General features: G+C 42.2%; 15 protein-coding genes across 24 annotated transcripts; 7 read left to right on the top strand and 8 right to left on the bottom strand.

Annotated features, from left to right (window-relative positions):
- Positions 1–290: 290 nt before the first annotated feature.
- On the top strand, positions 291–19,413 carry dhx34 (DEAH (Asp-Glu-Ala-His) box polypeptide 34). 2 transcript variants are annotated; one of them, XM_030067721.1, is made up of 17 exons: positions 291–576; positions 619–1,305; positions 3,901–4,212; positions 4,313–4,567; positions 4,691–4,793; positions 6,268–6,485; positions 6,594–6,768; positions 7,423–7,616; positions 8,434–8,535; positions 8,639–8,902; positions 10,053–10,226; positions 11,436–11,541; positions 13,278–13,384; positions 14,894–15,160; positions 15,740–15,931; positions 18,843–18,984; positions 19,161–19,413. In XM_030067721.1, exons 1-17 carry the CDS (start codon positions 568–570, stop codon positions 19,301–19,303), a joined length of 3,450 nt encoding a protein of 1,149 aa, XP_029923581.1. In that variant the 5' UTR covers positions 291–567; the 3' UTR covers positions 19,304–19,413. The 2 variants fall into 2 exon arrangements, with proteins under 2 accessions (XP_029923581.1, XP_029923580.1); XM_030067720.1 differs by having other exon boundaries at positions 291–1,305.
- A 5,224-nt stretch (positions 19,414–24,637) lies between these two features.
- spred3 (sprouty related EVH1 domain containing 3) lies at positions 24,638–29,846 on the bottom strand. The gene is made up of 6 exons (XM_030067483.1): positions 29,755–29,846; positions 27,783–27,948; positions 27,441–27,609; positions 27,248–27,309; positions 26,977–27,135; positions 24,638–25,627 (listed from the first exon to the last, which is right to left on the bottom strand). The coding sequence occupies exons 1-6, from the start codon at positions 29,763–29,765 to the stop codon at positions 24,638–24,640; spliced, it is 1,557 nt and encodes a 518-aa protein (XP_029923343.1). The 5' UTR covers positions 29,766–29,846.
- Positions 29,847–37,280: 7,434 nt separating this feature from the next.
- Positions 37,281–43,348, bottom strand: psmd8 (proteasome 26S subunit, non-ATPase 8). Its single transcript, XM_030067711.1, has 7 exons — positions 43,190–43,348; positions 41,375–41,447; positions 40,849–40,951; positions 40,576–40,741; positions 39,631–39,731; positions 39,191–39,302; positions 37,281–37,919 (listed from the first exon to the last, which is right to left on the bottom strand). The coding sequence occupies exons 1-7, from the start codon at positions 43,292–43,294 to the stop codon at positions 37,782–37,784; spliced, it is 798 nt and encodes a 265-aa protein (XP_029923571.1). The 5' UTR covers positions 43,295–43,348; the 3' UTR covers positions 37,281–37,781.
- A 4,616-nt stretch (positions 43,349–47,964) lies between these two features.
- nup88 (nucleoporin 88) lies at positions 47,965–50,444 on the top strand. The gene has a single exon (XM_030067675.1). The coding sequence runs from the start codon at positions 48,017–48,019 to the stop codon at positions 50,159–50,161; it is 2,145 nt and encodes a 714-aa protein (XP_029923535.1). The 5' UTR covers positions 47,965–48,016; the 3' UTR covers positions 50,162–50,444.
- A 2,055-nt stretch (positions 50,445–52,499) lies between these two features.
- On the bottom strand, positions 52,500–60,624 carry ehd2b (EH-domain containing 2b). The gene is given in 8 exon segments (XM_030066518.1): positions 52,500–53,870; positions 54,035–54,199; positions 55,374–55,786; positions 56,388–56,485; positions 57,591–57,669; positions 57,672–57,766; positions 58,585–59,055; positions 60,225–60,624. Coding segments are annotated over 7 exon segments (1,620 nt in total). The 5' UTR covers positions 58,806–59,055; positions 60,225–60,624; the 3' UTR covers positions 52,500–53,321.
- A 533-nt stretch (positions 60,625–61,157) lies between these two features.
- bicra (BRD4 interacting chromatin remodeling complex associated protein) lies at positions 61,158–77,182 on the bottom strand. Of its 4 annotated transcripts, none has more exons than XM_030066515.1 (15): positions 77,091–77,182; positions 74,893–74,938; positions 74,734–74,779; positions 74,125–74,190; positions 71,770–73,863; positions 71,370–71,558; positions 69,537–70,163; positions 67,042–67,252; positions 66,848–66,945; positions 66,542–66,676; positions 66,391–66,440; positions 64,907–65,055; positions 64,719–64,813; positions 64,520–64,622; positions 61,158–64,431 (listed from the first exon to the last, which is right to left on the bottom strand). In XM_030066515.1, the coding sequence occupies exons 2-15, from the start codon at positions 74,931–74,933 to the stop codon at positions 62,624–62,626; spliced, it is 5,712 nt and encodes a 1,903-aa protein (XP_029922375.1). In that variant the 5' UTR covers positions 74,934–74,938; positions 77,091–77,182; the 3' UTR covers positions 61,158–62,623. The 4 variants fall into 4 exon arrangements, with proteins under 4 accessions (XP_029922375.1, XP_029922374.1, XP_029922376.1 ...); XM_030066514.1 differs by having other exon boundaries at positions 64,520–64,625; XM_030066516.1 differs by lacking the exon at positions 74,125–74,190 and having other exon boundaries at positions 64,520–64,625.
- A 4,610-nt stretch (positions 77,183–81,792) lies between these two features.
- On the top strand, positions 81,793–91,652 carry napab (N-ethylmaleimide-sensitive factor attachment protein, alpha b). Its single transcript, XM_030067676.1, has 11 exons — positions 81,793–82,029; positions 83,452–83,531; positions 83,636–83,752; positions 85,083–85,129; positions 85,272–85,349; positions 86,389–86,444; positions 86,889–86,973; positions 87,056–87,160; positions 87,247–87,315; positions 88,890–88,940; positions 90,243–91,652. Exons 1-11 carry the CDS (start codon positions 81,932–81,934, stop codon positions 90,342–90,344), a joined length of 888 nt encoding a protein of 295 aa, XP_029923536.1. The 5' UTR covers positions 81,793–81,931; the 3' UTR covers positions 90,345–91,652.
- Positions 91,653–91,776: 124 nt separating this feature from the next.
- On the top strand, positions 91,777–95,383 carry b3gnt2l (UDP-GlcNAc:betaGal beta-1,3-N-acetylglucosaminyltransferase 2, like). The gene is made up of 2 exons (XM_030067002.1): positions 91,777–91,994; positions 93,426–95,383. The coding sequence occupies exon 2, from the start codon at positions 93,597–93,599 to the stop codon at positions 94,899–94,901; it is 1,305 nt and encodes a 434-aa protein (XP_029922862.1). The 5' UTR covers positions 91,777–91,994; positions 93,426–93,596; the 3' UTR covers positions 94,902–95,383.
- On the bottom strand, positions 95,377–104,674 carry bckdha (branched chain keto acid dehydrogenase E1 subunit alpha). 3 transcript variants are annotated; one of them, XM_030066999.1, is made up of 9 exons: positions 104,552–104,674; positions 104,311–104,452; positions 102,397–102,573; positions 101,454–101,540; positions 101,258–101,366; positions 100,756–100,917; positions 100,226–100,432; positions 99,995–100,136; positions 96,055–96,397 (listed from the first exon to the last, which is right to left on the bottom strand). In XM_030066999.1, the coding sequence occupies exons 2-9, from the start codon at positions 104,401–104,403 to the stop codon at positions 96,055–96,057; spliced, it is 1,320 nt and encodes a 439-aa protein (XP_029922859.1). In that variant the 5' UTR covers positions 104,404–104,452; positions 104,552–104,674. The 3 variants fall into 3 exon arrangements, with proteins under 3 accessions (XP_029922861.1, XP_029922859.1, XP_029922860.1); XM_030067000.1 differs by having other exon boundaries at positions 104,311–104,449; positions 104,552–104,608; XM_030067001.1 differs by having other exon boundaries at positions 95,377–96,397; positions 104,311–104,601.
- Positions 104,675–107,845: 3,171 nt separating this feature from the next.
- Positions 107,846–113,230, top strand: exosc5 (exosome component 5). Its single transcript, XM_030067342.1, has 6 exons — positions 107,846–108,003; positions 109,793–109,906; positions 110,665–110,786; positions 110,939–111,079; positions 112,432–112,521; positions 112,814–113,230. The coding sequence occupies exons 1-6, from the start codon at positions 107,907–107,909 to the stop codon at positions 112,907–112,909; spliced, it is 660 nt and encodes a 219-aa protein (XP_029923202.1). The 5' UTR covers positions 107,846–107,906; the 3' UTR covers positions 112,910–113,230.
- Positions 113,231–113,930: 700 nt separating this feature from the next.
- tmem91 (transmembrane protein 91) lies at positions 113,931–136,927 on the bottom strand. Of its 2 annotated transcripts, XR_003929237.1 has the most exons (5): positions 136,385–136,927; positions 122,589–124,296; positions 119,159–119,305; positions 115,183–115,677; positions 113,931–114,997 (listed from the first exon to the last, which is right to left on the bottom strand). XR_003929237.1 is itself a non-coding variant. In XM_030067341.1 (4 exons), exons 2-4 carry the CDS (start codon positions 123,021–123,023, stop codon positions 115,522–115,524), a joined length of 738 nt encoding a protein of 245 aa, XP_029923201.1. In that variant the 5' UTR covers positions 123,024–124,296; positions 136,385–136,927; the 3' UTR covers positions 113,931–115,521. The 2 variants fall into 2 exon arrangements, 1 of the variants encoding a protein (XP_029923201.1); XM_030067341.1 differs by having other exon boundaries at positions 113,931–115,677.
- A 34,660-nt stretch (positions 136,928–171,587) lies between these two features.
- ppp1r13l (protein phosphatase 1, regulatory subunit 13 like) lies at positions 171,588–194,968 on the bottom strand. The gene is made up of 13 exons (XM_030067789.1): positions 194,824–194,968; positions 183,137–183,193; positions 182,926–183,044; positions 181,348–181,936; positions 179,850–179,936; positions 179,582–179,670; positions 178,413–178,782; positions 177,228–177,700; positions 176,834–176,971; positions 174,497–174,630; positions 174,144–174,310; positions 172,876–173,069; positions 171,588–172,736 (listed from the first exon to the last, which is right to left on the bottom strand). The coding sequence occupies exons 2-13, from the start codon at positions 183,171–183,173 to the stop codon at positions 172,701–172,703; spliced, it is 2,433 nt and encodes an 810-aa protein (XP_029923649.1). The 5' UTR covers positions 183,174–183,193; positions 194,824–194,968; the 3' UTR covers positions 171,588–172,700.
- Positions 194,969–195,907: 939 nt separating this feature from the next.
- Positions 195,908–197,981, top strand: opa3 (outer mitochondrial membrane lipid metabolism regulator OPA3). Its single transcript, XM_030066215.1, has 2 exons — positions 195,908–196,083; positions 196,940–197,981. Exons 1-2 carry the CDS (start codon positions 195,942–195,944, stop codon positions 197,266–197,268), a joined length of 471 nt encoding a protein of 156 aa, XP_029922075.1. The 5' UTR covers positions 195,908–195,941; the 3' UTR covers positions 197,269–197,981.
- A 1,462-nt stretch (positions 197,982–199,443) lies between these two features.
- On the top strand, positions 199,444–214,214 carry hnrnpul1 (heterogeneous nuclear ribonucleoprotein U-like 1). Of its 2 annotated transcripts, XM_030067179.1 has the most exons (17): positions 199,516–199,530; positions 199,601–199,604; positions 200,701–200,974; positions 202,076–202,336; positions 203,093–203,288; positions 203,900–203,973; positions 204,069–204,208; positions 206,223–206,322; positions 206,437–206,549; positions 206,999–207,265; positions 208,154–208,276; positions 208,384–208,512; positions 209,873–210,041; positions 210,854–211,114; positions 211,246–211,391; positions 212,067–212,288; positions 213,214–214,214. In XM_030067179.1, the coding sequence occupies exons 3-17, from the start codon at positions 200,737–200,739 to the stop codon at positions 213,328–213,330; spliced, it is 2,556 nt and encodes an 851-aa protein (XP_029923039.1). In that variant the 5' UTR covers positions 199,516–199,530; positions 199,601–199,604; positions 200,701–200,736; the 3' UTR covers positions 213,331–214,214. The 2 variants fall into 2 exon arrangements, with proteins under 2 accessions (XP_029923038.1, XP_029923039.1); XM_030067178.1 differs by lacking the exon at positions 199,601–199,604 and having other exon boundaries at positions 199,444–199,530.
- Positions 214,057–231,280, bottom strand: rasgrp4 (RAS guanyl releasing protein 4). Of its 2 annotated transcripts, XM_030067180.1 has the most exons (17): positions 230,805–231,280; positions 224,681–224,856; positions 222,672–222,783; positions 222,369–222,431; positions 222,129–222,260; positions 221,851–221,992; positions 220,870–221,043; positions 220,583–220,699; positions 219,232–219,507; positions 218,932–219,012; positions 218,535–218,639; positions 218,282–218,391; positions 217,762–217,912; positions 217,629–217,665; positions 216,302–216,433; positions 215,990–216,192; positions 214,057–215,214 (listed from the first exon to the last, which is right to left on the bottom strand). In XM_030067180.1, the coding sequence occupies exons 1-17, from the start codon at positions 230,819–230,821 to the stop codon at positions 215,107–215,109; spliced, it is 2,136 nt and encodes a 711-aa protein (XP_029923040.1). In that variant the 5' UTR covers positions 230,822–231,280; the 3' UTR covers positions 214,057–215,106. The 2 variants fall into 2 exon arrangements, with proteins under 2 accessions (XP_029923040.1, XP_029923041.1); XM_030067181.1 differs by lacking the exons at positions 224,681–224,856; positions 230,805–231,280 and adding an exon at positions 223,578–223,632.
- Between the last annotated feature and the right edge of the window lie 3,832 nt (positions 231,281–235,112).

Genomic DNA, 235,112 nt, shown 5'->3' on the forward strand with positions numbered 1-235,112 from the left:
TAATTTCTCACAGTGTCCCTCAAACGAAAACGAGCTTTACGTTGACTCCTTTGCTTCTGCGTACGGATTATAACCAGGACGGACAGTTTCTTTCTTTCTCTTTCTTTCTTTTTTTTCTGAATAAAGTTCATTCACAAGAGAGAGAGAGAGAGAGAGAGAGAGAGAGAGAGAGAGAGAGAGAGAGAGAGAGAGAGAGAGAGAATAACAAACTGCAGACCAAATAAAGGTCTTGTGGTGACTTAGGGGGGTATTTTAAGGGAACGGACCGGAAAAGGTCCTGCCGTGTTATTGTTCCGCTGGTCCGTCCTGTGTATGGATGTTGCATGAAGCTCGGCTGACCTGCAGCGGCATGTGTGTTATTTTTTTTATGAATCATTTTTGTTTTCCAGCCGGTTTTGCACCATAGCATAACACAGCCGCATGTAGCCATTTTCTGGACTTTGTAGCATAACTTAAAACCGAACACAGGGTTCAGGTGTGTGAGGGAAACAAGCAGAGTTCACCTGTCGGGCTACGGCTTAATAAATAAATCTGACGCCAAGTGAGTCCAGCTCGGTGGCAGTCAGCATGGACCCGGACAGCCGGAGCCGGGACCCGGACAGCCGGAGCCGGGACCCTGACAGCCGGAGCTGGGACTGGGACCGGCCGCAGTGCCGGGCTCAGATGGATGAGATCTTCTTCCGCCAGCATGACTACATCCCAGCCGGCAGCCCTGAACACGCAGACTTCTGGGCCTTCTTTGAGCGCTTCCAGAGGTTTAAAATGAAGAAGGACGTGTCCGGGTGTGGGGGCAGCAGAAAGGAGGAGCGGGATGAAGGAAAAGAGAGCAGGAAGAGCTCCGCCGCAAAGGTGGATATCGGCCTTCCTCAGGAGTATGACGCCCGCTACCGGATCAATGTGTCCGTGTGCACCCGGGACGTGGAGGAGCGCCTGGGGAGGTCGGAGCAGGGAGGCAGACGGAGCTCCGCGGGTCCGGGCAGCCAGGAGGTGACAGACTGCCGGCTTGCCCTCCTGCACTTCCTGGACTTCAGTCAGAGGCAGAGCTTCGGGAAACTGGCCAAGCTCCGCCGGGAACAGAAGAATCTGCCCATCTTCCAGTACCGGGACCGGATCGTGGATCTGGTGCGCCGGCACCCGGTGGTGGTGGTGGCAGGGGACACGGGCTGTGGCAAATCCACCCAGGTGCCCCAGTACCTCCTGGACGCCGGCTTCAGCCACATCGCCTGCACTCAGCCGCGGCGGATCGCCTGCATCTCCCTCGCCAAGAGGGTCACCTTCGAGAGCCTCAACCAGTACGGCTCCAAGGTGCGCTCAGATGAGCCCGTGTCAGGGTGACATGTTCAGAATCAGTTATAATGATGTTTTTGATAGAATACCTTGATGTTGATGTAGTGATGGTATTGTAGGTGATGACTATTTACTCCTATTTACTCATAGGTTTTTGATGTAGTAATGTAGATATGATGACCAAGCAGGTAGAGGCAAGTCATAGAACAGCCAGAACAGTCTAATATGTTCAGAAAATTGCGTCCCTTTACTGTAATCCTGCCTTTAAAACCAGGAAAACACAACACTGCCATATGAAGTTATTATTTTTCCAAAATCCTAAGCAATATCGATGTAATATTGATACAACACCCAGCTCTAACATACACTATATTGCCAAAAGTATTCGCTCGGCTGCCTTCACACACATATGAACATGAGTGACATCCCATTCTTAAACCATAGGATTTAATATGATGTGGGCCCATCCTTTGCAGCTAGAACAGCTTCAACTCTTCTAGGAAGGCTTTCCACAAGGTTTAGGAGTGTGTTTATGGGAATTTTTGACCATTCTTCCAGAAGTGCATTGGTGAGGTCACACACTGATGTTGGACAAGAAGGCCTGGCTCGCAGTCTCCGCTCTAATTCATCCCAAAGGTGTTCTCTCGGGTTGAGGTCAGGACTCTGTGCAGGCCAGTCAAGTTCTTCCACACCAAACTCGCTTATCCATGTCTTTATGGACCTTGCTTTGTGCACTGGTGCACAGTCATGTTGGAACAGGAAGGGCCATCTCCAAACTGTTCCCACAAAGTTGGGAGCATGAAATTGTCCAAAATGTCTTTGTATGCTGAAGCATTAAGAGTTCCTTTCACTGGAACTAAGGGGCCGAGCCCAACTCCCGAAAAACAACCCCACACCATAATCCCCCCTCCACCAAACTTTACACTTGGCACAATGCAGTCAGACAAGTACCGTTCTCTTGGCAACCACCAAACCCAGACTCGTCCATCAGATTGCCAGACGGAGAAGCGTGACTCGTCACTGCAGAGAACATGTGTCCACTGCTCTAGAGTCCAGTGGCGGTGTGCTTTACACCGCTGCATCCGACGCTTTGCATTGTGCTTGGTGATGTAAGGCTTGGATGCAGCTGCTCGGCCATGGAAACCCATTCCATGAAGCTCTCTACGCACTGCTCTTGAGCTAATCTGAAGATCACATGAAGTTTAAAGGTCTCAAGCTATTGACTCTGCAGAAAGTTGCCGTCCTCTGCGCACTATGCGTCTCAGCATCCGCTGACCCCGCTCTGTGATTTTATGTGGCCTACCACTCCGTGGCTGAGTTGCTGTCGTTCCCAATCGCTTCTACTTTGTTATAGTACCACTAACAGTTGATTGTGGAATATTTAGTAGCGAGGAAGTTTCACAACTGGACTTACTGCACAGGTGGCATCCTATTACATTACTATTACAGCACCATGCTGGAATTCACTGAGCTCCTGAGAGTGACCCATTCTTTCACAAATGTTTGTAGAAGTAGTCTGCATGCCTAGGTGCTTGATTTTATACACCTGTGGTCATGGAAGTGATTGGAACACCTGAATTCAATGATTTGGATAGATGAGCGAATACTTTTGGCAATATAGTGTATATGTTAAATTTTTTTTGATTGTGTGGGTAACAGACAGTTTTTCCAAATTTCCAAATTGAGCCTTTTCACTTTGTTTAAAGGAACACTTCACCAAAATTTAGAAAAAATAAAAAAAAATTCCCACTTACAAAAAGTGCAGTCTACCCATCCAGACAGCTTCTGTGTGATTTGGTGAGGTTTCCAGTCTGTTGCATTCCAATTTGCCACGGCAAACTTTATCTATTTGCCTGTAATTTGTGCTCATTTGGGCTGAACTCTTCAGACCGGGGGGGGCTGTGTATTGTGACCAGTATTCATAGCTGGTATTTTTGGAAAGAGCTGCTTCTGTTGAGTATTTCATGAGCTCCATTAATGAAAACACAGCCAGCGTCATTGGGATGGAAACAGAAGATATATTAGAAAATATCATGTGATCTATTAGATAATACATTTCCATATATGGAAACTAGTCTTTATATTTTCCAATATATTGAAATATATGCATAGACCATACATGTCTATATATTGATACATATAAAAAATATATTGCAATCAAGACCAAAAACAGCACTATATTTTTACATGTAATGTTTGCAATATATGCATATACCATATGTGTGTGTGTGTGTGTGTGTGTGTGTGTGTGTCCCATATATATATATATATATATATATATATATATAGGGATGTTTTTTTTTTTTTAACATTGCGTATATGGATATATGCCATGACATATGCATGGACTGTGCATGGCATATATCTGTACATATATTTCCAATACATGTTCCCATATAACTGGAAAGTCATAGATCATGTATGTTTAAATATATGTACCCAGTATTCATCACATATAAATCTAAATACATTATGGATCATGACACACTTGAAAACCTCTCCAAATTGCACAGAAATAATATGGCTAGACGGGAAATGCCTTTTTATTCATTTGGGTGAATTGTGCTTTGAAAAAATCTGCACTTTAACTCAAACTGCAGTCATGATTTGCAGGTGGGGTACCAGATCCGCTTTGAGACCACGCGCACCGCCGCCACCAAGCTGCTGTTCGTGACCGAGGGGCTGCTGCTGCGGCAGATCCAGCAGGACGGGGCGCTGGCTCAGTACCAGGTGGTGATTGTGGACGAGGTGCACGAGAGACACCTCCACTGCGACTTCCTCCTCGGCGTCCTGCGCTCTCTGCTGCTGAGCCGCCCCGCCCTGCGCCTCATCCTCATGTCGGCCACCATCAACATCAAACTCTTCTCCAGCTATTTCAACAATGCGCCTGTGCTGCAGGTGCCGGGCAGGCTGTTTCCCATACAGGTGAGCAGAAACAGGCAGAGCCACATTTTGCGGTGATTCAGACCTCGCTAACATGCTAAGACGTTTCTTGGACTCTTGTTTACCTGTTTCTCCTGCTAAGGTGATATACCAGCCCATTCCCCCGGAGGAGCAGGTGTCGCGCTCTGAGAAGATGGATCCCAGGCCGTACCTGCGTGTCCTGCAGGGCATCGACCAGCGCTACCCCCCAGAGGAGCGAGGCGATCTGCTCATCTTCCTCAGCGGTGTGGCGGAGATCTCCACCATCCAGGAGGCCTGTCAGGTCTACGCCACACACACCCGCCGCTGGATCGTGCTGCCGCTGCACAGCACCCTCTCTCTGGCCCAGCAGGATAAGGCACAGTCACGTTTTAATTTACATTTGATTTGTCTCCTTTCAAAAACATGTCCACAACCTGTCCCTCTGATATGCAAGGTAGAGCTTCTCACTTTTGTTGTGCATTGTCTTGTTGTCCCTCAGGTGTTTGATATTGCTCCTCCTAGTGTGAGAAAGTGCATCATCTCCACAAATATTGCAGAAACCTCAGTTACCATTGATGGAGTGCGCTTTGTCGTCGACTCGGGTATGAATAAAAATAATAATGAACATTTATTTAACCATTAAATCCCTTTAGATTTAACATTTCTTTTCCAAGGGTCACCTGAGGCCTGTACCATAAAGCTGGATTAACATAGTCGGGCTTTCTCTTACTTATCTGGCTTCACTTAACGAGACATCAGCACTCAGGATTTTCGGTACCATAAAGCCGGCTATCAACTCACTAATTCAACCCAGGCTTTCCAATCTAGATCTGTGCGCGCTCACATAAAAAGGGCGGAGTTTGCTGCATGCGACCAATCGCAGACATGGAAAAATCTACCCGAGCCGCATACGTCACAACCGAGGAGCAGACAATAATCATTAATAAATACGAGGAATATAAATCAATAATCCAGGCAAAAAGCAACACAGTTGCAGCTGCCAAAAGCCGCAAGGAATGGTGGCAAAAAATCGCCGACTGTGTCAATGCGTAAATTAGTGGGATTATAATCTGACTTCCCCACCATGAAGGCACGAGTAGAACTGACTACACTAACATTTGTGTGTTCAGTAAATGAATGTGTCTCCCACTCAGCCATACACTCTTGCAGAGGAACTGGCCCTCTCTCACAGTGAGGGGCGACCCTCGCTGGACCGCTGCCCTCAGTTTGAGTTTCGTCAGAATCGTCACTTTGATTCAACTGGTTTTGATATTTCATTTTATAAAGCATCTGACGCCTCGTGTTTATTCTGCTGGTTAAAATATTATTTCACTGTCATTTAAAGACAGTAAAACCTTTGGCATCAACACTCATGTGGACTTTTCAGGTCAGACACCCTAAATACTAAATATGAGCAAACTAATGGAAACCTAAAGGAGCCCAGAGGCTGGCGTGTATTTTATCAAGCTTTTATTTAACCCTCTGAATTAAATTCCCCTAATTTATTTTCATAAACATTAAAAAAAAAAAATCATTAGGCTACATCAGTCTACAAGACCAATTTTTGGTTGGACAGTGCAGTCATGAGTAAAAAAAAAAAAAAAAAAAAAAAATACAAGAAGAATTGTAAAATGTATTAATTTTAATTTTATAAAAGCAGAAGAAAGGGAAAATGGGCAGGCCATTTTCCAAGAGAGCTGATTGGTCAGTAGGTGGGGCTTTTCTACCTGCTGAGCTCTTATCCTGAACTTAACCGGCTCCGGAGCAGGTTAGGTGTTCAGCATACGTTACCACGGCAACGTAGCCCGATAAAAAGTAAACCACCTTTATGGTACAGAAAAGCCAGGGTTAAGCCTGAAGTTAGCTCGCTAAGCCGAAATCCAGCTTTATGGTACAGGCCTCTGGTCAAGATAGCACACCATTACAATGTTAACTTATTTGAATTTACTTAATTATAGAGTAACAAGCCAGAAGGATGCATGTACTCAGGCCAGCTAACTTTGGGATACCCCACATTGTTAATGTGCCATAAACCAGTAGTTGTATTATGTTCTTGTTTGTGTTCTTGTCTTTCAGGAAAGGTAAAGGAAATGAGTTTTGATCCTAAGGCTAAGATGCAGCGTCTGCAGGAGTTCTGGATCAGCCGAGCCAGCTCTGAGCAGAGGAAAGGCCGCGCTGGTCGAACGGGTCCAGGTGTGTGTTACCGCCTGTACGCCGAGTCAGACTACGACGCCTTCGCCCCTTATCCTGTCCCTGAAATCCACAGAGTGGCTCTGGACTCCCTCATTCTGCAGGTACCACGAGATGCTGCAGATCCACAGCCCTCACTTCTGATTTGTGCTTCATCAGCGAGTATAGCTGCTGAACACGACGCCTTACTGTGCCTTTTTTTGTTCATTCAGATGAAGAGCATGTCCCTCGGAGATCCGCTTTCGTTTGCCTTCATTGATCCGCCTCCAGCTGACAGAATCCAGACTGCAGTGACTTATCTGAAAGAGCAGGGGGCGCTAGACCGTCACAGTGAGCTGACCTCGATCGGCAGTTTGCTGGCACAGCTGCCTGTGGATGTCGTCATAGGTGAGGACCCCTCAGCTAAACTTAGGGCGAGGACTGGTCTTCTCCTGTTTGCTTATCAATTCCCCTTTATGCAAAACAGTGCTGGTCAGATTTTGATAAAACTTGGAGAAATGATAGTGAGCGATGATCGCTGCATTGTGGGAAATGACTCTGATCAGGCCCCATTGTTCATACACCTGTCCATCATGCGATCTCTCAGACACCAGTGATTGGATTTGTACAAACTGCTGTGTCTGATCGCTGCTCTGACATTTTCAGAATTACACTGAAGAGGTTATTATAAATCAAAACATGGTGACATAATAGGATTTCTTATTGATTGGCCTAGGGTGACTCAGCACATCTGAGGATCTCATATTTACTGTTACCTTGTTGTTGTTGTTTTTGTTGTTTGATAAATGAAAAAAAAGAACACTGATAAAATAATATTTAAAGAAAAGCAGGAATGTGAACAAATGTGAAATGTTTTATTAAACTGTGGAGAAGAAATGAAGAAAAAGCAAAAGTAATCACATCAGGGTATTTGCTTCATTTGGCAAGTGATTGGTTTATGTTGAAAAACTGCTAGACGCGGCACCTTGAACCAGTTTGGGTTTGTGTTTGGTTAAATGTGTGTGTGTGTGTGTGTGTGTGTGTGTGTGTGTGTCCGCTCAGGGAAGATGCTGGTGCTGGGCTCTCTGTTTAACCTGGTGGAGCCGGTGCTGACGGTGGCAGCGGCCCTCAGCGTGCAGTCGCCCTTCCTGCGCAGCGCACAGCACAACCCGGACTGCACCACCGCACGCCAGCCCCTGCACAGCAGCCAGGGAGACCCCTTCACCCTCCTCAACACCTTCAACGCCTGGGTGGAGGTCAGTGGGAAAACAGTGCAGCAGTATTCAGTCATTCTGGTGGTTTATTTATTCCATGGAGTGTTTTTGGGAACAAGTATAAATACGAAGCGGCACAAGGCAGAGCGCACTGGTATCCAGAAAATGACACTTGATTCAAGAACATTTTGGAAACAATTTTTTTTTATTATTATTATTCTGTGTGGTTTTTTTTATTTTTATTTTATTTTTATTTTTAATTTTTTTTTTGTATGGACCTTGAGTCTGGAATAAAGCATATCTATCTATCTATCTATCTAAACAATATATTTATTAAGTTTTTCATAAAGACAATAAAACAAAACAGCAACAACGTCAACATCAACAGGAGCAAAAAAGAAGGGAAGAAAAGAAAAGGGGGGAACATCTCAACTCACAGATTCACGTATTCAAACAGGAAAATGACTCAGGAATAGAATAAATTTGAAAAGAAAAAAAAAAAAGACTTACAAGTGACTTAATATCAGGTGTTACAGGTGTATCACACAAGCCCTCTTACAAGAATAGAACACATATCTAGACCAATGTGTGCCATAAAAGGTTGGAAACAAGTCGAGTAGCATCAGAAATAATCGGAAAAAAGTGGGATATTATCTCATCCCATTGGCATTTTTTTTTTAAATTGTTGATTTAGATGACAGAATTAGGTATTACTCCAGTTTGCTATCACTATTTCATCACAAAAATTAAATTATTGGCCAGTCCTGTTTGAACCTGTTTACATCCGGATAAATCTCTAACAGGATTCATTCAGTTATTGCATCTGTTTGCTCATGCTGTTCTGTGTTTCTGTCATCAGGTGAAGGGTGAGAGAGGTGGGGGCTCGAGGAAGTGGTGCAGGAGGAGAGGCCTGGAGGAGCAGCGCTTATACGAGATGGTGAATCTACGCAAACAGTTCAAGGTAGGCTGGGGAGACCTGGCTCATGTGACTCACTGTGTAATGTCGCTCCTGAAGGCTGTTTTTTTTTTTTAAACAATGTGCCTTTCCCTTTTCGGTTTTGCAGGACTTGTTGAAGAGCCACAGCCTGCTGGAGTCAGAGTTCAGCGCGCCCTCTGGTGGCCACCGCTCGCAGCGCAGGGAGAGGCTGACGGAGAGGAGGAAGCTGCATCAGCTGAAGAGAGACCACGAGCAGCAAGAGGGCAGCAGACGGAAAGTGCTGAGGCTGGAGGAGGGCCAGGAGGGCGAGTCCTCCTCAGGGTCCGATGGAGAGGAAACAGGCCGAGGCAAGAAGGACAAGGACGGCTCAGGACAGAACATGGACATACAGGTAGATAGAAAGATAGATAGATAGATAGATAGATAGATAGATATAAACTTGATTAATCCCTGCAGGGAAATGGCAGTGCCATAGCAGCAGGAAAAACAGCCACACACAACACAATAAAGACAGTAAAACCACATTAAAAACAGACTAAGAAGTGCAGTAAAATAAATAAGTAGATAAATAGTAAAATAAATAAAATACAATGAAGTAAAATACAATGAAGACCACAGAGGCTGAGGCACTATAGGCAATCGATGGGGCAGTAACTAAATAAATAAAATAAAATAAATAAAACTAAATAAAACTATCTAACTATCTATCAGGTGAGCTCAGACTGAGGAGGGAATGTGCCTCTGGTTTCCAAATCCTCACTACTTGAACCCAAAATTCCATTCCAGGCTGCCTGAGCAAATTTTTACACGATAAATCAAACGTACATTCAGTATTTACTTTATTATATGTGGAAATATGCATGTCCTGTGCTGCCCAGTGGATACAGCATCACATGAACACACGATTAATCCATATTACAGATGTATGCAGCTTCGTAATGTGCTTTTGATAAAGGTTTTGACTTATTGGCATGATATGTTTGAAGTGATATGCCATGATATGTTTAGGTTCCCCCTGTCTTTCAGCAAACATTTAATTCACTAAGCAGAACTTCCTGAAATAAGGTTTATAACTTTTTTTTTTTTTTTAATTTATATCGCACATACACAAAACATACCCTCTCATGCGTACATATACTGATTTATACTGCAAGCTCACAATAATAATAGTAGTAGTGATGATAATGTTAATAATGATGACAATAATAACAGCAATGACATGATACAAATATCACCAGAGTATTAGAAAGAAAAAATAAAATAAAAAAAGGGAAACAAAAACACTCATACACACACTCACAAAAAAAAAATAGTATAGTATGGTAGTAAGTAGTAGAAGATCTATACTGCATATTGTCCTATGAGCAAGGCAGCTTTATCCTGCCGGAATTGACCATGGAAAGTTTGACCAAGGAAATAAGGTGGAAACAGCTTTTTGAGTAAGCCATGTTTATGCTCTTGATCCAGGAGGAGTGTGTGTGTGTGTGTGTGTGTGTGTGTGTGTCGTGTGAGGCTGAGCGCTTTCTCCTTGTTTGCAACAGGAGGTGAAGTTCAAGTTGCGGCACAACGTCTCAGAGCTGCAGGAGGCGGCCAGCTCCAGCCAGGATCTGTCCTCCCGTCAGCACTCTCTGCTGAAGCTGCTGCTGTGCCGCGGCCTCTACCCGCAGCTGGCACTGCCCGACGAGCACAACAGCACACGCAAGGACACGGAGCAGGTCAGGACACGCCTCACACCTGCAGTCACTCTTTCCCTCTCGCCCCTCGAGGCCTTGGATCTTTGGAGATACACCTTTATAGATCCTTGGCTTCTCATTATTCCAGATTAACCTCCTGAACCCCAAACCCGCCGGCGGGATAGAAAGACATGTATTTTTTTTTAAAAATCGCCAAAATCCAACCGTTTATCATAGCTGGAAGCTTTAAAAACGTATTTTTTCGTCAGAAATGTCCGACCTCCGTTTAGCGGTAGAAAAAAAGACGAAACTAGGCCTAAAAAAGTGAGTTTTCATTCGAATCATTTTATTATACATGCTTCATTCAACAATTCGCCCAAAAATTGCCGTTTACTCAATCCAGATCATTCAAAAAACAGAAAAATCTGCAGTCTTCAGCGGATCTGAGACATCTTGATTGATTCAGGTGAGCCTAACAGTCGCATGACAAAAATTCACTGAATTTCAGTGTGTAGGCAGCAGTAGTAACATGGAAGGGCACAAGGCAGTAAAAACGCCTAAGCTTATACAGGTTGGAAAAATGTTAATATTTCAGGAAATACATCATGTGAAGCCCTACTTTTTTTTTTTCCTGGATCAGTGACACTTGTGGGCACCTGAAAAAATGTTCTGTACATTTATTCCAGTGTTTCTCGATTTTTGTAAAATAAATTATCAAAAAAAATCAGTTTGCCTTTTTTATTTTTTTATTATTTATGGCACAATAACTCTTTCATACTGTGTGAAAGACATTTTTGAATGGCTTCAGGTGATAGCCACAGCTGTGCTGTTTCCATAGAGGTGCAGCACTTGTAATTGCAGTGAAAAACAAGCCCACAGTGAGCCAAAATGTGAGGGGAGCAGAAAACACCCCAAAACTGCTTGGGGTTCAGAGGGTTAACAGGATAATATGAGCCTTAGCCTTGTCTTGTGGCTCAGGATGGGGGGAAATATTCTGAATAAATATTATTTGTTCTAACAGCTGCAAGTGGGGGAGTGTTCAGTAAACTGATCTGAGCATGGGTGTGTTTTTGATTTCAAACATTCACATTTGAAGTTTAGGTGAAAATGTGCTTGACAGTTTGATGCTGTGTGTCTGTCAGTGTGTGTGTCAGTGTGTGTGTCAGTGTGTGAGTCAGTGCACGCCTGTGTGATGCTGGTGAAGATGCAGTGTATGGTCCCTGTTCAGTGCTGTCTGCTCTTGTTCTGTAGGTTTTCCACACCAAGAATAAGCACGGCGTGGTGATCCACCCGACCAGCGTGTTTGCCAGTGACCCGGAGGTGTTACATGTTCCTGAGGACGAGACCGGACACACGGGTAACGCCCTGTCACATCTTCTTTAAAGCTGCAACATAGTCCAGTCATTTTAGGCCAAAATTGGGGTCAACCTAGGACAAACTGCAAGAGAAGCAAACTCAACTGATTTTGTATCCTCAGTTTGTCCTGAGTGAGGGGAAAAAAGTCCCAAGGAATCCCACTGGTGGAAAGTTTTGAAAATCACCTTTTTATGACCACATATTACCAAAAAACACTGTTTTTAACACACAGGGGAAAGGGGTTCCAAATTTTACTTTCAGATATCACTATAAAAATTCACAAGTTGATTACACACACAAAGACAAGAAAAAAAGTCAATTACAAGTTCTTTGAATTATTCTGTTTACACATGCATATCACACATGATCTGATTCGATATGCGCTAATAAGGAATATAAGGAATAAATGCCAGAAGAGACATTTAAACAGTGAATTAAAAGGTTACTATATATATAGTAACCTTGAATTAAAAGGTTACTATATATTTAGTAACCTTTTAATTCACTGTTATATAGTAACCTTTTAATTCAAGGTTATATGTAGTATTCCAACACCAACTCTTCTTTGTCAAAAAATGTTCATGATGTTTGTATAATTAACATAATGCTGCTGTCTAACCAAACCTTGTATCTCCATAGTATTAGCTTTTCAGAAACTAAGGAAAACAATCTTGTCCCTAGTTTGATGACTGTACATTTTTCAGTTTCTATAATTAGTTTCGTAAAGGTTTCATAACCCTGAGGATCTTTCTAGATCCTTCTAAACCCATAGAGAACCTATAGAGGAGCATGGAAACCTACAAATTAAGCTAAAAATGACCAAAATTGGAGATCCAAGTGACAGTGACAATAAGCAAATCATATCTCACATCGGGGATATTGTCCATATTGTTCTTTCCCTGTTTGCGCTGTAAAAACAGCACATTCTTGGTTTGGGCCATAAAAACCACTTTTCCACTAGTACCTACTCAGCTCGACTCGGCTCAATGCGGTTTCGGTGGTTTTCCATTACAACTGAGTCCCACCTCGCCATGGGTGGAGTCGTCACAGCGAGGCGGCGCACCGTCCAGCTCCCTCTGGATTCTTTGGGCCACCAAGCACAGAAAAGTCTCCACGTCTTCATTTGACCACGGTGTCGGTTTGCTCACCATTTTCCAACTTTGCCAACTTCAGTGATGATCAATGCACACGGTTGCTGTTGACGTTTTTTTTTTTTTTTGTTTTTTTTTTTCAATGCCGGGTTTGGTTTTCATGCAGGAGTCGCTCTCATGTGTCGTCGCTCCCTGTCCAATCAGTGGCCTGCACGGCGTTTACGTCACATTTTCGGCTCGACTCAGCTCGCTTGGAACCCCGGCTGAGTAGGTCCCAAAATAGTACCTGCTACCAGGTACTACCACCTGATGGAAAAGCTTACAAACCGAGTAGAGTCGAGCCAAGTAGGTACTAGTGGAAAAGGGCCAAAAGTGTCCCACTGTGCTGTAAAGTAAACAAACAGGTTTCCCTCCTGTTGGCCTCCTTTGTGTACAGTCTTTACCTCAGAATCACCGTAGTGATGATTTTTTTTTTTTTTTTTAATTAAAATGCTGCGCATAGCACCTTTAAGCTCTATATAACAGTGAGATCCCCAGTTTAACCCCCTCTGTCTCTGTGTGTCTCTCTCTCATATCTCTGTCTGTCTCTCTCCTTGTTGTTGTCTTCCCCTCCCTCTCCGCCTGTCTGTCTCCTTCCTGCCTGCAGCTCCAGACCGGAGGGACAGCAGCAGACACCAGCTGCTCGCCTTCGTCACTCTGCTAGAGACCAACAAGCCCTATTTGTCCAACTGCGTCCGGGTCCCAGCGCTGCAGGTTGGTGCTAACCCTAACCCTAACCCTAACCCTAACCTAACCCTAACCCTAACCTAACCCTAACCCCAACCCATCTCACCTAACCTAACCCTAACCCTAACCCTAACCCTAACCTAACCCTAACCCTAACCCTAACCCTAACCCTAACCTAACCCTAACCCTAACCCTAACCCTAACCCTAACCTAACCCTAACCCTAACCCTAACCCTAACCCTAACCCTAACCCTAACCCTAACCTAACCCTAACCCTAACCCTAACCTAACCCTAACCTAACCCTAACCCTAACCCTAACCCGCGTCTGGGACGTCCCGGTTCCCGTCCACCAGCTGGACAATGTGTTTCTGAAATGTTCTCCTTGATGAAGCCAAAACCAGCGCTTTACTGATCCAGTAATTCACAGGGTGTCTGCAAGTCCGGAAAAAGCCTTAACATGTCTTAAAGGGATAGTTCACACATTTTGAAATATTTGATGTTTTGATGATTTTACCTATCCCCTAAGTGGTATGTAGGGCGGCTTTCCCCCTCTAATCGCTTTTGCCATGCTGCATACTAACTCCTTGGTTAACTTTCTTTAAAAATAACTGCCCGAATCCCTCTAAGAAAAGTTTTACAAATGTTATCAAAAAAGAAAATGCAGTCATCATTACCAAGTGCAGTGGACAATATTTTAGCTGTAATTACTGTTTATGAGACTCCACTGTGACTATGAACCAATGTAGGGGTTGTCAACCGGTGGTCCACGTCCCCCTGGTGGTATGTGACGGTATTGCAGGTGTTCCCAACCATGCATTCAGTAACAGAATTTGAAAGTTGGATGTTTTGCAATAAAAACACCTTTTTTGCAAGTTTCAGTGAAAAAGTAAAATTCACCCTATAAAGCCTGAACTATGAAAGAATTGGCAGAAAATTCCAATTTTTTGAAATTGAACCCTTTATTTAGTCCAATAACAAAATATATTAAAAAAAAAAAACAAAAAAAATCAAAAAATATGTTATTACACGACCTTTCTGGTGTATGATATATGATATGTACTTGAAGTGCCAATGGTGTGGTCCAGGGTGAACAGGGGAAGTGTCCAAAGGTATACAACAGTATTTTGGTCAAGTATTGATTAAACTGAAACAGAATGTGTTATTTGATAACGTGCATCATATATGATACAAACGACTTTATAGAGTTAAGTAAAAGTGAGTTATTAATTTGAGGAACAGTGGACCGCAGGTTGCCTCTGAATCAGGGAGGAGGTCCTTAAATAAGTTGACAACACGTGTTCCAGTGTGCGATGCTACAACCCTACTAATATAATATCAGCTATTTCAAAATGGGTGTCTTAAATAGAGTTTTACAAGTCTTAAAAATGCTGTGATATCTTGATCCATTGTTCTTATGCTGAGAAATGAACTCAGCAACAGTTCTTTTTATTGTGTTGTTTTTTTTGTTCTCTTTTTTTGAGTGTTGGAAATAATTGTTTTATTATATTGTTATTAAGTGAGTCCATTTTGTCCAGGCTCTGCTGCTGGTAGCGAACTCCGTGGACAGTAATTCGGACTGTACCCGTCTGGTTGTGGATGGCTGGCTGGAGCTGGAGCTGCGGGATGCAGAGGGAGCCCTCAAAGTGCTGTCCACGGCTCTGACCCTCAGGACGGACTGGGAGCGCCTGCTGCTGGCCCAGCTGGGGAAGGGCACCACCGGGGGGCTGGGGGGACCCGGGGTGTCCCGCAGAGACATGGAGAAGCTGAGCGAGGGCCTGGTCCGCTTCCTGCTGTACACTGAGGTACTGAGGGATGAGGTGTTCAGGTGTAAGCAAAAAAAATAAATAAATAAAAACTCTAAAAACGCTACAGATCAGTGATAATTGCCATATTGAAACACTTAAAATATTAGCCCTTCAGTAAGTTTGAATTTTAAGTTTATTTGTCCAGTGATGACACGTAGAAGCACCAGGAAAAACTGACAAAATGAGAAAATGGAAAAACACAAAGATGCAATCAATAACCTGTGGAGAGATTTAAAATGAATCTATAGTGGCTAAAAACATTTTTCCTGAAAACACAACAAATGCACTAAGAAGCAGCTTTACTGGAATCGAAGGAATCTGATTGACAACAGAGACAAGATGGTGGCAAACAGTAGAGCGACAACAAACATCCAAAAATGACCATAAAACAGAGAATGAAATCAAATATAAATTATTATTATATGTTTCATGCCTCAAGTGTACAAGTGTGTATAGTTTTGTTCGCTTCTACGTTGCCAAACCCTCTCAGCGACTCTGATGTCTTTAAAGTGTCTATGTGAAAGGTGTGCTTTAAAACAGAGAATGTCTTATGGAGCTGCTTACCTTCCCGTCCAGGTGAGCTACAGCCTGCGGAGGCTCACTGCCTTCCAGACCCAGAACCTGTACATCGGCCCTCAGCCTGAGCAGGACCCGTCCCAGACCCAAACCGCCAACCTGAACCCGCTGTTTCCAGGAGTCGAGGCCAAACCGGACCCCGTTAAAGGAGGCCTGCGCGTCACCGGCTTCTTCACCTACAACTGCCTGGCGGTGAGTCCGTCTGCTCGCGTGAGAGAACGCCGATCTCCTGAAACCTTAAAGTCACAGCGCTGTGTTACGCTGTCTGCTGCATTTCCAACCTACAGTGGTGGAAAAAGGTTTTGGGACACCCCGTGCATTTGTGAAATATTGCATTAAGAATCACTCTTAGTACAGTCACAGCCAAAATATTCAACAAATCCTAAAAAAGCCATTCAAAACTTCAAATTGATTGGTTCCATAAAAATACAGAAGACATTTTGAGTATTTGCTCATTTTGGTACCAGTGATGAAGGTTGTTCTTTTTTTGTTGCCAAGCTTGGTGTCTATATAAAGCCAACACATCTGAAAGTTCTTCAGACACAAAAACACTAAAACCAGGAACCTAACGCAGGAAACACGTCTAAAGATAAAGATTACACTGTCAACTATTCAGTTTGGTTAGTTTTTCTTGTAAACAATAAACAAAAAAATATAATTTGTATTTGTTTGTATCTGTCTAATGCAGCCACACCTTTTGAAACACAAAAAAGATTTTTCCACAAATATTTCATGAGAATTTACACGGTTAGAAGGGAACTGACTGTCATGCTGTAAAGTATGCTGCAGTCATGGAGGGAGATCCCGAGGCACTCTGGCGTGTGAAAATATAAAATCCTTTATTCAAATGGGAGACCCAACGCGTTTCGATAAGTTACATCTTCATCAGGGGTGTAAGAGCATAAAGTGCACAGGTGTGTATTTAAAAGGTAGTCACATGGTCACATGGGTGGACATGGAGTGGCCACATGACCACGTCTAGGGACTGCAACCAGTAGTTGTTCCCAATATTTCACAGACTGAGCCTCTGCAGCATTCACCCCCACCCCCTCTATTTCATGATAATATTTGAGATTGTGTAAAATTTTAAGGGTGTCCGAAAACTTTTTTCCACCGCTGTATAATGTCCCAAGTTAGTGCACACCTTTCAGAGTGGCACAAGTGAAAAGCTTGTCCCCTTTTCCTAAGACACCGCGATTGTGACCCTGCAGTTGGAATTCATTATTTTTGATCCAACACAGATCATTTCTGAGCTTTTAACTATTTAACTATTTAACTATTTAACTATTAACAGTTTGTCATGATGCTGCGTCCCACCCTGACGCTCTGTTTTACCCGGGAATATGTTCAACCGTGGGAGTAGGACAAGACCGTTGAAATAGTGTTTCCCTGTGCCTGTAATAAATCCAGCACAGCGTTTAAAGGGCACGGCAGCGGTCTGTAGGTAGCGTTGCCTTATATAGCCCTGATCTCTCCACTGGTCACACCACGACCAGGTGAGGCGTCTTCTCCTTGCTGCTCTGATGTGCTTCACTCATGCAGATGGACTTCAGCGGCTCATTGAATACAAGGATTTTGCAATTACTGATTATCTGGAGAAAGCAGGGATTTGCGAACAAACAACACATTTACTTGATATATTTATCATGGCTTAAGTGAAACACATGTTGCTTAACCCTCCTATTATGTTTGGGGTCAATTTGACCCCAGCCAATGTTTACCGTCTCTAAATAAATGATTAACATAATTTTTTTTTTGCTTCATATTCAATGAGTGTTCCTAATGTAATGGGCACTACCAGGTAAAGATGAAATTCACATGATGATATGTTTTCAACGTCCTGTACACACTTTGTAACGCATTGGTTATAAATAACAAAAATCTGTACTTAGAAATCATATAAAGCCATTAAAACACCAAAAATTAATATTTCTTTCCAATTTTAGATCAATCAGTGAGATTTTATGGTGATTTGCATATTTTTCCATCATCGCGTAATAGGAATACTGGATGTATAAGTGGGGGTGGGGGTGGGGGGAGTTATGTTTTATTTAAAGGGCTATTTAGGTCATCAACAAAGAAACATAAAGTACTTGACACATAAACTTTGATAACAATTTTAGTTATAATAATTTTGTGAAAGTTTAAACTGCAGGAGTCAAATTGACCACAAACATAAAGGATGTTCAAAAATGTGAACATAACAGGAGGGTTAAAGACCCCATGGAATAGACTCTTTACTTTCTTGATTTTATTTAGTTCCCATTGAAAGAGGATGTTTGGGCGGGGCAGGAGCAAACTGATACCAGGATGTCAGTTTGGTAGAGAAACACAATTCTGTTTGAAGGGATATGTGGATGAGAGATTTGTGAAGGTTTTATTGGCTGAAATTGTAATTGACCCTCACAAGTGCAGGATGATGTCACTGTTTAGGATGCTCTGTTTGACAGGATGTAGAGGTCATGTGAGGTCATTTCATGGAGACTCTAAATCAGGGGTGTCAAACTCGTGCCATGGAGGGCCAAGAGGCTGCAGGTTTTCATTCCAACCAACAACTCCACCAGGTGATTTCACTGATCACCCTACCTCGAAACAGAGAGGCGGGACTAATCAGTGAAATCACCTGGTGGAGTTGTTGGTTGGAATGAAAACCTGCAGCCTCTTGGCCCTCCATGGCACGAGTTTGACACCCCTGCTCTAAATGCTTCTTCTGTTTTATGTGTTCACTGTGTTTACCTGGCAGCTATCAGTCGTTGGAAGTGACTGATTTGTAGATTAATTGTGTTTTTGGTGTCTTATAATCCCATAACGGATGGGTCACAAGACAAAAGAATAATTAAAATGTATTCATTCATTCATTCATTCCAAAATATGTGCACTTTGAGAAACTGGATACTTACAAAATGGTTGCAGGTTGCAAAATAAAAAATAAATCTGACAGTGGAATGTTTTACTTGCTATCTGATGGGTCTTACCTTTCAACCAGGTGATGTTTTTACCCAGATGAATGCATATAATCTGGTGATGAAACTCTTCAGCTGAAACATGATGGAAATATTATTAAGACTGATAAGTTCCTGTTTTTCCTCTGTTTGTTCTGCAGGACTCCAGGGATCTTTACAGCGAGTGTTTACGCACTTTCTGGACGTGTCCAAACTGCGACCTCTACATGCCTCTGACTCCCCTGGAGCGCATGCAGCACGAGGCCTCCTGCAGGCCGGCCGCTGAACTGCAACAGGAAGGAGGTCAGAAAGTACATCTTTGCCCCTTACTTCTGTCTGTACACATTTTCAGATATTTGTTTTTCTCTCTTTGTGGTTGCTCACACACGCATTTAGCAGTGGATACTTGACATTATGCCGTTAGTCTGAAAATAAACGTTCCAATTTGAGACAACAAATGTGTTTGTTTTGCTCTCCAGAGCCGGAGAATGGCAAGGCGAGCTCCTCGTCAGCGTCCAGCCTCACCAGAGTGTATCACTGCGACGTGTGCGACGAGGACCTGAGCCTCACCTCCACTGAGATCCTCAAGCATAAACGGCAGCACATGTACTCCGCCAAGTGACTGACCGAGCCGACAAACGGAATGAGGACCGCAGTTTGTTCCTGTCTGGTCACGTTTATCACGTGGAACCGACTTAAGACGTTTTTCTAGAATAAACCATTTTTATGTTCTTTTGTGTCACCGTTTTACTTCCTGTTTATACTTCTGCAGGGTTCGGAAAAAATTATTAACCCTATAAAGCCATTTGTATCATGGACATGGACATTTTCAATTCCGTTTTACGTTTTCAGTTTAATCAATACTTGACCAAAATACTGTTATACCTTTGAACACTTCCCCTGTTCACCCTGGACCATACCATTGGCACTTCAAGTACATATCATATATCATACACCAGAAAGGTTGTGTAATAACATATTTTTTGATTTTTCTTTTTTATATATATATTTTGTTATAGGACTAAATAAAGCTCAATTTCAAAAAATTTGAATTTTCAGCCAATTCTTTCATAGTTCAGGCTTTATAGGGTTAATTGGCCTGATGGTGGTTGAATGTGTTTCTGTATGACCCTCTATACGTTTGTTCCTGTGTAATCCAACATATAAAAACTGAGATATTATAAACCAGTTTGGTAAAAAAGGGACGCCCACTAACTGAAAACACACAGTGCTAACAAATTGTGGTATTTTTCAAAGGCTTGACAAAAGAAAAAAAAAAAAAAAACCTTTATAGGCTGGATCCTTCGCAGGTGATTATTTTCTTTTTTTCTGAAATTCTTCGATATCATTTTGGAGTAAATGCACAGAATATAATTTGTATGCAGTTCTTGGTAAAAGGCACCGTTAATGAATGAGTGACATACACAGTCATAGAAGAACACGCGTTAATTTAAAATATAGAGTGAGGGTTTAATAATGATACAAACCCACGATATGTAACACCTCAAAGCAGCACATTGGCACAAAGTCAGAAGTAAGACAGCACGGAAGATAAGAACCTGTCTCAAAAAAATAAATAAAGAATCAATAAATATCTCAATAAATAAATAAACAGGTAATATCTCATTAATTACTTTGAAACTAATAATAAATACGTACATTTTGAAAATTTGCACACCGGCAGAAATCAATAACCCAAAAAGTAAATAGTACTTAATACAGAGTTACTTAGAAATCATAAGTTATTGATTACTCAAATCAAAAGGCACATTTATTAAGATGTAAGAATGGGGCCTTCAGTTGTGATCGCATGACTCTCAGTACTCGAACACCGTTTTCTGAGCCAGAAGTAGCAAACTGTGTGCGGTGGCTTGACTAAATCTGTATATCTGCACCATCAAGTGAACTTGTGTGTGTGTGTGTGTGTGTGTGTGTGCAGATCTATCCACTCCAGACTTGTGGTGTGTGTGCGTGTGGAAGTGGAGGGGTGGGGGTGGGTGGTAGGTTTTAGTGAATGGCAGCCTAGTGACTGACTGAGTTGGTGGTTTGTCTCCTGATACAGTGACAGGATCTTTTTTTTTTTTTTTTTTTTTTTTTTTAATTTCTTCTTTGAGTGGAACAACATAGCTGGCAGGGTGGCCTAGTAGTGAGGAAGACCATCCCAAAACCAGGAGGTCACAGGTTGATCCCAGCAACAGCCAATGTGTGTTTTTTTCGTCAGCGGGTCACGGCGAGTCCTGTCAAAGTGTCCTTGAGCAGGGCACTGAACCCCCCTACCTGTAAGTCACTTTGGATGAGAGTTCTTGGCTAAATCTAAACTGCAAATAATCCAAGTGAAGTCTCTGAGAGGTTCGTTCTGGCATAATCCAACATTTAATGGGTGATTCCTGAACCGCGACAGGACCCCGCAGTAGAACTGGGCCACTCCGTGTCACGTTCCCTCAAAATATGTTTGTATTAAAGGAGAGTGCCTCTGGATTCCCAAAAGAAAAATCCACCCTAAGGCACGCTTAACACTGGCATCGATATGGGATTTCCAATGCATTCCAGGAGTTGTTTTGTTATGTAATTTACTTTTTTTTTTTTTTTTTTGGTATAGACACTTTCCCTCAACCTGCCTTGTCTAGAGCTGTGTCCCAATTCAGGGTCTGCATCCTTCCAAGTCCGCATTTGAAGGCCAGTTACGTCACAACACTGCGCGAAGGCCTGTCCCAATTCATCCAAAGTCGAAGGATCCTTCAAATTCCCTTTCCAGCCGTCGGTAGCCGATTCGGAGGATGCTTCTCGGGCTCCCGTATCCCAAGATGCTTTGCGTGCTGCTGCTCGGTCTAAAAAAAAGTGAACTGAAATGGCGACGGCGGCATCTAAATTCAGATTTCACTATTATAAAATATTCGGTTTTTACTCATTTGAACATCCAACGCCATGTATGCTAAACCAAAACCCCCAAAATTCAGTTACTGTTAAGTCTTGTCTGACGGAAAGAAACGTTATCTTTCCGTCTCCGGAGTTTGTTGTCACGGGAACGGCGGTGACCCGACCGGGAAATACTCCGAAGGCTTAGACCGTCCCGTTGGGTTGACGGGGAGGACGTGTCGTGCGAAGTCCGGGGCTGTGTCCGAAATCACTCACTCTCTCACTCCTCCCTACTCACTATCTAGGGAATTCAATGTAGTGGACTATATAGTGACTCAATAGTGGACCGTTTTCGGACACGACTTCGCCCGTTGTTCGGCGCCGTTCTGCAATGCATGACGGGATATATTGCCTGGTTAGTGACCATCGGATGTCCACTACATTTTGCGGTGGATTGTGGGATACATCCAGTGGACTATATAGTGAACATTAATAATCACTAGACATTCGGACACCCCTACAAAATGGCGTAATCACTATATAGTGCACTATATAGTGATTAGGGAGGGATTTCGGACACAGCCCGGGTCCTCCGAAGGCCGCGGACTTAGGAGGACCTGGACTTCGAAGGATGCAGACCCTGAATTGGGACACTTAGCTTACGTCTACATCAGACTCTGACTGCTTCCATTTCCCAGAATTCCCTCTGATGTTCTCCAGGGAACGAGTTGCCAACCTGTCATTCTCAGCTGTTTGTTGTGGATTCAGGTGAGGAGAACTACAGCATTACCAACGGGGGGAGAAAACATCCGGATGAGAAGTTTAAAATGTTTAAACTGCGATATGTTTTACGTTCTGATCTACTGAGGCTGCTGTTGGCGGACAAACTGGACTCTCTGCCTCTGATATGACGGTGATGATTTTTCCCTGTCTCAGATTCGGTGCCTAGATTCGGTGTAAAATGGTGAGCGTAAAAAGATGTATTCCTCTTCAGTTTTGAGGGGCTGAAACCAAAAAAAAAAAACAAAAAAAAAACTAAATCTTAAATTTTCCGTTTCTGCTATCCAACTATCAAACCAGCACACGTCTCAAACATGACGCTGACCCTTGGAAGACGCCAAAGGGGACACTACGGTTTAGATTTTATTGACGGGCGCGAGGACTAATCATTCTGATCAGATTCTGAAGCAAAGTGGGTTACGCTTTTTTTTTCTGCGCTCCCAAGTCTTTCTTTGACCAGTTAAAATGAAAAATACACCACAAAACAACAAAACGGACCCAGGAATGCAAAGTAAATCACCAACAGCTGTTTTTTTTTTTTGTTTTTTTTTTTTTACGCATTTTAAGGTGATGTAGGGTGACTGTAGGGGGAGTCCAGCAGCACACTGATATAGAAACCCGCCTCACATACGGCTGAAGTGTTTCTAAAGCATAGTACATCCTCAGCAATTTGGATCGACTAAGCACAAGGTCAGAGCTAGAAGGACCATTTCTAATTGTCCTGCACCACCTCACAGATGGATGAAGAGGTAAAGGGGGGGGAAGAGGGGCTGGAGGGTGGGAGTTAAAATAGCAGCTTTTTTTTTCGACTTCGTACTTAAAGCAACATTCAGCAAACGCATCCGCCGCCGTGCCCAAACAAAGCCCGGCCTCTTCCGCCTTTTCAGGTGAAGTCTTTTCTGATCACAGGGTTTGAACGCCACGCCTGTGAACGACATGCTGCTGCTCAGAGACTCCGTTTTCGTGTTCGCTCATCTGTTCTGTGTCAAACATACAGCTTTTTCAGTTTCGGCTTGCTTTTTTTTTTTTTTTTTTTTTTTTTTTTTCCCCTCGCATGATCGGCTGGTACAAAAATAGTCTTTCCATACATTGTTCATTGCACTACGTTTTTGGCGGCGTCTCGTTTGAAGGCCTGGATGCGTCTACGGATTGGTTCGGCGTGGGGCTCGGTCTCGCTCTCTTTGGGGTTGGGGCTGTGTACGGTCGCTGTGTACATTAGGTAGGATAGACTGTCTCACTCAGAGGCCTCGGTTGTAAGCACCTTGACTGATTCAACAAGTAGAGAGGTGGGATATGATGCTTTCTATGATTAATAGTCTGGGAAAAAAAACATGGAAAGATGAAAAAAAAAAATTTAAACTGTGGGTATTTTATGTTTGACGCATATGTTCTTGAATTATCCTTTTTTCCCTAAACAGAACAGAACCTGGTTATGGTTACAAAGGTTGGTTGTCATTGCAGCTTCCCAAACAATAATTGTCCCTTTGTATTTGATAACCTTCCCTCCACAAAGGCTCCTACTTTAACGCGGCTCTACTTCTTCAACCGAAAGACAACACGAGCGCTCTCAGGCGCGTTCACTGCCTCGACGGCTGCACTCAGTCATGTGCGCTCTCGCTGAACCTTCCCCCGTCTCCCTCGTCTCGACCGGGTCTGGAGCAACATCTGAGGTAAAATTAGAGGTAAAGGGTGACACGTCCGTTCATCCGACTGACAAACAGGCCAATACAAAACAAAGAGCTTCCCCAATATCTCGTGTTTGTGGATGCGTGAGCGTGTGTGCCATTGGGGGTTTTCTGTCAATATGTTTTACGTTTAATAAAATATACCAATTAAAATTATAACAATTTTATATATATATATATAAACATCTTTTGTTTTTTGTGTTTTTCTCTCTAAATAAATAATAATAATAATAAAAAAAAAACAAACGGACATTTGAAACAGTGTACACATCATCGTTGCCTCTGCCTTTCTCTTCCTTCGGTAAAGTCTCTGACCCCTAATTCTAGATCAGCCGACCCTCAGTAAATCCACTATGAAGGCTCCAGGTGAATCCCACAGAGCCTGGTCTGAGTGCAGTGCACCTTCAGCAGGCATGGACCAGTGAGGAAGGCCCCAGGTTGAAAAGAGAAAGAGCGGAATGCAGTGGAAGGCCGCGGGGCTTGGGAGGGCCTCGTCAGAGATCCGGGTCTACCAGGAGCACCGTTTCCCGCAGCTGAGCTCGCCTCCGTCCGTCCGTCCGTCCCGACAGATGCTCTCTGATCTCGACAGCCAAACCCCGTCGGTCCGAGGAACCCTCCCTCCCCCTTGCCTGGCCTCATCGGACCGCCTTGTGCTTTCCCCCGCAGCAGCCACACCTCTCCCCACACCGCAGGCAGGCGCGCAAAGGCAGGTAGCAGCACATGCAGGGCACGAAGAGCGACAGGGCCAGGAGGGCCAACCAGCGGGCACAGCACAGGGGGTGCGGGTGACCCCCCATCGAGTCCTCACAGGAGCAAGGCTCCCAGAACTCCCCCTCAGAGTCCGACATGCAGTGGTAGAGCAGACTCTCCGCACACCACACACAGGTCCACTGGCGGAGGCAGTGCAGGGCCGGGTCCGGGGCGTCTCTGCAGCGGCCCCGCCCGTTCTCCGAAGCGCTGAAAACGGAGCGGCAGTACACACAGCGAGACGAGCACGAGGACGAGCCCTGAGGACACGGGCTGTCGTCGTCGGGGGAGATCGCCCCGGGGTCTCCGCCGCCGCCGGCCCCTCCCCCTCTCTTATGAGTCCGCGATCGAGGTGTGGCCAGCGAGGTGTGGATGCAGCAGGGAGAGGGTGAGCCTTTACCCGTCTCCTGTGGAGAGCCGGCACCTGAGGACACGCCCGACACGGCGTTGGGCATGGACATGCAGGTGGGCGAGGACGAGGACAGACGCTGGGAGGCTTTACTGTCCAGGCTCACCGTCACTTCGCAGCCTGCCGTCCCCACCCCCGCCAGCTCCTTCTCGAAGCGGACCACGCACAGCTCTGACTTGTCCTGCAGGCTCCCTCCACCACTCACAACCACACCCCCAGTCAGCCCCCCGACCCCCGCCCGCCGGTAGTCCCCGTAACCTAGGGAGCCCCACAGGTCTTTGCAAGGGTCCAGACTGTGCAGGTCTCCCTCCGCCAGCAGAGAAATGGTGGGCGAGAGAGGGGACAGAGGAGATGAGGCGGGAGGGGCGACGGGAGGAGTCGGCAGAGCAGGAGGAGGGGGCGGGGGCGCCGGGGGGTTCAACACAGCCGTTACTTGCGAGAGCTGGTGCTGTCCCGGCCTAGCGTGGATCTGTGGCAAGGGAACAGGGTTACAGAAAGTCAGTGTTTTTCATCTCAAAGACACCCTGTAGGTGTGCAAATGACCACAGACGTCCACTTGATTAGATTTGTCCCGATGATAAACTGAAAGGTCTGCACTCTTGTTGTGTGAAAAATCAAAAAAAAAAAAAGATTTATTTAAAGGTGGAGTCAGGGATTCTGGAGAAAGACTTGTTGCTATTTGAAATCAACAGCGAGATTCACCATCCCTCCCGCACACACTGCCTCCTTTCCCCGCTAATATGATAATATGAACGAGAGCTCCTGCAGCCCTCGCATTTCAGACGCTGTCTATTGCATCCAGATGTTGTATTGAGTTGCTTCTCACCTTGTTTATGCATGTTTGAGCTTTCTACATTGCTGTTTTTTTTTCCTGATTCAACTTGTAATTGATACCTTTCACATCATGTTGTGTTTTTGAAACAAATCATTTTTTTTTATTTTTCACAAAGCAGAGAGCAGGCCTTCCACATCCTCATTGCTGATTGCCTCACATCTATGCACCATTAACTGATTAGACATATTTTTTTGCCTCCTGTGTTTTTTCTCCGTATTCATTGAGATTTTGTCCTAAGGAATGCCATCTGTGAATATGATCGCTACTCGACATGACTTTATGCAGAATTACATAAAATGTCTGCATTCTAGGTAGAGTTAAAAGTGCGGATAGTGGAGCAATCAGCTAAGCAGTCATCCTAATAAACAATCCCTCACTAACATCTAAACAGTGAAACAAAAGTGATCAAATTAGACTTCATTTTGTTGGGAACACCATTTTAAACCGTTTCTAAACCAATCTTTGGGAACTATTCTATTATAGGAATCACCACCACCGTGAATGTGTTTAATGCATTTTATAAAATAAATTTTGACAAGACTTCCATGAATTATGAAGCACCACATCACACATGAGACATGAGAAATATTTGTTCAATGTTTTCTTGTCATCCACAGGTTGTCCAAAGGGACATCTAAAGGCGTCCTGAGGAAGGATGCAAAATTACAACTTTGTGACTGAAGATATGAAAGTGTCAAGCCAGTGACGCCTCAGGTGACCTATCTTAGCACATCTTAAGATGTGTTGGAGGTCTCAAAACACACAGATTTGATGTGTTGGGATGTCCTCAGACATCTTGAGACAAATATGGCTGGGTGTGAGGGGCAAAGCCAGATGTGCCCACATCTACAACAACAACTGAGCACTGAGCACCATGTAATGTACTAATGAGCAGATAAGCATGTTGAGCAGAGCCTTCTCCCTCTGTCTTTATCAGTATGGCATATCAAGGATGATTTAGGAGCATGAAGGTTTTCTTCTACCTGAACGGGTGTCTGAGTGGTGACAGCTTGGCTGGATCCAAAGCTAAACTCCTCTGACCGCACAAAGCAGGTTGAGGACGACTCACTTGTCACTATGGTGATGGGTTTGGGAAGCATCTCCTTCCTACTGCTGGATGACGACTCACTTCCTGTATGGGACTGGCAGAGGGCCCATGTCATCACACAAGTGACAGCACGGGCCCAAAAGCAGGGCACACATGCCTTTCTAGAGAATTGAAACACTGAAATGGCAAAATGTTACTGTACTCACAGCTTGGCCATCATCCTCCGTGTCTCCCTCTTCTGGTGTGGAGGAGGAGGGCGAATCAGAGCCTTGGTAACAAGAAAAAAGAGGGTTTACGCTTTCCTGGATATTTTCTGAGGCCATTTTGAAGCCGATCCAAACACAACCAATGAAAGTGATTTTTTATATTGATCATCCAACAGGGCCCATGTGACTCTACCTCTGTCCAGCTTGTCTATGACAGTCTGCAGCCCCTTCTCGAAGGAGATGGCATCAGCAGGACTCTGGAACGTAAGGCCAAACTTGCGATCCTCCACTCGCCAGTGGTGGAAGATGGGGTTCACTTTGTTATACACCAGCCCCCTCTGCACTGCACACTCCAGCACCGGCTACAGGCACAGAAAAGGAACCCGGGGAATGGAGGGAGTCACTTTACAGACCAAGAGAAGTCCCTCGTCAAATCGTGCTCCCACACAACATAAATCTATAGTGAGGTTCTTCAGGTGGTGTAGAGGAGCAACATGGCACCAGAGGCAGCCATAACACACACGCACACACTCACTGCTCGATCTCGCAGCCGCTCTCCACGTATGATGTACTCTCTCCGCCCCCTGCCTTCATGACTCCGCCCCTTACATATGACCACGTGACTGAGGCCGCCACCTCCAAGGGGCACCCAACCGCCACTGGAGTCATCACGTGTCAACACCACTGCACGAACACGCACACTGTCAGGGAAACCAAGAGAGTGAGCAGAGGCCCAGGCTGATTAAACAATACAATGATAAACACTGGCTGGTGCACACACACACACACACACACACACACACACACACACACACACACATGCATATGCTGAAATACACACTTACTTACATATATAGGCTTGTTTATGTACATACACAGGTTCACACCCACAAAACAAGCAAACACACTGATACACACAGACACATCACATCACGAAAAAATATCCTCCATGATACAAATATACAATATTGACTGCATATGATTTTAAGGAAACTATATGAAGCTCTCAAAAAGCTCTAACATGACTAAATTCACACAAAGAGGCTAGAACTGATGGATATAGGATTAGTGATGTTGCAACACTGTGACAGGCGTGTAAAGTCAGACATAATAGTCAAGGCAGAGTTTTATGATCCATAGGCGCATGAGAGAGGCAAATTTAATTTTAATTAGCATGTGATGGTTGTAAAAAAAAATGGAAAAATAACCAAACGTTTGAATATAGTACTGATAATTCCCCAGTTACACAATATTTCAAATATTCCTGTGCAAGAGCATGGCTGGAAATTAAATTTGTGATGTTTAGCCTGCGACTATCTATGAGAAATGTGCTCAGAATAAAGAAACTATTGTGCAAATGGACAGAGAGAAAGCTAGTGGTGGTAAGGAGAGAAATGACCGAATGGGAGGAGGAAGGAAGAATGAGTGTTTCCTAGATAGATGTATCAATGAACGCACCCATTCGCCATCCAAGGCCCCGGCATTCTTGCAAAAATAAGCTCTTCCTATGCCAATCGGCTGAATAATTCAACGCCGCAGCTCGACATGTGCATTTAATGCATGCACAACGGCGTCATTTTTCAAATCACACTGAATTTTAATTGTTGCAATTATTTTCCAGACGCTCCTTTTCTCCATTCCGCCCCTGCTGCACGCACTCATTAACACACCCCAATGGCTATGTTATGTTTTTATGAATGGGATAGAGGCAAACCGGATTCGAAAGGGCACTTTATGTTACATTTCGCAGGAAATTTTCTAAATACAATATAATCGCGTGTGAAAAGATGAAGAAAAAAAAAAAAAAAACGAGTGGGTGAGAGGATGGAGAGGAAACGAGAGATGGGGGAGGGGGCCGAGGAGAGAAGGGAAGGAGGAGAGGAGGGGTGAGGATGAGGGAGAGCGAGAGGAAAAAAAAATCACATTTCATTCATAAAGTTTGGCTTTAAAAATCATAATGAAACCCCGAGACACGTTGATAAAAATCACAACGCCTCCATCCCTCCCTCGTTTTATTGTAGCCGTGTCTTGAATGACGCGATGCTGGCCCCAAACTCGCCATATTTCGTCTTTTTTCCCATACATTTTACACACTGACTGATTTATTTAATGGTTAGGAACTCCACACCACTTCGTGACTATTTTTACCAATCGCAAACCACGCATTTAGTCCCGAATTACCTCACAGCTTTTTGTGGCTAGTTTAAAACGTTTTCTTTTGGATGGTGTGTGCCCGTTCGTTTTCTAGCACAGTTCCCCATGTAGGTGACTTAACATATTTATCACACATTGGCATGGATATATCGGAAACGGGGTGTATACTGTTGATTCAAGACTACGTAATGATGTTTTTATTCTCAGCAACCTGCTAAATTGTAGTGCACCAATTGAGATAATAGTGCATGATGCTGAATTGGTGTAACACTGATGGTGGTGGTGTTCTCTCTATCCATTTTGGCCGATGGCTCAATATATACAATGTTAAAAATGAAAATGTAAGGACTTACTCGCCCTCCATGGCTCGGTGTTGCCCGCCGCTTGCAGCAGCCCACCCCGGGGTCTCCTCTCTCTCTCTCTTTTTATCCTCCTCTCAGGAAACACTCACAGGCTCACTCTCATTCTCTCCCTATCTACTCTCATTTTCCTAATCTCTCTCTCTCTCTCTCTCTCTCTCTCTCTCTCTCTCTCTCTCTCCCTCTCTCTCTCTCTCCCCCTCTCTCTCTCCACCTTGATGTCGTTTCGGTGAATCAGGATAGGCTTGAGGTTGCAGCAGCCATTTTCCGCTGGCAGCATCCTCCCTCTCTCTTCCTCCCTCCCTCCCTCCCTCTCTCTCTCTCTCTCTCTCTCTCTCTCGAAATCACTCCCTCCCTTATTCCCTTTCTCACTCTACCTGCCCTGCCAACACATCCGCACTAATCATTGACAGCATCATGGCTTTAGGTAGGCTCTTATTGTCAGTAATCATGTGTTATTTTAAATAATTAAATGAGGCAGCTGGCCTTAGCCTACTGCCTCAGTGATATGCAGTGATCCAGTGGGATAGGCCTAAATGAAAAAGTGGGTAAACTATGACCCCCGGTTGAAATCAGCTATATTGCCAGAAAACCCTTAATTCGCGGTGTTTTCCCTTTAAGAAACACTACAACATACGTTTTGGCAACTGATTGCTAAATCAAACTATGGAGGCAGGTTAACTATGATTAGGTTTTAAACTGATGTAGTATCATAGGCAGAGAGAGGGGGGAAACAAACAAACAAACAAACAAAAACAAAACGCGGCTGCTCCACAGTGTCCTGTCTGGGACCCCCGAGTGGGACCACACCTTGGGAATGGGCAGCGATTCAGCACCACGGACAGCGTCCATCCACAGCCCACAGATTCTGGGTCAAAACAAACAAACAAACAAACAAACAAACAAACAAACAAACAAACAATTTCTTTGTGGGCTCACCTGAACGTGTGCCATTTTCCTTTAAGGACTTAACAAAGTTTGTGGCTATTCTTACTTTAACCCATATGCTTTCACGATTAAGTGCGTGCATGCGTGCGTGTACGTATAGTTTTCGGCATGTACGTGCTTGAATGAAGGAATAAACTGATGATAATGAATTAGTGAGATTTCTGAAAAGGTTAAAAAAAAAAAAAAAAAAAACATCCCTACCTCATACTTAAGTCGCAGAAAAGTAGCTTATTTCCACTGCTGGTAGTAAGTTAATGGCAGCATACATCCTCCAACCGCCTGAGGGATAAGTATCATCCAGGAAGTAAAATATATAATACCCATATAATACCCCCCATTCCATGTGGGCCAAGTAAGTATTGCTATGAGTACCGAAAAGAATATTTAGCCTACTGAATTTGTATGTATATAGGCTATATGTAGAAATTGGAGTGTATGTGGTTAAACTATGGGCACTGAAAGTACGGACATTACTTTCATTAGTTTAAAAGAGATACAGGTCAGCTGGGGACAAAATACTAAAAAAAAAAAAAAAAAAAAAAACATAGCAAATACATTGAAATACTTTGACATATTGTTTTTTTTGTTTTTTTTTTTTTTAATTTCTGCATAGCTCGTTGGTCTAGGGGTATGAGCCGCCCTTAGGGTGCGACAAGGTTCAACAAGAAGCCCTTTGGCTATTAGCCTCCCATTTTGTCATTAAGAATTTGCTCTTAATTGATTTGCCTCGTGAAATAATGGCTAAATAACAATAGGAAATAAAACAAGGAGGAAAATTTACATTACAGGAATCAGAAAAGTGCCACATTAATGTAGTCGATTTAGACTTGCTTACCAAATTAAAGATAGCTGTTTTAACTGCCCAAGTTCAAACGTAGACAAATTTAAGCAAAAAGATTAACTGAAGTATGATTAGCTGTCACGCTTTATCGAGTCCCCTAAAAACAACCTGTGGATGTTTTCTTTAATCAACCAAAAGAAAATCAAACAGAAAAATAAGTTAGCCTATCGGAGTGTCACTCTCCTTAAAAGCCTGTGAACCATAGAAACTGAATGAATAAAATTCAGTTTCTACTGTGTGAACTTACAATTAAAAGTACTTACTGAGCTACAAAGTCCCTGATACCAGTGAGTTTCGGTTTAGCACCACCTCTGGACAACATTCTAGAAACTTTTATCTGTTATGGTTCAAACACCTGGAGAAGGTTCTGGACACGGCTGGCAGGGTTTCTGTTTCTCCAGCAGACAAACACTCACCTGTTCAGACAAACACTCACCTGTTCAGACAAACACTCACCTGTTCAGCGGCATCCAAGATGAAAAAGCTGTCAGGCGAATGAGCTAAAATTTTAAAGGTAAAGTAAATTTTAGTTAACCATCTACTAATGGCCTAAGTTCATCAGTAGCTTGTGAGCTAGCTGGATATTATTCGGTTGGACGGCTGCTCCTGACAAACGCCGCTTGCTAACGCTGGAGTGTGTAGTGTGTAGTGTGTGTAGTGTGTGTAGTGTAGTGTAGTGTATAGTGTGTGTAGTGTAGTGTAGTGTAGTGTAGTGTAGTGTGTGTAGTGTAGTGTATAGTGTGTGTAGTGTAGTGTGTGTAGTGTAGTGTAGTGTAGTGTAGTGTAGTGTGTAGTGTGTGTAGTGTAGTGTAGTGTATAGTGTGTGTAGTGTGGTGTGTAGTGTGTGTAGTGTAGTGTGTGTGTAGTGTAGTGTGTAGTGTAGTGTGTGTGTAGTGTGTGTAGTGTAGTGTAGTGTGTAGTGTGTGTAGTGTGTAGTGTGTAGCGTAGTGTGTAGGTTAGGCTTGCTTCTCAGAGATGAACTTGCCTGACGTGATTTGAGGTTAATGTTATTGAAACTTCACCAACAAAAGCGAGCAAGAGCTTATGTAGAAGCAAAGAAGCAAGAAGCAAAGAAAAGAGGGGGAAATTTACACTAGCATAGTTTAATTAAGAGGTGGGTTAAAGGACGAGTGATGTTATGCAAATTTAAACCATAACCTGCTTGTTAAACAACAAAGTAGCTAGCTGTTTTGGAAATCAAATATAAAGAAAAAGAAAGGATGTTGGTGGTGTAGTTGGATTCAGCTGACCCACCTACATATCTATCTATCTATCTATCTAGTTACTTATTTGTTTAGTGATGACAAGTTAATTTTCACGAACCATGTCCTTTATGCTTAATGGAAATCCATCTTTGCCAGTTTTAGGGATTAAGAACCTAAATGACAAAATCAAAGGGTGCAGTAAATCCAAAAATCAAATTTGTGTCAATATTGTACTAGAAATGGTCATTTAGCATGCAACAACTTGTATTAATGTCGTTAATCATATATGTTTTTTTATTATTATTTAGCTATTTATTTTTATGTGTGAAATTACATTAAAATGACAATTTCAACTGTTTATGTAAAATTGTGACCATTGTATTAGATATCCTAACATAATTTTGCACCCACTGTAGTTGTACACTGTTTAAAATGAAAAATATTTGTATTATAACATGGGCATCTATTCCACACTCTACATCAAAGTACCAAACTACAGCATTCATAGAAAGTCTTCTACTTTTAATACATGCAGAAGCCTAGACTATATTGAACGTCTTAGCAGGGAGAGTGGTGTGTCTCCCCCTTTACTGAACCACAGGATGTTAAAGGTGCCTCCTTACCACTTTTTGAGCTTTATGTTGCTACCATTATGGCAGCTGAAAGAGAAACATTGTGTGTATTTTGCAGGGAGGGATGGGTAATCACCGCTCAAAAGGCAAGAAACAACGGGGAAAGAATTCAACTAGTAATGACATTGAGACGAGGGACACAAAAGAGGCAACAACTTTAGAGAAGACTAATTGGACCGGCTCAACAAAGTTTCCCTGGCCCTCCCCACTCAAAAGCCTTAACCTGTGATCAAGCAAATGATTTAATGCAGCCACCACGATGCACTGCCACAGGGTTGTCCAACAGTTGTCCTGCTCAACTTGTGTCTCAGGTGGAACCCAGTGGACAAGAAGAGATTCATATGACGCTGCAAGCTTCTGCTTTCGCTGTTCCTCCGAACCAAGAACAAAATACTCACAAGCCTGCCAACGTTTCCCAGGACGCAGACCCCACAGAAAGATCAGACCCATATCCATCCACAGCGGCAAGACCAACTCGTCAAAAAAACACGTCGTCTGCAAGACTCGTGGAGCAACAGGCAGCACCTCAACAACCAGTGCAAGGTATACCTACAAAACCAACCTCTGGGACATTTCATGCCCCAAACAAAAAAACACAATTTCAAGCTTGTTGCTCAGGCATCTCAGCACAACCACTGGTTGAATCTGCAAGACTTAGACCAACAACACCTATACAACAACAGAGAGGACCTGCAACACCAGCACAGCAACAGGCTCCATCTACAGCACCAGTACAGCAAGTGGCTACACCTCTAAAACTCCATCAAAAAGAGGTGAAAGGCATATCGCAAACACAGCCTGAAGAACAGGCCACACCTACAAGACCACACCTCCATTCAACCCCAAATGTAAGAGAATTGCAAGCTGAATGGTCAGACTTACTTTCACATTTTACAGCTGTGCCCTTACAGACTCCATGCACAGGTCAGACTCCATTGAAACAAAATGAGGAGCATGGTCTTAGTCCACAAGGCGCACCTAGAAATTGCACACCATCACAGCCGACACCTGCAGCAGAAGAATCCGCTGAAGTAGTGTCACAGATTTTGGAAAATACCTCTAATGTAGTTGAAGCTAAGGCACAAGAGCCTGTCTGCTCACCAAGTACAGCATCCTCGCCGACCGCAGGAGCTGTGGCACCGTGTGACACCGTCACCACTGCAGGGCCCGTGGACAACTCGGATACATCTTCCTCAGTCCATGTGCCAGCAAACATGCTTTGCAAAAATGATCAGCCACACCTAACATACAGGTAAGTTTATGGCTGCAACCCATACTTGCTTTTATCATCATCAAACTATTGATTTTTTTTTTTATTCTATCAAATGTCAAAAATAATGAAATAATGAATGCCTATCATTACCAGAGTGATGTCTACAAATTGCTTATTTTGTCAGACCACCTGCCAAATAAAATCCTGTTGCACATTTTCTATTAATTTTAAATGGGGAAAAAACAAGCAAATGTTAACATTTAAGAATGTGTAACCAGCAAATGCTTGGCCTTCATACTTGATAAATGACTAAAATGATCAAATATAAAAACAGAACTGATTACTTTTCTGCTAATTGAATAATCATTTCATTATTGAGTTTCTTTACTTACATTAAAATTCTGTTTTGGTGTGGCTACCCTGCAAGCTTTGCAGCTACCACCTCAGTGTCTTGTTCAACCGCTTTAAGAGCCAAGCCTTTCTTAACCTGCATGCCTTTGTTCCCCCATTACTATACCACTCCTTATACATGACCAGCTAGTTACCCACAAAGTATTTATTAGATTTCCTATTCTTTGGTTGTGACCAATAATTGAATAAATTACTATGTCCTTAGCTTTATTAAAAATGCATTCTACATTACTTACAGGTTAGGGGCCTTTACAACTCATCTTTTACCAACTATGACTAAGAAAATGTGTCAGTGGAATCTTCATTACAAAGATGTCATACACAGCAAGAGCCTCTACATGTAATGGTTAACCGTTTCCGATGAACTGTTTGATCTGTCACCCTCACCAGGTTTAACTTTTTAGAGCCACATAATATGATCCTTCCACTTTCTGCCCCTCCAAGCCAAGGAGCTGTGCAGAAGGCCCACAACAGACGAACCTACAGTGAGGGAGTTAGAGGCATAAATAAAGTACATCCTGCATGGAAAGAAGAAAAGAAACAGAGGAAAGAGGTGATCAGCAAATCAAATCAACAATCCACCGATTATCAGTGCACTGCTAATGATGCCAGTGCTGCCCAAACCTGCCAGTCACTGCACAAGACCACCAATATCCATGAGCCCAGCTCATCCACAGAACCATCTACTGCTGAAGTGTTTGCCACCAAACCTCACACCGGTGCCAAGCTGCATGCTGCTTCTACACAACTGTCAAAAAAAATGCAACCAGGAGGTCATAGGAAGGCTCTGGCAAAGGCACCAGACCAACACTGCCCAGACGCCCAAAACACAGTCAGTAAGGTGCCAGCAGTGAACAGCTGTCAACTCCTCTCCTCACCCACCTCGAAGAGCAGCCGGCCCTATGTTAGAGCAAAAAGAGGGAGGCTGACGCAAGTGTGTGCTGACAGATTAGAGGACCAGCCAGGAGATGGCAGTAAGCGCTGCCCACCAACAATTGAACAACCTGATGCCTCTGTGCAAGAGAGTTCAAAGCAGCAAGATCACACTGCTACTAATGTAAAGAAACACAATGAGCCACCACAACATAACAAAGCTGACTGTGACACCAGTGGGAATGGGAACCCCTCCTCCTGCATGCAAAAGGTCAGTCTGAAAACACATGCAACATGCGTTCAAGAGGTGGAGACTGAGGTGCCTACTATAACTAAAGTTGCTGAATTATCCACTGATAATCCATCGACGACAGCTGAATGTGCAAATGTCGAGTTAAGAGCCGTGTGTGAACCAAAGGACTTTATACAAGATACTGCGGTGAAAGCAAAGAAAAAAGGCAAACCCAAAGCATTTCATCAAGAGCAATCTAAGAACGTAGAAAAGGAGGTGAATAAAAAAGAAGAGACAGATGGGAAGGCTGAGGAGCCAAGCACTGTCCACGCTGCTGAACCCTCGGTCCAACCCGGGGGGCGGTGGCACCCTTTCACTGTCAATCAGTCCTGTGCCCATAAATCACGCTGCCGACATAACCATGGACCAGGTTTACCACCAAATGTCAGAAAGTGGTAAGCCGCACATTACGAAAAAAAATTTAAACTGTTGCACAGTAATATGCATTAATGTGACCCATAATTTAATTAGCGGTACACTGAGCATGTCTAGTGCCAGTTCAAACCATTTCCCTTATTCCTTGTTCTGTTTAATCCGCCTGTAAAATCAGTGAATTACTATCGTTCCCATTCACTCCATAGGTTCAGTGTAAGCCGGAACTACCTGTGTGAGCCTCCTTGGGTCACCACGGCAACACTTGCAGCTTGTTTAGCTCAAAGAGAGGGAGGAGCGATGGGATTCCCACCAATGAGAGAAGACATCCTTATCTGTGATATTTTTCAAAAATATCAATGATTTGTGTTTTGAAAACCGTTTCAGTTAACTCCCTGTATAAATGACATTCCAAAGGTAAAATGTAAGTGGTTGATCCAGTAAAATTAAAATGCACAGTTGTTCAAAAAAAGTTTATTATTCTGGATCATTTATTTCAGACAAGTATTTGCAGCTCCAGATCAATTGGATTACAAACCATCTAGGAAGGACAAGGCATTACCATTTAGAAAACACTCGCAAACTTCAATGGCAATTCTCTGTCAGTTGCTAGGATACAACACAAGGGCAATACATTTCTGTGAGTGCTACTAAGGAGAAAATGAACTTTGTGTACAAAGAGTTTGCTTATATTAGGAAGAAAAAAATGTTTGTTGATAGTTTTGTGTGACAGTGAAAGACAAAGTCACAGTATGGTGATTGTAATGAACAAAATCTTGTTAATGAGTGGAGACCTGTGGGTGTCAGATGCAGAAAGATTTTGTTTTCATCATCAGGACAGCACCCATAAAAAACCTTAATCTTAATGAATACTGGACAGAGGTCAACTTGGATAAGATAATTAAGTCCAACACTTAAATCTTCCAATTTACTTTTCTATGTGGAGGTCACTCAGCAGGCTAGTAACATAAGTGACACTTCAAGTTGACTTGACAAACTCCATCTTTTAAAATGAAGCACACTGACAGACAGGCTACAGATAATGAGGAAAATTTAAGAATTAATGGGGGAAAAAAAGTTGACTTTGAGGTTCAGGCAACAAATGAGCCAATGTGGCAATGACTGAATCTATATTCTCAAGGGAAACCACACTGGAGCCGACTGGATATATACTGTATCAGCTGTGTGTTTCTGAGTGTGTCTGTACACGATGGAGTGTGTCCCTGGGGGTGGATTACACAATCATTTCCAGCTGTCGTGCATATTCGATGACCTGTTGTGCCAGTTCTGTGGAGGGGATGGTCACCTCTTCTGTCCGCTGCTGCTGACTGGTGAAAGAGTAATAACCATCTGGGCTCTGACTCCATCCCCGCTGAATTGAAAAAAAAACAAAACAAAACAAACAAACAAACAAAACACAATCAGCGCTGGCTGTTTGTCAGTTTTATTGTTGAAAGGCAGGATAAAAATGACTGTGGAAATTTTTGTGTCGGTGACCGATATTAAAACACTAAAATGGTCGAAGCGTAAAAATAGGCCAACAGTTGATCCTCAGAAACAACACTTATGTGCCTCATCATCATCACAGCTGGTACAATTGAACAGCTTCAAGTTGTTTTAATCGTTCCACAAAAGAAAGCAGAGTGGCACTGTGTCAACCAAAATCTTACAGCAACATGATTTTTTTTTTTTTTTTTGGCTACACTAGATTCTCCTACACTGTTAGTGTGTTGCTGACCATGTTTAGCCTAAATTCAAGCTGGACCTCCTGCCCCGCTGTAGCTGGAGAGTGATTTGAGGAGAAGAATGATGTCCTCTGACCAGAATTAACCTCTGGGCATCAAGTTTTATTGGTACACTGATATGCCACTCTAGTGAAAGTAGACGCATAATTCAGCTGCTGTGCACATGGAATTTAGCTAACTTAAAACAACATGGCCAAAGTAAATGCTGATGCTCATTGTTTGACCGAGGCAGTAGAAGTAGCTGTAAACAAGCCTGTTCTTGTTGTGAAAGCCAAACCGATCATCTATGTTACTTTAAAAAAATTTTTTTTTAAATTAAGTTGTAGAGTGCAGTTTATCTTCAGCTTTGACCAGTCTACATAAACTTTTATAAACTGAATGAGCCGTGGCATTTACACCTGTTGTCATTTTCTCTCTTCACAATGACGAGATAAATAAGAAAAAAAATTCTTAAAACACAACACCCACCTCCTTAACAGTGATGTGATTGTTTTGATGGCATCAGTGCAATGTAAAACCAGTTTTTTTTTGTTGTTGTTTTTTATTAGACTCTACAACCAAAATCACCATCTCCTCGCAAACTGATTTTGCTTTTTACAGTTAAAAGTTCCTGGTGACAGCTTGTAGGTACCACGCCTTATGGCAATCTTTCTTTACCTCAAATGCATAGAACCCACCCCCACCGAGGTGCTTGTACTCAGTCAAAACCCGGGCTATGGATGATGATTTCAATTCCCCTCCCCTTAGGTTTGAATAATGCAAATATAAAATATGTAAACTGAAACTTAACCTTTGATGTGAACTGTTAAGGTCATCTAACGGTTTGCACCTGAAACTTCTCTACTGTAAATTTGACCAGTGATTTAAAAGTTAACTTACCAGAAGAAAATATACATACCTTCTTGGCATACTCTGTCATCTTCTTTGGTGAACTAAAGAAAAGCACACGGGTGGCTTCACTGAACTGGATCTGCTCATATGCCTTCTCTATGCAGCCTGCGATCTCATCACTGCAAAAGAAATGTTCTCATGTGAATGGCAATTTAAAGATGATGGAAAGACTTGCTCTAGTCTTACTGTTTATCCCTTTAAATTGTCGTCTAATTGAATTTATACATCATGAACTCTGATTCGTGCACAGAGTTTGAAATTCAAGTGGTAGTGGACCTGGAACAACATGTACAGGAAATAAGGCAAAGAGCAAACCAGGGGGGCAGTGGGTGTTTACTGTATTATGTTTCGGGGGAAACACTTGAACCAAAAGAAAAGCACAGAATATGAAACACACAGGGAGGACTCTGAAGTGCAGTGGGTGTAGTTTACCAAACCAGTTCTTACCGAATAGTGTCAAGTAGAATGTCTATGAAAAAGGTGTAGCTCTCAGCAGGGATGTTCCCTTTGGCAAGAAATACCTTGTTGTAGCTTCCCTCCATCAAGTACTGTAAAGAACAACAGAGAGGAAAACTGAGCCATGATACTCAGACAGCAATTATTTAAAACTAATACTGTTCTAATATTATGTACAGTGCGGACAAACAAAAAATCTCAAAAACGGGTATTCAAAAGAGGCAAGTATTGCAATTCTTTTTTCTTTTTTATTCTATTTTTTTTTTTAATTACCGAATTGATTTAAAGTAAAGGTATTATCAGGTATTAGTATCATATGAAACTAGATGACCTAAGGAATCCACTGGTACGAAGCATGTCATGATAGGTTTTTAGCAAGGGGACTACTGCTCCAAAGCTGGGCTAAATTTTGGCAAGGGAAAAACGGGCATGGGTATTTTCAAAAGCTCCCCTGACTTCTGCCCTCAAGATCTCTAAATGAAAATGAGTTCTAAAGGGAGCCCACGGGGCTCCCTTTTACAGACATGCACAACTTGTGCTAAGTAAGATGATGTATTTCTACATATTAGGGCCTAAACAGTCTTGGAGTTGTGTAAATTTGACTGGAAATCTAAGACTCTTATGGCTTCAATGAGCCTGATTTCATTTATGTGTGATGATGTTAGCTCCCATAGCAGCCGTTTCATTGTAGTGAGACCATTTTTTGGAACTTGACATCACTGTATAAAATGATATAATGTCACCTTTAGGATAATCACAACTTTATGAAACTTTACCTAAACAAACTGGAGGATAATTCAAAACACACAAATCACAATAAATTATGATGTCAAATTGCAATACTTGATCACGAAACATACTGATAGTGTTGAACTAGGAGGTGAACATATCGTCCCAGCCCTAGATGACAAACATTAAATTCTGAATTTTCACAACCTGCTCTAGGGAAACCGGGTGCCTGATGTACACGTTGGTCTGAATGTCTCGTGCACTGAGCCTCTCAAGTTCTGTGTGAAACTCAGACACACGGTTCTGTGAGAGCAAGAAAAGCAGGTTCAGCCCAAGTAACTGGTGCATGTAGGCGGCTTCCGGCAGCTCATCCCTTGGTGAAGAGGGGGGAGGAAGAAAGAGGGATGTCAGAAAACACAAGTCACTACTGTTTGACAAAATCTAAAAGCACAAAACAACAACAAAAAAAGTCAACATTACTTGTAATCAAAGTAGTAACATTTGAGTTGGGCCATATATCTCTCAAAGGAGGGGATGTCTTTCTTCAGGATGCTCCACAAGGCTCCAATTTCCAGAACATCACCTGTAAGACAATTAGAAATCTGTCTAAATACAAAATACACGGGGTTTAGTCCTGATACAAGCTCTGCATGTTAGTCAAATTCTTTTTCAGGATTAAACCTCTTATTATCTTTGACCCAATTCATTGTTTAACATCTCTAAATACATGATTAACATTGTTTTAACGCTTCACTTTGAATGACTTTTCCTAACTTATAGGGGACAAGTGGGTAAACATAAGCTGACAGATATGTTTTATTTAAAGGGCTATTTAGGTAGACACATACCTGACGAATAAACTGAGGTGACATTTTTTTTTATTATAATCATTTTCTTAAAGTTTAACTTGCTGGGGTCAAATTAACACCTACAGATAAGAACATGTCAGATCATTTTTAAGTTTAAAAACACAAGCTTGGCCGGACAGCTTGCCATCGATACTCACGAGCTAAAATCAGCTGCTGTTTGGTGAGTGTGGTCCCGGTGGTTGGCAAAAAGTTCAGCTCCAACAGGGAGATCTGTAACGAGAAGTTTGCCATTATATTCCCTGAGGTTTGCCCCTGAGCATGCAGAGTCACTGTGGTGTTTGTGTCGACCTGCTCCTGAGCCACGACAACAACATGACGGCTCCATGATCATTCAAACACTACATGTGACTGCCAGCTGCCCCAACAACAGGGGTACGGAGCTGGAGACACAAATAATCACCACTGCATACAACTTCTGTTTAAATTTTTTTTTTATAATCCTTGTTTATAGTGTTTATATTGCTTACTGCTATTTATCACGTGTATACTGTATATTTCTTCTAAATTTGCACATTGACCTACCTCTATGCACATTTTATACACCCATGCACACGGTTTTTCCTTTTTTTTTTGTTGCACATTGCTTTTTGCACACTGGGTTGTACTTAGATCTTTTTTTTTTTTTATCTTTTTTTTTTATTGATTTATTTAATCTGTAATCTGTGGATACTGCTGAAAAACTGCGAATTTCCTGCGGGATGAATAAAGTATCTATCTATCTATCTATATACACTACTCACAAAAAGTTAGGGATATTTGGCTTTCGGGTGAAATTTCAGGATGAACCTAAAATGCATTATAACCTTTGCAGGTGAACTTAATGTGACCTTCTGTAAACTTTTGAATGCACATGTCCAACTGTTCAATGTTTCATTACTTTTGCACAAGTTGCTGTTCTCTAACAAGGAGCTTAACGGCAAAATTCACATCAGGTGTTTGATGCTCCAGCTCATCGAGGTCGTATCATCAGGGAACGGCTGCTGGAGACTGGGGTACCTCAAATGGAGTGGCCTGCACTTTCTCAGACCTGAATCCCATAGAAAACCTATGGGATCAGCTGAGTGGCCGTGTAGAGGCTCGGAGCTCTGTACCCCAGAACCTCAATGTCCTGAGGGCCGCCCTTCAAGAAGAGTGGGATGCCATGCCTCAGCAGACAATAAGTCGACTTGTGAACAGCATGAGACGTCGCTGTCAAGCTGTAATTGATGCTCAAGGGCACATGACAAGTTATTGACACTGACATTTTTTGTTGTGGTATATCCACCACTGTTGTTGGCTTTTGTTTCAAGAAATGGTTTGAGATGAGGAAATCACCAGTGCATGCTTCTACTTAAATGCCCTACTTTCATGATATAATATCACTGTAGCGTCAACTTTTTATATTTTCCATAAATTTCACCCAAAAGCCAAATATCCCTAACTTTTTGTGAGGAGTGTATCTATCTAGAGAGGAGATAAGCAACACGATGAGGAAGCTAATATGTTTGTGTCATTAATTTCTGAGTCAAAGTTTACATCCAGACGGTCAAACTCCGTTCATATCAGTGAAGTATTTAAGGAAACGTGGCAAAAAAAGCGTTGAAGTAACCATGTTTTAATTAACTTGATGTTTTATATGAACTTTTCTCCACAGATCCTGAGGAGAGACTCAGCTCCACTGTGATGCTGTACGCGTTAGCAAAGTGAGGAAAACAACACTCTCTAAACCGATATGACCTGATTAATCCACATGGTATACTCGTATGGAACATGTATTTCTAAACACTGGCAGTGAGTGAGGGATGGAGGTTTATAATCCTCACATTTTCAGCGTCTTTCAGTCGCTCTGCCATCCTGCGCTAGCTAAGCTAAGCTAAGCTAACAGCTAATAGAGAGCCGAGGCTCCGCTTCAAAACACACCCCGCATCACCCCGCATCACCCCGCAGAACGAGGCAGGCAGCCGCAACGGTACCTTCAGTTTGCTGAGAAGCTCCCCACATTTGTTCAGGTTTGGGTTTTTCTTGTTCCACTCCGCCTTCAGTGTCTCATACAGACCCGCTGTCTCCTTCAACGCCATGGTGATTCTGCAAATTATACGACACCGGCCGCCGGAATACGTTAAACTACTGTCGTAAAAACACACGCGTTTCCGGCTTTTACCTTACAAATATTGTATTACAAATAAAGCCAAGGTTGTGCATTTTAATATTCTACATAATATCTATCCGGTAAATTGTCTGATAGCCAAATTTGCTGATATTAGTTCTTCATGCTCCTTCTGTGGAAATGATACTGAGACTTGCTCTCATTTATTCTTTGACTGCATGCATGCTAAACAATTTTGGTTTGATCTAGAGACTTACTTCCTTAAAGCTTCCAAAGCACCCTTTTCTCTAAAACTAAAAGATATAATTTGTTACTATAGTAACCCAGTCAACAGATCCTTTGAATATTTAATTAACTTTGTTACCCTATATGCTTTTTTTTTTTTTCATTCACATACAGAAGTTTTCCAAATCTATCCCCAAATTCTTGCCTTTTCAATTAGAACTTAACTCTATGCTCAGAACTATGAGAATAATTAATAACAAGAAAAGCAATAAATTAGTGAAAGTGTACGATGGTTTTTTCTCTCTAGCCTCAGTCTAAAGATTATGGATATCCCATGATTCGTCTTATCCCATGATTCGGTCTCTGTTTTATTGTGATAGTTCTTTTTCTTTCCCATTTCTTTCTTTCTTTTTTTTTTCTATTATATGCTAACAGGAACTGATGCTGTTTACCTTGTGAACATTGTTTATGTTGTTATTGTAATGTATACAAATGTCTGTTTGTATTCAAATTTAATAATAATAATAATAATAAAAAAAAAAAAAAAAAAAAAAAAAAAAAAAGGATCCTAGCTCAGGAAGGACAGGTTTTGCACTTAGTATTCTTGCCCTGCGTTCCAATACCCATACTACCATACTATTTAGTAGGGAAAAAAAGAATTAGTATGTCCCAATACCTACTAAACTACATACTTTGTAAGGGCAGCTGCAGTACATACTAAAAGTAAAAAGTATAAGTATGCGATTTGGAACGCAGGGCTAGTCTAAAAGTCTCTGTTAAAAGACGAACTTCAGATCATCTGTCAGTATTCACTGTTGAGATGATGGCCATAGCAACAGCACTGAAGTGGACAGAAGAGATGCAAATTAAAAATGTTGTTCTTTGCACAGACTCATATTCTTCTGTAATGTCATTACAGTCATTTAAATCTGAGAGTAGGCAGGACTTAGTTAATGAAGTATATGAAAACCTCCATAGGCTAAATAACATGAATCATTTGATCACATGTATGTGGATACCAGCACACAGGGGAATAAAAGGAAATGAGACAGTGGACACATTAGCTAAGGATGCTCTAAAACAAGAAGAAGTTATGAACATTCCTTTAAGTAAATCTGAGGCAAAGGCAATAATTAAAAGAAACATCTTCAAAGAATGGCAAAACATATGGGACACAGGAAAAACAGGAAGACATCTCTATTCAGTTCAGCAGCAGGTGGGAACAGGGAGAATAACCAAAAGGAGCACCAAAGAAGAAAACATCTTAACAAGACTGAGGGTAGGACATACCAGACTGAACAAAACAATGAAGCTGATAAAGAAGCATCCTACAGGATTATGTGACTACTGCCAAGAAGAAGAGTCAGTGAAACATGTTATTATCCACTGTCAAAAATACAATCATGAACGAGAGATATTAAAAAGGAAGATGAGGAGACTTGGTATGGAGCAGCTTAATCTTAAAAATGCAGTGGAGGGATCAAGATGTTTTTTCCAGTTTTTAGCAGACACAGGGCTGATCAATAGAATTTAGGATATGGAATAAGCTGTATTTATTTATTTATTTATCTATTTCCATCTATTTATTTTTTGGTAAATGGGTTGTTGTTTTTTTTTTTTTTTTGCACATTGCTTTTTGCACACTGGGTTGTACTCAGATCTTATTCTGTTGTACTTAGGTCTTATTCTTTATTTTTTTTTATTGATTTATTTAATCTGTACTCTGTGGATACTGCACTAGACTACTACAGCACTAGACAAGCCGTGAGAGGCAATTTCACCTTGCCTAAACCCAAAACTGATGCCTTCAAGAAAACAGTGATGTACAGGGCAATCACATACTGGAACAGACTTCCACAATATTTAATTTTAATGTCTAACAGATTTAGTTTCAAGAAAATACTTAAAAGAGCTATAATACAGAAAGAAGTTGTTCTAGATTGACACTATTTGTGAGTAATGTGAGTAATGGATGTTTATTGTATTATGCTCATTCGATTTCAACTTAGTGTACTAAGTAAAATTATCTTTACTATATGGACATATGTTCTATTTTTGTTTACTTCTGTAGGTATTTTATGTGGGTAGATGACTCTGGTCCACACTCCATTATAGTAGGGGGCGATAATGCACCTTAGCGCTAGGTGCCACCCGCCGGTAAAACAAAAGAAGAAGAAGAAGAAGAAGCGTTTACCCTTTGGCCCTGTGGTATTTAGGCCACCTGTCCCACCGTGGCTCCTACCAGAGCCAGACGTAGACCTCTTGATTTTAGATAAAATAAAGAGTAAGAATGCAGGCAACCCAGTGGCTCTAACAAGCAGACATCTGAAGGAAAAATGGGCAGGGTATATGCAGATCTACACTGATGGCTCCAGAAATCAGATCCACGGAAGGGCAGCAATAGGAGTGAGCATTCCACATTTACAATTACAATATGGAAAGCGGGTATCAGATTGGGTTTCAGTTTTCACTACAGAGCTTGTGGCAATATTATGGGCACTTGGGTGGGTGGAGGAAATCAGACCAGAGCATGCAGTTATATGTTCAGACTCAGCAGCAGCACTAATGGCAATGAAGGGGGAAAGTGGGGCCAGGCCTGACTTAATAACTGAAATAAAGATTATTCTTAACAAAATAGAAAAATTGGGTTGCACAGTTGGGTTTGTCTGGGTACCAGCCCATGTTGGAGTTCAGGGTAATGAGGAGGCCGACGAGGCAGCAAGAAGAGCACTCAGCAGAAAGAAAGTAGCAATACAAGTACAATATGGAAGAACTGAGTATAAGAGCTTAATCCAACAAGAAATAGCAAGAACTTGGCAGAAAGAGTGGGAACAGGAGAGCAAAGGCAGATTTTATTTTGCAATACACTGCAAAAACTCAAAATCTTACCAAGATTATTTGTCTTATTTCAAGTCAAAAATGTCTTATTTCTAGTCAAAATATCTCATTACACTTAAAATAAGACATGATCACCTCAGAAGTAACTTGTTTTTAGACAATTGTCTCTTGTTTCAAGTGAAAATTTGCTTGAAACAAGTGAAAATTTGCTTGTTTCATTGGCAAAATTTGTTTCGTGTTTCTAGCTAATTTTCACTTATTTCAAGTGAATTTTCACTTTTTCCACTGGCAAATTTTGGCAATGAAACAAGCAAATTTTCACTTGTTTCAAGTGAATTTTCACTTGAAACAAGTGAAAATTGTCTAAAAACAATTTACTTCTGAGGTGATCATGTCTTATTTTAAGTGTAATGAGATATTTTGACTAGAAATAAGACATTTTGACTTGAAATAAGACAAATAATCTTGGTAAGATTTTGCGTTTTTGCAGTGTACAACCAAATATCAAAATTACACAGAGTTTAAAAATGGGGAGGAGGGACACTGTGGTGATCACAAGATTGAGGCTGGGGCATTGTGCACTAAATCATGGGCTGGCAATGGTCGGTAAACATCCCGATGGAAAATGCTCCTGTGGAGAGGAAGAGAGTGTAAATCATGTTCTTACAGTATGCACCAAATATAACAAGGAGAGAATTATCATGCAAGCAGACCTGACCGCATCTGGAATCACGGACACTTCAACTGCGTCACCTCTCAGCTGGGATCATCACGAAACGGCTAAAGCTGTTTTAACATTTCTTCACACAAAAGTACCTCTTCAAAATAATCTTGGCTGCAAGCAAGAAAGCAATAACAAAAAAATGGTCACAAGCAGATTCACCCACACTACAAGAATTTTTTGAAATTGTTAAGGACATTTTTGTTATGGAAAAGCTGTCATTTCTTTAAAGCTGCAAAAAAAGCAGATTCCAGGCATATTGGGCTAAATGGGTAGACTTCTCAAATACTATAGAACCAGGGTATTTTATTTTGTAATCTCCTCCTCTGTTTCAGCCATTGTTTACACCAACTTTACTGGCCATGAAAGTAAACTAATGAATGATCCTAAGATATTTAGTCCAGCCCACCCTCCGCCACCACCACCTGTGCTGTGTCTTGTATAATTTTTTATTTATTTATTTATTTATTTATTTTTGTTGTGTTGTTTTGTTTGAGTTGTCTGTTTTTTTTTTCTCTTTTCTTTTTTTTTTAATTTCTGCTATATTGTTTGTTTGATTGTGAAAGTTATTCTTCTGTTTTGAACATATTGTCACATACAGATTGCTGTGATATATATGTGTATATATACAAGAAAAACGAGAGTCATGCCATGGAAAATTGACATGGTAAGTCAGAATGGCAAATGAAATGTAAAAAGCTCTCAATAAAATTATTAATTTCAAAAAAAATAAAATTTCTTCACATGACTGGAATGTATAAAAGAATTTGAGACGCTGTTTAACCAGCATTAACGGCCAGTAGAGGGCAGCAATACGCCTTTGACGCGTCTAGTCTGCCGGAAACCAAAAGAAGAAAAAGGAGAAGAAGACGCGTTTCCGTGTGCTGCCGTCTGAAACGGCGGGTGAAAATGGCGGCGTCTGCTGATGAACGTTGGCCCAAGGAATTACCAAACCACCACATTTTCACCAAACTACGGGAGCAGCTGGAGTCCGAGGCCGGCGCGGCGGATGGCAAGACAGCGAAAAATCTGATTTTTTGTTTGAACGCGGACTTTTTCGTGTGGGACGACGCCGACCGCGTGTTTTACACCACCAACCTGCGGCAGGTGAGCCCGGAGCGGAGCCACCAGACCCTGCTGTGCACCAACCCGCCGCGCGCACAGGTGAGCCAGGTGCTGCTCAGCCCCGCGGAGAACCACGTGGCTCTGCTGGGCACGCGGGGCGCCACGGTGCTGGAGCTGCCGCAGCGCTGGGGCAAGAGGTCCGAGTTCGAGGGGGGGCGCAGCCGGATCAACTGTAAGACCATCCCGGTGGCCGAGCGCTTCTTCAGCAGCTCGCCCTCCGTCAGCCTGCGGCAGGCGGCCTGGTACCCCAGCGAGACCGAGGAGCCGCACCTGGTCCTGCTCACCTCCGACAACACCATCCGGTTCTATGACCTGAAGTCTCCGCAGACCCCGGTCAGAGTGCTGTCGGTGTCCCAGGCCGAGGAGGACAGCAGCGTCCGGCCCCCGGTGCGCTCCTACGCCGCCTCGCTCGGGGAGATCGCCGTGGCGTTCGACTTCGGGCCGGTGTCATCCATCCCCCGGCCGCTGGCAGCCCGCTCCTCCAAGGAGCAGCTGCTCTACCCTCTGTACATCCTCTACGAGAACGGGGAGACCTACCTGAGCTACACCAGCCTGGCAGGCACTTTGACTCTCAGCAGACTGGTCGGACCCCTCCCCATGTACCCCGCAGCGGAGGACAACTATGGCTATGATGCTTGTGCTATCCTCTGCCTGCCCTGTGTGCCCAACATCCTGGTCATCGCCACAGAAACGGGCATGCTGTATCACTGTGTGGTTCTGGAGTCAGACGAAGAGGAGGAGGCCGGGCCGGAGGAGAAGTGGATCCAGGGCTCGGAGCCGGTGCCGTCACTCTATGTGTTTGAGTGTGTGGAGCTGGAGCTCACCCTCAAAGTGGCCACGGGAGAGGACGAGGAGCCCCAGGAGCTGGATTTCACCTGCCCAATCAGACTGCACAGAGACCCCCTGTGCCAGCACAGGTACCATTGCATCCATGAAGCAGGGATACACAGCGTGGGGCTAACCTGGTTCAACAAGCTGCACAACTTCCTCCAGTCTGACGAGGAGGATAAAGACTGTCTGCAGGAGCTGGCGGCTGAGAACCGCTGCATTGTGGAGCACATTCTGTGTACTAGACCGCTCCTCAACAGTCAGCCGGCTCCGGTACGTGGCTTCCTGATTGTTTCGGACCTTTCTCTGGGCACCACCATGATCTGCATCACGAGCACCTTCGAGTGCATCCTCTTGCCGCTGCTGAGCTCCATCCGGCCCCCCTCCCCTCCCCTGCTCTGTTCCCGTCCCGGTGCGAGCTCCGTCAGCTCGCCGCTGCGTGCGCTGGCCGACGACTCCTTTGAGCAGCACATCCGAAACATCCTGGCACGCAGCTCCACCAATCCCCTCGTGCTCAGAGCGGGCAACAAAGACGCATCAATACCGCTTCCAGAGTGCCTGCAGCTCCTCAGCAGAGCCACGCAGGTCTTCAGAGAGGAATATATCCTCAAACAGGACATGGCCCATGAGGAGATGCAGAGACGGGTGAAACTGCTGGTGGGCCAGAAGAACAAGCAGCTGGAGGAGTTGGCTCTGTGCAGGGAGGAGAGGAAGAGTCTGAGGGAGGCAGCGGAGAGGCTGGCGGATAAGTATGAAGACGCCAAGTACCGCCAGGAAGCCATCATGAACAGGGTGAAAAAAGTGCTGGGCAGCCTGCGGAGCCAGCTGCCTGTGCTCACAGACAGCGAGAAGGACATGAAGAAGGAGCTGCAGACCATCAATGACCAGCTGAGACACCTGGACAACGGTATCAGACAGGTGAATATGAAGATGGAGTACCAGAAGAAACAGGTGGACAAGAGCGGGCCCCCGGCCAGGGCAACAGTCTCACTCAACGCCCACCAGAAGAAGTGTGTTCAGGGTGTCCTGAAAGAGCACGGAGATGAAATCGCTGACATGATGAAACAGATCAAGGACATAAAGAACCACATCAGCTTCTAATGCACTGCACGGACATTACCGAAGGCCTCGGCCTCTCAAAAACTGGGGACAGAACTCTGAGCAGCTCTTTTGGATGTGATCAGTGATTAAATATGCCCTCATCTGACAGTGAACTCAGATTAATTTTTTGGGAAGTCAGTTCTGTAGTCAGAAAAAAAAGAATGTGGAATGTGTGGTTCACATGATTTATTTTTCATACACATGGATACATCTCTTGTTGATACTAAATATGTCGTGTTTATGTCTGAGGGATAAAATAAACTTCCACACAGTTTGTGCATGATATTGGTCGAATGCTTTTTACATGCTTTTCTCTGAATGTATAAAGTTTTGCATTTCATTTCTTAATGATGAAAGGACAGAATATTCTGTGTGTAATACACTGCAAAAAGTCAAAATCTTACCAAGATTATTTGTCTTATTTCAAGTAAAAATGTCTTATTTCTAGTCAAAATATCTCATTACACTTAAAATAAGACATGATCACCTCAGAAGTAACTTGTTTTTAGACAATTTTCACTTGTTTCAAGTGAAAATTAGCTTGAAACAAGAAACAAATTTTGCCAATGGAACAAGCAAATTTTTACTTGTTCACTTGTGTCACAAGTAAAAATTTGCTTGTTCCATTGGCAGAATTTGTTTCTTGTTTCAAGCAAATTTTCACTTGAAACAAGAGACAATTGTCTAAAAACAAGTTATTTCTGAGGTGATCATGTCTTATTTTAAGTGTAATGAGATATTTTGAGAAGTAATAAGACATTTTTGACTTGAAATAAGACAAATAATCTTGGTAAGATTTTGACTTTTTGCAGTGTAGGCAGTTAACATGGGAACTATTTCACACTCCCAGCTACACTTACTAGGCTATTACACTGTGGTTGCATATTTCTTTGAAAATAAAATGAGCTTTACATTTCTGTTGAACTAGTGATGTCTTATTTTTTGTTGACATAATAGCAAACTGCTGCTAAGGTCTTTACTTCTTACAGTCTGTGCCTCCAGCCTGCTCTTGTTTTATTGCTGAAGTGCCAGAACTCTTATATCCACCAGGGGTCGCCACTCTCCACACTTGTCCTCAGTTTTCCTTCCACTCCAGGGGCTGTGGCGAGGAATTCCCCATGTAAACACCGTGTGACGTATATGGAGACCCCGGTTTTGTTGAGTAAGATTCATTGTATGGGGATGTCTGGTTGCATGTCGCTGTCCTGTGTGAGCTTTGCCCCGTTTCCGTGGCGATGCCGTGTGTGACTTCAGCCGAGCGCTCGCTTTGCTTTTCAGCATCTCATGGAACTGACTCAGAATGGAACTGGTTTAGTGGGGCCTAATTGTGTAATAAGGTTTCAAATTGCTGTGGGTTATCTTTGCTGTACATTTGGTTTATCCCACTTTCTAAAATGGGATAGCCAGCACTGATTTGCAAATGTAAAAAAAAAAAAAAAAAAAATGTCAGCCCTGCTCGTCTCAGTGAAATCTTGTCAGCTTACCTGGCAGTTTTCAGTCACTGCCTGTCCCTCTTTCTAAGACTCACATACTTGGGAGGGAGGGTGTGGTTTACTGTGGGTCTAGTTCAGGATCACTCCAAATAGGGGGGTGTTTTTAATGTCTTTCATAAAGGTACAGTGTCTGGATGCCGCGCATGAGCCTAAGGAAACTTAGCAGACCCTGGCAAAGGAGATATTAATAACTCCCGGGCCAGCCCACCACATTCTTCACATGTGAGTCACACTGTAAACCAGAGAGCAAGCGAGGAAAGGGCTGTTTCTCATTTGTGTTTCTTTCCATGGAGGAGTGGAGCAGGGAGGCAGGGATACCACCCCGTCTTTCGTAAACCCTGAAAGCCTCCCTTCAAAACACACACACACACACACACACACACACACTCCCAGCACATAGTTTACACAGGATAAAGTGTAAAAGCAAAAGATATACTGGCCGGGGAAGCTGGTGAGAGTGTTCACATAGCTGTAAAAGGGGGTAAGGAAGTGTGTAACTATGTACGACTGTGATGTGAGAAAAAAAAAAAAAAAAAAAAAGGCGGTGGATGGAGCAAGTGAGACGGGAGAGCCATGGAAAATGGTGGTATGGGGTTTTGGCAGGGTAGCGTGTGAGTCACTGTTTATCTGATCTGTCACCGAGAGACCAAGTGAGCATTACAAAAAACAAAAAGTCTGCTCCAGGAAAACCAAAATAAATCCACTCGACAAATCCTCACTATTGAAAGCATTGAGAAGCCCACGCTTGAATATAAACACTTTTACTAACCCGATCCTAAAGAATCTCTCACAGTTTTTTCACACTAAATCACTAAGTAAACATAAGAGTATGAAGCGGAGCAACACACAGTGAGTACATTTTATTTTGTTATAATAGTTAACATGAGGACAGTTGGTGGAGCTGTGTACAGTAGTCAGTAAGATATCAATAAATCAGTCTTGTTGAAAATTTCATCATCGCATGTGACATTCATTTATACAACAGAGAGGTCTTGTTCTTCCACATACAAAACAAACAGCAATAATTACAAAATATAAAGTGGATGCACAAAACGGACAATTGTGTAGCATCTGAAGCATTAAACGTGAAAAATGCACGAAGGTTATTGGATTTGCATCGGCAGCCGAAAATGCATCATTTGAGCCAAATATAAGTTTCACGATCGCGCTCACTACAGTACGTTTAAACACACTGAAGACGATCAAATGGCAAAATCCTCATCCTGTTTCACCCAAATGCAACACGGTGCCACTCTCGTCTAGTCGCTGCAGGAATGTTAATTTGAAAAGTTTTAATAGAGAAAGGTTTCGTTTTGTATTCTCTTAATACAAGTGGTGAATACTGCTCAGCAAACAATAAAGTAGATATTTTTTTTTGAAAAAGCGTGTCATAAGCAAACATAACGGAGCCAAAAAGGAAGAGCGAACCAGACCTGGGTGACGTTTTAGTACAAATCTTTTAATATTGAACACTTAATTTTGCCTCATCAGCTTGCTTAGGCTGCCTCACACTTCACTTCACTTCACACTTCCTAGAAAGGGCGCTGAATACATCTTGCACAGAAAACAAACAAACAAACAAACAAACAAACAAACAAAAAAAAACAAACAGAAACAGTAGCATTAGTGTGATAGCCTTTAGAGGAGAGTCACTCTGAGCCGCGGGTCTACGCGTCTGAACCTTTCTGCCTGCGTTTGGAGGGCGGGATCAGGCGGCTCGGCAGCTCCGGCGGCAGGCCGTGACCCTCCAGTTTGACCTCGATCAGGTGGCTGGCCAGGGCGAACTCTTCGTCATCCAGCATGCCGTCGCGGTCCACATCGGACAGCTTCCAGATGCGGCCCAGCACCGAGTTGGGCAGGCGGGTGCTCACCATCCAGTCCTTCGCCTTGGTGCCGCTCAGCTTGCCCTCGTTGGGAGCGAGGTTATAGAAGATCTCGTCGTACTTGGGCTTGTCTTTGGTCACGACCCAGTCCTCCTCCTCCTCACATTCCTCTCCGTTCTCCTCGGAGAAGGGATCCCCCTCGGTGAACGGGCCAGCGCGGGTCCCCAGGAAGGCTCCACCCTGCACGCCCGGCTGCTCTCCGGCCTCCAGCTCCTCCTGCCGCAGGAGGGGCATCAGCTTGGCGATGTCGGTGGAGAGCAGCTCGTCCAGAGCGGCCATCAGATTGGGCTTCAGGGTCTTGAACTTGGTGAAGTCGTGAACCATCAGTTGCTCCTTAAGAAAAAAAAGAACAAAGGACCAAAATATGTGTTAGCCAGTAGGATTAAAACATGGTGGTGTTTGAAAAAAAAAAAAAAAAGAGAGAGAGAGAGAAAAAAGCTTTGCGTAATTGCACACCAGATGTTCCCAGCAGTAAAGAACAAAAGGCTCAGACTAACCTGCATCTTAGCACAATCTGGGAAGTCTCCAGGGGATATGTGGTGCTGCAGCTGGATTTTGGAGAAAATAACGGGCAGCTGGTAGATCAGATTCTTCTTCTTATTGTCTTTCCTGAAGACAGAGGGCATCTCCTGCTTTAGGTAGCTGATGATGTGGGCATGGACCTGGGATACAGAAAAGTATGGCGGCATAGTTTTTAAAACACGTTTCACCCATGAGCCAAGCGTAATTTAACCCTCCTGTTATGTTCACATTTTTGAACATCCTTTATGTTTGTGGTCAATTTGACCTCTGCAGTTTAAACTTCCACAAAATTATTATAACTAAAATTGTTATCAAAGTTTATGTGTCAAGTACTTTATGTTTCTTTGTTGACGACCTAAATAGCCCTTTAAATAAAACATAACTCCACCCCACCCCCACTTATACATCCAGTATTCCTATTATGCGACAATGGAAAAATATTCAAATCACCATAAAATCTCACTGATTGATCTAAAATTGGAAAGAAATATTAATTTTTGGTGTTTTAATGGCTTTATATTATTTCTAAGTACAGATTTTTGTTATTTATAACCGATGCGTTACAAAGTGTGTACAGGACATTGAAAACATATCATCACGTCAATTTCATCTTTACCTGGTAGTGCCCATTACATTAGGAACACTCATTAAATATGAAGCAAAAAAAAGATGTTAATCATTTATTTGGAGACATTAAACATTGGCCTGGGTCAAATTGACCCTGCACTGCAAAAAGTCAAATCTTACCAAGATTATTTGTCTTATTTCAAGTCAAAATGTCTTATTTCTAGTCAAAATATCTCATTACACTTAAAATAAGACATGATCAGCTCAGAAATTACTTGTCTTTTGACAATTTTCACCTGTTTCAAGTGAAAATTCACTTGAAACGAGTTAAAATTAGCTTGAAACAAGAAACAAATTCTGCCAATGGAACAAGCAAAATTTTACTTGTTCACTTGTGTCACAAGTAAAAATTTGCTTGTTCACTTTTGTCACAAGTAAAAATTCGCTTGTTCCATTGGCAGAATATGTTTCTTGTTTCTAGCAAATTTTAACTTGTTTCAAGTAAATTTTCACTTGAAACAGGTGAAAATTGTCTAAAGACAAGTAATTTCTGAGCTGATCATGTCTTATTTTAAGTGTAATGAGATATTTTGACTAGAAATAAGACATTTTGACTTGAAATAAGACAAATACTCTTGGTAAGATTTTGAGTTTTTGCAGTGTGAACATAATAGGAGGGTTAAGACAATTACCTGTCTGTCTAGTAGGAACACATTATACATTTTGACAGCATGACCAGTCACCCACCCTGACCAGACGAGCCCTCTTGACCAGGTCGTTGAGTTTGCGCAGGGCTGCGTGGCGGGGAAGGTTCTGGATGTCCGCGAACAGGTCCTCCTCCTCCAGCTCGAACAGCCGGCGGTTGTCGGGCACCAGCAGCGGCTCGGACCAGAAGGAGCCGATGTAGACGCGCAGCACCTCCGGGGTGCCGAACACCTTCCCCAGGGACCACATGAGCGCGCCGTACACGCGCATCAGCTGCTGGGTGTCCACCATGTCGGCCTTGTTGAGCACCACGCGCAGCTTGTCCTCGTTGCCTTTGAGGGCGCCGATGGCCTCGGAGAACTCATCCGAGATCTCCAGCTTGTGGGCGTCGAACAGCAGGATGATCCGGTCCACGCGCTCGGCAAACCAGCGCAGCACAGCCGGGAAGTCGTAGCCTGGCCACAGGGACAGAGGGCGGGTCACGAAAAATATTCAGGACTGTAAATATTCATGGAAATGGAAACAGACACACACACACGCAGACAGCAGGAGAGGGGAGAAGGTCAACACAGACACAAACCCTTCACACCTCTTCCTCCGTCACACTCACAACCTTTACACTCCTGCCTTCATCCGCCTCATCACGTCTAAAATAATATTGATTATTTCATTTATCAAAACATAATCTGACCCTTTTTTCTCCCTTATAAATGATCATAGGGGTTAGTTTCTCATGCACTTAAGTGAGAGTTGAATTAAGGCTGGATGAACAGAAAAATTAATAACTCTAGACAGATAATGATGCATGGAGATTATGAAGTCTCAACAGTACATCCTTCCAGGTGCGCTCATGGCACTTAGTTTCCTCTCTCTCTCTGTACTGTTGAGAGCCGTGCTTGCCTTGTCGCCGTGTGGTATTGTGATAGAGAATGTTGCTCCCATGGGTTAGCCGGATGTGACAGAGGAGATGAGTTTGTGAGCTTGAGGTTTGGGGGGGTGGGTGTGTGTCTCTGCAGGCCCGACATGCCCTCTCCTTACCTTTGCCATGTCCCTCACCTCTGCTCACTCTCTGCTTGGCGCCGGACAGGATGCCCGGCGTGTCGATGATGCTGATGCTCTCCAGGACCTGGTTGGGCAGCTGGGCGCACTGGAACCTGGCATTCATCGGCACAGAGGTGAACACTCACACACACACACACACACACGAGGCGGCGAACATCTACCCGGTGTCAGATTTGGTAAAACGCTTTGTCGAAAACATGGATGGAAAGAATATGAATGATGTGAATCACGGTTATGTTCTGTTTTTGTAGCAGCAAAAGTGATCTAAGGAGCAGACTGGAAAAAGCCCCCCCTCCTCACACACACACACACACACACACACACACACACACACACACACACACACAGACCTCTCCACATGCACAGCAGGCCATTGTGTGGAAGCAGGCCTCTCGGTGCTCGGGGCTTCCTGAAGGAAAATGAGCACCACTGCCAGAATCAAACAATAAGGCCCGCTAACGATGTGTGGCTTAGAACAACATCGGCACTTCCTGTCGCTTATGAGCTTGATGAGCCCTCCAGTTCCCAGAACAGGAAGTCAACGCAAAAGGAGAGACGCAAACATGTTCACAAACACACCCGTCCGAGGTGGAGAGGGGCTCCCCGAGAAAACTGGCATCAGGGCGCCTTCTCCTCAGAGCCCCATGAGCAGGAGCTGTGAGCGCTCCTGTCACTGCGACTCTACCGCACATAGCATGGAAACAGACGGGACCGTATTATGAAACATGTGACCGCCACAGTTTACATCAGTGGAAAAAAATACCCACATAAATCTGGCAGCGCAGACAAGTAAACAGTGCAGAGGAAAGAACTGCGGCGTTATGTTCCCCTCACAGATTCCCTGCGCCTTCCCGGGCCCGTGACTTCATTTGTTTGTCTTTGCCCCGAGGGGCCGTGGCGGCCCCTGACCTCGTCTTTGAACTTGCACACACTGCAGTTGCCTCTTGAGTACATTAGCTTTCATCACCCTCTTGGGCGATATCGCTCCCTTTCTCCATTTTTCCACAAATAAGGCAACTGCCTCCCCGCTCTGAAATTTGGCACAAGGACTTGAAATTCCATGCAGCAAAAAAAAACTGGTGCACATCCTCCTCTCACACAGTCTCTGCATTTCCACGCTGTGCTATGCCCTCCTCCCCTCCCCTCCTCCTCCTCCCCTCCCCTCCCCTCAGTGGAATCATTACACAAGACGCTCACCTGTTGAGGAAGGTGTTCCCAAAGGGGTTCAGCTTGCGGAAAGGCTTGTTGGGGTCGACGATGAGGGCGTTCCCGGGATGACGCTCTCCACATCTCCGTGCATGACGGCGGTGAAGCAGTCGGTGGTGGGCTCAGGCCCCACCCTGCTCCCGGGGATGTCCTGCTCCAGCAGATACCTGTCAGTCACAGACACAGCGCTCCAAATGAGCCCCCTTGCACTGAAGAGCATCAGGATAAAGAGGGATAATCTCATGTTTTTGACTTGTGATTAGGACTGGGCGATATGTATCAAAATCCTGATATGAGACTAGCTATAGTCTGCAATGTGGTGATTCCTTAAGAGGCCGAATCAAGTCGGTCAGTTCCTGAATCCCAGTACCGGGCGTCGGGTTCTGCCACTTGGTTCTTGGTTCTCAGGGTTTCATGCTAACTCTCCTTATCTATACAATTCAATTCCATCTGTATGTTTCATATTCATTACCATCTGTATATTTCACATCTAATATCTCTTTTTCTTAGCCCTTATTGTACATTTTTAGTTTTAGCCTTTATAGTCTTTATTGTATATATTTAGCTTTTATTCTATTTTATTTAACTTTATTATACATTTCTACTGTTGCTGCTGGAACACCAGAATTTCCCTGGTTGGGATCAATAAAGTATATCTATCTATCTATCTATCTATCTATCTATCTATCTATCATCTATATATATCTGGATATTGTAACATGATACGGTTTCAAGCTGCATTACATTAAAGGGATGCAGTTTTAAGAACCTATTAGACTGTTGTAGCTCTCCTATTAGTTGCGTCTGAGCTGCTTGGTTATCATATCCACATTAATTATGATTACCAAAAATCTCTGATGAAAGCAGCATTGGTGATGTGAGCCAGCCCTACTTGTGACACCTGCATTAACATAGCAATCACACTTTGGTGTCTGTTCTGAGTAGGCAGATTTCAAGGCCTTGATGCTGAGCTGTAATGTCTTACTTGATGAATGTGGTCTTTCCTGTGGAGTACTGTCCCACAACCAGCACCATAGGCTTGTTATCAAAGTCGGCATCCTCAAGGCTGGGGGAATGGAAGTCGTGGAAACCGTAGTACTGCTCCAGAGGCAGCAGCTTCTTACGGTACAGGGATTTGAGCCCCTCGGTCACAGTACGGATCACCTCAGGTGCCTTTTTCACATTTTTCCGCCCCCAACGTGACATGTTGATTGAATAATGGACTGACAGGGAGCTTCTTCTTCAAAAAAAAAAAAAAAAAACAAATCAGTGGCTGAGCAGTGTCTCTGTAAGCTATATTTCCTGTGGTTGAACCTTGGAAATCTTCAGGTGTTTCCTGTATTTATGTGCACGTCGCTCCGTTGTCCTTGGAACCACCTCTGCACACGTTCAAAGGAATGAGAGAACTAATGTCTTCCCCTCTGACAATAACCACCACGCTGACTTCCAAATCTCTCTGAAATGTGGACAGAAAAGAAAAAAAACAAAACAGAAATGAATCCAAGATAGTAACAATGTAATGAAGGAGTCTACCACAAGTTTTCTCCAGACTATGGACGTGGAATCTGCAGAGCACATTGCTCAGGGCATGCCTGGAAAAAGTTGGTGTTCACTTTGGAAAACACCTAAACCCAGCCCTGCGTCCAGCTTTGCACAGAGACAGCTCATTTCTTTACATCGAAATGAGTAAGACAGTCCTTTTTCCCCAGTGTTTTTTTTTTCTTTTTCCCCTCAGTGGAATGTTAAATGTGTGAATGATTATGAATCGTCTCTGCAGTGAAACAGAGAATCCACAGACCTACAGGCACACAGAGGAGCGGTCTATACATGCTGAGACATTTTAGCTCTTTTGTCATGTTCTGACAGCTTCAGGCCACGGCCACAGCAGCTCTGCTTGGTGATCCAGTCCAAGAGTGCACAGCTTTTCCCCTGCTTATTAGAAGAAGATAAGACACACATCACCAGACATGAACTCATCTGTGAAGAAATCCCAGTTGAATTGCACAAAAAAAAAAAAAAAAAAAAAAAGCTGCCCAGAGGAGACCAACTTTCTGACATGTCACAAGACCAGCGAGCGAGGAGTTTTTTTTTGTCAAAATGGCGAACTCTGAAGATCTAGAGGAGACGTTATTATACCTCATTTGACCACCATTACATAATAGAGAGTGGAAATGTCCAGCTCTCACACAGGAGTGAGAGCTGATTTACAGGCTTCCTATGAATATGAATGCTTTGGATTGAGCTCCGGGAGCAATTCTGTAGCTTGGAAGGATGGTGGAAAATGCCTTGTGGGTTTAGTGCAGCACAGTTGCACCACAGACTTGGACTTGGAACAAGAAAGCGAACATCTCTAGCCAGCAGGAGAGGCTGTTATCTGGGGAAATCGTGCAACAGTATCTAAATGAAGCCGTGACAAAACGTTTAAAGAGACTGTATATTTGAGAGGTTACACAAACTTATTTAAGGCATTAATTCTACCTTCAAACTGCACTCTGTTGCACAGACCAAGGCCATTAAAGCTTCAGATTTTTTACTGGAAATCTGGAATCTAACATACAGAACCCCGAACATAAAGTACAAGAGAGCAATGACAAGTACATGAAAATCTTAAAAAGGTATATTTACCAAGTTATAATAGAGGAAGAAAGGGTTTCTTCAAGCACCTTCTCTCCTTCCTTCTTGCCTTGTGTGGAGTTTGGAAAATATTTTGACTTGAGAACAGAGAAAAAAAAAAAAACCTCAGTGTGTTGGAGGAGCTGCTGCTACATGCATGGGTGTACCTCTGTCAGCAAATAGGAAGCCTCGGCCGAGCGTCAACGTCGCTGGATGGCTGAGGATCTCTCTTCTCCAGGGTTTAATGTATTTCAGATGAGCTCCGGGTCTGGCCAGGTTCCTCACTCTGATTGCAAGAGCAACACACACACACACACACACAATACACACACACACACAACTTTCCCTGCTCTTAGCCTCTCCTCGTTCAGTGCACCTCCTCTTCCAGGGATGTCTGGCAGGGCTGTGGGCAGCTCCTGTCCAAGGCAGGGATGAACTGAACTACGGGGCAGAGGGTGTGGACCTGCAGAGGGGTGGGGGGTGGGGGGGTTGTGAATAAATAATTTGGGTGGAGTCACTTTTTTTTTTTTTTTTTTACACGACATAATCCCCACACATTGTATTCTTGTGCATTCAGATATTCAAAATGATAAACCTGCTGTGACTTCACATTTCTTCTTGATGTTTTTTTTTTTTTGGATCAAAGTGTTTTCGGGGATAACGCAGCTTTACAGTTAGATCTTGGGATTTACAGATGTGATAGTTTTTCCTCTCGTCAGTCTAAACTCTCACCCCTCCCAAACTCTGTGAACCCTCTGGGCTCCACTTTTCCACTGACATGCACCACCTTCTGGCCGCCTGATCGAGAACAACCCCCACCATGACCACCACCACCCTCCTCCTCCTCCTCCTCCCTCCCGGCCTTAATCATGCTTCTCCGTCAATATTAGTCATGCAGTGGAATGCAGTGTGATGATGAGGACAGAAGACGAAAAAGGACGTGCACGAGTTCATAAAAGAAGCAAGGTTTAATTTACAGTTTTACTAAATGTACATTTCTTTTTAAAAAGTGTCATTATACACAATAAATACAATACAAAATTAATCTGTAATACTATACTTCAAATTCTCTTACGGTCTTTTTTGTACATTATTATTGTTCCTTTTTTTCCATTTCGATGCTCTTGCTGTGTTTGTGTTTGAATTGTCCACCAGGGCAAAAAAAGAAAAAAAAAAAAAAAAGAAAGAAAGAAAAAGATAGAGAGAACATTGAGTGAGGGAGAGGAGAGAGCCAGGATGATGAAACAGTTAGAACAAAGAAGCTCAACAATTTAAGACTGGCCTGCCCCCTGCTGACTGAAATGCATAAAGTTCATATGTGGCATTGTGAGCGAGCGTCGGGGAGGTGTGGAGCGGGCCTCGGCGACACGGACCTGGGAAATCATCCAACATTTGAAACGGAAAGGGAACTGAATTTCGTTCCTACATGTTAATTTACACCTCACCGGTACAGTACTACAGTTCCCCAAAAGCAGCCACAAGGTAAACCACTTCACGATTTAAAGACGAGAGGAGACTCCCCCAGCCTGCTCAGCTGATACATGTATGATTAATGTAATGTGCATGAGACGCTGGTGCAAAAACTGTAACGCGAGTGGAGGTTAACCCAATCTGCCTTACAAAACCAAAGAGCTGTTACACTGTTTGAGAAACTTCCTGTGTTTATCTCCTGTCTCACACAGAAGTAGACTGTATATCATTTTTTTTTGGGAATTGAAATTTAAACTTAATGCTCTTTGACTTTTCAAATACAAACCAATAGCCGCCGGCGCCTGCATCCGGGGGGGCAGCACGGCGTTCATGTTTGCGGTAACAGGGTCGCACTTTGTCGACGGTGAAAAGACGTGGATGATTTCCTGGCCTGAAAAACTATTTTTTTCCCGCCTCTCCGCTGCAGCTGGCCGAGGGAGAGAGACGTGTCGGGACTTCTGCGCTGTTCTGAGGAGCTGCCAGGCGCTCACCGGGACACCATTCAGACCAGGAGATGATCCGCTGTGAAGGGACTGACTCTCGGGGCCGCCGCATGATAGGAATGTATGAATACTGAACGTGAAAAGAAGAGATCAAAAGAGAGCGGGGGGGTTGGACAGAAACCTTATGATAATTTCATCTTATTACTTGAGTGTGACTGAGAGAACTCATACAAAACACCAAGCCTGTCTTCAAGTCCACTGAGACAACACAGTGGGACAGTATGAACTCCAACCCCATGTTTTTTACTTGATGTATCCAGGTTGGGAGTCAGCCTGTAAACGACAAAGAAATGTCTGGACAATTCAAATGGACAAACAAAGCCAACACAGCTTGGCAGAGTAGTACAGTGATACTGTTTTCACAGTGCCCCCCTCCCCCGCCCCCACATGTCTCTCAGTCAGTCCCCTGTGTCAGTCCGGCCTGGGGCTGAGGGGCTGTTATCTGCTCTGAGTCTGGGGCACTAGGCTGCCGTTGTGGCCACGGCCACCGACCTGAGGGTGCTGGGCCAGGGAGGAGGATGAGGAGGTGGAGGAGGAGGAGGAGGGGACTGATGGTCTGTGGGATGAGGCTGCCGGACCCCCTGGGCGCTGGCTTTGGTGTTGGTGGGGCCTGCCGCCGCCCCCTTTAAGGTGGTGCCCGCGGGCAGAGGGCCCCTGCTGCAGGTTGAGGATGCTGTCGATGGCACACTGCAGGTGCTCGTTCAGAGAGTCGTCCGGAGGGCTGCCGCTCGAGAAGCTGGCGTTATCCATGTCGGGGGAGTCGGACTTGCAGCGTTTGGCAGGAAGCATAGAGTCTCTTGTGCAGGAGGACTCTGGGGAGGGAGGCCCCGGGGCATGCTGGTCCATTCTAAACGTTGCACCTGCCCGCTGTCTGTTTTTCCCAGTCGCCCTTTTGTACTGACTGATATCAGTCTCTTGGTCTGTGTGCTCCTCCTCTTTCATCTTTGCCTCCACTTTGTCTGGGAAGTGTTGGAGATGGTGCTGTTGTGTCGTTTTGATGCCGCGGTTAAACACCTCCTCCACCTGGTCCAGCCCCTGCACCGCACTCCCCAGTCTGCCCCCCTCATGGCTCGACTCTGTGTGGGGCAGAGAAAGCTCCCTGCCTCTTTTCTCCACCTTCACACTGGCTATCACTGTCCGCTCTGAGGAAGGAGACGTGGCCTCGGGCCGGGGGGGCGACGGCGTGGGTCTGGGGTAGGACAGGCTCTCGTCTCCTCCTCCCGGGACGCCAGGTCGGACCCGGGGACTGACGTTTTCCCTGTAGGTCTTCCGGAGGGGCAGGCGACAAGTGGTCTGAGGGGGTGTGGCAGTGGAGGCGGGGTTGCGTTTGACCCCGCCCACATCGTGGTGCTCTAACGTCCCGTTCATCTGAGTGGAGGAGGAGGAGGAGGAAGAGGATACCGAGAAGGTGGATGAGGACCAGGTGTGAGAGGAAGAGGAGGAGGAGGATGGGACCGTGGCGGGGGGAGCAGTGCCTCTCAGCGGAGGATTGGACTGAGTGGTTGCTATGGTGGCCACTGAAGAGGAGGAAGCAGTGCATGCTGGGGACTGAGTTCTGATGACAGTGGTGGGGGGAGTTGCTGCTTGGCGGGCCTTTGGGTGCGGGGCAGCAGCTTGAGGTTGGGGCTGGGGCTGAGTCTGAGGCGGGGGTGCAGACTGGCTGCTCTGCTGAGGTTGCGGTGTGTGGACCGGGTCTAAGGCAGTGTTGTGAACCACCTTACTGAATCCTGTCTGATCCTGTTTTATCTTCAGCTTTAAGCCGATTCGTCGGCGGGCCTCGTAGGTCTTGATCGGCGGCTTGCTGGTTCGCTGCGGGAGAGCGTCGTCGTCGTCGCCGGCTCCGGAGGCGAAGGAGGACGAGGAGGAGGAGAACGTGGAGGATGCGGCTGAAGCACGGCTGAAGGAGGAGCTCTGGCCGGGGGGTTCGGCCACCTGCCTGCCGCCTGGAGCCGAGGCTGGAGGACAGCTGGTGGACCAGGACACCGACGCTCCACCTCCGCCCTGCTTTATCACCAGCTTGGTGGGGGGGAAAGGGGCCGCGGAGGGCGTTGGGCTTGGAGTGGCGGCAGCGGTGGGTGCTGGAGTGATGTTTGGAGCCACAGCAGGGAGGGGGGCCGGGGCAGGAGCTCCAGGTGCTGGAGGCGTCGTCGCCCCGCTGCTCGCTGAGCTGGGCTCTGCAGAAGCTGGTTGCTGATGTGAGGAAACAGCAACACTCTCCAACATGCGTGCATTCGCCACATACTCCTCTGCAAACACAGAGAGAGACGGGTCATTGTCAAACAGCCACTGGAAAAACACAAACTAGCAAAAAAAAAACAAAAAAACAAAACGTACCTGGCCTCTCCTTGGCCAGCAGCCTGTCCTGACTCAGAGCGATCTTCTCCTCCTGAATGAACATCCGGTCGATCATCACCATCTCTGCCGAGGGGCCCAGTCTCTGCTCCGGTTCAAATCCCACAGTCAGTTCGAAATCAGATCAGGGGAAGGAGAAAACTACAAGGTCTAATATGAGAAAGCTAATTTATAAACTTACTTTTGATTCTGCAAAGAGCAGGTAGCGATATTTGTCCAGCATGGCCTGAGTCCTCTTCAGCAGCTGGCAGGAGACGCTCTCAAATTCATCGTCCACTGGGCATTGAGTAAAGAAACATATGAATGCAAACAATTCATTTGGGATGAGGGGATTGTGCATCAGCTCCACTGGAGGACGGAGTGTGTTACCTCTCTGATAGTCTTGAGGAGAGTTGGCAGTGCCCTGGTACAGATGGTAAGGCAGTAGTCTTTGCAGTGTGTCCTCAAAGGAATGGAAAGGAGCACTATAGTTTGGGTGAAGCACTGAGCCCTGCTGTTTCCTCAGCTGCTCCAGCATCCTACAGAGAAGGGGGTGAAAATCATACAGTTTAGAAGTAGAAGAGTGCACTGACAGGGTGCAGATCTCCACCAGGCGCATCTCCCCTTCTCTGGACCACAGGCGACCCTCTGTGCTGAGCAAAGCTGGGCTAGAGACTCAGCAGCCCACTGCACCGTCAAAAGCTTTTCAGATTACAAGTTAAATTACTGTGTGATTCAAATAGAATACAGTACAGTATAGAAAATATACCAGGGTCACTCCACACCATTTCACCAAATGGCCCACGCACTTGGGTCTCAAAAAATTCTAAAAAAAATCACCAGTTGATCCTTATTTATCCAACAGGCAAACTGTAAAATTTTAGTTTGCTCGGATGGATATTTTTTGAGATATGGCCAATTTAGTGAGAGGGGTATGTGTTGATTTTAGTGCGTCCTTATTTTTCCTCCATTTTCAGGTGTCAATATCTCAAGAACTACACCACACAGGAAACTGGCATTTGGTACGATAATACACCTCCACCTACTCTCTCAGAATATACAAAAACATCTGTCAAACATCATAACTGGTAGGCATGCCAGCCCCTCAAAAATGGAAAAAAAAATTACACGGGTTTCGTGGTCGACCATGTTTGGGCCTTCAGAAAACAACTTTGTTTTTGCCCCAGCTTCTTGATTTTTTCAGAGCTTTGAGATATAAAATTCTCTGTCTTCCTGTCTCTCTCTCTCTCACACACACACACACACACACACACACACACACACACTAAAGACTCATGAAGATTAGGCAAATGACTGACATGAAAAAGCGACGGCCGTTTTCCACATAATTTTTTTAAAACTGTGAAGCTTCAGGCTGTGTAACCTATGTTGACCCCCACTGTGACACTTGCTCTGTGTTTTGCTGACTTCCTTCTCACCCGTGTGTAAACTTGCCCAAAATACACTGTCCATGTCCGAGATTTTTTTCACCCACGACTGGAGCGAACGCAGCCACAACAGGATAAAAAAAAAAAAAGCATACTGGGACAGTGAATGAAGTGAGCGAGCGACATAGCAAACCAGCAGGAGAAGAGAAAGAGAGGAGGAGCAACAGTGGTTGAGCAAGCTAGAAAGTGAATGAAGAGAGAGAGCAGAAAAAAAAGAAAAATTTGAATTACTGGAATCATGAGAGGTTCTTCATCATGACGCTCATAAATACACATAAAAATTTATGGCTGATAGAGCCAGATGTTTCTGAGATTAGACACAAACACACACAAGACCAAACATGTGATCCCTGCTACACCTGGCAGAGTATGCCATGGTATTATATAGATATACATATATATATAGAGAGAGACTTTAACACATACCTAGCTTCTTTACTGGGCTCTGCACTGAAAGGCATCTTCATTGTTGCAGTCTGTGGTGTGAGAAAAAGACAAATTTCAGAGGAGGTCATTTTTAAAAGGCCTCACAAAATGTGCACTGACACCACAGTGAGGTGTCCAGGCATCCCGTTACCTGTGTAGGTACTGGAGCAGGGGGCTGAGGAGCAGGCATTTGGGTCAGACCAGCCCCGAGCACCTGTATCTGCATCCCACCTTTCCCCAAAGCCACCCCTCCAACTGAGCTGATCACTCCTGGTTTTGGCTGAACCTGTGGGGACGGCAGAGAGGAGGTTTCGAGTCGCGCTACACCCAAAAAACACAAACAGTTTCTTTGCACTTGAGTGTGGAGCAGAGGGAAGGATCAGCAAACAGTCGGCACGTTACAAATAATAACCGTCATCTACATCCAGTGAGGCTTCGGCTTTATAACGCTGCCCACCTGTGTAGGTTGTGTAAGGCTCGCCGGAGTGACGGTCTGATTCACCATTGCTCCTCCTGGCCCTTGGGCTCCTGAGAATACCTGTAAGTCACTTGATGCTAAAACAAGAAGAAATGACCGTTATGAAGAGGCAACACCTCCAACAATGTCGAGAGGATGTCTGCTCTGTTCATTTGAGGTGCCCTTTGCCTGACCTGTGACGGGAGTCTTGACCAGCACGGACGTCTGCTGCAGCACCGGGGGAAGCTGAGCAGGGGCACCGGCGGGGGCTGACGACGACGAAGATGATGATGATGATATCACCACTTTGTCAACAGGCACGTCTTGCTGAGAGCTGAAGTGAGCGGTGGCCAGAGGCTGAGGCTGTGCAGGCTGCTTGCTCTGCAACAGGATGTTCTGCTGGACCTGAGAGGAGACGGGACGGGTTTCATATTAAGAAATAAATACGGTGAATAAAGAAAAACAGGAGGGACACAATGATAAGGTTTTTGGAAATGGCTACTAGTGCAGATTTTTTTTTTTATAAATGATCACTACTCAGTCACTAATCTGACTCCTGACTGCAGCGCTCCTACACATCCTCCATTCCAAAGGTCCATACTTTTACAGACCGACATTTACACTCATCTCTGTGGATTTTTTTTTTTATGTTTCTATGTTTAACAATTCTGATAACATGTTTATCAGATATGTAAATACTCCAACCGTCTTTTTCACACGAGACACAAAAACGATGAGACGCTAGGTGATCAATATGCTTTCACAACATCCCTGTGGCTCTGTGCATATCGATGTTAGCCATGTCAAATGATTTCATACACAGTTTACACCGTGCTCTTTCCTTTTTTTTGTTTTAGGGTTCTTTGCTCCTTTTTTTTTTTTTTTTTTTTTTTTTTAGATGGGTTAGCCATTTCTCAGAAAACTTGCATTTCCCATCTTGTGGCCTTCAACAGGATGTGCCACCTGTGATTTGAGCGCTGTAATATGGACAGGTGTTTAAAATCGCTCTGCCCTGTTTAACTGAAAAAGATGTAAGCTGCCTGCTTCAAATGTGAACAAAATCAAAAAACAAAAAGTAAGTAACCTCACATCCTGTATACGTTTAATACAAGCATCACTAATATTCCAATATAGCACTTTAACAGATTCTTTGTACGGCTGCATAACAGGGTACAGGTTTTCACTGCAGCAGCTTAGGATTCACTTTCTTTGCAATATGTTACACTATGATACACTATACACTATATGTTACATCTATGATCACAGGCTGTGACATTCAGTGGCACTGTACAAACTGAATACTGCAACGGCATGATCTGTATCAAATATTTTTGAAAAACTACCAGATGGATGACATGCCTACTCTACTACTGTCCTCCTGACAGCTGGAAATGCAAATTGGCTCCTACTCTTTATCGTGTACATTCTCCACCTACTTTCATGATCCGGATATCTATCTATCTATCTATCTATATCTATATCTATATCTATATATCTAGATATATATCTCTATCTATCTATCTATCATATACAGGGTGACCCAAAAAAACGGGAATTTTTGAAGTGCGTATTGGCAGACATGAGCAAGTGGCAGCACAATTTTAAAAAAATGAAAATTCCATCATTGTTTCTTAAATGGCATGTTTTCAGGTTTCAATTAATATGAATAAAATATTTTTCTTCCATCACTCTTGGTTTTATTGGATTGTTAAAAAGTTCCCGTTTTTTGGGGTCACCCTGTATATCTATCATATATATCTATATCTAGATATAGATATATATGATAGATATACATCTATATAGATAGATATATCTATATCTATCTATCTATATCTATATCTAGATATATCTAGATATAGATAGATAGATGGATATATCTATATATCTATATCTATATCTAGATCTAGATCTAGATATAGATAGATAGATAGATATGTGTGTGTGTGTGTGTATATATATATACATATATACACTACTCATAAAAAGTTAGGGATATTCAGCTTCCGGGTGAAATTTCAGGATGAACCTAAAATGCATTCTAACCTTTACAGGTGAACTTAATGTGACCTTCTGTAAACTTTTGAATGCACATGTCCAACTGTTCAATGTTTCAGTACTTTTTGCACAAGTTGCTGTTCTCTAACAAGGAGTTTAACGGCAAAATTCACATCAGGTGTTTGATGCTCCAGCTCATCGAGGTCGTATCATTAGGGAACGGCTGCTGGAGACTGGGGTACCTCAGATGGAGTGGCCTGCACTTTCTCCAGACCTGAATCCCATAGAAAACCTATGGGATCAGCTGACTCGCCGTGTAGAGGATTGTTTGAGATGAGGAAATCACCAGTGTATGCTTCTACTTAAATGCCCTACTTTCATGATATAATATCACTGTAACGTGAACTTTTTATATTTTCCATAAATTTCACCCAAAAGCCAAATATCCCTAACTTTTTGTGAGTAGTGTATATATATATATATATAGCACTGATTTGCACTGAGTAAGCTTTTAGTACACTATACTGAGAAATTGATTCGCTGTCTGGTCTCGCTCGTTTCTACAGTGTATTTAAGCCTTTTATTGGAATTTCATATTTTTACCGTGTGTGTGTGTGTTTTTTTCTGTCAATCCTGGCAGGAAACCAAATTTTCCTTAAGGGTGGATGAAATTTGAACGGAGCTGGGACAATACCTGGTGCAGCTTCTCTAGCAGCTGTTTCTGTTGAGGCGAGGGTTGAGTGATGGTGGACAGCGTCTGAATCTGCGCTCCTACTAATTGTAGATGGTGCTGCTGCTCCGCTGTCAGGCCCTGGAGGGGAACCTGGGTCTTCACGACAGCAGAGGCAGGGGCGCTGGCGGCGGGCGTGGTGAACTGGTGCTGTGCGGGCAGAGCTGGAAGAGGACTGGGGGAATGTGATATGGGAGGCATTTCTTGCTGGAAGGGAGCAGGCTGAGAGGCGGGCCGTGTCTGAGGCTGAAGCTGAACTTGAACATGAGCCTGCTGGGATTGCGTCTGCTGGGGCTGGCTTTGAGGAGCCGGCTGGGGGGAGCCAGGGATTTGGTTATGGACAATGAAGAGCGAGGGGTGAGACGAGGGTGTGCACGAACGAGAGGGAGTTTGAGACTGTGGCTGAGGCTGAGAGGGAGGGCGAGACTGCTGCTGATGGTGTGGCGACTGAATCTGCTGGCTCAGAGTAAGAGGAGACTGAGAGGGCTGCGGGCTGTCTGCCAGCGAGGGCGCTGTGGCGTGGGTGGTCAATGCCGGTGACGGGGACATGCTCTGGATCTTCAAAGGCTGCTGATGTCCACTGGAGGGCACCTGAAGAAGTGGAATTACAACATACTGATACACTATCTAAGGGCATGTTGTTACATCATTTACATTTACATACATTTTTGCAAATAGTTATTTGAGCATTGGAGGAAAACAGGGCATCAAGCACAAAATTACAAACAGCTAACCGATTTGCATGCATATATATAGTAGATATCACTAAAGTACCAATTTCAAGTGCTGATATTAGCTACAGAACTACACAACTGTGGGTGAAGCAACACCAAACGATACAAAAGCCAAGTATTAGAATTTAAAATCTAGTAGCTGATTATGTGAAAGTGGAAGAAGCCCACTGATTTTTGTCCAGCGTCTGAGGAAGATTACATATAAAAAGGGAGCAATGATCATTTGGCGAGCCGAAAGAAAACAGTTGACACAAGCAAGAAGTCAACATCTACGGGCCTGTGATGGTAGAGTAGAAGGTGATCTTAAGACTTCAGGGAAGGGAGGGGGTGTGGCTGGGGGTGTAGGGGCTGGGGCAGTGGGGGGAACTGGTTTGGGATTGTTACATCGGTAAGACTACAGAGGGGAAGTGGTACTGTGAGCACAGACTGTCGGTGAAAAGTCTTTATGAGAACTGCAGAAATGAAAAGTGTGGATTAAGTGATTATGGGAATGCCAGGCACCGGTCAGTAATGCAGGTGATGGAGGTGATCAAGCAGAGTGTTAGTCAAGAGGTAAACATGTTTCACTCTGGGATGGCTCTTATATGAAGTATGAGTATGGCTCAATCTGTAATAAAACATAGTTTGGGATGAAAACCGTTTAAAAATCCAAGCTATTAAAACATTTATAAACTTTAGTCGGAAAAATAAAGAGCAGGCACTTACTGAGAATTTGTCAACACAGAATTCTACGGAGATAGATACAGCTTAACATTAAAATGTTACAACAGCGTAGTAGACACACACACACACACACACACACTCATGGACAGCTGGAGTGATCATGCTTTTCGATGTGATGAAGTGATGTTAGAGACAGACGGTGCAAACAAATGAAAAGGATTTTTTATGCACAGGAAACGCATAGCGCTTGTGACAGCGATGGAAGACATGGCTGGTGCAGAGGCAGAGTACAGAGCAGAAATGGAGAAAGGTAAGGTGGCTGGAACCAGCGATGCCCTAACGCAGTGGCGGCAGCAGCAGCAACAAGTGGGTGGGGCTTAACATAAAGGGGCAATTCTACCTGCTTTACCCCTGCTGTCATGTGTGAGGGGCCAGGGGAGGGGCTGTGGCTCTGACCCACCCGAGAGTCAGCTAATTGGCTGTCATGGACTGAGGGGGCCGGAGCAGTGATGCTGTTGCTGCTGACGATAACAGATGCTGGTACGCCCACAGAGGGGGTCGAGTCATTCTCTGTTTGGTGGTGCTGCTCCTGATACAAGTACATTTACCAATTCAGGGTGAAGGAGGGAGGAAGGGATTTTGGGATGGGGGGGTAGGGTGGGGTGGGATGGGATGGGGGGGGAGTAAAATAGTAAACCAAAAGAGGTCAGACCAAGGTATCACTCCGTGCACGTTATCTCTTTTTTAGCCAATGTTAACTGTACACATCAAAGTAAACCTGCCACGAGGGGCACACTGACCTGCTGCAGGAACATCTGCAGAGACTCCTGACTCAGGATCATGCTGGACCCTTGGTTGGTAAACAGCACCCTTCCTGGGCTGTGCTGGGCCTGAGGTGGGGGCAGTCCCACTGCTGTGACAGAGGAAGAAGTGGACACAGACATGGACGGAGAGGAGGAAGGGACTGAGCTTGCTGTGGACACAGAGGGAGCCGGCTGCATGGCAAGGATGGAGGACTGTGGTACATGTTGCTGAGTCGGGTGAGCAGCTTGGTCTGCGGAGCTACCCAACACGGTGACACACTCTCCAGGCTGGCCCTGGGCCATGCCTGCTGCTCCAGTGGTGCTGCTGCTGGGGACTCCACCAGCCTGGGGCTGGAGGGCCGGCTGAAGGCTGACTGCAGGACTCAGCCCCTCCACTTGACCCAGCATGGTCACAGAATTCTGGATGGGCATGCCCTGAATGACAGTCTGAGCATGACCAGAGACAGGGTGGCTCTGGGTCTGGCTCTGACTCTGAGCCAGTGAGACAGGCATCTGAAAGAGGGTGGGTGGGCCCATTTGGCCAGGCTGGAGCTGGATGGATCCAGAGAGAATGTGGGCAGCGCCAGGGTGACCCTGAGAGGTCAGAACCTGGCCCAAGTTAATATTCTGGTTCGCAGCTAGGATCTGGTTGGCAATGAGCTGTCCACCAGGACCCTGACTGGTTATGATGTGGCCCCCAGGGTGCTGGGTCAGGATCTGCCCGCCTGCCTGTAACTGCGGCAGGAGAAACTGGTGGTTCTGACCTTGCAAAACAGTTTGGGAGGGAATGACGATGCTGCCTGGTTGGTTTAACAAGTGCACGCTGAGGGGCTTACCAGATGGTTGTGCTGCTTGCTGCTTGAATAGGGCTGGTTGGAACTGAGGGCCTTGTGATGTGGCTTGTGTACTCAGGACAACATTAGAGCCTGGCTTTCCTGTCAGGAAAGCTACATTCTGGGCAGCAGAAACTGGGAGTTGCTGCAGCCCTAGAGCCTTGTTGGCATCATTTTGTAGAGAGTGGGGTGCTGGCTGTGGCTGCTGCTGCTGCTGCTTGAAGAGTTTGGGCTGGATGGCTCCTCCTTGAGGGGGTTTGGGCTGAATGGGTGTTGGTGTGCGCTGAATGATCACGTTTTGCATGATTTGGCCTTGAGTTTGTGTTTGGGGTCCAATTCCTGCACTTAAAGGTGTGCTGCCAAAGCCCAAAAGCCCAGCAGGAGCAGTCATTGTGCCACCACTGCTGCTGTTTGTGCTGCTGACACAAACGGCCGGTCCATTTAAAGCTGGAGATCCCAAAGTGGCTTTGCCACCTTGTATCAAAAGTCCACCTCCAGAGCTAAGAACTGAGCCTCCAATCCCAGCCTGAGTCGCTGCACCTGATACCTCTGGACCAGACTGGTGCAGCTGGTAACCACCCATAGCTTTAGCCAGGATTGGCTGCCCAGACTGATTGATAGTCATGACTGTGGGCTGGCCCACAACCTGAATCTGTCCAATTCCCAAATGTCCAGACTGACTCCCATTAGGAAGAGCTTGGAGACTTGAAATAGGTTGAAGAGTCACATTTCCCAGGCCTACAGACTGCATAAACGGCTGAACACTAATGGTCTTGTTCATGACCTGGGGTTGAAGCTGTAGGCCCTGGTGAGCCAGGACTGACCCCAGCATGTCAGCCGTGGCATTGGGAGGAGTAGCAGTGGTGCTCGGGCCTGACCCAGGGAAGATTGCTGCTGCTCCCCCAACACCAATTCCTATGCCTACGCCGACAGCGGTGCCTCCAGCCCCAGAGAGGCTGGCATCAGGCAGTGTCTGAACCACCTGTGGAAGTCCTGGAATCCCAAAGGAGCCCAGGTCCAGCTCAGCCTCGGCCTCCTGCAAGCTCTGCTCTGTGATGTTGGCTTCAGCCAAGCTCTGCTGCAGGATGTCACATGGCTCGTGATTTGTCCCAATGCCATTGCTCCCGCCTTCGCCACCTGGGGATCCTCCAAGGATGTCATCATCCTCCAGGAAATCCAGGTCCACACTGACTCTGGGCAGGCCTGCCGGCTCGCTGGCCGACAGCTGGACTGTGGGTTGGACCTCTGGAACATGGCCCTACGAGGAAAGGAAAAGGAAAGTGAAACCAGGTGATGGTTAAATTTTGACGATGAGATGGGATGAAGAGGAGAGGAACGGCCTGAACACATAGATGCTGACAGAACAAGCCCCATGACAACTTAGTCACATAGTAGTCACATCATGGCCAATCAAAGCCATGAGGACTGTGGATTTGTGTTAGTGGAGGAGGGTGTTAGGAGATGCATGCTACATACATAGATAAAAACAGAAGGAAAGGGATTGGGGGATTTTACTCACCCCAGTGGCAGAGAAGAAGGAGCTGGAGGGGTCACTCGAACCATCCAAAAGGTCGTCAGTGTCCAACTACAGACACACCCACCCAGGATAGGACAGACAGAAACCAAAGGCACCCAAAACAGCAGGCAAAAGCAACCAGGACAGAGAAACAGACGAACCATCAAACAGAGGAGGGCAAAGAAAGAACAGTACACAAACCAGAGAACCCAGATTGCAAAGACCCAGCAGAAAGATAGAGGGGCAAAAGAACAGGAATCACAGAGTTGGGAGGCGTTAGTATTGGCATTTCTCATTTTGTGAATTAGCCTAATAAAGGGGGAAAGCAGGCTGATACCATAAAAAGTGCACTCCAAAAACAAAGATGACCATGAGCAGAGAGACCCCATTGACATGAAAAAAAGAAAAAAAAAAAATTCAGCAGAGGGACGAGGATTGAAGGGTGCATCCAAGCGTAATCTGTGAGCGACTGGACTACGTCATGTGAGCCCCGAGAAAAATATGTAGAATGAAGACTCCTCATCATGTTAAATAAGTACCTAAGTGTCAAAACTGTGCATTGCACGCCTAAATAGATATTACGTCTTCCACTATTATATTTCTTATACTCACATGGGTCTCAGATCCATGAAGAAAGTCATTGAGAGCTTCTGGGTCACTGCAGGGAGAAAGTAGTGTGATTAAGAGGGACCCCAAGACACAACGGAAGATATGACTGAGTGACATATCAAAATATCAAACGTCTCTTATGCTGCCTCAGCAGTGACTTACCAAATTACATCTAGCAGGCACCTGCCGTCTTCATCATCCATGACAACTGCGAAAGATGAAGGAAAAAAGACTATTTGTTTCACTATGTCAACAAGATCCTGGTGGGCATATGCAAATAAAAAAATTACAAAAGTTACCCCTCCCAAAAAAATACATAAACACACAAACTAGAAAATGCATAATGTCTGTAACTTTGTGTACTTTGTGTTATATTGTTATCTTTTACCAAACACTTTGGTCGTTTGGTGTTTTGGTTATACCCAAACTCTTTTCCGTTGAATGGCACTATGAGATATGAGTTTTGACTGATAGCCATAACCAGATTTTTGAGCCATGTGTGATGAACAGTTTAAGAATCTTTGCATCTTTTTTCACATTCTCATACGTCATCACAGGGTGCAAGAGAGGAGCAGCACAGAGGTTTAAAATGCAGCGATCATATTTATATACAGTCGTAAACTCAAAAAGGTGCACAACAATGTGATGTATGCAACGGGGTGAACTCTTTCATCCAAACACAATATGACGGTCTCAAACATTTTTTAGCACAGGTGGTCCTAGCAGGAAATGAATCCCTTCCTGCGTTGGCACCATATTCCTCTCACTGAGCTGTTCAAGATCATCAAGACCGTTTAGAAGACTGAAGGTCATTAATGTGACCAGAATCTTGATATCTTGCTGTCAGATTGTTGTTCCAGCCTTTTCAACATATCAGTGCAGCAATATGGACTATGTGGTGGACTAAATGGATCCAATTAAACAGCAGAGTGATCTCAAACCACTCTCAGATCAAGATGCTTCTCCAACAAAGATGAGCGTAATAAGCTACTTCATGTATTCTTTCTCATCACTGATTCCTTCATAGTTCATCCGGAGAGGGCTGCAGTTTTTGTCTGTTCTTCATATATGGCTTGGAGGGGTGGGACTGTAAAAGTTTAACGGAGAGAATGTTAAATTTAATTTCATAATCCTTGCACTTTCCACATCCAAATTATGAGCACTGAAGCAAAACATCACACGATGTGCGGCTGGCCAAACTTTGATGAAACTGTGGGTGTTTTGGTGTATAATGCGAGGAGACAGTAAAGACAGGTAACCCCAATTTCTATTTGGGAATAGTTATTATAATAAAGATTTTCTCAGATTATATATATAAAAAAACAACTCACATTTTAACACATAAACGTCTCAATCAGTGGTTAAAGCCGGAATCCTTTTTTTATATTGTGGATAACAAGCAAACTGAGAGCTTTTCCAGAGTCTTGTCATGAGATCAAGCAGCAGAGAGCACATCAAGGAGCAGCGGATCTCAGACACACAACAAACTGAAAACGCGCGGTTTTCAGGCAATCTGAGCAGATTTCAGGGTGCGGGCGCTCCGCTGTACTTACTACAATGTTCAGGAACACCGTGGAGTACTTTCACTTCACACAAAACACAATGAGTCACCGACATTTCCACCGGCACATATGATAGATGCTATAAAAGGGACCGTATCCCCGGTTGCCGCTCTAAAAAGGCAGCGGTCGGAGCCATTACTCGGTCAGTGCGCAGGATATGAATGGAGACACTGCAAGCGGCTTGCTACAAAGCTAGCCACTGTTTTCAAAAAGCTTTGCATGCATATTTTGCCATTTCATCCAAATCAGCGGCACCTCCCGGCCACATTAGAGACAAAATGCCCCGCGTTACTAAAACACGCCATTCCCACAACCCGTTTCCCCCTTTTATTCCCAGCATTTTGATGCATCTGGATTGAATTTCGTTAGCCTGGCTGGCTAGCCTGCTAAGCTAGCCAGGCTATCAACAATATTCAGACGTACAGCTAGCTTAATGCATTTGACATTCAAAACAAAACACCGAGGGACACAATCAAATCGCTTGTGCTGCGTATCGGAGCCCCGGTTCCACCAAGACGAGAGCATATCGTCGGGCTGTGAGTGTGAGCGCAGTGGCGTAGCAGGCTATCTGTCTCTCCTTGCAAGCAAAATATGAGTTAATGTTGGAATAGTCTTGGATCAGGGGGGTATGCTTGGGAATTCGGAGGAAAATGACCATGTTTTGCTGGCCGTGCAGGAGCGTGGCGTGCTGATTGCGCTAGATGTGGAGTTTGCGACCCATTGGCGGTATGCAAATATTGCAGCTTTGTTACAGTTATTTGGATTAATAGAGAAATTGCTACATTGTAACAAACTCACCCGAGACGATAGAGGTGCAGGCAGCGCGGGGTCTCCAGGACAGCGTCGCACGGGCTGCTGTACAGGACCCAACTACAGGCAGGAAACGGGAGACCTCATTTTTTGCCTGATTAGAATGTGGGCTTCTTCGGCGTATTTACTGTATTTTTGTAGATGGATGGATAGATAGACGGACAGACAGACAGGCAGACAGACAGACCGAGAGACAGGTCGATTGACAGATGTACTTTTTTGATCACAAATAGGGAAATTCTCGTGTTCCAGCAGCTGGTTGTTCAGACATTGCACAGGAAACAACAGCAGACCACAAAATTTACCTCTCAGCACTTAGACAAACATATGTCTTTAGAAAAACTCTTAAACTTAAGTAACAAGATGAAGTGGAACCAAAACATATAAGAAAAAAAACCTATGCATTCCCTATTAGAGTAATAAAAATAAAATATACTAAAATACATATAGAACATCAATAGACCTATAACCTTTCAACCTTTGCATAGGCTGTATGCAAAATAGCTATAGAATAGAAAATGTATCTATACAATAGATGTATACCCATTATGTATAATTTCATGTGGCAGTCAACCTGCACTTCCCTGCACTTGGGGTTTGTTACTGTGTTTTAAAGGATGTTTGTATTTTAGTTTTAGATGTAAATGTTAATAAAGGGGGAAAAAACAGCCACTTTGATGCTTGTCTCATTTATTTGGTGTACAAGATCATCAAACATTAATGATGGTGTGTGTGAAAAATTAACTAAGGTATAAATCTGTCAAACATCAGCCTTCACTATCAGAGTGTTTGGTAGGCTGGTGGATTTTCCCAGGAGTGGCAGTCCAGCTGAACTTAAGTTGCACCAGAGAAGTCACTTTTTTCCTAGAGCAGCTCTGAAATATACTCAGGTCAGTGTTCTTGACCTCTTGTGCCTCCAGGGAGGTTGAAGCAAGATCGGCCGCTGCACCCCTGAGGCTTTGGCAGGATCCAGAATCCTGCTTTGAGCCACTTCAACAGGCCCAGTGCTTCTTCACAGAGCCCAGGAACCCAGATCCATCATCTGAGGGATGTTGCCATTGGCCATTAGGCAATGTTCCCACCAAAAACATCATGTCTCCCCTATACCAGAAATTGTGCAGGAGAATGCAAGGCCAACTGTTCACAATCTGAAGTAACACAGGATCATGCGGCGTGACAAAAGGCTGAAGAATCAGAATCAGAATTAGAAATACTTTATTGATCCCCGAGGGGAAATTGGGTCTGTTGCAGTTGCTCAGATTCTCAAGAGAAGAATTAAATTATAAGAAATAGAAAAAGAAATAAGAAATAGAAAAATATGTGCCTCAGGAATTTGTTAAAAAAAAAAAAAATAAGTATGTGCATTATGTCTAAATATGTGCATTAAACCTACAAAATACTGCAACAATAAATACAGAAATAAGAAACTGAGCATATAAAAAAGTAAAACTATATATACACAGGGATATTGCACTGCTGACACATGTAACATGTTAAACTGTTATTTTTCTTGGTTGTATTTGTCGTTGCTGGACTGGTTTTATTTTTGGCAGCTCAGCTCATATACCCTGAAGGAAAAAAGGAAGGAGCAGTGTCTAGTAACATGCTAAAATGTTATTGGATTTTCATTTCTACATTAGAATTTCAGATTTTTTTTAAATGTCAGTTTTGTTTTGGGGTCATGGAGAGAAGAGACTTTCTTTTACTTATGCTTTAGGTTTGTTTAAAGATATTAAAAATGTATTTATTTGTAAGTACTGTATACGCTGTAGGGCTGGGTATCAGTACTCAATACTTCTTAAGCTATCGAACGAAATAACCCAGAACCAGGTAGCATCAGAACTTCTCCAGTCAAATGCTACATGCATCTGATCCTTCTGTACCCAGATTGAGGAAAAATGACTATTTGTTTTGTACAGTTTTGTACAGTTACTTAATAAATATTTCAGTAATTCGAACACTCAAATGTGGTTGTGTAAAAGTCATTTGGATGGACAGGAGTGGCGGCATTTTAACAACACAATGATAGAAAAGAAAGTTAATACAAATAAACCCATTTGTACTTTTTTTTCTTCCCCCTGCCCGGTGAGATTCGATAAGAGAATCGTTAAAGAACTGAATCGATAAGCACATTCGATCATGGAATCGGAATCACTAAAATCTTGTCAAATCCCATCCCTACTCACACTGAGACTGCCATGTGATCCCTTTGGCCCAAATTTTTGTGATTGTGCCAGCCCATGAGATAAAGCATAGTCCAACCACTATGTGGTGTGTGTGTGTGTGTGTGTATAAATATGTTTATGTTTATGTAACACCACCTAATTTGTTAATGTAACTATAGCTCTTATCTTTGCAGATATTCAAATTCTGCTCAGCTGCTGTGGGCTAATGGGGAACTCAGGCTACGACCTGAGGCACAGCAGGCCAGTGAGCATCGGCCCGCACGGCACACTTCCACAATAGCTTCTTCCCAGCCACCTTCCCAGCCATAATACGTACTCATGGTTTTTGTCCTTTATTTATTGCTGTGCTTATTATTTATTTATGTTATTATTTGCACTGATAATGTGCCTTACTGTGTCTTTTATCTATTTCAGGGTCCTTGTTTTTAACTGCTGCTAAGTTTTTCTTTCTTGACTCGGGGTCACACACAAGAATTCCTATGTACCTGTACTGCGATGTACCTGTGCAAATGGCAGTAAACTTTATTCTGTTCTATTCTACTGTATGGGCCCTACATTTTGCCTGCAAGGATAGAGAGGCTGAGTAATAAGAGAGAACATCCTGACCATTTGGATGCAGCACTGCTCAAGTGCCCTTTAGCACTTGAGCAGGAGTTGCTCAGTGGAGTTGCTCAGTAGCCAATAGTTGAAGACTGTGGTGCATATCCTGGGAAGCTTCCATGTGGGAAAGGAGGGTGTAGCTGAAAGAGGCTAGGAAACAGAATTCCCTGGATAAATTAAAAATCAAAGTTACATGCATCATGTAAAATAAAAGCCAGTGATACAACAGGCAATGAAATGCAAGTCACAGCTAGGACCTTTCTACATGCAGTTCAAAGGGGGAACCTTTCAGGGTAAAACCCAGCACAGGATACCCCACAGCCTACCCAGTGGAGGGGCTCCATGCTGAGCTGTGAGCTGAATAGTGCTGGAGGATTAAAATATCATCATTCCAGTAATTTCATTCTCTGTCGATGAATGACCATTTTTGGCGTCATTGGTTTGAAATGGTCATAATATAGCATCATTTTTGCTGAATGGCTCCACAGGCTGCACAGGAACAACTACCAGAACTCCAAAGTGTCATCAAGAAGTTCACTATAGCAAAGCAAGAAAAGAAAAAAGAAAAAGAGAGAAAAAAGATCTCTATACAACCACCAATTATCATTATTACTATTATTCTTTTACTGGTTATTAATAATCAGCAATGCCAAATGCAACATAAAGAATATAATATTGAATTACTTTGGCTATACCTTAATTCATGTTCAACACAGTTATGTGTCATATATATTTAAAGGCAAGACTTAACATGCCGTCTAATTTTTGTGCAGGTTAAGGTGGATTTGACTATAGAGACTGAATTTCTAATCATTAATTATTAATCTAATTTCTATGGTGACAGCTGTTTTTTTAGCCTTTCATCCTCTGAATCAGCATTTTAGTGTGGGTTATTGGTTGACATAATACCTGCATGGTTACTCTTTGTATGTTTGTGTTTTCACCCTTTGCATAAGCAATATTTTTGTTGCAGAACCAAGCTTATATATGTTATTTACGATTGTTGCAACCAGGTAAAGTTTTTTTTTTTTTTTTTTTTGATGGAGATAACTCCAAAATATGAACTTTTATTTCAGGACAACATGATTTCTACTGCTAGAACATTTGAGTTGCATGTAGTTAGTAAGATTGACTGGGGGAAAAAAAATTGGTCACTGCCCCCAAAAAGCACAAATAAGCTAAAAAGTCGATCCACAGAGTCTATCAAGTGAAACATTCCTCACAAAAGTTAAAGAGTGCCATAGATGAGTTGCTTTCTGTGAACTGCTTCCTGAAACTTGATCCCCACTTATTTTGGTCTTGTAAATGTTTATATGGGCTGTGGAGAGATATTAATAATTTTGTAGCTGAAAACATTTCCTCAGATTTTACTCGTTTCTGCAGAAACATTATATTGTATTGTTAGTGTGTTTATAGTAACAATGATGACAATGCGTTTTTCCGTATTAATCTGGAATTTTACTTCTTGCCAAATTCCACATGAACAAATGAAAGGAAAAAAAAAAAACAACCAGTTCTTGTTGTTTATGAGAGAAATGGAAAAAATACCTGTTGGAAATTTCCTCCTCATAAAAAGTTATCAAAACAATGTATGCGAGTTTACTGTTATACACTCGCTTTGTTTCTTTCCTCTCTTTTTCGCTAGGTTTGTGTTGTTTTTTTCTGTATTTTCCTCTTTTGCCATACTTTGTGTCTATTGTCTTAATACTTCATCTGTTTGAAAGCGATGGTGTTGTCCTCTTTGTTTGTTCGTGACTTGAAATAAAGATTTACTTTAAAAAAAAAAAATAAAATAAAACTTTTGTTGCGGACTCGATCTTATTATTTTACTGAGAGTGACACGTACCGACGTTTGGCAACACCGTTGTGTCGGAGTTTACCAGGAGCATTTGAACGCATCCGCATCTCCCACAACACGTGACAGGGGAGACGGCTCCACTGCGGCTGCTGATGTGACAAGGCAAACTCGCTGCTAGCCACTTAGCATTCACAGCTGTTTCTACACTCTATTCTTCAAATTAAAAAAAAAAGAGGAACACCAAAATGGACAATTCTGGGAAAGAGAAGGAAGCGACGGCTTTGATGGCCGAGGCCAACAAGAAAGTGCAGTCGTCACAGTCGTTTTTCGGGGCGCTGTTTGGGTGAGCATTTCCTCCAGCTAATGCTAAGCTACAAGCCAAGTAAGCGGAAGATGAGGCTAGCAGGCAGGCTAGCTGGTAAACATCATGTTTGGAGCCTGTAAACAAAACAAACACCAATAAATCACCGCCGCTGGACGTGGTGTCCACATGCTGCACGTTTGTACTCAAGCCCCCACATGTCATGTAAAGTTAATATATGCCCAAATTGCGGTAGCAGCATCGGCTAGTGCGGCAGATAGCTGTCATCTGTGCAGGTTACTTAACGTTAGTCAAAGTTACACACACACACACATATATATATATATATATATGTGTGTGTGTGTGTGTGTGTGTGTGTATGTATATGTATGTATATGTGTATATATATATGTATGAATGTGTAAATATGTGTATTAATAACTGATTATGTATGACTCCATGATAAGGATGAAAAATATTAGGATTATTATAAGATAAGATAAGATAAGATATTCCTTTATTAGTCCCACGGTGGGGAAATTTCACGCATCACAGCAGCAAAGTGGATAGCAAGATACGAAGCACAATTTACACAATAAACAGTATATACAGATAACAGTACCAAAGAGCAATATAAACACTGTAAACAAGGAATGAGCAATATAAACACTGTAAACAAGGAATGGGAAAAATACTCTGTGAACAATTTAAACCACAGAAGAAAAAAAAACAAAACAAAAAAAAAACAAAACAAAACCTGGGGGACAACACACTCCGGAGGTTCAGGGTTAGTGTGAACCCATGAGACCAAGTGGCAGAACCTGACTCCCGGACCTGGGTCTCAGGAACTGTCACACTTGATCCTGCCTTATGGGATCTCCCCTTCCCTCCCGTCTTTATGTGTGTGCAGTAGTGCAGTGTGTGTGTACGTGGGGGGGTGGGGTGGGGGGTTTAAGGTGCTGAGAATGTTATGATTAGATTATTGTGACAGTAAATAATTGATCTAATTTCTGGCCATGGTTTATCACAAGTTATTTGCATATAAAGACAAATATGATTGGTAATTAGGATATAATAGCAGAACTAGTCCAAATAATGAATTAAGGTATGCTTCAGGTGGATAAGGAAGCCTAATATATATTTATATGTAATTGACTTATGGACGAGGGGTGGGACGAGATAAGTTTTACTTCCTCCCACTCCCTTCCGGATAGGTAAAATTAAATCATTATGTGTTGTTTCATTTTTATGCTTATTTATGTTATGTTTGTCCATTACTGTGTGAATACTTTTCTTTTCTTTTTGTTTGTTTATTTGTTTTGCTTACTCGGAATAAAGAACTACTACTACTACTACTACTACTAGAAGAGGAAGACTAATTGAGATTTAATTCAACATTCTTGCCAAACGAAACCAAATTGATTATGATCAAAGAAATGATTGAGTTTATGTGCTGTCATGCAGTGGTTCGTCAAAGATGGAGGAGGCCTGTGACATGTATGTAAGGGCTGCCAATATGTACAAGATGGCCAAAAACTGGTGTGGTAAGATATTATTGTTTGCTTTCGCATGTGGCAATGATTGCAATTTTCCCCCACATTTATTGTTCAAGGTAACTTAATTCCTTTGTCATTACTTTGCTTTTCAGCTGCTGGAAACGCCTTCTCCCAAGCTGCTTGCCTTCACCTACAGATGCAGAGCAAACATGATGCAGCAACCAATTTCATAGATGCTGGAAATGCCTTCAAAAAAGCCGACCCACAAGGTAATCATTACCTGTCATCTTTAGGTTATGTGACACTTAGAGCTCACTTGTAATAGCCAAGTCATAAACTTTTGTGCCAGACACTGTGGACCATGCACTATAAGGTTCATGTCATCAAGTCACCATATGTAAGTAAGTAAGTAAGTAAGTAAATTTTATTTATAGAGCGCTTTTCACAGCCAGAGGCACAAAGTGCTGTACAATACACAATACAATGGGTAAAAATACCAATTAAATAATAGATATAATACATATGAAATACAAAAGACCAAGTACCATTACGACAATAAAGCAAGAAAGAAGTACAGTCAGTACAGTCAGTGCAAATGCAATCAGGACATAAAGTGCAGTCAGTGTCTAAATATGAAATACAAAGTGCCAAGTACCATAACAGCAATAATAATAATAAAAAAAAAGCAATCAGTACATAATGTGCGGTCAGTGCTTATGTCTTGTAATGCCCAGTGCCTTGTGTTTTTATGTCTTTTTTATGTTTTATGTTGGAAATGCATCACTTTAGTGCCGCTACTACTTTCATTGTGTTTACATATGATTACAGTAAAGGCTTTCACAAGTTCTGAAATCCTCCCAGCCGAAGGACTTTATTCACAGCTCTTCGCACAGTGAAGCCTCTTTTGTCTGTCTGAAATGGCAAATGTGGATGGGTGCTTTGTGCTGTGGAAAAGGTCTAAAAAGGAATAACATGGAGCCCAGCATTCACGGTCTTTTCTGCACTTTGACCAGAAGCACATTGCAACACCTTTTCCCCACAGAGGGGTATCCACTCTACTGATGCTGACAGCATTCAGGAGAAAAAAGAGCTGCCCTGAGCTTTTATTATAGGTCTTTTCCTGTTTTGTTTTTTTTTTTTTTTACATAATCATTCTGTAACCAGTACGGCGTGATCCTTGTTTTTCTCATTATTGGTTGCTTGTCATTTTGGTGATCTAGGAATGTAAATTTAGTCAGCTGTTGCACTTGCCAGAGGTTGTCTGGTAAGAGCTTTAGTTCTGTAAATGCCTGTTGCTGTAAATATAAAATGTGCATTGATTGAATGCACAGTTTTTCTGTGAAAGTTACATTTCACAGATACTTTAGCCTTTACGCTGCAAACCTAATATGAACACCCTGATTGAAGACATTTCTATCTGGATGGATCTTCATCCAGATCCATGCAGCATTGAAGCGTTGTATTCTTCAATAAAGGTGTTTATATGGAGTTTGCGGTGTGCTGGATTTATTCTCTTATGGTGTTCCTTGTGCAGCCCAGCACCTCTGTTTAATGTGCGTATGACATCTCACTTCAATTCTTCCTCTTCTTTCCCAACAGAGGCCATAAACTGTCTAAACCGAGCTATCGAGATATACACTGATATGGTGAGATTCTGTGTACAACGACTGCTGCTCAATTTAGCTAAATAGTTGAATGTCCTAAATCCTTATGTTCAGTATCTTGATGTGTTTAACAAGTATTTCCTCCAAATGATTCTTTGTCTCCTTCATGTTTTTGTTTGATTAGGGCCGGTTCACCATTGCCGCCAAGCATCACATCACCATTGCTGAGATATTTGAGACTGAGCTGGTGGACATTGATAAGGTCAGATGAATAGTCATCTTTTAGATAAATTAAAAAAAAAATCTGAGGGATTAGTTGATTATTGTCAACATGTAGAGTGTTCCTTCAAACCTGTTTTAAAGGAAGAAAATCCACTTGTTCAGACACTACAGAAAAACATCTCCATTAGGCTCAAGCATTCAAAACCCCATGAGAAAGCTGTAGTTCTTTAAAATAATTAAATCAGTGGGTCTGAACTGGTGTTACCTCACAATCCACACATAATTAAAGGGCTATTCAGTGAGATTTCCAAAGTGAAAAGTGCAGTAGTGTAATCCACAGTGCTTTGACGGACTGTTACAGCATAACATAAAAAGCCAGCAACAGCGAAAGATTAATTCAGGATTCAAAAACCCTGTTTTTTTTTTTGTTTTTTTTTTGGACAGCAGGCAGTGCCTCATTCACTTCGGTAATCTGAGTATTTCCCAAATATTACCGGATTTGTGCTGGAGAAACCCAATCACTGGTTTTAAACTGGGAGTTTTGAGTGATCAGTCGTTAATATGTTTGATTTTCTGCCATACCCTCATTACTCACTGTAATCTGGTTTCTTATGTGCATTTAAACATATTCAGTTGGCTGTGTGAAAAGGCCTAATAATAAACACAGAACAATCAAGTATGTAGTTGCTCCTCTGAAAAAGACAAAGAGAAGAAGAGGTTTCTTGATGTAGCCCACTGTAAGTAAAACCAGGTTCGACAGATTCATTGTTGTTCTTGCATTTGGCCATGTTGTGGAGCCAGGAGCTGTGGTTTCTCTCCATCTGTGAAGCTCCTATCTCTTACATGCTGCAGCTGGAAACACTCCTTCAAAATAAAAGTGTTGTATCAGCTATCCATTAGACATCAAAATAAAGATGTGTTTTTCCCCTTGGTCAAAGCAGACCCAGACACCTGTCATCCAATCTGAACTGACTTCAGTTGAGAGCCACCGCCATAAATAAACATCCAAAAGTCCAATCAGTGCACATTGCAAGGGCATATGGTGTTAATGTATTCCAATTTTTCCTGTGTCTCTGTAGGCCATTGCTCATTATGAACAAGCTGCAGATTATTACAAAGGTGAAGAATCCACCAGGTGAGTAATTTAATATAATTCAATGTGTATTGCTGATGTGTTTTATTTGTTTTTAAAATGAAATATTTTGTATTTTGAGTTTCTCTCCCTCTTCTTTCTGTATTTGACCATTTAATAATTTCGGCACAGTATGAGCATTAAAAGTGATAATTATATCTGGGGCTGTCTCGAATGCTCTGAAAGTTCAGTTGTTTGACCGTAAAATTAGCAATTTGAATACTGCGTGTTTCCTGTTAATGTGAACAGATCCACGGTGGCTCAGCTGTAGTGCACCCACACTCGCCTCACAAAAGCAGCGTGCCCCTGGACAGCAGATCCACCCCCCTGTGATAATATATTAGTCTGCATGCCGGCATGTGTGACTGGCAGGAACCTAGTGTCCTTTCACCTCCCTATATGTGTAAGTGCGCACATAGAAATTGATTTTTCTTTTTCTTTTCTTAGTTCAGCAAACAAGTGCCTTCTGAAAGTTGCAACATATGCAGCCCAGCTGGAGCAGTACCCAAAAGCTATCGAGATCTATGAGCAGGTGAGATAACACTCACTGTCCCTATCACCACAGTGGCAGCTGTTTAATGAAGCCTCTGGTAACAGGATGATGTCTGACTTAGGTTGGAACCCATGCCATGGACAGCACACTCCTGAAATACAGTGCCAAGGACCACTTCTTCAAGGCAGCACTCTGTCACTTCTGCGTGGACATGCTGAACGCAAAAGTAAGCATGAAGTCTCAATAAAGAGCTTCTGTCCGTGTCGTGAGGCCACAACTGTGCTAATCTTCACCCTCTCACTTCTCACCCAGCTCGCTGTGCAGAAGTACGAGGAAATGTTCCCAGCCTTTTCAGATTCTCGAGAATGCAAACTGATGAAGGTTGGTTTTCAGACTTCCTGTTAGTTTATCAGCACACTATCAGTCTCTGCTGATATCAGCTGTAAAACATCTATCTGTTATATATGTATGTGTGTGTGTGTGTGTGTGTGTATGTATGTATGTATGTATGTGTATATATCTATATATATATCTATATATAGATATATACACACACACTACTCACAAAAAGTTAGGGATATTTGGCTTTTGGGTGAAATTTATGGAAAATGTAAAAAGTTCACGCTACAGTGATATCATATCATGAAAGTAGGGCATTTAAGTAGAAGCATGCACTGGTGATTTCCTCATCTCAAACAATTTCTTGAAACAAAAGCCAACAACAGTGGTGGATATACCACAACAAAAAATGTCAGTGTCAATAACTTGTCATGTGCCCTTGAGCATCAATTACAGCTTGACAGCGACGTCTCATGCTGTTCACAAGTCGACTTATTGTCTGCTGAGGCATGGCATCCCACTCTTCTTGAAGGGCGGCCCTCAGGACATTGAGGTTCTGGGGTACAGAGCTCCGAGCCTCTACACGGCGACTCAGCTGATCCCATAGGTTTTCTATGGGATTCAGGTCTGAGAAAGTGCAGGCCACTCCATCTGAGGTACCCCAGTCTCCAGCAGCCGTTCCCTAATGATACGACCTCGATGAGCTGGAGCATCAAACACCTGTTGTGAATTTTGTTGTTAAACTCCTTGTTGGAGAACAGCAACTTGTGCAAAAAGTACTGAAACATTGAACAGTTGGACATGTGCATTCAAAAGTTTACAGAAGGTCACATTAAGTTCACCTGTAAAGGTTAGAATGCATTTTAGGTTCATCCTGAAATTTCACCCGAAAGCCGAATATCCCTAACTTTTTGTGAGTAGTGTATATTTAATTATTTAATTGTAATTCTAACAGGCTTGCAAACACTTTTAACAAGATATCCATACCCCTCAAATTTCAAAATAGTCAATGAGTAACATACTGGTTTGGTTTGTTATCTTAATCTGGTTATAAAATACAGCTCTTCCAAATGGATTCCACTGTGCCCTTCCTTTTTGGTAAATCATTGAATACCTTTAACACGTTTTTGATCTTTGGGCTGCTTTTAGATTAGATTCGGTTAGACTGACTTCATTGTCCACCTTAGTGGAAATTTGTCTTTGGCCTCTCGAAGGCATCAAATTACACACAAGCAAATTGACACACAAGCAAATCATTGCAACACTCCACAACATACAGTACAGTGACAAGAAGATAAGTTGTGCAAATGAACATGAAACAGCAGCAGCAGATGAGAGCGTCCCAACCCACAGAGAAGAAGTGACGGTCACGTTGTGTTCACTGCTTGTCTGGCATGTGGAACAAAAGATTTCTTATAAATGTTCCGGCCTGCCTTTTGAACCCTGAATCTGCAGCCTGATGGGGAGCAGATCAGACTCTGAATTCAAAGGGTGTGAAGCATCTTCACACACTTTGAATTTTTGTAGAAGCATTACTTTTTCATGTGTGCTTAATTGTAACAGCTGGCTATAAATGATTATTTTTTATTTATTTATTTATTTTTTATTCTATCCAGAAACTTCTAGATGCTTACGAAGAACGGAATGTGGATGCCTATACCGATTCGGTGAGTGAGCGGCAGATGGGGATAAACATAAAGATAGGATTTTGTTTGTGATTAGAATCTTGACAGTGAGAAAAAGCCACCGCTCATCCGTAAGCAATATGCTTAGAAAAGGTGCTGGAGCTGAACTTAAGAATAAAGATTACAAAAACAGCAACCGCACACTCAAACACTGTGCATAACAAAATTTACTGCAAGCTTTCGGTCATAGACCTTCTTCAGGCATACAGAGCAAGTGAATACAACATGAGGGTTTAAATAGTCATGTCACTTGATTGTAAAATGCCAAACACCTGTGTCAGGCATGGTAATGGCAAGAGAGGCATCATGGGAATTGTAGTCCCAGAAATAGTTGACAACAGAGGCCATATTTAGACCTAATTGCTCCAAATATCTATCAAGACAAAAGACAAAAAAACACCATTACATTGGGATAATTAATAAATCAAATACAAAAAGACAGAACATGATAGAGCAAAGCTATACAGTCTATGCATACATCAGGTAGTGGCCATCATACAGCATAGTGGAGCCTAGCATCTATATGTTTACAGTACAACACTCATGTCAAACTCCTCATTTAGACCTAGTGGTTGTAGACTTTCTAGGCTGTGGATCCAGTAAAGCTCTCTCTGGCATAGTCGCCTGTTAACATCACCTCCTCTCTGGAGAGTAACCTGTTCTATTCCCTGGAACCTGAGGGAGGGAATGGGATGTGAATGATTATTAAAATGACAGGCTACAGGGTAGTTAACATCATTTCGTCTTATTGAACTCTTGTGTTCACTGATCCTTTGTTTGAGAGGGCGAATGGTTTTACCAATATAGATTTTATCACATGGACATTTTAGAATATATACAACATTTTTTGTGCTACATGTGATAACTCCTCTCACTGGAAATGATTTACCTGTTCTAGGATGTGTAAAAGTATTGGTTTTCCATGTGTTGTGGCACTGGGCACAGTTACCACAAGGGTAATTTCCTTGTTTAAGGGGAGCCACTTGTTGTATTCACTTGTTCTGTATGCCTGAAGAAGGTCTATGACCGAAAGCTTGCGGTAAATTCTGATATGCACAGTGTTTGAGTGTGCGGTTACTGTTTTTGTAATCTTTGTGATTAGAATCTTAAAAACACAGTAACATGGTGGCTGCTATTTTGAAAGACCGCTAACCAGCATCGTTGGTCGTAATACTAATTTGCTGTTTTGAGACACTTTGTCACTTGAATGGGAACACAATGATAAAATGGTACACCGCCTCATTTTTTTTAAAACCCTGCACCGATTTCCCGTGCATGTCGCAGGTGAAGGAATACGACACTATCTCACGGTTGGATCAGTGGCTCACCACCATGCTCCTCCGCATCAAGAAAACCATACAGGACGACGAGAGTGACCTGCGCTGACTTCCCCGCCCGCTCATCCTCAGACCCTCAAAACCCTATTTACACCTCTCTCTTTCTGCCTTGATCCTCTCACTTGCATTCTTGCAGGAAACAATCTTGCTTTTCTGACCATGATGACCCTTAATATTCCTTTACAAATACTGTGTGTGTGTCATTCCTACCATGTGCAGTATTCTTTCGCCCCTTCGTAGCGAGTTCAACTTTTTTTTTGGACAACTTGTGGCTCAAAATTATGGTCTTGTAGACATATAAACACTATTTTTTTTTCATCAGTACATATTGCACACAATATATTAAGTGTATATTGTTATGATGAGGGTATTCGCTTGATACAAGTAACTCAAAACTGAGCCACAATACCAAATACTCTACCAGCACACACAACTCTAGTAAAGATTTATTTTTCACAATACAGAAATGGATAAGAGGATGCCAACTCACTTAACACATATACAAAATATATTTTCGGAAAGTGTTTTAGAATGAACTTAATGACCAAAATGCCAATACCAACAAAAGCACTCACATTGGGTCTTAGTACTTTTGAGTACTCGAGATATTCTGTAGGGATCTGTCACTTTGTCATATCAGGGCACTGCTGATTTAAAAACAACAACTAAAAAAAAAAAAACAACAACAACAGTGGGCTTCCAGAAAGTCACCAGCCCTCCATGTTTGGCTGCAGAGCTCCTCTCCAACCAGAGAAGCAAAGAAATTCATGGCAAAAACTCCCCCTCTCTGCCTTATCCTATGAAATTCTCAGGACCTGTCAACAGCTAGATTTGATGAAAAACAAAACATGCTCTCTGAAGCATTATCTATCAGTGCTCTCTTCTCTCATTGTTAGTTTTTCACTTTCATATAAAATGCTTTTAATACCAACAACTAGAGGGCAAAAGAAAGCCTACATTTGAGCGTTTGCTTGGTTTGGTATGGATGGACTGGGGAGTGGTGGTAGTGCAGTCGTTTCTCATTGTGTTTCTGTTTGAAGTCTTGTGTGTTTTTGTGACCGTCTTTTTTTTTTTTTTTTTTTTTTTTTTAAATCTGTCACAACTAATTTTTCTGAGGAAACTGTACTTTTTTTTTTGGCCTGCACAAGATGCAATACATTTGAGGAGGGGGTGGAAAAAAACTCAACAAAAGAAGCTTTACTGATCTGAACACTGTGTTCATGTACAGGCAGGTATGTCTCATTTACCCTCCCGTTGTTTGTCAATTTGCTTATAAAGGAATGGTCTTAAAATATTTGACTATGTAAATCATTGTTTCCTGTAAAACAATTTGAATAAACTTACGTTTTAAACCTGCGTTGCATTGTAGGTGTGGCCTTCAACCACCTGGATAGGTGTCAAACCCTCCATGTATTAATTATTTATCCTTGATAAATACACCATTCCTGTTTGCGGGTCACACCCTGCGCCTGCTGCGTCACCAGGTGACCTAAACGCCATTGTTGTGCACACCTGAATGTGCCCGCCTGCCCTTGCCATTTGACTTTTGGACCTAGGAGGTAGCGGTTGCTCAGTCTCCGCCTTTACTAACACACAAGTCAGCCCCCCTCTTTGGTTTTCCTTCATTTGCGCCCCGGTGATTGGAGTTGACTTTTGTTTTCTAATTTTTGTCCTCTCTTCACCCAGAATCATCTCACCAGTAAGTGTTTTACTCAATACTTGTTCCATGTATAGCTCATTGCCAGTCGTTTTGATAGGTTTCTATTTTAAATTAATATTTGGTTGCGTTTTCAACTACCTTAAAACCTGCCACACGATAATTACTCCATCTGTGCTCAGGTTTGGTGATGCCACGTTAAAGCTGTCTTAATGAATTTAACTTATTCTGGCAGTTGTGCCTTCTTCGCCAAAGCCTGCCTCGACTAATTGCCCACACAATAATCACGCTTAATTAAAATAACAATATTAATAACTCGAGGAAAATATTGTGGAATGTGTTTATTCCGGTTTTTCCTCATACTGTTTACACACGGAGCCCGTGTTTGTCGTTGTCCCTGTGTTTATTTTAAATTTCTGTGACTCAGGGATGATAACCCTTTTGTTGTTCAGGTTTGCACAGCAAGGATTTTGCTGTAATTAAACACTTGAGAGAGCGAGGCGTGTTTAAGTGCATCCCAAGAGGGTCCAGGCGAGCTGTTTTTAATGCCAGCTCTCCTGTTAGAGATTCACATGTCTCACAAAGCTGGAAGGCTTTTACTATGTAGGATCACACTGGCCTTTTGATATTGAAGCAGTGGATGTAATTTACTTTAAGATGCACCGGTCAATCAGTCGGCAAAAGAGGATTTAGCCTAATTTGGATCTCTCTCTCTCTCTTTTTTTTTTTTTTCTTTTTATGCACATGCTCTGTGAGCCCACCTGATGTTGCAAGACTTCACAGGCAGAATCAGGCCCGTAAAAGTCATGCGTTTGAGGAAAGGAGGAACTGGCTTGAAAGCAGTCATCTGCTGCATTAAGACAAGGAAGTGGCTCACCGCCGCCTGCCATCACAAACCATTCAGTTTCGAGCTGTGACCCTCATGGAAGACTTTGAGTGTGCTGACAGACAAAAATGTCAGACGCATGTAAAAAAAAAAAAAAAAAAAAACCCCGAAGAGTTAGATGATTAAATTCATTTTCCTATTTGAAACACAAAATATAGAATTGAGATTTCTGGAGATCTCAGGCAGGCAAACTCAGTGTCCTCTTTTTAAATCTCCTCATACGACTTAATTTTATCAATTAACTTTTCTTAACCGATGATGGCTGCTCCTTAAATAATTCTGTTGTGTTTTATTTATTTTACTGTGCTTTTCATGTTGGATTTTAGTCTTATGTTATCATGTTTTATTGTTAAGCCCTTTGCAACCTCTGTTTTAAAAAGTGCTATATAAAGTTATTATTATTTCACTCCTGAATTAACCAGTCATCAATGAAAAGTAGTCTCATTGTCAGTTGATCATATCATGTGGCTTTAGATTTGTTCAGCAATGTGGCAGAACCTGATTTAGGACAACCGCTCACCTCAAACAACATTTTTAAATGATCTTTCATTCAGTCATTTATCATTCAGTGTTTTTCCTGTTGGCAGACAAACCTGAAGGCTTACTGGTTTTGACGGTCAGCGTTACCCGAAGACTGATGGACGTCATTCTCGAGGAAGTTGGAATATGAAAGGATGCCTTCAGTCAAGGAAAAGTGAGGCTGCTGCACAAGCGTGAACTTTGGTAGTTCTGGTTTCTAGTTTACCGCCCCGAAACCAATGGCACGTGTTCGGGCCTTCATTGCTATGGTTCTTCTTAGCAGTTTCGTCCTCGTTTTATTCTACTCCACGCTGAACCTGCAGCCATCGCCTAACCATAAGGTCTCGGCGGAGGACATCCGTGTCGTGGTAGTTAAGGATATTATTGCTGAACTCCAATCTCAGCAGGACAGCACCGTCCCTCCTCACTTTGATGAGTCGAACGTGTCCGTTTCTGCCGACGTCACGGAGGCTGTCCCCTGGGATGTGTCTGTTTCCGCCAGCTTCAGAAAAGACATCCCACAGACCGAAGCTTACTGGAACCGCCTGCTGCATAACGCCCTCAGGCAGCTGGACAAGGGGGAACGCTTGGATGATGCGGGCTGGTCTCATTGCATGGAGACGAATCAGGAGGTTCTCCAAACCAATGTGCACGACTTCAGTTCCTACCCCGCCTTGCACCAGGAGTTTTTGCGAGGCATGAAATGCAGATATCCCCCAATCCTGATCGACCAGCCCAACAAGTGCAGCTCCGGTGAAGGAGAGGAGCAAGGCCAGACATTCCTCTTATTTGCCATCAAGTCAAGTCCAAGGAACTTTGAGCAGAGACAGGCAGTGCGGGAGACCTGGGGGAAAGACTGGGTGAATGAGAGTGGACTACGAGTGCGTACGCTGTTTCTACTGGGACGGTTGTCCCCAGAAGACCCCGACCTCAGCCAGCTGCTGTCAGTCGAGGCCAAGCTGTTTGGAGACCTCCTTCAGTGGGACTTTCACGAATCCTTTTTTAATCTGACGCTCAAAATGAATGCTCTTCTGAAGTGGTCACTGAAAAACTGCCCCCACGTCTCCTTCGTCTTCAGCGGGGACGACGATGTATTTGTCAACACACCAGCGATGCTCAGCTACCTGCAGTCTCTGGAGCCGTCTAAGGCCTCTCGCTCTTACATCGGACAAATTATAAGCACAGCCTCTCCTCTCAGGGACTCTAAAAACAAATACTACGTTCCTCTGAGTTTTTATGATGGTCCATACCCTGCTTATGCCGGTGGTGGTGGTTTTCTCATCTCAGGGGCTTTGATGAAACCTTTGTATTACGTCTCGCAGGTCATCCCCCTCTTCCCCATCGATGACGTATACACAGGGATGTGCATCAAGGCCCTGGAAGTCACTCCTGAGGGTCACAGCGGCTTTCACACGTTTGATGTCCAGGAGCAGAATCGTGGGAACATGTGCGTGCATAAAAATCTGATCCTGATTCACCAGCGCTCCCCGTGGCAGATTAAGAGGATATGGAAGGGCATTCACAGCCCCCTGCTGAGATGTTAAACTGACCGGGAACAGGACTGGTCAGCAAAGTGTGCACTACTACAGGAGCAGTGTGTGTCTCTGCCTCCGTCCCCTTATTTCTTTCCTACAGTTTCCCCTTCAGTGACGGAGCAGGGAAAATGATCTGTCCACTGTTTATATCCTGAAAGACGTCAGGAACTTTAAGTAGGCAAGCCTGATAACCGGATGCAAATCTGATTGCATTAGGTAAAGACTATAAAAGTTATTTTCAGCCTTGCAATACAGAGGCACCATTGATAGGAGATCAGATCTTTTCAAGTTTAGAGCCTGAAATGACGCTAAGCTTGTGGCTGCCATGAGGACAGGACTCTGTTTTTTTTTTTGTCTTCGAAGAATGGAGGCTGTAAGGTGTTTTTCAGGTTGTCTTGGGTACGCTGTGTAGAAGTTTAAAAAAAAAATTGTTGTGATGGGCATAAATTCCTGCCAACACCAAATATGAATAAAAATAACAATAAAAATGCGAAGTGTTTTTGTCTTTATTTGTCTTTCAGACACCAGCATAAGTTTCATTTTGTTTTTCCACACAACACCAATGTAGAAATGTAGTTCACAGGATGGTTGTACAGTGACTTTTAAACATTTAATGTAACAGTTTCACTATTGTACCAGCATATGAATCCATCTAAAATGTAGGTGGGTACACATCAAACCTTTAAAAGGGGTGAATTCTTCATACACAAAGGAAAATGTTAAATACCATAACCACTGAACAGAACAGTTAATGTAGTGAATCACCTAATTGGATCTTAGTCCAAGGAGAGGAACATAACACAAAAATGGTACATGTTTGAATCCGGTATTTATTGCTTACGTTGAACATTTGTTGTGCATATGCATTAAAACTGTACCTGCTGCATTTCCCATTATTACAGGAAAATATAAATGTAATCACCAACTGCCAAGCACAAACAGTTTCACTGTTACTCCCTTAAGGCACAAAACCCAGTGGCCTGTGGTACAATGTTTAGTAGACCATCACCCAGCCCTCTCCTACAATGCAGAAAGGAAGAGTGTCGTCATGTCAAAACTATGATTCTATGCATACAGTAAAAGTCCTGCAACAGTCTATCCGAATCCCAACACTCTCACCCACTCCCACGCCTGTGCAGCCTGTTCCACCCTGACCGTGAAGTTATTTATCGTACAGGTCGAGGGGGTAGTGCTCCTTGTACTGTTGCACATGCTTCCACATGGATTCTCTCTGCTTGCTGAGGTTGGGTGTCATCTCCAGGTACACGTCGGTGAAGAGCAGATCGGGCTTGGGTTTCTGGCGCCGCTCGGCCCTCTCGAACGCCTCCATGACCGTTTTGCGGGACTGCTTCCTCCAGCTCCTCTCGTCGTCCTCGCTCCACCAGCCGCGGGCCGTCATGTAGTGCCTCAGCCTGGAGATGGGATGGTCCTGCTTGTCCCAGTAGTTCACCTCGTCCACCGAGCGGTAAGCCGAGCTGTCGTCACTGGTGCTGTGGTGGCCAATTCTGAGGAACGGACACAAATCGAGGTTTATTCACTGAAGTTAATACAAAGCAGGACTGAAAAATTAATAGCGGGAGCAAAGGCTGTACTGACAGATCCAGGATTATATGATTAAACATCCTTTGATAACTTGTGATTCGGTCACTTTGTTCCTCGCTTGAAGATGGTTTTGAATGTCAAGCTCTGTCTTGGTAAAGAGCACACTGTGGGTGCTATAATCAAATCAGGAGCAAGAGCCTGCAGCAGAAACCAAAATGTTTGTATTGTGGTCTCTGACTGCTGGGGGTGCATCTGTATGAGAGTTGTTGCTTTTACTTCATGCAGAAGTAACAGTGCATGCACAAGTAAGTTGCTCTGATGTGCTGTGCAGCACTCGGGTTGCAAATTGTTTTTTCCGGTCAAATTAACTTTTGACGTTACTGGTGCGATTCCACCCTGAGAAAGTCATTGAGACCACCTTAATTATGTTTTGGACTTTTTTTTTTTTTTTTTACCGGTTTTAACTTAAAAGCCTTCTTTCAATTAAATATTTTTTTTATTTTAACAATTCAGTTTTTTTTAAACAAGGATAAAGGCTCAGTATGTTCAAGTAAAAAAAAAAAAAGTGAGTTTTCACATCAGATGAGTGCAGTGTTGTGTTGACTGCATACCTTGGAGTCTGTTGTGTTGTTTATGCCATGGCTGATTATTGAAAGAACATATTGAGGTATTTATCTCTGCCAAATTAACATAACAACATATTCTTTGCCTATTCTTGTAATCAACACCTTCTGCCAGTTATTTCAGCTATTTATGGTGTCTGAAACCCAAATGCTGTACCACAAAACACCAAGTCTCTCGTGTGTTTTTTTTTTCCTTCCTTCCTTTGTTCCTGGGCTGTGCCATAATTGAGATACTTCCTCTTTACATTTTGTTTGTACAAACACCCAAAATGATGCAAGTCTGCATAGCATTTGCAAGTGTTGTACAGAAAAATCGGCTTTTGATAGTTGTATCTTGTAACTACAATAGGAGCTTATCAGTTTTTTTTTGTTTTCATATCAAATTACAGCAGGTTCACACAATGGATGCCAAGTGCATTAGCTAATGGCTGAAAGGAACGCCTACACCTTGGTAGTTCATTTATTTATACTGGGTCAAAGTCATGCACCTGAAATGAATCAACACCAGTGTCATTATCTAGTTCTAGTCTTGGAGCTAGATTTTTTTTTTCTGTTGACCATGGTGAACTTTGCTGTAAATTTGATTTTGACACTCAGTGTGTGTGTGCCAGCTTTATTTATTTAGTTACTGATTGATCGATTTACTACTGCCTTTTTATCTCTTTTTACCACCTTTATCTTCCAACAACCTTCTGTATTCCTCTCTTGTCTCAGTCTGTTTTAACCTTGACTTAAATATTGTCTTGCTCTCGTTTGGCCTTTCTGTACAGCTTGCTGTTGTTATTTTGCTTTCTGATTATTAGGATTTTGCTGTGTTCCATTAAAGCACTTTGTAAACTCTGTTTTTAAAAAGGTTCTATATCATTATTATCAACGTTATTATTATTATGGTTGTTAATATATATACACATCAGTGCCCAATTGTGTACTGTCAGCACCATCGTTATACTGGCTGTCAGGCTCCTCACTAACTGCCAATCATTTTCAAGGGCTCACCCGAATCATTATCATTATTATTATTATTATTATTATTATTATTATTATTTTAAGAATAAACAAACTACAAGAGCAAACATGTAAATGGAACTAATGGACACTAATGAAAAAAGGTATGTTTACTTTGATATCACGCACACAGTTTACAAAAAGATATGATTAAAAATGTTTGTCCGTGTGCAACCCTGGTAAACATCTCAGCTGCTGGTGACTGAAGTAACACAAAGTCAGCACATGACAAACAGATGCCGTTCAAACAGAATATTTCATTTATGTACTTAGGTTCAGATAGTGTATGCTTAAGAACTATTGTTTCAGGAAAGGCCAAGACAATAAATGGAAGCAGATCAAAGCCTTGACAATAAATACATTTTTTTAAAAAATCTGCTGATAATTAACCAAGCCATATCATAGTGAGATACACTTTAACCTAGGAACACGGGCATTGTTATACAATTAATGCAAAGTTTGTTCCCTTTTTTAATATACAAAACGTGTTTTTCAGTGACGTTTTGCATGTCTTCACCATTCATTCCATCATTTCAGTGACAAAAAAGAATATTTTTCAAGAGCTGCCACTGTGAATGTGTTTTTACACTGGATATACCGTTTGTCTCGACAGTCAGTCTGTCCTACGGTAACAACTGGTTTGACCGGAAATGCAACCAGTTTGACTAGAAATGTGGAATTCTGTGTGCACACTTGAGAGGTTTGATTTAAGAATTATACCCTATGTGATTGGACTTGTATTGCTGCAAAGTAAGTAAATCCCATCACACATTCCTGAGAGTGACTGATATAAAAAATTAAACTCATACTCCCAACCATGAGGCAGGTTTTATAAAAATAGTTCAACATCCTCAGTGTTGTGATATCAGCGTAAGTCATAAGTATCTCTCACAACAGGCTGCTGTTCTTGAGAGATCAACACAACTGTTATCAGTCCTTTCCTTCCCCAAAATCAACTTTTACAATCTGCATGAGGTAATGCCACAATTACTACTTTAGTTTATTATTTCCTAGATTATTTTGACACTCAGTGTGTGTTTGTATTTGGTTTCCTTTTCCCACTAAAACCTTATCTTTGCCTCTGCAAAAAAAAAAAAAAAAGGAATTTCTCAATGGGGGTTAAGTTTCATTTTATCTTAAGTATGCAGCAGTTACAACCCTGTGTTACTCATAGCAGGACTGGAAAATCTTGAGCTGATAACAATCTTTCTTTGTGATACCAACTTGACACTTAACTATTGTTAAGTCTGTTGATACACAGAGGAATTTATTCCTCTGTGAGTAAGAAGTATCTTGGGGGTAGGGCTTTTTGCTTTCTACACTCACTGTCATTTTCTTTTCTTCACTCACAACTTTAATGGACTGTTGCCAGTCCTCATTCTGGAAAGTCCCTCAGGACTCCAGCACAGGAGTAGATTAAAACTTTGTCTATTGTCAAGATGCAAAAATTAAGCATTTATTGTGCCTAGGGATGGGAACCTATACACGTGTAGGAATACACACGATAATGAAACTCTAAATGTGTAATAAAAAACTAAAAACTAAAAAGTCTTTTATTAAAAAAAATAATTAAAAAAAGGATTTAGAGGATTTCTTCTAAAGCCCAGACGAAGACCTTAAGTGGTTGGATCAAGTTGGCCTTTTTAGTGATTTAGCCACTACAATAAACGCTTTTTAATATTTACTTCCTTGTTGTCACATTTCCTAATATCTGGTTTGCCTGGATCGCCCTCTTCAATATAATGCAGTTATTGACCCCCATAATCCCGATTGGAGCGTCCCTAATTTCTCTGCACCCTGGCACATTACAAAATCATTTGTGATGAGCCACAAACCGTGTTCAATCTTGGATAAGGAGGCTGGCCTGTCTGTTAGCAGGACAGAAATTGTGTCACGTGGCCCCCAGCCTGAAAATACAGAACATCAACTAACCTGTAGGTCATTGCCTCGATGAGGAAGGGCTGGTTCTCTGCCACAGCTCTGCGGCGTGCTTCTTTTGTTGCATTGTACACAGCGAACACATCATTGCCATCGACGCGGATCGACATCATGCCGTAGCCTGGACCACGAGCAGCTGTTCAACCAGGGAAACAATGGTGAGTTCATATGGACGGCACGAGGTCTCAATCACATACTGTGAAACACAACACCGAGTGCTCTTACCAATGCCGTCTCCTCTGTACTGCTCGTTAGTAGGGGTGGAGATGGCGTAACCATTATTACGGCAGAAGAAGATCAGTGGGCACTCAAGTGTGGCGGAGAAGTTGAAGCCGGCATGAGCATCACCTTCGCTAGCCGCTCCCTCTCCAAAATAGCAGATAACAGCACGGTTCATATTCTCTCTCTTAATTGCGTACGCTGCCCCGGCCGCTGAAACGAAAACGGACATACATAACCTGACAAATATTGTTACAGAGTGTGTATATTTGCAGACTGTACAGTTACTGCCCAGACGTACATTTTGTCGTTGCAAAGGTTATGGACAAGAGAGAGAGAGGGACAGGAGGAAATAATGGCAAAAATCATCTTTGCATTATGCCAATGCAAACAATGCTCCTCAGCTGTTCTCAAATCACTAAACCACAGCCTCTTGTGGCTTATTGCGGTAACTGCAGTGTATAAAGAGCATTTAACTAAAACAGTTTACAAACAGACGCATATCAATATACATTATATAGGAGATAGTAACCCACCCTGGGGAATCTGCGTGGCCAGAGGAGAGGAGATGGTGACAAAGTTGAGGTCTTTGCAGCCGTAGTGCACGGGCATCTGCCGGCCCTTGCCAAGGTCATCGGCATTGGCGTAACACTGAGCCATGAACAAATCCAGCGGAAAACCGCGGTACATCAGCACTCCTTGAAGTGTAGGAAAAGAAAATTTAATTGTAATTGTAACAGCAACACTGACATCTTACAATCAGTAATGTTTATTATCACAATGTCTTTTAAACAATCTTATGGAGCACTATTGGAAAAATTGTATTTGAAAAATGTTATCAACCAAAAAATAAACAAAACAATACATAATTACTAGAAAAACATGTTCAATATAAAATGAGCATGATACTTTGATCAGGATAAAAAATAAATAATTACAAAAAGGGATTTGTAAGCCATTATCAAAAATGACCGCTGATAAATTGTAAACACAACGGCAGGTAAACCCACCAACGACCAAATACAATCTGATTCTCACCGGCTTCTCTGTATTGACCAAAGACAAGGTCGTTTGGGTCGAGGGCGGCAGCGCTGCCGATGTGTGTCCCCTCTTCACCGTAGTTGGTCATGTAGAAGGAGATCCGACCCTGCAACGGAAAACAAATTCACATTCCCATTCACGGAACTCGGCTGTCCCACGGCTGCACCAGAGAGCTGGAGCTCAGAAATCTTACCTGTCTCTGAGATTCATACAGAATCCGATCCATTGTGTTCAGCATGGTCATCTTCTGATAAAAGTTTAAAACCGTCTCTTTGGGGAGCTGAGCAGGAGAGAAGAGGAAAGCCATTAAAAAAAAGCCAGAGATGCCGTAAAGTCCTGGTATTGTAGCCAAAGTTAAACAAACACATTCAGTACATGAAATATGAGAGGCTACAGTGTCACTATACACTAGTGATGGGGAATATTTATTTTATTACTTAAACGATTTAAAGTATAGGTTGTTGGCAAGGGGGCAAAATATTGCTCCAAAGCTAGGCTAAATTTCTGGCGAAGAAAAATCTGGCATGGGAGGTTTAAAAGGGATCCCTTGACCTCTGACCTCAAGATGTCTGAATGAAATTGGGTTCTCGGGGTATCCACTGGTTTTCCCTTAGCAGACATATCCACCTTATGCTAATCCTGTGCAGTTTGGGCCACAAACCATGCAGGCTTTTGCATGCAGTACAAATGTGTTATTTCTGTCTATTCTAAAATGGTGTCATTTGACATACTAGGGCCTAAACAGTCCTGGAGTTGCATAAACTGGGTTTGACTGGAAAGCTGAGACTTGTGGATTCAGTGGGCCCAATTTTATTCATGTATGATGACCTTAGCCCCCATAGTAGCCATTTCATTGTAGTGCGACCATTTTTTGGAATTTGACATCACTGTATAAAATGAGTCACTATGACCTTTAATCACAACTTCATGAAATCTTGCATCCAAAATCTAGAAGATAATTCGAAGAAAGAAAAAAACCCCACAACAAATCGTAATATTGAAACGCAATACATATTGATTTGGCACCCAAGTATCATGACAGCACTGAATCGGGAGATAAGCGTCTTGTCCCAGCCCTGCTATACACTGACAGTGGTCTGTGAAACAGTCACAGGCCCGGGGCAAGCCTACTGCACCTGAGGGTCTTCAGAGGGGTTGATGATCTGGCCCTGCCTGTCCATCACCCGGTACACCGGGATCCCCGAGATGACATTGGGCTGGATGAACTCGAGGTGATCCACAAACTCGGCTGAGGCTCCAGGGAACTGCGGCTTGTCCAGCGACGAGTCGAACGACTGCTGGCGTTGCACCGCCTGAAAGATTGAATATAAACACTGATAGTGATGACAGCACAAGGAATTTGTGGATATACACTCTTAAACAGACATAAGATACAGTTTTTTCCTCAAGAATATTTTTTTTTATTAAGTTTTGAACATGTGATCAGCATGTAATCTTATCCCAATCAGCCCTCACTCCAACTGGTCCAATCTACAAGTTCCATACATAAAAAGGTACCTCATCCCTGCAGTAATCTGGGAAGGTGCTGGAAGTCAGGTTTTATATTTAGACAAAAAGGAGACGAACATAAATAACTAAGTAAATAAATAATTTATCAAATGGTAATACTCTCATTATACACATACTGCACCAGTGGTAGACAACATGTAAAGACTGGAGGGGAAGGGGTGATTCCATGAGGCTGGATCAAGTCTGACAGATCCTGAATTCCCAGTACCGGGCGTCAGGTTCTGTCGACGGTCTTGGTCTCATGGTTTCACACTAACTCTGAACCTCGGTCGGAGCGTGTGTTCCTCAGGTTAGGTTATTTTCCACTGCTGTTTAAAATTGTTCATATTTCTATTTTTTTTTTTATAATCCTTGTTCATAGTGTTTACATTGCTTACTGCTATTTATCATCTGTGTATACTGTATATTTCTTCTAAATTTGCACATTGACCTACCTCTATGCACATTTTATACACCCATGCACACGGTTTTTTTCTGTTTTTTTTTTTTTGCACATTGCTTTTTGCACACTGGGTTGTACTTAGATCTTATTCTGTTGTACTCAGATCTTATTCTGTTGTACTCAGATCTTATTCTTTATTCTTTATTTTTTATTTATTTAATCTGTAATCTGTGGATACCGCTGAAAAACTGCAAATTTCCTGCGGGATGAATAAAGTATCTATCTCTATCTATCTCTCTAAACTTACACCTTTGATATTACTGACAGAGCTCCACTTGAGAGTAACAAAAACCTAAACATACATATGCTGCTCTGATGATGAGAAAGCTGAGGCGGATCTACGGGTGGGCCTGGATGGGCGTAGGTCCACCCAGATTGACAGCTTGCCCACCCTATCAGATTCAAGACCAAAAAATAACTAAATAAATAAATAAATAAATAAATAAATGTTTTAATGCCCTTTTTCCAACGTGTATTTTATGCTCGTTTACAACCTCTCGGCTCGTTTACCGAGAGGTTTTTTTTTTTTTTTTCTTTCATCATATCATTTTATACATGTCTATCTAAAATAATAAACAAAATGAAATAACAGGCCCATCCAGAATTTTTTAGGCCCACCCATTAGCCATGTTCTGTATCCGCCACTGTGAGAAAGTAAAAAATATTATGCGGATATTTTTTTATTATTATTTTTATTCCAAATTTAAAGTGCAGTCGGATGCGTGCTCTCTAAGCACACCCCTCCGCTCGACCAATCAGGACGTCGCTCACTGGCTAAAGAGTGATGCTAACTAGCCGAGCTTAGACAATAAGAGCCTCAGGAGCTACGAAATGAGCCGCGGGTTGTCCGCAGGTGTGAGAACAGGACAGGCTCGCGCTGCAGGTGCCAGGTGACTCGTGCACAGGAACAGCTGATGGAACAGTCTGTGCTGTGTGGCTAACGTTAGCTGGACTACAAGCTGGCCTGGTGGCTGAGAAAGTCAAGCGACCTTTCCTTTCCATGTTATTTATTCCGCCATGCCAGCCAGGTGGGGTTATCTAATGTTCTCCGTTCACAGGAGCGCACACTGAGACTCACAGTGACGGTGAAGGCCCTCTGCTGCAGCTTCACAGGCTTCAGCCCCGGGGCTTTCCGAAGCGCACGGAAACACGTCCCATACATCTTGTTCATCTGTCCTCGACGCTTCAGCTGCTTCTGGGCCAGAGAGCTGCCAGCACTTCTGCAAGAAAACACACGCAGTCGTCCAAAAGATCAACAGCAAGCGTTAAATGCTCTTCACTAGTTCAATCTAAAAAAACAACACGCCAAAGTCCCCTACACAATCCAGACCCCAGGTCAAGCTGCAGGCAGGTCGCCGCCGGTGTCAACAGCAGAGATAAGCGGAACTTCTTCTTCTTCTTCTTGGGTTTTATTGGCGGTTGGCAAACATTGAATAGTAGCATTACCGCCACCTACTGGTTTGGAGTGTGGAGCAGTATGACTACCTCCCCATACAATTAAATAAAAATAAATAAATAAAATGAAGTAAATAAAGTTATATCCTCCTAATTAAATCACTTCTTCTCAAAAACTCAAACATAAACTCATAACTCTTATTCCCCGACTGTTGTTGTAATATTGTCCTGATGTCAAATGGCATTTTATCGTCTTTAAGCTGTTTAATCCATTTTTGCCTGTTTACTTCATACCCCTGACAATGTATCATTACATGTTCTATGGTTTCTTGTTGCCCACATTCCCCACATTCCCCTGCATTGTGTTTTCCCATTTTGGCTAATGTATTATTAAGTGCAGTATGTCCAAACCTAAGTCTTGATATTATTGTTTCCTCTCTTCGGTTCCATCTTGTAGCTCTCATTCCTCCCACTTCCCTTTGTATTGTGTAAAACCAACGCCCTGTCCTGTCTTCCTCCCATTGCTTTTGCCATCTACTCCTCAATCTTTGTTTAATTATATTCTTGAGTTCTGATTTACTAATATTAATTTCCAATTCAATATTTCTGCTTTTTGTTGCTTCTTTCGCAGCCTTATCTGCCTCCTCATTCCCTTTCACCCCAATGTGCGCCGGTACCCATAAAAATACCACTGTAATCCCCATCATTTGTATTCTGTACAGTGTTTGTTGTATCTCGATCAAAATGTCTGACCTACTGTGTGACTGACTGTTTTGTAAACTGGTTAGTGCTGAACTTGAATCTGAACAAATCACTGTTCTCAGTGGCCTTATTTCTTCCACCCACTGCATTGCTAATAATATTGCCAACATTTCCCCTGTGTACACAGACACTTAAGCGGAACTTCTTCTTCTTCTTCTTTTGTTTTACCGGCGGGTGGCACCTAGCCGCCCCCTACTATAATGGAGTGTGGACCAGAGTGATCTACCCATTTACCAAAAAATAAATAAATGGAAATAAATAAATAAATAAATAAATACAGCTTATTCCATATCCTAAATTCTATTGATCAGCCTTGTGTCTGCTAAAAACTGGAAAAAACATCTTGATCCCTCAATTGCATTTTTAAGATTAAGCTGCTCCATACCAAGTCTCCTCATCTTCCTTTTTAATATCTCTCGTTCATGATTGTATTTTTGACAGTGGATAATAACATGTTTAACTGACTCTTCTTCTTGGCAGTAGTCACATCATCCTGTAGGATGCTTCTTTATCAGCTTCATTGTTTTGTTCCGTCTGGTATGTCCTACCCTCAGCCTTGTTAAGATGTTTTCTTCTTTGGTACTCCTTTTGGTTATTCTCCCTGTTCCCACCTGCTGCTGAACTGAATAGAGATGTCTTCCTGTTTTTCCTGTGTCCCATATGTTTTGCCATTCTTTGAAGATGTTTCTTTTAATTATTGCCTTTGCCTCAGATTTACTTAAAGGAATGTTCATAACTTCTTCTTGTTTTAGAGCATCCTTAGCTAATGTGTCCACTGTCTCATTTCCTTTTATTCCCCTGTGTGCTGGTATCCACATAAATGTGATCAAATGATTCATGTTATTTAGCCTATGGAGGTTTTCATATACTTCATTAACTAAGTCCTGCCTACTCTCAGATTTAAATGACTGTAATGACATTACAGAAGAATATGAATCTGTGCAAAGAAGCGGAACTTCCTGTCGCAGCTTTCAAAATAAAACAGGTAAAAAAAAATAATAAAATAATCGCAAAATGCTTAGCATCATCGATGTGGTTTGACCCTCCAGTTTATCAGTTCAAATATTCTTTCATTAGTAAATATAATGCAGCATGCATGATGTATATGAGTTTACAGTGGGCGTCATCTAAAAGTAGACACGGTATTCTTTATGAGATTTTGCAAACATTATAGAATGTTTGCAAAATCTTTTTTTTTTTTTTTTTTTTTTTTTTTTTACCTTGCTTTATTCATTTATTTAGGCTTATACCGGGACCTGAGTGCTAATTTCGTACCACTAGCATGTAAATGTGAGATGGTATGACAATAAAGTTCCTTGAATCCTTGAATCGCAACACACACAGCAATCAAAAGGAGTGAGAAAGCAGATTAACTTGCTAAAAAGGTTAAAACTGGATCACCTTGAAATAGAGGTATCAGTAAGTAAAGCAGAAACGATCTCAAATACATTTACACCCAATCCAACAAAGAAGTGGGAGGAAGAGGGAGGGAGGTCATTGACAAAGAACAGGAAAAAAGTTTGATAAGCAGTATGAAACAGGGACTCACATATTTGAATTCAGCCTTACACCCCATTGGAAAGCATCCAAATGGAAACTGTGTGATCACTGCAATCACCTGGAGACTCTGGGAATATGTAATCTTCATTTACCCAAAATTAAACTGTCAAGAAAGAAAGAAAGAAAGAAAGAAAGAAAGAAAGAAATCTAAAGGGGATAAGAAATGTGGATTTCAACTTAATCTTCACCAGCAGCTCAGGACAAAAATCATTCTGGGAAGTGAAGGAAATCACTAACTGAAGGAGAATTCGACTAGATAGACTGAAAGAAAATAGATAGGTAAGACCAAAAAGGTAAGGTAACAAAACCTCATCACAAAATAACCTGGAGTGAGGTGAATAAAACAACAAACAACATAAGAGTATTCAAAAGAGGAATTGTCACTTTTCTCACTTTTGTCCTTAAAATTTTGGCAGGATGTTTTGGAAATTTCTGTTCTACATGTAAGAAAATATTCATACCCTTCCATATGCTGCTTTGTTCTTTGTTCTGTTTTTTTTTTTTTTTTGATAGTCCAGCATTGATGACCTTTGCTATTTAGAGCACAAAGTAATTATGTTGTCATAATGAGGATCATTTCCAATTAATCAGCAGATAAATATGATAAATATATTTAAAAAAAAAAAAAAACAAAAAAAAAAACCGATTGAAATTACATGGATGTTATTTTTTCCTCCAGGAGTTATTCATTTTTACAGTACAATGGTGTTTTGTTTGACTTAATAAATTCCTTTAAAATTAATCAATTATTTAATCATCATTTATCATCATTATTGCCATTTTCATTTGGTTTTGATTATCGAAAGGTCACTGCAAGGATTTAAATAATGAGTAATAACAGTTCTCTATAGCTAACAGTAGGTGGCGATAACGCTCCGGACGGCTGTAATTCACCATTAAAGTAGCAGAAGAAGAAGAAGCAGCTGTCGCCTGGCTTCCCCTCCTGGTAGCAGCACGATGGAGGAGTGCGGTGACACAAACATCACTTTGAGGGAGTTTGGCTGCGAGCAGAGTTTATTATCCCGACCTGACGGTTCATCATCCTTCATGCAAGGTAATCAAACACGAAACTCCTACCTGAACCTGTCGTTTCCGGCGAAAGCAGCCGGTATCATCTGACCCGGTGTCATGCTGGAAATGGACACCCTGAAGAAACTCTCTTGCTGATAATTTTGTCAATAAATACATAAATAAATAAAAATGAGAATTGTAATAATAGAATACAACGTTCATTTTATTTATTAATGTACAGCGTTCTGGCTAAAAAAGAAGTCACTTTTCTGCCGGGCGTCCATTTTCGTTGTCGACGTCAGTAACGCCTGTTGGCTCTGAAAAGCCCCTTTACTTTGCAGCACGTGGTGTTATTGTGTTATTGATCTGTTATTGATCCAGCACAGGGCTGTAATAGTCTGTGGGTTCGTAGTCTTGGCATGGACCTGACCTGAGGTTTTATCCTTCCTTTGCCTCATCCTTAAAGTGGTGTGCCCGTCCATTTCAAAGTGCACAGTCTGCCTTGAAGAACCTTTTGAATTAATGCTGGAATCGTATAAAATGCACCTGAAGTGGCCATATATGTCATATTAATGGGTCTCCCTGATTAATAGCTGAAACAGTACATCAGGAGTTATGCATTCCTCCTTGGGTTTATTATAAGCTTTATTTATCTTTGTTGAGTGTTGAGAACACTGTTAGGTTTTCTACACCACTACACAGCTAGAGCCACACCATGTCTGGGAATACAGTTTTACACCCAGTTGTGCATTTATGGTAAAACAGTTTTTTTCCCCCAGAGTTTAGGTACAGAAACAGTGGGTCTTGTCTTGGCTTGGCAAAACTTTGTGGACCTAGGAAATCCTTTATTTACTAAAATGCCTGCCCTCATTATTTAACTTTTAGTAACCCCCTAACACACAATCATTATTTTCATAATGACAGATTTAACACTGATGGCAAGTTGCACCGTGGCTGAAGAAACAATGTAATGTTTTGTTTTTCCCTGAAGAGAACCTCAGGCTGGGTGAGATATCTATAGGGTGATATATTATATTTTGGATAATGCCATATCGGAATATGTCAGAAGTGTTGTCTTTCCCAGGTTGTAAAGACTGGATTACAGTAACAAGATACGATTTTTATGTGGAGCAATAATGATCACACTATGAAGTGTGAGTTTGTCTAACCGTAAATCAGATTTTTATTAATTACACCTCCATACTAGGAGTGTTAGGGTTCAATAAACCCATGGTTCGGTTTGTATTGTGATTTATGGGTCAAGATTTTGGTTTTGCTTCGGTTTGTTTTGTACATCAGGGAGGAACAAAACCCGCTACCATTTATAATATTCTCTGTATTTTGTCTTATTTGCAAAACTAACTAAACTTTTTTTTCTTTCAGGGATTTGGGATAACAGAATGAAATCAACAAATATTCATTCAAAGGCAAAATTCTACTTAGACTATTTCAAACAAACCAAAATACTTTCAGGATATTCATGAACTCAGTGTGTTGTTGGACGGCTCTCTCACGGTAGATGTGTTTGCACTTTGCAGGGTGTGTTGTGTATCGAGCGGTTTGTTTTTACACCCGTGCTGTATGCATGTGAGCACGACGAGCCGTCCGTCTGCTCAGTCTTAAATGATCTGACACTCCCAGCACAGTTTGACACTTAAATGATTCAGCTCCTTCCCCTTTTTCTCCATCTAGACTTTTGGCCTGTTCCTACCTCTGTTCTGTATGTTTTATCGTTTTTTTTTTTCGAGATGTTCACGACTAAACTTAATTTCCTCACAGATCAGTAAATTATATTCAGTTCTAGATCATAAACCTCTTGCGTTCCTCTGCAGGGGACACGAGCGTGCTGGCTGGAGTGTATGGACCAGCGGAGGTAAAGGTCAGCAAGGAGATCTACGACCGGGCAACACTGGAGGTGGTGATACAGCCCAAAGTGGGACTGTCAAGTAAGAGAGAATTGTTTTTAATTACACTGCTGTGGTCAGTTTATTTTGTCGGGAGTCCTGCACAGTTTTTTCTTTAAATCATGCCGGGGTGGCTGTAAAGCACTCTGGGCAGCACAGCTTCTCTTGTACAGCTGATAAGTTTATTTTCCTTATTCTTTTGTAATAAAGCTCTTTACATTATAGCTGCTGTTTTAATTGTCATTTCATTATTCCTCATGTAGATGTACATGTGTAAGAGTAAGTAGACCTGTTACAGAAGTACTAATGCATTTGGAAACACGATCCCTTCATTTTAACTAATACTGAAATTGTATAACATACACCTAAAAATGTCTGTTTATGTCATTTTAATGGGTACCTTACTTAATAATAGCCGAAACAGTAAATCAAGAGTCGTTCATTCCTCTCTGGTTGTGCTCTTATTTGATACTTTTTATTATATAATATTATTCCTCTATGAATCCCTGAAATGCAACTTAAAAAAAATGAAAACTTGAATTTACACCTTTCAAAGGAGCGTTTCATTTTCAGTGCACTATTTAGGTATTTTAAAAAAATACCATTTATGCTATACTAAGGAATATCAAGAAAGCCTTGATTGATTGAAATGATGGCTTTGGATCGTACCATGCAAAAGCTGCCTTACCAGTGGCCACCACAAGGGGGAGTAAGAGTTTAGCCATTTTCTCTCCAGGTTGAACCAAGCATGCATCTCGCCTTCTTCATTAATTATTATTATTATTATTATTATTTTTCAGGTGTAAGGGAACGCTTGCAGGAGCAGAGTGTGCGGGAAACATGCGAGGCGGCTCTGCTCGCGTCGCTTCATCCTCGCTCTTCCCTCACTCTCGTTCTTCAGCTGCTGCACGATGACGGCTCGGTATCCTTCCAGTGAAATTCACCCTGTGCGCTGTACAGAGTGGGCATGTTTCTGTGTCAGGCCTGATGCCCTCGTGCTGTGAAAGTTGTTGTACGATGTTGACATGGTCACATCTGCCGCTTGTCAGTCTGTCTTCCTTATCGGCGACGCAGCTGTTGTCCTGCTACCTGAACGCCGCCTGCATGGCTCTGATGGACGCAGGGCTCCCTATGAGCTGCCTGTTCTGCGGGGTGACCTGCGCCGTCAACGCGGAGGGTCAAATCATCACAGACCCCAGCGCGGCTCAGGAAAAGGTAAACCTGAGGCGAGGGTATTGTGTCTCCTGTCAAAATCAAATGGCAGATCTACCCTAAAACACTTGGACACTGTTTAAAAAAATAGCTGCTGGGGATGTAGCCTGCGTCTTTGGGTTCATTCTGCTGTTTGGTGGTGTGTTATTTTTACTTCCTGGAGATCACTGGCCCAACACAGACAGCGGCTCACGCTGAGATGTTTCCAGCAGAGCTACAGTGTTGTTTGATTGCAGTAAATACACGAAATGGCCACATTATTAGGTCCACCTGTACAATCTAATGCAGTTCAGTGCAAGAGCTCTGCCATAAATTCTACCTTTTTAAGATGCTTTATAATGTTCAGTTTGTGTTGACATTGTGGAGAATGTGTCAATTTAATTCTATGTTTATTATTGAGGTTGTACTTTGCAGAGGTTTTGTACTGGACTGCATTATATTGAGGTGTTTCTGTTTTTTTGTCCTCTCTATTTATATACATGAGGGGGGACAGAATATTGGAAACAGCTCTCAATAAAACACAGTCCAGTCCAGCAGCAGCACTAACTATGAGCTCAATGCCAGACATAGAAGTGAATGAACACCTCTATTAATGTGACAAAAAGAAAACTTTAACATTATAGGCATAAAAGTAAACTTTATGGCATAACATTTGCATTGGATTGTATTAGATTGTACGGCGGACGTGATACAGTGCCGCTGAGTGTATATCATATATTGTTCAACTACACATAAGAACAAATTCACATTTTCTGGGCGTTGTTAAAAGGGATTCCAGGTAGGGCTGGGTGATATATCTATTAATTCATTTTTATTTTTTAAACAATAAATAATGGCTGAAATCATAAAATGGAGATTTTGGCTGTGTATGTTGTAATGTTACAAAAGCAGCTGAGGGCTCCGTCAGGCAAAACAATTCACTCAGTTACACAGAACCTGCATGTCCAGAGCTGCATGATCATGCCTGCTGAGATTCCCGTCAGCTAGTGGCTGTAGCTCAAGGTGTTATTTGTTTGTCATATCATTAATTTCAGGAAGTGGAGGAAATCATCTAACTGAAGGAGAACTTGACTAGATAGAAAGGCAGTTTACAGAATGTCATCACAGAATAACTTGGAGTGCAGTGAATCAAACATCTGCAGGACACATAACAGTATAAGAGTATGCAAAAGGAGAATTGTCTTTTTTAATTACATCATTTTTCTCCTGAAAATTTTGGCAGGATGTTTTGGAAATTATAAATTATAATAATTATAATAATATTCATGTCCTTTGAGATTATTCATCAATAATAAAATCCTCCCTGAATATGCTGATTTGTTCATTGTTCTTTCTTTTTTTTTTTTTACTTTAAGGAAAGTCGAGCTTTGATGACCTTTGCTGTTGAGAGCACAGAGCACAGAGTAATTATGTCATCAACCAGAGGATCATTTTCAGTTCATGAGGTAAATGAAATACTCTTTCTTTCTTTCTTTCTTTCTTTATTTCTGAATTTTGTTTCAGGAGTTATGGACTTTTTCAGTGGGCAGAAATTACTTCTTTTGTTTGTATTAATTCATTCATATACTCATTTAATTTTGCTCCTTTCATGTTTGTTTTTCTGTTCCCTGTGCTGTCTGTGTCATTCTGGTGCCATTTCAGATGATGTGAATTTTTTCTTTGTCTTTACGTACTTGATATCGCAGACATTTACTAATTTGAGGAGGTTAATTAATCTGCATCCTTGTTCTTCCACAGCTCCAGCAGTGTATAGCAGTCAGTCAGAAAGCATCAGAGAAAATCTTCCAGTTCTACAGAGACTCTGTCAGACGGCGATACTCCAAAATCCTCTGATGGAGAAAACTGGCTTCCTTTTGCCTGTGTTTTTTTTTTTTTTTTTTTCCACCATCCAATTTTTTATTGTAATAAAATATTCAGTAACCATTTTGGGCTTCCTTTGCTTCAGTCCAGTTGCAGCTCCTGCAGTCTGCTGTGCTGCTCATGGAGACGGAGAAATGGAACAGACCGGCATGGTGGTCTGGTCGTGACGCCTTCATTAACAACGACAACAGCAAAAACAAAAAAAACTTCCACCTTTGCATGTGAGCTTCAAGACATAAATGCCTTCAGTCGTGTGCAAATGAAGGGAGGAAAGATGAATGTCAAACGAGTGCATTTATTAGGATTTATGGATATTTTTTTTTTTCCTTTTTGTATTTACATATAATTTAATACAAGGTTGTGAACTGGCAAAGTACAGTATATCTCATACAGTAATATAACCTAATTTGCTACAGGCTTTGACCTCTGCACTTCATCCATTCATCATCCATATAAGTGATGTATCTTAAGAAAGGTAACAGGCCCTACCTCATAAAAGTGTAATCATTAAAGGCATCATGATCATCCAGTCTACCTTGAATACCTCCATACAACTTAGAAAACCATTGTGGCCGTTCAGGGCTTTTGCCGTGGTCGCGGACGTCCAGCGGCGATGGGGTGACGTAGGATTGTCGACACTGCACGGCGGTGTTGGTGGACTCGGCTTAGTGCAGTTGTATCGCAGCACACTGACAGTGGGAGGTGACAACATACAGACACTGAGATATCACAGGTTTTCAAGTGCTTACATCGACTGGTAGCAGTGACCTTCCTCTATTGGCAACTCAGTCTTGATACAACACTGGTTTGGCAGAACAAAAAATACTTGATTTTAGTGACCCAACTCCAGACTCTATAAAACTATACATCTAAATAGAAAATGTCAGTAATTCTTTTTTTTTTTTTTACCTTGTAGTCATTTCTTTCTTTTTTTCCCTCATTGGGCCTTCCCTTGCTCAGCAGTTTGTTTATGGCACGTAAGCTCAAACCAATATGGCTAGAGGTTTTCCTCCTCCTGCCTTTTTTTTTTTTTTTTTCATCATCAAAGCTATTCTTGCAATCATTCCAGAGGAACTGAAAGGAAGCTGAAGCTTGGAGCAGGTTTGACATGGCAAAGCACAAACTCACCATGCAGGGATTTTGGTTGTGACGGACATAAATAAATAAATAAATTAAATGAAGCCTTAACTGACTCATGCATCAGATGGACAGGCATAAAGATGCGTCATCAAATAGGATCTCCTATTTGTTGCAGCATTTTACTTCGGTGCTCATCCAAACAAACGGTATTACGGCTGTTTGCACATGGTGACACAGACTTAAGTCTGAAAGTTTGTCTTGCTGAAAGCGGCAAAATGACTCAAAAGATTTCAGTCCTACATTGGGGAGAGAAAAATAGAAGAATCTATATTTGGGGAGCGTGGAGCAGCGCCTGGGTTGCTTCTATTAATGGAATAACTCATACAAGGATCCTCAGAGTTTCTCTGTGTACTTGCTCCTTCCTCACAGGTCTGCTCACACTATGTACTGAGGCAGCTCCTCTATTTATTTTCCAAGAATGATACACTTTGCCAACTTGGTTTTCCTTCTTTTTTTAACTCTTGAATGCATTATTGTTATTTGTTTTTTGTTTTTTTTATAATGTTTGGCACTATACTTCTCGGTTAGAGTGTTTTTTCTGTGTTTTAGCATAAAGATACTTGGTTTTCCACAGTAGAAACAAACCAGAGTCAGTCCCATCTGCAGGTAAACAGTGTATGACGTTGGCTTTTAAGCTCAGGATGGCCTTGGTGGGATTGGTTCATGTGGTGATGCAGTGCTTCCCTGTGGGTGTCCCGCACTAGAGGTGGGCCTCAGGCGGCTCGCTCAGACCCTCCCACAGCGAGGTCCATCAGGATTAGTCGCTGCCACGTCCTTGCTGTGACCTTGTCATAAATCTGCAGACTCCATCGCCGTGCCACGTCTTTGCTCCTCCCACACAGACAGGGCTGCATGCTGTCCCTCTGTCCCTCTCTCTCCCTCCACCTCTCATGACTCAGCCGGCGTTTTTGACGGTGATATCTACAATGAGGTGATGACATCTGGGTTGGGTTTTTTTTTTCACGGTGCATGTGATGCATGTCGTTTCAACATAAGATATAGGCTACCCCACTGAAAAAGCAACACCTAAAATGAAAACTACAACAGAACTGAAGAATATGGCACATACTTTAAAAGTCTCTGTTGGACAAAATAATAACACTTACAAATTGAATCCTTTATACTCTAAGTGATGATGGATGAACTTCAGCCATTTTTCTTCGATCCTTTGTGAAAATTCCTCCTTATCATTCAATTATGTCCTCATCCAATTAGAGGTGATTATGATCAATACACTGCTCTGTCCAGTCTAGGCTTTTCCATCCTGGTGTAGGTGAAACATGTATCCAGACGCGGGACAAGGATTGTGATTATCTTACACTTCCATGTGGTGTGATGGTGTGTGCCGATGTTCCTGGATGTGTGGTGGTGGTGGTGGTGGTGGTGATGGTGGTGCGGGGGTGGGAGGGGCTACTTTTCGGTGTATCCTCGTGCCAGGGCTGCTTTTATGGCGGCTTTCCAGACAGGTAAGAAATGAGCGCAGCAATGGCACAGATGTACGTTATGATCCCAAACACAATGGAGAGCACTGAGAGCCACAAAGCCTGGCGAGACGCGGTGTTCGCCCCCTGAAAATCCCCTTGAGCTGATGCTTTGTTGGTCTGAGAGGCAGAGGAGAGGAGAGGAGAGAGAGGGGGGAAAGAGAGATAAGGATTAGAGGAAAAAATGAAGAGAGAAGGGCATTAGTCATCATTTGTCAATGTCCTCTCTAGCCTCACTTTCCCCTTTCACCCGTTCCATTCACACGCTAAGCCCATATTATGTCCCATCTCTGAATCACATGCAGCACTTGTGCCTCATTCATCACTTTCTCTTCCTTCCTTCCTTCCTTCCCCTCCTCTCTCACTCCATTCCCAGTCCTTGTCTTTGACTCTGACCCCTATTTTAGGTAGCACTCAACACTATTGGAAATCTATCACCTTGGCGCTGCTTGTTATGACTCTAATTAAACCTTAACGAAGGCCATTGATCTGATCAAAGGGCCTTTGCAGCTTGCTGCCAGTTAGCCTTGCAAAACCGTTAATGGGATTTTTTTTTTTCCTGCACTCTGGAAGGATACCTCTATCAACCGGAGGCCTCCTGTGACTGGAGATAGAGGTGTTAGGAGCTTTTCTACAAAGCCAGTGGCAATGGTGACTGATGGAATAGTTGGGGCTGTAATGCCGCCCTTATCCCTTTGGCCTGATCTGCATTTTCACAAACACTACAGCCTAAAAGAGATTTCTAACATGAGCGAACCACTTGACATTTAGGATTCAGAGAACGCTTTACTTTCAAATCTGCCTGAAGGAGTCACATGTGTCTTCATTATTGTGCATTTACCAGCATGCAGCATCTGTGGTCAGTCTTTTGAATTCAGAAAGCTAGCTTGGGCGGCAGGACGGGAGGTGGATGAGCGTACCGGCTGACACGCTGTTGCCCAGGCCGTGTTATTAGCATGTTTGTGTTTGTATTGATTTCTTAATAAGTGGGCTTGTTAGCTTTCAGAGAGTGTGTCTGTGTTCTCAGGGCCCTTTCTTTCCTCAGAGTAATTCAGTTTTCATGCACCATTTTCAAGCTCCGTTTGAAAATGGTGCATGAAAATGTACTAGCCCATTATGCATTTTTTTTGTCAATATGCCAGACATAGACTTTGAACATTTGACATTATAGCCATTATTCATCTGTTCAGGTAACAGAGGATGGTTTATGTCGCTAATGTTTAGTGTTGTCTGTGATGTCCATAATATTCATGCCAACACTGATGCCAACTTTGTTAATAATGTTAAAAAGTGATAAAAAGTATGTTTGAATAAGAGAATATCTTTGGAAGCAGCTTGACCATAAACACCATTTCAGATATTTAGCCTACCGAATACATACAATCATATTATGTTTTTTTTTTTTGAGATTATGAAAATTAGTCTTCATTTTATGTTGAGCTAACATAGGACTGAGAGAACATGGCTGGTGCCGTTTTTAGATGAAGAAAATGACACTGTGGGAACCCTGGGCCGTGAACGGAGGGTGGAGCCGCTCTGGTGGAAAAGATGGCATATCAGATCCAAGCAGCATATCAAATGAAACATGAAAATCTTTTAAAGAACAGGCCATCACATGACAGTGTGAGATATGCTCACTGGAGTGAGTGGTGATATTCTAATCTGAGCTCTTGGTGTAAGTGTCTGCTGATACAGCTCTGCCTGTGAAGCGCTGATCAGGCTGTTCTGCAGCAGCCGTGTCAGCTGCACCATTAGCATGTTGTTGAGATCAGTCGCAAATTAGAAAACGACTCAGTAACGCTGAGAACCAGGGATGAGACTAAGCGTCGGTACGTGGCCGGGTCAGTGACTTTAGCTTAAGTCTGTTATCTAAAGCAGGTGTCAGAGGAATCGGTGTGAAGACATTACGGGTCACTGCTGAGCCGTCTGTGGGCAGGAGGGCTGGAAGGAGATATTTTCCTTGGTCCCTACCTCCTCAGTGGATTTTTTTTTTTTTTCAAACTGCAGTCAGCATGTTCCCCCATCCTATGTTCCCTCAACATTAAAACAATAACCTCAACTCAACTCAACTCAACTTTATTTATAATGTCCTTTAAAACAACCACAGCTGCAACAAAGTGCTGTACAAAAAAATAGGCAATAACAGGAAAATAAATATTAGAATAATTGTTTATTGTTTTTATTGTTTTTAAAACAATATAAAACAATAAAACAATTTAATAAAGAGAATAAAACAATTAAAAGTAAATTAAAACAAACACAAACAAATAAAAACAATAAATAAAACAAACCATAAAACACTAAAACAGAAGCGGAAATGGGTTTTAAGACAAGTTTTAAACCTCCATAACTCTGTTATATTAACAAAAATACATCCTCTGAAATGTTCCTCAGTAAATAATATCTGTGAGCTAACACTGTTTTAGACATTATTTACTGTTTACATTATTTATGTCTGTATGCCGGAGGTGTGGACATTATTTTTTTATGTTGCGGGAACCTGAGGAAACATGAGGCTGTTTTCAGTTTGAAAAATTTACATTGGAAAAAAAAAAAAAAAAAGAGCTCTGGCTGCATGTGGTGGATCCCTTTTTGGACCAAATTCATCAAACTATCTGTGACACACTGCAAAAAGTCAAATCTTACCAAGATTATTTGTCTTATTTCAAGTCAAAAATGTCTTATTCCTAGTCAAAATATCTCATTACACTTAAAATAAGACATGATCACCTCAGAAGTAACTTGTTTTTAGACAATTGTCTCTTGTTTCAAGTGAAAATTTGCTTGTTTCATTGGCAAAATTTGTTTTAGCTAATTTTCACTTATTTCAAGTGAATTTTCACTTGAAATAAGTGAAAATTGTCTAAAAACAAGTTACTTCTGAGGTGATCATGTCTTATTTTAAGTGTAATGAGATATTTTGACTAGAAATAAGACATTTTTGACTAGAAATAAGACAAATAATCTTGGTAAGATTTTGCGTTTTTGCAGTGCAGGAGGTGCAACTTGAAACCCCATACAGGTGACATACAGGGCCTCCTCTGCCACACTCAGCCCTGTTACATACATTATCCTGTAGATTTATGACAGCACCAGCTAATGTCCTCTGCACATTAACACTTTGTTCTTTTGACATCTGAACCGGGCTTCTGTATGAATTCTCGCCCTGGATTATTGGCACAATGCAATATCAAATCCTGGTGTTTTGGTAAAAGTCTGTATGTTCTTTTGTACTTTGGTGAAATTAGAACGACCTAAATCGGCGAAAGCAGAGCTGTACAGGACCAGACGGCGTCTTGGCTGATCCTTGTGCATTCCCTGCTTGCATTGTCCAGCTTTGTGCTATTCCAAAGCTCTGGTGGCATAATCCTGCAAATCTAGGTGTAATCCCTGCCGGTCTAAACCCCAAAGCAATTCCATAATGCCCACACTTAAGACACTGTTACCTGTTGTTAGTCTAGCACTGACACACACACACACACTCACACACACTGCAGAGAGAAAGAGGAGGACGACTAAATGTCCAGCATACAAAGTCACCCTCTGCCGTGAACTCCAGTGTCAGTTCACATTGTGTCAGCCCTGAGCGGAGTGTGTGTACCTTCTGTGATAGGTAGAAAGCAGCGATGCCCAGGGGCCAGAAGCAGCAGAGCATGGAGAAAAAGGCCAGGCCCAGGTAGTCCTGAGGAATCATCAGAGGGAAGTTGCTCTCGCTGTCTGTATCACTGAAGTCATCACTGGATGATTCCTGGGGATGCAAGCACGCCACATTTAGGTTGGGTTCAGTCGCCGCTGCAGATGAGTTCGCATATTTGCTCCACTGTGGCGACGTGACATTGCTGAGTATCATTCCCTCTCCAACTTTTATGCACTGGTAGATTACGACGCTCAGAACTTGCTTGCTCAAAACCTGATGTTTTATGGAGAGCTTCAAAAATATGAGCTGTTTTTTTTGTTTTTTGTTTGTTTTGTTATGTTGTGTTTACATGTCCTCCAGAACAATTGGAAAAGTTTGCTGGTGCCTGTAAGATAATGTGACTGAATGGGGTTAGGCTGGATGTGCATTAGCTCTGCTGACCGCAGGCGATTCATGACTCATACAGTTTGTTTGTTTTTTTGTTTTTTTTAAATGGCTGCATATTCAATCTGGATTCCTCACTCACTCCGACCCTGTCATATTACTCTTCTTGTGTTATTTCCTGCGCAAAATAATTGTGTGTTTTCCAAAGATGCACATTATTAATAATTCAACTTCCGTAACATTTCAGCGAATGCCTCGCACAGCAGCGCCCGTATACCAAAAAGCTTTTCTTTCTCTGCTTCTGAGATTAAAAGAGATCAGACAAGAGAACAGAGCGCAGCATTACCCACAGTATTTTAAAGATTAGTTCACAAGGTTATTCTGATGGTTATAATGTCATTCGCTGCACATGTCTGCCCTGCCAGTCTGGAAATATTCTCTGATGTTAGAATTGATCCATCCTGTCTGGAATTATTCTCAGATGTCAAGATTGATCTGCCCTGGGTGTTTTTTGTTGACATGAAGCCGTTCTGATGGCAGCTCTCATCTTCGAGGAAACAGGAAATCTCATGGTCGGGCAGAACGCCAGACGCCCGCTCGTATGCAAAGTCACTCCGGACAGGGCACCTCTGAGGGCGTCTGTCCTGTTTGGGGATCATACAGTATCGATCAGCTCCGTGCTGGAAAGGGGACAAAGGGGCTCTGGAGCCTGTTGGCTTCCTCTAATTGTGTCTCAGCTTTTGAAGTGAAACAAATGAGATAGAGATGCTGTTTTGAGTTTCTGTGACATCGCTGCCGGGTTCAATTCCCACAGGCCAGTGCAGTGCCTTTGCATCGCTGCACCGTGGCCAGCATTCACAATGAGTTTCAAAAAAAAAAAAAAAAAAAAGGTTATTTCATGTGCTGTTCTTTTGTCCTTAACGATAAAACTAAACTTTGTCGCAGGCCCATTGCTCCTGGTTTTAATGGTGTGCGATGCTAAATGTATTTGTGTTGGTGGATGTTTATCCACATTTAGGGGAGAGTGGGGTAAGTAGTGCCAATTTTTACTTAAAGTGCCTTTAAAGCGAGGGGATTACAGCAATGCCTCCAACTAAAATATGCACATATAGTTTAGGATGTTGTGCATCCCTGGGTGCATCTCTTTGGATCTTATATCAACTGTTTGAGAAATACAAAATGATTTATTTAACATTTATTTATTATTTTAACAAGCTCACAGGCCACTTTTCTATAACAAGGCCGAGCGCCACATGAACACATACCCAGAACAAAATAAAAATTCCAAAATGAGCACCTGCAAATTATCTTCACCTGAATCTGAATAGTTTTAGTGATCAAAGGTAAGAAGACAATGTACAATAACAATAAAATACAATAAAGTAATATATAGTATATAATCACAAGTTGTGCCACTGGCACAATTTACCCCAGGCCCTTTGGCACAAATTACCCCAAGCCCACCATTTTGAAAAAAATGCATCCCCCAGCTGTTTTGAGCTAACATCATGCTAACTGTATAGACTCATGGTGTAGCTTACTAAAGTACTAAAACCTGTGTGAACTGTTTTTAACATTTTCTATAATTGTTCAAACACAGCAATCAAAAAACCTTGATCATAGAAATTTTACTCTGGAGGGCAAAAAAATGTTTTTTGAACTGAAATGTGCTTACCTCTCAAGCCATGTGTCTCCCTTCTTTACAGGATGAGTGAAATGGATGCCTCTTTAAAAATATGTGGTCACATGACCAACTTCTTCTATGGTTTTCTAGATAACAGGGGTGGCACTAGTTGCCCCTTGGCACAAATTACCCCACTCTCCCCTACTTGTGTTCTTAATCAGATTAAATAATAACCATAAAACAGCCTCTGGCACTGCGGTACACAGCAGAAAATTTGACCTTTTCATTTTACCTCGCTGACAGACTCTCCATTAATAATATAAATATGTAGTATACTCATAAACCCTCAGCTAAGAACATCTAACTAATCTGACATTTACAGCACACTCATATTTATGTTGACTTGCTGTTTTTCATAGCACGTCAATCATGAGAGTCTTAAAGCTCATTTACATTTCGCCGCAGGGTGGGCTTGTTCAGTGATCTGTGAAATGGACCTGGTATCCTCTCTTGCTCCTGTAGTGTCATTACCTGCACCACAGCCGGAGAGGAGCTTTATGTAATCTGCCTTTTTGACAGTAAGCATTCAGCCGCTGCCTGGCCTCAGATGCGTTGCTCATACGTCTATTTTTAAGTTCCTCTCCGGTTTCCAAATTCTGTCATGAGAAATAAAACAATCTCTCTGAGTGTTGAGGCAAGACTCCTCAGGCCAAACCCGACAAAAGGAGACCTGGTAGAAATATGATGATCAGATGTGATGATCTGCAGTGTAGTATTGATTCACCTCTATCTTTCGCTTGGGGCATCAACAACATCAGCGGGACGGGACTGAGCGGTCTGTCCTGTGGTGAGGAGGCCCGCTCTACATTGTTTTTCTTTTCTTTTTCTTTTTTTTGTCCACAAATAGTTCCTTTTATTTTCTTTGTAGTTCTCCGTGTGTTGGTTGATGTTATATGTGGAAAGTCTTAATGCTAAATCACTGCTTTTCTGGTGTTAGCGAAACAGTGGAATTTTAAAGGCCCCATGAAATGAACTTCCATTAATTTAATTTTCCAGGCTCAATGGCTTGTCTGGTTAAATAAAAGTTACATTTCGTGTAAAAATATCTTAAATGGTAATTTCTTGCTGTACCAGTTGGCACGAATAAAAATTTCAGCCAATAAAAACCTTAACAAATTTTTCAACAATCCTGCCCTGAACAAAACTGTGTTTCTCACCCTACATGATCTCCTATTGGTTTTCACGTCTGAATGATCCTTGCCCTGTCCCAACATCCTGATACAGCAGGAAGTACAGGTCTTCAAATGTAGAAACTGTGTTCGCTGTGAAATGACACACAAGAGAAACACAACAAATTTTACGCATCCTGTCAGCGGGAAGTCTCACCTCAAAGTCGGGAAGCAGGTCGTCCTCGTCGTCCAGGCTGTAGGACACGCTGTGGAAGTCCTGCGCCTCCACCAGCAGCTTCCTCTCCAGGGAGGAGCCGGGGTGGATGTCCACGAACGTGGTCTCCAGGTAGTCCTTGCTCAGCAGGGAGTCTGCGTGGCCCCACATGGGAGCTGGAGGGTAGAAGGCCTCTAATGTGCGTGGCAAAGAGCAAGGGTCCAGTAGCTGCTGGTGCTGAAGCTCAGGACGGCCTGCGCAGTAGCCCCTCCACGCCAGCGGAGGGTAAGCCCTGTCCTCCTCACACCTCACCAGGATACCCTTGAACAGGCCTGCAGGAGTGGGTCCGGGTCCGAGCCCCGGCCCGGGTCCGGATCCCCCGCTGCTCTTAGGGCTCTCTCCCAGAAGAGGGTGCTCCAGCTCATCCAGACTCTCCATCCCTCGCTGTTAACACGGGCCGAGCAAGAGGCCACCGCATCAACAACCAAAAGCAATCAACAAATAAATCTTCAGAGCCTTTCCCCAAAGAGCGTCCGACGGGTTTATTTGAAAGCAGCTGCTTTGCCGGCTTTACTGGCGCAGTGGTAATCCATCCTTAATCCAATTCTCTAATTTTTCTCTTATTAAAGCCCTTTGCTTTGCAGCCCATCAACACATGCCAGGTTCATGACAGAGTGAAATTCCCTGACTCGGCTAGTGCCAGCTCTCTGCTTTGTGTCGTGTTTGTGATGTTGTGCTGAGGTTGCGTTTGGGGGGAATTCAAGCTCTTCTCCTTTCCTCACATGTCATGAGTTATTTGTTCCGGGGCTTGACGTCTCAGGGTTCGCCCCCTGTCTGCCTCCTCACATGATTGAGCGTGTCAGCATTCATGAATATGCTAATGTCGGCTACTTTCTCTCCCATACAATATGGAAATGTCAATTCTGATGATGGAGGACTTTGATTAGCACAAGAGGGAGGCTAAGAAAAACACGGGGCGGCCGGTTTTCAGCCTGATTCGCCCTCAGGACCTCGTGGAAACCGTCCCTTGCAATAAAATATCAAGTCTTAATCTGAGCACAGTGTCGTGGTATTATTCGCAAACGCTTTGGACATCAATTATTTCCCTTTAAGGATAAAAATACTTTGGGGATGGGAACGGGCAGCTGAGAAACAATCACCAAAGACTCACAAAAAAAGGTTTTCAGGCTGTCATCGCACTCACACTTTTGTTTGTTCTTCTGAAGAAAAAAAAAAAAAAGTACTCTGAAACTGCCACCAAAAACAGGCCGAAGGCAGCGAGGCTTCAGATGACGGAACAGACTCGCAGTCAGAGGGTATGCTGAAGCTTGAGGACGCACTCCCTCAGACAGTAGTCACACTAGAGCTGCAGTGAAGGGATTGGGGCCATATTTTGAGGGCAGTTAATCTGTTAAAGCAATGAGGCTCCAGAAATAGACTCCTGCTGTGTGCTTGTGTGGGTCAGCAGGCCCTCCAACACGCCTGCTCCTCCATTGTTGCCGCAGAAAAAGTGATAACGGAGAAATCAAAGTCCTCTGCTGCTGATTTATTGCTGTGACGGTGCTGCTTGCCACAGTGGCGCTCCTCCGGGACATGTATTTTTAATGTGGCCCCGTCCGCCGCGAGAGGGTCTCATTCAGGACAGACGAGGCGTCGCGCGGGGCTTCGTCCGCCGGGCCGCTCACCAACCCTCGTCCGACGCGGCGCAAGGCTGTTAGGAGGAGAACAAGGTCACACACAACATTTAGACTCAACAGCGTCCCGTCTCTGATAGCAGCCCGCAACCAAGGCTCCTGGTCGGGCTGGAGGGTCGTTATCCTACACACACACACACACACACACACACACACACACATAGAACAATGATTCTTGAGAATTTGGATAAATCATGTCCCACTGAGAAAAATGCTATTTCTGCTGGAAATGTACAACATTTTAATGAATAAAAAGAATCAAGGGCATAATCAGGGGGTCCTTTGCACATTTGTAAGGTTCTTTTATAGGTTTATTTTTAATTTGTATTAGTTTAATGATTATATGTTGGCCCATGGCCTACAAAACCAGTTGTCCTCGGATAGGAGATAATCATTTCAACTTGATTAAAACAACAAAAAGTAATAATTTCACTGAATAATATCTTTACTACATGAAAGAGTACATCATAATATCATAAAATATCATAACATCATAAAAAACTACAAACGATGGGTTTTGAACAATATTTACTATTATTTTGTGGTTGCTCAAAATGTGTCCCAGATATTCGTCACCACCGTCAGATATTTATTTAAAAAATAATAATAAAAAAACTACAAGGTCAATTACATTCCTGAGGAGCCCTTTTCAAACCTTCAGCTCTACTGCATGCTTCAAGACCGCTCAGGCTTCTGGAAGTTTGCTGTTTTCTCTTAAATCTCTTCATATTTTGGGACACTGCTACTGTCACAACCATAAATTGTCAACACCGTCACTTCTGTATAAAAAATATTAAATTAGATTATGGAATAAATGTATACTTTTTAAGAAGAGGTCTGATGCAGGTAGCAACAGGGTGAAAACAAGCTGGCTAATGTGAACAACTCATGCTGATCACTGTCACGTTTTTGTCTCCACCGTCAGACGTCACCACCGTCAGGTTTTCTGTGTGACGGTGATGACTGAAGTCTGAAAAATGCTTATAACAGAGCTCAGGATTGTTATTTTTTTTGTACCAAATAGTTAAATAAAGTTGTTAAGCAAGAAGCCATTGACTTGAGTGGTATAAATTTTGGAAATGTATGTTTTAATGAGGCGACTGTCACCACCGTCAGATTAGTGTCACCACCGTCAGAGGCAGTTATATTGGTTTTAAATGAATATGCTTACAATATGTTTCTTTGGTGCTGTTGAGTTATTAAAGTAATAGTCTCTTTAATACAAAAATATGTTTTTCAAATAAAAAAAAAAAACATTACAGTGACGGTGTTGACAAAAACAAAGTAGCCTAATAACTGGAAAAACCTATTTTATGAAAAAAATGCACAATGAGGAGGTTGCACCGGTACATTGCTGAACAGCCAAGACCTTGGCCTATAATGATATACCTTCAGATTTTGTAATTTAACACACTTTTTTTTTTTTTAATATTAAAACCTCTTTTATCCAAATTCCCAAGAATCAGTGAGAAGATAAAGGGCATGGCGGAGTGGCCATGTGTTCAAGGGAAAAGTGCATCTGCCCGAGTGCCTCATAACAAAGAGGACACCGGCCTGATGGAACGAGAGTCCTGAGTCACGACTGCAGATCCACAGCGCCCGTCTCTGCTGCTCTGGAACGGCGTTTTCTGCTGTCTGAGTTCACCAAAATGAAAAAAGGCAGGAATAAACCTGCAGCGACACACCTGATTGAGAGCTCCTCCATGAGACAGGAAGGTTAGGTAACAATTTACTGCAATATTCCAGTGTATTAAAGCCCGTATTAAAAGGACATACTGGTCCTATTTTGACTTGTTGTCAACAGCCGTCATCGTATCTGTCTGTCACAAATATTGGTTGCATAACTGTGTACGAATACAGAATATGCTGCGGTTGCTTGGAAGTCAAGGCTCCAGTCCACTCCCAGTCATGTTAAAAAATGTGATGACAGTCGCCACACGTGAGTATTTTCATCTCGTGTGCTCTTCGCTGACACATGTATCGGCTAAAATGACGATAAATCTATTAAAATGTGCACACATGAAAGACACTATTGAACCAAGGAACAAGGAAACACGTCCCTTACATGCAAACCTCCTTTATATGTTGCACTTGGCCTCAACAGTGGACCCAGAAAACTTTTTGAGCTTTGACTGCGGACACATTTGATGTTTATGCACGTATATGTAACTTGTAGTATGTTTTATTGTTGTATGGGATCTTTTAGTAGCTTGTTCTATCATTGTTTTATGTGTATTTATTTGTTATTTGTTTTTATTGGAAAGCACCTTGGAACCCTGGTTTGGAAAGGTGCTATATAACTAAAGTTAGTATTATATTTTAAGTGATTATAATGGAGCGAAACAGGATAGGGTTAGGACTGAATGTGCAGGCTGTCCACATATTCACGAGATTAAATGACTATGAGCCATGACCACTTCAACATGAACGGGAGTGAATTCAACTCAACTCAACTCAAACTTTATTTATAGAGCACATTTAAAACAACCGGGGTTGACCAAAGTGCTGTGCAGATTAAAAGCAGCATGGATGATAGATAATGCAACAATTACAATAAATAAAATAAATACTAAAATACAAAAATAAAATAACATAAAATACTAAAATACATAAACACAGTGCTATAAAACAGAATAAAATAAATTAAAATTAAATTAAAATTAAAATTGGGGTGAATTAGCCTTGACTTCTAAGCTACTGAAACATATTTCTATGAACAAATAATATTTGTTATGACTGTTGATGAGGAGTCAAAATAGGACCAGTATGACCCTTCAAATAAAATAATTAAAAAGTAATTCTTAGTATTTTCAGCGTCTATGGCATAAGTCAGCTAAGTTGCTAACACTTTAGCATCGGCCTACGCCGTGCTGAGTGATGCTGGGCCAGATGGCAGCAGATGCAAAACCATTTTTTCTTAATAACCAGTGTACGGATTCATCTGGATCACACGCTGGTATTTGCTGTTTTGCTTGAATAAAAAAATGTTTGTGAGACTCTCAAACCAACAGACAGCTGCCAGTTTAAGGTAACCGCATGGACATAAACTGCTTTCTGGGGTAATTAACTGTCTAGAAACATCATAAATAGAGTAGGGACTAAATTTATTGTGTGTCTCTAACAAATCTAGTGAAATTTGATCTATCTATCTATATATATATATATATATATATATATATAAGGAAAAAAATCAGAAGACTTGAAACCCAGAAAGAGCAGCAGGAGGAGAGGTTTGAAAACTGGGATTCTCCTGACAAAATCACAGGAGTTGTAAATGAAGTGAAAAAGAAAGGATGCTGTCAATCACAACGGTGTGTAGGAAGTATCTAGAGAGGATCTGTGTTCCCCAAGGTCCTTCATTGTTATTGTGTTTTTTGATGCAATTTTCAAACACATGTGCATCATTTACTAAACACCATCAGATTATGCATTTTCACTGATATAGCAGAGGACATGGGTGTTATTCTTGTATTTATTTTTTGAGATTTTATTTTATTGAGACTGCTTTATTGGACAGACGGGGTAAAGGGAGGCAGCAAAGGGCCCGAGGTTGGACGCTGCGATCAGGACCCGGCCCTGGGACGTGCTGTGCCCCATTATTCTTCTGTTTATGCTGAAGGGACATGGGGCTCTTTGAGTTTGAAAACATTATGCTGAATATGCTAAAGAATTATCATGCAGCACCGCAGCGACACATGCATGTTTGATTTTAACATCTATGTTCTCATCACCTCACAGGTAAACTGACCATTGGGCTCAATCCCAAAACTTGGTGTTTTTTCCCTTTCCTGTACATTGTACCATCACTGACCTCGTGTTGTTGCACCCTTCAAATGCATTATTTATTCTGGAGAGCTGGCTAATGCACAGATTTTGTATTGTGACCAGAGGTACTTCACATATATCAGTAATACACAAGGCTGAAACTGTCTGGAGAAAGCTGCCAGCTCAGCGCCATATCTCTCCTGGGGATACACGAGCACTTAGCCTCTGACAGGCGGGGCCGGCGGGGTCCCGGGACGCGGCACACACCGTAACTCCCTCGTTGTCTGCAACACTGCAAAACTGTTAAGCTGGAAGAAGGCTACACCGCCCTCTCACAAGCGTTGGGTGGAGGAGGTGATGAGTTTTTTAAAAACTGAACGACTAAGATTCACTATTCAAGGAGACAGGCAGAGGTTTGTAAGAGTTTGGCGACCTTTTCTGTCATATTTCGTGGCTGAGTTTCCCCAAAAGTGAAATTCATGGGTCTCTGGAACTCCTAAGGATGTTATTTTTTTATTTATTTATATTTTTTAGTACTGGATACCCCTGGGCATAGGGTATGTACTGTATGTGGGCATGGGTGGGGACTGCAAAACGGCCTGAGCATCAACACAATAAACCCCTAGTGCAATACTCCTGCAAGCAGAACCATGATCTTTTCTATAAAAATTCACATTTGCACATAGATTTTATAAGTTATAACATCTAATAGGAACTTTTCATACTCCCCATATGTAAGCCAGTATTGTTTAGATGGTGTTTGCCTTCATAATTGTGCAGTAAGACCTTCTGTAATTGAAAGTGAACCCTTTTTTTTTCCATTTCAGATGATTGTTTAGGCCTATTATATTCAGTTGCTTAGAAACCCTGACAGCATCGCAATCAGTAAACAGCGAAATGGATATTTATATCTTTTCCCACTTTGACATGGAAAATGGAAGGCGCCCATGGGAGGCGTGGTCAGACTGGGCTGCAGAACACATCTTCAGGTTACTACAGATTAGTAACCCTTGAATTATTCATGTATCCATGCATAAAATGGTGAAAGTGGAGTGAAATGACTTGGTAAAAAAAAAAAAAAAAAAAAAAAAAAAAAATCACAATAATGTTGAATCTATGTGTTTCAATCTGGGAAGCATCTAAAATTAGACTATCGCTGTGAGAGAGGAGAACATGCTGTTACTAGCTGACATGTCTGAGATGAGAGGGTGAAAAAGAGTCTGTGTGTGTGTGTGTGTGTGTGTGTTCAGTGCAGGCTCTTTTCATTGCCATTAGAATAGGGAAAGTGTCATTTTGACAAACTCTATAATATCTCATCAGTGAGTATTCATTCCACACAGCAGAGTGCTTCACTGTCTCCAGATCAGTTCAGTGACTCGTGGCTGCACGCTTCAGTGCGCCGCGTTCAAACTCTGAATAATTGGTGGCTCTGGGCTGGCACGGTGCTGAGGGCTGCATTCTGTTCTCTCTCTCTCTGCGCACACACACACACACACACACACACACACACACACACACACACACACACACACACTCTCTCTCTCTCTCTCTTTCTCCACCGTCACCATTATGAGAGGGCTAGTACCTCTCATACTGAACAAGCCTAGTGATCATTCAACACACCCACTGACGTCAACAACAGCTGCAAGCAAGCTGCCTCCCCTTCAGAAACACTTAACACACACGCACACGCACACACACACACACACACACACACAGACACATACACACACGCACATCTTCACATACAGCACTTGCACCTCCTACATGCACGTGCCCACTCGTCTCGTGCTCGTTCATTTGTGCATGCAGGCACACACACACACACACACACACACACACACACACACACACACACACGCTAAATGTTTCCAACACCTCAGTGGCCCTCCCCTCCCCTCCCCTCCCTTCCCTTCCCCACAGCCAGTTTCATTCCAGGAGAGATGCACTCACCTTTATTATGTGCCCCCCACCTACCGCCCGCCACCCACCCACACACACACACACACACACACACACACACACACCTCTGCCCAGCCACCATAAAAAGACTTCTGTCAGCTGTATTATAAGCCTGCCTCTTTTTCTGATTCTGCAGCGCTCATAAAACATCCAGTCTGGTGGAGGGGAAGGTTGCAAGGACAGCGCCGCAAATCATCAGCGAGCCTTTTTACTCTCTCTCTCTCTCTCTCTCTCTCTCTCTCCCTCAGTCTGTTGTACTCTCACACACACAATCACACAAACCCTCTCCCTCACTTTTACCCCTCTCCTTTCATGCGGCTCCCCTCCCTCTCCGTGACCCGGCCGTGCTGCCGGCTCCTTCAGAGCCGTGGAGGCTCACGGACAAAGACGGAAACAGGAGCCAGACTTCAGGCTCGTCTCAGGATCCGGGTCGTGCTCGCCGTGCACGAAGGAGGCGTGCGCTTCAGAACAGGAAGTGTGCATCCAGACCGAGCTCTCCCTTTAGAGGTCCCATCACCAAGGCAGGGAGCTGCTGATTACCCCGCTGCTCTCATCACACACACAAACACACACAAACTCACGTACATAGGATTACGCCATAGGGGTCTAACAACTTATTAATTAATTGCACTGATTCATCGCTCCAAATCATTCTGAAACATTTTGAATCGATTCATAAAACAAAGAAACAAAAGATTTTTTTTTTTTGCTTTGTCTGTCTTTTGGAGTCGTTTTGCCCACTATGTATAAGGACACACTGAAATATCCTATTTGTAAAGTGTAATGAAATGTACAGAATGATCTCTGGTGATGGGTTGAGGTGGGTTGGGTTAAAAAGGGGAAAAAAAAAATTGTGTGAAAGTGCAGGTATTTTTCTTTCTTTTCTTCTTTTTCTATATGTGATAATCATGGATACTTAGTTATAAACGTAATAATTGTTGTGGCCCAACCTTAGTTAGTTTTTTTTTTTTTTTTTTTTTTTTTCATTATTTTGTTGATGAGCAGATGTCTTGACTGTATAGAGGCTGCTTTCAGATGTATACCTGCTTTCTATGTTGAATTAACTAATAAAAAAAAAATAAAAATAAATAAATAAATAAAATAAAACAAAGATCGAATGTTGTGGTTGTCTATCAGAATACTGTAAAATCCATCTCTTTTATATTTCTTAATAGAATAAATAACTTTAAAGTAATTCTGTTGTTTGATTTTTTTTTTTTTTTTTACATTGCAAAAGTAAAAGGACAGGTTTATTATTATTATTATTATTATTATTATTATTATTATTATTATTGCAAAGATCTGAATTGTGGTTTACAAACTTGAATCAAAGTGGACCATTCTAATAAGATTTTTTTTTTTTTTTTTAATTGAATTGCCAACTTGTGAATCAAACTGAGTCAGTGTTAAGCCAAAGGTTCACACGCCTATTACTCTACCACACACACACACACACACACACACACACACGTACACGCAGTACTGGAAGTAATTGCTGTAATTTTCCAGTGGAGCTGGGTTGTGGAGAGGCGTAGGGAGCGAGCGCGCTCATGTTAAAGTCATGGCAACGCGGTCGTGAGAAAGTGGAGCCGTAAAAGCCTGCGGGCCTTAATAATATAAAGAGACGATGAAAGGCGACGAGATGAGGCTGATAAGAGCAGAGTGGGCCGCCACATCTGCCAAACACCCATCTGAAAACCCAAGTGGCGTTTCAGTGTCTCCATTGATTTCATTTCCAAACCCTTTACTCATCGTGCCGATCTGCGTGGAGCGACGGATGAGAGCAGGGAGGAAGAAGAGCTGAGCAGGGAAGATAAGCAAAAAAAAAAAAAAAAACAGGGGCGAGGAGGATGTAAGAGTGCAAACCCAACACAACGCCACGTTCCTATGGAAACACTTTGACTGTGTGGAGTGAAGTATTCACTGCAGGATAAATGAGGCACAGGCTAATTTGCCGTTTGAGCCGCGTGCCTCTGCTCGGCTCGATAGCTGCTCGGGACGCCGTGCCTCCCAGAAAGGCTCTGCACTGTCACATTAGACTCCAAAGGACGGATCATTTCCACAGAATTATGCTATAATAACAAATGAGTACAGTCACGCCAGGAGCTCAGTATGCTTTACTTGAATCCCCTGTGAAGAAGATGTGTGTGTGTGTGTGTGTGTGTGTGTGTTAGTGTTAGCTCATTAATCAATTCACAGTAACCCCAGAGTATTTCACGCTCACACAGACACACACATGCACAATCAGTAGTTCCTTTGCAAAACTCCAGCTTTCACATATAACTACACATGCACACACACACACACACACACACACACACACTGAACAAGTCCTTCTTTGCAGCCTTGCATCACCTGGTCCCTTCAAAATCAAACACAAAAACGGTGACCACTTGCTTTGCACAGACATACATAACTGCACACACACACACATAACTGCACACACACACACACAACTGCACACACACACACACACACACGCTCAGCATACACAGCTGGTGCCAGTTTGCAGTGAGGCCTGGGGAATGAATATGCAAATGGGCCCCATGTCATGAGGTTGTATGTTGGATCTTACAGGGAACAAACTGTTATGTGCATCTGCTCTGTGAGCATCACGGGAAACAGCACACTGACCATTATCAGCACAGCCGTGTGTGTGTGTGTGTGTGTGTGTGTGTGTGTAGACATGTGTCACTTGCGCTTCAGTGCCTTTTATCCTTTTGGCTGCTGCTGTGTTCCCTATAATGGGTGTGTGTGTGTGTGTGTGTGTGAAGGTGAATGTTATTTATGTGTAACTGTGGCTGTGAAAACCACATGACATTGTATTATACGGTTAGTTGCTGCTTTACGTGCTCGGCGTACACACAACACAACACACTCCGCACTGCCGTCGGAGCCATTTGCTCATATCTCAAATGGGCGATTTCTACAGTTTGACTCATACGGGTTTTTGAAGGTGGATACCCATTCTGAAGCTGCTGATTAAAGGTGCACTTCGTAAAACTGCAGGACTGTTTGGACACGAAAAAACAAACAAGAAAAAACATGGAATAAGCACAAGGTTTGATGTGGAGTCTACATCGTTTTCATTATTAGACATCCAGTGAGAACTGATAAAAACTGTGGAATAAACAAGAGATTTGGTGGTTGAATGTACCTGTTTCCCATTGTTGGCCTGCTTATTCCCCGTATTTTGTCCTCACTTCAATCAACCCTCAATTATTCATAGCGCACCTTTAAAATCTGAACATTTGCGAACTCAGGAAAATCCAGAAATGTACAGCGCTTCACACCGAAGCCTTTTCTTCATGAGGTGTAAACAGAATTTATCCTGTTAATTGACAATAAAATTCAGTTAAAACCCAGAGCTACTGGAAAGTAAAGTTAGGGAGTTCAATTTCAGTTCAGTTCAGTTCAGATCGTTACTGTCCCACAAGAGAAAATTCGTTTTGCAGCAGTGCAGATTAAAAACAGTAAAATACACCATGACACATAGTACAAATATGAGTCAGTGCATTAAACAGATGGAACGCTGCTCCTGAAAGGACAATAATTAAGCGATATCACACTCGAGGTCGTGCTGTTATGTTAAATATCAGCCCTGCTGTGATTTGGTTGTAGCGGCCGAGTGCCAAAGAAACTCCAGGCTGTGCTGATGTTCAGTATAACAGCACAACCTCAAGTGAGATATTATTGCTTTGATACAGCAGCAAATTATGAGATATTTAGTTAACCAATTTTCAGCTCCACCATCAGGCTGTCCAGTGGTTCAGTCCTGGAGAGGGGCCGCTGACCCAGGCTCTGGGGACTCTTTTAGCTCCTTTATTATAACTCAGTTTGGACTCTTTTATTCTATTTATGCACTTTAATTGGACTCTTTTATTCTATTTATGCACTTTAATTGGACTCTTTTATTCTATTTATGCACTTTAATTGGACTCTTTTATTCTATTTATGCACTTTAAACATTTTTAGGCTCACATTTATGTTCTTTATTGATTGATTGAATGGCTGTGTGTACTGTTTGTCCTTTATGGTGTATGAATTTTATGGTATATGTATTATGTGTATTATGAGCTACGGGATACAGAGAATTTCCCTGAGGGGATGAATAAAGTATCTATCTATCTATCTATCTATCTATAATTTAACTTTAATGTTGTTTTTGGATATGCATGGATATCTTTGTGTCACAGCGGTTAAGAGCACTTGTAACGTGGAGTGATGCAGAACAGCGAAACATCAGAGTGCTGCTGTACTGAATATCAACACTCATGGAATGCCTCTTGTTCACTCAAATCAAAACTGAGTAATGCCCCTTTTATGCTGAGATACAATCCCACTGTCATCTGGGACTTGAGTTCAGGATTAGTGGATTAACTGGCATTTTCAAGTCACCTGCTAATTTGCACTCGGAGGTCAGGGTTTAGGTGCAAAGATATGAGATATGCTCTACCTTTTAGGTCATCAATTCTAACCTCAGTTTAATTTTAACCTGTGTAATCTGATAAATTACCAGGAAATCACCATGTTTTGCACTGGATGTTCATATATATATATATATATATATATATATATATATATATATATATATATATATAGACGGACGACACTGACTGACCGGCTGATATCGATACTCAATAAAAGGCCAATATCGGTCTAACCCTAGTAATCACTCTCACTCCCCCGGCTGCATTATGCATTGGCACCAGCTGTGAAAATGTGTGTGTGGCTGAGTGCATGTGTGTGTGAAGGGGACAGGTGGCGGAAGGCTGCAAAGGTATCGCTCGGTGCGTTTGTGAATGTGACGGTGACCTCGGTGATTCTGAGTCCGCCACAATGTCAGAGGAGGCTAAAGACCTGCGCACACACACACACACACACACACACACACACACCACACCACACCACACCACACCACACACAAATTACATGGGGGCGGTCAACTACACAATGTTTATGTCTGTAATTATGTGTGTTTACTTGTTTTTGTTTATCAGTGTGTGTGTGTGTGTGTGTGTGTGTGTGTGTGACGGGGAGCTGAACGAGGTAATTAGCGCCTCACAGATCTATACATGAGAGATGATGTATTACATGGACTCATCATCATTATCACAGACGGTGGGCAAATTGGTCTGCTACTAATTGACAGTGACCTACATGCACAGAGAGGGGGGGGTTAGCTCATTTACAGCCAGCCACCACACACACACACACACACACACACACACACACACACACACACACATAAACACAAAGCACAAGCAGGTTCAGAACTAAAAAAAAAAAAAAAAAAAAAAAAAAAGGCCACTCTTAATTAGGAATGCTGCCAAGCAAAATAGTGTGCATGTCCTTTGAAGGCAGCTGGCCTGCCTGATCTCATGCTCTCCCCTGACACACACGGCGCTTTGCATTTCACACGGAAGATGGTCATGATTTGGAAAATGCCATCAGGGTTCTGACAGGAGGGAGAATCTCTGGTTTTACAACTGAAGACAGCACCTGTGTTAAGGTGCTGTGTGTTGAGGCGGCTTGCAGGTTTTTAATGAGAGGAAAGGCTCTGTTATACTGAGTGTTTCTATTTGACACTGCGCATTGAGCATCCCCTATAGCTGTAAATAGCTATAAAATATAAACAATGGAGCGTGGGGGAGATGCTTTGCTGTGAAAGCACTGCGCTTTAGGGGAAAATACATTGTGTCCCAACCCACAGCAGAATGGCCCCCATTGTATTTATTCACATTATTCTAAATATACACAGAAAAAAAGCACATATTTTAATTCATCTACACTGCATCCAAGCATCTACACTGTAGGTTTAAGTCCTCTTCTTTTCATTATACTACATTGTTAATAAATAAAAAGAATTACAGAATTCTCCTCACAAAGATATATAGACAGACAGCCTCAACAAAATTATGATAAATGATGAAACGAGTCATCTTTACATATTTTGAATAAAAGCCCTCAATCAATCATTGAAAGTTTCATTCCAAAATGAGATATCACCTTAAAATGTGATATCTGTTTCCCCCGACAAAACTATTACTGACGTGAAAACTAAACACTTTCTGCTGAATATTATTGAATTTATTAGCCATTGTACACCTTTTTAACTGCCGTGAAGCTTTTATAGGATCTAACAGGGTCTAGTAGATCTACATCAGATTACAGTATCGCTTTTACATGAAGTCATTCTTAAAGCAGTGCATGGACATTTTTAAAACTATGAACGAATTAAATCCTTTGATTTCAAAGTCACAAAACAGCACCAGCAGCACAAACGCTGACTCGTTACTCGCTGGCGGCCGTTTTCGACCAAAGTAACATCCCCACAGCAGAAGCTTTCCTCTGCATTGCCTTGAGTTTATTTCTTACCTTTTCGGTGAGAGTCGTGCACTCTTTGGATGCCGTCCTGTCCGCAGAATGAGTCCTCACAGGAGGGGAGGGGGAACCCGGTGTCCCATTTTCAACCATCCATAGGACTCTGAGATATGTGACTCTGAGCCAACATGGCTTTGTTTCTGGGGTATCAGTGTGCAGGTGCGTGTGTGTGTACGAGTCCTGAGAGTGGGAATGTGAGCGTTGAGTGCGAGTCAAAGTTCACCCCGTCCTCCCACTGAGCTGACAGTGTGTATATATGTCTACCAACGCTTGCATACACACATACACCTGCCGGCAATGTGCACGCTCTGTCAAGCGCTCCCCTTCCCCCCGCAGGATATCTTCTCCTCCATATCTCCCTGACTTGATCTCCTCCTCCTGTATCCCCTCTCAAAGAAAGGAGGAGGTTTATTTTTAATCCTCGCCGCAATTTTGCACCTAAACCATCTCAAGTTTCTCCTCCCGCTTTGCACTGACTTTCCACACACACCGCTTCGGCTCTCTGCCTTCCTCTCCTCTCCTCTTTCCTCTCTTTCTCTCCCTCCTCCACCTCTCTCTCTCTCTCTCTCTCTCTCTCTCTCTCTCTCTCCTTTTGCCTTTCCTCAGCTCAGCTACCTTATTATGGCTGCAGCGCTGGGTCCTAAAGCCTGTTGGTGCAGTGGATGTGCTGAACCTCTGTAATTCTGAGGATCCGGCGTCCTCGCAAGGATAGAAAGATGTCGGGAGAAACTTGGGACATTCTGCATCTCCTCGCTTCTTTACGAGGTTATTTTTAGAGATCGGGCTTGATTTGAAGGGGTTGGAGTTAAGATTAGGGTTAGCCTCCAAATGAACCAGTTTATCCAGTTAAAATTAGGCTTAAAGTTGGGGTCAGGCATTGGGGAATGAATGCAGACAAAGGCGGTCCTTGCAAATGTAGTGATACAAGTAAGTGTGTGTGTGTGTGTGTGTGTGTTGTGTGTGTGTGTTGTGGGTCAGGATCAGGATCTTAGGTGTCTTGATGTACTGGAACAGCGATATCCTCAGTGCCCAGTGCATCTGTGACGCCACACGAGACAAAAATGTACACAACGTCGGTGAGAGAGAAATGGACGGAGACGCCAATCTGCACAGAGAGGCTGGGAAATGAAAGCCGTGGGAGGCGGAGGAAAGGGGGGGGGGTTGGGGTTGTTGTGGAGCACAGTGTATGAGTGATGGAGGAGCATAGAGGCAGCTTTATGTGCGCGCGCTCCTCCAAATAGCAGGCAGCAGCGCGACGCCCCCCAGCCAGAATGACTCCACTCCACTCCTGCGAGCCCCTCTGATGTCCGCCTCACCCTGTGACCCACTTTGCTCGGGACCAAATTAAGATACGCGTTCAGAAATAGACAAAAGGGGAGAAGAAGAAGAAGAAGAAGGAAAAAAAAATAAAAAAATTAAACTGCGGCCCGGCTTTTGTGCTCGTTCCGCTGACGTTTGCCTCTTTCAGGGAGGATAAAGCTCGGGCGTTGCTGGACATCAGCAATCAATGAAATCCACAGGGCTTACACTGGTTATTTAATGAGGTGCTCTGCACTTAGCTGGAAGCCCCCCCCCCCCTCACCCCCCTTCAGCGGTTTAACCTTTTGTCTATTTTTGTTGTCGTCATCATCATCGTCGTCGTTGTTGTTTGTTGTTTTCTTTCCTTGCAGCCAGTCGGCCCCGGAGCCGCCTCTCTGATGCTCCATTTGTCTTTAGCTGTCAGAGGGACAAGCGGCCTCTCCAGTCCATCACAGAGCAGGGATCAATACACTCTCCTCAGTCTGAGCACAACCTCCTCCAACGCCACTCCCTTCCTCCCTCTTTTTCTCCGTTCCTCCATCTCTCTCCATTCTCTCTCTCTCTCTCTCTCTCTCTCTCCCACCTCCTCTTCCTCTCTTTTTTGTTTAGCAGAAACAGAGAAAAAGACAGGGAAGGAGATGAGGAGGCATGAGTTAGGGGAGGAGTGTGTGTGTGTGTGTGTGTGTGTGTGTGGAGGGGGGTGGGGGTGGGGGGTTGGGACGAAGGCACTAATGATATTGGATAGAGTCAGACCGATAAATCTGCTCTTTGGTACACAGGCCGATATTGTCCTTTAATTAAATAGCACATATCGAGCAGACATGTTGTCCTCCTCTGATGTGATGGAGGTTTCTCCTTGAAACCTTGTCGGTAAAATGCACAATCAAATGATACTCCCATGCCTTAAATGCACTTCTGGATGATTTAAAATTCAACCAACTAATTTGACTGAATGTGTTTAAATACCAAAAGAAAAAAAAAAAAAGGGAATTGGAGGTTCTGTTTCATCATTCATTGCATTTCTTGTCATGTAGGCTATATTGGAAAGTGTGATGTGTTCCTATATATATATATATATATATATATATATATATATATATATATATATATATTTTTTTTTTTTTAACTTCATGTTTTGTTTTTGTGTTGCTACAAATCTCAGCCAAGTCTTGCTTGAAAAACAGATTCTTAATCTAAACTATTATTGAACTATTATGGCTAAGTAAAGTTTAAATAAAAATAAATAAATAAATAAATGAATAAATTTCAGTCTTAACAAGGACACATTTCTAGGGGTTCCACTTGATAGATTAGATAATTCGATTTTTGCAGGAATATTGACAAATTTAAAGATGCTGAACACTGGCAATGATCTCTTTCCGTGTCAGTCATTTTCGACATGCTGATTAGGGAATAACGAGCTAATTGGATGGAGACTTCTGGCTTCTGGGTGAAAAGGCGAGCGCCGCCTCTATAATGAGATGATGGGCAGACACACCCACACAAAACAGGGATTTAAGGAAGATGCACGGCCAAATCTGTCCTGTTGAAGTTCAAGTGAAGTTCAATTACACCATTCTTGCTTACAAACATCTACATGTGAACGGCCACCTCAACAGAGTGTGTGTGTGTGTGTGTGTGTGTGTGTGTGAGTCACATTAGCTGAGAGTGCAGGTCGGTAACTGGCTCAATAAAGAAGACCCAGCTAATCCAATACTCACCTGCAAAAAACAACAACAACAACGACAACAGCAGAAAAATCTCTGTTGGAGCTGATAGTGAAAATACACATCGTGACCTTAACATCATAACCGTAAAGATATTAACTTGGATTCGTTTTTAACGGAGTGGCTTGTTTTTCGATGTGTGTTCCTTATTTTAGCTGTAAGCACGAGCTGTGATGCTGTTGCCATGTCGAGGTTTACAGCTGAAAAGAAAGCAGAGGACATCCAATGGAGAAGCTGGATGAGATCTTCTGGGACAGATCGTTGTTTGGAGCAGATGGTCAGCAGCGGATGGTTTCCACACTAGCTATGTTTACATGGACACAAATAATCGGAATAAAGGCCAAATCAGGTTAAAAATGCTTCATGTAAACACGTCAGTCGGAAGATTGTGATCCGATACGGTCCATTTGGAAAGAAATTTCATTCCGAAAGAGAGAGGTGGTTTATGCCGATCATTATTCCGAATGGCGTCCATGTACACATCCATTCGGATCCTGTCTTCCCGGTTGGGGTGAAATTATCTCCACTGCGCATGTGTGTTACGTCAGCGTGATGCGTTTCCGCCTTTGCGGCAGCCGGTCGTTTTTCGGCAAGCAGCAAACGGTCCAAAAGGTCCATATTAAAAAAAAAAAAAACCTACATAAACAGACACTGTGCCAGAGGGGAGGAAAATAAAATGTGAGAGGCACAAAGAGTGAACGAGCTGAGGACGTGCAGACAACGCGGTGTTTGTTTACAACACAGGCGGAAGTACAGCTTCTTCTTCTACTACTATTTCCAGAAAATTAGACGACTCCGCGCATGCCCAAATGATTTATTCTGAGTAAACGCTTGGTGCATGTATACGCACGTCATGATCGGATCATTTTATTTAGTGTACATGTAAACAGTGGATTTGGAATTTCCGATCAACCAAGGTTTAGATCGGATTGGAGAAATTTTGCGCATGTAAACATAGCTAGTGAGGCTCTGGTCAGGATCCCACATCGGACTATTTTAATTGTCCGGAAGCAGAGTTAGGAGAGAGTTAAAAAAATGAAAATGAAATGTATTGAAGGATCAACAATGGTACACATTTCCTGGATTCATCATCAAGACTCTTTTCCAGCCTCCTTGCTTGTTAACTGGTGGACGTACTTTCTTTCTAGATCGCTGTGCAACAGCTAGACCAGGACTGTGGTCTAATAAGGCCCGTTTCCACCGCAGGAACCTCGGGGTAATTTTACGGGGCCGAGGCCGTTGTCGCGTGTCTCCACCGCCGGAACTACCCCGACGGAGAGAGTTCAGGAACCTTTACAGGGGCTAAAACATGGCCCTGCCTCGGGGTAGGGACTCTGAGCGGCCCTGAAAAAACTCCTGGGTTTACTCACAGTGTGATGTGATGTCAACAGAAAGCAGGCGTCCCTAGCAACACGGCCAACACTACCAAGCTAACGCTAACGTGCTAGCTAACGTTAACAACAGGCTTTTTAGCCGGCATTTTTAGGGGCGCTAACGTTAGCTTTAGCGGACGTTGGCTGACGCTAAAAACACACTTTTTAGCCGGTGATTTGTCGATTTCTGCTACTTCTCGAGAAATGCTGCCTTGCGTTTCTGCTCATGCGCAAAGCCGATGCATAGAGTAGCGGTAGCATTATTTAATAGGCTGTTACTGTACTATCGAAATATGCTACCCCTGAAATATTGATTATAAATACTAAAATAGTCTAAATATGCTGCCATTCATCCTACAGTGCTAGTGAGGTGATCAGAAGTCTAATATGAATGCATAGAGTAGCAGTAGCCAGTGGTGTAGTCTACGTGATACGCAGGTATACACCGTATACCCACTAGAAAAGGTCCCGCATTTCCGTATAACCACTTAAAAATGCGCAAAGATACGTATCAGTATGTTTTTTTGACATAACGTTCACTTTCCTGTTCAGAAAGTCGCCTTCTCTGTGTTACAAAGCGGCTCTTTTCGACCATATTTCAGGGGACACTACAGCTGGAGCTAACGTTAACGTTTCAGGAAGGGAGCATGTGTGTGTGTGTGTGTGTTTGTACCTAGACACACAAGAGAAGATAACTTTGCCCACTTAATGCCGATATCAATACATTAACCTGTCAGTTTATGTGGTGGTAGCAAATTTCGACAAAGCAGCAAAAATCGACAGAACACCGGCATTTTTAGGGACGCTAACGTTTGCTTTAGGGAACGTTAGCGAATGCTAACAACAGGCTTTTTTAACAACACACATTTTGATGCCCCGGTCATGGTCACTCAGTCGCCTGGTAACTTTACAGGAACCTTCCTCCTCCTCGGCCTCTCAGTGGAGACACGGCAGGTGAGAGGGCCGAGCCAGAGGACGCTCCTGTAGCAGCTCCTGCCCCCCAAATACTACCAGGAACCTTTTGGTGGAAACGGGCCTATAGTCCAAAGAAAAATCTATCCTTTGTCCTTTCCCTAACCACTTTTCCTTAACCTTGATGAAAAACACTCATGTGGTCAAGGAAAGATGTGAGGGACAATTCATAAGGATGCAGGAAGGGACAGCCTGAGAGAAGGTGCTGGTCTGCCATGGTCAAATTACAATGTCCTGAAAATGGACTACAAAAAGCACATCTAATATACTTTGCCCTGTGCATTCTCACCGTCTTGTTTCATGCAGGCTATATAAACATGGACAACACTGTGGAAAATATCACTTCACTTCCGAAGTTGGAATTGAAATAAAAAAGGAATATAGGCTACCAGTCACAAAAGTGAAACCAGATGGTTGTCACGTTAAGAATGGTCACCCTCACCCTAATGTCCGCTCGTGTTTACCCACGTGAATCCCAGTTAGTGTGACTGTAGGAAAATAATTGTTAGATTCCAGCAAGATAGGTATAGGACGTACGGCTTAAAAATCTACCACTGTACAGATCATCATTCTCAAGTTTCAAAGATGTTGAATTAAAAACATCATCAGGCCAAAAATGTTGACCTGTCAGACTTGTTGTGCTTTGATTAATATATGGTTAATATTCTAATAATGGTGATTATAACCCTATGACAGCTTAAGATGTCACGTCATGCTTTGTATATGATCCACTTAAACTGCTGTTCATGTAACCTGAGTCTTGGTGAGTAACTCGATCATCTGGATGGATTTCACTGTGAAGTTGTGACAGACTGATGTTCACTCAGACCTTGACGCTGCATATTAGTCCAGGCCTGCCTCTGGGTATATTACTTCATCTTCTTTCCCGTAGTCAAATATGAATAGTTAAGGAAATTGGGGTCCTGGAAATTCTTACAGTGTTTTCATTTTGGGGGTGCCAAAACATAATTACAGCTACAGAGCATTCAATCTGTGTGGCTGCTTTGTAACATCAGGCTTGATTAATCCAATCTGACTGTGGAAAGCATGCGCGGTAATGTCCTCGGCTTACGGAGACCGGGAGTCCCCTCTGTCCGACGTGTTTTTGTGAAATGACCCCCCATGGGATTTATTGATATTTTGGCGAGATGTAATCTGTTATCCCTGTTACAAAGAAGGCCTAACAAGAGATCCTGTTTTGTTTGTGTGCCAAGCACTTTGGGCAAAATGCAAATGTGGCAGCTCAATCTCCTGACTTGGCTAAGCACGGCTCATGAGGGCTGATGTGTGTGTTTCTCTCTGTGCGTGTGTGTGTGTGTGTGTGTGCTGCAGTGCTGGTGGGGTTTGTACACCGCCACAGAGGAAATGCAGCCTTTGTACTCTGTCCCTCCCCGAAATGCAATACACAGAGAAAGTCAGGGCTCATCACTCTTTAATTTTTTTTTTTTTTTTAACCACAAATGTTCTGCCTCTGGAGGCTTGAATTATTTATCTTACATAAGGAAAGGAATGTTAAGGGATAAAAGAACAATCAGAATGGAGAGGGAGCTTGGAGTGACACACAAACACACAACTACACACAAAAACACCCACACACATGGACACCCATCAGCCCCAGCCCACACACACCACGGCTGAATATGGATGGTTCAATAATCAGCGATGCCTAAACAAGTGTCATAATTTATATGCTCAGAGAAAGGTTTGGTTTTCTATATTTGGAGCGTTGGTCTGCATGAATTAACAGAGGAGAGAGAGAGAGAGAGAGAGAGAGAGAGAGAGAGAGACCCAAGGGAGAAGAGGAGAAATAGAGAGAGAGAGAGGGAGCTGAGGGGGGATGGTTTTCTCAGGAGGGGAGATTAATGTACCAGTAAATTGATTACACAGCGAGCTGTGAGGAAGACAAAAACTGAAGCGCTATTGAAGAGGAGTGTCTGGGGACCAACAAGTCAAAACAACAGTTTGTTGTGATGTGAGGGTATCAATGCAAAAATAATCCAAGGCCGGGTTCACAAACGAAGATCTAAAAAGAAATTTCAGGGAGTTTGTAAGAACCGTAAGTGCAATAACATTTTTTTTTTCTTTTTAAGATTTGTCTTCAGTCATACAAACTTAATTGGTTTCTTACTTACAAACTTCTCAGATAAGGCCTTTCATCCACAGCTGCTAGCCATAGTACTTTCATTTAGAAAACAGTTTGGAGCAATTGTTGGCCAAGTTTATGTTTCACATAAATGAGTGACTTAGAGCCCAGGAATTGGAATCAGACATTGGCTTCTGCCTTTTGGCTCAAGGCCTGGAAAATGTTAGGCTAATTTGATTACCTCTTACCATGAGGCATGAAACGAAAACCAAGTCAAATCATTAAAATAGGAGACGGGACACTCTGGGGTCTCTTCTTTAGAACACCCCGGACCAACAGGACCACCATCTCTTTGAAAGGGGAATTTCCTGTATTTCATGTTCTGGTGTATGCATTTTCATATTTAGGGACACTGTCAAATTAAACACAACAAAGAGTCACAAAAAGTAGTTTTGGTTGCTAACATTTTGCTAATGTGCAAATGTTACATAACATTTGTGAATGCGTGGACAATGCAAAGCCTTGCTGGTGATATCGTCACATCATGGTTTGAGGTAATGCATGCAAATTTGGATACTGGCGTATAAAGTGCATGCAATTGTTAAGTGTAAAGTAATGTTATTTGTCTGCAGGTTGAGGAGACCAGGTTGGAATACAAGTGGTTTCCAATTCAAAATGACTGTAGAACAGCCAATAACACACACTGAGAGGGTTTCTATGACATAGCAACACACTCATGCATGACATCAATTTACTATTAGGCAACAGCCTCAGGGGCCTGTAGAAGACATAATTAACATGTTGCCCTGCAGAAACAATAACCCAAGAACAATTTACCTCAGGTGCTGCAAAACGCCCTACATACCAGTCTCTTACTGTCTGAGCCCACAGTGATCCACCCAGTTACCTTGGTTGAACTAAATTCAGCCTGCATGACATCACCCAACTGCAGGGCAACATTGTCAGGAAACACAGGGGAGCCGTCCATAGAGAAAACACACATTAATATCTAAATCATGTTCTAAGACTCAGTGAGCTACCAAACACAACTGCCAACCAAAAACTGAACAACCAGCAGGAGAGAACAGCGACTCAAGGCAGGAGTCAGCACTGCATACCTGCAGCCAGCCTCTCTTACACCGTTACTGGTTGAAATATTGATTTGTTGGAGTAGCTGCTGCCTCTCCACCCTTATCTACAGGGAATGCATTCAGGAACAAACCCCAGTGTTCTTGCTGGGGTGTGTTCAAAGCAACAGAGAAAATTAGTGTTCCCTGCTAGACACAGTGACTGTAAAGAGTCATACCTGGCATGTAGCTGAGCCATGTGGCACAACACCTTCAGAGGACAGGATTTACGAAGGCCTGGAGGCTAAAGCCCTTCTAACGAGCTTACGTTTGTTACTCTGACATTTAAATGGTTGTACCTGAAATTACAAAGCTACTAATCCTCATTTAAAATGCGTAATTTACTCCTAGCTATGCGACTTAACTTAGCTGGCCAGTGAAAATATGAGATATGGTTCTAGTTTCATTTTTCAAATTGTTTTTCATTCATATGTTGTTTTCACTTTGCCTTTCGCTTGCTTTCATCGCAACTTTACCAAATGACAGCGACTCCAAATTGATCATGGCCTACAGAGGACGGCAAAGGATGCACCGATAGTGTCCACCCAATTTGCAAAAAGAGGGCTGCATAAAGTTTTATGTGGACCATAGGAAGTAGCTGTTGGCTGTGCACTCAGCTAATGGGGATCCTAATAAACCAATGAACCAATATGGGCTGCCTTTGGAGATTCATTTGGATTGGGACAGCCTCATCAAGTGACCATGATGTATCAGGTCTGGAAATGCTACCTTCAGAGTAAACTGCCCATGAATCGGGACACAGCTGTATATTGTCTTTTAAAAATAATTTTCAATTCTGTGGTGTTGAGCCTGTGCTTGCAGCATCGTTGTTGTTAAGTTGTTCCCCCAAAGTTATACGATCTGTCGCATATATCAAAGGTGTGTGACTACACAACATTTGGACACTGTGTAGTAGTGTGTTTTATACTGACAGTACTTTCATGTTTTCCCATAGTAAAATGGCAGAATAGTGAATCTCCTATTTGAAAGTGTCTGGTAAAATAGCAAAATAGTAACAAGTGAACAGTGAATAGTGAATAGTTCATGCTTAATTGAAAAATGATCATATTAAACTGTAAAATAAACAGAGGCATTTTCTCTGAGACTGAAGTTGCCCTAGGAAGAAGGCAGAGAGATAAAGAGTGTACAGGGTTTATGTCGGGGCAGCAGGAACACTCAGCGGGTGACTGAGAGGGAGACGGAGAGAAAGATGAAGGGTGCTCAGGAAAGTGACCACCCCAAGAGTAACAGTCCTGTCCGCTTTATTGATGGGACGCTGCTTGTGGCTCGGCTAACTGTGATTGCTTCGGCAGCTCCTGTTGAAATAAAACTGAAGATAGAGAGGATTATTCATCTCCCCTCTGTCTCTTTGGCATAGTCACTGTCAGTTTCTCTCCCCTCCAACATCCGTCCTCATGAGAGATGGGACAGCAAGCACAGTCCCACCTGGAGCAAACAAAGTTAAACTCTGGGAGAGTAGGATATTACGTGTGAAAAACTACAAGTACCATCTCATAATTGTATGCAAGTTGGAATTTACATTCAGTTTACGTCTGTCCAGACTCATATTACATTTGTAGTGAATACTTTGAAAGAATTTAATAAAAGGTATTAAGTGTACTTATTTGTGAAATCAAAGTTATCATTATATTGACATATATGATTCCAGTGAACGATAAAGCTCAATATCAGCACAACCAGTAAGCATATAGGGGATTACCAGAGGAACAGGAGGCCCCCTGTCCTGGTTGTCATCCAGGGAGAGGAAATATGTCGGCTTGTTTTTTAAGCTGAGACATTTTCTTCCTCTCAAAGCTCTCCTAACTTTGTGCCGGTCTCTATTTGTGCCTCATTTAAATTATTGTAATGTTTTGTGGTGTAATACATATCCAAGTTATGTTGAGAAATTATTGATCTTACAAAAGAAAGTAATACGAGTTATATCATGGAGCAAATTTAATGCTCCCTCTGATCCTCTTTTTTATGGTCATAAACTTCTGAAGCTTACTGAGTGTAACATCTTTCATAATGCCTGTGTAACGTATAATGTCATATTTAGACTCAGTGACAGACTCTGTCATCTCATTCCAATTTATTTTCCCACTCATGAACACAACACAAGGGGAAAACAACTTTTAAAGGGAAAGAAAAGGAAACTGAAATGTACAAGTTTTAGTATGGCCTGTAAAGGTCCCAAAATGTGGTATGAGATTGACAGCACTATAAAAGAGTCTGCATCTCTGTCTATTTTCAAAAAGAGGTTAAAATAAAAATTGCTATTAAATTATGTCTAACTTTGTTTATTATGAAACTGCTAAAAGCAGCTGAGGATTTAAATGATGAACTGCTCTCTTGAATGTATGTATGTATGCATGAATGTATGTATTTCTCATGAGTTTCTCAATAACTGATGTGCTGGTTTTGTGTGAATATCTCTGTACCTCGGGAATCTGAGGAGGTCTTAGTATTTAGGTTAGGTTAGATTTGGTAGAAATAAGGAACTTTTTTGTAAAGTATGGTTGTTATTTAATGTTTGGGCCCCTGTGCATAAGCTACAGATAGCTTCTGGGGAGTCCCATTTTACAAAACGTATCTTGACTGTAAATTGTATTTCTATTATAAATGATTTGTAAATAAACTAAACTAAACTGAACTAAACTGAAAGTCAAAATGCTGATTTATTTATAGCATTGAATAATGGTCAGCAAAGCGTTTTTGCAGAATTATATTTTGTCATGGTGAATCTGACCTTTAACCTTTTGAATGTAAAATGTCATCACTTCATCATTTTATATTATTAGACATTTATGTGAAATGTAAAAATAAAAAATCTTGAAAAATCTTCACCTCAACTTTTTACCTTCGATCACAAAAATGGACTCATTTCAGCTCTAGTGATTTCCAAGTCTGGAACAGCGTTACATCCATTACTTATATTCACTATCTGCTGTCTTGATTGAACTGGAATGGTGATGTTTAAAAGCATGAGTTGGATTTAGCTGACAACCTCATTTTAAATCCAAACCATATGCATGTGTACATAAGTGTTTCTTAGCACTGAAAAACAAACAAACAAACAAACAAACAAACAAACAAACAAACATATTTTTTCACCGTATTTTGAGTTTATTCCTGAGTTATGATTGCATGATTACTCAGAAATTTGGGTAGAAAATTTTTCTCCAACCTTCAAACTTCATCAACGTACTTTGAATGGTGTTTAACAGGGAGAAAATATGCATTTCTGATATATATTTAATATGGCATCCAAGCATGGATAAATCCTGACATGACATATTAAATTTAATACATTTAAGATTAATTAATGGCTAAACTCTTACTTGGATGCAATATAATGTCTCAGGCTTGAATTAAATTCAACTGATTAATCTTTATAGAAATGAAATTGTTGTACAGGCAGCTGGTAAATATGCAAATTAACTGAGTTTTACTTTTACAACAGTTGCAGATTCATGCCTTAGTTCTTTATTTTTTTCTGTTAACAGTCAAACATGTTATATTTTAGCCAACATCACTCACTAACGTATGACTTTAAACAACTGGATGACAAATGAAGTTGCATGAAAGTTACTGTCTCAGTCATTACAAACAGACCATATAAATCAAGTCCCTTAATACCATCACTAGTCACGTCACCTTGAAGTGACTCGCAAAGCTGGAAAACACTTTATGTGTTGTTCTCGGAGCCAATGGACCGCTCAATGTCAATACAGGGGATTCGAAGTGACTGTCCTAAGTACAAACAACTAAATTGGTTGATTGAGCCGCATTAGATGAGTCGTTTAGAGGAACATTTTTCACAGTGTGAGGTAAATGCTTTTCTCTGCACTGTTGGCGTCAGCTGAGTTAGCTGCAAGTGTCTGAAAGTGATGAGTGGCAATGAGCGGAGTGCAGAGCAAGACAGGCAGAACAGGCAGATGGACTGAAAAACAGACGCACACACACACACACACACACACACACAGAAAAAGGTGGCTGTACATCTGACACACTGGATTGACTGAGGCGAGATGAGTTACATCATTGTCTGGGAACATTTTCTATGAGGCTCGTCTTTATGGGACACTAAATAAATTCTGTACACCCTTGTAGTGATTTTCAAATGGTTACAAGCCTGTTTATCATATTTAAGAAATTACTGTTTTCCATCATTTTTTTTTTTTTTTTTTAAAGATGTTTGTAATGCAGCACCTCCATGTAGGCTGGGAAACACTTTGAGCAGATCACTTTACTCACAGCAGACTGCAAGTTGTTTGTAAAACTTAACAATAAACTACAAGCAAGAATCTGTTTATTTTAAGCAAACAGCAAAGTGTTGGATAAGACTTACTGTTATTTATTCTGTCACAAGTAGGCAATTGAAAATGCATCTTTTTTTTTTCTCTGTTTTGGACTTACATCCACACTCAACCATCAGAAATGGATATTTTGAACATGCCCACCAAAACTGACACATTTTAATACAACAATGTGCCATTATAATGTGACTTGTGCTTGTTAGTTACTGTTAAAAGCAGATCAGCTTCTTTGGCAGTCCAAACAAATCTAATTTACTTTTGTCTATTTTGTTTCTTGACTTTGATATCCTACTGGTGCCTCATGGATTCAAACCTAGTTACTGCTGCTACCTACCTACATGGGTTATCTGGTTACAGGTATGATAACGCTCATAAACAGTAGAAATGCCATGCATATTTAAGTCAGGGGCATAGGCATGCCAAATAGAGTACCATTAGCTGCCACTGTTTTGTGTGTTTTTGAGTGTATCGTTGTGCAAGGTCAACTTTTTCGTGCCGGCACAGATCGAGGGCAGCACCTTAGTAAAGACAAAGTGGCAGTTTGGTATTTCTGTGGCTTTTTGGTGCAACCAGCACCAGGCTCTTGCAAAAGTACAAAAACTTTGTTTTTATGCACAGCAAGCGGTTGGCTGTAAATCAGTACATTTCCAGTGCAAATCATCACCAATTCTCATTGCATGTCCTCATCAAAAACACCGGGCTGCCAGTGATGAGGCCTCCCAGATGCAGCATTTGAAGCATGGAGTTTTTATTTGCAGTAGAGGAAACCCTATAGCTGCTGCGAACAACATGACAAAGTGATTAATGTGTGGTTGTTTACATTACTTTGAGGCCAGTGTAGTATGCAAATGTAGTATTGCAATTTAGTATAGAAAAAGAATAAATAGGAGATAGTATGCTTACATAACCAGGATACATTTGGCATGAGATGTTTGCATGCAGATACAAATAAGGCAATGAGCTGGAAGAGGAAAGGAGAAGCTTTTCCACGTATTTTAGACCAACTGCAGAGATACATGCAGTGTGAGGTGGTGTGCAAACTATTTGACTAATGGGCAAGCCACACCAAACACAATCTGTCAAGTAACCTCCATTCATTTTCTGTGAGAAGCAAGCAATTTGTGCAGCACACGCGGGGATGGCATGGAGTGTCAACCAAGCACGTGATGCGGGTAAAGAGGTGGGACAAAATCCATTTGGCAAAGGAAGACGATGTCGATTGTGCAGTGCCTCTGCTGACTTTCACCCATGGCTTTCACCCATTTTCTCATTACCAGGAAGTAACATTAGCTTTCCAGACATGCCTTGCCTCTCTTCCTACCTATTGGGACACTGATAGGAGAAATGCTGCCTGGAGGAAGGAGGCAGATATTACTGGTGTCCCCAGTGGGTCTGTACCGGCTGTTGAGATGAATTTACCAGTGAACTTGGAAATTGTCGGCAATAGCTCTTCCTCAGTGGATTTATCCAACTCCATGTCTTGGTAATTAGAAGTTTACCTAGCTTTACAAACTTACTGAATGTCAAAAAAAATCCAAAAAGTTGTCTGGCCTCCATCGGCGACCACATATTATGCCAAAAAACGTGGCCGTAGCAAGCATACTTTTCCACGTAGCATATAACACACAGTGATGGTTATTATTGATCAATGACTCATAGCTTCATTGGGCTTTATTTTGCGATGTAACTAACTAGCTATGTATTATCTTGTTTATTACTTGTCTACCTATGAAAGGAAAGCAATAATTTGACACAGTATATTAATTTTGAAATGATTTTGCCTCAAATGACATTTCACCTGCATACGTTATAAGTTATACTCTTTCTCCTTCCTTGTTGTCTTCTTCTGATTTTTTGGTGACAACTTGAACTCCAACCATGAATCAAATATTACAATTAAAAGTGATATCCATGTAGTAGCCTAACATCTTTTTGGCTCCAGCAGGCATTATGATAATAATAATAATAATAATAATACATTTTATTTAAAGGCCCCTTTCAGGACATTCAAGGTCACCGTACAAAAGGACAATAAAAACAATCAATAAAACATAATAATCAATGAAAAACAAAGTGCAATATATAAAACAACAGTAAGGTGCAACAGTAATGTCATTCCAGTCCCAAGATTAAAGTGCATGGGCTGATTATTGTTAGCTAGCTTGATTACTGATAATATATTGAACAGACTTTATGTGCAGATGTTTCAAACTCGCTTTGATTGACTGTCCATAGTTAATGGTCATTTATTCAAAATGACAGTCATGGAACGCCAACTGACCAGTCAGAATTGAGTATTCCACAAAGCCATGCAACAACACTGTGTTCACACAGTTATTATTGCAAATATGATCTTCGTAATTTGAAAAATTACTTGTGTCACAACTGTTTTACGCTTGAAATAATAATAGAGAATATGAATAACTCAGGCACTGTCACGTGTCTTCAGTAATAGCCTAGCACTTGTTATAGGTACTTAACTTCTCTTTTCTACATATTTATTGATTCATACAGCAGGCTTGGGTTAGCTTTAAAGAGTCACACCTTCTCAGTAATGAGGCACCAGGTAATTTTCACCAGTTGTCAATGGCCAAGCACCTGCGGCCAAACACTGATTGGGTGTGCCCAGAAATGCAAAACACCTGAAAGTTTCAACCCCCAGAGGGCAGTGAGGCCGAAGTTTTCTCTCCTACATTATTTAGTGTCGAGTTACTCTTTAATGTTAGTTATTATCCCACAAACCTGTGTTTTCATAACCTGCGATATCTGTTTTGTCATGATGTGAACAAGCACGGACTTCCGATCTCTCCTAAATGCAGCAAAAGATGTTATAAAACAAGTTTAGATTTTCTCGTATCTGCATATGAAACGTCCTCAGAAAACATTGTGCAGATTCCCATTAGATGAGTGAAAACCCGGTGAAGTGGGCAGTTGTGGCCGGCGCTGCCTGATGCAGAGAGCGTCACAGGAACAAAGGAGACGGCGCTATTAGCTGAGGTCACCACACCCAGGGATGATATAACACAGCTCTCCTCTGCACTTAACAGACTATTGTGTTCACTCTGGCTCTCCGTTTCTCTGTCTTTCTCTTTTTCTCCCCGTGATGAAGGGGGAAATTTTTTCACCGATGCAGCAAATTTGCCCACCTCTTCCTCCTTTTATTCATTAACCTCACACTGAACTGAAATAGCACCTCATTATGAGCATTTGAAAAGGACGGCAGAACAGCCACTAATCAGATCAGACAGCAAGAAAATACTAGGGCATGCACAGTAATTTGCGCATAGAACACAGCACACACTCACAGACACACATAGTCCTGGAAACACACCTAAAACACACACATGCACACAGATTGCATTTGAGAGTTTCGACTGGATTTTGATGACGATGATGAAATAGCGGTAAATAATGAAATAAATGCTTAAGTGGCCATTTAAGGGGATTAAATGTGCAAAGTGAGAGCAGAGCCTTGATGAAGAGCCAGAGTTGAATCATTCGAGTGCTAATGTAGAGAGAGAGAGAGAGAGAAAGAGAGAAAGAGAGAGAGAGAGAGAGAAACAAGCGGACAGAGACGGATGAGAGATGGAGGATAGGACGGGGGTCTCAGGCTTTTTGGCAATTAAAGTGATTAATACCCTCCCGCCAAGGACTGGAGAGGGTGGGGGTTAGGTGTTGGTGGTGCGGGGAGGGGGGCTGGTTGGTTAATGGAGCAAGATTAAGAATAATTGCTGCTCGGCAGTCTGTCTGTAAAGGACTCAAAGAGGTTGAGAACACCCAGAAGAGAGAAAGAGAGAGAGGAGGAGATCGAGTTAGACACTGAATTTGCACACAAAGAGGCGATACCTGGGAGGGGAAAAAGGAGGAAGGAAAGAGGAAGTGAATGAGAGGATGGAGAGGATGAGAATATAGAGCAACAAACACCGACTGATGGAGAAACGTAAAGTAAGAGGCACGCAGAGGCTTTTGTGAAAACTTTCCTACTCTTGTCTTGTTTTTTTTTTTCTCCCCCCACAAATCCAATCTGGCTTTTGTCCTTGATGGACCTTTTATGATAAAAAGGCTGATCCAGAATCTCAATTTGGCGCTCCCTATTTCCCCACGTCTTTCTTCATTTGTTTATTGAAAGCATTCATTTTTTTCCCCCACCAATATATTTATTGATATTTTCTGCATATTTTAATAAATTACAACAAGTAGTTAAGTGCCTCTTAACCAGAGCACCCACTAAAACAAAACAAAACAAAACAAAACTTAGAACAGACTACTTCTCAGACAAGGAGCCATTTTTTTTTTTTTACAAATATAAATCAAATAGCACATCAAACAATTAGGGTTATTTCAATATCTTCACAAACTTGAACTCCACTTGACCAAAGTGCCAGGATTCCATCAAAAAGTAATCATTCCTCCTCTTCGTTGTCTGAGAAATCAAAACATTTCACAAAGGCAGTAAAAAGGTCCCAGTATCTTTTCAGATAAATCCTGTTTACCCTTTACTATATGTCATGTTTTCTAAAGGAACAGTTATCGGCATTGGCCTAACCCAATCTAAAACAGGTCTATTCGTTTTTCCCAGTCCAGTGCAATACATCTTTTAGCATGCAGTAGACATGTATTTATCATTTCCTGTTCAATTTTACTGAAATTATGTTTTTGGGGGTGTAACCCTAAAATTAGTCCAGGATCCATTGGAAATATTTTACAAATAATTCTTGGTGTTACTTTTTTAACCGCTTCCCAAAATGTTTTAATCTGACTGCACTGCCAAACACGATGAAACAGCGTCCTCCTCCTCCTCAGCGCATTTTATGCTCATGTCTGGAATACTGTTATTATAGTGGCTGAGTTTAACTGGTGCGATGTAAATTCTCATTATCCATTGATACTGTAGCAATCTTAATGGAGTATTAATTGACTGTGTATCCCAGTACAGACTGATTCCTAATCTTCCAGTGTTATATTTATTTCTTCTCTCCATGCATTCCATTTATAATCAGAATTCTTGGTTGAGTTGGACATTAGCATATTATATATTTAGACACCATTTTCTTCAAGTTTAATTTTAAGGATTTAGTTAGCACATTATTTTGGTTTGTTTTAATAAAGCTTCTAAGTTGGAGATATTTAAGAAGGTATTTTTATCTATGCTGTACTTGCGCCTGATTTCTTCAAATGACATTATGTTATCTGTATTAGGTAAATACAGATACTGTATCGTTGCCAAACCCTTTGATGACTATATTTTCAATACAGCATCTGCGCTTCCTGGTGTGAAATGCTTAATAGACCTAAACTGTACTGCCCAGTAGTACCAGGTATGGGACAGACGAATCCTGGCTTGATTATTTTTCCATATATATCCAATAAATAACTTTCTAAGTTTCTGTAAAAAGTCATCAGATGGAGGGAGTGGATTGTTTTGGAATATATACAGTATTGCTGTCATTGATGGGATTCATCATGGAGCTAAATGGCATAAAAGAAAATGCTATCCTGGGTCTAGTTTGTTGTTTATATCAAGTTTTTCTTACTCCCATGCATAAGTAGACAAATGTTTGATGCCGAGACATCATGTTAAGACGTTTCCAGCATAATTATAGTGCAGTATGACAACAGAAACATTTTCAGCTGCCTAAATTTTCAGTAATCATGAGAAAACATCAGTTTTTTGTGCCATCCCCTCAGGGTGCTTTCACACCTATAGTTTACTTGCTTTGGACTGATTCAGGCGTGAAGCTGCCACTTTGTTGCATTTTTCATCAGGTACATTTAGTGTTCACACGGCCTGTTAAGTGACCAAGATTTCTAGACAAATGACACATCGCTGAATAGGTTGTTCATCTACTGGACAGGAATTTTACAAGGGAAACTCTTGTCGACAGCATATTGCAGCAACAAAGAAATATTAGAACAATAAACAAAAAAGGAACAATGTAGACGTCAGTATTTTTACAAGTATTTAAAAACTTCCTAGTAATCATGAAATGTCATCAAACCATATTTCTACAACATCCAGCAGTCCTTTATCCATGTGTGCCATGTTTAGCAGCAGGTATCCAAGTCTGCTTTCAACCCACAATGAGCATTTTTGTTTGCTTCCTGGTTGGATTGTGTTCTCACTTACACCATATGGAAAAGTATTGGGACACACCTCTTAATCATTGAATTCAGGTGCTTGATTCAGTCTCATTGCCACAGGCATATAAAATCAAGCACCTAGCCATGCAGTCTGCCTTTACAAACATTTGTGAAAGAACAGCTCGTTCTAAAGAGCTCACTGAGTTCCAGTGTGCTGCTGTAATAGATAGATAGATAGAGATAGATAGATACTTTATTCATCCCGAAGGAAATTCACAGTTTTCAACAGTATCCACAGATTACAAGATTAAATAAATAAAAAATAAAGAATAAAAGATGACACTAGAGATCTAAAGATCTAAGTACCCAATGTGCAAAAAACCGTGTGCATAGATGTATACAATGTGCATAGATGTGGGCAATGTGCAAATTTACAGTATAAACAGATGATAAATAGCAGCAAGCAATATATACACTATAAACAAGGAATATATACAAAAATAGAAATAATAGTAATAATAATAGTAATGTAATAGGAAGCCACCATTGCAACAAGTCAGTTTTTGAAGTTTCTTCCCTCCTAGATATTCCACCATAAAGTGGTAAGTGGTATTACTGCAAAGTGGAAGCGTTTAGGAACCACAGCGACTCAGCCACGAAGTCGTAATAGTGCATAAAAGTCGCCAACGCTCTGCTGCCTCAGTAACTGCAGAGCTCCAAACCTCCTCTGGCATCAACATCAGCACAGAAACTGCATGCAAACCTCACATCACCGAGCGCAACACCAAGTGTCATATGGAGCGGTGTAAAACACGCTGCCACCGGACTCTGGACCTGTGGAAACATGTTCTGTGGAGCGACCAATCAGGCTCCTCTATGTGGCGTCTGATGGATGAGTCTGGGTTTGGGGAACGCCAGGAGAACGTTCCCTGCCTGAGCGCATTGTGCCGACTGTGCAGTTTGGGGGAGGAGGGATAAAGCTATTGCGTTGTTTTTCTGGGCTCGGCCCCTCAGCTCCACTGAAGGGAAATCTCAATGCTTCAAGCTCACCAAGCATTTCGGACAATTCTCTGCTTCCAGCTCTGTGGGACCAGTTTGGGGAAGGAAGGCCCTTTCCTGTCCCAGCATGACTAAGCCAACACCTTTGGGATGAACGTGAACAGACATTGTGAGCCAGGTCCTCGTATCCACCACCAGTGTCTGACCTCACAAATGCTCTTCTGGATGAATGGGCAAAAAATCCCACAGACACACTCCAAAATCTTGAATCGAATGGGATGGCATAAAAGCTCTTGTTGGTGTAATGTGTAAGTGGTCCAATACTTTTGTCCATATAGTGAAGCAGTAGATGACGAAAACTGAAGTGGGTACACAGAAAACACTTCCAAGTACTAACTCCTGGAATGGACTGAACCACAGATCGGGGACAGATAACATCGTAAGGGCATCTGAGGGTAGATTTCTCTTTTAAGTACTTGGCTCAAAGGCACGTCGCCAGTCGCTGATGGAAAGGATGAGTGTGAGTGTCAGTCACTCATATTCTCCTAGCTGGTCCAAGAATTCAAACCCAACTCGCTATTCTCTACGCCACTTCTGCCCCTCCTGAAATAAATTAATTGTACTGTTTAAACGTGGCAAAATCGAGCTCTATAAAGATATCACTTTCTATCAGCACATCCTGCTTTAGGCCTTTAAGAGCTGTCATGGTGAGACGTCCATTCCTTTTACGACTCTCAGCGGACGCCTGTGCAGCACCCGTCAGGGACACATCCATGTGATGTCGTCCCTGGCAGGAACTCCGGTTCAGGCAGCGAGAGTGGAGGCGTGGAGTAAAGGAAGAGGAGGAATGAGAGGGAGAGAGGGGAAATGAGAGTATTACGCCTTTGGTTAAATCCTGGCAGAGCGAGAGCTTAAGTGAAATGGTTCCCCTTGAGAGAAAGAGAGGAAAAGATAGAGAGAGAGAGTACAGCGGAGAGAGAGAGAGTAAGAGAGAGAGAGATTGAAGAAGGCTGCTTGCCACTCTAATTTCTCTCAGAGAGGATAGAGAGAGAGAGAGAGAGAGAGAGAGAGAGAGCCAAGTAGATGTAAGTGACGGGGCAGCTGAAAAACTGAAGGGCGCATACTGACACAGTAGATGAAGGGAAGGGAGGAGAGTGAGAAAAGGTTGTTCCTGGGAGGATGGGGGAGGATGGGGGGATGGAGAGGAGATGGCAGGGTCTTTACCAGCGCAGCTCTCGCTTAGCCTGAGCTGACGGACTTGTCGTCCTGAAGGCCTGAATGATTTATTAAAGTGAGGAGTGGCAGAGAAGAGGCCAGCCAGGCAAGCTCTGATTAACTAGGGGAGTGAGGGAGGACAAGCACTCCTCTATTATTCATTACTCCAGAGTGGGAGCACGGCTGGAATAGCAGAGGAGGAGAAAGAAGGAGTATCAGGAGGAGAAGATATTTTTGTAGGCCGTTTCTCCCCATTTTATTTTATTATTTTTTATTATTATTGTTGTTTTGTGTGTTTGTTTCCCTGCTTCCAGCATGTGCCCTCAATCTGGGGCCGGCTGGGCTCAGTGAAGCTCTGTGTGTCTGCAGGCCATGGATCTGTCTGCTTACCTTAGTGTCTAACAGTGCAGCATGCAGAGGGCAAACATGTGTCATACATGAAAATGCAGGAGCACAAGCGCACACACACACACACACACACACACACACACACACACACACATAAATAGGGTCTCCCTCCGAGCCAGTTTGCCGGCTGTCACATACAATACCTAGCAATCCCAGGGAGACGCATCAGTCCAGTTTTGGTCCGGGTTGTCATAAAGTAGACATGGTATGTAGCTTATTTATTATTATATGTGTCACCCAGCGACTTTAGCGGCAGAGCAGAGCCGAGCCAAGCTGGGTCAGTCAGTACAAGCGCCACCCCCAACCCGCGATCCCACTGTTTTGTTGTCCTCAAATAATGGAGCATTGCTCTTGCTGAGATCACATTAAAAGAGACTTCCTTGCCGCTGGTCTGACAGAGCCAGTCTCCTCAGCAGTATAACGGAGAGGGGTGTCTGTTCAATACTTAAAAGGCAAACATACAACATTGATGACCCATGGGTCCCCTGGTCGCCATCTAAAGAAGTGGGCATCATATCCCTGAGTCATGTCTGTGACCATGTCAGTGTGTGTGTACCTGAGGCTTTCCAAACATGCGCCAGAGTGTACGGCTTCAACCGCTCTTTTCGATTAAAATCACAATGTCATGAAGAATGACTTTTTCAACTTGTTAACTAATTTTCCATGCCAGAATATTCACCCATTGTAGGTTCACTATGCAAAATTGAGGGTTTAGGTTAGGTTAGGTTTATTTTTTGCACGAAAATGACAAAGACAACAAGTGATATACAGTGCAGGGAGAGGCAAAAAAACCCCAGTGGGCTTATGTGAAGCCTCCACCTGTTCAAATTTTATTTGATTATAGAAAACAAGCAATCAACATACAGAAGCTGACGATAGTAACAACATATATACGATATAAAACAACAATATTAACATATTAACAACAATAATAATACCAAAATGATACAGAAAATAAATGTATGATGTGTTTCAGTGAGTGTGGGTGTGTATGCATATGTATGTGAAGGGGATAGTAGCAATAACAGTAATACATAATACTAATACTAATACTAATACTAATACTAATACTACTAATAATAGTAATAATACAAATTACTGCGAGTTATATATAAAAAAAAAAAGTATGCAAAGTGAGAGAACACACGGGGAAGACAATTATAAAACAGCAGTTAAATGTTATTTTAATTGTCTTTTGTAACATTTATATTGAAGAACAGCTTTTTGCCATGTGGGAAAACTCATTCCACAGTTTGGTTCCCCTAAATCTTATGGAGACCTCTGCCGGTGAGAATTTTAGGAGGCTGAATATAAAGGAACAGATGCAGTGTGAAATTCTGATGTGGTTACAATTCTAGGAAAACGTCTCTTGAGGACCAAAATTTTATGGAAACTGGTAGGAAAAGAACTTGCCCAAACTACATTACAATATGAGAGATAGGTATAAATTAGACTGTTATAAAGACTAAGCAGACAGTTTGTGGTGACAACATGGCTACTCCTTATTACACCAATAGAAATATCTATTTTTCTGCTAACCCAGTAAGGTTGTTCTCTCCAACGCAAGCTGTCATCAACAAAAAATCCCAGGATCTCATAGCTGACACTTGTGGCATCTTAATAGACTTAATTGTGACTTTTGATAAGTCCTTAAAATATGCTTTTTGCCACTAAAAATTTTTATATTCAAAGATAATTTGTTTAATCTGAACCATGAAACATAGGCAGTTAGACCAATATTAGCATCCATTATCAATTAATTGAAATTTGAGTGAGAGAGAGATAGGGTTGTGTCATCTGCAAACATTATTGGGGGAAACAACGTTTGAGACGTTAGACAAATCATTAATATGGATAACAAATAATAATAGTCCAAGAATTGACCCCTGCGGGACCCCAGGGTTTAGTAAAGCCAGAGTCGTCAAATGTTTTTGAAAAATCAATGAAAACACAACATATATATTCATTGTTATCAAGTGCAGTGGTAACTTTGTCAGTAAGGTGAAGCAGAGCCATATAGGTGGAGTGATTTGTCTGGAAACCATACTGGTGTTTATAAAGAATAGAATTGGAATCTAGGTGAAAAACAATCCTTTTGTATATTGTCTATAATTATTAAAATAACATGGATCAACTGCTTTGAATGGAGGAATAACTTTGGCAACTTTTAAATCCTTTGGTACAACACCTGTTTTCAGAGCCAGAGAGAAAGAAGTAAGTGAGTGGCTCCAATATTGACCGCCTCACCTGTTTAACAAGAAATGCAGAAATATTGTCAGGACCAGCTAAAGATAGCTTTAGTCCATCAATTATGTCAGTTTCGTGGATATCAAGGATCTTAAAAGAAGAGATAATTGGAAAATTTCTTGGAATAAAATCAAGTGGCAAATTTACTAGCTAAATTGTAATCAATATTAACAAAAATAAAGAAATAAATAAATGAATAAATAAATTTGTGGGCTATATCAAAAGGATTAATAAGAGAATTTTCAGCATCTAAAAAATTGAAGGTAACTCTGGGGTAGCCTTTTTGCAGCAACTGATTTATAACTTTCCAAGTAGTTTTGATATCTTTTGAACACACCTTAAGTTATCACTAAAATATATTTTTTCAGACCTAATGGGATGAATATATTGATTTCTAAAAAATGGTTAAGAGGAGTAGGATTAAAGACTTTAGGGTTTTCTGTATTTTTTTTTTTTCCTGAAGAGCTTCCATAAATCAGCTGTAAACTTAGGCTTATTGAAGTCTTGAGTATATCTCCTTGTACAACTGAAAATTGGAAAACATAAAATGTTGATATACTAGATCCGCATTATTCTGATCTCCCATTGCATTTCACTTTTGGAAGGTGTCCCATTCCAACAACCAGGCACATTACGGAGGCAAGACACTATTCCTAAATACAAACACTTAAAAAACACATATATTTTGGTTCTTCTTCTCTTTTTCAGAAACCGTCTCTCCAATAATATGGCTCATTTAAGATCTTGATAGATTATTCTGTTTGCTGTCAGTCAGGGCAGGTATAATGGAGCCCATTTGAAATGGTTGAGCGGTTTATGGATTATCCCTGCATTTCACTGACAGGTATCCCATCACACTGAAAACTGAAAACTGCACGGTGCTTTCAGAAGCGTATTCCATTCTCTGTCTATTCTCTATACTGCTCTCTTTATTTCCCTTCACTCTTCTTATTCCCTCCATTGTCTCAGCTCCACTATTTCTCTGTGGTGTCTCCTCAGTTAAATACCACCGCTCTGCTCTTCCTTCATGCCCTATAAAGGCCATGCAGCCATGAGAAAATCCATCTGCTCTTTGTGTTTTTATATATTTATTTGACTGCAGCAGTTGACGGCGTGCTGGAAGTAGGCCGGTCTGTTGTGTCAAACAGGGTTGTCAAATCCTGATGGGCCAAAGACGCTGGCTCGGATAATGGCCAGCACATTTGAAGTGTGTGTGTGTGTGTGTGTTTGTGTGAGTGGGGGGAAGGTGGGATGGAAGGGGCAGTGAGGCGGAATTAAACATGGTGTGGAGAATGAGAATGGCGGGGGGGGGATGAGATAAAAATAAAAACGTGCAGCCACAGTGCAGACGGGCAAGGCGCCCGCGCCAAGTAACCCCGCTCTGCAGACCTGAACTGCCTGGCTCCCGTCCACGACAATAACAGTTCATTTTGCTCCATCTTGGTAATAATGGGGTTTCAATGAGGCATCAAATGAGTTCTGCTTGAACAGAATCACTATTCAGCACAAAACTTTTGACTGCTGTTGCTTACTGCTGCAGATACAATGCCTGCCTGGACGCAGCATTGACAGAAAGAAACGGGGGGAGGCGCACGGTGTGTGGGGATTTGTGGGCACATGGACGCATGCAAATGTACATTTGTGGGTGCAGGTATATGTGCCTTAGTGTTGAATCCACATCCATGATTCACTCACCAAATCTGCTTGTAGTCCTTCCAGAGAGCCTCCATTTGAACATGAGCCAACACAGAGTTATATATACAGAAATATTCAGATATTACTAGGCTAATAGTAATGTATTTCTAAGTCTTATTGTCAGTCATGTAAACCTTGTTTTGCTTATTAAAAGAACTGTTCACTCAAACATTTGTCATTATTGACCCTGCTCACCCCTTGCCAGCTGAAAGCGTGGTGTGTCTTTGTCCAACACACAGGGAAGCAGGTTTCTCCAGAACAACTGACATTAGCGGGAACTGCTTTTTAGTTTCAAAAAGGTCGACAAACAACAAAAAATGGGTTAGGGTTAGGGTTGTATATGTATAAGGCTTGGGCGTGTGTTAGCATGTTCTGCTGTCAAAAGCTAAAGATTTGTGTTGAAAATGGTATAAATGGGTCTTTTTAACTCAGGATGGGTCATTTGGCTTCAGAGTTCTTAGATTAACTGATCGATGGTCATTTTTTACCCTTTCTGAAATTTAAGCAGACTAGATGAACCTAGTGCCGCTCAGAATTGGGTGCAAAATGTAATAATTTACATGTTCAAATGTGCAAATGATCACGATAGTTTAACAGTTTACAGTTTAACCTATATGCACACACACACACACACACATACACACATATACACACACATATACATACATACATAATATGTAATGTATGTGTGACAAGTTTTGCTTGTCACTCTGTACAATTTCAACTGTATTTTCCTACAGACATAATAATTATTCATTTTAGCTAACAGTTTATTCATATATTTTATATATATATATATATATATATATATGATGCCTATAATGCTCAGGTTTCTTTCTGTCACAGTAATAGAGGTGTTCATTCAATTCTATGTTTGGCACTGAGCTCATACTTAGTGCTGCTGCTGTACTGGACTGCATTTTATTGAGAGGTGTTTCCACTATTCTGTCCCCCTCATTGTGTAAAAAATAGGGAGGACAAAAAATTAGAAACACCTCTCAGTGTAATGTAGTCCAGTGCAAGACCTCTGCAAACTACAACCTCAGTAATAAACATTCTGACACATTCTCCACAGTGTCAACACAAACTGAGCATCATAAACTTTGTTAAAAGGCAGCTGTGGTGGTGTGCAGTCTGAGCGCAGCGGCAGGGGAGACTTGGGTGGGAGTGGTGAGCTTACCTGGCACAGGTGTTACCTGGTGTTTGGTTATTCTCTCTCCTTTTATGCTGTAGCACGCTTGAGCTGGGACACACACACACACACACACACACACACACACACACACACGCACACACACACGCTGGAGCCAGTGGAGGATGGCTGCGCTCCTCATTATTCTGATGTGTCTGAGTTTTGTGTGTGAGACTGAAACGTGAGCCCTCCGTCCGGCCAGGTGAGCGCAGGAGTCGGGAGGAGGAAGACTTCATGTTTGGAAAGCGTGTGTGTGGCAACTGAATGAAACCCACAAGCATCCAGGTGTGTTTGTGCTGAGAAGAGCCCACAGTAACAGCGTCTGCATTCGATCGTACAGGTGGAGTGTGACAGGACCGAGCAAAAACGTGAACCCAATTGCACGACTCCAGACAGAGGTTCTAAATGAAAACAGTCTTTATTGGGCAAAAGTAACAACACAAATACTCACTCGCAAGGAGGACAAAACAAAACCAAAATCACTCAACTAGGAGGAATTAAACACTCTACTAGGAGGAAATAAAATGCAAAAGTAACAACTAAAATACTATACAAAAGTAGCAACTGAAATACTCACTTTAGCGTGGTCAAGGAGAACAAAGGAAACTAGCAAGACAAAGTATCAAATAAAACTGAGGCAATAAGGCAAAACAACAAGAGTGAACTGTGGCAAACGAGACAAGAATGGCGTGGTTTACTTGGCAAGACGGCACAAGACAAACTGGCACAGGACAAGGGAAAACGCTGACTATATATACACACACACAAGGTAATGGGGAACAGGTGGAAACAATCAGGGCGGGGAAAGACAATCAACTGGGGAAACACAACAGGAAGGGCAAGTTACCTGACACAGAAGGGAAGTGGGACTTCAAAATAAAACAGGAAATCACGAGACAAGACATAACACTTAACATTTTTTCCTTTTCATGACAGTACCCCCCCCTTTAGGGACGGCTCCTGACGGACCAGGCAATTCAGGGTTACGTTCATAAAAGTCTTTGATGAGATCTGGACACACAATGAAGCTGGCAGGAACCCAAGACCGTTCCTCAGGGCCGTAGCCCTCCCAGTCGACCAGGAACTGCCTGCCCCGGCCCCTGTTGCGCACAGCAAGTAGGGACTTGACGGAGTAGACCGGGCCTCCGTCCACCATCTGGGGGGGTGGAGGGGGTTTGGTGGCAGGGACCATGGGACTCTCCTTGACGGGCTTCACCCGACTGACGTGGAATGTGGGATGGACTCTCAGGGACCGGGGCAGTCGTAAACGGATCGACGATGAGTTGATGACCTTGGTAACAGGAAACGGACCCACGAAGCGCGGAGCCAACTTCCTGGAGGAAACATGGAGAGGTAAGTCTTTGGTGGATAACCATACCTTTTGTCCAGGCTGGTAATCCGGAGCGGGACGGCGCCTCCTATCTGCAGCTCTTTTCATGTGAGCCGCGCTGCGAAGGAGGATCTTGCGGGCGGCCGCCCAGACGCGCCGACACCGACGAACCATGGCATGGGCTGAAGGAACCGTGACTTCCTTTTCCGTCTCCGAGAACACTGGAGGCTGATACCCAAAAACACACTGGAATGGAGTCAGGCCCGTAGCTGAAGTGGGAAGGGAGTTGCGGGCATATTCCACCCACACCAGATGCTTGCTCCAGGAGGATGGGTTCTGTGACACCAGGCACCGGAGGCATGTCTCTAACTCCTGGTTGAGACGTTCCGTCTGGCCATTGGACTCTGGGTGGTATCCTGAAGTGAGGCTGACAGTGGCTCCGATAAGCTTGCAAAACTCCTTCCAGAACCTAGAGACAAACTGGGGCCCTCTGTCTGAAACAATATCTTTAGGAAATCCATGAATGCGGAATACATGGTTCATCATAACCTCTGCTGTTTCTTTGGCAGAGGGAAGCTTAGGCAAGGCTATGAAATGTGCCATTTTAGAGAATCTGTCCACCACGGTTAGGACCGTGGTGTTACCTTCTGAAGGCGGGAGGCCTGTGACAAAGTCCATCGAGATGTCAGCCCAGGGGCGGGAGGGAATGGGGAGTGGCTGCAAGAGCCCCATTTTGGCTCTGGATGAGGTTTTGTTGCAGGCACAGACTGTGCAAGCCTCCACGTACTCCCGTACTTCCTTCTCCATGGAGGGCCACCAGAACCTCTGGGAGATGACGTACATGGTCCTCTTGATGCCAGGATGACAAGTGAGCAGCGAGGTGTGAGCCCAATGAATCACCTGTGGACGCATATTGACAGGGACAAACAAACGATTTTCTGGACAACCACTAGGTGTGGGGCTCTCACCGTTCGCTTGCTTCACCTCAGATTCTATTTGCCATGACACCGCTCCTACCACACGGTTCAGTGGTAGGATGGATTCTGGTTCCTTGGCATTAGGCTCAGGGTCGAACAGGCGTGACAAGGCGTCTGGCTTAGTATTCTGGGACCCCGGCCTGTAAGACAACACAAAATTAAAACGATTAAAGAACAGTGTCCATCTGGCCTGACGTGAGTTCAGTCTCTTGGCTTTTCTGATGTACTCAAGGTTTTTGTGGTCAGTCCACACAATGAAGGGATGCTGCGCGCCTTCCAGCCAGTGTCTCCACTCCTCCAGTGCAACTTTGACAGCCAGCAGCTCACGGTTTCCCACATCATAGTTGCGCTCCGCTGGCGACAACTTCCTGGAAAGGAAAGCACATGGGTGTAGTTTGTTGTCCTTCTCGGACCTTTGGGACAAAACCGCGCCCACTCCGTTATTGGAGGCATCCACCTCCACCACAAACTGCCGGCTCGGATCAGGAACCGTCAGAATGGGAGCAGAGGTGAATCGGGCTTTGAGCTGCTGGAATGCTTGCTCAGCCTGAGGAGACCACTGGAATGGGATCTGTGAGGAGGTCAGAGCATGGAGAGGAGCAGCAATGGCGCTGAAATTCCTGATGAATCTCCTGTAGAAGTTAGCAAAACCCAGGAATTGCTGTACCTTTTTGCGGCTGTCAGGCGTGGGCCACTGGGCTACAGCGCTCACTTTCTCTGGATCCATCTGAACCTTACCTGGGGCTATGATAAAACCCAGGAAAGAAACTGTGTCAGCATGGAACTCACTTTTTTCAGCTTTCACATATAAGTGATTCTCCAGCAGCCGCTGGAGCACTTGGCGAACATGGCCCACATGAGAGTCCATATCTGGGGAGAAGATCAGAATGTCATCCAGATATACATAAACAAAGTGGTTAAGGAAGTCTCTGAGAACATCATTGATCATGGCCTGAAAAACCGCAGGTGCATTAGTCAAACCAAAAGGCATGACCAGGTACTCATAGTGTCCCCTGGGTGTGTTGAATCCAGTTTTCCACTCATCTCCCTCACGGATGCGGACCAGATGATAAGCGTTCCTAAGATCAAGCTTAGTAAACACCTTTGCCTGTTGAAGCTGGTCAAAAGCAGAAGACATGAGTGGCAGAGGGTAACGATTCTTAACAGTTATTTCATTAAGGGGGCTATAGTCTATGCATGGTCTGAGAGTTCCATCTTTCTTGCCCACAAAAAAGAAACCTGCCCCCGCAGGGGATGAGGAAGGTCGAATAAGACCTGCTTTTAGAGATGTCTCTATGTATTCTGTCATGGCTTGACGTTCAGGGCCTGATAGAGAGTATAACCTGCCTTTAGGAATGGAAGACCCAGGAATCAAGTCTATGGGGCAGTCATAGGGTCTGTGCGGAGGAAGAGAAGTTGCTTTAGCCTTACTGAACACATTTCCCAGGTCATGATAACAGCTAGGCACAGAAGACAGATCAGGGGGTTCACAGTCTGTGGTAAGAGAGGCAGGATTATCATTAGCAACAGGGTTCCTTTTCAAACATTTATTTTGACAATATTCAGTCCAGTTAATCACTCTCCCCGTGGTCCAATTGATGTGGGGATTGTGTTCCCGCAACCAGGGAAATCCCAGAATGAGGGAGTGCTGGGAGGAGTGAAACAGGTAAAAGTTCATGATTTCATGATGATCACCCACTATTATCTCCACAGGTTCAGTCTGATGTGTAACTTTGAAAATCTGGCTCCCATCAAGAGCATTAGCCTTTAAAGGTTGGGATAGCATATCAGTTTTTAAGTTCAGTTTTTGTGCTAATCCCCAATCCATGAGGCTTTCATCAGCCCCAGAGTCAATGAGAACCTTGATGGGAACAGTGGTGTCATGGTGCTTTACCTGAATTTCTGTTAAGGTTCTGGGAGGGGGGTCGGAAGAAGAGAAACGGCTCACCAGTACCCTCCCGTTTACTGGCGCCTGCCCTTTTACTGGACACGCTGCGACGAGATGACCAGCCTGGCCACAGTAGAAGCATCTGCCTTCCTGTAGTCGCCGACGTCGCTCCTCTGTGCATAGTGTGGCTCGACCCAGCTGCATAGGTTCCTCCTTCTCCACAGGAGGGTTGCGGTGCTGTGGATTTAGTGAAACCGGACGGCCGGAGAAGACCCGCTCTCCGGGTCGGGAGACGACATTGCGGCTCCGCTGATGATCAGAGTTAAATCCGGTTTGGTTGTGGAGCCGTTTGCGCTCCTGCAAACGGTGCGCAGTCCTGATGGCTAAGTTTATTAGAGAGTCTAGGTCAGGTGGCAAGTCTATGGGGACCAGTAGGTCCTGAATCTGAGCAGACAGTCCCTTGAGAAAAACATCATATAATGCAGTGGAATTCCATCCACTGTCTGTGGCCAGAGTGCGAAAACGAATGGCGTAATCAATAACAGAGTCCCCACCTTGTTCAATATAGCTGAGCTCTCGTGCCTTTTCCCGGTCAGCTCCGAGTGGTTCGAATACCCTCTTCAGAGCCCGGGTGAAGTCGTCGACTGATCCGCAGATAGCAGTATCCTGGGACCACTCAGCCGTAGCCCACGCCTTCGCCCTCCCGGTGAGAAGGGATAGCATATACACCACTTTGGACCGTTCTGTGGGAAAGTCTGATGGCGAATGTTCAAATTGCAACTGACAATCCACAATAAACGAGCGGCATTCCCCAGACTCACCAGAAAACTTCTCAGGCGAGGCGAGGCGGCGAGCTACAGCATGCGGTGCGGGGACTGGTGAAGCGACCACTACCGCCGGAGGGTGGGGTTCGCTGGGTGCCGGTGGTTCTGCCTTCAAGCACGAAACCACTTGCTGAACTTGATCGCCCAGGAGGTTGACCTGACTAGCCATGGTAGCTTTGAGGTTTTCCTGCGCCGTCACCAGCTCCTTTACACACTGGTGCAGTACGACCAGGCTCTCCCCCTGTTGATTCAAACGGACGCCCTGGGAGTGCATGGCAGTCATTACTTGGTCTGAGTCGGCTGGGTTCATGCTGGCCAGTTTGTACTGACAGGACCGAGCAAAAACGTGAACCCAATTGCACGACTCCAGACAGAGGTTCTAAATGAAAACAGTCTTTATTGGGCAAAAGTAACAACACAAATACTCACTCGCAAGGAGGACAAAACAAAACCAAAATCACTCAACTAGGAGGAATTAAACACTCTACTAGGAGGAAATAAAATGCAAAAGTAACAACTAAAATACTATACAAAAGTAGCAACTGAAATACTCACTTTAGCGTGGTCAAGGAGAACAAAGGAAACTAGCAAGACAAAGTATCAAATAAAACTGAGGCAATAAGGCAAAACAACAAGAGTGAACTGTGGCAAACGAGACAAGAATGGCGTGGTTTACTTGGCAAGACGGCACAAGACAAACTGGCACAGGACAAGGGAAAACGCTGACTATATATACACACACACAAGGTAATGGGGAACAGGTGGAAACAATCAGGGCGGGGAAAGACAATCAACTGGGGAAACACAACAGGAAGGGCAAGTTACCTGACACAGAAGGGAAGTGGGACTTCAAAATAAAACAGGAAATCACGAGACAAGACATAACACTTAACATTTTTTCCTTTTCATGACAGAGTGTGTGTGTGTGTGTGTGTGTGTGTGTGTGTGTATGGGTGGTTGATATGACATGGCCTTTTCGCTGTCCCAAGCACATTTCACAACGTTTAAACTGGAATAAAACTAAGAAAAATAAATGCAACTCTCCCCAATAAAGTAAAGAATGATAGTACAGATGTCTGTTTGTGAGTCTGGTCTTTTCCAAGTCTGGGCATAATATTTTGAGGCAGCTCTGATCAAAAAGATTTTGTCCCAGAAACTGATATCATATGGTGTCACACTGTTTTGTGATATATATATATATATATATATATATTTACGGGCGATTGTTGGGACGTGCAGAAAACTTCTAGACAGAGGGGTTACAAAATGAGTTGTCTCACAATTTTTTTTAAATAAATCAAATCTTTTTGGCCCTTTTCCTGTGTCTTTTGGTGTGACACTTTTTATATAAAAAAGCCAAAGATAAATGACCTTTTTTTTTATTGTTATATTTAAATCTAAGGTACCATGTTGCAGTGGATATGCTGTTGGAACACATGGTGTGACACAGCATCATATGGTGTGGTAGGTTTTGCTTGTCACTCTGTACAATATCAACTGTATTTTCCTACAGACATAATTATTCACTTTAGCATGAAACAGTTTATTCTTATATTTTATAACTAATAGCTAAGTTTAATGTATGTTTAGCAGAAACATACAGACAGTTGGTGCAGCTCATCACACAAAATCTTCAGCTGGCAGAAAAAGAAAGACTGAGTTGCTTTTTAACACATTTACTCATTTACATTTGTAATAAATGGAATCAATTCAAATGAAAACTGAATTTAGATTTGTTATAAATGAATGTTTGCTGTCAAACGTTTAGTGGCACAGTTTTCCATGTTTCTGTGTGATTTTTCTTGAACTGAAAAGTGCACATTTTTGCACGGACAAACTGTGGCATGGTGCAGTTCATCCTGTGGTCTGACACAACATCATTTAGTGTGACATAATCAAAATTGTGACAGTAAAAAGGCTTTGGTAGTGATGAATCCTTGTCAGAATTAATCTAAAATACAGTGGAAGATTGAAGATAGATGCCTTACTTTGCACAATAATTTAGAAAAATAATACAAAATGTTGTGGATTTGAACCAGGAAATGCAGGATCTCAAGATAGTAGTATCATATAATGTATCATGTAATGATGTATCATGTAATCATATAATGTAAATCATAAAATGATTTACTTGAGAAAAGTATACCCCATTCTCATTTTATATACAGTAATTTTCATGTGACACCATTTGACAATTTTAGGCACTAATACAACAAATTGGTGAAAAAAATCTACGGAAATCTAAGAGTCAGTACAACACAGCTCAATAATTTTCATGCCCAATACTTGAAGTTAAAAAAACAAACAAAAAACAAACAAACAAACAAAAAACAAAAACAAAAACAAAAACAAAAAAACAAATGTGTGTGTGTATCTGTGTATATATGTGTGGCTATAATTTCATGTTTTTCTAATGCACATTACTTGAGGATTTTTTTGTAAATTAGGTATTAAGTGATCTTAATCTTCCCCCTTGAATAAACAGGCAGTTGGTTTTTGAAAATGAAACAATGAAAACTGAAGAATGAATTATCTCACCCCTTTGAACTCAGGAACATTTTATTACTAAATCCAAATTGATAAAGACGTGCTAAAACTGAGCATTTTTTGTAAGCTACATTCCCTTTGGTGTGAGCGGCTCTGGAGGTGGAGAGGTGATCTGTTGCAGCAGGTCATTATGTATGCGACCACAGGCCAGCGGCCGGGCTCTCCCACTTAAATCAGGTGAATTATTCACCAGCACATCTGAGACACTGCATTAGCTCACCACAGCTGCTCACCGCCGTGCACGTCTCCATGTGTCTGTGCACGTCTGCATGTCATCATCGTATGAGTCTTTGTATCCACACTGAAGGAAAAAGCCCTTGCAGGAGAACAGCAGTCCTCTTCAGATAATGTTGACACTGATCTCCAGGGACTGTGGTGGAGCGCACAAGTGTTGATGCTTTCTTCATACCGGCGGGGTAGATAGTCTGCAGATCAAAAGGCTTGAGTCAGACTTAATTAAAAAAATATTAATCATGTTTGTAGCTTTTTAGTAATTATGTTTATACATTATAGTGCAGATAATTGTTTCATTAAGAAGCGTAAGCAGTTTGCTCGGCTGCTCCATGGAGCAGGAGAGAGAGAGAGCAAGAGAACACATAATTATCTTAAAATGTAGCGTCAAGTGTAGGACAATTTAATAAAATGCACAACTTATGAACTTGCTGAGACAAAAGAGTCTCAACAAGTTGTGTTTGGTATCGTTTAAAGTGTTGTGCTGTGATTTTTATGTTGATGTTGAATTCATACTTGATTATGCACTGTCATCTACTGGTCAGTGAGGGTCATTTCACAGCCGTACTTCATGCCATACAGTCAAATGATCACCATGAATATGTTTCAAACTGCAAGACAAAACACTTTTTTGACATTTTTTTTTTTTTTTGTATTTATTAATTGAATTGTTAAACATTTGGTCATTGCATCACCCATGGTGGGATTACAGGTTAAGTGCACAGCAGTTCCTAACAATGTGCAGCACTAAAAACATTGTTCTAACAACAAATGCATTCCAAACATTCATTCTCCCACTGTGAACACACACACACACAGAAAAAAAAGCATTTGTTTGATTGTCAATGGATAGCAAATGGTTAGAGTTAACAGAATTCCTTTATACTGACAACAACAACAACAACAACAATAACAAAATATTTCGAGGGTTAAAGCCAGCGTAGAAAGCTGAGTTTGAAAGTGTTTGTAAAGTCTACCAGCCGCACGGGAGAAAGAAACTGTTGGTCACCTGGAGGCTCTTTTTCATGATTATCATTTCAATTTCAATATTTTGACATTAAAATAGAGAATATAGGTACTGTTTTTGGAATTCATCAGCCACCATGGTCAGAAAATAGGAGATCCCCGCCCTGCTTAAGGCACAGTGGTTCTTATGGTCATGGAGAACAACAGGAAGAAATAACACTAACATGTATGAACCCATTTCAAAAAAGAGACTTTCATATACGACACAATCTTCCTTCTTCCCTTTTTGGCCCTGACCACATTTTAACGTAAGAGTTGGGAAGTGTCTTTGATGAAGCAGACAACTGGACGTTGATTTTGTTCTGACTGCACCCACTTTCTAAAGAAAGCAATGAGTGATTTTTGGCGCTATCATATAAATTTAGTTGCTCCAACTACTGAGTGCACTGAACACCAACAGCTACTGTCTGCATTGCCATAAATCTCAAACTGTGGCTGAAACACGCTTGGGTGAAATGACAAGATCTTGCCTTGATAACTGGCAGAACAGGTTCAGCTCACGAGCACACTGCCTTGCCCAGAATGACATATCTTAGAGCCGAGCCAATAAGCAATAAGAAAAAGTCTATCTTCAAATCCATATCAAACCTCAAAACTTCTTTCCTTGTCAGTGAGGCCAAAATGAACACTGAGAACTCCTTCTTGTAACATTACTTGACGGACTGATTACAAACATTTTTTTATGCCATCTCAACTTTGAATTCAGTCTTGTGCAACAGCGTGCACAGTGTTGAGACGCCAAGATGCCGTTCAGCAGAGAGACTTTGGCCGAACCTTCGGGAAAAGCTGCAGAAAAGAAGAAAAAAAAACACATTATCAACATTCCTTGTGCCACTGTATTGTGAATAGCAACATGGCGCGACAATCAACAAGCGAATTTGAGATGTGAAATTTTCAGCCTTTTGTGTAGAAATGAGTATCTTACTCCAAAGTAATTGTTAGGGACGAAGCCCTCCCTGCCACAGAGCGAGGCCCACCACCAGTCCTCTCCCTCCGGCTTCTGCAGGATGGTCACCATGTCGCCCTCTTTGAAGCTCAGCTCGTCTGCCGTCTGGGCCATGTAGCTCCACAGCGCATACAGCACCCCGCTGTTCTCCACGCCCATGGCCTCCTCCACACCTGGCACCAAGCAAAGGCAGCAAGAAATACATGTGTATGTGCATAAACGTAGGCCAATACTAAGAATTAAACACATTCTTGGAATAAATAACCAGTCACAAAACACAACGTATATGTTCACATGTTCATTTCCTTAACAGAATAAAACAGAACAATAAACTTTGAAGAAGTCCTCTGATCTGACATGTGTTCAAAATGTTGGTCAAGGAAAATAAACTGATGTTATGTTTACAGCTGTCCCTCGCTATAACGCGGTTCACCTTTCGCGGCCTCGCAGTTTCGTGGATTTTTTTTTGGTGCAATTTTGCATGTTTTTTTTTTTTTTTTTTTTTTTTACAGCGCATTGTGTTCTGCGTCCTGATTGGCTAAGGGACTGTAGACCATTGTCAATCAGTCTCCTCCGTGCCGTGTCTCCTGTACAGTACAGAATGCGTTCATTCTATAATACTGGACTTATTTTTCTACGAAGGTTTGAACTTTGAGAGTTTAAACAAGAGAGAAAAGTGAGAAAATGTTAATGCCTGTCTGAGAAAAGTGTATAAAGTGTGTAGTGAGGGGTTTTACAGCCTTAAAACATCTAGAACAATTGTAAAAAATAAAGCTGACTACTTCGCGGATTTCGCTTATTGCAGGTTATTTTTAGAACGTAACTCCCGCGATTAACAAGGGACCACTGTATATCAGTCTTTGGATTTCACATTTTCACACATAATCAGAACCCTGTGCTCAGATGTGTTCATCAGCTGCTTAGCCCAATATAACTAACCAATAGTGACCCTTAATTAAATATAATAAATGATACTGGTATGATGGAGGTTCTTCCCCAGGCACAGCTACATGGAAACACTGTAAAAACCAAAATGGAATGTTATTTTATTTTTATTTTTATTTTGATGTGTAAACCCTGATGTTTCCTAGACTGTCCCCTTGGAGTTGAGTATTCATGATTTGTAGCAACAGTCAGTTATTGTCCATCAGCAGTGACCCATGGCAGCTCAATGTAAAACTAAATGTCACATCCACGCTGGTGTGTGGATGTGTATAATTGTGCACGTATGTGTGTGATCTCCTCACCTCTCAATAAGTTCTCACACTCCTCAAACCCTATGGCGAAAGGATCACACTTCTGCGAGGCGGTGGCTCCGTCACTCTCCGTCACGGCCATGACCGCGGCGCCGTTCCTCACCAGAAACTCACACAGAGCTCGGTCGTTACAAGAGGCCGCACAGTGCAGCGGAGTCCTGCAGGGCAAAGGACCAGCAGGGATCAGTAAACACATCTTTGCTGCTCTGAGAAAAGTCAGAGCTGGCTGCTAGAAAACTGGACAGCAATAATAGCACCAGTGCCTTGAATGCATGCATGCTCGCATAGGTGCATAAGAGACACTACAGCATGATAAAAAGAAAAGAATGGAGGAGGTGTTTTACCATCCATGGCTGTCTGGTGCACTGACGTTGGCTCCAATACGGACCAGAAAGTCCACCACATTATAGTGGCCTCCACAGATGGCGTTGTGAAGGGCAGTGATCCCCTCATCGTTGGGCTGGCTGGGGTCGCTCATCTGTGGAAGAAGAGACAGCGTTAGTTTATCAGCTACACCTGAATCACATTAAGAGACAAATCCAACCTCTTACATATCATCAGTCTCTGATATTCAGTGTATCATTACACAATGCACACGTCTTTTTCTTTCTTTTTTTTTTAAAGAAATGAGAGAATGAGATGAAATAAACAGGAAACAGTGTGTAAATAAGACAGATTCACTGTTGCGGTGAGGTTAATTTTTTCCAGTTTTCCAGCTGGGCTCTTCACGTCTTTATTCCAAACTAACATGAAATGCTACCCACAGGACCGGAGAAACCCAGCCTCTTAAATGGTTATATATCATCAATCTGTGATGTTTAGCCAGTTTCAGAAATTATTTTCTGACAAAGGGTAATAATTTTTTTTGGTTGGACCTACTTTGCCTCACATTTCCTCATCTACTGCTAAATTAGTCAGTGATTTCCTCCATTTCCTCCGTCTTTGCTAGAGCCTATTCTTCGATGGATTTCTCCTGTGTGATCATTGAATGTTGGTGTAAAAAGTAACTCTACAAATAAACCCTTGCATTTTGATTCTGAACAAAACAAGAGGTGATGTTTACAGCTGATGAAAAAGATTCTTCTGTTAAACTCCATTGCAGCAGTGGTGGAAATATCTCTGATGTGATGTCATGTTGTTAGATATCCATCACTGAATACTGTTTAAAGTGTTTTGGGTGGATTCTCAAGGCTCCAGGAAGGCTAAGAGGATGCACAGTGAGGATCTTGGACCAGAGTTAGGGCCAGGTGGATGAACTGAAAGAGGAAACCCGTCACACTGCTTCAGCAACTACTGCCAAGGTGCCCTTGAGCAAACACTTGTAGAGAGCTGCTGCACAGGAGCGGCTCAGTGGCCAGCAGTGAGAGGCTGTTATACTGAGCAACTTCCAAATCTGTTTCTGCATGAATATGAAGCAGGAGGGTGTTGAAAAAGGCAACCTCCCCTGGAAAAGTACAGGTTAAAAATAACTATTTTGCATCCCTTTGTAAAGTTTGTACCCAGATTTGGAGCCCCACCTCTGGCACCACATTTTATTACTCTGTTTTAGAACCAATGTGCTCAACCACAGACATTTTTTTTTTTTTTTTAGTTCATTCCAGTGCTGGATCATTCCATAGCAAAGAGACTCCAATGAAGATGATCCACACTCAGGAAAAATAGGTTCATATTTTATTTACTGAACTGCATATCATGCTGAGAAATAAATAAGAGATGAACATGTTTTTCTTGAGCGTGGGTCATATTGAACTTTACCATAGTACATGACTCATTTTCTTTACACTGATTTCAATGGATTTTAATAGCTTTTTGGGAGCCGGTAATACAGGAACTGACAGGGTGTGACAAATGGGATCATGACCTTTTCATTATGTTACAGGGGATTTGAAAGTAGATTACTTCCATCAGGAAAAACCTTAATATTTTAAATGATGTCTATCCGGATATAGAGTTTTACATTTTGGACACTGTGCAAATTCAATCAGTTTTACACTTTTGTCTGTTTGTTAGATGAACTGCAGACATTATTAGTTATGTTTAAAGCCAAAAATAGAGTATTGCCAGAGAACATGCAAAATCTTTTTGTGTTTACCTCAGAAGATGAAAATCACAGAAGGAGATTTGATTTTAGGCATCAAGTTACTCGGACCACTTTAAAACAAATGTGTATTTCTGTTGCCGGTGTAAAACTTTGGAACTCTCAACAGAATGACTTAAAGTGTTGTACAGATATTGTGCAGTTAAAAAAAAAAATTTATAAAGACAGACAAATTAGGAAATATGCTTCTGAAATTTAATTGGATGTTCATCTTTATTTGTTTTGAGATTGTACATTTTTACGACGGCCCATCTAGGATTTCTTGTGTTCAAGTAAGGGGCAGACAAAAATAAGAATTATATTCTTCTCTCTGCTCCTTTCTAATCATGAAAAGCATCAATCTGAAATATGTGATGTGAATTTTTTTTTTTTGTACTAATTTCATTACTGTGCATTTTCATGAACGGAATAAATAACAATGAATGAATGAATTAATTAAAGTTCCTTGTATAGGTTGATATTTGAGGTTTATTGTTTATTGGTTTTATGTGCAAAATGTGCAATTTTATAATAATTCAGGTATTATATTAGATTGTTTGTCACATGTGTGCACACATAGACAAACAAACCAACACACACATACCTCCTGCATGGCCCTCTGCACCGTGTCCAGCTCTCCCACCAGGGACCCGTCCAGCAGCAGGACCAGTGGGCTGAGACGAGCTCGCCTTCCGGGACCTTTGCGCTCCCGGCTGGCCCGCCGCAGGATGGAGTGATAGTTCTGAGGGGACGATCAGAACACCAGCTCGCATAAAAAAGGCAAAAATCCAATAGAGTTATAATTGCCAATTCTCATTATTATTATTATTATTATTATTATTAATGCCAATTATTCAGCAGCCTATTACAGTAAGAGCCTTTGTTACATTTAGAGGCCAGTCAGAAGGACAACTTATTACCATTTGACATGTAATTACATCACTTGTCACATATGCAGCCTTTATTATATTATCAGTTATTACAAGTGTATGTCTTACTCTGTACTCTTGGGGGATGGGTGTGGATGTCTGTGGCATGGGGAGAGGAGAGGGAGGAGCGCTGATGTCCTCTCCCTCTGAGGAGCTGCCCGTCTCACTCCCTTGCTCCCCCTTCTGTTGGACACCCTTCCTGCGGAACAGCTTGTTGATGAGATGCTTGTACTGGTTCGGCTGGTACTGGGAGGCCTTCTTCGGGGCCTTGGAATGGTCCACGGAGCCCCGTCTCTTCAGGGCTCGAGGGATTTCTGCCCGCATCCGGAGCAGCTCCTCCAGGTCGGGGATCTCCTGGCTCTGGGCCTCGGGGGCCACCACCGGCTGCAGCCTCGTGGGACTGAGGGGCCGAGGAGCCGGGGCCACACCCGCCTCCACCTCCCTACGCCTCTCCGCCATGTCAGGATTCTCCAAAATCACAGAGCCATGATGAATTGGGTCCAGCCGTTCGATCTCTGCCTCGATGTCTGCTGGATTCAGCGCTGCGGTGATGGAAATCAAAACAAAGGTACAGAGAAATTAGTTATACAAAGATCCCACAGACATGAGCTCATGACAGGACAGCATAGTGGGTGCACATGTCAGAGGCAGGCATGTCACAGGAACTGATATTTAAGTACGAAGTTACAGTCGTCCCTCGCTATAACGCGGTTCACCTTTCGCGGCCTCGCAGTTTCGCTGATTTTTTTTAGTGCAATTTTGCATGCTTTTTTTTTTTTTTTTTTTTTTTTTTACAGCGCATTGTGTTCTGTGTCCTGATTGGCTAAGGGACTGTAGACCATTGTCAATCAATCTCCTCCGTGCCGTGTCTCCTGTACAGAACAGAATGCGTTCATTCTATAATACTGGACTTATTTTTCTACGAAGGTTTGAACTTTGAGAGTTTAAACAAGAGAGAAAAGTGAGAAAATGTTAACGCCTGTCTGAGAAAAGTGTATAAAGTGTGTCGTGAGGGGTTTTACAGCCTTAAAACATCTAGAATAATTGTAAAAAATAAAGCTGACTACTTCGTGGATTTCGCCTATTGCGGGTTATTTTTAGAACTAGATGCAGATGCAGTAAACAACCCTTCCACAATGACCAGACTTGGTGTGCTGCCGCCCTTCAATAAAGTATGTGATTTCTGTGTTGGTATCAAATTGATATGAGCTACCAAAACTCTGAGCTCCTCCCTCGTGTGAGGCGTTGGTTTACCTTCACTGTACACCGCCGGCTGCCTCAGCTCAGGTGGAGGAGGCTGTGGCTGCAGGACGGGCTGGTGCAGGTATTCTCTGGGCAGGGGCATCGCTGGGTGGTAAGGCGGCAGGTCTCCTCCCCCCAGGGCTCTGGGGTGGCAGGTCTGCGCCACGCTCCAGTGGGGGTTCTGGAGGCGCATGATGACGGAGAGAGGGATGGGCCTGCGCTGGCGGGTCTGGGCTGAAGCAGGTGGGATGGAGATCCGGGAGATGATGGGCTGAGGGTGGTAAGGTGAGTGGGTTGGGGACGAAATGTCTGGTGGGACTGTGATCCGTGTATTGCGGGGCAGGGAACTGTGTGAGGGCGGATGAGATCGAGAGCGAGAATCCTGGAGGGGCGAAGAAAAACAGTGAAAGGGGAATAATAGATATATCCCCAGAAATAAATCAAAGAAAAAAGGAAAACATTCTTAAGCCCACATTGCCCACATCTATGCACATTGTATATATAGTTGTGTATATATAGTTTTTTTTTTTTTTTTTTGGTTTTTTATCATCTATTTATCAACTATTTATCATCTGTTTGTACTGTAAATTTGCACATTGCCCACATCTATGTACATTGTATACATCGATGCACACTGGTTTTATTGGTTTTTTGCACATTGGGTACTTAGATCTTTAGATCTCGAGTGCCATCTTTTATTCTTTATTTTTTATATTCTTTATTTTTTATTATTCTTTATTTTTATTATTCTTTATTTTTTATTATTCTTTATTTTTTATTTACTTAATCTTGTACTCTGTGGATACTGCTGAAAACTGTGAATTTCCTTCGGGATGAATAAAGTATCTATCTATCTATCTATCTATCTATCTATCTATCTTAAGCCAGCAGAAAAAAAAAAAAAAAAAAACACACACACACACTGAATGCAAGGTGTTTCATGTAGCCTGTCTAAAAATGACTCCAGGAAATGCCTCCCTCCCCACCCACAGTCAGATCAGCCGTTTCACCCCGTTCTTATCTGTGAAAAAGTCTCAAGGACTCCAAAGGGAACACTTCTGCTAGGTTTGCGAAAATGGATTGTAAATATGCGAAAGAATGTTCAAGCCAAGATAGAAACAAATCATAAAAAAACACAGCTGTCACAGTGCTCATTTGATCGTTGCTCTATCAAAACCCACCTTTTTGATGCCAGGAGGTGGAGGAGGACCATCGAGGTTGGATTCTCTCCAGCTGCTTTTTGGCACAGACGGCCTCAGCCACTCTGTCTCTGCAACAGGAAGGTGCTAAGTTAGAAAACAGAGAACTCGTACTGTGCACCGGTGGCAGAGCGCCAAAGCTCTCAGGCTCTTAAATTGTTTGCCCTGCACTAATGGTTTGAGTCAGCGTGCAAGTAAAAGTTGAATTAACAATGCTGTCTTTTGTCCACGCGGACTGAAGCGAGCTCACTGTCGTAGGTGTGGTGAGGCTTCCTCTCGTACGACGCGTCCAGATCTGTCTCGTTCCACTTGCCAGGACTCTTCTGCATGCCTTCGTCTGAGAGCCACAGAGACGGAGCAGCAAAAAGAGAGTGAAAGTGACAGAAAAAAGAGAAGGAGGGTGACATCATAGAAGAAAGCTTAGAAAGCGTGTGAAGTTCATGACCCCAAAAAAAAAAAATCAATAACCATAAAATCAGAAGACCATAAAACACTGATAAATAAATATATATAAATAAAATAGTTATAAAATAATGAATTCTGGTTAATGGAACGGCTGCTTCTTAAGGAAAGGTGACCCGATGCCCTTTTTAGTGTGAAGGGAAACTTAATGTGTGTTGGAAACAAATGAAATTATCTTACCTCATTGCAGATTTTACTCTTGTTTTAAAAATAACATTTTAAGACTCAAAAGCAGATTAAGTGACTTGTCAGGATGTTTTTTTGTTTTTTTGCATTGTATTTTCAATTACCTTTGAGCTAATCATTTTCTACTGCTGCACCTTAATGAATTCATGTTGTGTTATTCTTGGTGGGATGGAAAAGCATCACAGACATTAGAAAGAAAAAGATGCTCTTCAGAATGGTTTAGCCCTTGGCCCTCAGGAAAAACATCCATGGACTTCTGTCACATTTGGGGTGGGAACCCCAGCAGAGGCCAGGTATGTTTTGCATTGTGTTCCATCATTCGTATACAACAGCATCCTATGATTCCCAGCGGAAAACATAAGCATATATATTAGAATCAAACAGATCTAAAGAATCTGGACTGAGGAAGACACAGTATATTCCCATTTTGAGGTAATATTTGCCGACTGTAGCTAGCTCTCAGAATTTGCCTTCAAAATATTCAACAGACTAAGAATTCAAATTATTTCTTATTAGTTCAAATGTATACTAATTCAACATACAAACTGAAAAGGACCTCTGGCGAAGTGTAATTAATTTTTTTGGTGGACCTACTTTCCCTCACATTACCTCATCTACTGAGAATTAGCCAGTGATTTCCTCCATTTCCTCCTATTATTAGGCCTGGTGTTATTATTATTAATAATAATAATAATAAAAAAAACTGTTCTCAGTGTGTTACATTACACTTGTGTTCACTGTAATTTTGCACTGTGCTAAAACAAAACAAAAACAAAACAAAACAAAACAAAAAAAACATGCAAGAATTCTGTTCAGAGAAAAAGAAAAATATAAACAAATAATAAATTACATGTATGGTTCAGTCGTTCATGGTTTTTGGATTTAAGAATTTGGGTATGAAATCATTACATGTCTTGCATCTGGGTAGTAGCTTAATAGTTTCTGTTAAAATTGTCAAAATCAAGTAGTTGAAGCCTAGTTTCCCAATTTGAGTGTGCTGTATATTTACATATTTTGAATATATTCAAAATGCTATCCACCAAACAAAACAAAACAAAACAAACAAACAAACAAACAAACAAACAAACAAAAACACTCACCAGTTTGCCTGAAACCGCCAAAATTTCGGGGAAGCGTGCTGGACACTGGATGACTGAAAGCCAGAGGGGAGGGGGCTCGGTCCGGCCGGGGGGAGGTGCGGCCCATCAGGCTGCCGTCATACGGGCTCAGCAGCTTGGAGGAGGGGGGGCGTGGAGAGCGGGGCTGCTCGAAGGTGGTCGCGGTGGGGCTCGGGGAGGGACTCCGCTCCATGTAACTGACGGAGCCTCGTGGGCTCCTGCTGTAACGGGTGGGGGAATTACGCCTCTGAGTGTGAGGCGAGCTTCTGGGGCTCAGCTGACTGTACGAGTAACTGTCTGACCCATGATGGGCGAGCGGGGAGGGCATGTCCCTGCGGATCTGAGGGGATGTGAGCGAGTTGGGGGAGAAGAGAGGGGAGGACGGAGCGCTTCTGTTGCTCGAGACGATAGACTCGATAGAACGTGAGGTTGTCGAGCTCGGGGAGTATGGCATGGAGCTGGGACTGCCATTACTGCTGCCTCCTGAATCCTTCGTGCTGATGGAGGTGGAGGAGGAGTAGCTGGATGGGCTGAAAGGCTGAGGCTTCTCTCTGGAGATCACAGGGTTGGTCTGCAGACAGAGCTCAGGTCAGGACGGGACATAAGACGATGACAGAGTAACGCAGGCAACTACACACACAATATACAGCAGGTCAGTGATCAAAGCTGGAGGGTAACTAAGTACAGTTACTTGAGGACTGGATTTAAGTACAAAAGGGGATGTTATTTACCTTTGAGCCAGCTGACAGCCAGAGGCATGTCGCTCCGGCTGTCAGCTGGACGCTTTCTGAGGAAGGAGGAAGTTACCTCCTAAACTGTCAAAGGTAAATAAACATCCACTTTTAACTTATGTCTGACCAAAAGAAACAAAAACATACTGTTAGTGAAAAGGAAGACATGATGAATGTGTTCGAACTTGTATTTAAGTACAGTTTTGAAGAACTTTCCAACTGGTGAGACTTTATTCTTTTACTCTACACTACATTTCATATTGTACTTTTTACTGCACCATATTTATCTGACAGCTGAGGTCACGAGTTACCTTGTAGAATAAGCTTTTACATACAAAACATCAAATCTGATGCATTATTACAGTGTGACTATATCAGTAATTTAACAATCTAAAAGGAACCATTGTTCATATTTCTATTTTTTTCTATATTCCTTGTTTATAATGTTTATATTGCTTTTTGCTGTTTATTATCTGTTTATACTGTTTATAATGTAAATTTGCTTCATATTTTGCTATCCACTTTGCTGCTGTAATACGTGAAATTTCCCCACCGTGGGACTAATAAAGGAATATCTTATCTTATCTTATCTTATCTTATCCTCACAATGAGAGCTTTTACTTTTCAAACTTTATTACATTGTACTGCTAAAACTTCCACACTTTCACTTAAATAATCAGTGTCACAAATCAGTGTTTTTTTTTTCTATTATGGTATTTCTATTTTTTACTGAAGGAAAGGATTTGATCACCTCTGTCAGTGGTTCACACACAGCTGGCAAAAACACTTTGGCAGTAAAGTAAAAGCCATCAGGAGAAAATCTAACCACCTGAGATGCAGACTTTGACTCTTTACTGGAGGAGGCCTCCTGCATCAAGGAGCTGAACTCTTTGGATAGCTCATCTGCTGTAGCCAGGGACGCGTTCAGGTCGTTGTTTATGGTCTGGACTGTGAAGAACACAAGTATCACAGACAGTCATAATTAGAAAAATATGAAGAAAAATGAAAAAGGAGGATTTGCTGAAACACTTTGCACTCACACAGCATGTTGCTGCCAAAGCCCGCCGGGGAGGTCATGATGTCACGGCGTCTGACTCCTGAAGAAAGAGAAAAAATTACAGCTATTAGGACAAAAATCTAAGACCGACCGAGTTCAAACTAACATGGTTTCACACTTTCATGAATTTGCATTCAGCACCTCAGTCACTTTTGCAAGACTTGGCTTGCAGCTGCCGATGTTCTCTGCTCATAAAATAGAGAAGCTCAGACATTTGCATGAACAGGCCCTGCCATCTGCCCTCTGAGTTCTTCTCATTCCAGTTAAGTCAGGCTTTGATTTTAATTTTGATGTAACACTTAGTCCCCAAGCTGGGAATGCTAAGCCGTCGTTCCTTCCCTCCTTCACTCCCCTCAGGCGCTTTGTACCAGGGAGGGCCGACCTTTTGTGGTTTTATAACCAAGCGTAAGCTTCATGTCTAAACAAGTCCCTCTTTCCTCATACTTCAGAGGGTGCAGCGGTGGAAAGAGCACCACAAATCTCTGCTCAAGAGGAAGTCCACTTACTTTGCTGATATTTTACTCACATAGTCTAGTACTATAGTACTCAGTTTAGTAGTTTAGTACTCAGTTTCTTCTTTTAAATCTCTTCTTAAGACTCATTTTTATCGCATGGCCTTTCATTAACCAGTGGTTTTTAATGTAACTTGTGGTATGCTTTTATTGTTGTTTGGGATCTTTTAATAACTCGTTTTATCATTGTTTTATGTACATCTATTATTTTTTATTGTTGTTTGGGATATTTTAGTAACTTGTTCTATCATTGCTTTATGTGTATTTATTTGTTATTTGTTTTTATTGGAAAGCACCTTGGAACCTTGGTTTGGAAAGGTGCTATATAAATAAAGTTATTATTATTATTATTATTATTGTTATAAGTACTGCTGTAAAAATCTGCATAAGAGTAAAAAGTTGGGAAAAAGTAACTAGCTACTTTTTCAAAACAATAACTTTTTTTTTTAGATGTGATTTATTTCCATCCAGTTATGAAAGCATGAGAGAGCACACTTCAAACTGTATTCTTTTAAAGGGACATTATGCAAGACTGGAGTGAGGACCGTGTAGACTCAACTGACCAATGTGCACAGCACAGAGTGTGATGGTTGAGTCTACATGGCTCTAGTCGTTATTAAACTTTTTTTCTACTTTGGTTTTACATTTCTGCACAAAATGGAAGCAGGTACCTCTACTCATTTTTGCTCGCTGAGCGTTCACTGTGAAAGGTTCGTTTGTTCTCTGTGATAGATCTGATTTAAAATGTAGTGAAGTACAATACTCAAGCAAAAATGTGCTTAAGAAAAAGTAAAAATAGTGACTTTAAAAATCCTCAGAAAAGTATCTGTGGTGCAAAGGAACCTTGCTGACATGATTACATTTACAGCGTCACACCTCCTTGACACCCTGGGCTGCTGGTATCAGTTAGTCTGTGCTTTCTAACTGACTCACCTCCTGCCATCTAAAAAGCCAGGTGTCCCAGCTTAGCATCATACATGACTGGTCTGTCTGAAATCTGCTGAAGAATACAGCTTGTCTAGAGGATAATGGGTTATATACTAAGCCTAAAAATCCTCTGTAAAACAGTATTAACTACATCTGCAAACAAGCAAATGTGATATAGCTAGTTCTGCACAATTACGCAATTTATTTTCTGCAAATCTATACAGTGTGTGTTATGCGCAATAGTTAGCTGTCAAATGTTGAGAAAACATGGATTTGCTACAAAAAGAATTACAACATGTTCTGTATTCGGCAATGTGTGTTTCAGGAAGCAAGTCTCTGGACAGATTATTTTGGCTGTGCATTTATGGGACAGAGTTTAGACAAATAATGTATAGGTTTACATGGGTCAGTTGGTTTTTACATTACAGTGTGGAAATTTCCAGAAATAAGTTAAATTCTTTACCTTGATTCATGTTCAATACGTTACTGTGGTAGCGTACAGTGTTATCACGGCTTGAGAAGAAAGAGCGAGAAAAAAATTCAAATTCGGTTGCAGCCTCTTCATAATAAAAGTTACTAAATGCAGTGCGTTCAGAAAATATTACCAGACCTTCCTCTTTAAAGTGCAAAGCATTATTATTGTTTAATGTGATTCAGAATATTTTGTTTGGGGGGTCAAAATGCGTCTGTATATGTGATTAAGAAAAATGCCCTGTGAGAAAGGGCTTTTTGTATTAATAACAAGCGCATGCATGAGGTCACATAAAAGTTCTTAAATCGCTGTTTACATCTGTGTGCTCTCCGGCAATACGTCTTCATGTTTTGAGTCATCCTAAAGTTCTCTCTCACCCATCCGTCACTCACTGTAACGCTGTCTGTGTTGCATTACTAATAATACACACCAGTCAGACAGAGAAACAGACACATGGGAAGTGAGCTCAGGCCCTCATTGTGCGTTCAGGAGAAAACAGAAAACGTCACAGATGACTCAGCATTCAACATTTCTGGAAGCCACACCTGCTCAGGGTCTTTTCTTTTGTCTTTTTTTTTTTTTTGTATTTTGCTGCCTTTAAAGGGAAAATTCAAACTCAGGTACTCGTATGGTATGGTAATTCACTTTTCTGGCACATGCACCTTCCTTCAACCTGTCTCATGTGTCTCTACTTGAGGTGATGACTTCCCATGTTTCCGAAAATGACTTTCAACAATGCCCAGGAAAGCAGGTTCTCTGTGTCATACACACGCATGTGCAGGCAGAAATAATGATGGTGACTAAAAACATAAAGCCGCTGAGGAGGGCGTTGTGTGTCACACGCTACTGATGATAAGCTTGATATGATGATAGATCCGCTGTGGCTGCATTCCACTCTGGTGCACCGAGGCGAGTTTTGGTGGCGACACTTTTATCTCTGCCTCTTCTGCAAGACTTTTCATACAACATATTACATACTGAACACTGGTGCAAAAAGCTAAGTGTAGAAAGAAGCCCTTTATCTTTTTTCTTTTCTTTTCTTTTTTTTTTTTTTAGATTATTTTTTGGCCATTCTGCTTTGTATGACAGTCACAGTAGAGAGAGACAGGAAATGTAGGGGAGAGAGAGGGGATGACATGCAGCAAATGACCTAAGGCTGGATTCAAACCCAGGATGCTGCCATAACATGTGGTACACACTCTTATTCCCCAAGAAACCCTTCATCTTTGATTCTAAGGATAGATAGATAGATAGATAGATAGATAGATAGATAGATACTTTATTCATCCCAAAGGAAATTCACAGTTTTTCAGCAGTATCCACAGATTACAAGATTAAATAAATTAAAAAAAATAAAGAATAAGATCTAAGTACAACAGAATAAGATCTAAGTACGACCCAGTGTGCAAAAAGCAATGTGCAAAAAAACGTGTGCATAGGTGTATAAAATGTGCATAGATGTAGGTCAATGTGCAAATTTAGAAGAAATATGCCTGATAGCTGATTTTTTTTAGACTTCCAACCTAAACTGCAGCTGTAATGGACATATTTTTACTTGATGGCTAATTGTCTCCATTTGTGCACATAAGACAAATCACCACTCAACAACAAATCAGGCCCAGCAGAAGACCAGTGGCTGTGTGCATGGCTTTGCACGGTCTTTTTGAGAGGATATTTTCCTTTAAAGCTGCACGAGGCACATTCACACTTCAGTGGCAGCAAGAAAAGAAAGACGGTTTTTGAAAGTTTGAAGGACAGCATAACTCAGAGATCATGTGACACAACGTCAGGAACCTCTGCCTACCTCTGACCTAAATTTTCTTGCGCTCTGAGGTCATGTTGAGCAGCAACATTTGCCCAAATATGGAATTGTGGAACACATTTTTGCTCCGGTGCAAACACACGGGGGTTTTCACAGAGTCATCCCTGTCACAGTCTGTGATTTAATCTGACATTTAAACATTAAGCACATTTCTCTCTTAAATAGGATCGGATCGGCTGAACTCTGACGCCACCGCCCAACTGAAATGATTATTTTGCTATCAAAATGCTAACAGCCACGCATACTGTTAGTCTCAGCTGGCAGTGAGCGGCTATGCCTGATATATTTACAACTACAGTCATTCTAGTTTGCTACTGAGCCATGAAAAACACCTGCCTAACAAACTACCACGTCACTTCTTTGGCCGATCTGTTATCTTTGTTCAAGTGTAACAATAAAAGTATTAATAAGAGGAGGATCTCTACAACTCCGGTCATGTGCAACAGGTCATCAACACCTAGCCATTAGCAATTTATTTTTTAATATTAAATATATTGTCATATCATATAAAATATGTGAAATTCTATCTGTCACTGATGCCCCATTGATGAAAAGGCGCATGTGTGAAAATTGGTGTGTTTCCTTGTATATGACATTTAACTATAAGGATGTACTCAGTGTACAGCTGATTCAGCAGCATTATTTACTGCAGCTAGTACTGTGTGAACACCCGTACTGGAAACGTGAAACAGCAGAGGAGCCTAGAAATGAGTTTCAGTGATTAAAGCTGCATCAGTGATCCGACTTCAAGCAGACTTGCTTAGTCTTGCTTGATTTGGAAATCTCAAACGTGTGAACAAATGACGACGTGACTTCTGAGCAGATTTCCCGCCGGTGACCAAACCCAGCACCAGAGTTTCATTTGGAAGGAAGGAAAATCAGCAGCGTCTCTATAATAACGGTTAGGGTTAGACGCCTGTCGGTCAGTCTCTGTTGGTGCGTGAGGATTAGCTGGGCGTCGTTTTATACAACATTCTTGCCAATGAAGCTTTAAATCGAGACCAACCTCACTCATTCTACTCAGTGCCCCGGTTAACAAGCAGCACCGCTGTAACAGGAGTGAAGCTACAGAGGGAAACGTGTGGTTTATGAGCTCATTAAACACATGCACACACACACAGTGATGTGCACCGTGTGAGAGTGTCAGGCAGGTCTTAGGCTCACATTCCTCAGCGTACCTCCTCATGAGGCATGCGAGGAAGGCCTGAGATGGCCAGTGAAGCTTACACTGCAAAAACGCAAAATCTTACCAAGATCATTTGTCTTATTTCAAGTCAAAAATGTCTTATTTCTAGTCAAAATATCTCATTACACTTAAAATAAGACATGATCACCTCAGAAGTAACTTGTTTTTAGACAATTTTCACTTGTTTCAAGTAAAAAATCACTTGAAACAAGTGAAAATTTGCTTGTTTCATTGGCAAAATTTGCCAGTGGAAAAAGTGAAAATTCACTTGAAACAAGTGAAAATTTGCTTGTTTCATTGGCAAAATTTGCCAGTGGAAAAAGTGAAAATTCACTTGAAATAAGTGAAAATTAGCTAGAAACAAGAAACAAATTTTGCCAATGAAACAAGCAAATTTTCACTTGAAACAAGAGACAATTGTCTAAAAACAAGTTACTTCTGAGGTGATCATGTCTTATTTTAAGTGTAATGAGATATTTTGACTAGGAAAAAGACATTTTTGACTTGAAATAAGACAAATAATCTTGGTAAGATTTTGAGTTTTTGCAGTGTATCTCTGTTTGTCAAGAGCAGTGCACATGAAAAATGACACAGAGTCACACAGGTCAGCCTCGTCACTCTCTCACCCCCTTCCTGCCCTGTAATTCATCGACCCCACCCCTTCCAACCCGCCCTCCTCCTCTCAGACTCTCACAGTCAGAAGACTCTAATCTGCATCCGGGCTGTTCTCTGTTGCTTTGCTCTGCTCAGGTCAAATTTCTCTCAATGCTGGCCTTATTCCAGTGTATGAACATGCGCAGTAACCCGTAGGAAGCCACTGTAAGTAAACACTGATGCTGTGCAAGAACCTGATGACAAAAAGGGTGTAACAACACACACACACACACGAGAAGTTTTCATCATGTTCTGACAGTGTTAAAGTTAATTATAGTTCATGCATCACTGGAACAAGGCCGGTATAAAGCAAAGCGTTTCCTTATTTATATACTTGTTTTTCCAGTTTAATGTGATCTGTTGTTATTCCTGAAACTTTCTCGTGTATTTGCTTGTCGCATTGCTTTTTTGAAGTTTTGTTACTCATTTATTTTGTTCACTGAGTTTGAGGCTGCTGCTACACGTCCGCTGGCCCTTCGTTTTTCATGAGCTTGTAATTTGCATGGCCTCCTTCTGTGTTCTTCATATCAGTGCATTTTATCACATGTGCAAATACGCCAATCTAAACTAAACAGCCTGGGTGCAAACTGCGTAAAATGAGGGCTTCAGTCAAAAAACATATTTATGAATTCAGATATTGTTGAGCAGTCCATATTTGTATGTGCGTTTCATCTCACGACAGCATTACATCTCACATTTCGTCATTAAATAATTCAATTCTGAGACAATGCTCGTCTGAAAACATAAAGTGGGATGACAAGTGTAGCCACTGTGGCTAGTTTTGCTCTCTCTTTCTGACCTACTGCTGCCCTTTAGTTGGATCCTGAAAAAGCAACTGTTTATTAAAAAAGAAAACTTTTGACTCCCAGCATGCACTGCTCTAAAGTTCAACCTTTCTATCAAGAATGAACTCATGTAGTACTAATACCAGATAGGGTGGAAGCTTTTGTGTGAAGTTCTTTGTTCAGGCTTAAAAAAAACGTTGTACTAGAAAGTCAAATAAACAAAAGTTAACTGTGGGAAGTAAAATGGAGGTTTAAGGATTAAAGACAATAATCGTTACACAGAATGTCAGGGTGTGTCTGCTCATGACTATGAGCAGTCACTCCCTCTTTTCCTGTTCTCTTCTTTACCAACAAATGACAATTACATGTCTGACTGACTCAGTGGTTTCTGCTGAAACTCCTCCTTTATATCCATGCCTCCATTAATTTCCTCTCTTTCCTGTTTTGGTGGCATCTACCCCTCCTTTGCATCCTTTCTGCAGATCTTTGGCTGGGTTTGAATAATAAAGACACAAGTAAATGCTTCTCTAGGTCATCTGCTTTTCCCCTGTTTGTTACAGAGCCTGAGCCATCTAAGACCCCAGTCAGGCTTCATCCAGCCAAGCAGACAGTCCAAACTAAGAGAAGTCCCACAGGTGTGTATGAAGTGGCTGCAGATCCCCTGGCTGGCTTTCGGGCAGCAGTATTGCGCTCTGCTCAGGCGCAGTAAAACGTATTCCTGTTATTAAAATGCAGTTGAACTAATTGCCTAGTGCAGCTTGATTTGAAATATCATCTCTGCAAGGCAGCAGCCTGCAGGGATTAGTTTTTTGGTTGTGTGTGTGTGTGTCTGTGTGTGTGTGTGTGTGTGTGTGTGTGTGGCCCTGTTCCCACCTGGTATTAAAACACATCTTTGATGATCTGAACACAAGTGGACAGCTCTCACCTGGCATTAAAATGCATCTGCACATGCGTCTCCTGCCCACTTGTGATCAGATCTCACTTTCCCGCTCTATTTGCAAATAAACATTTCAATTTCAGAGAGAGAGAGAGAGAGAGAGAGAGAGAGAGAGAGCAAAATGAAATTCTTACTTTGCTAGTCCCTTCCATGCAAAACAACACTGTTAATCTGTTACAGCCTTGACCCGTTCAGGTTCAGGCTCAGATTATTTCCTTATTCCAGTGGATCTGAGAGGGTCAGGTTCTCCGCTTAGGTGGATAAATCAAACTGTAATATTCCTGTGGTATTCCTGTAGTACCTGTAACACACAGATTGACATGGCTGTCTGTAATATTTCTATACTGTTCCTATAGTAACTTTATTACATCTTGGGTTAGAAAGAATGTGTTTAATCATGCTGGGGCAAGAAATTTAAAAATGGCCGCCGCCTCTGAATGTTATATGGGAGAAAAACCCGGCATACTGTCAATAAATATTTTATAGAGGGAGCTCATTTCTTATTAGGGGGAGCTGAGCTCCTCTTGGTTCCCCTGTAGTTCCCAGCCTGCAAGTAGACAGCTTGTGTTTTTTTTTTTTTTTGTTTTTTTTCATTAGACAGCTGCTTTAAAGCCGACCTGCACTTCAGTTTGCATCTTTGGTCTGGCCCGTGTTGGGGGTGTCGGGCTGGACAGTGTCAGGTAAGTAGGCGGACCTTCAACTTCTCAGGACGGGTGTTAATACCTGGTGGGAACAGGGCCTGTGTGTGTGTGTGTGTGTGTGTGTGTCTGCAGCTAATTTCACTGGGGCCTAATACTCAACCTGTTTTTTGTGCACAGGTGTGACTGTATGATGAAGAACCTCTCGTGGTTGCGGTCACTACTGCAGCTCCCTCTCTCCATTCACTCTCTAGCTGGCTTAACCTCTGGTGCTCTCTCTCTCTCTCTCTCTCTCTTTCTCTCTCTCTCTCTCTCTTTCACTCTGGTTTTCCAGATCATTAGCAAAGGCAGAGCTAATAGACTGCAACCAAAATGTTCACATGGCACCCACTGGAAAGTGCAAGCACAAATTAGACTTGGTCACACTCGTGTGTGAGGCTGCACATTCACAGACTGACAGAGAAATATTCTTATTAGGCAGGCTTGAGTGCTGCATATTAAAAACAGTTTTTCTCCCTATTTCCTGTTCAATCAACTGTGTAAAAGTCAGTTATGACTGTATGATCAAGGATTTCTCATAGTGTGATGATTCAAAACCTTTGCAAAACCTGTTTTGAAAACCCATTGAAACTGAGTGCTAACTCCTTAGTTTTTCACCAAAGTCTGAGCAGTGGAAAGGGGACGACATGCAGGCAGTGCATGTCACCCGGCATTTTCAGTTTTTCTGGAAGAGAAAAAATGGGTGGTTTGCTGTCTAGGTCTGAGCAGCGAAGGGGACACACACCTGGCAGGGATGTGCACTCTGCTGAGAGTGCTCTCTTCTACTTTGGTTGAGCAATGCTCTAAATTCACTGGAGGCGATTTCAATCATATCACACTGCTTCCGTAACTTTACTTTTAATACAATATTTACTTTGGCCCAGAAATATCTCATACGCGGGTAAATGACTGGATTCTGACAAGAGATAAAGGTCAAAGGTCAAAGGACATTGTGTAAATACAGATGGGAGGTGGAATTGTTGTTTACAGTATCAAATGTCTGTTGTTTTTTTTTGCTCTAGGAAAGAGTCAGATGCATCTTTGCAGCTTCCCTCGGCATTGTCTGATGGCAGCACATAAAAGTATAAAAAACAAGTGCTTTGCGAATTACATTTCCTCAAATTTGTTAGATTTAACAAATACTGCTAAGAGGCAGTAGGCAACACAGCATTGATTAATTTGAAGTTTTTTTTTCCTCTCAGCGGATTGAACTTTGTTTTGAGTCACCTTTGGCTGAAAGAGTTGATCAGTAAGTTTGACAGCATGATGAAATAAATGACGAACATTATGCAACTTGTGAGCTGATAATGTGGTGGTTTGATCACTTTTGATGAGAGGAAACAGTCAGATGGAGGCGGGTAACTTTCTGAAGCAATACTTGACTGTTCCCTGCACTTCATCAGCTTCACAACAACACCTCCGTGTTCCCGACTCACATGTCACTCAACTAAGAAATCAGAGGCTGGAAGGGCCTAAACTATGATAGACTGAGGTATTCTGCAGATTATTGCAACTGTTTTTAAAGATGCAACTATTAAACATGTAAATAGTCAACTGAGTAAATCTTGTAAATATATGTTCTTTTAGTAAATCAACTCAAGCATGAAATACCCTCATTTGTATATGAATTAACTTCGACACCTTGCAATTACATGACTCATAGCTTATTCGTGACCTCTGCCTCCAAACTTTTACACCTACAAGCATAACTGTCAGATGCACAGGCTGTCCCTTCCCAAGGCACTCTACCCTTTTATTTATTTTATAAAGCTAACACCCAGAACTCTTCCCTAGTTAGTCACTGACTAACTGACAAGCTTAACCTTTTAACCATATGAGCCAGCATGCACACACACACACACACACACACACACACACACACACACACACCTGTAATAATGGATTCCATTCCAACACAGTAACTCTCACTGCCAAAGATAACATCTTTACACAATGCAACTCTATTGATCTTCTCAGTTGCAGGATGACATTCACTGCCTGCAGACTGCAGCAGGAATAATGGAGTGACAGCTCTGCTTTGTGTGTGTGGTGCAGACAAAACGCACGACAGCAATCCTTCGCCGCGGTACACCTTTTCCATGCGCCTCTGTTTGCTCCTGGCGCTGCAGGCTCTCATTTGTCTGTGTGGTTTTCGACAACATGCGAGCTATCTTCTTCACCTCAGCGGCCATAATGTTCTCTAGCAGCATGAGCAGCATGTGACTCAGGAATCTCTCAGCGCTGCACCACATAACACGCTGACATTCCTGGCAAGTTACACTCCTCATCCAAAGCCTCCTTCACTGTGTCACACTGAGGTGCAGGGAGAGCAGTGCAGGGCCATTTCTGACAACTGACAAATGTGTGTATCTAATGTGCGTGCGTGCATCTGTGCATGTGTGTGTATGTGCGCGCGCGTGTGTATTTAATCAGTCACAGGAGAAAGTGACATTACAGGTGTTCTGGAGAGATAATAGCTCGAAGGATCAATAGTAAGTGCAGGCAACAGGTTATAGCAAGTGCAGCACAGTATGTTACCCAGCTGGTTCTGACAGAGACGCAGAACACCAGCAGCTGGAGAAATGCCATTCAAATCCTGTTTTAATGCCATTCAGTTCTTGTTATGACAGGAGGGTTTGATTCAGTCAGTCAACAGGTCTCTGCGGAGTGACTGGCCATATAGCATTACAAATAATTTAAAATAACAATATTATCACTGCCCGTCATGGGAAATTGGATGAAAAAGAATTGTATTCACTTTAGAATATATGAAGAGTTCATTTGCAAAAACAGATATCTCCATTTGAATTTATTAAACCTTTTCAAACTTTTTTGAATTTTATTAAAATTTAGTTTATATTTATTTCTTTTGTATATATATATATATATATATATATATATATATATATATATGTTTATTTAGCCTGACATAATGTTTATTATCCTAAATCATGCTTTGTGTGTGTGTGTATATATGTGTGTGTGTACTCCAAGCAGAATCAGTGAAAGAGGTGTATTCATTTTAAGAATGGCTTTTATCTGTTTTTGCAAATGAACTCTTCATATCTTAAAAGGATATAGGCATATCATTCCAATACTTTCCAGCACCATTAAGTTACTATTGGTCAAAGTATTATACTATATAACATCCTATACCACAGGGGATATAATAAAACATGTTATATGAGCACTAAAAAAATCACTGAGTACCGGGGACACGCCATAGGTCCCTCTGGGAATACGTAGCGTTATTATAGTGATGTTTCATTTCTTTAGGTTAGAGGCAGGAGCTGCACCATGTAGCTGTACAGGGCTGACGAGTTTATGCCTGTTTCAATGGATCAATGTCCTGGAGCTTTCCTCCCCCTCTTTCCTAGGGGTTGCAGACTGAGGCAGGCCAGGCTGAGAAGGAAACATCTGATTTTCATTAGCCTGAGAACAAGCTCCTCCTCGCATTCAAGGTTTCTCACAATGAACCAGAAAACCTGAGAAAGAACTCTGCGAAAGGGGGAATGTAATCACAGCAAGCGACGGCAGACTCAAAAGTCAAATACACGACTTTTCCAACAGTAATATGATCCTATCAATCAAACTTTGCGTGAGACACGGAACAGTGTAATTAATAATCCTTGACTTAATGCGTTTCCCACGCGAAGAGCGCTCAGGTAGGCCACGGCGCGACACACAAAGTTCCTTACCTCAGAAAAGGAGACCTTTGTTCTTCGAAGAACACTCGAGAGCAGAAATGAGCCCCGGTCAAGGTTTTCAGTCAGCCTTGCTCTCTTGCGGTGGGAGCTCCAGACATTTAGTCATAGCTGCGCACTGACTGGAGTTATTTTGGATCGTAGTCCAGCCCCCTGGCTGCGCCGCGGTGCTGTAACCTGAGCCAGCTGTTCCCACCACAGCTGGCCCAGGTGGAGGTGAGCCCGCCCCGGTAACATCATGTCTAACATCAGGTCGTGATGACACTCTCTATTATTGACATATCCTTTTTAGGGAGAAACTGGAGCGTCTTCTCATATAAAACCAGCCCACCGATACATAGACATGGAGTATATTACAGTCAGGTACGTGGTGCGGAGTTTACCCATCTATTTATTTGCGCAACAGAGCTTGTCCCACCTTTTAAAAGACTGGCATAAATCTTTAGCATGAAAATTTGTAGTTTATTCTTAAAGTCGTGTCAGCGCTTAAAAAATTTCTTCAAAGGGTTTTTTTCCCCTGAAAATAATTGTTTTTGTTTATATTACTATTATTAGATTTGTGATATAACCGACAAAGAATCATAGTATCCCTATTTTGGTACGATTACATTTCTTAATCAGAATTGGAAATGCTTTATTGATCTTCCAAAGGAAATTGGGTCAGTTGCAGTTGCTCACGAGAGGAATTCAATTACAATAGTAGAAAAACAAAAAAATAAGAAAATGTAAAATACATGCGTTAGAAATTTGTAGCGCATGTATGTGTAAGTATGTGTTTATTAATGCTACTTGTGCGAATCATAGTTGCAAAAGGATGTGCGTTATGTGCATATATGTTCATTAATCCTACAAAATATTGGTAATAAAAAGTGGCCCCTCCAGTGCAGCCTCATTCAGTAAATTATTTAAACTCCACCCATGAGTTGTTTGACATTATCAAAACTCTGAATCGCTTAAATGTTAATCAGCGATCATAGCCTATATTAAAACAGTGACGTAACATCCGCGTGGGAAGCGTGGACGGGTGCGTAACTGCCCTCATGAATATTAACATTACGTCATCGCGTAACCCCTCTACGTGCTACACCCCTCGGCGAAGCGTTTCCGCCAAGATGGTTGTCGGTGCCTTCCCTATCGCCAAGCTCCTCTACCTTGGAGTGCGGCAGCTGAGCAAACCCGTGGCCAACAGGATAAAGGCAGGAGCCCGACGAAGCGAGTTTTTCAAGAATTACATCTGCCTGCCCCCGGCTCAGAGTAAGGACCGAGGCTAAGGGACTCAATGACAGCTACGTTTCAGTGTCCGACACCTCAGAGGTTGAGAGCACAGCGCAGGAGGCGTTATCCTTCTGTATCAACCAATGGGATTATAGCTGTGGTGGCGCTTTAACCAATCGCGTTCATGGGACGGTCGGTTTGACCAATGGGGTCGAGGTAACGCCGCGGAGGGCGGGACTAGTTTGTCATTGAGAGTGTTTTATATGAAACCTTTGCTTTGCTGTTATGGTGCCTTTTGACCCGCTGTTAAATGATTATAAACTTAAACTGATAAACTGATGAGAGCACACACGAAAGATCCTTGTATTTGACAGTCGTATTGCTTTTCACTGTTCGATAATAATGTTATAATGGCAGGTAAAGCTTACGAGTCAAGTTTATTTAGCCCTTCATTTAAAAGATTGACCACGAGCATGTGTGGATCTCGCTAATCAATCAATGATGCGGAATATAATATAATATAATATAATATAATATAATATAATGAAATAAATCTGCAAAATATCTATAGAATAGAATAAGTATATATAGAATAGATGTGTAGTCATAATGTATAATTAATAACATAATTTCCACGTGACAGTCCCTGATGCCCTGGGTGGCAGAGACTTGGTCCACCCTTATGGAATTCATTTTTATATAATATATATAATTCAGCTTATAAATATACAATTCACAATTAGGAATTCCCCACTTGGACAGCTGAGTGTGCAACAAGGTGCCAGGACAAAACAATAACCTAGACAGTGGCAGTACCATCATACAATACCATACCACCAAATGATGTGTCAGATTCAAAATGTGCCTGTGTCTTGCCTGCTCTTTGTCTTTGCAGTTTACCACTGGATCGAGATGAGAACCAAGATGCGGATCATGGGGTTTCGGGGTTCTACCATTAAGCCGCTGAATGAAGAGGCGGCTGCTGAGCTGGGCGCAGAGCTGCTGGGAGAGGCGATCATCTTCCTCATTGGCGGTGGCTGCATGGTGCTGGAGTACACCAGGCAGGCTGCCAACTCACGCCGCAAAGAAGAGGAGCTAAATGAAACTATCACCAACCTACAGACTCAGCTCGGCGAGCTAAGCCTGGCCACAGAGACATTAGATGCCCAGCTGAGAGAAATCAACAGGTTACTGCTGTCCTTTCCTGCTCCCACCCAAAAATGATTAGATTGATTCTTGTCTCGGTGGCATGGGCCTGTTTGACAGTCTGTCTGTGTGCGAAGGAAGAAGAGTGCCCGACGTAGCACTGCCATATGTACAGCCTGATAACAGCCCTGCCTCATGCGGTTTACCCCTGCCCTCAGTGTTGGGTGCAACGGGTAGACCTGAGCATACTTGTGCGTTGTGGTTTTGGGTGCTATCATCAGCTCATGTTTTGAGCAACCAGTTCTAAAGGGGATTGCTATGATATTCATAGTATTTATATGCCTGATTTTGCATGTTCATTACAAGCGACTGAACATAAACAACAACAGCAAGGCAATGGTAAACTTGGATGTTGCTATGTGTGATTAATTGGTTGTATTTCAGTGATATTTTGGGGGAAAACCAGCACTTGTAAGGAAATGAATGGTGATTTCCATACTCCCTTGGGCTTGAATCGTCTGTGAGGCGCCATCGCTTGATAATGTCTGGTGCCATTTGAAGATAAGAAACATATCTTGCACTACAGTAAAGGTAAAATCAGACTAAGCTACAACCATTTTGCCATAGTTGACCTATAAGTCATACCCCAGTTTCAGTTTCATAGACATGTGTAGTATTTATTTACATCTCACTTCCCCTTACTGGTTGAGAGTTTGTGTACATTGCAGGCTATAGTATATAACTGTAAATGGATGATGTAAAATAAATTAAAAAGATAAATGGTTTAAATACATGTTCGTAAAGACTGTGTCTATCAGTAGAAAGCTGCAACACATTATGCCTGAATTCTGCTATATTCATAGTTAACCTGCCTATTATTTTTTTGGTTAGTTTGACCCCATTCAGTGTTTAACATCTTTAAATACATGATTAACATTTTTTTTGCTTCACATTTAATGACTTTTCCTAATGTAATGGCCACATCTAGGTAAACATAAAATTAACATGATGATATACATTTTGTATGCATCAGTGTTTCCTTGAGATAAGACTCCAGGCTGTTTTAGCTATAGAAAAGATATACATATATATAAAAACAACAACATTTTACGTACATTTGCTTAAGTTGTTTTTGAACACTGATGAACTGTAACATGACAATTTATAATCCAAAAGCTTCCCTCTGCCTTTGAACCCCAACCAAACATAACCACACCTGTAGCAGAACCAGGACAAGTCATATAACATTTGGGAGGGAGAACATGATTCCCACAATAACTGTCATGTATAAGGGGTGTGAGTGCATTTGAAGAGTTCATTTGCAAAAACAGATATCTCCATTTGAATCTATTAAACCTTTTTAAACTTTTTTGAATTTTATTAAAATTTACTTTATATTTATTTCTATTTTTTATATGTTTATTTAGCCTGGCATAATGTTTCTAGTAGTAGTAGTAGTAGTAGTTTATTTGGTCATTTGAGGGTGAGTTAATACACTACAATTTTCTTTCAGTTTCTTAGAAAGAACAGACCAAAAAGGTGTAGGCTGAAGCCTAAGCTTATTGTGCCTACCCTTTAAACCCTTAAATATCTTCTTACTAGAAAATACAACAACACAATCAGGACAAGAACAGAAAACAAGCAGTAAACAGAGACTAACACAAAACAAAACAAAACAAAACAAAAACAACAAAACACAACAGAAAAAAAAAACAACTAAAAGGAAATGAAACAATATATCACTGGAATTTACAAAACAAGAGAGAAATACAGAAAAGTACTAGAAACTAGCCTTTACGTTATGTATATCACACTATTGCTCTATATCTGGCTATTATATTTGATCTGTACATCTTTTTAAATTTATTTATTGAACTACAATTTTTTAATTCATTATCTAGTCCATTCCATATTTTTACCCCTATAACCGATACACATCTATATTTGTTTTTTATTCTTGCATTAGTTTGTTTGAAGACGGCAGTTCCCCTTAAGTTGTACCGGCTCTCTCTATGGTGGAACAGCTCCTGAATACAGCACGGAAGCAGATGATTATGTGCCTATATGCCTTATGTGTGTATATATATGTGTGTGTGTGTACTCCAAGCAGTATCAGTGAAAAGGGTGTATTCATTTTAAGAATGGCTTTTATCTGTTTTTGCAAATGAACTCTTCATTTGAAGGTAACAGGAAAGCTAAAATACCAACTTCGCATAAAACACCACCACTCTGGCCTCAGGCGGAGCGGATGAGGTCACGGTCTACTTCCTGCCGGCAGGGGGCGGCAGCACACTCCCGAGGTTTTACCACAGTTGACCCGCGCAACTCGTGTGAGAGGAGGTAGGCCTTTTCCTATATTTTTTTTCAAAAACTGTAAGTTGTGTTAGCGCTGCGCCGTAAACAGAGTCAGCAGTGCATCAATTAAAACACTGCACGCTGAAACGCAGCAGCGGATCTTGTGGTTTTCCGTAATCAGGTGCTGAAGATTAACGCGTCCTGCAGCGGCTGTCGGCTGCTAACGCTGCGCTAGCACGGCTAGCCGCGTTAGCCTCACATCGCCAACGCTAACTCGGCGCGAACATTAACAGATTATGCGGTGGTGCTTTTAACTCGCAAAACTATTATGGTATGGATGCGGTGGGCCATTGAGCCTAAAATGCAGGAGTGGTTGTGGTTAACTAGCTGACCGCGGTATGACGGAGTGGTAACCTGTTAGCTAGCACCGCCGACCTAGCTAAACATGCTAACGCGCTAGCATAGTTGCTAACGAGCAGGGTTGCCAGGTCTGTGAGACAAAAGCAGCCAAACAGCAACTTAAAACCAGCCCAAAACCCGCCCGACCGGGTATAATAACGGCCCAAAAATCAGCCCAATACCAGAACTCAAAATATGCCCATAAAAATCCATATATGTTGCTTTTGAAGTCCAACAGCATTGCTATAATTGCAAAATGCACTATAATATCTATAAAATAACATCATAAACATTAAAGGCAATTTCCCAGGCAAAGGCAATTGAAAATCATTTCAGCTCACCTGTTAAACTGCTGGCTGTCTCCAACATAAAAAAGAACGGGAAAAAACTCCATGAACTTGAACTATTTACAGCGCTGTCCAGTTTCTTTTTAGACATGTTGAGATCCCTGTCATACAGAACTGTATTGAACAAGGCCAGCATCTCTCTGGTGGGCTCAAAGTCGTGGCAGCAGGTTTCATTAGTCATTCAAAATATGAATCTTTATTCACAGGCATTATTCATCATCTGTATGCCACGGGTCTGCCCAAGCCCAACCCGCGGACAAACTTTGTTACCTGCAGCAACACTTAAAAAGTAGCCCAATTTGGCGGAAAAAACGCGGACTTGGCAACCCTGCTAACGAGCGCCAAGAAGCTGAGCGCTGCACAGCCTGAGAGTCCTCTGCAGCGCTCAGCCTGAAAGTCCTCTGCAGCTCTGCACAGCCTTCTGCAGGGTTTCAACGTGTTTTCAACGTGTTTTCATTTGTGTTTGCAGAAACTGCGAAAAGGGGCCACAGTAAATCGAAACACTATGAGTGTTGACGTAAAGAAACTGAAAGTAAACGAGCTGAAAGAGGAGCTTCAGCGCCGCGGCCTGGACACTAAAGGCCTGAAGGCGGACCTGGTGGAGAGGCTGAGAGCCGCTCTGGAGGCTGAGGCTGAGGCTGACTCCTTAGAGGAAGGGGCTGGACCACCGGAGGATCCGGAGGCTGACTACTCCCAGGACTATGAGGGGGAAGAGGATGGAGACGACATCCAAAAGGGCGAAGGTGAGTTATTGACCTTTTTTTGTCAGCAAGAGTAAATCATAACACTTTAACCCCCTGTGCTGCACATGTGGTCACATTGTTTAGTGAATGTCCCCCGTCTTTATTTTTCTTAAGTACAAATCCATTAGAGTCTTCATTTTGCATAACTTGAGGGGAATTTTTTTTGTAAAATTATTTTATTTAACCTTTTTTTTTTTTTTTTTTTTTTGAATTCAGGACAACTTATTTTTACAAGGGAAATCTGGTCAAAATACAGCACACATAATGAATAACATGTAAACACAAACAGCAAAGAAGTGATAAACATAAAATAATGATTTAAAACAAGGCATAAAAATAAAATTTGCAAAATGACACATCACGTAGTGTGCTTTAGGGCTGAATTATAGATTGTTATATTATATGAAAATAAGCAATATTAATATCTTAAAGCCACAGGGTTAGGGTTAGCATAAGACATTGATTGATATGTTCTGATTAAGAAATATTTTCTCAAGTTAATGAATTTTCTACATCCAGTAAGTATTTTTTCTGTTTTTTAAAGAATGCTCTGTTTCCACTGTTGTTACACTAAATAATAACTGTATATTGTTGAAGCATTGTGTGGAAGCAGAGGTTGCAGCAAAATGTTTGATTTTTTTTTTTTTTTATTTATTTTAATATAATCTAAGATAGTGATTGGTCTGTTCTGATCAATAAAATGCTTTGTGAAGTAACTGCACTTTGTACGTCCATTTGGTGTTGTTGTGTTTTTTTTTTTTTTTTTTGAGAATATTTATTAATTGTTGCCATTGTTACACTTAAAATTTCAAATAAGTGTGAACCCATAGTCATATCGTATATCATGTCACTGTCAAGATATTCAACATAAATATTGAGTTATGAAATTTTGTCCATATTGTGCAGGCCCAATATACTTGAACTTATCCATCATAATTGATGTTGAAATCAAATTAAATAGCGAAACGCTGCCAGAGTGAATCATGTGGAAGTTTGTCAAAAGCATGCTGAGTTTAGTTTTACATGGTTAGATGACTAACTTCATAAGTGGTAAGCCAAAACTGAAATTCAGATTTTTTTTCTATCCCCTTTCACATGCAGAAGAAGCTGAAGATGTTGGCGAAGGAGATGAATACGAGGGGCAGGAGCAGTACGAGGATCAAGATTCAGGTGGAAATTATGAGGCAGAGGAGGCAGAAGAGGCAGAGGAGGCAGAGGAGGCAGAAGGTGAGCCTTATGAAAGTCAGCTGGCTTCAGATGCAGGCCAAGGCATGCCAGACTTCACAGCAGATGTCAGCATGCCAGAGTTTGAAGCCAAGCCTGAGCAGGAGCCACAGGAGCAGCCCTCCGAGAACAAACAAGGTGATGTTTGGCAATTATTTTGTTTGACTTGCAATACATTGGGTGTTTTTCACAGTGTTTATTTACAGGAAAGTCCTTCTTACTTGATCTACATGTCCTGATGCCCAGTAAATCTTTATATTCACAAGCTATCTACCGTATAAGTTATCTATATTATTAGAAGAGATGAGGACCTTAAGATGATATCCAGTTATCCCCCAGAGTGTTTGCTGTCATGAACAAACGTAGCAGGCACAGAAGAATTTAACTTGTATTCAGTGTTTTAGTAGTTTGATTTTTTTTTTTTTTACCCTTCCCGTTGCCATGTTAAAGTCCACAAATGACAAACACTTCAAGGACAACACCCACATTTTACATCGCAACAAACCATTTTGCATTTTCCGTGCTAAAGATTTCACAATGGTTCTAATTCACTCATTCATTTTTAGATTTGAATTTTTAGTTGAAACACCCACCTTGTAATGTTCTGCCTCTGTGGTCGTCACCATTCATAAACCATGGTGATGAAATGCTTCTATAAAGAAAGTTTAAAGTTTCAGAAAGTTAATTTTAATATTGTAGTGGAATGAATGGAATCCAATGGTTGGATAAAATGTTGGAAAAATGATATTGAAGTTCTGAATTGTGACTGCTTGGGGTAAATATTAGCAGAAATATGCACTCTGTACATTTTGTGGATGCTATGTTAAACATGCAAAATCACTGGTATGGTCCTTAAACATTTACCGGACTGCCATTTTCCCTTTATGGCTTTAGAAATCAAAGTAGAGATCAAAAAGGAAGACGAGAGTGCAGAGGAGCAGCAAGAGCCAGCCAATGAGTGGGAGGCACAAGAGGCCCAGCAGGCTGAGCAAATCAAAGTGGAAGCAGACAGATCAGGACATCACAGCCGCAAGAGACCCTACGATGAGAACAGGGGCTACGGCTACTACGAGCACCGCGAGGACAAGAGGTGTGCTTATCATAAATCTGTTTACAGTTAACATTTTAGGTGTTAAGATGCTCTCATCAAGTGTAGACAACGGTAAGTGCAGCAGTAGGATGAATTTCAATCTCACGGGCCACTAAAATAACAAGCAAACAAAAGTAGAACTGCAACTCATGATTCTTTTCCATTGTTGATTAACCTGTTGATTATTTTTCTGATCATTAATTTAGTTTAAGTTCTAAAAATAATGATGCACATCTGAAGTTAGCAGAGCCCAAATGTTTTTTTTTTTTTTTTTTTTTTTTATATATAAATTGCTTTCTCTCTGACCAGCTGCATAATAACCTGAATGTTAATTTTAGAATGGCATCAGTGGAGAAAAGCAAACAAATCTTAGAATCTTAGTGGTCTTTATGAAGCTGTAATCAACAGATGTTAAACATTTTTGCTTGATAAATGGCTAAAATGATCAATTCATTGTCAGAATTATTCATTAACATTCTGCTCGTCAGCTAACTCGGGGTTTCCTCCACGATTTTTTGAAACTGTGGGGGAGTGCTTCTGAAGAGAAGCTGAAAAGGTCCTTGCAAGTGAGTGCGACATGAGTTGACGGTTTAATCTGCTTGTGTTTTCAGGTCCCGCACACCACAGCCTCCTGCCGAAGATGAGGAAGAGAACATTGATAACACCCTTGTTACAATTGATACATGTAAGTAAGACGGTTTAAAGCAATTAAGATAACTTGTGAAGAATAATGCCAAGTTTTGGAAAAAATGTGTAATTACACAAAATTTTGTTTTTCAGACAATTGTGATCTGCACTTCAAAGTGTCCCGAGATCGCTACAGCGGTTACCCGCTCACGATCGAGGGCTTCGCTTACCTGTGGGCTGGAGCACGAGCCACACACGGTGTCACCAGAGGCCGCGTCTGCTATGAGATGAAGGTATTACACAGTAGATGATATGCTTTCCTCCAAGGAGACACTCTCAAAGCTAGACTTAGAGGTTTGCCACAAAATACGTGCAGAGTGTCTTGACCCCAACATACTGACCTGTAAAGCCTGGCCTTCAGCAGACCTGCCAACCTGTACACGCTTTGCGTAGCGGGCACGCATTTTGACCTCAAAGTGTGCTGGTACGATTCGATGCTCTACAGGTACGCATATTGTTGCATCTCGCATTTCGCTGGTTTCAGTTTCTATGCAAGTTATCACTCTGAAGTCGATTCTGCCACAGAGATCTGCGCGTAAGTGGAGTGAAAAGCTTTCGACCAATCAGAGCGCTTCATGTCTTGACAGCTGTCGGTGAAGATATCGGGGCATGTTACACATAAAATTTCTTCAAGGTTGGCAGGTCTGCTTCAGTTGCTCTGACTGTTTAGACTGAAGTCTAGACTTGGAAGTTAAATTTTCCACTAGGGACACTGGACCATAAAAGAGCTTGTCTGTAGAACCCAGGGTAGTTCAGTTAGTTCCAGCTTTTAAGTCACTGCATAAAACACATTTTTACAGACAAACAGAAGAAAGATGACTGTTTGCTGTATGTGATTAAACAAAGGTCACAAATGTCAGGTGCTCTTGGAAACAGGGAAAACAGAGTCCTTCAGACAAGAGGGCGATCCAGGCACTGTACCGTGAGGAAGGAAATATCGAAAAGCTTTGATTGTAGTGGCTAAATTATTAAAAGCCAGCTTGATCCAGCCACTGTAGATCTTCATCAGGGCTTTAGAAACCATTTTTACACACTTGATTTCATGCAGTTATGATTCTGGTCACTTGAGTGTTTTTACTCTTCTTGTTGTGATGTCCTCTTATAAAGCACTGCTTCTAGATAAGTGCTATATAGATAAAGTTTATATGCTGGAAATAGTGAGTGGGTGGTGCATCAGTTTCACAATGTACTAAGCTAAAATCATTTCCAGTAATGACGCTGTTGTGATGAATACTGTTATTACGGTCTTTTCATGACATGACAAGTGAAACTCAAGGTTGCGACAAGGTTGCATCGCCACAAGGGAGCGCCATGTATGATTAATACACAGTCATCCATATGACACAAATTACATGAAGCAACAGCAGAAAGGATCTCTAATTTATCAAATCTCACAGATAGCTGGTTATGAAATTTGTTTTTTTATGCACAGACCAGCACAATAGCACCATTACACTCATTGCTATTCATAGCGCTCATAGCACATGACACACTTTGTCAGAAGCTTTCTTTGTTAAAGTGAAACTAAAAATTCTGCAGTTTGCTCCATCCACCAGTGTTTGTAAAGAGTAACTTTTCAGTCAACAGAGATGTGTTATGCTGCCCAACACTCTGTAGAGATAATATGATGCAGTCTGTGAACTTAAACATATTGCTTTACTTTTAGATTCCATTGGACAAATCACTGTCAGAATAATTAATTCATAATCCACCACAAGCAGAGATATCTAGAACACTGAGTTAAGGTGTGGAGTCTGGAGCTTTCTGTTTAGTCCATACAGGCTGCCTTCTAGTTTATTATTTATTGTTTGCTTGGATCCCCATTAGCTGTTACAGCGTAAAAGCTACTCTTCCCAGGGTGCAGTTTAGTTTAGGCCCTGTGAAATTTGTTTGAGAAATTTTCCAGAATCTGTGTTTTCTGTTTTATTTTGACTGTATTCTGTGTTTCACGATTTAAGCACATGCTGTCATCAGACAGTGTCTCATTATGTGGTGGATGAATAAAATTTCATAAATTCAATAAAAAATTATTAATCAAAGAAAGTGCCTCAGTAGTTATAAAACCAATATTAATGAATTGCAACCACATTTGGGCAAATTCTTCAACATTCTGTGTTTTACACTTGATTCTGTTTTCATTATCAAAGTCCACGATGTTTTCTACATTGTGGAAATCAGGCTCTACCTGCGTTCACTGGTAGGCCTCTGGACGATTGTTTGAGTTTCTGTCCTGACTCGCCCCTTCAGGTCAATGAGGACATCCCCGTGAAGCACCTGCCTGCCAGTGAACCAGACCCCCACGTCGTCAGAATCGGATGGTCCCTGAACACCTGCAGCACTCAGCTTGGTGAGCCCCGAGTGCTAATATTCACATTTAGTTTTGGCATGATGCAGCGCCATCGTATTTTCATGGATAGCTGTGGTCTTAAACAGAAACGAGTTTTGTTCTGCTGCATTCCAGGCGAGGAACCTTTTTCCTACGGATATGGAGGAACAGGAAAGAAATCCTGTGACTGCAAGTTTGCAGATTATGGAGAGAAGTTTGGTGAAAATGATGTCATTGGCTGTTACATTGTAAGTAGTTGAGTTGGGTGTTGTGTTAGGGCAGTGATTCAGGACTATTCTTTTATCAGTGTGCAGTGTTTTTTTATGTCCTTCAGTAGAATCACATCTTAATGAAATAATGTTATCAATGTGTGATAACAGTTCTGTTGTCTAAATTGATGATTAACCCTTTGAATTTAGGAAAAACAAAATGGAAACCTTTGAAATTGACATCTGGTGAAATCTGAAACAAACTAGGGAATAAATTGCAATTTTGTCATACTGAGCACTTGAATGCATTGAGCATCAATTTGATTGAATATGTGATTTTTGCATATTCTAGCATATATGGTGAGCCAGTATCAAAATAATTTATGATCACATAATGTTAATTTTGGCCATTTATGTGGCAAAATAACAAGTGTTGCAAGAGTTCAAGGTTGAAGATTCCCCTTTTCCTCTCACAACTACAATTTCAGGACTTTGAGAGTGGTGATGAGGTGAAGATGGCCTTCTCTAAGAATGGAGTGTGGCTGGATGTGGCTTTCCGGGTCACCAAGGAGGCACTGGCAGGCCGCGCCCTGTTCCCTCACGTTCTGGTGAAGAATTGTGCTGTTGAGTTCAACTTTGGCCAGAAGCAGCAACCTTACTACCCCAAACCAGAGGGCTACACCTTCATCCACAACATGAGCATGGAGGACAAAACCAGGGGCACCGTGGGACCCGCCAGTAAATCTGAATGTGAGGTAGGTGTGATGGAAAAGAGCAAGACTCTGTTCAGCTCTCCGAGTGAAGGAGCCTGTGTTAAGCAAAGGATGTTTATTGATGCTCAGCCGATGAGAAGAGTATGAGCACTACAAGTGCAAACACTGTAGTACCACACCAGTTCTGAGGGTTGCTCAAAGGCATGCCTCATTTCAATTAGATATCCTTACCCAAGTGTGATAGAGGTCAACAGCTCTGTGTTTGTGGAAGGCGTCAATCTGCCTGGCCTTGTCCCTTGTCTCCCTGTGTCTGCCATGCCCTTGACTTATGGCCTTGGTAGGGTAGTGGCGGTACGTCTTATCAGTGTCAGTACAAATACAGCGAACAGCTCAAAGGGCACTAAATGTGACCGACAGCTACAGAGAAAATTCCTTCAGTAGGTACTCACCGGATGAACAAAATTTCACGTGGCAATCATTTACACAGAAATGCAGAACCCCTCCTACCCCCTCGTGGTTGGAGGGGGGGAAAAAGATTTACAAACCCTACCCTCAGGTGTGTAAACTGTACCCTTGAATTTGAAACTGAAAAATGAAAGGCACAGGAAATCTATATAAATTGCATTTATTTGGTTATGCCATTATTGATCATTCATAATTGGCTTAATAACTCATAAGTCATAATTGACACATAACTCATAATTCGGTACATCTTAAGAGTCTGTGCGAAAAGATATTTGAAGAGTATACATTTGCACAAGGATTTTTCTGCCATGTGACCTTGACAGTACTCAATAGAGAATTACATGAATTGGGATCCACTTTGGATACACTGCCGATGCATCTGATACATCTGGAAGTATTTTACGGAGTAGTTTAGGAGAAAACACAGGAGGAATTGACCATTTTGCTTTCTCTGCTAACTTTCAGATCTTGATGATGGTTGGCCTGCCAGCCTGTGGGAAGACCACATGGGCCATGAAGCACGCTCAGAGCAACCCTGATAAGAAATACAACATCTTGGGAACCAACGCCATCATGGACAAGATGAAGGTCAGATCAAACTGGTGCCTCTGAGGAAGAAAATAAATGTAGCTACGTAGATGGTTTTTACGCCACTACAGTATGCCAGTTAACTTCATCACCTGTCTGTTGTGCAGGTGATGGGTCTTCGTCGCCAGAAGAACTACGCCGGGCGCTGGGACATCCTGATTCAGCAGGCCACCCAGTGTCTGAACCGGCTGATTGAGATCGCTGCCCGCAAGAGACGCAACTACATCCTGGATCAGGTACTGCCCTCCCACCCACACTCTGCTCTGATACACACCATAGTCAGTCAATGTGCCCTAATGATCACTCTCTCTAATGGACTATTTATTTATCTTTCAGGGGGGCTCTATGTATGATAGAGTAGAAGAAGCATTGATCAGCCTCTTGTCACTTGCTTGTCATGTATTGTAAAAGAAAATGAATAATGGCTCTCATAAGTGACAGAATCTTTCATGTTGTCATCTATCAGTATATTTTGTACTTTCTATTTTTTGTCATAATACAGTATTGTTTGTCCTGTGAATTTCAACAATGTACAAGTAAACCATGACTATGTAAAGATGTTGAGAAACAAGTAAGCTCTGCCTGGTGAGTAAGAAAAACACCTTCTGTTGCTATGGTAATTTAACAAGACAGAGTTGATAGCTTTTTTTAAAAAAGCTATATTTAACAGTTAGATACATGGAACTGTTGAGTGTTTTTAAAATAAATTGACCCTGAAGGTAAGTGACAACTAACCAGTTTTAGCTTTTCAGAACCTCGTGCTCAGCAAATGCTAAATCAAAGGTAGGTGGGTCAAATGGTGCCACCGTGTCTTGTCCTTAGGAGCTGTGAGTATTGGCAGGTAGGTTATATCTGTCTGTTGTTGTCTTAACTGGGACTAGAAATCGAATGAAGATGAGGTAAGTCAAGGTAAGTGTGGGGGGGCCGAGGCAGAAATGTCAGATGTCGAGTGTTACTGGCTTTGTCCATCGCGCGGCGCCGTTTTGAGTCATAAGATGGTAAGTTTATCAGATTGTGTGCAAACGGACTATGAATTTTCTTATGAATCATCCAGGCAAATGTGAAGAAAAGGAAATAATGAAATGCTCTCAAAGTTTACATTGTGGATTTAGAAAGCAGAGATATGTGGTTAACTTGGAGATAGAGAGATTGCGAGCAATGTCGGAGTGTGAGATGGTAAAAAGTAGTGTAACATTGAGTTTTGACACAAAACATTAGCACAGGGTGAAGGCATAATAGGCACACAAATATGTAATGTTACATCATAGATTGTTTTGATAGATTTTTAGCAGTTTTCTGTGTTGTACAGTGTTGATATTAAGTTGCTGAGAGAATAGAAAGTTAGTTTAGGTATTTACGGGCCCCCCTCTATTCTAAACATTGATTGCCACTGAGGACACGAGTGCTCAGACTGCGAGGTAAGTCTGTGGAGTGATGAGAGGCCATTAGTAACTGAGTAAACACGTAGACTGACAACCAAGCCAAACCTCTCTCACTTGATTATTGCAGGGTTCCAGCTTCCTTCCAGTGGAAAGCCATTACAACAAGTAAACAATAACAAACAAGCTTCTACTTCTTTCTTGTCACCATTGCTAGACAAATGTATATGGATCAGCCCAGAGACGAAAAATGCGTCCTTTTGAAGGTTTTCAACGCAAGGCTATTGTAATTTGTCCCACGGACGAGGATTTAAAAGAACGAACATTAAAGCAAACTGGTGAGGAGGGGAAGGATGTGCCCGATCATGCTGTTTTAGAAATGAAAGGTAGGAATGCTGTGGAAAACAACCAACAAAACACCAGATCTACTTTTACTTTTTCTATGTTTTGTCTCTAAATCAAACTTGGAAGAAGCCCCCTTCCCCCTCCCCCCCATCATAGCCTCTGGCCAGATTTCAGACCTGGAAATTTTTTAACAGTCCACATGAATTTGATTCTTCCTTATTTTGCCCTCTTTCTTCCACTTGCCATACAAACTTCCTCCTGATGCACTGCAAACTGAGACTTGGGTCTGCAAGTTCAAGTCATGTTAACGTAATATTGTAACTGATATTGCGTGGTTAGCTTCCGTGAAAAGGATGTTACCTAACTGGCTCTTGGCAAACTTACTAGCAGTCACGCTAAAAATTGCTGAAGTTGTTGGAAGTTCATTTGTAACAACATTACATCAGCAGTCCTTGGTTTGCAGTGCCATATCCTTTTCTCACCCACCTTCTAGTTGTCCTCTTTGTGCCCTTCCCCCTCCCCCTGTACTCAAGTCTCCCTCTCCTGTGTTTGCTTGAGCAAATGTTTCCTCCATGTTCCCCTGGAGGGGATGTTTGTTCCCTACCCCGCCAAACACATTGTCATCTGCATTCATCTATCTGCTCTTAGTTTCTTTCTCTATGAGCTCCACTGCCTCTGTATGGTAATAATTATGTTTCATTTTGTCTTCCGGTGGTGTGGCTGCTCTGGTCTTCACTACAACCCCCTCCCCCTCCTCTTTTTCTGTCTTTCTCTCTCTGTCTCCATCCCTCTCTTGCTGGATGGCCTGTCACTCTCTCTGCTCCTCCTGTGGTTACCTCTGTCACTCTCCAAGCCAACTTTACTCTCCCTGATCGTGGCGACTTCCTGGATGACGTGACGTTTGTCGAGCTGCAGCGCGAGGAGGCTGACAAGCTGGTGAAGCAGTACAATGAGGAGGGCCGCAGGGCCGGCCCGCCCCCTGACAAACGTTTTGACAACAGGCAGGGCGGGTTCCGTGGCCGCGGTAGTGGCAGCTTCCAGCGTTATGACAACCGTGACAACCGCGGTGGCTACCAGAACCGCAGTGGGAATGGAGGCAATGGATACAGAGGAGGTGAGGGGACGGTCAGCTTTACCTCACACTGTGTATCCATCTGTGCAATTGGCAGTGTGTATGTAGTTCATTTAAGGCTACCATGAAGTGTGTGTGTGGTTATTTGATGCCCTGCCTTGTTGATTTGCCAGGCTACAATCGGGGCAGCTACAACCAGAACCGTTGGGGCAACAACTACCGTGATGGAGGCTCCAACGGACGAGGCGGATACAACCGCAACCAGCAGTCAGGAAGCTACAATCGACCAGTCTCTTACAACAAGGGAGGATACAACCAGGTGCCTGTTTTGACCTTGACATGTACAAAATAAAACGTCACAATATCTTTGACAAATGCCTCTATAGATATTGCAGGGACAGGTATTGGTGTTTTCATAAGCTATTAAGGTTTTTGATAAACACTAATTAATAATACGATATGGTGACCAAGCAGGTAGAGGCCCATAATAGAACAGTTACTGAGTTCAGAAAATTGCATCCTTTGCTGTAACCTGCAGCCTTTAAAATGTGGACGAGACAGCACGAGACTAGAGCATATCACAGTATCCAGAATCCCAGATGACTCTAGGGCTGTCCCGAGTACCTTGTGTTGGACTTTGAAGCTTTGGTGGCAATTATTTGGTTGAATTTGAAGCTTCACTGTGACAGGGGTGGGGGGGGTCGTGGGATGCAGTGTGAGGTTGTCAGTCTATGATGGAATAAATGAGGGACAGGTGAGAGGTCTCTGGAGCAGGACAAAATGCAGTGTTCGCTTTTAAAAAGGAGAAAAAACATTTGAAAACTGATTTTTCCTGTCTCTTATCATGGTAGTGATTGAAGCTTAGCAGCATTCAGGTCAGCTCTACATGATACCTAGTTTCATATCACAAGACTGATAGAATTTTAATATGTAGTTCAAACCTATGTCGGAAGCCTTTTATGTTAATTAACTGAAATTTATGTTTCACTCTCAGGGCTACAACCAGAGCTACAATCAAGGGTACAACCAGGGCAACTACAACCAGAGTTACTATGGCAACTACAGTCAGTACCCAGGATACAGCCAGAGCTACAGTCAGACACCTGCCACTGGACAGACGTACAGCCAGCAGCAGCAACCACAGCAGCAGCAGCAGCAGCAGCAGCAGCAGCAGCCGCAGCAGCAGCAACAGAGCTACAACCAACAATACCAGCAGGTAGTGAAGCATTTTGAAGATTTTAAAGATTTGCATTTTGAATTTCTCATAAAAAAAACTTTTCTTGAGCTTTTTCACGTAATGTCACAGGTACCAGTCTTTGTGGTGATGACTTCATAATCATTACTTTAGATACCGTATTTCACCAATTAATCGCCCGGGCGTTTAATATGCAAAATCGACTTGGACCCCGGGCGTTTAAAAGAACCAGGCGGCTATTCGCTGCAGGCCTTTATTTATTTTTGCACCAGGACATTGTCGTGATGACAGCTGCTGTCCAATATATTTTCAGTCGGTTGATTTAAGATTATGGTACACCCTTTTGTTCTAACGTTAGCTAGCGCTCTTATTTTGACAGAAAACGGAAGTGCCGCACTGTTATTGTGCAGCTAAAAATAAGGTGAGTAGCCTTATTTTGGGTTACCTCAATATAATGCAAATAATCGCCCTGGTGGTTATTCGGGTGGGCGTTTAATACGCAAAATGGGTGCAGACCCCAGGCGTTTATAAGAACCAGGCGGATATTTGCGGCCGGGCGATTAATTGGTGAAATACGGTAATACCAAATCATAAAATTTATTTTAATTTTATAGTTTCTCCTGCATTTGTGGAGCACCACTTCTAACTGAATACAGAGAGTTCACAGAAATGCTATATTGACGTTAGTCTTGGTGTATTTTGTTAGACCATGACAAAACAAAACAGTGGAGTGTGGGTCCACAGGTTTTTAGCATCCAACCCCGCATTAACTTTTAGAAGTGTGCTGCTTTGCTCATGGGGAAAAAATGTGAAGAGCATTGCCCTTCTGAAAGTAACCTTCTACTCCACCTACATTAAAATGAATCATAAAAATGCATGAGTATGAAAATGTGTAATTGTGTGAGCAGACCCTTATTTTCCGTTCACTTTGTGCCTCTCCCTGCAGTATGCTCAGCAGTGGCAGCAGTACTACCAGAACCAGAGCCAGTGGAACCAGTATTACAGCCAGTACGGCGGCTACTCTGGACAGGGCAGCCAAGGCTCGTCATCCGGATCCCAGTAACTCAGCTCTGCTTCTGCGCCTCCACTCACCTGTATCCTGATATCCTGAACATCCAACTTGCCCTCTACAGTTAATTGATTTGTTTAGTCCCAGATACACTTGCTGCCCTTAACTGTCTTTGTCCTGTTAAATACAGTAGCATTCATTCCCTTCCAATCAGTGTACACATAAGATGTATACAGTTTGATATCTATTTTTTTTTTGTTTGTTTTGTTTTGTTTTGTTTTTTTACCGAATGAAGTCTTACTCTAACGAAGCAATGATCGTGTGGTGGTAGAGTATTGTTGGATGTTCAAAACATGTTATGAAAGTTATCCAGCATTATGCATTGAATGTGGACGTCTGAATTGCAAACTCCACATTTTATACATATTAAAGAATAAATTGTATATTCCTGGGACACATATAAGGTAGAGGAGAAAAAGTGACGGGGAAGAAAAGATACAGCTGTCTTTGCTTGTTTTGAGCTTAGCCAAGAACAAAATGCATGCTTTTCCCTTTCATAGCCCCTTTTCCCTCCTGCTCTTTATTTTTCTGCTTTTTACTTTTAGTTACCGAGTGACCACCTTGGGTTTATTTTTTTAATTTACGCCCAATAGAATTCAACATTATGTAACTTTTTTTTTTTTTTTTATAGTTGTTGATACTGAAGTATTTAATCGTCCATACAGTCTTTGATTAAGTAAAATATTTTGCCACTCCCATTGTAGTTGTGTGTGCACTCTTTTTTTTTTTAACTTTTTGTGATTGCTGTTCATCGAGTCTAGTAGTTCTATTTTGTTCTGTCAGATCTTTTTTTTTCTACCAGATAATGTAAATCTGATTATGACCAGTTACCCAAGCTCTGTGTCTTTATACAATAAAAGCAATTGTATACGCCTGTTGAAATTCTCAAGATCATTTTTTTTTTTTCGGTACCACTGAGTTTAGTGAGATACAACACACACACACACACAGTTTGATTGCTCATTCTCGGAGGATTTTCTCAAGTAATATGATTGACATCAAAAGGATAAAAAAAAAAAAAAAAAATTTAGCATTTAGCTAAAAATGATGTGCCAGTTTCTGAAATATGCTCTATTGCAGTCCCGCTGAATCTTGATTGCAGTTTTGTACAAATTAGGGAAAAAAAAAAAAAAAAACCTCTCTCCCTCTCTCTCTGTGTGTGTGTGTGTGTGTGTGTGTATATACATAGACACACACACACACACACACACACACACAAGCCTTTCTCCAAAATGGAAATTCACAAGTATAGTTGGCAAATGTAGTTGCCACATTCAGAACTGACCAGAATATGCTTGGAGGCTAGTGTTAATATCCACCTTGCTTCAGCTGTGTATGTAATGGGAAACCCTTATTTCATTGTTGTTATAACCAAATGGTTTGAGGCCTTAGAAAAGAAGCTTAGCACCAAAGAATGAAGTCACCTTGCAGTGAAATCAGGCGGTCATAAGTTAGGAAAACAGGTTTTTTGATGCCTGAACAGACAGAATTTTCCTGTTTGGCAGTGAGAAATGGCATGAACCAAAACATCCCAAGTGGTTATATTTATTCTAAACAGTCAGAGCCAAACTATTGACAAGGTTGGGGGGGGGGGGGGGGGGGGGGGGGGGAGTCTTAGAATCACACTTGAAATGTGAAGGAGTTCATAAATCAGAACTGGCTTTCATTCTAGTATCGCCGGCTGTAAGTCAAGGCCAACAGTCTGACACAGGTTTGAGCAGTGTCTTGGTCTTTTCATGTCCGTGTGGGAAGCTGCAGGAGACCAAGTGCTCAGTCTGGTTCTCTGCTCTTGTCTTTGTACAGATGCAGCTCTTCCATCTTTTCCAGCAGGCTAACAGGCATGGAGGAGCCTCGGGTTCTGTGGGGCAGGGTGTTCGCCTGGAGGATAGAGGAGAGAGCAGAGTGAATTCACTAAACTCCACTGGCGCTTAAAGCATGCATGTTCCCGTAAAATTTATGGAGCAGTTATTGTCCAGAATTGGCAAATTGGGGATCCCGAGGGTCAGGAAATTTCTTGAAAGTCTATTCCGTACATGGAAAGTCAGGGAATTTAATAAATTCATTGGACAAGTCATTAAATATCATGCAGTTTGTCAGCCTCAATTTAGAAAAAAAAACTCATAACCAGTTCAACAAACATGCATGTTTTCCATTGTGTGCGTTATGTTCATTTCCTAAGTAAACAGAATAATAAATGCGGCGACACCTTTGAATCTGAGGTATGCTTAAAACATTTTATTGTCATTGATAAAAGTGGGCTGATCTGCCTTATTTTGCATTGCTTCAACATAAATGTACTTGTTCCTAGAAAAAAAGTGAAACAAGGGGTAATATCTCAGCACTGTGGCAGATTTTTTTTTCTCTTGTATGAAAAACAAGTTCTGAACACCTGGCAGACTGAAGACTAAATGGCGAATGGAGATAAATCTAGTTCTTGGAAAAAGAGCCGGACAGTGCAATAATATTCCCTGGGTCTTCTTTGCTGAGTTTGTGTGTGTGTAACGGGGATATTAAACTAAGTTATGTAGTATGGAAGAGGGCTCTGATAATTATTCAGTCAGATTAGTCATTATTTCCTGGAGTGAGAAACTGTTATCCCAAAGCGCAGTATGAATTTAAGCGCCCACTTCCCTTGTCTGAGGTCACATCTCACCTTTCCCTGTGGGGAGGCGTACAGGAGATGGGCGTTGTGGTAGTTTCCCCTCTTGTCCTTTTTGTCGGGCATCCACACCCCAGGATCCGTCTGAGTGGAGCGGTCAGACAGCGTCGAATCCACCGTGTTGTTTCTCCTGTTAGAAATGCCCCTGTGGTCTGTCTCATTGCTTTGAGGGAAAACAAAAGCCTCATCTTCTGAACCTAAAGAGAAACACAAGTTATCAGTTCACTGGAACATGGGTCAGCGTGTAGACAGAGCTGTGTGTGAGCGTGTGTGGAGAGAGAGAGAGAGAGAGAGAGAGCGGCGTACTCCAGCTGTTGCCCTTGGTTCTGAGGTCAGGAGCAGGGGTGCAAGGGCACGAGCCACCTGAGACTTTGTGTTTCTTTGTGCACTCCATTCCCACCAGATCCCTGCAGTGTCTGTGACAGTTCATCCCGCAGTCTGAGGGAGGGAGATATGAGGCATTATATTGGAAGGGCTGTCCCTTTATTTGACCTTGTGTAGGCTGTCACCTGATTTCTCTGATAAAAAAAAAATGCATGAAATTGATGGATAATCTCAGAGGTTAAAGGAAATATTCTCCTCAAATACAAGAAATGATCATTTCCCTCTTCAACCTCGTGCAATCTGTCTGTTCAGTTAGTTTCTGTGTGATTTGGTGAGGTTTCCATCAGGGCTGGACAACATGACCCGAAAATTAAAATCTCGATTTTTTTCAAACTTTCACAATAGACAATTTTAGTCTAGAATTTTCTTGTTTTTCACAAACAACTATAATCAACTGAATCTTTTGAATCTTTGATCATGTGACAGATGATTTAATAATAATAATAATAATAATAATAATAATAAAACTTTATTTGTATAGCAGCTTTCATACAAGAATTGCAGCTCAAAGTGCTTCACAATAAAAAGAACATTTGAAAACATTAAATAAAACATCAAAAAGAATAAAACAGCACAGGGTGGAATTAAAACAGGAAAAGGCTAAAGACGAGAACTTTGAAATAAAACAAAAGATTCAAATAAAACAATAAAAGACAACATAGTGTGGAATGAAGTAGGAGCTAGTTAAAGGCTAGAGTGAAAAGGTAGGGTTTTTTTTTTTTTTTTTGAGTGCATGTCTAGATGAGTGAATTGGGGCTTGTTGGACCGAGTGCTCAGCAGCTTTGTTTCCCCACATTGTAATATTGTCAAAATCTCTATTTTATGATTAAGCTTTTTTTTTTTTTTTGCATTGATTTAAAACATAAATTCCAGTGAACCAGTTTAGTTGATTTATGCCTTGACCTACAGTGAGTCTGCACAGGTATTCACATGTGGAGCTCAAGCCATCAAAAATGTCCATGTGAAAAATCTGACAGCAATAGCTCTTTCCAAAAACAATGAAACAAATACCCGGCATAATGCATAACCCCTGAGACAATACATTTTGTTGGGAACTATTTCCTGCCCAAGAACACCAGCAAACTGACTCCATTCACCACCAAGGACAATGAATTTGGGGCTGATGGTCAACCAGTTTGCAGGTTGACTCTAAACTCTGCCAAAGGATAGATTCCATGGTCAGGGGGAAAATACTGCATTTTGGGCCTTTGATCTTTAACTTGATCTTATCAGATGTAAAGCGCCTTACCTTTACAGTGGTAGCCCTGTTTGTTGACTCCCCACAGCTAGAACAGAAGAGGCCATTGTTTTTAATTATTTACATATAAAACCACAAAGGTCACCACCCAAAAAAAACACACAGATGGCAAAGAGATACTCACAAAGCCACCGCAAGTGTCACAGAAAGTTGGCCGTTTGTATGTGATTTCGTGGAAGTTGTGCACGTCATTGAAATTGTAGCCCAGCTTAGCACACACAGACATTCCCCTCATGAAGTAAGAGGTGATTTCTTCACGGCTAATTTGCCCCTGCCTGGGTTGAAAATTTTAGTTAAAAAAAGAAAAGAAAAGAGAAAAACACAAAGTGAGTGACTATGAACTGAGGAAGGAAGGAAGGAAGCACGGCATACTGTTATTCTGATATGAAGCAGCTATAGCCTGCATGTCTTGTGCATCATTTTAGACACATTTCCCTTTAATTCAGCATTTCCCTTTCTTTTTTATCATATTGCACATTGTTTCCCCTCTTTCTTTGTTTGCAACCGCTTGCTTTGAATCAGCCCATGTGGGATAATTATAGTAGTGCTGAGCTGAATTGAGGTGAACTGAGCTGAATTATGAGACGCTGTCAGTTGGGTTTGGTGTGTTCCTGGTCAGAGGCCATGCTTTGCAGCTTCCTCACCTGTCAGTTTCGTGAGTACAGAAGGAGAAGGGGAAGTTGGCCGCTATTTTCTCAAAGTCCTCCAGGGCAATATAGCCATCCTGGTTCTGGTCGTAGTTTTTCATTATGGACTGCAGGGGGCAACAGGAGGAGCACACGTTTAATTTCACTTGCTGAGCGCCTCAGGAACAGTTAGTTCTGCTTTAGCCTACCCAGTAATAAGGAAGTGAAAGGCAAGAGGTTGCTGCAGACAGAGCCAGCGTTACATACTCACATCCACCATCTGTTTGACGTGTTTAGATATGGTGTCAGGATCGAGCCTCGGGGTGACCCCTGAGCCCCATTCTGCTACTACTGGTGGTTTAACTGGAGCGACGGGCTGGGAACAAAGACATGCTTAGAGATGAGATATGGAGGACTGCACACGTTAAAAAACACCCACCACATAACACACTTCCCTAACGTACAACACTTTGATGTGGCTAACTTTGATGTAATTTCAGCACTGAGTCTGTGCTTTTGTTTTTGTACCAGAAGAAGCACCACCCACAGAGCGCACAAATGTCCCACTCTTGTGAAAAAAAGATTAAGACAGATGTGAGGCTGATGGTGTAAAGATAAAGGTGCAAAATTATGAGATAAAATAAAGAGGAATATCCAGCTCCACTGACCTGGATCTTTGGGTTTTTGGGTTCCTTGGTGTAGGACAGCTCGTATATCTCATCCTCTGTGTAGTATAAATCTAGGGACAGCTGAAGAATGAAGAGAACATTCAAGACATGAACAACACTCTTCATGGGTGTCTCTGATTTTGATGATGATAGTGATGATGCCTCATACTGAGTCCTAAAAGCTTGTTTTGTTTTGTTTTTTTTAAAGTGCAAACATCTGCCAGTAGAATGAGATAATTCCACTTCTTTGTAGTGCTCATCAACATTATTATTTCTTTATATGTAAATAACGTGTCTCACTGTGAGAAGATGCAGAAGGTCCTTGTTGGCCTCAAAGGGCGGCGTGCAGCTGTGGATGGCCAGCAGGTCGTTGATGTTGCTGTAGAGGTGCTGCAGCTTGCTCAGGTTGATCTTGTCCTCCTCCAGATAGTCGGGCAGAGCCTCGTTCAGCGAGATCAGGTCCTTCAGGTGCACGCCCAGGATGGGCACCTTGAAGCCGCTGCACTCGTTATAAACCCGCCGGTAGTTGCTGTAGTTACTGCGGGAGGACAGAAGCTCTGTCATCTCACTCAGAGCCTGTCGAGAAGATAGAACGAGCAGGAAAATGTTAACGTGTTGGCCACCATGTTCACAGGGTTCCCACGGATCATGGAATCTCTGGAAAGTCACAGAATTTCGAAAAGTCTGTTCCAAACAGGGAATGACAGGGAAATGAATGAATTCTTTGGACAAGACATGTAATACAATGGAATTTTGCCAGCCTCGATTTAAAATAATCAGTCATTAGTTATTCACTAAACATGCAATTTATTTTCGATTTAGAAGTCTAATCTTTAATAAGACCTTGTAATTTGATTTGTGTTTAAACTTTTGATCAAGGAAAAAGAACTTCATGCTATATCTGTGTAAGTCATGGAAATTCAACATTTTAGTAATGGAGAATGTTATTTTGACAGAATAGGAACCCTGGCATTTGTCTCAATATGTGAAATTATAATTTTTCTCCCGGTGGTCATGGCTACAGTGTACATCAGGAAATTTTGGGAGATTATGATTAGGTTGCTTTTTACGCATAGAAGTAGTAAGAATAAATTAAAAAAGGGATAGAAACTGTATTACAAAGAAACCTCAAAGGGGATATAAAGTCATTGCACTCCAAAAGGAAACCAGAAGGCACTCCAAGAGCACAAACCTCCACAAACACTGAACAGTTCTAGAAATGACTGCTATCACTTAACCTTGCGAACATGCCCTTAGCAACTGAAACCAAGATATCAAGTTAGTTTCATAGTTGTGGCTAAAAAAGGCTTAACCATCCTATGGAAAAAAAATCCCAGGTCCGGATTACTGCCAAAATCTAATTCCTTGCTCCTTGGGCCAATGCCTATCTGTCCACCAAATCTCATGGAAATCCATTCATGTTGCTTACAGACAAGACAGAAAAACAAAACCACCTTGGCCGAGGTACAAAGAGCAATATCACCATAACAAGAAGACAGGCGGATCTGGCACAGAAACAAAATGACATCAAAGCTCATTGTGGAGGAGGATGTTGCAAGAATTTTGAAGAATTTTGTTTCATTATCATTGTTTCCTATAGTGAAGCAATCGACAATGGACTGATTCATGGTTAGGTGTAATGTTACAGTACCTTAGTGATGTCCGGAGGCAGCAGGTTGTAGGTGTCCTTGAGACGGGAGATTGAGCTGTGACACAGGCCTCCAGTCACTGCCATTAGAGTGTTGAAGTTCTGTAGAGTGCGTAGTTTCTGCAGAGGAAGAGGACAGAATTATCAGACTGAAAGTCAATTGTTTCCTATAAAAGAACTCAACGTGTACAGCTCTTGGAAGCCAGAGGAAAATCCCTCTTAGCCTCTTAAGCAGTTCTAGATGTTACTGAGGGCAACTTTGGCATGCTCGGATGCCACAGCCAGTTTACCTGCGCCACGTGAATGAACTTGGTGAAGACCTGGGCTCTCTGCTGGGCTGTGTGTCTGCTGAGTATCATAAGCTGGACCCACTGGGACACCCCATTACACATCATGACTGAACGCTCCAGCGCAGGGTTGTCCCTCACCGAGCCTCGCACCACGTAACTTCGGTAGTCCAGGAACTGACCGGTCAGAGGACAGCAGCGGCCAGGCAGGAGATCAACAGCTTAGTAGCAGTTTGTTTTTGCTCTGTGGTATACAACCACATCAGAACACTGATGCATACCAAATTTCACACAGCCATTACCCATCTTACTAGATATTAGAATACAGTAATTTATACTCTACCAAATCCATGTTTTTCTGCTGGGGCCAGACAACAACTCTAATAGTTTGTGGTAATTTTGCACCTTGTATCCATGACTTGCAGTGGTATCCATATTTTTTGACACTGCCATACTGACTCTCAAAGCAGCTTTCCATGATAACCCCAGACTTAAACATCAAGCAACCATGAACCAGGAAATGTCTGATTTTGAAGAAAGGAAAATATCTATATCTATATATCTATATCTATATATATATGTATATATAAGTGACCTTGAAGGAACATCCCCCACTCGCAAACCACTAAAGCCTGCCAGTACACTCCATTATGTGTCATTTCATGATCTTGTACTTCATCCTCAAGAAAAAAAGGTTCCTTATTCCCCGGCAGGTAAGATAACATTACAGCTACAAATTGCTGCTACTATTATTACATGTTTCTTTGTATTTTGCTAAGTATTGTACCATATTGTACCACTGTCCATCACTCACTCAGTGTTTGTTTTGGAAATGAATATGGGAATCAACATGATGGCATCAACAGAACAGTTCTCAGAACAGGTCACACCAAGTCATGGCTGAAATGATGCGGCGTTAAAAGCCCAGCAGTAATTCCTCCAGACTGAGCACAGCACTAAGCGGGAAGACGTTCTTGAACTCACTGAGACGTTACAGAAGTTCTTAAACTCCAGGTAGCTGAGGTGCTCGGCCATCTCGTCCGGCTCCATGTGGTCAAAGAGCAAAGACACTTTCCTCTTCTTCACGGAGGGCGAGGGCGCCTGGGATATGTTCTCATGAGGGTTTCTGCAAAAATAATGTCAAGCAAACATGACAAAAATAGCCAGCTTTCTATTTATAGCAATAGTGCTTGAGGCACGTTCAGGAAATGTAAATAGGTACAGCTCCTCCAGGGTGTGAGGGTAATTACAACAGGTCTCACATGCAAGAGGTGTCGATGAGCTGAGAATGTGATTCCTCTCCATCTGACCGAACCAGAGCCCACAGGTCCCCCTTGGTTTGCTCGAGGAGGGGGTCTGCTTCGAACACCATAGGGAACTGGCTGATCCACTGCCTTACCATGAAACAGGAAACATGTTTACTAACCACAAATATGGCAGCATAACTAGTCCTTACACATACATGTTGGTGTTGGTGTTTCCTGAAAAGGGCGCACACTAACCTGATGAGGTGGCAGATCTGCAGCCGTCTCGCTCCCCTCCTGTCAGATGGACAATCCTTACAAGTAAGAGAGAAAGTCAAGGATACCAACACACCGCAGAGCTACAGCAAAAAACGTCACCCGGCACCCTCCACACAGCAGCAGGGACACAAACTACAAATCAGCTTTGGGTACATAACAAGTGCAAAACAAAGCCAGGCCTGTTTCCTGATCATGGAGATTATTGGACATGTGATTGGGGGGGCAGTGAGCTGGGGGCCCCAGGGCGGGCTGGGGGAAGGGGGGCACGGCAGCGGAGGATATAGGCTGAGAAGTTTCTGGGCAAACGTCTGAGAGGGCACCACCCAGCTGTGCATCATCAGGGTCATGTGGACCAGCTGGGACCCTCTGGGGCTCGTCAGCTTCCCCTCAGAATCTGCAAGCAAAGCAAAGCGTTCCTGCTCAAAGATCACACCATGACAGTGATTAATTGGGAAAAAATAGATATAAATAAGGGTGGCATGGTGGGACCTCTGCGGGCTTCAGTTCAGTTCAATGCAATTGGCCTTGACAGTTTCTGAGTTGGGTTTTTATGTTTGTATGGCTTTCCTCCAGGCGCTCTGGATTCCTCACATTTTTCAAAAGCATGTACACCATGTACACACTGCAAAAACTCAAAATCTTACCAAGATTATTTGTCTTATTTCAAGTCAAAAATGTCTTATTCCTAGTCAAAATATCTCATTACGCTTAAAATAAGACATGATCACCTCAGAAGTAACTTGTTTTTAGACAATTGTCTCTTGTTTCAAGTGAAAATTTGCTTGTTTCATTGGCAAAATTTGTTTCTTGTTTCTAGCTAATTTTCACTTGTTTCAAGTGAATTTTCACTTGAAACAAGTGAAAATTGTCTAAAAACAAGTTACTTCTGAGGTGATCATGTCTTATTTTAAGTGTAATGAGATATTTTGACTAGAAATAAGACATTTTTGATTTGAAATAAGACAAATAATCTTGGTAAGATTTTGCGTTTTTGCAGTGGCATGTTGCTGGACCGTACATAATCATACCAATTTGGCAAATGATGTTGGCATTACACATTTGAAATCAATATTAATGTATTACCAGAACAAGTCTTGTGGCTCTGTAACTCTGTAACTTATGCAAAATGATGCAAATTTAACAGGTTTCAATAAGAGAGAGTCTGTGTCGGCCCTGTAATAGACTTACAACTTGTCCAGGCTGTGTCGCTGCCTTTCACCCAGTGCATGCTGGGATAGGATATACCTACCTGAAGACCTCTGAAGAAGAATAAGGTCTTTCTGTTTTAAGCCACATAGGACTGTTCACTGATGTAAAAAGCTTATGCTCTCCTACAAAGGGACAGGTGTGCAAGAAACATAAACGGTTCAACATCCGAGGAAACAGAGGCTTTCATTCATGAAGGTCTGAGGACCAAAATGACATTTAATGAAATAAGCCAAAATGACAAAACCACTAAATTGGTAAACGAGTGAATGCAGCCTGGGATGGGGGATGGAAGAAGCCACTGGTTTTGTTTTAAGGGGTTACATCACAAGCCCAAAAGGTTGAGAACCACTGGGTTAAAAAAAAAAAAAAAAAAAAGTGAATTAATGAAAAAAAAAAAAAAATGAACGTGTCAAATGTATGTTTTATTTAATTGCATAATTGATTGTCCCTCCTTTGTGTCACTGTCTGCCGGTCTCTGTGTCCCACATGGATATGGTGTATTTTTACTCTAATTTTATGTCTCCTGTGTCCCTGTTTTTCATGTATTATGACCCTTGTGTCCCTTTATGTATATTTTAATGTTTTTTTTTTAACATCATGCCAGCAATGTTAATTAATGTGCACTGTCCTCTCTAAATAAATAAATAAATAAATAAATAAGTATTTGCACCCAGCTTTCACCATGTATCATATGCTGTTATATATAGAGTGCTACTTCTACAGTCTGTTAAGGATTTTGGTAAAATGGGGATAAAAGGGGGACAAAAATAAGGGTCAGTGACCAATCTAATCATGATAAGTGTGTGTGTGAGTGTGTGTGTGTTTGTGTGTGTGGGAGAAGAGCCTGGGAAGAGCTGGCTGGCTGCTGCGGTCCAAAAGAACAAAGCCTGATTGTATGACGGCTCTCTGTCTCTCCCTCCCTGCCCTCTTCTCTTACCCTGGATTCCCTCCTCTGTCTCTCATTCCTCATTTATATAATCTGGAGGCGATACGGGGCAAAACCACAGGATGAAGTTTGGGGACTGTGAACACACACACACACACACACACACACACACACACACACAGAGACCAGCACTGACCGAAGCAGTTGAGACAGCGCTGTATGAGCTCATCCAGGCTGGCAGCACTGGCACTGGGGCTGGAGGTCGGGCTCTGCAGGGCCCGGCTGATGTCCTGAGGGCTGGGACATGTATTCCTCCTCCGCTGGACCAGCTTTCTGCTCTTCAACACACCAGGGCTCTCCACGTGGGGTTTCCTAAGGAAAAGTGCATACAAAGACACAGAGAGAGAAAGTGTGTGAGAAAGACAGGACCATAAATAGACATGAGCAGTGCAGCTCTGTGGTGAGCTAGTATAGGTCAACCTTTAAAAAAAAAAAAAAAACTCCTCTCCCCTGATCTGATAAGCTCTGCTGTAGCTGTTCGGCGCTCTGAACCATCACACCAGCAGGCAGAGCGATGGCACACGTTTACAGGAACCACACGACTCAAAACACGGAGCCCCAGCTGTTTGAAACGTCTTTTAATACGACAAAGATCAGCATGTTGGGCAGAATACAGGCACTCAATTTAAGATGTCTGTATAAATGTTGATATAACTGCTGGGGTCTTGCTTGATTTTGAAAATCTTACAAGAGCAGAGAGCAATGACTGATCATGGATTGGCCAATTCATGTCTGTTAACCCATTTCAGCAACAAAATAGACCACAATCCATATTTTGATGCACTGCAAAAAATCAAAATCTTACCAAGATTATTTGTCTTATTTCAAGTAAAAATGTCTTATTTCTAGTCAAAATATCTCATTACACTTAAAATAAGACATGATCACCTCAGAAGGAACTTGTTTTTAGACAATTTTCACTTGTTTCAAGTGAAAATTTACTTGAAACAAGTTAAAATTTGCTAGAAACAAGAAACATATTCTGCCAATGGAACAAGCAAATTTTTACTTGTGACACAAGTGAACAAGTAAAAATTAGCTTGTTCCATTGGGACCAAATTTTAACTTGTTTCAAGTAAATTTTCACTTGAAACAAGAGAAAATTGTCTAAAAACAAGTTACTTCTGAGGTGATCATGTCTTATTTTAAGTGTAATGAGATATTTTGACTAGAAATAAGACATTTTTGACTTGAAATAAGACAAATAATCTTGGTAAGATTTGACTTTTTGCAGTGTGTAAATGTTTTCCATTTAGATCATGGCCTCAGTTTAAAAAGCTGTTATTGTAATAATTCTCACTTCCCCCCCATACTTTTTGCAGGTAAATTTGTATTGTTTATTTCAATCTTGCAGATAAAATGAAGGAAGACAGACCCTGCCTTTAGCATCAATATCATTTTCTGGCCTGGTTTTGATCGAGGGTGTGTCCTCCTCACCATCACCGCCACATTTAGTTGTTGAAAGCTATGAAACTAACACCCTTACACTGCAAAAACGCAAAATCTTACCAAGATTATTTGTCTTATTTCAAGTCAAAAATGTCTTATTTCTAGTCAAAATATCTCATTACACTTAAAATAAGACATGATCACCTCAGGAGTAACTTGTTTTTAGACAATTTTCACTTGTTTCAAGTGAAAATTCACTTGAAATAAGTGAAAATTAGCTAGAAACAAGAAACAAATTTTGCCAATGAAACAAGCAAATTTTCACTTGAAACAAGAGACAATTGTCTAAAAACAAGTTACTTCTGAGGTGATCATGTCTTATTTTAAGTGTAATGAGATATTTTGACTAGTAATAAGACATTTTTGACTTGAAATTAGACAAATAGTCTTGGTAAGATTTTGAGTTTTTGCAGTGTGATTACAGCGTGTGTCTGTGTCCCCCAGGAAATGATTTTTTCGAGAGACAGCGCACACACAAGCAAGGCATGAACTGGTGGAAGCAGTTTAACAAGTCATACAAATCTCTTATAAAAATATACATATTTATTACCCCACCAACTGCAACTAGGCCTTGTCAGAGATCCATCCTGATGGAGGCCTTGTCACTGAAAGCGTTTGGTGAATGTTAATAAATTTAAATACAGTATAAATATGTACATTGCATATTTATTTTGCATGAGAAGAGTTGTGCTACTTATTTTCCTCTTGAATGGCCTGGAAATGGTAAAACACTGGTGCCATGGTCAGATTGAGTGTGAGAGTGTGGGGTTTTCGCCCTGGTGAGAAACAGGGTGTAACGCGCAGCACTGTGTCACTGTGTGGTCTGTTTCTGTCGCTGCTGTGATGACATTACCAGGAAACACCATCGACTTCACAGAATCTGCAACAAGTTCCCTGAATGACCAGACCTACATCCCCTTCTGTGAAGCTGCCTTTGTCTGTGTGCACACACACACACACAGACTAAAACACATACATCCACATTTTATTCACACACACACACACACACACGCACAGCAAGCACGTTCCATTGCTTTATGCACAACACATGAGCAGACACCCATGGCTGCACAGTTTCATACAGGCTTGCGGGTGACGTTTGGTAGTCTATTTATACCACGAGCTCTCCTCCTGTGTGTACGTGCTGTTCCATGCTGCTGTCACAGCATCACTTAGCAATACCCCCCCACAACACACACACACACACACACACACACACACACACACAGCTAGTCAGGGCTGTAGACACCCTGATGGTGGTCTTCACTGTTGACCCTATCACACTGCCAGTCACCGGCCTGGCTCCAGCGTGCAGGTCAGGTTTTGGAAGCCGACTGGGCCCGTCTCCCCTCCCCTCCCTTCCCCTCCTCCTCCTCCTCCTCCTCCTCCTGTTTTTTGCCTCATGATACCAGCTGGTGATTGAGTTCACAACACCAACAGCGCACGCGTAGCATCACTGGCCGTCCTGCAGGATCATTTAGACAGCGATAAACAGGATCACAGCAAACAGGAACATGAGCACCGCGGTGCACAAACCGGGGTTTTGGAGATTAGAACCAACAGAGGGTTTGCAAACGGTACCCGGAAAAATGACGAATACCATAATTTCACTTTTGGCATTTTACTTCATGGCATTCTGTTTTGATTTTGACTGCTTTAAATTATAGTGAACCTCGTCTGGTGAATATTTGACTTTTGTTACTTTTGTCTTCTCCCTGCCTACAGTCTTCTCAGATGGGACTCCTTAGGGGCAAAATCCCCTCAACTGGGCATCCATGGTCTATTGCACATGCATTTTGTCCAGGGTTCTTGACATGAAAACATTTGGGAACTCCTGCATTAGGATAGCGTGCCCATGTGTGACGAGGTAAACAAGCACGGATGCAATTTCCGGAAAGTCGAAGGGGCAAAAAGTCTATTTGTGGACATGGAAAATCAATGAATATATGTACAATTATATGTATGTATAGGTTATAGGGTGTTTAAAATTTTGGTCAAGGGAGAAAAAAATATGATGTTACTAAGGTCTAGGTATTGGCAAGCACCTCAAGATACAATATGCATCATGATTTTTGAATTTTTATCGCTTAACTGACTGAAAATGTATAACTACGTCAAGAAATACAACTTATCCTACGACAATACATTAAACCCTGGGTAGACCAATAAAATAGGCAACATATCAAATTAAAAATCTTATAAGTAGCTGACTCATAACAGTTTTAGCACAGTGTGTCTACTTGATGATATCATAACATTGTATGGAAATAAAGTGCAGAGGTGATACATGTCAATATAAAGGGATACAGAATTGATACAGAATTGGAAGAAAACATTTTGCTATTTATTTTTAGTTTGCTCGTTTATTTAGATGGAGACAATGCAAATGTATATAGATATCAGTTCTATCGTGCATGTCATGTTTATATAGGTCATGGAAAATTCAAGATTTTAGTCATGGGAAGTTATGGAAAAGTCAGGGAGTTTTATATTTTAGACTCAAGAGTGATGGGGGTTCATTTTTGCTAAGCTGGAGCCACCTGTTTGAGGTTTACAGTCAAGAGTCTGGCTGACGCTCATGTCAGCTCTACCTTTAGACTGTTAGTCACGTCGTTCTCCGAGTGCCCTTTACAATCTTTCATCTCTCTTTCTCTTTGACTCAGCCTGAATCCACCACCATCTCTGAGGGCTGCGACACATACCAGGAGACACACGCTGCTGTGAGCACAAGTGCTGAGGGAAATGTTCGTGTTCGTGTTGTGACGTTTGGGAGGGAATTTCCCCCAGGTGCTGAGCCGGTAATGCACAGTAAGGCAATCAATGATCTCTTTTCTGTGTAAGTGAGGCCGCCCAGCTGAAGGCACTCGTGTCTTTGGGGCTGGTAAATAGTATCGCCGTGTAGGTGGACTCTCATGCAAATCCAAACACAACTGGCCTCACTGTTTGGTGCATTTGCATTCACCTTTTCCTAGAGTAAGATACGGATCCTGAGTAAATTTAACAATACTCCCACTGTATTTCACAGCCGTCCATGCAATGTCCCCTCTGTGAAAAAAAACCCTGTCATATTTCGTAGTTGTCTTTATCTGCTTCCCTCCTATCGTTGATATAAGTTGGTTTTATTTCAGCAACACCACTCAGACCTCCTTTTCCTCCTTGACTCCTCCTTCACCCGCTCTTTTCTCTTCCTTCATCCTTGCTCTATTCATGCCATTCAGAAAATAGCTTCTCCTTTTTTCTTAGGAAATCCCCCTCTCACTCCCTTTCCCATCCGTGTCACGGCTCCTGGCTACAGATTCAGCCCCCCCCCTCCCTGTTCTCTCCCTCACACACACACACACACACACACACACACACACACACACACACACTGGTAGGGGGGGGATATGCAAATTCCTCTCTTTCTTTCCTTAATTGATTAATTGAAGCCAGGGCCTTTGAAGGCCTTGTTTGTGTGCTGCTCTTTCTCCCTCGGCCCCTCTCACAACCTGGAATCTTGTTCCCTCTGCATCACGGGACACATCCACTGCAATGAGCCATTCATCCGTTTGGTCCAACATGAAGTGACTGTACCAGCCTTTGTACTTATCAGCAGAAACTGTTTCAAATGTCCATAAAGTTCTTCAACGTCAGCTGGTTTGGAATCAACAGGTATCAGTCAGAACACAATGAAATCACGCCTACACTTTTCCTCTTTGAAAACAAACTCCCTGTGATTTCATTGTAATTACCTGCATCAGTAATTTAGTTTGTTTCCCTTATTATTTTTTTTAACCATTTTTCAACCGTTTTTTTTTTTTTTTTCACTCATACAGATTGCATGTCTCCTTTCCTTTTTGCATTCCTGTTTTCCGGTCCTTTTTTTTTTTTTTTTTTTTTTGGATGATTTGTGCAACTGAATGAAATCAGAAGCGGTTACTATGTGCTGATTTCTCATTCTTTTTCTGGCACTTTCTCTTGTGTCAGGTAGACAGGACATAGAGAGGGACGACACGGGATGAAGAGACCCCATCACATTTCCATTTTAGATGCTTTAGCCCACATCGGGACATCTTGCTGATTTAAAACATCTAAGCACCTCAGGGGACACAATTCCATCAGTCCACCTTAAACTAAGGTAACTGCCATATCGTGTCTGACTACCTTAAAGTCTACATGAGCCCTTAGTTCCAGGCAAATCTGATAAGAGCTGTGGTCACAACCACCGAAGTAAAGAAAAAGCACAGACTGCTTATGCTACAGTTTCTCACCAATTAACAGTAAAGAAGTATCAAATGCAAATATGATGACCAAAACAGTAAAGCATGATCTGTAGTCTTATGTCACAGCAAGTCCATGCAGATTAGCTCCACAGAATAAATTGCAATGGAAAGGTGAGCTGGAAGCTGTTGACACACGCAACTATGAACACAAGTGAGGAATGTGCAGTACGTACAAATCATTAGTCCAGCTGACACCATTCCTCACTCATATGCAGGTCAAACACATTAGCAACAGACTGTGTGACTGGTACGTCTGCAGCCGGTTTTAACAAGCGAGCTCCCTTGCAGGCTGCACACTGAGCGTAAAATAAAACTTAAATGACCTCCTTTTTCCAGGCTTCTCAACAACCTTCACACAAACCACACTGTACCTCCGACAACCTCAGGCTTCACACATCCCAGCTACGCACACACAAGGCTTGCTGACACATCTTGGTACTTCACACTGCAAACACTTGCAAAGAAACAGACATGCAAAGTGGGTCTGAGTGCACCAGACTTTGTCCCCGTGCACCCTCTCTCTCTTTTTTTTTTTTTTTTTTTCATTACCTCTTGGTTTTGTTCATCGCAGATGTCTTCTCCAAGGCACTCCTTCTCTGCTGAAGATCCACACTTGGGCATCTGTGTCCCTCACAGCTCCATGGATGACCCTGCTCCTCCTCCACCTCCTCCTCTTTCTGCTGCTCTGCGTCCTCTATGTGTTTATGTGCCCAGGACAACAGGAGCGGGTACGGGGCTGAGAACTGCTGGGGGTGAGGGCTGCCCGCCTACCACTCATCTACTGGACTAGCCTGCACACTTCAACCCAGCTCCTATCAGTCCACTGCGAATGTCAGTCAACCTCTCTGCTCTCTCTCCGCTCTCTGGAGATATCTATCAACCACAAATTAGCAACAAAACTGAACTTACACTCCCTCAGCTAAATGACAGACACAAGAGAAAAGCCTCAGCCGGGTCCGAGCCTCACCAACGAGCCAAAGTCATTCACTTGTCAGTCCTCTCTTTGACATAAACAAGTCAGCATCTTAAATGGAGGAACTGGCTCTGACAGATAGGGGAACTCACATCATTTGTGTGTGTGTGTGTGTGTGTGTGTGTGTGTGCGTGTGTGTGTGTGAGTGTTTGTGTGTAAGGGGGAGGGGAGAGGAAAGAAATGCTCAGCGCAGAGGAGAGAAACAGTAAACATAAGCAGAGTACCAATAGAGGAAGGAGGAGGAGAGTTTCAACGAGACAGTGATGAGCAATCAACTGAGTGCCACTGAACCTCAGGAAGCAACATCTGTGGTTCTTCTTTCAGAGCATCAAAAGAGCGAGGCCCCGCCTGCCGCTTTTTGACACAGCTTTAATCGAAGAGAATGAATTCTGCAAAACGTTAGAAAATCTGATCACATGTCTGGATTCAGTCCTTGAATGTTCATTTGTTCTTGCATGATCTCCCAAATCACTCCTGCCATCCTGATTTCTTCCTTTTTTTTTTTCTTAAAACTCGCTCTGTCATTTCTCTGTCCATCTCTTGGGGTGATTACACAGGGAGGCAGTGTTTGTGCTTCTGAATGTAACTGTGCAGCTGGACAGAGGGACTCAAAGGCATCCTTGTTTAAACACACCAAGAGGAAGAGGGGACCGAACAGGGGACATTAATGTCCCCGAGGCTGCAGAGGTGGCTGCATGCTGGAGGAAGCTGAGCTGGTGGGGGCTGGGGGGGGGGCACGAGATGGCATTTAAAGTTAGGGAAGATGCACAAGTCCATGTCCAAACACCTCAAATGCATTTGGATTTGCATTAGAAAGAAGCTCAGAGAAGCCGGGCTTATGCTTCATATAAATGTCACTGACCACACATGGAAAGGGAAAAAAAAAACAACAAAAAAAACACTCAATGTCCTTTCCTGGCAGTGTGGCAATCTTACTGTAATTTTAAGCAATGCTTTCTCTCAAACAGGAAGAGTTGCACACAGCTCAGCGAGGGCTATTTTGCTACACATTTCTAATTAGGTGAAAAAACACATAGTAGCCCTAATATAACAGCTTTCAGTTTTAACACAGTGCAAACCTGTAACCTGTGTGTGAGACAGACAGGGGATTTTTTTTTTTTTTTTTAACTGTATGGCTGCTGTCTCGCCTCTGTGTGTGTAAGTGTGAGTGTGTGTGTGTGTGTGTGTCGGTTCAACCCCCTCCCCCTCGCCCCCATGGCTGACGAATGCAAATTTGTAGTGTGGAAAGAAGAGTTGCTGAACGTTGCCACCGTGCGGCCGGACGCAGTTACTGCAGGTTAATGGGGGTTCATGAGTTGGCAAAAAAAACAAGCCGCAGGCCGCTTCTGAATCAGGACTCCGACTCCCAGCATTCAAGTTCGTTCTGCTTCAGTGGCGTATCCCCCCCCCCACCCCTCCCCGGCCCTCCCCGGCCCTCCTCTCTCCTCCGCCTGCCGGAGTTGTAGCCCGGAGCTGCGGTCCAAGCCAAGTGACATCCTCCTCCACCTCCAGATGTTGTTGCTATGGGAGATGGGCGCGAGGCAGAGCATGCTGCAAGATGACAGATGGAGACTGAGGAGGTAAAGCTGCACACGCTGTCATGTGTGTGTGTGTGTGTGTGTGTGTCTGCTCTTTCTGTCTGCTGCATCTCTGCTGTCTGAATGACCGGGAGGGGTGTGTGTGTGCCACTCATGCAGATCCATCTGCTTCCCTCTGGAACGTAGTTACGTTTTTGCAGACCGCACTGTTCGTGTTTTTCTTTATGATCCCGAGAGCAATGAGAGGCTGCGGGTTAGAATGATGATCAATTAAAGCATTACAGTCAGATTCTAACATTTTTTTTTTACATGCCATAAGCAGGGTATGCATGGGGATGTCTGTATACTGCAAAAATAATACTCTGTCACACTACTTATTATTATTAATACTTATTATTATAGCCTGGTGTATTATAGACATATCATAGGCAGGGTATGGAGTAGACAGTTTGTGCCAGTGACTAAAATGTTTTTTCAGACCACAGAGAGGCTTGTTCAGGCTGGACAGGGAGGCACTTTGGACATTCAGCATCTTATGCATATACACACATCCCCCATACACACACACACACACACACACACACACACACACACTGTAGCCACACCTCCACTCACACACACCTTTGCTTCTCCTGCAGATCTTACTGATCAGACTGTTTCATAAAACAAATCACAAGGATGGCTTCACTTTGGTCAAATGTCTCAAAATGGACTTTTTGGACTCATGCCCGCTCACGATAATATGGCGCAGGATAATCCCTTTTAAGTCTGTGATTTTTTTTTTTTTTTCCGTCTGAATGCAGTGACAGCATATGCTATCACAATTATATTGCTGCTAATTACAGTTTTTATTGCTGTAAAATATTTTTTTAGGTCTTAACAGAAATGCATAAAAGCTTTTGAAGCAGCTCAGTTTTATGGGACAGTGTGAAAGAGCACTGGGGTCGTTTTCAGCGGCTCCAAAGGCCTGACATCATGTCTGTGTGGAGCCTCAGTATCTTCACACTGTGGGAGAACACCCATCATATCCACTGCGCTGTGTGTGCCGAGCTGCACGTTCAGGTTTGCTTTGATCCGGCGGATCTGTGGCTGATTCAGTGCTGAAGCTGTTTTTGAGCTCAGAGGAGCTGACTGGCTGGAGAGGAGCCGGTCCCTATGAGGCTCATATTCAACAATTTCCTGTTTAGAAATGACTCAAACCTGAAAAGTGAAACACGATGAAGTTTTAAATTGAGTGTCGGGCAAAATTTAATCAGACAGCTATGAGAGATTGCCACGGTGCAACTTCCCCATCATGCATCTGTCCTGCGTTACTGCTGCAAACACCATGACAGCCTCTTCCTTCCCAAACACTGCACAGCTGACGGGCCCATCATAACACAACCCTAACCCTATAAAGCCTGAACTATGAAAGAATTGGCAGAAAATTCCATTTTTTTTAAATTGAACCCTTTATTTAGTCCTAGAACAAAATATATATAAAAAAAGAAAAATCAAAAAATATGTTATTACACGACCTTCCTGGTGTATGATATATGATATGTACTTGAAGTGCCAATGGTATGGTCCAGGGTGAACAGGGAAGTGTTCAAAGGTATACAACAGTATTTTGGTCAAGTATTGATTAAACTGAAAATGAAAAACGGAATTGAAAATGTGTATCATATATGATACAAATGGCTTTATAGGGTTAATACAACTTAGTCAGCTGGTGGTCAGAGTGGGGCTGTGCCATATTCAGTGTCAGTATCGTGAAATGAGACTCTTCTGGGATTTTAAACATCAGAATATCATGATATGGAACAAAGTGCTGTTTTTTCCTGGTCGTGAAGGCAGCGTCACAGTAAAACGATGCCATTTTCTGAACTTATAAGACTGTTTTGGCTGTTCTCTTATTTGCTACAATGCTGTCACATGATCAGTATCGAGGTATTCTGTAAAAAAATACATCATGATATTGATTTGTGTGTAAGATGATACAGACTGCTGACAAAAATACCTCTGCTTGCTTATGCAGCATTAATTCACTGATACACCTGTACCTGATTTTGCAGGTTTTTTTTTTTTTTTAGTACAGTACAGCTGACTTTTTCACTTTGAACAGTTAAGATGCATGTGTTCAGTGTGTGTTCAGTGTGTGTGTGTGTGTGTGTGATCTAACAGTACCCACTCCCTGAAGGCTATAGAGAGTCCTCACCCCTTTTCCTTTTATAGCCTCAGACATGTGGAAGGGAGGTAGGAGGGGGGCAGCCTGTGTGAAGGAGTGGCCCAATTCTACAAATATGGCGGCATGGTTGGGTTGGGTGGGAGCGGTGTGAGTGTGTAACAAGGTGCCCCCCCCCCCAT

The sequence above is a fragment of the Myripristis murdjan genome, chromosome 13 (genome assembly GCF_902150065.1).
Source record: "Myripristis murdjan chromosome 13, fMyrMur1.1, whole genome shotgun sequence".
NCBI classification, from domain to species: domain Eukaryota; kingdom Metazoa; phylum Chordata; class Actinopteri; order Holocentriformes; family Holocentridae; genus Myripristis; species Myripristis murdjan.

Bases quoted from the DNA above. Each gene is read 5' to 3' on its own strand.
- dhx34 (XM_030067720.1), top strand. From the start codon at position 568: ATGGACCCGGACAGCCGGAGCCGGGACCCGGACAGCCGGAGCCGGGAC. The intron at 7,617-8,433 runs GTCAGTGGGAAA...TTCTGTCATCAG, and splicing joins CCTTCAACGCCTGGGTGGAG to GTGAAGGGTGAGAGAGGTGG. The intron at 18,985-19,160 runs GTCAGAAAGTAC...TTTGCTCTCCAG, and splicing joins TGAACTGCAACAGGAAGGAG to AGCCGGAGAATGGCAAGGCG.
- spred3 (XM_030067483.1), bottom strand. The intron at 27,610-27,782 runs GTGAGTGTGTGC...CTGTGCCTGTAG, and splicing joins AGCGGCTGCGAGATCGAGCA to CCGGTGCTGGAGTGTGCAGT. The intron at 27,310-27,440 runs GTAGAGTCACAT...CTTGTTACCAAG, and splicing joins CATAGACAAGCTGGACAGAG to GCTCTGATTCGCCCTCCTCC.
- psmd8 (XM_030067711.1), bottom strand. From the start codon at position 43,294: ATGGCGTTGAAGGAGACAGCGGGTCTGTATGAGACACTGAAGGCGGAG. The intron at 41,448-43,189 runs GTACCGTTGCGG...TTCTCGTTACAG, and splicing joins AGCTTCTCAGCAAACTGAAG to ATCTCCCTGTTGGAGCTGAA. The intron at 37,920-39,190 runs GTATGTATATTT...TTTTCAATTCAG, and splicing joins TGACAGAGTATGCCAAGAAG to CGGGGATGGAGTCAGAGCCC.
- nup88 (XM_030067675.1), top strand. From the start codon at position 48,017: ATGGCGGCGTCTGCTGATGAACGTTGGCCCAAGGAATTACCAAACCAC.
- bicra (XM_030066514.1), bottom strand. From the start codon at position 74,933: ATGGATGATGAAGACGGCAGGTGCCTGCTAGATGTAATTTG. The intron at 74,780-74,892 runs GTAAGTCACTGC...TTCTCCCTGCAG, and splicing joins TGCCTGCTAGATGTAATTTG to TGACCCAGAAGCTCTCAATG. The intron at 67,253-69,536 runs GTATTGTCCCAG...GTCTCCTCTCAG, and splicing joins TGCTAGAGAAGCTGCACCAG to GTCCAGCAGAACATCCTGTT.
- napab (XM_030067676.1), top strand. From the start codon at position 81,932: ATGGACAATTCTGGGAAAGAGAAGGAAGCGACGGCTTTGATGGCCGAG. The intron at 85,350-86,388 runs GTCAGATGAATA...GTGTCTCTGTAG, and splicing joins AGCTGGTGGACATTGATAAG to GCCATTGCTCATTATGAACA. The intron at 88,941-90,242 runs GTGAGTGAGCGG...TGCATGTCGCAG, and splicing joins TGGATGCCTATACCGATTCG to GTGAAGGAATACGACACTAT.
- b3gnt2l (XM_030067002.1), top strand. From the start codon at position 93,597: ATGGCACGTGTTCGGGCCTTCATTGCTATGGTTCTTCTTAGCAGTTTC.
- bckdha (XM_030067001.1), bottom strand. From the start codon at position 104,403: ATGAACAAGATGTATGGGACGTGTTTCCGTGCGCTTCGGAAAGCCCCG. The intron at 102,574-104,310 runs GTGAGTCTCAGT...TCAATCTTTCAG, and splicing joins AGAGGGCCTTCACCGTCACT to GCGGTGCAACGCCAGCAGTC. The intron at 100,137-100,225 runs GTAAGAGCACTC...CTGGTTGAACAG, and splicing joins GTACAGAGGAGACGGCATTG to CTGCTCGTGGTCCAGGCTAC.
- exosc5 (XM_030067342.1), top strand. From the start codon at position 107,907: ATGGAGGAGTGCGGTGACACAAACATCACTTTGAGGGAGTTTGGCTGC. The intron at 109,907-110,664 runs GTAAGAGAGAAT...ATTATTTTTCAG, and splicing joins GCCCAAAGTGGGACTGTCAA to GTGTAAGGGAACGCTTGCAG. The intron at 111,080-112,431 runs GTAAACCTGAGG...TTTTACTTTAAG, and splicing joins CCAGCGCGGCTCAGGAAAAG to GAAAGTCGAGCTTTGATGAC.
- tmem91 (XM_030067341.1), bottom strand. From the start codon at position 123,023: ATGGAGAGTCTGGATGAGCTGGAGCACCCTCTTCTGGGAGAGAGCCCT. The intron at 119,306-122,588 runs GTGAGACTTCCC...TTGCATCCCCAG, and splicing joins ACCTGCTTCCCGACTTTGAG to GAATCATCCAGTGATGACTT. The intron at 115,678-119,158 runs GTACACACACTC...TCTGCCTCTCAG, and splicing joins CTTTCTACCTATCACAGAAG to ACCAACAAAGCATCAGCTCA.
- ppp1r13l (XM_030067789.1), bottom strand. From the start codon at position 183,173: ATGACCTCCCCGGCGGGCTTTGGCAGCAACATGCTGT. The intron at 174,311-174,496 runs GTAAAACACCTC...TTTGCCCTGCAG, and splicing joins GCACCAGACAGCCATGGATG to GACTCCGCTGCACTGTGCGG. The intron at 172,737-172,875 runs GTAAGATACTCA...TCTTTTCTGCAG, and splicing joins TCCCTAACAATTACTTTGGA to CTTTTCCCGAAGGTTCGGCC.
- opa3 (XM_030066215.1), top strand. From the start codon at position 195,942: ATGGTTGTCGGTGCCTTCCCTATCGCCAAGCTCCTCTACCTTGGAGTG. The intron at 196,084-196,939 runs GTAAGGACCGAG...TTGTCTTTGCAG, and splicing joins CTGCCTGCCCCCGGCTCAGA to TTTACCACTGGATCGAGATG.
- hnrnpul1 (XM_030067178.1), top strand. From the start codon at position 200,737: ATGAGTGTTGACGTAAAGAAACTGAAAGTAAACGAGCTGAAAGAGGAG. The intron at 200,975-202,075 runs GTGAGTTATTGA...TTTCACATGCAG, and splicing joins CGACATCCAAAAGGGCGAAG to AAGAAGCTGAAGATGTTGGC. The intron at 206,323-206,436 runs GTGAGCCCCGAG...GCTGCATTCCAG, and splicing joins CACCTGCAGCACTCAGCTTG to GCGAGGAACCTTTTTCCTAC.
- rasgrp4 (XM_030067180.1), bottom strand. The intron at 217,913-218,281 runs GTGAGGAAGCTG...TTTTCAACCCAG, and splicing joins TGTACTCACGAAACTGACAG to GCAGGGGCAAATTAGCCGTG. The intron at 217,666-217,761 runs GTGAGTATCTCT...CTTCTGTTCTAG, and splicing joins GTGACACTTGCGGTGGCTTT to CTGTGGGGAGTCAACAAACA.